Source organism: Lepisma saccharinum, chromosome 11, assembly GCF_977018435.1.
Source record: "Lepisma saccharinum chromosome 11, izLepSacc3.1, whole genome shotgun sequence".
NCBI classification, from domain to species: Eukaryota; Metazoa; Arthropoda; class Insecta; order Zygentoma; family Lepismatidae; genus Lepisma; species Lepisma saccharinum.
In genome coordinates, this window is record NC_139239.1 from 66,228,234 (window position 1) to 66,516,591 (window position 288,358).

Consider the following 288,358-nt stretch of genomic DNA (forward strand, 5'->3'; position numbering starts at 1 on the left):
ACAAGGAGAGTTTCAGCAGTGATGGTATATTGTTAGTGGCAAACTAAAGTGTTAAAATATAATTACTGAGTGATCGATATGGCGGTTTGACAAAGCATATCAAATTTATTATAAATTTTTGCCTATTTTTGAACGAAATAAATTATGATTGATTATGTTATATCTAAAGATTTTTGTTTGGCAGAGGAATATAATATATTCTAGACAACTTTTACTACTCCATTCCATTTACAACTTTGGAATAATTATTGATGTATTGAAGATCCAGAATTTGCCTTGTTGAAACTCTCAACTTCAGTTACTTTTCATAAAATATTGTGCTTCATTTTCTCAGAATGATTTCTGCATTATAACAAAAATAATATAACTCTAACAGTATATTGAAACAACTCCAGATACTAACATTACAATAATACATGTTAAAAACCACACAAAACAAATAAACAACAGCACAATAAGAGACACTAAAAAGTTTGTCCAAGCTTTCGACTCCATCCCACTTATTTCTCGCTGTCTAACAATCAGCCGTGATGATGACTCCGGGATGGACAGATTTTTAAAGTGTCTTTTATTGTGTTGTTTATTAGTTTTGTGTGTTTTCTTAGCAAGAATGTTGCTGACACATGACATAAGAAGTTTTTAAATGTCATGTTACAATTATACTTAACACTCAACACTCCTCACAATGAATAAGCATAAACACATCAGTTGGAAATGAGGATTTCACTTCATGCCCATGAATTATTTATGTTGTATTTTTTTTAAAAAAAAGATACTTGTTTTTGTATTATTAATGCCAATATATTGGTAATGAAAAGTTCTCACCTTGACATACTCTTGATATTTCGCACCCGATATTTTGTAACGCTCATGTCTCTTCTGGATCGAAGAGTTTTTTAACAGGTGTTTGGAATGGGGAGGATATAGTGTGGTACACCACTCATTCACACAGCCATCACTATGCACCTAGTATTATCACATCCTTTGCATTTCAAATATATATTAGAATCCCTCTTCACTCCAGAAGAAGAGATGTGGGCCTTGGAAAATATCAAGAATACATCAAAGTAATTTTTTAAACTTATTATTTAAAAATAGAATACTTTGATATAACACAATGAATAATAATTCCTTGTAAAGAATGTTCTTATATGGCAATTTGCACATGTATGATTCTTATGCAGGATTAAAATTTATTGTATTAGTCAAGTTTAAAAATTCTACTGAAAAAGGTCCAAATCCAGGTAAGGAATTTTATATTTTGAGGTGGCATGTGTGTTGTTAACTTTTAAGATTCTGTGGTAACACGAAAACCAAAATTATTTTTTTACAATTTAGTTGACATTAATGTCTTAGAATTAAGTGAATTAGCTATTTTTCACTGTTAAATGTATAAACAGCACATTGATTGTTTTTTTAACAGGTAACTTTCATAAACTCATTTACATCATCAGACTCTGGTTGGAAGGTAAAAAACATGCATTGTCATTACATAGCTTGCTGAATCAGTTCTAAGTTAAACTAAGTTAAATGTTACATATTTGTAAATATTGTGGTACTTTATACGAATCACAGCAAAATCTGTGTATTAATTTTGTGCATTTTGATAACAAGTTTCATTTAAGTACATTTGTGTGTTTGAGCTTAAACAGAAATTAACACAAACATGAAAACAATATCTGTTGTAGTTTGTTTAAATGTAAGGCAGTTGACTAAAAATGTGAACACTCTGTTATCTTGACAAGAAAATTGTCTAAATATGCATATAATTTACTTTCATATCAGCTTGTGCGCACTTAAGGATAACTCTTGCAACCAGAAATGTCATTAGTTTGTCTTTTAAAATAAACTATAAAATACAGTACCCCCCCACTCCCACCCTCCTCATATATATATATATATATATGGATTCGGTTTCCAAAGTTTCAGTTACCCACAGTTCACTTCCATTCATGAGGCAGTGAACATGCAAAAATTATTGTTTTTGTTTTGTTGTAGCACATCTGACTGCTGAAGTTGTATCTACAGTGTTTGTTTAGATGGAAAAGGTGTTTCAAGTCCCTTATTGTGTATAATTTATGTATGTGAAAAATAACTGTGCATAAGATTTTAATACACTTATCTTTTTATCTCAGTTTTGGGTATCTGTGGTAGATCATGGAATGTATCACCTGTGGGGAAAGGGAAGCTATACAGCTTTGAAGAGAAACGCAAAAGTAAAATCAATAATAATCAGAAGAATATTAAAACATACCCAAGTATTATTAACATTATTTGGGGAAATAAATAATTAATAATTCTGAACTTTTATAACATGTCTTTCATAGCCAGTACTGTATGTTTTGTTACTTTGTTTCTTTGTTATTTATTTACCCATAAATCCTTTTTCTAGTACTGTCCTCAGTTATGTGTAGTAACACTTTAAAATTCTTTGTTCCATGTAGCATATTTTAAAAATATTTATAAAAGAGTGCAATTAATTAAGTATGTCTACTAAAATTTTATGGACTTGTCATCGAGTTTAACTGTTTATACTCTCGATTTAGGTAAATGTCGATATGTTTTAAATAAGGCGTTATGGTAATACTTTCATTCCTTTTTTAAGTTTATATTTTATCAATAACTTAAACAAAAAGTTTTAACTGATCTTGATTACCACTTCTTAATGATATCGTCATAATACTCCTTGTTCAATGCATTATACATTCATTATTATTCATTTTGTGATCTTCCTTAAAGTAAAATAGTATGCATATATACATATATAGAGGTTCTTTTATGCAATAAGGCAGGTTTTTCTTATAAAATATCCATAGGCGTTCTATCCAGAACATCTTTTATACATCTGAAAATACTAACTGCATTTAAACTTCTGCATAAATATACAACATGACTCGTCAACTAGATTACAGTGATATGGTTGCAGGAACACAAAATACCTGCACAAAGGTTTAACATGCAATCCACAACCATTCATTTCCAACAATAACCTGATTCTTTGGTCACATTCAAACCTGATATGTTTCAATGATATGTTTTGTTACTTTTTTCTAAAACCTTTGCTTGCTCCAAAAGTAGGATATTTATTTCTTTCTCTTTTGCAACAGCTGTTGCATGCTATGCAAGCTATATTCAAGGCTCCGAGAAAATTTCCATGTGCTTGTCCATTCGCAGGAATGAAATGCGGAAAGACAAAATACAATTGACTCTTTATGGGGATTGTAGGAAGCACCATAACCATCAGGAACAACGGGGCCATAACCCATGAAGCTGTCGGAAGATGTAGGCACCTGGAAAAAGTTGAGACATTTACTAACAGTTAAGTGTTAGAGAGTTATGGTGAAAAGTCGCCATTGGTGTGTATGAAATATGTATCCGCAGTGGACATCTACTATTTGTGAAGATATTCTGAGAGTTATCTATCAGGTGAGTTCCAAGAAAGTGTCTGAGCATTATAGTTTTAAGATTATTCTCATCCTATGATGAAGATGTGTGAGAGTATGTATAAGCTGAACACTTTCTTGAATGTTTGCATAATGACTAGAGCTCGGAAGTTGAGGAAAAATATTTTTTTCCCTAGTGTCCGAAGACGAGGCCCAACATAATATATGTTGATTTTGGGTCATTGTAGGCCAGAAAAAGGTTGGTTTTATTTGTCATTTTTTGCCCTTTTCAGCATTTTTTGGCTTATTGGTCATTTTTGAATTCTTTTTTGCAACTTCACCTTTTTTCGACTATGTTTTTACTGCCCATTCTCAATTCGAATCATCATCAGTTCATCACCTCTTAAACATCCTTTCTGTAGTAAAGAAATAAAAAAATAAATAAATAAATAAGTATATTTGAACCATCCCTGAAACAAGAGAAAAACATTTTTAGGCGACTGAAGCAGGTACGGTACAAGGTCCTTTAACCGTAACTTGTCGGGAAGGTCACGCTGTAAGTGGCAACTTCCTCTTGTTTTGAATTTTGTATTTTTTTTATTCATTAAATATGTAAATAAAACTGAAGTTATTAATTAATTTGGATCACACATATACGTCCTTTTTCTGTTTTTAGGTTCATTTTTTTATATTTTTAGGTCTTTTTATAGATTTTTTTTTTGGCAATTTATAGGTCTTCATCTTCCGAGCCCTAATAATGACCATTCCACAATATGAAGAATGTATGAAATTATGATGTTTCTACTCCATTTCCAGGACCTTCCTTAGCTTTTTGTCTGAGCATTATAGTTTAACATTATTCTCATCTTGTGATGAAGATGTGTGAGAGTGATATAAGCTGAACACTTCCTTGAATGTTGACATACTGACCATTCCACAATATTAAAAAAAAAAATGTGAAAAATGTATGAAATTATGATATTTTGACTCCATTTCCAGGACTTTTCTCAGGTTTTAAACATTAAAAAATCTCATCCAAAAGGTTAAAATAGGAAGGTTAGAGATCAAATTCTTCGGTTTGTTGCCTATCTCTAATCTTTCTATTTTAACACTTTAAAACACTGTACCTTTTAACCAATTTGGAAAGTATTTTTTAATGTTTTATATTTGAATTTGAATTTTTTTTCTTCCATTGACCCTTGTTTAAAAGGGCATGGAAAACGTCAAGATACATAATGAAATAATAATTAGTTAAGTACATCATAACAAAAAAGAAGAAACATTGTGAAGTACATTACATCACTACACCAAAGTAAAAATGAAAAAATACACTTCATTACACTACAATAAAAATAAAAAACACATTATCATTGTTGCATGATTGAAATAAGAATACAATTAAAATACATATATTTTAGTACATTGGCCTTGTATTGTCTTGTTCCATGAATTTGATAAATTTTGTTCCAATATCTTTGAAAAAGCAGATGTTAGGGAGATAGGTCTGTAGTTCTCAATGTCTGTTGCAGCTCCTTTTTTGAATATGGGTATCACTGTGCTGTGTTTTAGAACTTTGGGGAATGTACCAAATTTTATTGAATTGTTAACTGCATACAGCAGGGGTTCTAAAATAGATTCTGAGCAGGATTTAATAAGTTCAGCTGACCATTCATCAGGTCCGTGTCATTTTTTGTTTTTTAAACCTTGTATAACTTTTTTTAACTCATTAGCACTTACTTCTGGGATATATATACTGTTTGGCTGATATTTCTCGATTGGGATCTCTAGTGTTTTGTCATTATTTTCATTCTCTCTGTTTGTGTTGGTTAAGTTTATAAAATATTCGTTGAATAAGTTACATATGATATTCGGGTCAATTACTTCAGTGTCATCCTTGATGACTTTTATGTTTGCTTTATCATTGTTTGTGTTTGATACAGGGTTATTGTTTACTATTTTCCAAATGGCTTTTTGTTTATTAACAGACTTTTTTATTTGTTTACTGAAAATATTTGATTTTTGATTCTTTATGGCTTTCTTGAATAGTTTTTTTTACATTTTTGTACTTTTCCTGGTGCTTAGTGTCTTTTGTAATTCTAAATTTTTCATATTCTATTTTCATATTACTTTTCAAAAGTATAATTTCTTCTGTTAGTGGCACTTTCTTCTTATTAGGGTATATTCTTTTTGTTGTTTTGGGACAAGCTACATTTAAATAATATGTTAAGTGGCTTATTAGCAATTCCCAGATATCATTCGTGTCAGTTAGTTGGTAAAGGTCTATCCAATTTTCCTGATGTAAGAGGTATTTAAGATAATCTATATTTTGCTCACATGTATCCCTACATTCTATTGTGTAACTTTTTGAGTATTCTAACCTTTCCCTTGTATTGTAATTTTTTGAGACGTGTGGTCAGAGATAAGCGTATGTAGGACTTCAGCTTTAATGTGATTTGATTATATGTTTGTTATTACATGGTCAATCAGGGTTTCTGTACTTTCTGTTATTTGAGTTGGTTCTTGAATTATTTGAGTTAGGTTGTTTGACTTCAAGGTATCCAAGTATTGAGCACAGTTTGTGTCTTGTTTTAGAAGATCTATGTTTATATCTCCAACTATTAATAGTTTGTTATGTTTTTTTGGCAAATGGTTTAGCATGTTGTCCAAAACATTTACAAAGAGATTTATGTCACTGTTTGGTGATCTGTATACTGCTATAATCTTAAATGTATCTAATCCTATATTAAGCTCTACACCACTAACTTCTAGTATATTTTCCATGCAGTATTTGTCAAGGTTTAACACTTTTTTGATATTTTGTACACTATTTTTTATGAAGATCGCAGTGCCACCACTTTTTTGAATTGACCTGTGGTAGACTGCATGTAGATTGTAACCTGTAATTGTGCATAATTTATAATTTTCAGACCTGAGACCATGTTCAGTAACTACAAATATATCTGGTGTGCACTCACTTAGCATTATTTCCAGTTGGTCAATTTTGTTGGAAATGCTCTGTACATTGTTATGGAGAACAGTAATCGTTCCTTCTTGGTTTCGCAGGCTGTTTTTATTGGGGATTTGGTTATCATAAGTATGCTTATCACTTACCATAAAAAATCGTTTTTCAGTTTACTGGGTGTACACTTCTTCCATTGAGATGACCGTACATTTGGAGCATTCACTTTTTCACTACACTTTTCACTGCTATCTTCGGTGTCGTGACTGATTGTAGCACAATCCCTGTTTTCAGATTGTACTTCTACCATGGAAGAATGTGTTTCTTCCTCAATTTCCCTTTGGTTTATGCAATTCTCCTAACTTTCTTCACTTGATTTCCGCCCTTTCTCTTCCATGAAACCAATATCACTCACAGTTTTCATAGCAATGTCGCTTGCTTCTACACCCACCCTATCATTTTCCTTGCTGCTTTTGTTGTTTGTCTCAGTCAAAGTGTTCTGTGTTTTTCCCTTGTCGGATTCAGCTAGCGCTGCTCCACTTATCCACTTCCTTGTGTCAGTACACTTTTTCCAGCAGAGTGGGATGATTTGATTTTCCTGTGATTTTCTGTTAATAAGACCATGAATCATTTGACATACATACTGTTTTCCTTTGTGGTTCAAGTGCTGTCCATGTCTTGTATGATATTCTCTGCTCATGGTGTCAAGGTCGATTATGGTTACATTTTTGAAGTGTTTACAAGTGTTCTTCATCTGTTTATTTATTTTTTGTATTTCGATGTTTACACACGAGTGAGGGATGAGATCATATCTGTGGGGTATAGTAGTTACAATTACATTTGTATGAGTCAGTGAACCTAGTGAGTCACTTACTGCCATTATTGCATCGCTGCCCTGATTTGTCGCAATATCATTGGAGCCAGTGACTATAATAACATAGTCATTTGAGCTGAACCTCGAACAGTCCTTCCTTGCTGCTTCTAGTACATGTTTTGGACTTTGCCCCGGGTTTCACTGAACCATATATATTCATTGCTGGTAGAAAATCTTTCATATTAGTGGCCAGGTAGCGTCCATGGCTGTCGGCGAAGATCACTGCTTTGGGTCTCTTTTCTTTGATTTTCAGTTTTGTAGTACTTTGAACTTTCCCATCTCGAAGTGCATTGATTGGGTCTGTTGTATGCCTCTTTCTTCTTTCTTGGTATTTAAGCTCCCTACACTGATTGCTTGCACTTTCGATTTCACCAGGTTCATTGGTCAGTGCTGCAAAAGGGTTGGTATGCTCGAATGAATTATCCAAGCACTTTACTTTTGGGGCATTAGTGGATGGATAGTGCCGATCGAATAGAACTCTCCCATGTTTCACTACTTCACTCCAACTATCTTGCTTATTTGTCTCGCACAGATTTTGGGCAATCCTTCTTTCTTCTTCTACATCTCGAAAGTCCGATTTCAGAATGTCGATAATTTTTTCCTTTGACGCTAGTTCCAGTTTCAGACTCTCACACTCGAGGCGTAATGATTTACAGCTGTCACAATTCGGCATCCTGTTTTTTTTTTTAATAGGCCCTTTGCGGATGATTGTAAACTCTTCAAGGAGATCTCATCACATCATGACGTAACGATTCTTCAAAATGCTCTCACAGAACTTGTTAAGATGCATTTAAAACAGTTTAACTGCCTTCAAATGTTCAACAATGCATTAATTGAGCAAAGGGGAAGTGGTGTCATCAGTGGAATCTAGAATTAAACCCTGCTCTTTCCTTAATTTTCCCCTAAAAAAGAACAAAGTGGTGTTTGGTTATGCTATTGAAAACAATCCAATCCAAAAAGTTTCCACTCAAAAGGACCTAGGTATTATCATGGATGAAAAACTCGCTTTTAATTATCATATTATAGCTACCACTAAAAAAGCCTTGTCTTCTTGGGTCTTCTATACAGATTTAGTGAAATTCAAAACCCATTATCTCTTGCCTTATTCTTTAAATCTTTCATCTCTCCCATCCTTGAATACTGGCCTCAAAAACCAATTTTACCAGAATATATTCTGTTCTCAGTTTCTTTCTTGCCATTGTTCGCCATAGAATACCTTCTTTCCGTCATGTATCCAAATCAGACACCATGGCTGCTCTGAATATTCACTCTTGATCCTTTCGTCGTGATCTAGCTGACAAAATTTTTATACAAGATAATGAATGGCAAAATCAGAACTGATCTCCTAATCAGTAAATTTACACTTAGGGTACCCCAAAAGCAAACGTGCAACCTACAACTCTTCCACAACCCAACCACTAGGCTATCCCTCCTAAAACGCTCCTTGTTTTACAGGCCTCCAGAAATCTACAACAAACGTCCCCTGGATGTAGGTATTTTCCTTCCAGAAAGTAATTTTTGTACATTACTGACCAAGAACATGTAATCTATCTCATCTTGTTATTGTTTTTTTCTTTGTTATCTTTTGTTTCTACTTTATGTTGTTTCAGTGTAAAATGGCCAAATAAGACTGTATCTGAAACTCTGAGTAAATAAATAAATATAGAAATGAGACTGAAGCATATAATTTTTGGAATGAAAGTCACATTTCTTAAATATTCAAAATCTTACAAGGTGAATATGAGTGTAATGTTAGCTCTCAGATTTGCAGAATGTTTAATGATGAAGATGATAGTGGTGTAGTTCTGAAAAGCCCAGAATCTTCTACAGAAGGGATAATTTTGTTATGCTTTAAAATTTTATTCCTATTTATTTTGACTAGAGCTGAACCGATACCAACACTGATGTGTTGGGATCAGTCAGTACAAATGGTATGGAACCAGAAAGTGTCTGTTAGAATTTATTAACTGATACTAGCTGATGCTTTTATAGCGTTTTGGTCTTCTTTGAGGTCCACAAAATTGCCTTGCAACATTTTCACTAAATCTAATATTCCTAGAAACCATGCAAAAAACAAAATTTCCATTTATTTGCACCAGTACTGTGTGGGATACTGTATTTTGTGATTACATAACATGTATTTTAATTGAAAAGATTTTCTCGGGCAATCAGCCAGGTGATTTCCAGAAAGGCTTCCGAGCTTTCGAGAGCTAATGTCACTCCCACTCTCACTCTCATCACATCTCACGTTAGCTCTCGAAAGCTCGGAAGCCTTTCCGTAAATCACCTGGCTGATTGCCCGAGAAAACCTTTTCATTATTCGCTTCAAGAATTATGTATTTTAATATTCTGATGCAATTCTTGTATATTTTAAAGCAAAACTCTAGAAAATTGATGGAACACTTACCCACTAATATTAGTAAATATTGTGAACAACTTTTAAGTGTTACAATTTTCAGGCATGTTTCGCTATCAGTGAGTATCAGTAACCATTATAGACTCAGTCCTAATTTTGCCTTAAAAATGTCTATAACACACAGAAATGTTAATTATGTTGTTTGCTAAATGTCTGTAAATCAATGTGCACTATTAAGTAATTTATTATACCTGACTTGTAGAGAGAGCGAAATGATTAGCTATCTTGTAAGATTCATCTTGGAAAATTTCTAGCGATGTATGGCCAAGAGTTGCTGCCATTTCCCTCAGTCCTAACAAATGAATATCAATTCCTTCTCCTAAGATGTTCTGGATCATGATTTCTGTTTGTTTCTTCACAGCTGCATCAAAGAGCTCGATCTGCTTCTGTTCCTGTAATGAAATGCATGCATCATATTTTACAAAGAAGGCCAAGGTAAGCTCATTCTCAAATCTAATGTTTTAGGGATAATCTAATCACCATTGTTGTTTGATACAATTTTTTTAGTATAGTAGAAAAAAAGAAGTAAGGTGCTCCCCTGTGCTTTGCACCATGCTGGGAAGGCATATAGGGGGTTAGGGCCCCACACTTTCTTTATCATGGCTGAAGGTGGGGCTGATGTGATCAGCACCATGCCCCTGGCTGCCTTTACCCCCCCAGTTTCCTCCAGGTACCCACTTTATACGATGCTGGGTAGGCACCGGAGCTGCTTGAACAGGTGGAAAAAATCCTGGTTCTCCCCCATTGGGTATCGAACTCTGGTCTCTCACATGGTAGTCAGATGCCCTAATGACTGAAGTACTCTGGCTACCTTTTTTTTTAGTATAGAAAGTATTAAATTTTGTTTCCAGTACTATAAATTAAAACAAAACATATAATGAAACTCAGTTCTACTTTTCATTGCATGTTAAACATAAACATTATACCAAATTTAAGCATGATATTTCAGTTTAAAATGTTCCAAATTGTCTGCGTATGATAGTCAATCTTTGAAATATTATTATTAATAATAACTGTGGTTTTAGGGTGGCTAGACTTAATTACTCAATATTTCAATTTATTTCACATCAGTGAAAGCTAATGGAGGGGAGGGGTGTGGGTTCCTCTGTGTAAATATAAAGTAAAAGTTGTGTTTGCAAGTTTTTTGCAGATTTTCTTTACACATGAACTTTGCCTACAGAATGTGAATTTTCCATGAATTCATGTATTTTCTTTTCGAAATTCAAAATTTTCCTGCAAAGTTTGTATATTTTTCTCATATTACATGGCTTTTCTGTCTCATTAGATTATTCCTGTAAATGATCAGAGGAGGCATCCGGTCATCGGGAGATGCGGCGATGACAAAGCAAAATAATAAAAATATTGCTTTTTAAATATTTTAGGGAAGAAGAAAAAATAAATCAGAATATTCGCATATTTGAGTAAAATTAGTCAAGTAACACCATTAAACGGCTAGAAATATGCAAGAGATTCGCTAAGTTTACCGCATAGAAAGGAGAGCCCAGTTCTACACCCCGCTTCCCCCCGTGCCCAACCGTCCCGCTGCATTTCCGTTGAGTGCAATGGTGTCAGGCGGGCCAGCTCATCGCAGCAGGTCTGCGAATCCAAGGTCCTTCGACCGCTTTTCCCCCACTTTTGAAGGTCTGGTCATGAGAGACCTTATTTTTTCAGCCTCCTTGTTTACAAACACGGCAGGGTTTCTGTGACATCAAGATGAAACTTCTCAGAATGTCCAGCACTGTAAAGCATACAACGCTCATGTTTTTTTAAGAGAAAAACATATTGAAGAGCATCGCAATGCAACTTACACAAAATACATGATGAAAAGTAATGGTGCATAGAATAAAATATAATAAGCAAAAGCATAAATTTCCCCACGGTTAGTGCTAGAAATAACTGGAAAAAAAAGCAGTTCTGGATCCATTCTATTTTCTTCATAGTATTTCTTCTTATTTTTTTGGATCCTGCGGTTCAAATATTGATTTTTGGGGGAAAAAATGTTCTTGGTTTACAAAACACGAAGTACTTCTTGCTGTTTTGTGTTTACTAAGCTTACAAATGGCAAGATTGATCAAGATTTTTGTTCTCGAGGTGATAGACATACTTACTCAAAAAGAACCTTTTGCTTAACATATCTTACTTTCACACCAGGGATGGCCAAAAATATCAGGATTCCGGAAAATCTAAGAATCTCGATTCAAATATTCTACTACCCGGATTTCGGAAGAAGTTTAACAATTTTTCCATTTTTTTTTTTTTTAAGAATAGATTTAGCCATCTCTACTTCACACGTCATGTACGAACACTGTTATCATCATTATCAATGTAGGAATGCCCCCTCCCCCTTCCCCTTCCTGGGTTGAAAGATTGACCCCGACGTTTGGCAAGTCTTGCGATGACTACGCAAAAATGTCACGCTTTGCCACTGTAAATGATACATGTTTTGAAGGGTGGAACAAGCTATGCTCTACTTTTAACATTTCAAATTTGGTCCCGAATTTTTATGAGGAAATTGCGAGGACTAACAACAGAATGAAAAGAAGTAACAGTGAATAATAAAAGTGTTACAATAAGTTGCTATTATGTGCTAATATGTCTATATTACATCTAAGTTAGGGCTGATCTGATACACATGCCGATTACCAACCTCAGTGATTTGGGTACAGGAAAATATGAGTTGCAATTTATGATAGAGACTGATACTTTTGGACATTTTGTTCTTTTGCAGGGTCTGGTAAACAATTATCCTGGAAATTATGCAAAATTCTAGGTTTCCATTTATTTGGTGCCAGTATTGTGTGAAAAACTGGATTTTCTCATTACATAAAATGTATTTTAATATTCTGATGTCATTTTTTAAAATTTTTAAAGCAAAATTCAGTAATTTTATACATAGTTTTGGAGTGGAATTGTTACATGTAAATATTAACCAATATTTTGAACAACTTTAACTGCAATTTTCATGCATTGGTATTGGAATCAGCAAGGGAGCTTTCAGACTAAAGCAGCAAGTGTACACAACAAGAGATGTGTGATAAGGCCGGTTCACACTGAAGTGACAAGTGACATGGGTTCCTTCAGTCTACAGGGTGGCCCAAAAGTCCTGCACCATGATATTGCGGATGCACCCCGAGCAGGATGACCAAGTACATCAGCATTGGTGGAGGAAGCTATTCTGGCGAAGGTGTATTGAAGCCTGAAGAAATCAACATGCAGAACAAGGAAATGGTTACCAACATCCTGCAAGCAATTGACACATTCTTTTAGTCACAAGAACACGGTTTAACTAAAACACCAAATAATAAGTTCACATGAAGACTTGAAAGCCTTCACGTGATGCCTCTCAGCTATTGGGTAATATCTCTCTGTTAGTTCGTCAAATAAAAATCAAAGTTATGTTCTCACTAAGAGAAAGGAAGTATATTTTACTTCTTTGCACACTAAATACTTATGTGCCTAACATAAAATCCATTTCACTCAAAGAAATTTAACTTCTTATAATTCAACTTGATCACTCAATTCAAAAAAAACTCCAAGCCCGAACTCCAAAAACAAGACAAAACACAATTGTAATTTCCATGGTAACAGCTCTTAACAAGATAAGTATATACAGGTCAGTCACTATCCTGACATTTTCAGTGATAGGTAAATTACAGAAATAAAGATTGATAACAATAAACGTTTGTACAATGAGAAAGTTAATTATAAACAATAAATATTTGTACAAGAGAAAGGTAATTAATAACAATAAATATTGGTCCAAGGAGAAAGGACGTGTCACAATGAGTGGCCACCTACAGTTGTGTTTTGACAATTGTTGCTAACACATTGAACAATATTGTAATCCATCCTATGGTGAGGGACTTTTGGGCCACCCTGTAGATGTAAGCATTCACTGTGCATGTGCGAACAAGAGACCACTGTGACATGAATGATGCACACCATTCATAAAACAGCCCAGTCCAAGTCACATGCAAGCGACAAATGCAGCTTGTCTTGTTGCTTCAGTTTGAAAGGTTACATTGATTACTGTAGGTTTGCTGCCAAGCAACATGTGTTGCTTATTGCTTTTTGCCTGTCCAGGGTGTCTACCAGTCAAGAAAGACATTAAAGTCAAGAAAAAATAAAGAAATCAACAAATAGGTCAAGAAGTCAATAAAAAAGTCTAGAAATTATTGTGGTCAAGAATTTTTGCTATCACAATGAAGATGGATGAAGGGACACTCACAAATATATAGTGATGACAACACGAGCCCCAAATAAGATTATGCTGGCTATGAGTCCAGACACCAGAGCTTTGATAGTCTGTGAAATGCAGTCCAGGATGCATTAATAGATAAATGAAGTCTAATTCTCTTGTTAAATACAGCTTCAGTTTTCATCTTAACTGGCCTTTTGGTAGCATTTTTTCATTAAATAAATATTTGTTTTCTTAATTGCTAATTTCCAACTTTACCTAAGTAGGGGTCGAATAAAAAAAAGTTTAAAAAAGTAAAGCAAAAGTAATGAAAAAGTCAAGAATTTTGGATTTGTTATTGTGGTAGAGACCCTGGTGTCGCTTCTGTCTGAAAGTTCCCAAAAGTATCAGCATTGGTATGGGCATTGGTTCAAAGTGGTAGCGTCTTAGCCTTAATTTAAGTGCTCTCTTGTTATTTCAGTGCAAAACCAAGAATTTCTGAAGCCGCACACAAACTTGCACTTACATCATAAAAGCTGAAGGTCACCCTTTTGCTTGTTTGTAGTTCATCGTCACTCAGAACCTCCTCTTCGTTCTGACACATTGCTTGCACCCACTCGAGAGCCTCACACGATGCTGACCTAATGCAGTCAACCCTACCAAGAAGAAATCGACGTGTAGAAGCACTTTCATATGTAGCAGTCAATCTTCTATATAGCCTGTAAGTATGAAGATTTATAAGTTTTAAATAACATTAGATTTTCAGCATGAAAGCAAAATTTGATGAGTAATTTCTCACAATTTCTGTAATAACCACATTAGATACATGGATATATGTGTTGCTTTCATTGTAGAATTATTCCTCTTTGTAGTTTACAGCTGTTACAAGCATTTAAACGTGATTTTTGATGTAACATTTTCGGAGAACACATGCTCTCTTCATCAGACATTTATATGTAGTTGATGATTTTTTTTTATTACATTGTTGGAGACTAACAACTAAATCAATTGTGAAATGAACAATCATTTTCATTTCCTATAAAAGTCCAGGGTTATCAACTGAAAATTTTAATCAGGTAATTCAAAATCTTTTTCTTCTCTACAAAGTTTCTTGATCTTTTTGATTAGATTAAATTAAAACGATGGTGACTTATTCCACTTGTGAAAAGAGAACTTGATAGTGAGTCTATATTGCCATTATCATTATTTAATTTCTTTCTTTTTAAGTTTTCATTAAATTTCTTCTGTTCTTATAATTGAAATATTGATCAAACTACATTTCTGACGAAAGCAGTGTGTGTTCCCCAAAAATGAAAAATGTTTAATTGCATGCAACAACTGTAAATTAAGAGAACAACTGTAAAAGAACTAATAACCTTTGAAAAACTATTTGCTTCAATGACTGAGTTTATTCTTATTAACAACCAAAGAATTTAAAACACTGTTGCCTTCCAGGGAAGGGTTACCAGATGTTCTTAACCCCCCCCCCCCCAGATGGGGATGTAAGGGGTGATCTTTTCATGTAGTACACCCAAAAATCAACCTCACTTCCACGTAGTACACCCTGGACTGCATTTTGCAGACGAACGAGGCTCTGGCGACTGCCCCCATGGCCAGTATAATTTTTTGTTTTGTATTGTCCTGTGTTTTGTCCTTGTGTGTGCTGGGTGCCTCTTTACAGCCTAAGCTTTTAACCGAAGTCAGAATATTTTAATATTTTAGTTACAACACGACGTTACAGTTATGTTATTTTAGTTAAGGTAAGGGGCTGGACCTTGTATAAAGTGACGGGTGCAAATAGCTTACGTACTGATGCACCCAAAATTTTAAATTCAAATTCAAAATTTTCCCCCCAGACATGTCCTACATTTTGAGCACCACCCAATTTGCTTTATAAACTATGTCTTTCAGTTGCAGAACCACAAAATCACAGGGAAATGATTTATCTCCTGAGGATATTTATTACTCTGCAACCTAGCTATACGATTTGCTAACATTTCCTAGTTATGTATATATTATTCACTGTGAATGATCATGCCCTACATTTGGAACAGTGTCCAATTATTTTGGTTATAGTGATCTGGTAATCCTATATGGAGTGATTCTGAATCCCACTTTAAACTCTAAGCCTAGTCTCAATTAGTCTACATGTGCATAAAGTTGACTTAAACTTTCCTGGACTTTTATCAAGGTATTTAGTAGTGACTTTACATGAGCAAGCTTGTTGTTCGTAGTTTAGAAGGAGAATTTATGATCATGATTTAGAGGGAGATTTTATAATGTGATTTAGAGTGAATATCTATGGTCATGATTTGTAAGGAACACTGATAATAGTTAAGTTGGTAGTGGTTGAATGAGTTGAGCAACTGACCTACGATCTTGTTACTCAAAGTTTCAGGTTCAAGTACTGGCTTAAGGTCACTTCGTTAACTTCATCTAATCATCATTGATTCATGTAACTTAAATAGATAGCTCAGTGACTAAATGCATGAAATGGTTGCGTTTCGATCTTGCTACTGAATCCCAGATTCAAATCCTGGCATAGGTATGAGTGATTTTTGTGAGAGTCCCTTCTGCAATTTCATCATTTCATCATTCATTCTCATCTTCAAGATTGGCCAAAAGTGGCAGAAAAGGGACACTAAATAATAATAATAAAAAATTAAGTAACTTATGTGCATGAGGGACAGTTTCCACGTCCAGCCAGTCGTGAGGACCCAAAACTCCCCCTCCCCTATTGACCTTTCCCCCGGGGCAAGCTGGGGAAAGAGGGATCTGTGCGCTGGATGTTTGTATGAGGGGGGAAAAAACTTATCATTATGCTTATGGGAGTCTTATTTTACTTGTTCTCTTGGGAATACCAAACTTCCGATGGTGTAGAAAAACATATCAGCAGGAAGAGGACATGTTGAAGATTTTATTTGTGTTAGGAAAAATCGAAACTTCCATTTGATTAGCAGTAACTTGAAGTTGAAGTACTTTGTCCACAAGGAATACATGGGAGTCTATAAATAATTATTCATCATATTTTTTACAGATTGTATCTAGCTTAATAATCAACTTTAAAAATGCTTCAACTTGCAACATGGGGAGAAATTCATACTCTCTTGTCCTGTGTTTTGTTTTTTTCAGTATCATTTCCCATTCTGACGATATTGAAATAAATCCATAACTGGTGCGAAACTGTCACTCTTCGCCTTTAATTGGTGTAAAATAAGAACACTACAAAGGGAATTGGTTTACACTGAAAGTTGTCCATCCGGACATATGTATTGTTTTTTCACTATCATTCTTTAATAATGATGACACATCATACATGTAAATAGCTGCAATAATTAATTTCCTTTGTCCCCTCGCCCCCAAAACAACTTTATGTTCTATGCTTCAATTTTTAATTTTATGTATGGAAGGAAAAATCAACATACTGCAAAATGAGATTACCTGAAATATGCTAGTTGAAGGGCCAGTTGAATATAAGCATCAGGACTCACATTGCAAGATTTAATAAACTCCTTTCCATAACCTGTGAATCGATAAATGAAGAAGTCCAGGTCATCGAGAAGACTGAAAATGAAATAGAAAAATCTGGAAAATTGTGTCATGTGTAACGGGTACATCTTTTAAAATATATTTTTAGAAAATGGCCAATCCCGATAAAGTATTTGTTTAACATTACATTTACCTCTACCAATATCTGATATTCTACTGATCCAATATAAAATTACAAATATTAATTGAATAAAACATGAATGGTTCATTAACCTCATTAATTAATGCATAAGAGACCAAACCTGTCCCTTGTTCTTTTCAAGTAGCTCCCCAATTGTCCTTACAATGCAGGGTCAACCTTGGTGGGGGCTCCCAATAGGAATTGACTCCAGGACCACTTGCTTCAAAGGTTTGAATCCTTATGTGAGTACAAAGGGTTTTGCTTTGAGAAACAAACTGCATATTTAAATATTTGCTTTGCAAAATTAGGTCATATGAATGATATGTTTACAAACATAAACATTTTAAAGTACAGAAATTTTCACTAAATTACAGGCTATTTATAAAAATATGATATCCATAAAATTTATCATTTATTTTGTCAATAAACCAATATACTGATATATATGCCTTATTGGCTAACCGATACAATACTGCTTAGTCAGTCCCATCCATACTATAAACGAAAATTTAAAGAATTGTATAAAAGAACTAAAAATCATGGGGTTAGCATATGTTCAGTGCTTATGTTATATTGTCGATTATTATTAAATTAACATAGCCATATTTTTCTCTTCAGTAATACGTAACTGAAACGAGGTGCAGTCTTTGACATATGAAATAATGTTAATTTTTCATAACAAATTACTGAGAAACAATTGTTTCAACGCAAATTAAGAATTGTACCAAGAAAAACAGCTTAAAGAAGGAAAATAATTTTTGTATAGGTTCTGTGAGATAGTAACAGTTTCATGACCATGTGATTTGTAATGGAGGAATTAGTTTTTTTAATGTTAGTCAGTGTAGCATCTAGCATTCTGTATTAAAGCTGGATGAAAAAGTAAGGTGGGAGGGTAGTCCCATCAAACCCCCTAAAAATGTCACTGGCAATAGCATACAATGGAACAGATAGTTCTTTACACATGTACGAGGCTTACTTTTTAATTAGGGGCCATTTTGAAATAAAACAAAAACATGCAAATGAAGAAATTCAATTACCTCTGTGGCTGTTCATATGTACATTCAGTTACTTCTCAACGTAGTTCCCCTAGTTGTTGAGACACTTGTCGTAGCGGTAGATGAGCCTTTGTAGACCCTCATCAAAGAAATCTGCCGCCAGGTCAGACAGGCAATCTGTCATGGTCTGTTTGGCTTCATCGGCGTCGTTTATTCTGTATTGCTTTGTTTGGATTAGTCTTCAAGTGGAGGAATAAGTGATAGTCGCTAGGGGCGAGATCCAGACTGTACGGAGGGTGGTCCAGCTGCTCCCAGCCAAATGAGTCAATGAGCGACTGTGTGGCAGCTGCAGTGTGTGGCCATGTGTTGTCGTGCAGCAACATGATACCGGAAGACTTGAGAGTGTTGCAATACACCACTGCAGTAACTGTTTGTTTGCCAAGTGTCTCATTAGAGAAGTTTTTCATTGACGAAATATTCCTAGAACGCATCATATTGCTTAGCGGGTGAGCATGAGTTTCTTGGATTGAGGGGCGTCCTGATCGTGGTTTGTCATGAACATTCGTGCGACCGACCTTAGACAGACGTACCCATTTACGCACCTTGCCTTCAACAATGACATTCTCACTATACACCTCACGTAACTGCGATAAATGTCTGGCACTTTCACATTTTTTGCGGTCAGAAACCTGATCACTGATCGTATCTCACACTCGGCGGGATTTTCAATCACCTGCACCACTTCTATTGTCCACCAGAACCACACCAAGCGTTTAACAATTTGCAAATGGCGTCTGTTTATGTGCAAGGCATTTTGGTAACTAACGCACATGCGCAAAACGCCAAGCACTCAGTGTTGCCAACGTGAGCGCAAAACGCCCCCTAATTAAAAAATAAGCCTCGTAAAACTAATAGAGTTCAACGCTGATTTTTCATTCCCACATTTTACATTTTCCCCATTGTGCATTCAATCTTCATGGTCCTAACATTGAAAAACATTATCAGGGTATGTATCAGTCTGGAAGACCTGAAAAAGTCTGGGAAAAGTCAGGGAAATTTACTGTTTTTCTGGAAAAAATCAACATTTTTTTTTGTAGTAATGCACTAAAAGCAGTTTTTTAAACAAAGAAAAACAGAACAAACAAGAAATTTTAAATTTGTTGTGTACAAACTATACTGCAGTTGAATATACTGAGTATTACTGGTAGTTCCATTAGAATTGTATATTAAAATACTCTTGGTAAAGGGGTCATGTTTTGACCTATTTTCATGTAGAAATCTGTTACAGTAAGTGACTTTTCGAATGTACTGCTTTCTTGTGAGTTGTGTTTGGTAGATGTTAGGAGTAACACATGTGTTACTAAATTTTACTAATGTCATACATTTTTTGTGCTATAATTGTTATGGTTTTTTTATAAACAAGAATTATTTTTCTAACCATTAGTCAGTACATAAAAACTCACCCCCGATATGCTTATCCAGTAGTAAATTTTTGTTCAATTTCCCTTCTCATTATTACCTTTAACATGTGAAGTGAATATTCTAAAAAACTTGGTTAAGTAAGATTCTAAGATTGGTGTTTAGTTAAAATGTAGTGTCTTTCTTACACATGTTTAACTACATAAATTACGCTAATAACTTGGTGTGGAAAATTTTGGTTCTTGGTCTGGAAAAGTTAGGGAATTTTGTTTTTACAAAATAGTAGACACCCTGGTTATAAATTCTTCCCAATTTTACATTTTCCTGCAATTCAAGTTTTTCCTCATTGGTCTCCTGAAAACCGTAATATTGAGGTTTGAAAGTATTTGTTTTTATTCAAACCTCAATTCTCCGAGAGTGTTATACCTGTCTATGTTCTGGGCGGCATCCTGAATGTGTTGGTGTATTTCGTCATCAGCAATCCAATCCAGTCTCTGCGGATGAGGAAGCTCTGAGGTTGGTTGCGATATATCCCTATCAGCTGGCAAGTCTGAACACTTTTTCAACATGTCTTCAATAAGTTGGACTACAGCAATGCCTTCTGATGGAGAATGCTCATAACACAAACCACATACTCCATCACTTGATACAACAAACTGAAATATTATGTATATATATATTAGCTTGTGACAGATATGAAATTTTAAGCAATATCAATAAAAAAATGTACAGATACGGACGACCGATTTTCTGCTAATCTTGAATTGTATGGCCAACATTCCATGAAGACACCTAATTTAATGTATGTAATCAGGTGAATGAAAGTAGTTTTATGTATTTATTTATTTATACTTATATTATCCTGCTGAAGAACAGCTAAAGAGCCTTGGTACAGCAATTTTTCCACAGGAAATGAAGCTGGAGATTTACAATTTTATATATCGAGGATCTGTAAAGTACATATAAAACTTGGAGATATTCTTTATGTACTGATATGCACCTTTTTGCTGTATGTGTTATTGTTCTTGGATTATATAAATTCGAAACACCAGAGTAACTGACACTAACTGTTTGAAATGTAAAAAATAATGAACAACATTTGTGTTGATATTGATTCATATAGTGCATTGTGTAGCAAAATCTCTCCATTTATATAATAATAATAATAACAATAAATTTGGAATAAAATTGGTTTATTTTTATTAACTTATAATAGTTATTATTGTGAAATATCAATTATAACCATGATAATAATTATCATTGTTATTATTATTTCTGCTAATCAAATTTTATCAATAGCCTGAGCCCTTCCCCCACAAAAATTTCTTGCAATGTCCATGGCCTAGCAGAAATGAATTTGTTTGTTCACCATTGGCAACTGTGCAAAATGACCCCTGTGGCGAAATGGTTAGCACATCGTGCTACTGTGCCAGGGGTCCTGGCTTCGAATTCTGGCCTGGGCATGGATCTTTGTGTGTGTCCATTCATCAATTTCATCATGTCATCACTCATCCCCATCTTCGCAAATTAGCCAAAAGTGGCACAAGAGGTGAAGTAAAATAAAGCAAATCAATCAATCAAAGCAACTGTGCCATTTAACTGAGATATGATGTTATTACCTGAACAGTCTTATCAAACCATCTGTTGGCTGAGTTGCGAGTGCTTCCACCACCATGGATCATTTGGTGTGCCATGTTGGTTTCGTCTCTGAGGCCCACTACATGCCCGCGGGAAACTTCAGCACCAGGCCGAGTCTTATAATTAAAGGTAGAAGAAAGAGGTTCATCAAAGCAGATCAATAGCAACGAGGTCTCGATTAACCTCAAGCACTTCTTGTTTACATCATCTGAAAAAGGATGCAGCATTATCTTTTCATGCATAACATATTACTTAAATGAAGAGCTAGGAAGTAAAATATGGTAGGTGACATTTTAGTCATTATTGAGTTACAAAGTATAAAGATACATCCTTCAATTTTCGCATATAATTACCATGCCATGCAATTTGCATTGGAATCATTGAATGCTTTTGAAATTGGTAAATGCAACATGAAAACAATTTATCTACAGCATAGCTTCTTACCATGTTTAACCCCCCGACCCCTTCAAATATTGTACTGTAGATAAAAATGATTTTTTAAAATATAAATGGTTACTTTAAAAGCAGTAAATAACAATATCATTTTAAATATGAAATTTATATTATTTAGAAACATATGATCAATATCAAATGATTGTTTATCTGAAAGTATTTGGATATAACATTCATTTTTATTCAGCATGCATGCCATGTGTACCCCCTCCTCATTCTCTCTCACTCTCATATGTTAAGTTTTGTATATGTATGCTGGGGAGGATAAAGCATCAACACAGATCACCTGAAATTGATTGACAAAGGCCAGTTAAATTATTCTTGCGAATGGAAATACACATATTACTTAGCTCAGTATGTAGAGTGCTAATGTGGACTGAAAGAGCCTGGTTTTAGTCTAGGTTAAGCTACCTTTTATTTGCATTCAAAATTTTTGCAAGTCATAAATGCCTTAGAACCAAATTTAAAATGAATGTAAGGTAAATTTCCCCATTCATATAGCACCGTGCCAAATAAATGTAGCTATTGTAAATGCATGCAAATACTCGATACTTACAACGGCAGAGCTTTTCTCGAATGTCGGCCCACATGTCGCGTCGTTCTGCAGTCAAGATACCTACAGGAGGGGGAGAAGACAAAGCTGGCGACTCTTGGAAAATCTGCAGAAGCTGGAAAGCGATTTCATCCTCTGACAATCTTCTGTTTTCAACTTTGACAGGCAACACATAAAACTGTAAAAATAAAAGTACCATAGTCAATATAACAAATACGTATGCATTTGCACTCTATTATTATTTTTTTATGATGAATTTTGAACAAAAGAATAATTTCAAGAGATAAAGTTCCTTGAAAACTTGCTGCAAATTACTAGAGGATATTAAATAGCATTTTTGAAAGGATAACATTAGTTTGTCAGTTTGTGTCAGCAAGTTGGACAAATCAACTTTTCTTGTAATTATGTTTAAAAAATATTCCATTAATTTTTAAAGAGTATTTAAACATCAAATTTTTAGTAAAAAAAATGGTATTACTTAATTACAGTTATCTTAATTTTTTTCGAGTAGATGAGAATAATTTAAAAAAACAACATCCTACCAGATTTAAGTTTTTAAGTTATAATCTACATGCAAATTAATTATATTAGTAGTAAATAAAAATAAACGAGCATCTTGCGATCGATTTGTTAAACTATGTATGCCTCACTGATGTCATAGTGCTAATGTGTCATCACCTTGTATTCAAGAGGTTCTGGGTTTGCATACCCATTGGAGGCACACTGTGGTTCGGATTCAACTTTTAAGCTGTAGGTCAACTCCCGTTGAACACCTCTGAGCATAAAGTGGACTTTAAGCAAACTTCAACTCAAACTATGTAATATACAACTGTTTTCTTCCAACTCCACTGAGTCTGTTGATGCACATGAAAATATTGTGAAATCTCACCTGCATATTAAATATTCTCTGATGCGAGAAAGCTTTCTTTTCCCAGTTTTGAATAAAATTAGAAATTTCATTAGAATTTCACATGAAAATCCATTGGCTTTCCCTCTTTAATTCAAGCATTGTTTTTACTTCTTGTAATTCGATTCATAATTGCAAAGAATTTTGTTATTTACACAGCATGCTTTATTTGATTTGGAAATCTTTGTCGTGCAGTAGAACATTTTTGCTAATCAAACAATTTTGGCCCACTTCATGTTTCACTATTTTGCAGTAGTCAATCAACAACCGTAGATGGTAGCAGGAGAGCTTCTGAACTATAATGAAATCAAAGAGGAATAAAAAGTATGCAATTTTGTTTTAGTATCTGTAATGCACGAGAGTCCCGCACCATGATCATGTGGTCTAAGGAATCAGGCTTTGGGCTCTGGCTACAGAACGTGTGCTGGTTCGAGTCTCCTGGGGGAAAGTGTAACAGCTTCTCTCCTTGAGATTTTAGCCAGTGTATGGGACTGGTGGCCACCCACCATCGTGAGGAAATTGGGGATCTATGAATGAGTAGCGTAACCCAGTTATGGAAACCTACAACAACAACCGGGGTTTGTCATGCTGACCACATGCCACCCCATAACTGGTTGGATAATTGCCTACCTCTGCTGAGGTCTGCCCTGGCCCTGTCCCTTAAGGACAGTTGCACCATGGGTTGTTATTATTATTATGTATATTTATTATCCATAAGAAGATTCACATAACCTAACATTATGTAGAAGCTCACGATTGTAATATGAATTAAAATGATGTATAACAGTTTGGAATTTAATATTTAACACTTGCATTAAAAGATAACTTACACTGAATTAATGTGATAAAGATGGGGGGAAATACTATGAATCATATGTATGTGAGCAGATATACTAGTATTTTTCGGTAGAGTAGTATTTGAACACTATAATAGTTTCATAATTTATTTTATTGTAGATATATGAATTTTCAGAAGGAGCAGGGAAATTATCGGGATGCCTAACTTATGAAATTTTTAACATTTTAGGCATATGCATCATTATCTTTCCATTATTGGGGGGACGGAGCAGTACAATACACCAATTCCTTACATATACATAATATATTTTTCAGATTATTGGGTGTTAAGTATGGAAACATGTTAGGAAACATTGTAGGCATATAGTTCCGGACAAACTTAAAGAATCTCGGACCTCATCTTCCTGACAATCTTGACGAGACATGAAGAAATGTGTGCTACACATCTGTTTACACCTTATATTATCTCACATATATTTTTTTTTTCCACTATTGTATGTCTAGTGATATTCAGTGTGTGAAATAAACCTCATGAAAAGAATGTAGAAAGTTTTTTAAAGAAAGAGCAAACATAATTATGAAGATAAACATTTCATCGCACAATAATTTTCAGTAAGAGGATACAGAACCAATTCACATATTCATCAACACTATTTTAAAGCAACATTATTAAGCAATATGAACTATATAATTTACCTTACTGCTAGACTACATAATATTAACTGAATAACTACTGTATGACATGTATGTACTTCTCATAATTAACAACAAAGCCATTCAGATACACACATGTGCACTAAAAAGTAATCTAATACATGCTTTACGTAAATAATCACATATTATATATGTATAATCACATACATTGAAGATGGTGCAGTTGACAAATAAATTACATGTACAACATGCAACAAAGAACATTGCTTACATTCCATAGGGAACAAACATTAAATTATAGAAGTCCATGCAAATTGAATTACTCTGAAATGATTATTAAAAGGAATATTCTATATGCTGTGTTCACATTCAAGAATATGCATGTTCAGGCATAGAGGAGCATGTTTTAGTTGTAAGTCTTATTTTTTCTTTACTTTGTGAGATCCATGCAATTCACTATAAATATAGTGTTATTTCACATTATATACACATATGAAATACACACCTAAAAAGACAATGAAGGCTTAAGAAAATGAATTTGTGCCACAATTTATTGAGATAAATTTATATCCAGATATGAAGATAATTTTATTCAGATTTCAGAAATCAAGATATTAGATATTTGTTAATCCATCATATGGATCATCCACATTATCAGATATTTAGGTTATCCAAATATTCATCATCCAAATTATCCAGATATATGGGTATTTGGATTATTTACGTAAACAAGACAATTTGTTATTCTCAAGACAAATACAAGATGAAATTTAAAGTGCATATATTTGGATTATACAGTTAACCTGTATGTATTATTTGTTTCTTTGAGAACATATGCTCAAGTGTGTTTATGAACAGAAACGATGCAATGTTCTGAAGCAGAAGGCACTTGTCCATTTCTTAAAATGCAAGTTCAATATTGTTTCACTATTTTTTCCCCAACATTATTGTTAGTATTGTACTGAGCAATGTAAGTATTCATAATAATGCTGTATATCCCAATTTTCACACAAGGTAGTTTTTGTTACGTTGTTTTACTTTCATCTCTTACGATTCTTGTAGGTTATTCTGTATGGTCCGATTTTTTCTGTAATTCAATATAGTCTCAGTCCCATCCACCTCAAATTATCGGGTCTCTACTGTATCTGTAACCAACTTCACGAGATCTCTTAGGCCCAAAATCTGCCCATTGACTCTTCACAGGTTGATGGGTGGGTGGTCAGAATGTTAATTTCCTTTGACAACTTTTCTTTGCTTTCCAGAACAGATCTTGTAATTTCCTCATATTCGGTCTTTTCATCATGTGAGTACACATAGACATAAACTTTGACAACATGCAAATGTTATAAAGAACATTTTTATGAGATTTTTCTTATTTGAAAATGTAGTAGTTTTGTATCCAAACAGCAGATAGCTAGCCTCCATGGTGAAGTGGTTAGCACAATGTGCTATGATGCCAGGGATCCTGGGTTCGAATCTCAGCCTGGACATTGGTGTTATTTGTGTGTGTCCCTTCATCAGCTTCATCATATCCTCCTTCATCCTCATCTTTGCAATTGGGGTGTAAGGGGTGCTCCTTCCATGTAGTGCACCCAATAGTTAACCTCACTTCCACATAGTGCACCCTGGACTGCAGACTAACGAGGCTCTGGCGACTGTCCCCATGGCCAGCATCATTCTGTGTCGTCCTGTGTTTTGTCCTTATTTGTGCTGAGCACCCTTTTTAGTCTCAGCTTTTAACCAAGGTAAGGAAATTTTAGTTTTCAGACACGCTTTTATTTTTGTTATGATAAGGGGCTGGACCCCGTATAGTGTGATGGGTGCAAAATAGCCTCAGTGCTGATGCACCCAAAATATTTTAATTCAAATTCAAAATTCAAAAAAATCATCTTCGCAATTAGCCAAAAGTTGCAGAATTGCGAAGTGAAATACATTAAATCAAAATCAAATCAAATCAAAACCAAACAGCAGATAACAGTAGTGATCAGACTCAGTGCACAGATTATGAGACTCAGTGAAAAACTATTCAGCATGCCTTGACCCTCAAAGGGCTGTTGAATTATGGAGATTAGTTTTTAGTTCAGTAGGCTTCTTATTTAAAAAAAAAATGCACATTGCAACATTCTATGAAAGCTTAAAGGGAACGTAGAAGTTTAGCTCCTCACATTCACACTCTCGGTCATTTGGGAAGGCGATTTGATCAGCACTATGCTCTGGCTACTTTACCTTCCTCGGGTTGCCCCCAGGTACCCATTATTTAGAGGCTGGGTGAACCCCAGAGTCGTTACATGTAGGGACATTTTTGAAAAAATTCCCATCTGAAATCACCCACCCTGGGAATCAAACCTAGGTCTCCCACATGGTAGCCAGACACCTTACTGACTGGACCACCATCATTGGCATCACCATAAATTATTTTATGTGGGATCGATAAAACTTGAATAGTAGAAATAATGACAATAATAATACTTATAATGGTTATAATTGTTATTAAACTAAACTAAGCTCCATGGTGCAACCAACAGCTCTTGAAGGGCCAGTGCCTGCCAGAGCAGCTTTTTCATCGGGCGATGCGTGTTCAGTGCATAGACACTGTTTCCTATCTTTCGAGACTGGAGCCCTCTACTTGTCTTCAAGTAGCTCCCTAATAGTCCTCACAATGGTGGACCAACGCCGAAATTTTGGAAGCTCCCACCAGGAATCAATCCTGGGACTACTTGTACCATAGGCGAGAGTGATAACCATCTTGCCAACCAGGAGTCCTTATCATTGCTATTATACAATAATAAATTATACAATAATAATTATTGTGAACTAATAAGAATAATCCACTTTCATTCTAAACTTATATCATTATTATTATAATATCTTTGGGGAGAGTCTTTTACTTGATTCACCAGATGAGTGAATATCTAGCACAACTGTTTTCAATATTTGTTTTTACATTTCATGTAGTTAGCGTACTGAGATATGCATAGTTATTTTATGTTGTTCTAGAATTTAACACATCTCTTTCAAGAAAAAGCTTTAGAAGTTAGGTGGAAATTTTAGTCATAAAGTTTATAATGTGTAATCTCTCACGTAAAACTCTAATTTTTGGAATTTTGAGAATTGTGGAACCACTTATTCTTTTGATTAAATGGTAGAATATGATAATATAACCTGGTCCTGTATTTTACACTCAATTTTTTTTCAATTGAACTCAGTTATTACTTTGGTTATTCTGTTCGAAGACTAACTAACAAGCGTTCTGCTTTTTTGTAACTTGATACGAACAATGTCAATGTCTAGGGAAGCTTGACAGACCCATTCAACACCCCTACCCTCCATGCTCCCTGACCATGGCTCATTTAGTATCCTTGTGCAATAGTAACTTATATATAAAGCCTAAATTAATTTTGGTCTTTATAAAGGAAGCAATACCTAGTCAGAAGTCAGATTACTGATTTGTAATTATTAGAAGCAACTTTAATCTTAATTTTTCTTGTATGTATGCATTGCTTGCATTGTAGAATTATTTCTATTGTAGTTAGTCTACAGTTATTACAAGCATAAAAACAAAGTTTTTTGTTGCGACGTTTCAGGAGAACACACACTCCCTTCATCAGACATTTATTTTTAGTTTGACTGAAGATACAGGTATAACAATGGTTAACAATGTTTTTTTTTTTTTAAAAAATCCGTTATACAATGGATGTTGTCAATGTTACATTGTTGTAATATAGCAACTTAACTGTGAAAACAAGCATTTTTTTAATTTAAAAATTATGAATTCCAAATATCATCAGGCAATTCAAAATGGCTTTCACAGAGTTTCTTGATGTTTTCCATGACATTAAATTTTAAAGATGGTGGCTTACTCTACTTGTGAATAAGAAAACTCCATAGTGGGCCTATGTTACCATTTTCATTATTTAATTTATTCCAGTGTTCTTCTGCAATGAATGAAGCTTCCCAAACATTCAAATCAATGTTTTCCGTCACTCTTTTGAAAACCCTTCTCTTTTTAATCAAATGTTTCTCTTCGATGATGTGAGCTGACAAACCTGTTCTTGGGTTTACATTTATAATGTCCAAATCGTGTTTGTGCCATCTTATTGCCATTTTATGTTGTTTTTTTGTGTGTTTTTATGCTTGTAATAACAGTAGACTACAAGAGAAATAACTTTAATCTTACATTGGTTCTACTAACCTTAGCAGTTGTAAGTGTCAGAATAAAATTTCTGACAATTAAAAGTTCATATGTACCCATCTGAATGATGTGATTGTTACAGGCTAGATTGAAAAAGCATTCGTACTGAGGTCTTTTTGCATACTCAAAATAGTTCTTGGCTCGATTTATGTTTTACAGGTAACAACAGTGAAATAACTTAAAATTCAGGAAAATTTTACAACATGAAGATTCAGTGTACAAAGTGGGGAAAATGTAAAATATTTGAACATTATATTGGGGTTCCATCGTGTCTCGTTCATGCCATGCTAAGGGTTCGTATAAGCACAAATATAGGAACATATGACTGTAATGTAGCCATGCTTGTAGCATTTGGAAAAAGCAGTGGATCATGTGGTAAAATTGTGGAGCAGTAGCTAAAACCATTCAGCCAATTCTTCGTGTGAGCTTTGTGCACATTGGAGCCACCTTTCTTAAGAATTTCACTTCTCCTTCTCTTTCTTTCTTTTGTAATTCAATTCAGAAAAAACTTAAAAGAAATATGTTATAAAAGATGTTAGAATTGCTTATGATTCTGAGAATTGTACGGGCATTTAAAATGCCATAATATGGTTGTTGAATTGTTATGTGTTTTCAAACTAGTGAATCCAGATTCGATATTAATGAAGGGTTATACATGTATATATGGAAAAGGTGTAATTTTTTTTTCACAGGTAGCTCCAATGTTTTTCCTATGGTTGGGGAATGTGTGAACATTTGTAATAAAGAAATGCATTGTGCAGCTGTTTAGAATTTGCGTTTTTTCCTATTTTTCTGGTTCAAAAGTCAATAAAAATGCAGATAATATTTGTCATAATTTTAAATTTTACCTCCCAAAATGTTTGCATAAATTTAAAGAAATAAATAGACATTAGGAGCAGTCATATTTTTTCTCTCTCTCTGCATTGAGAATGATACGATATTGTAGTTGTTATGACTTTTTTTGTTGTTGTTTTGTTTTTGTACTGCCAAAGTAGCCTTGTGACTAATACATGCATGTAGAACAATACTTTTTTAATTTTTTTTTTTGGCACTTCCCTACCAACTCCTGATATACATCATGACCTGCATTGTTCAGTTTTATACAGTGTGCCCTTCCATTTGTATATTTCAAATTTTTGTGCCAGTCCTGCATTCTCGTGAAAAAAAAAAATAGTTGACTCAAATCAAGTAGTTCATGTGGTAAAACTGGTTTGTCTGTCATTAATGCAACTCTCATATTTTTTTTTAGCCTAAATATTTTGTAATATACTTTAAAATAACATATGAGATACCCACCCTCTGAATATTTTTACAAGTAATATGAGTTAACTTACAATGTTACTATTTAATGCAAAAGAAAAAAACTCAAGGATTAGCAATTTTTAGTAGTAATGAGGGAACAATATGAAATAATCAAAATTTATTGTTTTTTGTGTTCCTTTGTTATCTGCATTGTATATTAGCCTGTAATTTGTAATGAACAATTATTATAGTATAATTTTATCATTCTGTTAACAGTTTTACTACATCATGATGTCAATTGTTGATGGATAACAAGAACCAGGTTTAACGTAATAATAATATATGCACAATGCATTTCTTCCGTACTGTGCAAACTCTTTCTCTCTAACCGGTGCCTTCTCTGACCTGATTCTTGCAGGATACGATGATGTGTTCGTTTGGAACCGGGTCAAAAGCCAAGTTGGAGAGAAGTTTGTCTCGAGGTCTACCTGGCTGACGACATGAGGTAAACAGTCTGTAGTACTGAGCCATGCACATTGGTTGACCCTTTTCTCTCGATGTTGCCCGATCGACCGGCAAGGCCCTCCTGAGTGAGATACGGATCAAAAGCATACCTTGTCATTTGGTGATGGGCACATGCATGGTAAAACAAATTACAGTATCCACAGTGGGTGCTGGAAGAGAAGGTTCCCTTTTTTTCTACATACTTATATTAATTTACACATTTCTGGAATAAATTTTCATGTTAAGTAATATAAATAAACTTTTGTGCTTTCCTTAATAGTGAAGGTGTACGGAGGTGAGCTACTTCGAACAGACCCTAGCCCATATCTGACCAATGCTAGTTTGTGCTAACTGCATGGAAGGTTGAGCCACCCCTAAAAATGAACTACTTCAAGCACGCAAGATGGATCTAACATACGTTGTTGGCACAGCCTGCACATAAAATATTCCTGAATGGAACCTTGCAACTTGCCAATATTGTCAAAACCAGTTTCCCCATTGAGGGGCACTGGCTTTTAATATTTTAGTGTGTCTGAAAATCGACAAAGCACAGTGTCAGCTTGATGGCCATGAATTTTTAGTGGTAAACTTTTGATCTTGCCATGGAGTACTCCAGTTCAAGATCCTGGGGTGTTCTTTGCGAGTGTCATAAATTTCATCTAATCATTACTTGTCATTACCATTGCAATTAGCCAAATGGGACAGAGAAGCAATGCTAAATAACAAAAATACAACAGTGAGAAAGCAGCGTTCAACTGACAAGAATGGACAGATTCTGGTAGTGGACTGCAGTCACGACAGTCAGCACAAACCATTGTCAGTCTTGGGCTGGCTTCAGTTTCATAAGTTGCTCAATAGAATTTGAACCCAAATCCAATTCCATAAAGGTCATGCGACTTCGGTACAAACCAGATATGCATCGTTTCTTTGAGTTCTGTGGCAGTGTGAAAATGATTTTGAAGGTGCTGAAGCCAAACATATTAAAAATGGCATGCATTCCTGTTTTCACAACATAGGGGGTGATTGTCAAGTATAACTTCTTAAGGTAGATAATGGTGTTGCATTGCTGCACTGTAATAGCCGGTGAAGCTGTAGCTAAAAATGCTATTGAGGCATTATTGTCCTCCACATATCTCTCTCTCTCTCATATCCAACATCCCTTAAAAATAACGTGATGCACATCTGTTTGTACTAAACTCATATGAGCTTTACTGTAGTATGTATTAGTATAACAGAGAAAATATCTAAACACTTTCTTGAATGTTTCCATAACTTCTGTTACACAACAAGATAATGAAAAAATGCTCGACAAATGGGGTTAAAAATTGAAGGGGGTTAAATGCTTAAAAGGTTAGAATAGGAAGATTAGGGATTGATGGCACATGGAAGGATTCCGTTTCACACACAGTCATGGATAAACCTTTCTACTGGTGTATGATGACATCTGAACAACTCTGTGGCAGCATGCACCAGTTGGAAACTTTACCCACAATTATTTACAATCTCCAATATTTGTATTGTAAACCTTTTAAGTATTTTACCTTTTCACCACCTATTTGTCAAGCCATTTTTAATGTTTTAAACTCCTGAGGAAGGTTGTAGAAACAGGACCGAGATGTCAAATTTCTCGGACAAGAACCACATGAAAGTACTTTTGTAGCGTTAAGCTTTAAGCATGTAAAGTTGACCTCCCTGATGGTGATAACGTCGTCATTTTGCAATCAGGGAGTTCCGAGTTCGATACCCTGTGGAGGTACATAGTGTTTCAGATCCCATTGTAAACTGTAGGTCCAGATCTGATTAGCCTATCTGTGCATAAAGTGGAGTTGAAGTACAACTCAAACAAACAAGCATGTACAGTTCTGGTACAAATCATTGCATACATATGTGGGTTATTTGATTCCAGATCTGAATTGAGCAACTTCTATTTATATGTTTATTTGGATGAAACATAATTCCTATATTTGTTAGCAGGCTTTATCTATGTTTCGTATACTTACCTCGTTAATATTCAAAATCACTCAGTGACTCATGCACATACATATGCACATAATCTGATATATGAAAAAAGTGTTTCTATTTCATCTGGCTTGAAGTAAAAGCCTCACTTGGATCACGATTTCTTGAAGATGTGTGGACCCATTGTTGACTACATTTAGAGATTTAATGAATATACATTATAATACATATACTTGTATTTATGTTGTATTAAGTGGAGGAAAATTGCCTCCTATATTACAAAATCCAGGAAAAAAGTGGAAATATATATGTGGGTGAGCATTGCATATATTAGGGATTTTAATGATCTAAAATTATATATATATATATATTGTTTTAAGGAATGGAATTCTTTTGAATCAAAGTTGATGCCCTGTGTTTATTGGCATTTTTATTTAAGTTCATGATTGTCACATTGTTGAAAACAGATTGAATGAAAATGGTGAGGGACAATTCACCTAATTTGCCATTGGGTGTACACTGGTAGTGCAAAGTAAATATCAAATATAACATAAGTATAGTTTCTTTTTCAAAGGCAGTTATTTCAGTCACTGAGTGGCATACCTTAATCAAGGAGATGAATGGACTATTTAGGTTCTTTATGGAACATTTGTAATATACACTAGAATATTGGTTATTGGGATTGGTAAAAATCGGTACTTGATCAGTATTGGCAAAAAATCATGTTATTCCAGCCCTGGTATATACATAGAATTAACGTGTAACACCAGCACACTTTCACAACACATAGAGGATATCAAGACAAACAACTTTTTTTGATAACATGTTATTCATTAAGGCCTTGTTTTGATGCTATGAGCATTTGGAAAATGGCATGTTTTTATCCTGTATATGTGTAGCCAAACAACACAGCATATTTTTCTGTCCAATAATATGCTGAAGGTGATAATATGATTCAGAAATACCATTGTGGCAGTAGAGAGACTGCACCGGTTCAAGCCCTCGACTTGCCAACTTTAAAGAATAAAATTCCGGAAGATGTCTCAACAGCTTCCAAACCCTTTAGATTAAAATATTCTGAAATACTAATATCCTGAATATCAGCTGTTACCTGTTTGTGTTCTTGCTACTGTGAATACAAAATCGAACCAACTTGATGAAAACAATCTATCAAACACAATATGAAAGTAAACAAAACAAAATCAACGTAGGCTACTGATACACTCTTCTGAAGCTGTAATACTGTAACAAAATTCTTCAAAATGAAATACCATATTTGTTCCAAAAACTAAATTTAAAAATTACCATTTAAAAAGACATTTAACCCCGCTGTAACATACTCCAAACTAAATCTATATAATAAACAAGATTGGGTAGAAGGAAAGACTTTGACACAACAGTACCTTTGATTTGATTTTCTACAGTTCTTGCGTAGATGCCAAGGTGCAACAATCTATTTAAACGTCTCACCCTCCAATTTACTTAAATTATGACCCGTATTTCTTGATGTTCAGATTAATATTGTCAAGTTTAATTCTTTGGTTTGCAGTAACAAATTCTTCGCTCGGCAAATGCACACAAAAAGAAATCAGAAATATAATAACAAAAAAGTATTATAATATTAACTACTTACTGTTATTATTAGGGAGCGGATTGATGAAATGTCATATTTTTTCTGACATCTCGGACAGGATGCCCATTAAATATACACAACAATACACTTCGTCTAGAACCCAAAAAAGATAATTTTAAAGTGTATTTTTTTGCATTTTTTTGCCAATTTTCAGGTTTCAGGTCATTTTCCCCGATTTTCGGCATTTTTCAGTAATTTTTCGCAGTATTCAGTGTATAGTTTCGTCATATTTGGTCACTTCTTTCATTTTGGTAATCTTCTTGAGTCTTTTCACCAAGGTGAACACAGGCCTATATATATATATATATATCGCAGGATTGCAGTTTACGAGCAAAAGAAATGCTGAACTGGTGACAGTCTTTGTTATGTCGAGGGAAACCACCAGGTGCCCATCTGTTGCAACCTCAGATATTTCAAACAATTTCTGATGTTAAAAATTACTTTTCCGACGCACCTTTTCCTGGGAGGGGGGGGGGGGTGTCTATGAAACCTTTCCCAGATGCGTCCCTGATTTTGGTTTCCCTATTTTTGATACAATTTGTTAAATTTCTAAACAAAAATTATCTTACGTGGATCGTGATAATGTCTTTTTCTTTATAGTGCCACAGCAACACACCACACTACATCACCAGGCAAAGATGCGGGAAATTAATGCATTTTACACCAATTAATTCACTGTATAAGACTTTTTCATTAAATTGTTTTAAAGTTATTCAGTTGATTCCATTGGAAATCCTCGTTGCATATGTTAATTGAATTTGCATGTGATATCATTTGGTGCCTTCTTTTTAAAGCAAGTTTGCATTTTGTTTAATTTCCTTTTCATTTCAATTCTTAACCTGAAACTAACAAATGTAATGGTCATTTTTTGAATTTTTTACGTCATTTTTTCCCATTTTTTAGGACATTCTATAGGTCATATACATATATTTTTTAGGTCATCAACTTCCGCTCCCTAGTCATTATTTTGGGAGATAGTAAATTTGTCCGGGAGACCAGGAGAGTGAGTTCGATTCCGGCAGACTCCAGGCCATTCCTGGAGGGTTGGCAAGCCTACCCTTAACTCATGCATGTAGTAGATTTTTCACCCAGTCTGCCCATGTACTACTGAAATATTTATCGTTTTCCATCAGAAGAAAACATAATACAACTGGCAACCTTGAATCTGTGCTGCATGGCTCTATTCATACGGGATAGATAAATATTTTGAGGGCTTGTACCTTCAAAACAAGGTGTTAGTGAATAAAATGTCATTAAGAAAATTTGTTTGCCTTGACTGTGCTCTCATGACAAGAAAGTGTACTTAAAATTTTATTAAAATATTTTACTCCTACAGTTCTAAAATGACACAAAAATGCAGGTTGCTTACTTATCTAGAATGTCCTTATGTTGAAGCACGCCGTCCACCAATCTCGCCGCAAACCTGATTTGATCGTGAACACTTCTGAATTCCTGTGGAGGGAAAACCATACCGGGGTTGGAGTTGACAGGCAGTGGAAGAGGGTTGTTCATGTACATATCGTGTAGCCACCATTCATAAGCCTGCAAGTATAGAAGAATAACAATCCATGAAAAATGACAGTATTGTCACTTAATTTGCATCAATTCTATAGTGGATTATGATCAAGTGCATTGATTGATTGATTGAAGTCTAGATCCACTTTATGTACAGATAGGCTAATCGGGACTGGAAACCAAACCAAACCACTGTGCAATGTGCCTCCACCGGCTATCAAACCCATGACCCCTTGAAAGTGCATTATGGAGTGATCCACTCAACAATCCTACCACTGAAGGATCCAGGTTTGAGTGTTTGTGTGGTCATTAATGTTCCTTTGTGATCATCATTCATCCTCATTTTCCAAAAGTGACAGAAAAGCAACATAAAATAAGAAAATACAAGATCAATACATAACAAGTATGGATGAGATTTATAGGTGGCTATAAAGCAAGTTGTAAAATGCTTCAATGTTTGCTTTATTTTAATCCCACCGTGTGAATTATTTATCAATATGTGACATTTATACCAGGCTGTCCCAGAAGTCCTGTACCATACAAGGGCGAAAATGAAACACAGAATATCAGAAACAAAGACAGACTTTATTCAGCAAAGTACAGGCCTCCATGTTCATGTTCAATTACCTTCACCCATCTCTGCGACGACAGTTCAATCTGATGGCGATACCAGGTGGCAGGTTTAGAATTGAAAAACTCACGACAGGCAGAGTTTACTTCATCATATGAATTGAAGTGCCGACCACACAGAAAATGTGTGAGAGAGCGAAACAAACCGTAATCTGATGGTGCAACTTCAAGACTATAGGCGGGATGAGGTAACAACTCAAATCCGTCAAGCTCAGCTAGTGTGTTGGTCACTCTTCGAGACCGGTGACTAGGAGCATTGTCATTTTGCAGCAGTAACCTCTTCCTCCTCGTTAATACCGGGTATTTCCGTTCAACAATGGCATACACTTGGCATAATTGTTCAGAATACAGTTCACCTGTTACATCATGACCTTCTGGAACAAACTCATAATGGACAATCCCGTCAATATTCCACCACACAATCAGCATGAGCTTTTTCCCAAATCTGTCCTGTTTCACATGGGCGATGGCCTCCTGTCTTCTTTTCACCCACTGTTTACGTGTATCAGGGATTTCAGAAACACCCACTTCTCGTCTCCTGTCACAATTCTCCTCCAAAAAGGAAGATCATGCAGTTTTTGTAGCAATGTCTGGCAAATTGCAACTCTGCGCTGGCCTGCACCTCTGTCAGCTCGTGCGGACTTTGTCGGGGCTGTTTATTGGTGTAATCCATGTCATGCAAGCGACGGTTTACTGTCGATTTGGATGCCCCAACCACTCTTGCTAACCCACGTGTGCTGGATTGTGGTGTAGCATTCACAGCATCCTGCAGAGACTCGTTAATGTCCATCGGAGGTCACCCCGTGCGGGCCTTGTCCGCGAGGCGTAGATCACCTGAAGCGATTTTTTTAAAGCAACGGGAAGGTGTTGATCGATTCACCACTTCTTCGTTCTCCACACGACAAATTTCCTCCGCTGCCGCTTTTGCTGTTAGTCGTTTTTTCCATAAAAAAACATAGCACTGCACGAAGTGCAATTTGGTCCTCACTCATCGTGCCCACTTTAACTTCACGGGAACACTCGCTACACATGCTGTGCGTGCCTTCACTTGATCCCACGAACCTGTCCTCTATGCCTGCCAACAGCCTTTCAACGATGGCGCCACCTACCCTCGCAAACTTCACCTCATAGAGCTCAGTGTGCTGATGGTGCAGGACTTCTGGGAAAGCCTGGTAAAATAAGGCCCTGAGCAGTTGCCTCCTGCACCACTCTCGAAGGTCCTTTGGGGAGGTAGGTTGCATCCCGACTCCTAGTAACGTTAGTCCTTCACCTAAAGTTGTTTTTGTCACCGCTAAATTTAAGCAGCCTCTTCCTTCAGGGCTTCCTATTTTCCACCCACCCCTAATTTCAGCGTGCATGGAAATCGCCCCATAACTACTACTTTTTCATTTGTATTGCCAAATGCCTCATCGTTTGTTTTATTTCACACCAACTGTGTAAATTGGCACGTACCTTCTGCCTTTAGGGCTTTATGCTAGTCCGGTCCCTTTTATCAGACTTCTCAAGGACATCTGAGGGTTAGTAGGACCAAGCCCCTGCGTGGTCTGTGGTGTAGGATTTGTTTATATTTTACCTATACTGATTTGGAATGAAAGATAATTAGGATCTCTTAGTTAGAGATTTATTCAGGCTTCTGACGATATACAAACACTTTTAAACAGACAATTCACCCGATATAACTTGTGTGCCTAAACCTATTAGTTATACCGCCGTTTAAAACCCTGGTCTTTTGATGATGCAGGAGAACGCCTTATTCAGAGTTCGGAAATGAAATATCCGCCTTGGAATACAAGTACTCCAAAGCCGATCCGAAAAACGAGGCAAGATATTTCCCCAACGTCCCCTGAATCATCAGCCTTTCAGCAACCAGGAGAATGTCCCACATGCTTACAAAGCTATCGCTCTTTTATACAGAGAATTTGTTTACAATTTTCCAAGGTAACTCCATAATTGTTTATACATTCAAAGTTACATTACTTTTTAAAATGTTTTACAATTTTCTTGTGTTTTAACAAAATACCAAAACCTTTTAAATTATTTGTTCAGTAAGAATTAAAGTTATAAACCCTTTACATATGTGATATTAACATTAACGCATTTTTAAAGAATGAAATCTAACATCCTTTTAAAGAAAACTGAGTTCAACACAGATGCAACAGTTAGCGCTTGAAAAAGCTGCAATCGACTGGGGCGACACAAAAATTACTTATTAGTATCTGAAACAATAAAATAAGGTCCTTGTGCAGTTGTTCCCCCGGGGTGGAGGAGTGTTTGCAGTCCCGAATTTTCGATCTTCCTGCCAAAGTTCCCGGGTTCGCGTCCCGGCTTGTGTATACTTGTTCTTTGTGGGTGCCCCTTCGTCAGTTTCAGCTAATCATAACTTATCCTCATCGTAACGACGAGCCACAAGCTGCGTAAAATAACAAAAAGAAAAGAGACCGAGAGCGAGAACAAAGTTTCAAAATCGAGAAGACAACAAGACCAGATCGACACTCACTGTCCAAGAATCTCGCATCTTTAAAAACTTTAGTAAACCAAAATGTAAAGTATTTTAAAATCACCTAAATAAAAATTGCTTTTACTACACGACTTATTCAAATATACGAAGTGGCTTTTCGATTATTAGTTACAGTTAATTATATGTACGAGGGGCATCCGGAAAGTAGTACCCGTTTTTTAATTTAAAAAAAACCTAACATATATTTTTTGACAAAACTTTGTAATTGTTATCAACAAACTTTAAACTACTTCTCTACATAGTGACCATATACATTTAAGCATTTGCCATAACGTGAGACGAGTTTTTGTAACCCAGCTTCATATTCCTCTGCCGCCAGTCCATTGAGAAAAGGAGTCACCCCTTCTTTCAGTTCCTCATCACTGTGAAATGTCTTTCCTCCCAAAAAGTCCTTTAGTTTTGTGAAGAGATGAAAATCTGAAGGAGCCAGGTCCGGGATGTAGGGTGGATATCTGAAAATTTCCCACTTGAGTTCTTGGAGAAGTTGCTGTGTTTTCCCAGCAGTATGAGGCCTGGCATTGTCATGGAGGAGAATGACGCCGGTAGACAACATACCTCGCCGCCGTCGATTTTGAATTTCCCCCCGTAATTTCTTCAATGTGTCACAATATGAATCAGCAGAAAATTAATGAGCACCACACCTCGTCGACCCCAGAAAACTGTTACCATGAGTTTCCGGGTAGACTCTGCCATCTTGAACTTTTTTGGTTTGCTTGGTGAATGAGCATGATGCCACTCCTTTGATTGTCGTTTACTCTCAGGTGTTGCATACGAAACCCACGTTTCGTCTCCAGTAACGATGTGAGTCAAGAAAGAGTCTCCTCTTTGGGGGAATAACGCCCCCAAAAATGCATGGCCGCACCCATATGCTTCTTTTTGAGCTCATCAGTAAGGAAGCGAGGAACCCACCTTGCACAAATTTTCCCATACTTCAGATGGTCTTTGACAATTTCATGAAGAATTGTTCGTGAAACATCAAGGAACTGTTCACCAATTTCATCCAGTGTGACGTGCCGATCGTTCTGGATGAATTCGTCAACTGCACTCAGCAGTTCGTCCGTAATGACAGACGGGCACCTGGAACGTTCGTCATCATGGACGTTCTCCCTTCCCGAGTTAAAGTTTCGACACCAGCGCCGAACAGACGACTCATCAATAACATTGTCTCCATAAAGCTCCTTTAATTGACGGTGAATATCACATGGTCGCACATTCCTGGCGTTGAGAAATCTGATCATAGCCCTAACTTCACAGGTGGCGGCGTTTTCAATTCTTTTGAACATTGTAAACACTCACAGAAACAATAACTACAATGAGCGTTACGAAACTTCGCACACATTGAGCAGACAGTCAACTGAAGTCGTTTGACCTTGATCGCACGGAAGCATCTTGGTGGATGTTGTTTCTCGTGCAAAGAAAACACTAGGCCGTGTAAAAGAGACCTTAGAATCAGTCAATCGGGGGAGGCGAGAAGCAATTCGGGGATTTCAGAGTAAAGCGACAGTCTACAAGCAGGCGTTCATCGCGCAAGCGTTACGAACATACCGAGACAACACGATACACGCCATTGAGAAAACGGCCCAGCTACATGTGCAGCTCGTCGTGTCGCTTTGGTTTGAAAGGTTACATTTATTATTAAAGGCTTGTTTTCAAGCGACACGTGTCATTTAGTGCTCCCTTCGGATCGTTTGATTTTTGTTATTTAGCGTCGCTTGTCTACGAATTTTGGCTTTGGGGAATTTTGGCTAATCGTGAGGATGAGTGATGAAGTTGATGAAGGGACACACAACTAACACTCATGCCCAGGCAGGGATTAGAATCCGGGACCCGTGGCAACGTAGCGCTGCGCTAACCACTCCGCCACTACCCTTAGGATCGTGTGAGGAGGTCCATTACATTCAATGTATTGCTACTTCGCCGACCAATCGGCGAGATAATTGGACCGGCAATATCATGGATTGTGTGAAAGGAAGTTGAAGCACAGCTTTCAGATCAAAGGGACAGCCGTATCACACCGAAGTGACAAGCGACACGAGTCCCTCAGTTTAAAATAAAGTATTCATTGTCCATCCGCGACCACCGGATAGCGGCGACGCGATAAACAATATTCACAAAATGACCTAGTTCCAGCGACACATAAAAATATTTCATGGCTCGAGGGGAAGGGTGCATGGCCCCCATGTCCCTCCCTTGGGTACGAGCCTGCTAGAAATATTAGTCCAAAACCCACACACAGCCCAGTCAAAATCCACACTAAAAGAATAGGAGCAGCATCGTTTCAAACAACACGTGCAGTTTGCTATGTCACTGGTAGGAAAGGTTTCCTTTATTACAGAAGGCTCCTTTCCAACGATATGTGTCGCTTGTTACGTGCCTCTTCTGTCCGAAAGTTATCTTTAGGATTTATGAAAGACCCGGTGCAATATCAGTAACTGAACTTAACTTATAGACGTCGTTCTGTTTTATTCCCCTCCACGATGCTTGCAGTGTTTCTGATGTAACGACAGGTGGCGTTGCTTTCCTGCTATCTGTTACATGTTGATTCATGCCTCGGTTTGCTATGTACCTTGGGTTTGGTATACGCGTGGCTGTGGTTGTTTCGTGGACGTATTTTTTACCTTGTGATTTTTTGTTTGTTGTGCTTAAGCTTACACTAAATATTGTTGCATCGTAGTTGTTAGTGAACAAAGAAAGGATGCGTTTCGTTTGTGTACAATATACTCGTATTTGTGCTTCCAATGGTAGTGGTGTTTTCCTTAAACCCTGGTCAGAAAGTGAAACTGGGCAAACCTATGGCGAAGGCGAGCTGGTGAGTATTTAACCTTTTCGATCGTGTTCGATGTAGTGTTCAGTTATCATGAGTAGCGTTTTTGTTATTTTATTTCTCATGTTCATAATGTAGTACAGTTCTCGAACGCGTTACTATTCCCCGGACAGATTTCTTCATTTTTACGCAAGAAACTACTTACGGTAATAAGTTCCTGTAGCATTGTCTAACATCTGGAAGGTGTTTTGTGTGATGTGGGAATGTATGATAGCGGAAATTCACGTTCTTTGTTGAAAATTAATTCTCCGACGGACAATAGCCTTTGGCGCGTACACCTTCGTACATCATCACGCGTCGTGATTGTGTTTTGTTCATGTTCATTGGGTATCCAGTGTTTCGAACTGTCTGCGTTTGCAACGAAAGTTAGAAACATGACGTGTCGTGGATGCGTGGTGAAATTCGTACCGGGTGTGGAAGATCCAGTGGATTTTTTAATTTAATTGAACACGGGATCGTGAAGAAAGGAAAGGAATGTCCAAAATGTGGCAGTGAATGTAAGCTACCCGTTAGAAGGAATGGGCTGCCTAATATGACGTGTCGTGGATGCGTGGTGAAATTCAGGTAAATTTTCCGTATCCTGGAAACGGATTTCGGAGCGATTTTACAATACCGGGAATTTCTCCGTTTTGTTTGAAATTCAGCATACTCACTAAATTAGGGCTCCTAATCACGAATCTGAAGTTAAAATTTGGCGCTCACGTGTCAAACTTGCAAAATAAGAGGGTCAGTCATCGCAACCGACAATGCACAATTGCTCATTATTTATGGCAAGATTTTCCGTTTCGAATACTTAAAGAACAAAATATATATATTCCTGATATTACTACGACCCTAAAATTTAACTATGTTTCCTAACCTAACCTAGCCTAACCTAACCACGCGCCAATGGTTCGTGGGGCTAGCGCCAATGGTCCGTGGGGCTAGACATAATTCAGGAATTTCTATACGTGAGCGCCAAATTTTAAGTGCAGATTCGTGATTAGGAGACCCAAATTAGTAAGTATCCGAAATTTCAAACAAATTGGAGAAATTCCCTGTATTGTTAAATTATACCCGGATTTCTTCAAATTTCCAAATGTTTGGGGCTCATTTGGGGGCAGGTGACTCCGGCCAATTTCTAACATGCCTTTAACAGGGACTCTATAGAGAAAGCCGGGTAGCCGGAGAGGAGGCGGGGCCGCGGTAGCGGTAGGGAGCGGTAGGTCAATTACCTCAGGGGCGGAGCCCAAAATCGGTGGGAAATTTAGACTAAAAAATTTCAAACGAAAATAATTTTTTAGTTTAAATTTCCCACCGATTTCGGGACGGATAGACCCCAAAACCATTCACGGATAGCCTCACGAACCATTACATTTTTCTTCGTAAAACAATGCGAAAAAGTTAGAAAAAAATTAGATCACATGAGTTTTGTTCACGGGTATTTCTTGAGTTCCGAAGATTGAAACACTGTATAACGAATGAAAATCGACAAAACACAAGTACGACGCGCGATTATCTAGGAAGGTGTACACACCATATCGTGTCTCAGGCAAGCGAAAAGACTACGACAAAGAAGTACTCGTAATGTGAAATATTGCAAATACTTTGATAAAAAAAACGTGAATACACCTTAAAGAATGTTCCGCGAAGCAGATAGTTAAGTACGAATGTCAAAAATTGACGAAACGAATAAGTTATAGGTGTCCGGAGAAAAGTAAATTTTTACCCATAGGTTGTTTATGGTGGAAAATGTTTCTTACGAGAGCTCCCCTTGTGTCAAGGTCGCTTGCAGAGCAGAGGCTTTGCAGTGTCAGTTATACCCCCACGGCAAGAATGAAGTGATTGTAAACAAAGGCACTTCTTATTAGTAGACCTCGGATTTTAGGTTTTTAACCTAATTTATCCTTTACAGGCATGTAAGAAATAAGTTATGTCAGCGTTTCGTTAAAAAAAACGCAACAACTGATGAAGTTTTATAGTGCCTAAAGAAACCTATATTACTTGTTACAACTTATATTAGGTTTATGCGCTTAAATTAATCCTTTTTAAAGGTTTTTATATATCTTTAAAGGTTTTACAGGATTTTTATGTCACACAGAGACATGACCTTCGAATGCAACAACACATGGAATGTGTCTGGTGGACGTTCTCGTCTTTTTGCCGACATATGGCACTGTGCCTATCACCTATTGCATAATATTAGACACATGCAGAAAGTAAGTTTCCCACTCGCCCACAGGTGGCAGGCCATGCGTATTGAAACCGGTTTTGCGCATGCGTGAGAGGCACATGTCCCAGAAGACGCCTCCCGAAAGTCCTCAGTAGCGTCGCGGCAGCGATGAAACATGGCGGCTCTTATTCCATCTCCCGCCGCGTGCGAGGTTCGTTCGGTGATCAAGTTCTTGAATGCACAAAATATACAACCGATCGAAATTCATCGTCAGCTGTGCCAGGTGTATGGGCCAGACGTCATGAGAGCAGGTGCAGCAGCGCATATTGGAGGATCGTCGCGTCACGATCACGGAACTCAGCAGCCATTTCTAGCAGATTTCTCGGTCGTTGTTACACGACATTGTTACCAAACGCCTCTTGTTCCGGAAATTGTGTGCCCGGTGGGTGCCGAAACAACTGACGCCCGAACACAAAGGAAAACGCATGGGCACGCCGCTAACATTTCTGCAGCGTTACCATGATGATGACGATTTTCTCAACCGGATCATCACAGGGGATGAAACGTGGTTGCATACAGCACCCCAGAAAGCAAGCAGCAGTCCATGCATTGGCGTTACAGTGGATCTCCATGCAAGACGAAGTTCAGACTGTGTCGGCGCGAAAAGTGATGTGCACGGTGTTCTGAGACAGACAAGGCATTCTGCTCGTCGAGTTTCTGCCCAGAGGCGAGACTGTTAACGCTAACCGTTACTGTGAAACACTGGGGACATTGCGACGACCCATTCAGAGTAAGCGACACGGTAAGCTCAGTGCCGGGGTGATCTTGCTGCACGACAATGCGAAGCCGTATATGACTAGGCGCACTGCAGCCCTTCTGGACAAATTCGGTTGGGAGGTGTTCGATCATCCATCGTACAGCCCGGATGTCGCTCCCAATGATTACCACCTGTTCTTGCACCTGAAAAAGTTCCTGTCCGGTCAACATTTTCACAACGACGAAGAGGTTCAGACGGTTGTCACACAGTGGTTCGGCGCCCAGGCGGCGGACTTCTACGACGCAGGTATACAGAAGTTGGTCCCACACTGTATCAACTGCCTGAATTCCGGCGAGAATTATGTTGACAAGTAACTGGACAAGTCCTGTATCTGTGGCAATAAATCATTGAATGAAATAATGTTTCCTTTATGTGCACGATCCCAGGGAAACTTACTTTCTGAATGCGCCTAATATAACGATATTCCAAACTTCTTGTGAGGAGTGTGTTTATTAATCTTCCGTGGGATTTATCACTGTAGTTTTCTTGTTCTCGTGTATATACAAAGATGTGCAAAAAATAACCGTAAATGTTTAGCATGAAACATTAATTCCAATCACTGGCGTACGCAGAGGGGAGCTGATGGGGCTACAGACCCCTACGAAATGTTGAGAGTAACAAAAATTTCGATTAAAGAAACAGTGAAAAAATGTGGAAAAATCAAAGTGGTAAATGCGAACCATCTTTGAAATGATCTACTTGCCATTTTTGAGAGTGGAAATTTCTAAACAAACAAAATATTTTATTGAGTATTCTGAAAGCAACCGTGTACTATCCACCTTTACAATTCCAGCCCCCCCGAAAAAAACCTGCGTACGCCAGTGATTGCAATTAATATTATCTTTTAAATTATATTTTTAACCTTGACTTTTTGGAAATTTAGCCTAGAATTATAATTGAATGTTACTTTGCTCTTAGAGTAGTGGGGGCGAGGGGGCAGTTAGCCCCCACTTTTCGCCACTTTTGCCCCTGCACTATGCTAAACGTCATCTACAAAGGCAATATACGGTCTTTGCTCCCCAGTTTTGACACCTTGTCCCTCCCCCGGTTTTGGAACCCAATCGCCGCTGCTGAGTAAGTACACTCACCTCAATTAACACTCCCGCAGTTTGTTTCTTTATACAGCATATTTGCAGAAGATACAATTCAACCTACAAGTGTATCAATATACGCTGTGTAAAACACACCTTATACTAACTTCGTTGACCCTGTACAATGTCCCAGAATTAACTTTTTTATGTTGTTGTACAGTCATGGACAGGGCCGGATTAAGACGAAATTGGGCCTGATGCTGCAGCGCAAATTGGGCTTTAATATAGCAAAATAATATTGTTCAGCTTTCGGAAAATTCTCGTCTGTTTTCATCTGGGCCTATTTCAGGAATGGGCCTAATGCTGCAGCATCAATAGTATCCACCGTAATCCGTGACTGTAATACTGTAAGGCAGCTTTCACATCCAAGTGGCAGGCGACACGGACACTTCCAGTCTGTAAGAAAGCAGTCGCGAAAACTACCCAGTCCGAGTGACACAAGAGACAAGCTGCACGTGCAGTTCGTTGTGTCCGTTAAGTACGAAATATTGCATGTATTTCTGAAGGTTCGTTTCTAAATGGCACGTGTCGATTGTCACTTCGGTCTGAAAGCTGCTTAACTGCGTCAGAATACTTTGTAAGGTTGGGTGGGATCTACTACATATAAAGATGTGAGCAGATACAAGAAGCCGGAAAGTTCACAGTCGAATACCAAGGGAGCTTTCAGTTCAGACTGACAAGCGACGGATTTTCTGTTTCATGTCGGTCTAGAAAGGGCTCCCGGGTGAAGGGAGATTCTAGATCCCTCTCGCCCTTGAAGGGAAATTCATGATTTCGGCTCGGTCTTGAAAAGAAATTCTCGTATTTCAAGGGCAATTGCAGGCCTCCGTGGCGGAGTGGTTAGCAAAGCGCGCTACGACGCCAGGGGTCCCGGGTTCGAATCCCAGCCCGGGTATGGGTGTTCTTTGTGAGTGTCCCTTCATCAGTTTCATCATCCGCATCAGATTTGTCAGAAAAGCGAAATGAAACAAATCAATCAATCAATTCAAAGTTGAAACGCAGAACAATTTGTGCCGCATTATGGCTATGGCCACGACCAAATTCGCAAGCTCACAGTTACCTTCTTTCCCGTCGTTTTCGGGTGCCGTCGAATCGTCCAAATCGAAAGACTCCCGACTAATACAGTTGACACTTTCCTCGCCAGGTGTCAGTTCGAAAGTCAACCACCGTGCTCTGGAGCGCAGGCGCACAATACGGATCCAGAAGGCAGACTCCAACATACTACGTACTTGACTCTAAATACAGCGTTATCTATAAGATGTACAAGCACAGGGACGGCGCCAGGGGTGGGCACGGGTGGGCAAGCGCCCACCCAAAAATTCCTGTGCCCACCCGATTGCCCACCCAATCAAATTCAATAAGTACATATACTTGGAGTTATGAATAATTCGATAAATAAGTGTATTCTGGTGTTCATAACATGTATATTTTACTTGTGAATATTATCTATGCTAGAAATATTCACATATTATCAACCCATAAAAAGCCAATTTTGTCATTAGAAAGTGAAAGTAAATACTAGAGCTATTGAAACAAAAATTGTGATAAAATGAATACTTCCATGATTAAAAGCAGCTAGTAGGCTTAGGAGGCTCAAAATTATGCAGGGTATGATCAAGATTAGATCAGAATTTAGGGTGAACAGAGGACTGTAGCTCCGAGCCTCCACATACGTATATAAATCCCGCCCTGGGTATGGTTAAAATAATCTCAAAATAAACAAATAAAATCATCATCTTAGCCTTACTTCCTCCGGCAACACAATACATTATTTTGACTTTTTAATTATTATTATTAGAATAATTTAATCAAGAAGACTTAGATGGGCCGGCCATGTGACACAAATGGCAGAGGAAAAAAATAGTTTACAGGATTCTTGTTGGGAAACCTGATGGTAAGAGACCAGTAGGAAGGCCAAGACGAGGATGGAGGGGTAACGTTGAGATGGACCTAAAAGAAATCGGCAAGGATCGAAAAGATTGGATTGATCTTGCCCCGAATAGGGACAGATGGAAGGTTTCTGTTGCTGAAGCCATAAACCTTCGGGTTTAAGTATGCTAGGGAGTATAATATAGTTTGTATTTAGCTCGGCATTAAAATTCCAGAAGTGTCGCTTTTTTATATTTCATTACAATTTTTATATACATTGTTATCTTCAAATATCAATATGGTATGCGAAATATCAACTTTATATTCATTCTACTAATAAGAAGGAATCACAATAATCACTACAATACTGCAGTGAATAAATTTTAATAAACCAGTTATGTATGGAAAAAGCTACATAATTATTCAATTGCTAATGAGTGGCTTATCCTATTTAGAAATCCTCTTTCCACATAAATTTTGCCACATGAATCAGCCAAAAATGTCAACAGAATCTATAGATGTAGCTGAAGTAGAGAAAAAAAGTTATGTCACGAAGTATCCGGAAGACGATTTTATTAGTTTGTTTTTAAATCCACTTTTATACTCAGATAGGCTAATCGGGACTAAACCTACAATTTAACGTGGAACCAGTGTGCATTGTGCTTCCACCAGAGGAGGAGGGACCTCTTCATTATAATGCGACAGAGTTATGCCTTTGTGGAAAAATATACAGGAAGAACTCGCACCAAACGTGGCATTTTATCACTACAGAAGATGCGTCCATTTTAGGAGGGCAATTGCCTGAGACAAATATTTGAGACTTTCGGAAAACAACATCATTGTTCACGGAATTGGCTGCCTTGATCTACTAATGAAACGCTGTGCAATTGAAACTACCATCTCAACTTTCTAAGAGGTATGAACTAATGCAACTCCATTTTTGGAAGAGTAAGTTGTGGTTGATTTGTTATATTTAACCTTTAAACCTTTCGAAAGTAACCCCTCTCTCGCCACGGCCTTTGCGCGCGATTTTTAAATTTTTACACTTATTTCAGAAAAACGTTATATCTCTGAGACTATTTGAGCAATCTACTTCGGATAACTTTTGTTTGAAAACAAAAACATCGGAGCACGCGACCGTGTACAATTCAGAAAGCCCAAGTGAGAAAAACGGGGTTGGGAGGGGCCAAGTCCCCAAATTTCAATGAAAAAATCTGACGTTCGCCCCCTCTTCTTCCGTTATTTTGGAAAAGGGCGGAAACTTTTGCATTGTTTTCAAAGAATATATTTTTTGCAACAAAGGGAACTTAACTTCTTTCAAGTCTCTAGTCCTCATACAGGCTGAAATATGACGCAATATGTCATATTAGAGAATAAATTAGTATATCTCGGAGACTATTTGAGCAATCTACTTCGGATAACTTTTGTTTGAAAGCAGAAACATCGGAGCACGCGACCGTGTACAAATCAGAAAGCCCAAGTGAGAAAAACGGGGTTAGCCTTTCGTTAGCCTAGGAATACTTCATGGACAATGAACAAAGAATTTGATTTCCGTGTGTGTTTTAAATCATTCCTAATAAGACGTTCATTTTAATCCAAACATTCAGTGGCGGCGATTAGGAGGACCGGGAAGTGGGGGATGCAGTTCCATCGCCAAATGTTGCCACTTTTTGCCCCCGCACTATGGCCTCTTTATGCTAAGCCTTTTCTACCAAGAAAAAGTATATTGTCCTTGCCCCTCAAATGTTGGCACCCAGTCGCCTCTACTGCAAACATTCAGATAGATTTCTCAGTTGTACAAACCTTGTAAGCTAAAAAATGTGACCCCCAAAGAGTAAGAAAAGTATTTCAGTCAAGAACTCATACGATGAAAATACTATGCTCAGGAACATGCATTTAAATTACGAGAAACTTCACGATTATCTACCGTCGCACTTTCTATCATTGTCAAGTATGTGCCTTGTATTTGCAACACAAGCTTAAACCTAATTCACATTTATTTCACTGTATTAACATGCATGAAAGAATGTGATTAGAATGTATGGCTGCGCATGGGTAAACACTTCCTTGAAATAATTGTGTCCATCAGAGACAAAGCGAAAGGAAATGGAACAAGATGCGAGAATAGATTAGAAAAGAATAAAAAGAAAACAAGAAAAGGGAAGGGAAAAGAAGTAAGAAGAAAATCGGGAGTGTAAGAGAGAGGGGGATACATACGTCTTACATACACCATATAAACTATATATGGTCTTACATTTATACTGCCCACCCTAATCTATCAATAAGGAGCTTCTGCCCACCCGGTCGAAAATTTCTGGCGCCGCCCCTGTACAAGCAGCACCGAGTTTTAGGTAGTGTATTCAATAAATGTCGCCTGTGCAAATTGAGAGTTGCAATATGGCTGCTGAGCGTAGCGCTAAAGGGAGTTTAAGCGTGCACTTGTCGCCTCTCTGGCCTCTTCCCTCCAACCCATCCATGCCATTATAACGGTACGGGGATTCCTCGGTTGAAATGTTGCTTTAGGCGGCAACACTGCTGATTCAGACACGGCCTGAACGAATTTAACATATATTCACTTTGAATTCTGCTTCTAATCTTAGTTTCGGGCAAATTTAAAACATGAAAGGATTAAACATTTGATTCAAATACAGGTAATTTTGCACGCGGCAAAACATGCACTGAATATGCCTTTTTGTCTGTCTCGGTAATTAAATTCGCATTTTTTACCCCCTGTCCCCGCGCGCAGCTAACATTCATTCAGGTAAAAATCATTCGCTCAAACCCGTAGCTGCACTTCGATCCAGTTTCAGAATACCTTGCCTGGGGAATTTCACGTCAGGCAGCATCGCGGGGGGTAGTCCCGATGCAGCGAGGGTGGGGCTACGGGATACTGGGGCATGTGCCGTCGCGATCTTTACCCTGATTGGGCTGCAACCTGCGCAGCACGCCTCTGTCAGATGCGGGCTCCGTTGAGATCCGCCATGGCAGTTTTGTCGACGATCGAACGATCCGGTTCTGACCCTGGACGAAAGCGTTTCTGCCTGCTCGCGCGTTCGATGTAGAAGCACGAACTCTGAGCTTCTTGACAAGTGGCCAAGAGTTGGGAACTGGTTACGGGGTTATTGCTAAGGAAATTGAGGGAGGAGGAAGTGTAACGTTGAGTAGACATATGTTAGGTGGAATCGCCAAAGATCCGTACGGATACTAGCAGCAAAAGCTCATAGAAAGCTCGCACAGTGTGCAGCTGTTGCGAACCATTTTCGTTCTAAATGCAAACAGGCACAATAGGCTTGGTATAGCCTTTGTTTACGCAAGTAGCCGACGCGCTGATCGAGCACGGTGAGTAATCCACTCAAGGCTTCGCCAACGTGGGTTCGGGGATCGAGTCCCTTCCCTGGATTTCAATTTCGCCTGATCATCTCAGACCCTAGTCGTCGCGATTGGCATACAAACATAGAAACGCGACGTTAGGATACTTGTAAAATGCATGGGACGAGTGGACATAACACGAAGTTTAACAGCCTTCTTGACTTGATTCGTGTAATTTAGCGTTTTCGGTATCGAAAGTCAGAAAACAGCGGCGATGGGACTCGATGCGCTGACCACGCGTCACTCAACAAAAAAGCCTTTCTGGCAGTCTCTGACCCTTGCGCCGTGGAGTTTAGTTTAGTTTTGTCTAGCGTCGCTTTCTTGACACTTTTTGGTTAATCGTGACGATGAGGATGAGTGAGGATTTGATGAAACTAATGAAGGGAACTCACAAAGGACACCCATGCACAGGCTGGGATTCGAACCCGGGACTGCCTTCTTCAGTCGACTCTTCTCTATAGTGAACCCGATAGAAGCACACAGTGGCTCGGATAACACTTTAAACTGTAGGTCCAGTCCCGATTAGCCTTACTGTGCATAAAGTGGACTTAAAACACCAAATCAATCAATCTTCTCTGGTAAGTTACCGTCTACACACACAAGGTAGTGTGCAAGACTGAATCACATTGAGATACGTCGAAGTAGGGCTGTTCAATTATTCGATATAATCACATCAAGTCCGCATTTTTAAAATATCAGAGCGTTATCAACATCGATATATCGATAACGCCGATGTCGATACCGACATTATGGGGATCGGCTGTGGCCCTCTTAAACAACCTTGTACTTGACTTGTATACAGTCGCCTCACACAATACTTCGGCAGTTTGTTTCTTTAGACAGCGTATTTGCAAAAGATACAATTCAACCGTCAAGATTGGATGACGTTAAAGGTATAATTTCTATCCTATCGCGCAATCTATTTTTCATTCTTATCAATGAAAATGAAAAAGCTTCTAACCGTCTGTACATGTTAATTATTAGGGAGCGGAAGTTGATGACCTAAAAAAATATAGGTATATGACCTATAGAATGTCCTAAAAAATGGGACAAAATGACGTAAAAAATGAGCATTAAATTTGTTAGTTTCGTGTTTAAAATTTAAATGAAAAGGAAATTGAACAAAATGCAATCTCCTTATCTGATCTTAAATTTCTTAAATTTGAGTTTGCCCCAGCCGGATACGTGGTGGTTTCCCCCGACACAACAAAGACTGTCACCAGTTCAGCATTTCCATTGCTCGTAAATTGCAATCCTGCAAGATATATATTTCACCTTGGTGAAAAGACTCAAGAATATTACCAAAATGAAAGAAGTGACAAGATATGACGAAACAATACACCGAATATTGCAAAAAATTACGGAAAAATGCCGAAAATCGGGGAAAATGACCTAAAACCTGAAAATTGGCAAAAATGCACTTTAAAATTACCTTTTTTGGATTCTAGACGAAGTGTAATATTGTGTATATTTAATGGGCATCGTGTCCGAGATGTCAGAAAAAAAGATGACATTTCATCAACTTCCGCTCCCTACTAATTATACTTCACACAAATACCTGTAATTTTACAGGTGGGAGATGCTTTGTCGAGTTTTGGCAAGGATGGAGATGCTTGTATGGTTCAGAATGGAGTCAATAAGCAAATTATCCTAGCTGGAAGTGGGGGGGGGGGGGTATGCTTTACACACATTTTCTTATTGCACTGTAGAAAGTTGACTGGAGAAATGACTAAGAACGTCTATTTTCCATGCCATCCAACCACTGTAAAAATGACCGTGACCTTTTTTAAAGTACTAACGCTTATTACATGGCTAACCTAATTAATGCAATTCTAATGGTTCGGTTTTTGTAATAAAGATGTGCAAGCTGTAGACAACTGAAATTTGTAATCATTATGCATCATAAAACATTAACATTTGAATGTTTTTTTCTTGTCTCAATGCTCACATCCCAAGGAGCCGTCCTCCGTGGCGGAGTGGTTAGCACAGCGCACTGTGACGCCAGGTGTACCGGGTTTGAATCCTGGCATGGGTGTTCTTCGTGAGTGTCTCTTCATCGATTTCATCACTCATCCTCATCGTCGCGATTAGCCAAAAGTAGCAGAATACTGACGCTAAATAACAAAAATTCTCATCTTCCCACTTCCGAGTACTGCTTATCAAGAAGATTTATTTCCAACTCAGGAACTATGCAAACTTCAATGAAAAGAGTGTTATCTCAGGAACTGATCTTTACCAGTTAGATGTTTCAGTGAAAAGTTCTCCACAACTCTGGACGTCCTATTAATTGCCTCGAAGGACGATAGCCGTTTGAAATAGTTGACATTATGCATACCTGTGTAACTGCTAACCTAACCTAACCTACAAGCAAAAGATCTGCAATATACTCCAAATATATTAGAGGAAGGAAGAAACTCCCCATAAAGTATAGTACTTTTTTCTGTAAATAATAGGGATGGGCCAATATGAAATGTTGGCCAATACCGATAAAGTGCCGATATTCTACCGATCGGATATAAAATTTCCAATGCTCCTTGAAGCACCTGAATGGATCATTGACCTACTTAATAAATGTGTGTTTGAAGGAGACTGCAGTCCAAAGAAGTCGTTTATTTAGACTTTTACGTTTTTACAAAGTATGGCATGGAGATTATGAGATTATCCATAAAAATAATAATAGAATGGCAGAATTTTGTATTAAATTATAAGATATTTCTAGATATATCGGATCGGTAAAATAATCGGTATTTTACCGATAATCCGATACACCGATATGCCTATATCGGCCGATACCGATAGAATACAGATTAATCTGTCCCATCCATAGTACGTAGTATTTCAGGCCAACTTTCAGTAACGATAAGAACCTCTCAAAAACCGGTTCTTTCCTCTCCCCTTCTTTCCTGAGGCACCTGTTCCTGAGTTGGGATGTTCTACTTCAAACATTACACTTGAAAATAGCTGTTCCTGAATTGGGACATCACCCATCAGTAGGGAAATGATTTTATGGTGCAAAATTGTCGTGAAAGAGAAGAAAAGGTTCTGAAAATGTTTTCAAGAAGGTGCCGATAAAATGCCTTTGTTCAATGCTCTCTTTTTCTACGCCTTCTGTATATAATGCGCGCGGACCGCATAGAGAACTGTGGTTCTGCCGAATTGGTTTTGTTGAAGTTTGTGTTTTCTCTCGCGGGTTTTGCTACATTATTTTGAGAAGTATTGAGGCTGCAATGATTATATTATACCACTTTATATCTCTCGTTCTGCTCTACAAAATGAAACTATATTATTTTATGTAGCTGCTCAAGAAGAGTGAAAAACAATTATTTTTCTGTCCAATTTTTTAACAAAACATGAATGAAAAATGAGGAGAAAGGTGCGATGTTCGTCTCGTTATCTGTACTGCCAAGGTCTGCGTGGATTGTATAGAGCTTGGTGAACTGCTTGCTACACGATTTGAAAGTCCCGTCCATGAAGAACTGATTGTGATTCTGCAGTATTTCCCTGTCTTTGGAGCTACAAAAAACGAGGATTCTCTGCTCGTCTCCTTCATCTACCAAAAGGAAACTTGAACTGTCGCCCATTTTCAGGTCTTCATCAGATAAAACGATGTTCTGTCTGGAATTCGGGTCCCGACGATCTCCTTGTGGCTGCCTCCTCACATAGTTCATGCTGCGTTTGAAGCTGGAGTACACAGGAACTTCCGCCACGAGGTCGAATCCTTGATTAAAGAAGGGACCCATTTCTTCCTGGTAGAGCTTAGACATAGATTCGTCACCTTCTCTTGCTCGCTTCTTAGCTGCCACTCGCTTAATTCGGACTTCTGTTTTGACGACGTCCAGTTTGCACTTGTGATCTGTTGAGCTGATGATTTCTTTTCCTTTCGTAACTAACTGTCCTCTACATTTCTCTTCTTCTCTTTAACACAAAGCCAAGTAGTTTTCTCATCCGTCTTCTTCTTAACTCGATATTGAAATCCATTGAACAGAGCACACGGCTTGCCTCTGTTCGTCTCGGTGATTGTCAAATCAGCCATCACAAATAGAAACACAAACACACACACCTAACCTGTGCCAGAGATGGGTTGGTAATGATTACTGAGTCATTGAAAAGCTTACCAGGTGTGCGATAGAAGCAAACAAATGAACAGAGTTAGATAACCGGGAATTCCAACCCTTCCATGTATTAGTTGGTGAAGGTCATGTGTGCTGGGCGCATTTTTCCCACTTTCTAATGTGGTTACTCTTGGGAGGGCGCATTTTTCCCACTATTATTGCGAGAGCGCATTTTTCCCTGATTCGCTGAAGTATCAAAGAGGGGATAAATATGCTAATCTCACGAAAAGGTGCAACAAAGTGTGTTCCTTTTACTTGATTTCATGTTCTCAAATACATATCTCAAACGATCGGTGTGAAAACAGCTTTATTTTTGGAATCGTGCTGCACCTTAAAATCCGTTCCCTACTCATCACCGTCAAGAATGCCTTGAATAGTGGAATTCTGCTCTCGCCTCAAGCTAGCCTTGATGAGAGAAACAATTAGACACTTGCTTATTTGATTTGCTCACGTCAGAAGCACGTGACCACACGAGAGAGGAAAGAAAAAAAGAAAAGCGACACGGTCAAATGATATTTTCCCAAAACAGGATTCTGGCCGCAAAGTAAGCAAACATGTTAGCCAATTATCGGGTCGATGTTGCTCTTTCGTTCCGGATCCGAAAGGGCAGCTTATCCAGACGAGCTAGCGTCTCCCGGAGACTGGAGAAGACAGGAAAGAAGCATATAGTGGGGAAGCTCAACGAAATAGGATGAAGATTCAATTATAATTTTTAATCCCTTCGGGCTAAGTTTGCGGGCGAATAGTCACGTACATGACACAGTGTTTCATGTTATGGAAAGGGACTCCCTCCTCTCTCCCCCACAATCGGCCTCTTACGGAGAATTCCCACGCAACCACCCCTCTCCCCTTTCTTCACCCCCCAGCCCTTTCTGGTACACCAAATGTCATTAACTGACGGATAACGATCAAACAGTTCTCCCCCCACCCCTCTCCCAGAAGGACTTGAAAATTGATTTTCTATCATATTTTCCGTGTCCCTGCTTTCTCTAATCACACACCTGGGAGAGGGACAAGGGGGAGGGTTATGGGGGAGGAGAAGTGGTACAAAAAAGGGCACCGAAAAACTTTTGTTTCCTTCCGCCATGTTTACATAGTTTTAGAATTAAGAGGCTGACGTGTGCCTCGCGGGGGAGGGTGACGAAACATGACGTCATATTTCTCTTGCCCCTACAATTTTGCAATATTCTGTCGTTAAATGCCGTTAAAATTGAACAATATGCCTGTTGTTTTACAAAAGGGTACCGTTTGTTTTTCGTCAGCGTAGGTACATTCCTGTCAAAACCTGGGGCCTCCCGATGGCATAGTGGTAACGTCGTCGCCTTGTAATCAAGAGGTCTCGGGTTTGATACCCGGTGGAGGCAAATTACACAATGGTTGGGGCAGTACCGATTAGCCTATCTGTGCATAAAGTGGACTTAAACTTTCAACATCAAGGAAAGTAGCACTTGCGGGTGAGATTCTCCATAGCTTACTGCAGTAAGCATGCATACATTGGCGGATTTAGCGGTGAGGGACACTGAGGCACGTATGGCCCTCCAAAATGTGATGATTAAGTGTTAGAAAAAAATATTAGATATCATCATGTTACAACCAATAAAAATGTTGGACCAATCGTTTTCCAGGCAGTAAACGAATAAACCAAGTTCAGCACAAATATATTAATCTGGGCTAGGGTTAATAGAATCGAACACGGAACTTGCTAATTACAAGGCAATTAATTGTTGACACAAAGAGAATGCATTCTAGGTCAAGTACCAAATTTTCTCAGGCTCATCTCTTTCTTTCTGTAATCATTGTTATCATAAATAAACGTAGAATAACTTCCATTTCATAAAAATCTGCTGGTGATTACAGGGTTCTGGGTTCGTTTTCTGGTGGAGTTACAGTGCACCACTTTTTAGGTCCAGTCACGATTAATATATCTGACCAAAGACTGGACGTAAAACTAACTCTCGCAATTGTCTTGTGAATATTATGTTTGTTTTTTTAATGTCTAGAAAAACCTGCATATTATATTTACAAAGTTACGTCTTACAACATATGCTGTGCCCCTCCTAGAAAAAAATGTCTAGATCCGCCTGTGGCTCTCTGGTTAACGTTGTCGCCTGGCAATCAGAGGGTAACGTTGGTAGGCTCTTATCCTATTTACCTATCTTGTCTTCAAATCAATAGACTTGTACGAAATACTAAAGGATTCCATCGCAACCCTTGAAAATGTTACGCAGACATAGTCGTGAAAAATTCCTGAACATGTTTCAAGTGCAAAACAAGCACGAGAAAGATTTCCCCCCCGTTTCTAGTTTTCCTTCTTTGCAGAACGATCCAAATTCAAGCGAGTGAAAGAAAAAGAAAATCTAATTTTATCTTCTTTCTTCTCCCCCTTCCCTGTAGCGAACAATAAACTTACCCCCTCCTTTCCTCTTTTCTCTCTACAGAACGAATCCGGAAGTTAACGACACAACCCGAGCGAATTGTTAATTTGAAGTAGGAGACGCGTTGAGGAAGGTGACATATTCCAAAAAAGAATTACCAGAAACAAGAAGCGCAAAGGAACAGTGGTGCCAACTGGCTGAAAGAAAAATCACCAGCACTTCACAAATTTTAACTCTATTTTCTGTCCTCTGTAAGAACGAAGTCAATGTACACAAATGCACGTGGTTTGAGAGAAACACTATTGGTTAGACCAATGGCAGCTGTGCAGAAATCTAGCACGTTGAAATCTAATGCATGTAATGAACATTCAACGTAGTTGCCATATTAAAGTTGTGAGACCTTATTGAATTATGAGCTGTACAATTACGAACAATAACATCAAAACTATAGGCCGAATCACATGGAACTGGATTTCCAGTAGGAATGCTCTAGTTGGCACCGGACTGTCTACCTGGCTAGAAATCATGGCGCTCAGGCTGGCTGCTGGACTGGTTTTGACGACTAGACCGTGTTCTAATGCAACTGGCTTTCTCTGCTAGATTCTGTGGAACAGCCATGTTTGGCCACTCAAATGGAAAGTTTTTTGTCTGTGGTTTCCGAGTGTTGGTTGTTTGTGTTCGCCGCTCGATGAAAGAAAAATTAACAGAGATGATGTGCATACGTGTTCATTAATATTTAGGAATTTCTCCAAATCGACAAGATTTGAACGCGACGAATGTGATTAACCGATAATGAAAATCCTTTTTTTTAATTACCAGGATGTTTGACAAATGTTTTTATGAATGAATCCTGCGAATCTCATGTATGAACATACATATCGGAGTTCATTAAAAAGCTTGAGCAAACCCTGCTTACCATATTTTCGTTCAATCTAATTTCAGCCTATACTTTTCTCATAATTTTAATTGTTAATAAAAGCACAGCTATTCACCTACAAATTTCTTCAGATCGCTCGTCCAGCTTTTTAGCTTGTCTGCTCTGAGCAATGCCTTATGGGAACAAAATAATACCGACAAGTACGGTAACATGTATAGCATGGGGCGAAAACTAGAAGATTAGCTAGTACCACACAACTAGTCCAACTGGAAAATCCTGCAGGAAATCTAGCTTCGTGTGATTCAGGCATAACATGTTTCTGAGAAGTCACGTGGTTTTGTTTCCATTAACGTGGTTCCTACAGTGGATGAAGAATAGTTCTGATGTTCAATCTCGACGTTGATAGCTGAAGACGAAGCTAAGAAATTGATTAGTGAACAAGCACCATTGCTTTATCTGGAAATCAAACCTCGCGACGTCATGGCACCCTATATCTAACCAGTCGATTTTTGTATTTGTTCGTATTTTTTATTTTACGCCTCCTCTCTGCCTTTTTAGGGCAACGGCGACGACGAATGATGATTATATTAAATTGATAATGGGACACACGCAAAGACCTTCATAAGGAAATATAAAGAAAAGTTCATGATGAAAGGTAACCGGAACAAATATTGGGATTTTCGATTTGCAATATAAACTTTGCAATCTCTGTATTTTAAAAAAAATCCCCACACGCACGATTCGCGCACGAAAGAATTGTATTGCTGTGCGTTATTTAATTGCAGTCTTCAATTTTTCTGTCTAATAGAAATAAACCACGAAAAACTGCCGTGAATTTGATTCTTAGTAGTTAAATATAGTAACCCTTTTTACCTTATACTGTTTTTTCTGATTTAATCTGAGACAGCACCTTTAGGCTCGGATGAGTAAGAAGTACAAGTACAGTAGAGCGTCGATTATCCGAACGTCGGTCAACCGAACGACCGCTTAACCGAACTGTGTACTCGCTCGCACCTGTTACTCTCCCACCCTACCGTCCATCATCCCCCTCACTCCCAAACCAAGTTTCCCACAGTAGTCGCCGCACTGAGCCACCGCTGGCGGAACATTGCTTCTAATGGGGCCTTCATAAGGCGCTGCTGACCGGCCAAGCCGCCAGTCGCTGTGTTTCAACAATCAGCACACTTCTGTCGGTGTATGTATTGTTCATGCAAAATGCGTATGTAATATGTACATATTTTTGTTTAATAAACTGTACCACATACTATATATTCCTACTAAAGTTGCCTTTGTACGTTACTTTGTAATACTTAAGGAGATGCCTGTTTTTATGAATAAATTTACTGTACAGTACTTCTTTTTGGCAAATAAACATGTACAGTTCGATTATCCGAACAAACCAGTTTTCCGAACACCCATGTCCCCCAATTACTTCGGATAATCGACGCTCTACTGTATATTCATGGGATTTTACACTGTGGATAAACAATGATAGGCACATGTAGATATTCCGCAAAGGAACTTAATGCCACTGAGACATGTTAAGTGGCAATAATTAGGCAGACACACACACAAAGACACACACGCGACACGCACGGATAAAAAAGGTGTAAAAGTGTAAAAGGGGGGGAGCTAGAGAGGAAGATAGACAAGGAATGAGGATGAGGGAATTTGTTTTACGTTTACTTTGTGCTTAAGACAGGGTAATCTGGACGAGAATTTAAATTCAGATTTGAACCACTGTGCAAAGTGTCTCCACCAGGTATCGCGAGAGAACGAGGAGTGGGGAGAGATAAAATTAGAGAACGAAGAAGATATAAAGAAGAGAGAGAGAGAGAGAGAGAGAGAGAGAGAGAGAGAGAGAGAGAGAGAGACACATACACATCTTTTTCTTATTTTTCTATTCTGATTTTGTGTCCATTTTCCACCACTTTTTGCCAAATTACGTCTAAACCCTGTCCCAAATGTCTGTGGAGCAGGCGAACGAAAACAAGTGTCTATGCAAGTAGTGACACGAGACGGCTCCGCACAATAAACACGTGAGAGGGGAAAAAGCGACAGGAGTTACCAGCCTTCGCAGCAGCCCACTCAATTCCACCCCTTTCTCTGCCGCTATGTTCATTTTTTGTTCCAGAGATAACTAAGATAAGAGTATAGAGACAGAGCAACAGAGAGCCAGAAAGAAAGAGGGAGAGAAGAGACAAAGAAAGATAGATAGAGGGACACAGATAGAGGGAAAGAGAGGAAGCCCAGAAAGAGAAATACCGATATAAATAAATAAATAGAAATGGGTAATGAGACAAAGAGGAAGGGAGGGGGAGAAAGACGGAGAAATAGAGATGAGGGAAAGAGAGAACGAGGATGGGAGAGGGGAGGAGAAACATGGGAAGAGAGGAGGAGTTTTGAGAAATGGAGAAGGAGAGAGAGAGAGAGAGAGAGAGAGAGAACGACACACAGACTTTGAGTAAAGCCACTGTTCCTTAATTTCGTTGTTTTTTTCATCTTACAAACTCCAGTCAACCTGATCGTACAAATAAGGAAGTTAAATACGTAAACACTGTTATCCCGATTAATGTAAGGAGCATTAACACCACACGAGAGCGTCAACATCCACCTTTGTGTCCAACAGAAAGTGACTGGACCCGGTAGAAAATAAAAATGGAGATGGAAACACTGAGAGAAGCTCTCTCCACGGTGCCTGCAGGGAAGATGAAGCATCGATCGCAGCCAGGTGAATCTGTCACACGCCCTTCGCAGGTGATTCAATTCCATTATGTTGCTGTTGGGAAATTGAAAGATGGGAAAGTAAAAAGGGAAAAAATGCCTTGCAGGGCAAAGATGCCGCACAGGTAACAACACAAAGCTTATTTTTTTCTTTTTCTACCCCACCCCCGAATAGACGCGACCACTTCCGTTATCGAGGTTCCCGTAGGGCAAAGACGAAAAATCTTAAGATGTCCGGATAGTTTTTATACATCTATATAGCACTGGCGTACGCAGGATTTTTTTTCGGGCAGGGCTGGGATTGCGAAGGTGTATAGTACATAGCTGCTTTCTACGGAGTCGGATACACAATATTTTAAATATTTAGATATTTCAACTCTCAAAAATAGCAATCGAGGGGGGGGGGGGTATTTCAAGGGAGGTTTGCACTTACCACTCTGGTTTTTCTTGAGTTTTCTACTGTTTTCCTTTGAAAATTTCCATTTCCTCAAAATTTCGGCAGGGGCTGTAGCCCCATCAGCCAGCCCTCTCTGTGTGCCTCCACATCTTTCTATGCGCCTTCATGACACTTTGTAATGTCGCCTTGTACTCAAGGAGGATACTCGATAGAGGCATATAAGGGGTCTGATCCCACTTGAAACTGTAGGTCCAATCCCAATTAGCTATATGTGGCCTGAAAGACACACTCAGGATAGGACATCTTGGTATCTATCCTCCTGTATATACTTAACCATGCTTACACATTCATGGTTGCAGGTGCCAACGTTACAAAAAGAACTTGTTGTCAAACATTGTGAAAGCTTGTCTGTGTTGTACGATGACAACCTAAATTATATTGTTATTAGGGAACGGATTTTAAGGTGCAGCACCTTTCCAAAAAATATTGCTGTTTTCATACCGATCGTTTTAAATATTATCGTATTAGGACATGAAATCAAGTAAAATGAACACACTTTTACCCACTCTTTGATGCTACAGCATCTTTCTCCTTCCTTTTCTTTCACGGTTTGTTAAAAAAATTGGACAGAAAAATAAATGATTTTCAATCTTCTTGAACAGCTACTTAAAATCCTATAGTCTCATATTGTAGAGTAGAACGATAGCTATAAAATGGTATAATATAATCATTGCAGCCCCAATAGTTCACAAGATAATGTACCAAAACCCGCGAGAGAAAACACAAACTTCAACGAAACCAATTCGGCAGAACCACAGTTCTCTATGCGGTCCGCGCGCATTATATACAGAAGGCGCAGAAAAAGAGAGCATTTAATAAAAGCATTTTATCAGCACCCTTTTTTTTGCACCTTTTTAAAAACATTTTCAGAACTTTTTTTCCCTTTCCCGACAATAATTTTGCACCTTAAAATCCTTTCCCTAATTATTATGTTTCCTTAATATTTAACATGGGACAAGGACTTGAAGACTCAGGCTCTTCACGCAAAACAGGAAATTATAGTGAATACATAACCAGTTTTTTTCATATGGTCCCGGTGCAATGTGATCACATATGGCTGCTAATTCTACTTGCTCACCACTAACCCAATTGTCCAGTTCTTCCCGTCTTTCCAGCAGTTTGTCCTGGAGCTTCTGCCCGATGCCTCCAGGCGCCACGAAGGCCTTCACGATGGCCTTGGTCCTCTCGTACTGGGATTCGCTAACAATGGGCTTGATGGCCGCCAGGTACCTTTCCATCGTCTGTTCCAGGGGGGGAACTGGAAGCTTCGGAAATGCGATTTGCTGAAAGAAGACAAATACGGATGAATTAGCATATTTGAATTTTACATTTTCATTTTTGAAAGAGCACTCATTAAATATACCAGTTGCGTACTTGCGGGGGTAAATGAGGATATAACCTCCACCCGGCACGTTTTCTTAGAGAGAGAGAGAGAGAGAGAGAGAGAGAGAGAGAGAGAGAGAGAGAGAGAGAGAGAGAGAGAGAGAGAGAGAGAGAGAGAGCATATACTACTATACTCGTTTTTGATAAAATACCGTATTGATCTCATGCCACATACGTACATACTCATTTAATATATTCCTATCCAGACTAATGGTAAATATACGTGTGTGTGTGTGTGTGTGTGTGTGTGTGTGTGTGTGTGTGTGTGTGTGTGTGTGTGTGTGTGTGTGTGTGTGTGTGTGTGTGTATATATAAATAACTCATGTCATAACAGCTCCCCAATTTCACGATGGTGGGTAGCCACCGGTGCTATACACAGGCCGAAATCTCGGAAGAAAAGTTCTTAAGGCTTCCGCCAGGAGACTCGAAGCTGCGCGCGTTCCGTTACCGGAGCTCATAGCTTGCGCCTTAGACCGGAGTGATTAGCGTACGACGCCCGGGGTCTCGGGAATTCGTCCTTGGCATGGGTGTTGTTTTTGAGTGTCCCTTCGTCAATTTCATATCATCGCTTATCCTCATCGTTGTGATTAGCTAAAAGTGCCAGAAAAGCGACGCTAAATAATAAAATTCGAAGTCACAATTAGAGCAAAGTGGAACAAGAGCCACACGAAAAACGGGAATATAAAATATAATATCATAGTTTTGGCCTCCCCGATAGCGCATTGGAAACACGGTTGTCTTGTAATCCAGGCGTCCTGGGTTCAATTTCCCATGAAGAGACGTGGCACAGTGAGTCGAATTCCAATCCTGATTAACCTAACTGAGCAAAGCCTGTGCTTTAAAGAAAATTTAGCAAACTTTAGGATATTTTTAAGTACACGTGCAGTTTCTCATAAGGTTTCTTCCCAAGCATCCCATTCCGAAACCACAGCTCCAATAAACAACTGCTGGTGCTGTGGCTCGCCATCAATACCTTGGCATCTGCACCCCCCCCCCCCCCCCGAGCCTTCCCTGCAAGCTCGTTAAATGGGCTCTACGACCTGCTCCTCCTCCTCTCTGGTTAACAAAAATCCTCTCCTCCCCCATCGAACAGCGTCGCGGAATGGAAGGATTAGATCGAATATATATGATTATAATCCGAAGCACAAACATAATTACGACGTCCGTCCTGTTCCCCGATTCTATTCGTTAGTCAAAGAGCTTGGATAAATATTTGAGCCGAATCTCGCCATCCCAAACGCCCCCCTTCCTCCCCTTCACGTGCAACGAATTCGGGTCTTTCGCAAACAACCGCGTCGCATCACAGAGCAAACATATCCAGGAGACAAACCGGATTTTGTGATTTGTTCAATTGTTCAAGTATGGTACTGGGTACACCATTCATGATTATTCTCTGGTATTGCAATAAATTATTAATTCACGTATAGGCTGCAACTTTTTATAGGGGAAATCCGCTCCTAGTAAATATGTAGTTCATCCATTCTGACACTTTTTTATGGCTTCCCTATGGTGGCGCACTTCTGAAAGAAAACTTCACGCTCTGTTTCATTGCATTCCCGCGCGGAGTTGCTGGTCTCGTAACGGGCGCCTCCCTAGGTGGCGGATAAGGGAATTTATTAACGGAGGTTTGTTTCTAAGCGACATGGGTTGTTGCTTTGGTCTGGTGACTTGTTACTTCGGTCTGACCTATGCAACAGGCGACAGGCGAAAAGCGAAAAGTGTCGCTTCGAAACGAACCTACAGTAATGAATGCAATCTTTCGAACCGAAGCGACGCGACAAGCATGAGAGGATATCGATCACCCAGTGAAGTTATGCCACAAATCAGTCCCCTACTTTTAATTGATTATATCTCTTCACTGGATTCAGGCGTTCTCTTGCTCCATCTTCAGTTCCTGACCGCGAGGTGTGGGGGAGGGATTACAAACAGCAAGGCAGATTACAGACCTTGCTTTTGGTCAGTTCATTAGAAGACACGATTTTATTTGGAATTTCTCTAATTCCATATGTGGGAATATATCGTGTTGTGATGATAACAATTATTCCATGCCTGCCTTTCTATAGCTTACACGTTGTAGCAGTTGCTGTTTTTTTTCTCCCTCTCCAGCTGTCAGGGGCGCCGTTAGGGGTCTGCGACTCGTGCCACCGCACAGGGCCTCGCGCTTCGAGATTTTTATTATTATTGACTCTTTTATTCATATTCATTACTCATGAAAAATTGATCACATTAGAATATATAAATGAAAAGAAACGAAGCCTACATTAGCAATGCAGCTTCATTGCAATGAGCATACATACTTTAGAAAAGGAAAACCAAATCGAAAACGGAGACAGCGAGCCTGCTGTGAAAAGAAAATTTCAGCACTATACACTGTGGAGTTTCTTGTTTGTGATCCCAACCTTCTACGGATTCCCTCTCATAAACTCTATTGTTCGATAAGAGTTGTGATTCTTTGCGTTGAAACCGAGCTCCCAGGCCCCAAATTTGAGGATGGGGAATTTACGATGTAAGCAAATTGAGAACAGATGTCAAGAAGAGGATAGACTGAGGCAGGGACACTTGTCCCGGTCTGCATGTTGCCTTTTGTGTGAAACGGATCCGCAGCTAAATTTATTAAAGATTTAGAGATACTTTTATTTCTACTTCCTTGAAACCCAGAGAAGGGGCGGGGCAGATTTCGCGGATTTTACTACTATGCCAGTCAACTCAAAAAGGCTAACTCCGGGGTGGTATTTGAAGAGCGGATGAGGGTGAATTGTCCCTCTGGTATCTCCATCCCCCTGTAGTAAAAAGTTGACCTGATATGCGCCCGCTTCGGGGGAAAGTATAGGTCGAAGAACCTTGCCCTATGGTTGCTAATGTTTTGCTCTTAGGGGAGCAAATGTGTGTCCTAATTTTTATAATGTCCCAATGCTTTAGGAGCAGTTGACTGAAATTCTTCACGTTGGAAATTTTTCACAGATTGGCAGAAACTTATGTGGCGTCAAAATTTGACTTCGATTATGGGCTTGACAAGGGTGCATACAGAGGGGGCTGCGTAATGGCGTGAACCGCATCATCAACTATTTGAGGTGATTTTTCCTCAAAATAATTAACTTTAGCTGGTTTCAAGACACTTTGACTACCCGATGCACCATATTTAGACCGTTAGGTGAAGAGAATGAAGAATTTCTGGGGAAGGCAGATCAATTAAAGTGTAAAGATAATAAAAGTGATTTCAGTTATTCATTAAATGCTTTGAGGATTATGCATTATGTAGGTGAACGCTATTGGCTTTGGGTAGGAGGGAACGGCCACCCTTAGAATTGAAGGCTGCTACACGAAAGGTGAGCGACACAATTTATGTGAGAAGTAAGCTTCATTGTGCTCTTTACAAGAATTTCCCTCAACTATACCATACCAAATATTTATACTTTCACAACACATGTGTAAAGAATAGCGTTCGTAGTGTAATGTGTTAGGTGGGGAATGTTGTTCTAGTCTTGGGAGTAGGTGGAGGGATTCTTTGCATAAGCAAAGGGACTTTGCTGGGGAATACCATTCTCTCGTACCAACCTTAGAACACCCATCCCGGGAATCTAAACCGGGTCTCCCGCGTGGCAGTCAGACGCCCTACCGAATATACTACCGCGGCTCTTATGTATGTTTGTAACGATGAATCTGTAGAGCATGGCTACATACATACAGGATAAAATATGTTTTTCGAATGCTGATAGATGTTCGAAACAGGACCTAAAGTAGCAAAAAGTTATTAAAGAAAGTTATTTGTCTTAATGTCCTCAACACGCTGCCACATTTCGTTGGCGGCTCAAGGGAAATCCTTGTGTTGAAGGTGGGGTAAAAATTATGCAATATTAATAACCATGTATAACCATGTTTTATTAGTGTAGAATTTTACGGGAATTGAAGCTGTATCGTTATAATTTTTCAAAACATAAGAGCCTCGCGAGTATAGTTTGCACAGGGTCTCGCGCTTCCTAACGGCGACCCTGCCAGCTGTTTTAAGGATAAGCAAATAACTTCATTAATATGGATAACAAAGCCCGCAACTTTCTTCGTAAGGTTTACAATATTTTCATAAATCTCTCACTCAAAAAAATTATCAAAAACAGTTATCTTATCACAATATTTTTACAAATAGATATCTAAATCGGTATTTTAGTAATGTACTTGAATCTGGAGTACTATTAAAACAGAATTAATAAGCTTGAATACATTGAAAAATGGAAGTAATGCTGGATTGAAAGAGTGTTAAAAATAAGTAGGATAGCCCCTTTTTTGGATGTAGTGTTGTTTTCAGTTCTTTTTATGCACAGAAAGGCTAATCGGGACTGGACCTACAGTTAAAAGTGGAGTCCGAACCACTATACCATGTGCCTTCACCAGGTATCGAACCCGGAACCCCTTGGTTATAAGGCGACGACGTTACCACTATGCCATCGAGGAGGCCCGTTTTTTTTTCGATGTAATACACGCTGATTTGGGTTTCAAACAAAAATACTTTATTCCGAGTAAATAATTATTTGCAACTGATTAATTATTTTGTTTGTATTTTTTCGAGACTTCCGAGACGGGACAAGACTTTTCATGAGCCGTCTCGTGTCTCGTCTCGAACACGAGACGGGACAGATGGCTCGATTTTCTCGTCCCGTGGGCAACACTAGTTGAGAATGAAAGCCAGGTTCTTCAACATTACCTTAGTATGTGTATATTCCCCAACGGAAGAGGCAGAAGAAGATGAAAAGGATGGATTCTACCAGCAGCTGGATCAGGTAATCGATCGTATACCAAAACATGACATTAAGATAATAATGGGAGATTTTAATGCCAAGGTTTCTACGTGAAGAAGCATTCCAAGACACTATAGGAAAGGAAAGTTTGCATGAATTTTCAAATGATAATGGTTTGAGACTGATAGATCTGGCTATGTGTAACTTAATGGTAATTAGAAGTACCTGGCATCAAAGGAAGAATGTGAGTAAAATTACATGGTGCTCACCCGATGGTGTAACACAAAACCAAATTGACCATGTGCTTATAGACAAAAGGCATACCTCTGATATACTACAAGTAGATAGCTGTCGAGGAGCAGACAGTGATTCTGACCATTATTTAGTCCGCATTAAATACAGACAGCGAATAGCTACATATAGGGATGGAAGAAGAGGGAAGGTGACCTCAAGGTATGATGATGAGAAGTTAAAAAGAGATGAAGCAATTGCCAACCAATTTCGCTTAATGGTAGGCAACCAACTTAAACAAAGAAGTCAAAGGTGGGAAAGCGAAAGTATTGAAGGAAAATGGAGTATAATAAAGGAGATACTACATGAAACAGCACAGAAAGTGCTGGGACAGAAGACGAAGGGGTGAATGGTTTGATGAGGAGTGTAGAATAGGAATAAATGAAATAAATGAGGCACGAAAGACAATGCTTAATAGGAAAACCAAGTATAACAGAACAATATAGACTAAAAAGAAAGGAAGCAGACAGTGTGTGCAGGAGCATGGACGTCCGCAGGATTTTTTCCAGGGAGGGGCAAGGAAGGTTTTTTTTCCAGGGGGGGGGGGCAAACGAAGGAAAATTTTCCCCAAAAATAGTGTTGTTCCCTAAAAAACATTGCTTAAATTTGAATTTATGGTGTTCATGCAATAATTAACACACATTATTGTGGCTAAAATGAAATTATATTTGTGAATTACATATTTTTTGGTTGACTTTCATTTTCCAGGGGGGCCACGGCCCCACCTTGCCCCCCTTCCGGACGCCCATGTGCAGGAGAAAGAAACGGTACTTTGAGAAGGAGTGGATTGAGGAACTTGTAGAATATAATAGTAATCAGCAAGTAAGGAAAATGTATATGAAGGTGAAGGATATAAGGAAAGGCTTCCAACCGAAGACAGCTTTCTGTAAAGACCAAGTAGGAAACCTAATAGGGGAAAAAAATTGAGATCTTAATGAGATGGGCAGAATACTTAAGTAAACTACTTAATGTGGAAGATGGGTCCCAAGGTCTAGAATTGAGTGATGGAGAGGAAACTATGATGACGAAACTGGGAGCATCTCCAACACTAGAAGAGGTTAGAACAGCTATTAAGTCTCTTAAGAATAACAAAGCCCCAGGGATTGATAATATCACTGATGAAATGGTTAAGAACGGAGGAAACCAACTAATAAAGTATATACACAAATTGTTATCTGATATATGGGAACATGAACAGATGCCCGATCAATGGAGTATGGCAATAATCTACCCTATACATAAAAAGAACTATAAAACCTGCTGCTAGAACTATAGAGGTATAGCTCTACTGAGCGTAATATACAAAGTGCTTGCAAAGATCCTAGCGGGAAGATTGTCACCACTCACTGAAGGAATAATAGGGGATTATCAGTGTGGATTTAGACCAAACAGATCCACTACGGATCAAATCTTCATGGTTAGGCAGGTAATGGAGAAATGTTACATTGTATGAATATAACTTTAATATTCATATGACAGGCATATGACAGTATCATGCGAGGAAAATTGTATGAGTCAATGAAGGATCTAGGTATCCCAAGCAAGCTAATAAGATTAACCAGAATGACGCTAAGGGGTACTAAATGCAAGGTGAAGATTGAAGGAGAGCTCACAAGGGAATTTGCAGTGAACCAAGGTTTGAGACAAGGAGATGTGCTATCTACGATATTGTTCAATATAGCTTTAGAAAGATCATGAGAAGAGTGGGTCAAGGCAGTAACCCAGGAGGGACTCTCTTCAACAGAGTGAGTCAAAATCTAGCATATGCTGATGGCATTGATATGATGGCACGAAGATTGCAAGAACTGAAGGAAGGACTGGAAAAATTGGAGAATACAGCTAGTGAGATGGGGCTCCAAATAAATCAAACCAATACTAAATACATGTCCTCAGCTCGAAATATGGAATTCAGGGGAGGCCAACATGTACAACTTAATGGAGGCACTTATGAAAAATGCAAAAGTTTTAAATATCTTGGAACAAGTTACCATGGATAATAATATTAAGGAGGAAATAAAAGCAAGAATTGCAGCTGATAATCGAAGTTATTTCCCACTGTTAAGAGTTTTCAAATCTCGCAGTCTTAGTAGAAATTTGAAAATCATGGTGACATATGGAGCAGAGACATGGACTTTGGCGCAAGCAGATGAAGAACTTTTGCAAAGATGGCAAAGAAGGATACTGAGGAAAATATACGGGCCAGTAAATGAGAATGGACAGTGGCGAATAAGGAGAGACGATGAAATTAGAGCACTCTATAAAAAAACCAGATATAGTTTCCGATATAAGAAGCATGAAACTGAGGTGGCTAGGACATGTACAAAGAATGCCTGAAGACAGAGTGGTTAAGAAGGTCTATAAGGGGACACCAGGAGGGAGAAGATTAAGAGGAAGGCCAAGGAAAAGATGGTTGGAGAACGTTGAGGAGGACCTTAGGAGGATGGGAGTAAGACTGTGGAGAAGTCGAGCAGAAGACAGAAGAGAATGGGCTATCATTGTGAGAGAGGCCAAAGCCCTTTAGGGGCTGTAGCAGCCAAGGAGTAAGTAAGTAAATTTCATTGCATTCACTATGACGCTCCGATTGTTTGATTGAGTGATTTGTTATTTTAAGTCCACTTTATGCACAGGAAGGCTAATCGGGACTGGACCTACAGTTTAAAGTGGCATCCGAACTACTGTTCCATGTGCCTCCACCTGGTTATGACGCTCAGAACTTCCGTGTGGAACATTGTACGCAGCGCACCACCCCAAACTTCTGTGTGTTGGGAAATTATAGCATTTGTATATCTCTAAAAGGAATGCCGGAACCATTCGAAGACAGTCGGAATCACACGAGAGAGATTTCGGAGGCGCCGCGAAAGGAAAACCAAAACTCTTGTCTACTCTCCGTTCAGAGCAAGAACGAGGTCAATGTAAAGTGGTTAATTTTCAACTAAGGTTGTGGTAGCTCAAGAGGGTAAAGGGGTTGCATAGAATGGGTAACTCGTGCAGTTTCCAGCCGTTTTGCAGCAGGACGCACTTCATTACTCCTCCCACTAGCTTTATCTGCCGTTATGAGCACAGACTCCTGGAGAGATGGAAATATAACACAGATGCAAAGATAAAATTTCCTGTGCTCAATGAAGTACAAGTTCTAGTGTAATCGGATATTTTATATCTTGATTTATCTCTGTTTGTGTGGCCTATTAGGCCTATTTGTAGGCTTAATTCAGGAAATGCATGTTACTTCTCTCTTCATAAACTTTTGTCTTCTCGTTTAATATCTAAGAAACTAAAAGTTAAAATATACAAAACCGTAATTTTGCTTGTAGTATTATATGGGTGTGAAACTTGGTCCCTTACATTGAAAGAGGAACATAAATTGAGAGTATTTGAAAATAAGATCCTTAGGAAAATCTTTGGACCTAAAAGGGATGAGGAGACAGGTGAGTGGAGAAGGTTACATAATTTAGAACTACATAATTTGTATTCATGTCCAGATATTATTAGAATAATTAAATCAAGAAGACTTAGGTGGGCCGGCCATGTGGCAGTAATGGGAGAGGAAAGAGGAGTTTACAGGATTCTTGTTGGGAAACCTGATGGTAAGAGACCTGTAGGAAGGCCAAGACGAAGATGGAGGGACAACGTTGAGATGGACCTAAGGGAAATCGGTAGGGATGGAAAAGAGTATATAGATCTTGCTCAAGATAGGGAAAGATGGAAGGCCTGTGTTGCTGCAGCTATGAACCTTCGGGTTTAAGAAGGCTAGAGAGTTAGTTAGTTAGTTAGTTTGTGTGGCCTATCTGCATCTCATAAACATCAAAACCATGAATCTCATATTTTGTGGAGTGATATACCAATGTTTGCTTAATGAAGTTTATATAGTGTATATTTACTTAATTTTTCCTTAAAACCAAGTCGTTAGATGAATGGAAATTGAAAAATGCAGCACTGATTACTATAAAAGTTATTATCAGACCCGTTATGGCCACAAATGAAGAAAGTTATGTTTATGTACACGTTATGCTAGTTAGGACAATCGGTAAAGACAGTTTAAAGTTCAATTGGAACCATTGCACATGTGTCTTCACCAGGTCTCGAACCCGGGATCCCTTGATTCATATGGCCCTACCTAAGTTGCTGCCCACACCAGCCAAACTCTGCCAAGCTTGCAACATGAAGTTCCACATTTGTTACCAGCGCCGATTATGTATAATTATGCTAATTGTTTGTCAATATTACTTGTAAATTCTTAGAATTCCCTGGAATAGTACGCCCTTGAACTGGTCCTGTTTATCCCGCTGACATTCCGCTACTAACGATCCCTCAATTCCCCTTACACAACCCCTCCCTCTTCACCAGTCCCTGGGGATCTCTCTTTGTTGCACTTTCAATGCGGATCACGTTTATCCCGGTTAGGTTCCCGCTTCACTTCCGTTCTGACCTCGTGTTTCCTTTTCGACAGTGTTGATATTCTGGATAAAGATCTACCTCTTTCCGGGTCTTGCAGAAATAACCGCGCTCTTTTCACTCTAGCGCTTGCCAACCCTCGTGGAATTGCGCACGTTCTCCAGACTCCAGGAAATTCTTGAGATATTTGAAGTGTGGGAAAATGCGAAGGTTATCCAGGAAGGAAGTTCCGATGTGCAATTGAAAAAAAAAATACAGAAATATAACCTACAGTCGAGCCTGCCTTTTTTCGCTGAAAATTTCTAAGTAGTACATCTCCTGTGTGTGCCTAATCTACAAAAAATATAACCGTTTGTATTACCATTTGATGTATACAGAAGACCGTACGCTACACTAAACACACGGCCATGAAATTAGGCGGCCGGCAGAAGTTCGCGCTGTTGCCACGTCGAAGCATAACCCCGTGTGTTCGGAGTTTTAAGAGAATGAAAGATCTCGTTGTAGATATGGGACTCCATTTCTGGGGCCTGTAACGAACTTTCAATTCACACGATCACCAGCTCTGTATCGAATAGGACTCGAAAGTGCCCCGGAGAGAGGTCTGTCTGACGCTCGAACTAGGCAACGCAGCCCGGTTGACGTTGCCACACAGTGCGCGGGAACCAGCAACTTTCGTCCCGCTCTCGCTTTCCTTTTCTCATACGTGGCACCAGCGCAATTCTGCCTAGCTGCCAATTTTCATGGCCGTGCGTTTAGTGCTGTATCGGCAAACAGAACTTATTTTGCGGATATCTTTCGTACAAAAAAATACGTTGAGTTGTGTTGAGTTGAGTTGGTGTTTTAAGTCCACTTTATGCACAGAAAGGCTAATTAGGACTGGACCTATAGTTTAAAGTGGGATCCGAACCACTATGAGCCTCTACTGGGTATCGAACCCGGGACCCCTTGATTACAAGGCGACGACGCTACCACTGCGCCATCGGGAAGGCCCTAAAAAAAATACGTATAAGAATACATATGAGTTAGTATGTGACGTAGATACTTGACCTAAAGTTGCAACTGAAATTATGTCGAAGCAGTGACGGCGATTAGAGGCCGAGGGGGTCAGTCGCCCCCCCTTTTTTGCCACTTTTGCCCCGCACTGTGCGTCACCCCCAGTTTTGGTACCTTGCCCCCCTTCCCCCCCAGTTTCGGAACCCAATCGGGGCGACTGTCTCGAAGGGAATCTCACGATGTTATTTATCCCAGGACCACATATATAAATCTTCGTCTACTGTTAACATGTAACAAACTTCTCACTTCCAAAGGCTGTAATGCACATACTGAGGAACAATAAGCTGAATAGAAATGAAAGAAACAATTCAAAGCGAACAAGCACAACCAAGATTAGGGCTCAACTCAGACTTCCTTTACAGTCCACACTCTGATAAGCGTTTGGAGACCACCCTAAAAAGAGATAAGGACGCATATCTAGAAATCTGCAATTCCAAGCCTCCCGCGCGTCACACCAATTACTTCTTTCCCTCCACTGTAGATGGCACTGGGGCGGAAGAAATGCGACGGAGGCACACGGCAGTTAATTGGTCGGTTGGCAAAAGGAAAGGGAATGGGGGAGCAGGAGGGGGCGATGCATGTATTCGATTAGGGCGGGGGTCGGCAAGAGGGAGGGAGGAGGGTGAATGAGTACACACAGAAAACAGGGTGTGAAGGCGAAATTATATTATTCACGTCACGTTGGAGTCTCTAAACCTCTTAATTCCTCTGTTCGCTCGGATATTTTTCTCGTTTTCCGAAAGATCTTGACATTTTCTGAAAAGAAAAAAGCTCTTCGTTTCCTTTCAACCCATCATTACTTGCAATGATTCCCCATTTTTGAGAAAAAAAAATCCTTGTTAAAAGGGAGACACACTCCTGTTCTGCAGTAAATAATAACAAGAGAGTTTACGAAAAGAATTTCGATTCCCGTTGAATCTGTTCCGAGCGCCCAATTAAAATCGACATGAATCACGCTAAATGAGTCATAATTTTGGAACGGTTCGCTGAGCATGTTTACTAGCTAGCCCCTTCTCTTTTCTCTCTCTCTCTCTCTCTCTCTCTCTCCTTTTGCTTTGCTGTAGTTTTGCTAATTTGGAATTCGCATTTCCGTGTCTTAATTGACGAACGCTACGTCGAGCTTTCGGGCACCAAAGAGACGGGGATCAATCTGGCGAGAAACAAACGCAAAATGTATGCTACTTGTTTATTGTTCCGAAAAAAAAACTCCTACCAAAGCATGTTTTCTAGCTGAAACGTTTCTCAATTATCGTCGACAATGGAGTTTGTTTGCGTCATGGTGTGGATCGAACGAATCTATTGCTGTTGTAAGCAGAGAGGGATTTGAAGTTTGTTGCAACATGCTGTGGATCGTGCTGGTCCGTTGCTGTGTCAGCAGAGTGGGAATTGAAGTTTGTTGCGTGCTGCGGATCGTACGAATCTGTTGCTTTTGTAAGCAGGGTACGAATTGAAGTTTGTTGCAATATGCTTCGGATCGAGCAATCTGTTGCTGTGGTAAGCAGAGTGAGAATTGAAGTTTGTTTGAAATATTTTGGCTGGTTTTTAATTCACTTCACAGTACTTTGTCAAGCTCTCAATACATTTTCTAGTATTTTGGCAGTTTTATTGCTTTCTTCAGTATTTTTGTCAGGTTTTCGTACTCTATTTTGGTCAGTCACGATCTTTTATTATGTAATACCATTTCCTTCTCTCAAAACTCTACAAAGAAAAATACATATTTTGTTTCGGTTCATCTGCAAAGAGAGAAAGCTGGTGTCTTCATGGAATTTCGTTGCCGATAACAGCAGAGTTGCAAATTGCAATACAATTTCACTTAATTTTTTCTTTAGCTTCAGAACCTGAAACCACCAAACACCCAGTTGCATTGAGTTATTAAAGTACATTTACAAGTCTGCGATTTATGAACATACAAGCACACGCAATTATTTTACAGGCCATTTTTGGTACAGTCGGTATAGCGTCTGACTTCTACAGGAGAGATCCGTGTTCGTTTCCCAGGGTGACTGGTTTTGGATGGGAAATTTTTCGGCAATGTCCCTACACGAACCGGCTCTGGGGACTTACCCAGCCTATAGTAATTGAAAACCTTGGGTGTAAAGGCATCGGAGCGTGGTGTTGATCTAATTTTATCCAGAAATAGCCGAGATTGTGAATGTGTGGAGACTTACTCTTCCCTATATGCATTCTTGACATTTCTACCTTCATTTGTTTAAAACTAGATAGTTTTAATGTAATATCAGGATCATTTTTTAGGTCAGCTTAAAGACTCTTTCAGGATATCTCCCAAGTTCCAATGATATAAAATATAACTCTGGGGAATAGATAAACACTCACTTTGCATATTAAAAAGTCATTTGCATACTTATTATTTCCTCTGCCAGATTGTTTCTGTCTTCTTTTCTTCCTCTAGTAATTAATATCATTCTCCCCTTGTCCTTAGTTTCAATTAATAAAAATAGGACTTCCTTGTTGTTTTTTTGCATCCTTACCAAACACCTATAATTACCAGAGCCTGCTGTCATTAGGGGGAAAATTACTCCATTATTTTCCTCTGTTGGGCTCCTATTACCGAATGCCTTTTTTCCGTCTCTTAGGGGGAAACTTCTACAAAAGCCAATATTAAAAGAGGTTACTTGAACGTGCGTACCTAGAGGATTGGAAGGAGGAGGGGTGGGTTGACTCAGGTGAGGTCGCCTCTCCAATACCCTCAACTCTCCTTTCTCTCTCCACCGCTTTTTTTTCAGCCAGAGCTGCCAACCCTAGCATATGATCACTGAATCTGGTGGCATCGCGACGGGCTCTTTTTTCACGAGTTATTCTACAACAAACGTGGTCATGCAGTCCTTCCCCGATAAATAAAGTTTAAAACGTGTAAAGAGCTATGAACTTTTGGTTTGCGACAATACGTAATGTAATGATGGAAGTTTTTTGTTCCTGTACAGTGCTGCCATCTGTGAACCGCGTTTGCGGCACTACAGTCAGTCCGAAATGACACCAGCTCACATATCTTTCCGTAACATGCCTGATCCTTGCCTTTAATGTTGTGATATCACCGACGGGTGTCTGGTACACTATGTCCTAGTAGCGGCTTTTGCCTATTCGCACGTGCACACCCAAATAAATTTGTAATGCAATTAATTTTTATTATACTTACTCACTGAACACTAACTCCTTCAAAACATCAAACGTTCCATCGGCTTCGCTTTACCAGCGCCTGACGCTGAGATACGTTCGCTTCGCACAAGTCGCCGTGTGCTCGTTTGCCGCCGTTCGCAGCACGCACGAATAGAGAAGGGATTCGCTCTTCTAACTCGCAGTATTATGGGCTAAACTCGCACTGCTATCGTTGTGCTTCAAATGCAGTGTTGCAATCCCGTTCCGTTCGAGATCGTGTAGCGGAGTAGAGGCAAACACACATCATCGTAAATCGTGGGATTTTTCTTTTGGATAAGGGAATTTCTATGGAATCTTGGACTACACTGTTCCGAATATGGCAGGGCAAGAAAGAAGGGGGGGGAGGGAAGGGGACAACTGAAAACGAAACGCGTGCTTTAAACAATATCTTGCATTGCCTTTGCTTATTAGTGCAGCTTGGCCAAGATAAACTGTCCTTGTGGCGCTGTAGTCGAATTATCCACCCGCAGTCAGCTGTTTTCATTGTGTGGCATATTGTTTGCACTGTCAAGACGTCGTTCCTGTTTTATTGCAGTGCGAGCATGATGAAAGGGAAAACTGTAAATAGCGAAAGCAGAGACATAATATTTAACGTTGTTGAATATTTGTAGGGAAGTTAGAAAAGCGCGCAGCGACTGCAGTAATAAGACAGATAAGGCGGAAAAGAAAGAGAAATTCTGAAGTATGAAGAAGGAAGTGTGGTCGAGTGAGTACTATAATTTTCTTTAATATTTATTATTATCTTGATTCCAGTTTATTTTGTTGGTTTTGTCAGTCTTGTCATTAGAAATATACAACTGCTAGATAGATTACAACTGATTTTCTGCATGTGGTTGTTGGATCAGCTACCTTGTTTGCAGGAGTGGCTGAAGATAAAATTTTCAACCGGGCGAGGTGGAATTTCGGCGCCAGTCAGTTTCTACCCTGAGCCTCCTACTTTCCATCTTATCCAATATAAACCATAACCATGTTATATATTTACGGGTTTAATGACAAAAAATAGTAGGCTTATTTTAAAAATACTTTAAATCTGTTAAATAACATGTTTATTGTAGATAGGTGTTTATTTAATACCTATATAAAGACATGAAAACAAGAATAATCTCTTAGCTTAAATTGCTAGATAATTTTGCAATATACTTATAAAGTTATTCAGCAGTAGCTTCAATTAATTTTTGTCAACAATAAATCCAACTCCTTTTAAAACCAATAGCCACGCAGCCGGTGGAAGCACATAGTGGTTCGCATCCCTCCTTAAACTGTAGGTCGTCTCTATTTGCTTTTCTGTGCATAAAGTGGACTTGAAAATAAACTCACGCTTAGGACTTGGCTCTAATCAAGGAGGATTCCCCTGATAGTCGCCCGGTTCTGCTTGTTAGATGTATGCAAAACTTATTATTATTTTTCTTGTTCACTTTTATCAGCGGAGCGAGGGAGAAAGTTTTTACCAAATATTTTGTAAATCGAGAATAATAATGAATATTGTAGATCGATATTTCTATGTTTTTAGTGATTTTGTCAGGTTATCGAATGTTGAATTATACCCGATAACATCGCTCATCTCGTGATCGACGGAAAATTCCCCGAAAGATTTAATTAATATTTTTTTAATATTTTTCATGAAATAAAATTCTACCATAGCCTCATAAAAGGTGCTCATAACTTGGGTTGCCAATACATTTAACATCATTACATAGTCCGTCCAGTGGGAAAGGTGCCTAATGACGAATGAAAGACAAGACGTTGTGGACAATAAAATTTATTCAAAATAGACACCTTTTGAGTCAATACATGCACTGAAGCGGTTGTAGAACTTTGTGAAGCAGTCTTGGTACTCCTGTTCCGGAATTGCCTCCAAAATCGCGGTCGAAGCCTTTTGGATGTCTGAAATGGTGTCGAAACGCCTTCCTTTCAACACCAATTTCAGTTTTGGAAATAGCCAAAAGTCGCATGGAGCTAAATCTGGGCAATATGGGGGTGAACGAGTTCCACTATCTCTGTCTTGGCCAAAAACTGGGGTACCAACCTGCTCTTGTGCACGGGTGCATTGTCGTGCAACAGAGACAATGATCTCAGTTTCCAATAATCAGGCCGAACTCTACGAATCCTGGCCAATAGACGATGCAAAACACCCACGTAATGCTCAGCGTTCACAGTGTGACTGTCTGGAGTGAATTCCTTGTGGATGATGCCTTTGGAATCGAAGAAAACCGAGAGCAGGATTTTGATTCGGCTCTTCTGCATGCGCACTTTCTTCGGTTTTGGAGAGCCTGGACCATCACGAAAACTTGCATACCACTTAAACACGTTCTTACGGCTCAATGCCTCTCTACCGTAAACAGTTTGAATGATTTGAAACGTTTCTGTTGCACTTTTACCCAATGTGAAACAGAATTTAATGTTGGCACATTGCTCCGTTTCCGACCGACGTTCAGCAGGTACTGTCAGTCACAAGATCCGTATGCGTCGACCGTCGACGCTAGTGCTTTGCTTTGCCGGAAGAAAGTCGAAATGTGTCGCTACGTAGTACATATACTTCTCCATAGATGGCACTGGTGATTCCGTGGCAACAAAAATCAGTCACCTTTCCTACTGGACGGACTGTGTATGTACTCAAGAACGGGATCGTGTATTTAAGAGAGTGATAAAACACTTCTTCTCAACGCGAGGCTCAAGTGCACACCCATAAAGTCAGACCACCAGCCGCCACTGCTATGTCCTTGACGTAACACCACACGAAGAAGTCCAGTGGGGGCTGTATCAGGTGGCCAGTGTATCGGACCACCTCTCCCAGTTCATCCGTTTAGAAATTTAGTATCCAGATACTTTCGATCAACTTTAGCCCAGTGCGACGAAGTCTTATGTCCTTGAAAAAGAAAATACTGGCTACGGTATCGTTGGCTTCTGTGGAATACAGTTACTGGCATACAGGTTTCTTTTCAATTTTTCCATAGTGTGTGAGGTTAATGCAGAGGAGTGGCTTACACAGTAGTGAAGCATGTCTTCATCGTAAAGATGCTGCATCAAGTTTGACTCTACCTGGACAGTTGTGGTGGAGATTTTCAATGCCTTCTGTTTACCATGAAACAATCAACGTGTTCATATTTGTACGTTCTAAATAAAATGCAAGGGCTTTGAGATATTTGCATTTTCCAGTATCTTGCAGCGAGAAAAACCCTCTATATCGTATAGTTATACAATGCACTGTATGGCGTATTTGATTTGTAACTTCGTCGCTTTGTTATCAAGAGGCCCAGGTTCAATGCCCGGTGCAGACACACAGTGGTTTGTATCCTACTTTAAACTGCAGGTCCAGTTTCGATTAGCCTATCTGTGCATAAATACAACTCGAAACTCAACAATGTACTGGAAATAAATGATGTTAAAGCTACGCAGACAGTAATACAAGAAGGTCAAGGACACGTTTTTGTTAATGTTTTAACCTCAATGGTGTTAAAATAACACATATAAATGATTGCATTCAACGTTTAACTACTGAGGTTAAACGTTGACTAATATGTTGTGTGGTCCTCCTAGGACCACTGCCTGTGTCGCTTTCACCACTGTGGTAAAATTTTATTTGAACTTGTGTTTTACTTACAGTGTTCATCGAGGCGAAGAGGGTGAATGATGATTAGATGCAATTGATGAAGAGACACATGCCGCAACTCGAACCGATTGACATTGAATCTTACTAAGAACCATACGACACGATTTGTGCACTCAGGTTGCGTTCTTATAGGGTTTATGAGCTTCAGACAATGGCAAGGAAGGGTGAAAAATATGTAAAATAATGAAAAAATGTGTTCGTTAAGGAATGTTACCAAGATTCAAATTTTATAACGGTAGAGAAGAGGAGAAAGCGAGTCGGTGGAGCAAAGCAGTGCGCGCTGTTGTAAACTGCTGGTAGCTGCAGCCCGTTTTTTCCCCACGCGTTCATTGCTCGGTCCTCTCGACTCCTACTTGCGCAGAGGACTTGTTTACGTTCGCTAGCTCGAGAGATTCCCGGGATGGAATGTAGTTCTTCCCCCCGACTGAAACTTGCATCGAGGCTTTTGCCGCCCTAATCAGAGTGTGTGTGCTGTTTTCTGGCTTTCGAGACAGGAATCCGCAACTATTGCTTTTAAGTAGCTCTCCAATTGCCCTTACGATGCTGAGTCAACACAAGCAGTTTTGTGAGCTCTCATCTGAATCGAACCCTGGACCGGTAACCAGTAGGTAAGGCGAGAGCTCTTATTTTTGCATGAACTATAACTAGGATCTATGGATTTTTACGACTCGAGAGTTGGCAACACTGCTCTTGCAAGCAATCAATGGGGGAGTTGAGTGGAGAAGAAAGCAAGGACATAATTCCATTTGGAGTTAAATAAAAATGTTATTCTCCAGTCTGAGTCTTCCGTTAATAAAAGAAAAACTCTTTCGCAGAGAACCAGAGGAGCTTGTTACTGCCTGCGTCATTTGGCCTTCAGGGATCTGCCCCCACCCCCTTGCGTCACGCCTGCGTGGGTGGGATGAGGGCTTTTTTCGTGGAAATAAATGGAGGGAGCATAACGTGTTTCTGATACAAAGGAAGCAGAAAGTAAGAGGAGGGAAGTTACATGAATGCAGTGCCAAAGTGGAAATTGATTTCTTTTCTTCTATCAATAGTGAATGTGTGACAACCATCGTGGGTCCTTTTGTGTGCTGTTCTTAGAACACGAATACACTGGGTGTGACGTTAGTAATAGTGGAGTTTTTTGGGCAGTGTCCGAATTCGTAAACTCCACCACCCACTACACGAATCGAATGGCACTGTTTGTAACTTTTCCCTCTAGATGGCACTCCAACTAATGATATAGAGATCAGGTGACTTACCGAAGACAACAGATGCTATTCAGCTCTTGTAGAGTCCTAAATCTACCTATTTTTTTTACCACTACATTTAATTTCAATTACTCAGAATTGCCAGTTTGATATTAAATTGCAATAGAGTATTTTTCAGTTGCATTATATGATATTTTATATTTTTATTATTTGGGATTGTACTGAATCATAATAGTGTGGTAACGGACACTGCATAGTGAATAAAGTAAATCAGTCAATCATATCCATACATACGTAAATATAAAGTACAAAAGTGTTTCGTGCAAAAAACAATACATCTACGGAATACATTCTCGCAAATTCCTCTAACATCTCACATTTTACCAGCGAAAATTGTCCGATACTGTTAACTGTACGTAGACTCGTGGTGTGCAACACTTAATACTTCCAGGTCATCCCTCATATTTCTTAATAAAATTGCAAATCGTACAATTCTTTCATAAACTCTCTCACAATCCCTTCCTCTCTCTTTGATCTTTTCGCGAATATGTTCTTGTGATCTTCATGAGTTTCTTTGCACGTATATGTTGTACTTTTCTCCATTTTGCCAATAAGGCCACACAACTCCAGAAGCGATGCATGCCCTTCAGAGAAACTAGGTCACTCTTCAGCTCACAGTACGGTCTCTGGTCCTCCTTGCGTTGTTTTTTCGTGTGGATGGGAGTGAATTCATTTGAGTTTTCGTTGCTCTTCAGATCCATTGTTTTCTTCATTGTCCTAATTGTTTTGTATCTGTTGATGTGAATATCTGATTTATCTCTTCACTGTAGTTATCGTATTTTCGCCTTATCCGTTTTTTGTTTGTTTGTGTACCTTCAGTCTCACTGTAGAGATTATTGTCTGGTTGGAACTTTTTTCTACTACTATAATTCCTCTCTTGATTTTTGTTAGTACGGAACGTTGTTATCTGTCGAATATCGCATTGTTTCCTATAATGATGTTCCTTACCACACGCTAGGTACTTCCTTTGGTGGTCTCCTCAGACAACACAACAATGATGAGATTTTTTAGTGATGAAGGAAGGGATCGGTTTTAGGTAGATTTTTACTATTCTCACCCCGTTGAAGACTTGATATCTGATTTGTTCAGACCACATCTCTTTGTTTTTGTCCCAAAATAATTCATTTTTTCCCTTCACACACACACGTCATCTGCAGAATCGTTCCGATTTGAAAGCAACGCAAGACCGCGCCTTTCCCCACACAAACCATTGTGGCTAATATGAAACGTATTTAACGTAATCAATAACAGATTCGTTCCAAATGAACGAACACGAGTAGGGAAGAAATTTGTGCAGAATAGAACACATAATGATGCATTTAATAATGCAAGTACCATTGATGAATTCCATTCCCTTTACATTTTGATGAACGACAATGCAGTTACGGAATTGCATACCAAATTTAAAGCAAAGGAAATTGCTGAATCATGGAAAATAAACATGTAGAATGTCTTCGTATAACATCGACACTTTCACGGTAGGGGGCATGAAGATGAAGAGCTTTGCCAAGCAACTATTTTATCTTTCTTTTTGTCGTTGCAATCTAAAAAGAGATCAATATTTATCATGCATATATTCAACCACGTAACAAAAATATGCTTTCCTCTGCGAGAATAGTAATCAGAAATTATCAGTACTGAAGAAGACCAGGGCCATGGGAAAAGCTGGTTAGGCTAGTTCATTGGACTATCCAGCCTGTTTGAGGGGTAGGGGATGCAGGGCGGTTAAAAGATACTCCTTCATGTCATTCTCACTCAAGGGGTTCCCAGGTATCTAGGCTTGCCCAGTGAGAATAAGTCGTGCTGGAAAATTTCTTTGAAGATGAAAGAGGTTTATTTTGCAAAAAAAATAGAACATATTTTTATTTTACTTTATCGCAACGGCCCAACGTTGGGCCAGTACTGGTTTTCACGTCAGGACACGTTAATTCTTCATGTATGCTACTATACTTGGGCTCCCTTGTCAAAACGTTCTGAATCGTTTCCCACGGCGTGATTTCCTCAGTCTTAAGAACAAGTCGAAATCTAGTGGGCGAATGCTTCGTGGGAAGCTTTTTCCACCTTTATTTTACCAGAATGTTTTATACTGTACGGACAACATGCAACCTCGCGTTATCTTGCAAAGTGAAGATACCATTACCTAACTCATTTCTCTTTTTCCATTCGATAGCAGTTTTATTCACAACAGCGATAATTTAGTCAGCTAACGTTCTAGACCAGTGGCGGCGATTATGGAGAACGTGGGTGGCAGTTGCCCCTTCACTTTTTGCCACTTTTGCCCCCGCACTATGCTAAACCTTATGCACGAGGCAAATAAACATTCTTTGCCCCCCTAGTTTTGGAACGCCACTGTTCTAGACTGAACTGTGGTCGAGAGCTGACGCTACAGTTGCATCATCCTATGGGTCGCGAATGCACAGTGAGAAAACTTTTGAAATGACCCTCGTATATAGGCCAAAACTACCTTTTAAGAATCAATTATTTCTGAAACTTTCCACTACCCCACCCTTTTTTATTTTCAAACCCTCCCTAACAAAGAATAGTCTAGGGATGCAACCTAAGTACACAGTACCAGGGTGGCTACTCACCGGGAATTCCTTGAATTCCGGGAATTATGAGTGAATTCTACGTGAATTTTTCTCTGTAGACGTGAAAAATGGCAACTTTTATTAATCCCAATCCCATTGAATTTATACACAGCCTATTTATAAATGCCCTGAGGCAAGTATTTCACAGTTTGACCTTTATTTTTATCGAGGAAGGAAAACAAAAAGAGCTGCCTGGAAAATAAAACATAATTCTCTCAATCAGTTTATGCAGAACAATCTATCTGACAGACGCACGATATTTTGAAGTTGATTAGGTAAATTACAGTGTGAAATTCTTCTACAGGGTGTACCAAAAGTCCAATTACCCTCACTTTGAATTGTAGACAAACCTGCAAAATGTTATTTTAACAGCATGCGTATGATGAGAGGATGGTATACCATTAAATCAGACGAATGACCACTATTTACTCCAGAGGATCTGTGTGCACACCGCCATTTTCATGGCACAGTATTATTTGCCTCCAGGTGCGATGTGAAATCCTCCGTAACATAAGATGTCAGATCTGGATTTCGGGGTGGCCATTTTAAGATAATTCCTCAATGATGTGTTGAGAGACAAACGGATTGGACGAGGATCGCCAAATTTACGAGCACCTTTAAAATGGCCATCCCGAAGTCCAAATCTGACATCTTGTGATAATGCGCTATGGGGCACATCAAACAGAAAGTCGCCCATAATCGTTATCAGACAACTGAGGAATTTCAAGAAGCTGTTCGCAGTGCGTTTGCTTCCTTCACGCCAGCCACGTTACGCAGGATTTCACATCGCACCTGGAGGCGAAAAATACTGTGCCATGAAAATGGCGGTGTGCACACAGAGTAAATGGTGGCCATTGGTCTGATTTAATGGTATACCATTCTCTCATCATACGCATGCTGTTAAAATAACAATTTGCAGGTTTGTCTACAATTCAAAGAGGGGGTAATGGGACTTTTGGTACACCCTGTACAATTAACGATTTTCCGTAACATTTGTGACTTATGTTTGTAGATGTATTTCGAGTCTGAGTATGTGAAATGGCTAATGTAAACTCCGCACCTTAAATTAAAGGTACACAGTCCGTCCAGTAGGAAAGGTGACTGATTTTTTTTGCCACGGAATCATCAGTGCCATCTATGGACTACGTAGCGACACATTTCGACTTTCTTCCGGCAAAGTTGCAAAGCACTAGCGTCGACGGTCGACGCATACGGATCATGTGACTGACAGTGCCTGCTGAACGTCGGTCGGGAACGGAGCAATGTGCCAACATTAAATTCTGTTTCACATTGGCTAAAAGTGCAACAGAGACGTTTCAAATGATTCAAACTGTTTACGGTAGTGAGACATTGAGCCGTAAGAACGTGTTTAAGTGGTATGCAAGATTTCGTGATGGTCCAGGGCCCAGGCTCTCCAAAACCGAAGAAAGTGCGCATGCAGAAGAGCCGAATCAAAATCCTGCTCAAGGTTTTCTTAGATTGATTCCAAAGGCATGATCCACAAGGAATTCACTCCAGACGGTCACACTGTGAACGCTGAGTATTACGTAGGTGTTTGGCATCGTCTATTGGCCAGGATTCGTAGACTTCGGCCTGAATATCGGGAACAGGGCTAATGGTCTCTGTTGCACGACAATGCACCCGTTCACAAGAGCAGGTTGGTACCCCAGTTTTTGGCCAAAAAAAGGGATAGTGGAGCTCAATCACCCCCATATTCTCCAGATTTAGCTCCATGCGACTTCTGGCTATTTCCAAAACTGAAATTGGCCTTGAAAGGAATGCGTTTCGACTCCACTCCAGACATCCAAAAGGCTTCGACCGCGACAGGAGTACCAAGACTGCTACAACCACTTCAGTGCATGTATTGACTCAAAAGGTGTCTATTTGGAATAAACGTTATTGTAAACAACCAGTCCACAACGTCTTGTCTTTCATTTCTCATTAGTCATCTTTCCCACTGCACGGACTGCGTATATACCGTAGATTTAAATTAGAATATTTGGATAAATTGGAAACACACAGTCCCTTTATATTGCTAATATATTTGTGTGTGTCTGTGGGTGGGTGGCGAGAGGCGGTAATACGTAAGGTTGAAACAGAGAAAACATCCACTTGCACCCTTGAATTTTTGGAAAGTTCGTTTTGTAAACCGGGAATTATACTTGAATTTTATCAAGATCCCAGAATAGCCACCCTGAGTACCACCTTGTGGCCATCCTTGGTGAGGTTTTGTAAATGAAGAGCTTCAAATTTTCGCTCCCGTTCCAGATACACAAGCACAACACACGTCCTGAACAAATTATCGACGGGTTTTTCCTACGTCGCCCAAGTGGACCGACCCTCTTTCCACAAACTTCCGCTCTCCGCTATTCAAATACTGCTCCAACCAGAGACCGTGAACCGAAGCCATATGCTCAAAAAGGGAACTTCGCAGCGTTGCCAACTCCTTTCTTTTCCTACCAAATCGATACGGGCAAACATTATCCTTTTGTTCTTTCCTCTAAAGATGGGTAAATGGAATTTGATCAACCGCGACTGGCGAGTAAAGTAACCCTCAGTTATTATTGTTCACAATGACAGTATATAAAAGCAAGATGATGCCTGTTCTGACGTCAGTCAAATTTTCACCGCCTTCTTATTTAGTGCAGAGAAATTTCTCACGATGTGTTTGTTTTGTGAATATTAATTGGAAGTCATTTTTTCAACCAGCCTCCTCACATTAAAAATTGAAATAAGAAAAATGAAAGAATAGCGATTAATTTTACAATCATAAGTTTCTGTTTTTTGATATTTCACATCGTTTCTTCTACATCTCATATTAATCCAGACGAGGAAGATGAACGATGAATTTATGGAACAAATACAGATAGAAATTACGAATATATGATCGAAGTGAAGTGCCCCCTATGGTTACAGCAAAATTGTGTTATGTAAACATTTATACGAATTAAATGTATTTATAAGAAACTTAATAACACAATAAATATGTGAATTAAGAAACCTGAAAGCTTAGGAAGAAATATTTTTAAAGTGTAAATCACAATATTCTGGTATTCACATATTGAGATTACGCACCCTAAACACACATTCAAAATGAATGTTATTGAGAGCAAGAAAGTTGATTTTCGACTTCGGCGTTTTGCGGCTCTTGCGTTTTGCAGCACTGTCGCCGGAAGAGGAATGGAGGGGGAGACCCACGTCTTGTGTCCTCGGAAACATCAAATGTAGCGTGTGTATGTGTGTGCCGACGAAGCGTGCGTATTTCGTGAATTTTTGCCTCCACGCTCTCTCTGTCTCTTTCTGTTTCGGGACTCCCGAGATCAAACACAACCGTCGCTGATATCAGACGGGGCCAAACAATTAAGCTAATGGGAGACGAGCTGAAAGCCAAAACCTTGGTCACGTGACTCTCTTGGAGCGGCGATGCAGGTCCACTAACTACAGCAACGTGATCTTCGGATTCGAATATCGATGTTTAATGAGAGAGAACAAATAGAGATGGAAATAGCAAGGGGGATGGAGGCAGGGAGGGGACGGTTCATTTGGTTAATTGGCCGGGAATTGGCAGTATGTAAGTATGCGCGGAAGAGTTATCAAGTGACTGGCAATTATTTCGTAGATTCCGTTGTTTAAGGGGAATTATTAGACAAATTGCTTAATTAAAGAATCGAAGGCATTCTCTTGAATGGAGACCGAGTTTATGAAAGGAGACGGTTATGTATGCTTGTGAGTCACAGACTATTCTATACCTCAGAAGGTTTATTGTGGTATCGCTCCCGCCACTCTGTCGTGTGCTGGTAGACCTTGGGAGGAATCACGTGAGTGTTTCCACCCACTGGCAGCAGCGCTGGAGACAGCACGTGCTTTGTTCTCTGCCAGCCAGATCTCAGCGTTCACTTTGCGAGGGGAATTTGAATCCTTGTGTGCCATATTTACAGCGGAGAGGAGAGGACGGTATTTCAAATGACGAAAAATAATTTTATCTCTAAAAGCTTTATTAATTTATTGATATAATTAGCTTGCCCTTTCGAAGAAATCTTGCAAAAGGGAGATACAGTTCAGACCTTTTTTTAATTTTTTCTAATTTTTTTTAATATATATATTACGTCCTTGAGATGTCCTCCATTAGCGTCCATGCATTGTTGTAATCCTCTTTGTGCACTGGTCTCGCTAAAGGGTGTCTGCCGTATTGCATTTTTGAGGCTGTTGAGATCAGGGAGGGTCCGAGCGTAGACCTTAGCCTTCCTGTACCCCCCACAAAAAGAAATCTGGTGTAGTAAGACCGGGTATATGGAGGGCTACCAGGGTGGATCGATTTAAATCAGATTGATTTAAATTACTCTAAATAGATAATTTATAGAATAATGCACATAAGGATTTTGTAGATATCAGAAACACCTTTGGTGAAAGTACATTAATCTCGTAATCATTTAATGATGATTATTAAGTTCTAAGATAGGAAAATAAAGAAAATGAAATATATGTACTGATGGCGTGAAGCTCATACGAAAGTAAATGTAAACACAGGATTTCTCTTGATTTAAAATACAATTAATTTTGTGTAGAAAAATATATAAAATACTAATCATGTTAAACCATAAATAGTGTCAATATCATTTAACTGTAAATAAACATGGCAGCTGATATTTTTTCAAACTATCATAAAAAAATCTCTAAAATTCAGCTACAAAGACTAAAAATATTTAAGTTAATATTTTAAATCACAATCATATAGTACATCTAGAATGTTTTTCACTGGAAGAAAAGTTACTGAAATTATTATTAGTTTCATTAACACACTCAACAAACATTTCCATAGTACTTACAGTATCAGAAACAGAAAAATGTATGTTTACGTATATTTTTTATTTGCATTAATCAAAGTGGTCAAATATTTCACAGGGCCGATTACCAGATAAAACCTTTCTATGAAAAAAACATATATATCTATGTGCATGATGCCAAAAAACATGCAAGCAGTTTTAAGCGTGTTTTTTTAAATAAAAAATCTATTTAAATAAAAAAAATCAACAAATATGATCTTGATCCACCCTGAGGGCCACTGAATACCACTGAATGAGAGAAGTCGCCCGGGGAAAGCAGTACGTAGCGTGTTCATAGACAGACATGCTGTATGTGATGTGGCTCTATCCTGTTGGAAATCACAGAGTCTCCATGTTCCAGTTACAACGTGTCACCTCATGCATGGTGTTGTAATTACGGTTACCGCAGCACCATTGCCGTCCTCAAAAAAGTAGTGGCCCATAATTCCCTGCGACGCAATGGCACACCAGACTACGAACTTAGAACTGCGTAGTGGCCGTTCGAAGATTTTGCATGGATTTGAATCAGCCCAATATCGAAAGATCTGCTTAACTGCCGTTAAATGCCGCACCCTCGTAAGCTCCCTAATCTCAACAGCCTAAGAAATTCGATTCGTAATATTGAAAAGTAAGGTCTGAACTGTAAATCCAAGACTATAACATGCCTAACATTGTTCATTTCAATATCTTTGTACAATAAGTCAGTTATGGTATTTTGAAAGTGATAAACGTTAAATGCCGCACCCTGTATTTTCCTTATCACTTCTAGCATTTCTTTTCTTTCACCAACTCTTTCCAACACAGTTTAATTTCTTACTTTGTCCATTTCACACGCTCCATTCTTCGCCATAGACACGTTTCTTCTATGGATTCTAGTTGCTCTTCTTCACTTCTTCATAGGGTCTAGATTGCTGGCCCATACGACGCCACACACCACACAAAACATTTCATTACTGTCTTTCTTAGTTGTTTGTTCATAGTCCACAAAACACACTTAATAACTCGATATTTCAGTATAAGTTTTCTCCATACCTAACCCTTACTCTGAAACCCGAAAAAAGGGGAAGACTAAGAAGCGGAAGACGGTACGAAAGAAAGAAAAGGGAGACAAATGGATAACATACGTGAGAATTCCTCCAAGGGAAAACAGGTGTTGCAACAATAACGGAAAAGGGTATTAGCGTCCACCCCACAAAGGAGGGGTGGGGGTCCATTATTTATCACCCGTGTCCTGTCACCCTATACCCCATCTTGCCTTCCGCCCCCCCCCCATTTCTTGCGTACACAAAAAAGTATGCTCGCGGATTGTATATAGATGCTTTGATTTCATCTTCATTCCTTCCGCTGTTTTCCCTCCGCTTTCTTACTGTCTTCCACAGCATCCCTGATGGATGGGAAAGAAGGAGAAGAAAGCAGCTGGAGGGAGAATGGAAGAGCTATTACGTCACGAGAAAAGATAGCGAGGCGAGTCCACTTCTCTTCCCTTGAACCGGAGAAAGAGAACTCGGATTCCACGAGACTCAAAGAGAGACAGATTGGATGTTCATTTCGGGAGGCACGTGGATTCAGTCTGGACCATGGAAGGAGGGTGATTTTCTTACTTGAAAGAAGTTCTCGAAGCAGGAGGAGAACTGAATGGATCTGAATTGACGTGTATTATGCACCAATAGACCTGGATATAAAGTAAAGAATATCAAGAATATCTTGTAATATGCCGTCTAGTAGCTGAAACTTGATTTATTTATTTGGTGTTTTAAGTCCACTTTATACACAGTAAGGCTAATCTGGACTGGACCCAGAATTTAAAGTAGAATCCGAACCACTATGTGCATCCACCGTGTATCGAACCCGGACCCCTTGATTACAAGGCGACGACGCTACCACTGAGTAGCTGAAACATTTTATTACTAGTTTTTATATACTAACTCCCGAAATACAAACAAACACACACACACACACGTACATTATAAGATACTAAACAATACTTCTGAGAATTTAAAACGCCAAAATTCTGAGTGTGGGAAAGTTTCTTGACGTCCAACTTAATAGGTGCGAAACAATTTTGACCATATTTTTAGATAGTAGTGTTTAAAATAAAACCAATTCCATACATTCCCTAGAGGAGAGGATGGGGGGTTTCGTTAGCCCTTACACAATGGTATGGTGGGGTCTCCACGATGACGCAATGGTAATACTTAATTAAATAAACCTAATGGAATTCTCTTCACAATTGCATGAATATGTTAATTCAAGTGTGGTAAACATTTTTTGTTTTATGGAATTTTATAAAACCATGTTCAAATATATTACAAGATTTTTCAGCATACTCTTAGGTACGCTAATATATCAAAAAATTAAGTCATTGGTAATATAGAAGTTCAAACTACAAGTTATTTTAACTTGAACTCACAGTTTTTGTCTGGATCCAAAGTGTGTCACGTTCTCGGTCTCGTCTCTGTATTTAAACTTTCCTCTTTCTCGTGGTGGTTTCAAGGAACTAGTTCAGTGTTTTGAAATAATGGATATTCTAAAACGTATATAAAAAGTTTAAAACACATAAGTATGTGGACATTGAATTTGCATTTTTAAGTCCATTTTATGCAATAATAAGCTAATCGAGACTGGATCTACAATTAAAAGTGGGATCCGAACCACTAGGTGCATCCACCGGGTATTCAACTCGAGGACCCCTTGATTACAAGGTGAAAATATAACACACCCGACCTATGTGTATAATGACAGCCGATCCTTGGTACTTTTGATTGATTGATTTGCTTTATTTTACCTTTTTTGTGCCACTTTTGGCTAATTTGCGAAGATGGGAATGAGTGATGATATGATGAAATTGATGAATGGACACTGACAAACATCCATGCCCAGGCCGGGATTCAAACCCTGGCGTCGTAGAGCGATCTGATTACTTCGCTAAAGGACCGGCACACTTTTGATTTACGTGAGATGTCATTTTCATTTACAAATCTCTAACGAAGCTACATTCTCGCACTGTTAGCTTCGATCTCGTCTTAATTTTCGTCTCGGTGGCACATCGTCCCTCCTCTTCGTCAAGATTAAGAGCTAAAAGTGAAGAGATTAACAGAGCCGTAAAAATCAAGAGATTAACTCGTACAGGGTTCTCAAGCCTGCATTATGAACACTCTTTACTTTTCCAGCTAGGAAATATTCTCTGTTTTCCATTTAATACATTTTTTCGTAAAGAAAAGAACTTTCGTACGGCCACTCTCTCCAAAATGACCAGGATTAAGATAAATATAAATCTTAACGATGCGCGCCTGTTTCTTATGCAACCCAGAATGCATGACCATGTTGCTGGTGGATGGCAGTTCAGGGGGCAACAAGCGGCTTCAACAGCTTCCAGTTATTACAATTCCGGCTACGAACACCATCCCACGTCGCCTTAATCTTCAAGTTAGTTTAATTTTTGTTGCCAACTACGAGTACGTGACCTTCTCAAAGTGTCCATGATTGTGAGCGGAGACCATGCAGTAAAATTCTAACCCGACGTCTAGCTTCTGAGACTCAAGAAGAAAACCAATTTCGGTTTATTGGAATCTTGAAGGTCGCACAGTTCCCATTTACGCTATAAATAATGCCGTGCTTTCATCTTTCTGTCGGAAATATGACTTGGAGCAGCGTGTTTGTTTGTGTTCTCAGTTTAACGTAGTTTGACGCTTCATCATCATTCTTCTAAGTCTAGACAGGTATTTATCCTAATCCTTTCCATGTATGATTCGGGTTAAAGGTTCTAAAATCAAACGAGTGACTATTTGCCGTGCCTTTTTCTGCCAAGCGTTTAACTTGTCTATATGACAAGTGCTCTCATCATTTATGAGGATGAATGATGAGTAGCTAAATCACCCATTGGGAGTTGCAGGTTCGATCCCATCATTCATTAGAATGATACGGTATTTCAACAACTCTGAAACGAGTTTCGATGTGTAACACCGGAATGGCCCATCTCTTCTTGTAAATTATTCATAGCTCGGAAATTATTGAATTGAATTGCTGTTTTAAGTCCACTTTATACACAGAAAGGCTAATCTGGACTGAACCTACAGTTTAAAGTGTGATCCGAACACTGTGCCATGTACCTCCACGGGGTATCGAACCCGAGACCCGTTGATTACAAGGCGATAACGTTACTACTACGCCATTGGGGAGGCATAGGAAAATTATTGATTGATTCCTTGGTTTTTGTTTATTTTATTTCATTTTCTGTTACTTTTGGCTAATCGCGAAGATAAGGATGAGTGATGATAAGGTGAAATTGATGAGGGGACACTCATAAACACCCATGCTCAGGCTGCGAAACTAATCCGGGATCCCTGGCGTCGTAGCGCCCTGTGTTAACCATTCCGAAATCGGTGTACTGAAGGAGCTGTCAAATTACTGAGAGAGACATCCTTTCCATTGACCAATCTGTGAATATTGGCAAAGAAGATAAAAAAGGCATAAAAGAATATGTAAAATGGTCAAATGTCTTGCCCTACTGATCAGAATTATGCAAACCTCTAACTTCCAGAGAATAGTTTTGGTGTGTGAAAAGCGCATCATGCGAGCTGAATTGGTCGTTACAACCTTTTTTGGTGTTCTTCCTCTCTCTTCCTCTTGAAAGGGATATAATTTTGCACGTGATTGGTTCTTATTCAGGCGGTGGCGCTGAGGTTCGTTGAGGGATTTCCTGCTTTGTTGCGTCACTTCCGGTCACGCTCCTTTCGGAGGAAAGTGGGGAGAAAGATGAGAGAAGACCAATTGAGAGGGGAAAAGGAAGACAAGAGACATGAAGCAGTTCTCCCTCTTCGAACATAACGAATAAATGTCTATCTTTCTTCCTCGTATTTTGCTAAGAAACCTCGTCTAAATGATTACATGACAAACAGAGGACGTTTTCAGTTTCAGTATTTAAACTGTTACATTGTTACGTGAAAAAGGGACCCTTCGGCTGGAATAAGAAATCTGAAGGTGCACAGTACGGAATTGCAAAACGAGATAGTGCTGCCATCTTCTAGAAGAAAAGGGCATAATAGTTGCAACTATTATAGTTGCTCGTGAATTCATAGAAAAATCGCTTGAGCACTGTATAACCAGTAAGTGATGAGATTCATGAAAAAGGAACGAGCACGTTGTTGTTGCGTTGCATTGCGTTGTTGTTTATGCTGCTTTGTGTTCCCGCGAAATGTTGTAATCAGTAGCAGCGACTAGGAAGCGGGGGGGGGGGGGAGGGGCAGTTTTCCCACACTTTTTGCCTTCGCTCTATGGCCTCTTAATTCTAAACCTTGTCTACAAGATAGAGCAAACTATCCTTCCCCAGTTTTCCAGATTACTTCCAGGTGGCAAACAGTGTGGACACAGATGAACATATTGCAAACGTATATCTAAGTAAATACACTTATCTGTGGCATGGGCTATATTACCCAACCATATCTGGTAAAGTGAGTGTGGTGAGTTCAGTATGAATGTATCTCCAGAAGGGAGCATGATGTAGAAAATGGTGTTATTGAAATGAGTACCATTAGATTACCCACCCTTGCATCAACTTTCCAGATGGCAAACAAGTCGGAGAAAGCTTATATTCTGTACACAGTAAAGGTATAGCGAAATATAGCAATTTTCTAACGACATTAAGTTGATTTCTGTTGGCCCATAGAAAATATCACATTACCCCATGTTACATAGAACACAATTTTTCCCTCATGATAAAATTATATATTATTAATATGAAAAACACACCATCCCTAGCCTCTCCTTCTTAACGTGCAAATTAATAGGTGGAAAATCATTTTAATTATATTTTTTAGATAGTAAGGCTTAATATAAGGCCCAATTCCATAAATTCATTATCCCATATTGAAGACTACGGTGAGGTCTCCAAGATGGCATAGTGGTAAAATGGTCGCATTGTAATCAAGGGGTCCCGGGATCGATACCCTACCCGGCAAAGGTACATTGTGGTTCGTATTCAACTTTAAACTGTAGATCCAGTCACGATTAGCCTTTCTGTACATAAGGTAGATTTTACACAAAGACTCAAACACATCAAGAATATGGAATTATTATTGAAGTAAATAAAACCAGTACTCTAGCTACGTAACGTGAAACTTGCCAGGTGTCAAACAAATTTTTATTACGTTTTTTACTTAGTGAGGCTCATTATGAGGCAAGCCTCATAAATTCCCTAGAGGGGGTGGGGAGTTTAGGTTAGCCTACTGTCTAAAAATAACTAATATATTGAATGACATCCATCTTGAAAAATGCATTGTTTTAACCGTTTCGTATACGTTATTCCTAACAGCTGCAAATTCACTGTCGTTGGTTTTCCTTACATTGCAAGCTTTCCCAGGTCAAACCTTATTTTTTATCAGAGAACGGAAGATAGAATCGAGTTTATATCATTTGGTTTTGATGGGTTTTATACAAGTTAGAAGATGGAAACTTAACTGCAAGCTTTGTAAGACGTGAGGAAACTTTCCATAAGGTTATTAAAGTTATAAGCAATACAGTGAACAAAGTAAAGGTATAACGATAAGTAGTTACTTGAGAAGACAATTCAAGATAAAGAGAAGCTATCATTTGTGTTGTTATGCTTCAGATGATTATAATTGGCAGAGCTGCCATCTATAAACCTAAAGACCCAAAGATCATGTAAATGAACACTTGGTCAATAGATGGCGTTCATGATCAATTACATGCCGTGAAGAAAGCATTGTTCGGATTGTCTTTCAGAGTTTTGTAAAATAACAATATAGTCACTACACACCGTTGTGCTAGGGCACCCGCAGTATTTTTTTCTCGGGGGAAGGAAGGGGGCAGAGTTAGAATTCATATCTTCCCCTTCAGTCATGGAAACTTTAGCTATTAGTGTTGTTATTATTATTATTTTACACAGTGGCGGCGATTAGGGGGGCGAGGGGGGTTGTTGCCCCCTAAAAAAATCGCCACTTTGCCCCCGCACTATGCTAAACCTTATATACAAAGGGAAATATACTGTCTTTGCCCCCCCCCCCAGTTTTGCACTTCGCCCCCCCGGTTTTGGAACCCAATCGCCGCCACTGCAAATCATAAAATTCAAATTGAATTGAAAATACGGTGGCGTTGTGTACAAGTTCAGACTCGAGTCTATTATTTAGATAGAAACTGATTTCCCTTGTTTGTTCTCTATAAACATCTATCACTTTGTTGATGAACAGTTTCTTGTCTTTTTGTACTTTTTCACAACGCACAGATATCAAGCAGATAATACTTAATCTACTGTCGTTTATGGTACCTCTGATCCATGTTTTTACGTGCCGAAGAGTACTGTAAAAAATCAAACTGACGGCGTGTGAATTATCAAGGTCAGATCCGGACTTTGGGAAATAATTTCGCGACTTTTCGTAATCTCGAATAGCCGAGATATTCCAAAGGATTTTATTTTTAAAAAGTTAGTTTTTGATACATTCTGAAATATAAGTGTCTGAAATTTCGTGAAATTGACACTTTTAATTCTAGAAGTGCAAGACGATCACTTGAGGGGGAAATTAGATATTTTCGCTGCATCGGGAAAGTTCGAAAATTTTTCTAGATACCAGTATATCAGGGTGGGCAAGTGTCCTCTGCTCCTCCTCCGGCCACCCGCCGTTGTGTAGAATATAATGCAAATGAACAAAAGTAATATGGCACTGTAAGACAAGTGCCGAAACAACAAAGTAGAATTGTCTGTGGTGGTGAAACATATTTCACACATTATTCTTACCCACCGAATCAGGGTTGCCATGTATCAACATTTCTAACTAAAGTTTGAGAATTTTCGGTTACTTTTAGAATCACCCTCGTATATACACAGTGTAATTATTACGAATCGATTTCGATCGAAAGCTATAGGCAATCAAACAATAAATGAACAGCGTGGACCATACAGGAGGAATGACTGGGCTCCCGTAACGTCCTCTTGTATCGAGATCGAGAGACAGAGGAAATGAATTGGATGGGTGCTCGGTTGCAGGGAAATGAGAAATTTCCACGGCTCCCTGAAGCATCCTTTCGGTTCAGCTGCCGGCGAAACAGCAACTCCCGCTAACTAATGCCAGAATCCACTCGAGAAGCCTCTCGTGCCGCACTCGACGGGGGTCGAGGGTCCTTGTCCTCTGCCCATGTTATTGGAGGGCTCGCAAGGGGGGAGGGGGAGGGTAAAGGGGCCGAAGAATGCAGCGAGGAATAACCGAAACGTCGTCACAGAGTGGAGACTGATGAAGAGGCGAAATTTAAAGCATTTGCTCGACAGAGATTCTTTTTCTTTTGGTCCTTCCCAGGGGAATGGACTCGTTCAGATTGAAATGTCCCGACTTGGAGAGGCTGTTGGGTCTTTGCGCATGCGCAGAAGGAACGGGAGCAGACACGTGTGATTACTCTGGCTTCTATGGAGCTAGAAATTCTCTCTAAGTTTAATGAAAAGTTTTGTGACCCCCAGTGACTCACGGACGTGCCCACGAGGCTGATTTTTGTTTCGACAAGTTGAGCGTTTGACTCGCTATCTCACCTCCAAACAACCAGGGTTAGAGGCTAGATCGGGGAATTTGTCTTTATTGTATTTTTGTTCTACTTCACACACAATACATAATGTGCAAGTGTGGCCCGTGTCAGAAGTGTTCATTTTAAATCAACTTCCCTCACCCGCCTCCGTCACCCTCATGACGCTCGCAAGTCTTCCGGAGGGTAAAAGTGAAGTCTTTCCTCATGAACAGTGGCGTCGCCAGAAATTTTTCTTGGGGTGGGCTCATGGGTGGATAAAATATCATTAGGTGGGCTCTGGTTTGGTGGTCATGGCCAGGGCCGTGAATTTTTCGAGGTAGAGCGACGTTCATGAACGTTGTGCTGTACTGGAGCATTCTTGTTGATGGCTCAAATTCATACCTATAATGCAATTATTACAAATATTTTGTATGTAATTTTTTATAGTGTTAAAAATTCGGCATATAAATTTCCTGTATATTTTTAAAAAAATGATTATAAAAATAAAGTGAACTAAGCGTTCATCGTTTAAAGAAAAGCTTCTTTAGGCTTTTTCAAGACAAACTAAGCTTGTAAACGTAATAATGGAAAAAATTATATTCAACTGATAACATTAAAAAAGGATTTAATTTACCAAAACTCATTTAGTCACAGTTACCGGAATAGTAGAAAGAATTCTAGAATAACTATTTTGATCAAATTTATTCAATAAATTTTTCCTATTTTTGTAGGTTTACTCATTGTTATATTACATGTGTTAAAATTTTAATTTGATCACTTTGGCGCACGTAATCATTTCTCACACGTGAAAGGAAACCAACCTAATGGAGAATCTAGAAACGTTCTTCACTTTTGAAGTGAAACGGACTTATGTTAGTCAATTGTTAAGGCCCCTTTGTGTGCTTTATGCTATAATTATTTACCAGCTTCTTACTTTGCGTTATCTAAATTTTCTATCTTCTTATTTATATATATAAAAATGGATGCATGTGTGTATGTGGGTGTGTATCTTTGTTTGTTCCGGCATAACTCTCGAACGCCTGGATCAATTTCAACCAAACTTGGTACACGTATCACTTGCAATCTGGAAATAATATTTTGGGGTAAGACACCCCTGGCACACCTAGGGGTGGGGTGGGAAGGGGTGACATGTATAAATAATCGAGAACCACCGATATTAAATTCCGCACAAACAGACATCCGTGAATCTATGCAATCCGCACAACTATAGTGTTTCTCGGGTTGTCTAACATTCAGGCTGTTTTGCGATTGAAATCCATAGTTTTCGTGGCACTCCCAATGCGGTTCAACTCCAAGTTGAACCTATCGGCATGGGGGTGAGAGGGGGTGAAAAATAATATGGCACAAATGACCTAGATTAGTGTCGAATTTCATAGTTTTCAGAGTCACTAAGCTAATTGGCGACATTCACGATCATGTTTAAAATTAGTTACATTTTACACCATAGTGTGGGACCGTTAGTTACACATACAGACACGAATCGCGTAGATTGAGTGATTGATTTAGTTTATTTAATGTCGCTGATCCCGACGATGGGGACGAATGGCAATACGATGAAGGAACACTCACGTACACATATGACCAACACAACACTCCCCCCCAACATAAGCATTTTATTTGAAAACAAGATATTTCAGTTATTCAAATGAAAAACTTTCCTAAACGCCCAGCGTTTAAGTCTCTTGCATCCTATAAAACTTTTGGGTTCTTATTTTTTTCAGCATTTTTTTTTACTTCGATCCGATCTTGTTTTTCTTAGTTTTTCACAAGGTGTGAAAATAAGGGAAAACAGACATTGGGCACACACACACAACACTTCCTTCTGTTCCATTTTCCTTCTGTTCCATTTTCCTTCACTCCAATCAAACGAAATTGACAGGGGAACCTGCAGTCATCTTCGATGCGTTATTCAGCTGTTTATCGAGACAAGAGATCGATCACTCGAACTCGAAAACCTTCCCAAATGACTTGAAGAAAACAAGCAGAAAACGAAACAGAAAGACTGGGCGGGGATGGGGGAAGAATGAAGGAATTTCGAGTTTGTTGACTGACTCCCAGACAAGCTCTCTGCATGTAAAAAGGATTAGTGATCGAGAGGAGGGGCTGGAAACTACCTCAATCCCCCCCCACCGACTGTCGCACGTTCCAGTGTCTCCTGGGGGAGGGTAACTCGGAGAGGAGGGGGAGAACTGCATCTGTTTACGGGACGAAGTTGGCTATCTCCATATTTATATCCCACGGGATAGCCAGTCCTCACTTTCCCAATAATGGAAAGATCCGCTTTCCCATTAACGTGGAGACAGTTCGGATTCTCCATTATTGAAGGATCAGGAATAGATTTTCTTTCCAGTTTCCAAAGTAACAACTTCCGCAGTACACAGTACTGTCAGCTGTTGAGGTTCGGGTTTATCTTCAACGGATTTGTGCCAGGTAGACTACAAATATGCCATTCAAGCATACAGGGTGTTGATAAAATTGTGGTCAATAATATTTTATGGACATGGCAATAGTGACGGATCAATGGCCCCTGCTATGACTTTTTTTTTGATAGTTTTGCATTTCACTTGGAAATATTACTTTGAAGACTGCACTATACTTACATTGAGAAATAGTCATTGGATCGTTTGATACTTCGCCACACTTGTAACAAGAATGTTTTTCACAAACTCTAGAATAAGCACTATTTACAGCGTTTTGCAGCCACATCTTCGAACCCCAAGGACCATGCGGGTATTCAATACTCTTGTTATAAGTCCACTTTGTGCACAAGTAGGCTAATCGGGAATGGGCCTGGTATTCGGAACCACTATGTGCCTACACCGGGAATCGAACCCAGAAGCCCTTGATTACAAGTTAACGACGTTACCACCACGCCATTGATTAGGCTCATGGATATTTAGAATTGTGAAGAAAATTAAGTTGTTTTCAATTCCTCCTAGACCAAATCTTCACAACAGCGAGTGCTGTGAGATGAATTCTAAATAGATCTAGCTCTCCAGAATTTTCGAACATTATTTTTGATAGAAAGGATTGCTGTTACTGACAAGTAAAGGGTCAGTTACGGTGAAACAAGTTGCCCGGTAATGCATATATTTTTGGAAAGTACTCATATTACTCATCAGTTGGCGACGTAATTTAGGGTCTTCCCATAGGCTCCCACGTTAACTTTGAGACCCCTTATCTCCTTAACCTCACACCCATTGCCCCTAATACTTCACCTGTACCTTAGTTAAGATGAGCACTTTCCAAAAATATATACATTACCGGGCAACTTGTTTCACCGTAAGTGACCCTTTACTTGTGACATATAACATTTCCAAAAACGTGTATATACCTTTTAAAATATATTTCTGGCATTTGTCTGTGTATTTACTGTTACCGAACGATATACCAGTCTTCCCTTCCTTCTGCCTGCAGCTTCTCATGTTTCCTTGACATTCGCATAGTATGCAACACTTATATTTTCCAAGTTGGAAACACTGCCGTTTATTAAACGGGTGTAACTACCGTGGTGGTACATATTCTGAATATTTTTTTTTGAGGGCTTGTAGTGTCTAACAAAAACTGTTATCGGTGGTATAAGCTAATTCAAATCGTAAAGATAATTCCATTCAGCGTGCCTTTTGTGATTTCTATAAAGTTTTTAATAGTCATATATCTCTCTTCAAAATATTCAGTAGAGGTGCAGGAAATTTGCATGCAATCTGCCTAGAACAAACTATTCCTCTCCTCCAATTAGTCCTTAGGCAATTGGGCTGCTCATTCCCAACCCAGGATGAATTTCATCTTTCCAGCCCCACCCCCACCCCCCTTCTGAATACGAACGTGGACTGACCCGCAATTTGAAAAGGCTTGAAGTTTCATAGCTCTCAGGGGAGGGCTGATCTCATTTTGGATAGGCGGGTAGGTTGGGCAGATAAAGCAGGAACGAAGCGGAGTAGGGGTGAGGGGCGGACGAAGAAAGAGGCTCGGGGGGAGGTAGGATGGAGGAGACAAAGAGAAATAAGGACAAAGATGTTGCTAGATTAATTAGGTTTTCATAATTAACGAACTCGGAACGAAGCAGTTCGAGTTTTTGAGTAATAGGCGAGAGGAAATAATTTATGGAAATTGATGCTTGGATTGTGTTTTTGAAGTTTGCTACAAGATGTCCCTGCTGCAGCAGGTATCGAACTTACTTCATATCTAGGACCAGTGGCATATTTGAAAAGAAAATCCAGTGGGAGAGGAAGATTTAAGGAAGTTATGTCGAAGCAGACTGATGTTATATAAATCCTAATACGAGAATAGAGTTTGTCCCTACTTGTATACTCATCAACGCACATGTATGCCTCTGTTCTTAGAAGTCTTAATGAGTGTTCCTCTTATGATGCACCCACTAAATAGTAATTTTTTTTAGTGTGAACCCCTAAGTTGAGGAAGAGATGTGTTTTTGTCTTTTTTATTTTGATGCCTCTAGAGGCCAGATCCCTTGATCAGAAACATGAAAGAACTTATAAACAAAAGTTCTCAAAAGATGGCGCTATGCGTATTAATATTATACATCTCGACGGTAACCCTCTTCAAACTCCATCCTGTGCAGGACCACTTAACTTTTAAGTCAAAATGTTATTGCCGCATGTACAATACTGTCGATATTATCATAACTATTGCATTTTTTTAAAAATTTTGGGCTCAAGCGGGCTGTTATTGGTTCAATATCTGACAAGAGTTCAAAGATTAATTGTTGATCCATCAACGTGATGACAATTGAACTTGAACTACTTGGAAAGAGGATGTGACAGGCTCAGAAAACAACGGCAATGAATTCCATGTGTTAACCAGGCGTCACCCAATGAAAAGTCTCTAAGGGCTCTTACGCCATGGAATAAAGTTTTAGTTTCTTGAAAATGCTTCTTACGATATGTAACCTTCTGCCTCTTTTACGCTTTTCACGACGATGGGGATGAATTATGATGAGATTAAGGAACACGCTGAAAGTATGCCGAGATCAAGATTCGAACCAGGAACCTTCGAAAATGTCACGGAGACGGATATTATTAATTAGCAGGCTGATTCAAGTGTGTGTGGGAGACAAGGACTAACAGAGTGAGATCTCCTACATACAAATGCAACGCAGATATTACTTTTAGACTAAGTTATGCCAAATCGTTAATTTTTTTAATATTTTTACTAACTCCAATATCATTTTTTCATGTGTTTTTTTCAAAACAACTTTTTCCTCAGTGGAGGCCCCGAAGCCCCCTAAATCCGGTCCTTGTTAATTACACTGGACTATATAAAGAGGCGCATTCCCACTCTCCCAAATAGATGTAATTAAAATCTCAACTGCTCATACAATTTACAAGAAGTACACAAAAAATGAAAAGTAGAAACATTGACGTGAAGGATAGCCCGGACTGTCTAGATAGCGCAGTAGCTAACGCTGTCGCCTTGTAACCAATGCTTGTTTGAGTGATCTATTAGATTTATTTTCGCTTTTCTCCCACTTTTGGATAATCGTGAAGACGGCAATGAATGGTGATAAGTTGGAAATGATGAAAGGATAATCACAGACACACACGGACAGAACAGCCACACAGAGGAATATACCTCGTTAGCCTGCAAAAATGCAGCAAACGGTACTGCTGGAAGCAGGGATGCCCATGCTGCCCAAGGCCTATGACGCACTCCCCCCAAAAGGTAGAACATTCGCCCCTCCACCCCCTTTATGCCGAATCATTTACTCAAATTATTTTGGTCAGACAAAATTTGCGGGACAATATAATACAGACATATTTAAGCAATATATGTTTACTTTAAACACTTTAGGCTCACTTTCATATTTGCTAACATAAAACGTACAAAACTGTTCAGGCTCACTACCATTGTTAGTGTACTGAACCTTATTCTTCACAGTTTGTCTACTCGACTAACCTTGTATTAATGTGAACAGCACACACCCTCCCCCCATCCAAACCGATTCAACCCTATCGCCGCGATCACCCACAAGTAGGTAGAAAAACTGTACATAATAACCAAAACTAAAAATCAATAACAAGTCAATCGAACGAAACGATCCCTCCATTCTTATGTGAAGATAGGCCTATATAGAATTGGTATAAAATTTTGTCCCCCCAAAAATTATCATGACGCATGGGCTGGAAGAGAGTTTGATATTTGAGTGACTTCAGCAAAGGTTACCCTTTAAACACAATGGGATCTACGCTTCAATTCCCGATAGAGGCACATTCCACGGTGCACGGATTCCACTTTAAACTGTAGGTCCAATCCCGATTAGCCTATCCGAGCATAAACTGGACCTGAAACAAACTTTACCAAGGATGTTCGGATGAACGAGGATGCTGGGGACACAAAATTTAATCCCAACATTTAAAATCGATATTTGTGCGTTAGCGTTACAAACTATGCCTCTCACTAATTCAATACGATATTTGCGCACTATGAGCCATTACTCTCAATAATTCAATACGATATGTGCACTACAAATTATGTCTCTTAATAATTCAATACGATATTTGTGCCCTAAAAAATTATGTCAATAATTCAATACGACATTTATGTATTACAAATTATGTCTCTTAATAATTCAATACGATATGTGTGGAATACAATGCATGTCACTTAATAATTCAATACGATATTTGTGCACTACAAATTATGTCTTAATAATTCAATACTATATTTGTGCATTACAAATTATGTCTTAATAATTCTATACGATATTTGTGCACTCCAAAATACGCTTTCAATAATTCTAGACGATATTCATGCAGCATGAACCATGCCTCTCAATAATTAGACGTTACAACAATGCCTCCCAATAATTAAATACGATATTTGTTCGGAGCTACGCCCCTCTCTGCTACTAATTCATTCCTTCCAGTATCTGTGACCGGTTTACCAAAAATAACTACCCTCAGGTGCCAAGTTTGAAATTGGAACAACACGTTCGTGCTCTTGCAAACAACCCTGTGGCTTACTTCTGCACGGCACAGCACAATCAGCGTGCGTATTTGTGTGAATGTGGGCGGAATCCCCAATGTGACCTGAGCGAGCTTATCGATCGGCACAGGTGCTGCTGCCCGGGATCAAGGTGCCCTTCCAGCTACTCGCAGCGCCACTCCGTGGCAGCGGCGAACTGGGGAAGCAACCGACCTTCACGCTGACCCGCCTGCAACCGTGAACGCTGTTCCCCTGGCCTTGTTCGTGAGCAAGGTAGCGAAATCTTGAGGGGAAAGTACGCGGCGATTATGCATATAAGGGAGGCAGGTTGGGCGATAGTGGCTCGGTAATCGGGTTTGTTTTATGGCGATTATATTCAAATGGTATAAACAGAGAGAGAAGGCGTTAAGAATTTGCGACACGTGGACCTTAAAAGGGCAAAAAAATGGACGCAAGATCGGGGATAGAAATAGCGAAATTTATTGAGCTAATAATAAAGATGAAATAGTACATACAATTAGGTTGATTGCTTCTTTTAATCACAGCAGTCGCGTAGCCAAATCGTTTGCATTTGGCGCAAACGGTCCCGGGTTCGATTTTAGGCAGATTCCCCAAAATTAGCCCGTCTAGTTTGCTTCACTTTTTGACTCTCTCTGCACCTTGTTACGGGTTTATTTTGTTACGGCTTTAATCTCATGCAAAATGTTGAAAAATGTAACGTGGTCGTATTACGCATTTAATGTTCCACCAATCAGTGCTCAGATGAAGAGAGCGTTTAACCTGTACATAACCGTTTGGATCAACGGATTACTGTAACTTGCAAATTATAAATTTTATTCTTTGTGAAGCAAGATAAAAGAAAGAAACATATTGAGACTCAACTTTTAAAATTGTATAATGATAAAAGAACTTATGTATAGAATATTTAAAAGAATGTAACTGTATTATGATATGAAAAATATGTAATCGCCGGTAGTTTCAGAGTAAACCCTTAGGTTAAAATCGCAAAATTTAGGTAATATAGCGACACTTCCTGTGTTTAATAGGAAGTATATCACCTGTGTTTAACAGGCTTTAGGGGCTACTCTTCTGTGTTGAACAGGGAGTAGAAGACCGGTGTTTAATATGTCTGAGGTTTTAATTCTTCCTGTGTTGAATAGGAAGAAGACAACCTGCGTTAACAGGTTACTTTTCAAATTCTAAACTTCAAAGTAAGGTTTACTGGACAATTCCTTCTACTACAACTGTATGAAATTTGGAAAATAAACAGTCAAACCCATCTACGGTGTTCAGTGTTTCCATGATCCAGAGATGGCTTCAGGGAAGGTCTGAAGAGTCTTAGGCCCGACAGAAAGAGCAAGGGTAACAACTGTAAAAAGGAACGTAACATCCTGCGCATCTAGTTGGTTACACGGTGCAACACCGACTCGCCTACTTCGTTCATTTGGTGTCAAGTAGTGTATTTGGTGGCTGCACCGTTTGCAATGCGTTTTGGAGCGGCGTAATGTGTGGTGTTCGGTCACGTGGCGCGTGCTAACTAATCAGTTGAACGTATAAAGCAGCAGACAGGCATTTGTTGAATCTTCTGAACTTGGAACACCGCTATTGGTTTACTTGGTTGAACGTCATTTCCTTGCCCCGGCATACACCTAGTGTCAAAAAGAGCAACGAACTAGACGGGACTAATTTCTGCACTGACCCAACAATGTGAGGGCAAATAGGGAGCTACTTGAAAAGAAGTACCTGGCTCCGGTCTCGATAGCTTGAAAACAGCGGCGATGGGAGTTGACCACTCTTTGCCCAATGCAAAAATAAACCCTTGGCAGACCCTGGCCCTTAGAGGGAGTTCAGTTGAGTTTTAGGCTATTTTAATCGTTTCTTGAGGAATTTCTACATTGCTATTCTGGTGTGTAAAGAGAAACCTTCAAGCTCTCCTCTACGTACTATACTCTCGAAACTACGTTTTATATGGTAACGAGGCTCTGGCGCGCGTACCCATAGCCCGGATAATCATCTGGGAAGGTGAAGGAGGTTGTGTTGTCCAGTGATTTATCCACACACCCCCGACACCCCTAATACCTCCAAAGTTTCCTCAACACCACAATTTATGCTAATTTTGGCTCTAAAGTACCCTTACAACTTCTTAATACAAACTTACACCCCCAAAGCAAAATCCTAGATAAACCCATGGTGTTGTCTTGTGTTTTGAGTTTGACTTTATGCACAGTAAGCCTAATCGGGACTGGTCCTACAGTTTAAAGTGGAATCCAAACCACTTACGCCTCCACCGGGTATCAAACCTGGACCGCCCTTTCCGTGATGATGTCCTGCTGTGTTTTGCCTATACACCTGATGATTTTCCTTACACAGATTTGACTATTAATCAAGGCAAACTAATTTTAATTCTCAGATGTATTATACTTTGTTCTTTAAACAGTTCACATCAACATTTGTTCCTTTCTCAGGTCAAATTTCAATTACGTTTTTTTAATGACCTGGGTTATCAAACTTTATATTTATGGAAAATATGTCGTATAGCTGGCGGGCGATTTCTCGTTGATTTTTCTGAGAAAAGTTTTCCTTTAGTTCCTACATTCGTTTCCAGGAAAGTTGGAAAAATGTTTCTACATTACTTCTACGAAAGACAAACATCTATTCTCTTTGGGCGTTTATAATTTCCCTTGTGTGTCAGCATGAAATGTCAAACGCACTTCTGGAACTTATTTTTTAACTCTTTTGTGACTCAAGAAAGACTTTCTTCTGTCTTTAAAAGAATTACGTTTGGATACATTTGGAAATGACATTCCCCTTCCCACCCGTCAAGAAGTAGGATGGCGGATGTCTATCCCACACACTAAACGTGTGACGTCACTTCCCGAAAGCAGTGTTGCCAAAACTAAGTATAAATGAATATCACTGCGAAAAATGATTTATCATCCCCCACCCAAATACTCGCCAAACACTCCAAAAATAGAATTTTTCACAAAGTAACAGATTTTTTGCTCTAAATTTAAATTTTCGACTATAAAAATAAGCATTCTACATCGCCAAGTGAAAATTCTCTGTAAATTACAAAGGGTGCTAACCGAGGGTTTTTTGCCCCCACTTCCAGAATCAGAGGATCAGCAAAACCATTCATGAACATTTGAATAAAATTAACAGAAATATATATAGAAGTGGGAAAGATGATAGGTTTTGTGACTTTTTCTTATATTTTTGTATGTTTGTGCAAAGGTTTACTGAGAGAAAAAAACTGTGGTTTGAGCAAAGATGCCTCCATTCACAGCGACATGGAGGAAATATTTTGCGATTGAAGTATTGCTTTATTAATAATATTAGAGTGCGGATTAATGGAAGGTGATTCCGAACCCTCCCCCTCCCCCGCCACTAGAGCCTAGTATTGGTAGCAACAAAAGTAAAAGTGATTCTCTGCGAGGGTTGATTTTATCCCTTGTAACAATATGTCATTTTTAATATTGTAATACTATTTCTATTAGATTTTTATATGTAATCTTGTTCGTGATACAAGTACTTTTGAATATCAGCAATATCAACAAATTTAATGCGAAAGTCCTTGGTATTGAATTATCTCGATTTTTGTAAGACTTCTCTCGTGACGTCATCCTCACATTCAACCCTTGCACAATGAGATATGTGCAATACAGAACCTCAAATATATATTTAATATATATTTACGTGAGGACATGTGAAGTTCTTAAATTATTGTAATGTTTTCTTCTTGTTAATAATTATGATATTTCATTTGAGTGACAATAACAACTATCATGCCTACTTCACGACCAGATCTGGACATTTTTTTCTGAGAGTGTTCCTTCATCAGTTTAATCTAATAATCGCTGATCCTAATAGGTAGTCGCGATTGATGAGAAGTGGTAGAAAAGAGATGCTAAATAACAAAATGCGAAATACGAACTTATTGATCGAATATCGGTGACAGACCCAGTATGTCATAATCCACAAAATCGAATGCTATACCTAAATCAATAAAAGGGTACAAAACTTTTGACACTGTGCTTATTAGTAGACTTTGGATTTTAGATTTTTAATGTATTTTTTCCTTTACAGGTATGTAAGAAATAATAAGTAATGCATCGTTTAGTTAAAAAATGCAACAACTGATGAAGTTTTATAGTGCCTAAAAAAACTATTTTGCTTGTTAGAACCTATTTTAGGTTAATCCGCCTAAATCAATCTTTTGTTTAGGTATTTATATATTTTTAAAGGTTTTACAGGATTTTTATGTCACACGGAGACATTTGCTTTGTTTGGTCACGAAAAAATTCAATGACGAACGTGTTTGAAACGTACTCTCTGTCGATTTCCCTTCCTCCAAGTCCATGGTGATTTTTCAAAGTTCTAAACAAAGCAAAATGTCTGGTGCCACTGTTACCTGTACAATCCAAAGTTGGTCTGATCTGTGTGGTCTTGCTCACTTTCGCGTCACTTCGGTGTTTTGTAGCATTCACGCTTTGGAAACTAACATTTCAGGATTGAAGTTTGCACCACTGATTATGTTCTTGTTGAAAGATTATTTTCAGAATATAAGATGATCCTCACAGACAAAATTGCAGAGTTTTGACTGTGGATAACATGAAGAAAGATTGTTGCCTAACTATACGGTGAAGCGTGGATTTTAATAGCAAATTTCCAATGGTAAGTTCTGCCATCGCCGTAGGGTTAGGCAACACACATAACGTTATGCAAGATAGTGCCTATTTCAGGATATAGGTGTCCCATTTTTATTGCCGGTGACTATACCTAATCAGCATTTGTAATGAATTTTGAATTGTTTTAAGTTTTTTTGAACCTACTTCAGGATTTTTCGAGCCTAACTTAAGATTTTTAGGTCCTATTTTAGGATTTTTCGAACCTATTTTAGGTTTCTCGAACCTATTTTAGGATTTTTCGAACTTATTTTAGGATTTTTCGAACCTATTTTAGGTTTTTCGAACCTATTTTAGGATTTTTGGAACCTATTTTAGGATTTTTCGAATCTATTTTAGGATTTTTAGAACCTATTTCAGGATTTTTACAGCCTATTTTAGGTTTTTCGAACCTATTTTAGGATTTTTCGAACCTATTTTAGGATTTTTCGAACCTATTTTAGGATTTTTAGAACCTATTTTAGGAACCTAAAAGCACACTTTTTAGAACCTAAAAATCCGAGGTCTAGTTATTAGTTCAATAATAATACTAATAATATTGCGTGGCTTTATGACATACATAAAAAGAGTATGTATATTCTGTGTATGTACGTACACCTAATTCAGTATTATATGGTAACCCCAAAGTAGAACTTATATTCTCACACTGATTGGAATTATTACTTCACCAGTATTTCGAGACCCCCTACTAGGCACTCCCTTATTCATTTGATTTTTGTTATATAGCGTCGCTTTTCTGCAACTTCTGGCTAATCACGACAATGAGAATGAGTGATGATGAAATTGATGAAGGAACACTCACAAAGAACACCTATACCCAGGCTGGGATTCGAACCCGATACCCCCCTGACCTCGTAACGCGCTGTGCTAACCTTTCCGCCACAAAGCTCGGCAGGCACTCTCTTGTGTCTGTGCTATGTGTAAAGCGATTGAGTCAGGCGAGAGAACAGTAACCTGTACCACGCCCACCTTAACTACTTTGACTAATACAGGGTGTTCATAAAGTTCCGGCACCATTACATTACCCTGGCCACCGTTCCCCTCATATCACACCCTTGGATTTCTTCTTCTGGGGGTATGTCAAAGATTGTGTTCCAGATGTTGCTACTCTTCAAAGAAGAATAACGGAGAGTATCCTAACTGCTACTGGTGATATGCTGGGGCGTGTACGGGCAGAAGTGGATTACCGCCTTGATGTTCTGAGAGCAACCAAAGGAGCGCCCATTGAGGTGTGTGGCATGTAAACGTGGAGCGTTGTAGCTCATTTTGTAATCAACAGCATTGTTCTATTGCATGTAGTTTCCGAACTACTTGTATGTTTTTTTAATGGTACCGGGACTTTATGAACACCCTGTTTATATATTGTTTAAGTCATCTGATCACTTACAATGATTAAGGCTAAGTTTTAATTTACTCAACTTGAAGGCGGGTAGTTTCCACCATTGTCGCGACTACACTCCATGGTTGACAAATTAAAATAACTGATTGATTTGGTTTATTTTACTTCGCTTTTCTTCCACTTTTTCTAATCGCGAGGATTTGGATGAGTGATGATATAAAATTGATGAATGGAAACTCAAAACACACCCATGCCCAGACCGGGATTCGAACTCGGGACCTCTGTGTTGTAGCGCGATGTTCCTACCACTCCGCCAAGGAGGCCGGCAAATTAAAATAAAGAAAACCACAAATATACCAAAGCATGTGTCTACTTCCAACAGCAACTTCCCTTTCCTTGCCAGTCGAAAGCATTTCCCTTCGCGATACAAAATCCTCGAATAACCCAGACCTCAATTCTGCAGGTCTCGACCCAACAAATCTCGCCAACAATGGAGGTCGCTTCTCTTTCTATCTGCCTCATTTCAACAACAATGCGTAGCACATTGTTGCCTCCGGGGACGGGAAGTTGCGAAACGTATAGAGGGGATTTCGGGTTTTGGCAGGCGAGAGAGAGTGCGTGAGAGGGAGAGAGAGAGCTTGTACGAAACAATGGCTCGTTCACGAGGGGATGGTGATGAATAGGAACACGGCGTTGTGGGGGAGGATAGCAGTTGTCTCTGAGCTCGGTGAAAACAAGGGGATATCCTCTGTATTGCATTGTGCCGTGTCCTCCCCACCAATTACTGTTCTACATGAAATAAAATCGCCTCGGGATTCGTTCCTTCTATTTGTTCCAGTGTCTGGAAGGAATGAGCCAATTGCAGGCACAGCACTCATGTCTGGAGTAAGTTTATATTTACGTCCGCAAGAGTGGTTTCATTGTGGCCGTAAAACTGTTTTTAACTTAACAATAACATGTTAATAATATTTTTTGTATGATTAAAAATTGTTATTGTTGTTTGGGAACTTCCTTTGGCACTGCATTTTGCAGGCTAACGAGGGTCTGGCGTCTGAACTCGCAGCCAGTATAATCCTCTGTGGCGCTAGTGTTGCGTCTTGCCCATAAGTGCTTGTGATTGCCCCTACATCCATGTCATCTTATGACAATTCATCCTTATCGTCGCGATTACCCAAAAGTGGCAGAAAAGAGAAGTAAACTTAAGCAAATCAACAGCTTAGTAAGTTCCTAAAATGGAACCAGTTTCAGTTCAGGCGTCTTTATTTTCTAAGAGGAACTTCTAGTTCTTCCATTCCAGAGGGGAACTGGCTCCAGTTCGAGTTTCCTCCTTTCATTGACGGGGCAAAAATAAAATAAGCATGGAAGCAGAGATGGTTAGTCATATATGTATAATATACCCCAAATTACCATAAAAATGCATATTTGTGCTAAAAGAGCAATCGTTTAACTAGTTTTCCTTGTGTTCTAGGGAAATGACTAGTTGAATGAAAGTCCGTGTGACCTTTGACCCCGTTTGACGCCCTTCTCGGGAGTAACTAACTCAAGTTCGACTATATTTCTTCCCTAGAGGAACTGACTTCGCTCTCTTCTTCTCGGGAAAAGAATGTTCCAGGTCTAATTCCATTCTTTCCGAGAGGAACTGGTTCCAGTTCTGATTCCTTCCTTTCCGAAAGGAACTGGTTCCAGTTCTGATTCCCTCCTTTCAGAGAGGAACTGGTTCCAGTTCTGATTCCTTCCTTTCAGAAAGGAACTGGTTCCAGTTCTGATTCCTTCCTTACCGAAAGGAACTGGTTCCAGTTCTGATTCCCTCTCTTCCGAGAGGAACTGGTTCCAGTTTTGATTCCTTCCTTACCGAAAGGAACTGGTTCCAGTTCTGATTCCCTCCTTTCCGAGAGGAAATGGTTCCAGTTCTGATTCCCTCCTTTCCGAGAGGAACTGGTTCGTTCCAGTTCTGATTCCCTCCTTTCCGAGAGGAAATGGTTCCAGTTCTGATTGCCTGCTTCCCGAGATGAACTGGTTCCAGTTCTGAATCCCTCGTTTCCAAGAAGAACTGGTTCCAGTTCTGATTCCCTCGTTTCCGAGAGGAACTGTTTCCAGTTCTGATTGCCTCCTTTCCGAGAGGAACTGGTTCCAGTTCCGATTCCCTCCTTTCCGAGATTAACTGGTTCCAGTACTGATTGCCTCCTTTCCGAGAGGAACTGGTTCCAGTTCTAATTTTCTCCTTCCCGAGAGGAACTCGTTCCAGATCTAATTCCCTACTTTCCGAGAGGTTGTAATTCCCTTCTTCGCGAAATAAACTGGTTCCAATTCCCTCATTTCCGCAAGTAACTGGTTCCAGAGAAAGGAGTTCCAATTTAAATTTCCTTAAGTTTTAGTAAAACCGCAATAGTGTGGTATTTAAGAAATTTCCAGTGGGGGGAAATTCTACTGACTGTCTAGGGACAGCATGAGATAATGACTTTATGCCATATAACATTTCCACCCCATGGATAAAATTTATCAAGCAGAGGGGGGACACAAGTACCCAGAGGTGGGGAAATCCCCCCATCCCCCCTACAAATACCACCCTGCTGATGATAAGCAATAACATTTTCACATTGAATACCATGTTTCCATAGTGTAGTGCTGCCTCAAGCGAACACGCAAGTTTCAATTTTCCGTCAATGCTAGTTGTTGCGCACACACGACACCTCCATCTCGTTAGGAACATGACTGGAATACGATCGTAATCTGTAGGTTATGTGAAAAGTGGAAAAGAAAATAGGACACTTTATCTAGCTTCTTAACACCATGCAGCATAGTTTGAATTTCGACGCAATCAACTTAAATTTTCCTTTACTTACGTCATAATTAGTGGGCAGGTGGTCGCCATTCCCTGTTGTCATTCCAGTGTTGCCAAATAGGCGACGGGGCAGGGCTAAAATAGTTTCCCTCCAGCCTGAAAAAAAACAGAGGACAAAGAGTTACTTACACTGTAAATAGCTGGCTGCAGGAATTAATGAACTCGGATCATTTTGGCTGCTAACCAACTACCGTAAAAATTACAGTGACAGTTTTATTAAGGTATATTTATTGGTTACTACCAATGGTTACTAAATTCATCAAAAAACTTTTGATGCACCAGAAACACATTGATTGATGCAAGAAAGAGTGTTTTTTTTGTCGCGTTTACCAAGAATCAGGTTTACAGTTTAATTCATTTTTGTATATCATTTGTAAAGGTAATGGTTTTGCATCATATGGTGCAAGTGAATCTTTCTATGTTGATCTGTACTTTGATCCGTCTATTGATGCTTTTTTTAGTGCAACTTGCTTCATCTTTCTCGATGACTCAGGTGTGGGGTACAGACTATATGCATTTTTTGTTCCAACTGTTGCATTTATTTTTCTATGTATAGTTAATGGTAATTTGTATTCATATTTTTCTTCGCTTTTCTGCAACTCTTGGCTATTTGCGACAATGAGGATGAACTGCGATTAGGGACTTCGATAGTGAGATCGAAACCGACCTCTAACGTGCTCTGTCACCGCTAATGTTAATAAATTTAGTTTTAGTGGAACAGTCTTTAGAAATGTATTCATGGTGCACAACTATAATTTATGATTATTATTAGGTTTTCTCTCTGTTTCTCTTCCTTCCTCTGTTTCTCTCTCCCCCTTCTTTCTCTTTTTCTTCCTCTGTTTCTCTTTCCATTTCTTTCTTTCTCTTTCTTCCCGTTTCTCTTTCCATTTGTTTTTCACTATTTGTCTCTTTCTTCCTTTCTTTCTATTTCCCCTTTCTTTCTCCCCTTTTTCCTCTGTTACACTTTCCATTTCTTTCTTTTCAATTTCTTCCTTTTCTTTTAATTTCTCTATTTGTCTCTTCCTTCCATTCTTTCTATTTCCCCTTTCTTTCTCCCCTTTTTCCTCTGTTACACTTTCCATTTCTTTCTTTTCAATTTCTTCCTTTTCTTTTAATTTCTCTATTTGTCTCTTTCTTCCATTCTTTCTATTTCCCCTTTCTTTCTCCCCTTTTTCCTCTGTTACACTTTCCATTTCTTTCTTTTCAATTTCTTCCTTTTCTTTTAATTTCTCTATTTGTCTCTTCCTTCCATTCTTTCTATTTCCCCTTTCTTTCTCCCCTTTTTCCTCTGTTACACTTTCCATTTCTTTCTTTTCAATTTCTTCCTTTTCTTTTAATTTCTCTATTTGTCTCTTTCTTCCTTTTTCTGTTTCTCTTTCCCTCTTTCTTTCTCTCTCCTCCTCTGATTCTCTTGATTTCTTTATTTTTCAATTTGTCTTTCTTCCTTTCTCTGTTTCTTTCCCCCATTTCTTTCTCTTTTTCCTCTGTTTCTCTTTTCTCTTTCTTCCTCTTTCCATTTTCTTCCTCTCTTTCTCCTCATCGAAATCTAACCAAAACATGACCAAATTCCGCCTCAAACATTTCGTCGCACTGTGTCGCTGCAATCATTTTCGCATATCCTCGTTGTAAATCACGTTTTAATTGTTGCGAAACCCAATCAGCGAAACAGCCCTGCGGTCGAGCATCTCTTGCTTGATGGATGATGCTAACGAATAGAGTTCCCCTCCTCTCCTCCTGCTTAGTGACAACGTAATCTCATTTCTTCCCGTAATTACTGCCAAAAAAGGACGGGACGGATTCACTTTTGGAGACAGTGATGAATGGGAACTAATTTACCCTTCGCAAGCAACGAGCTTGATTATTTGTTTCTGTTTCGTAAATTCCGAATGAGTGCCTGACTTCAGGACCACTTGTCGGTTAATTACATAAGCGAAAGCGGGTTGGAATCGTTGGAAGAAAATGCACACCTAAGAGTGTATGGATTGACCAACTTCTCTTCCTCGTAGTACACCCTAAACTGCATTCTTGCAGTCTAAGGAGGCTCTGGCGCCCGGACCCGCAGTCAGGATAATTGTGTGTTAGGTTTATGTTGTGTCATCCATATGTAGTGATTGCCTCTCATCCATTTCTTCTTATCATCATTCATCACCAACGTTTCTATTAGCCAAACGTGGCAGAAGAGAGATCTAAAATTCCTACGTGACGTTAATCCCATTTAATATCACCTAAATTCACTTAGCTAATCCAATATAAATAATTTACATGTTCCAATAAATATGTGTGTTAGGTAATAATCAAAATCTAATTATTGATAACTCGTTTGAACCAGTTTGCACTTTCAAGATATTAAACAGGTAATTACATAGCAAACTTAATTCAGGAAGTGCGTGTTTCTATTCTCTTCATAAACTTTTATCTTCTCGTATAATATCTAAGAAACTAAAAGTTAAAATATACAAAACAGTAATTTTGCCTGTAGTAGTATATGGATGTCGAACTTTGTCCATTACATTAAAAGAGGAACATAAATTAAGAGTATTTGAAAACAAAATCTGTACGAAAATATTTGGACTTAAAAAGGATGAGGAGACAGGTGAGTGGATAAGGTTACATAATTTAGAACTGGAGAATTTGTATTCCTGTTCATATATTATTAGAATAATTAAATAAAGGAGACTTAGGTGGGCTGGCAATGTGGCACGAATGGGAGAGGCAAGAAGAGTTTACAGGATTCTTGTTGGAAAACCTGATGGTAAGAGACTAGTAGGAAAGCTAAGACGAAGATGGAGGGATAACGTTGAGATGGTCATAGAGGAAATCGGTAAGGATGGAAAAGTGGATTGGTCTTGCCCAGGATAGAGGCAGATGGAAGGCTTATGTTGCCGCAGCCATAAGCCTTCGGGTTTAAGAAGGCTAGAGAGTTGGTTAGTTAGTTGCAATAAACATTAAATTTCATTTTGATTTATTTACTAGATTTAGGGTTGAGCACATCACACGACTAATATGATGAAAGTCATTAAAATATTTTTAAAATTATGAAAAAATAATGTATTATTTTTAAGGCACTACAGTTTTTTACGTTGACAATTTTGGTCTACTCAACAACATTTTTCTCCATTTTTTCTGTTCGTAATAGAAGAGAAACTATCCATTTTTCAAGTTCTATTTTTCAAGTCCATTTTTAAGTCCTTCGGTGATCTATGCTTCGGCCAACATATAATGCCCTTATTTCTATTTTATATATATATATATATATATATATATATATATATATATATATATATATACACACACACATCTGACTAATTTTCCATTTGATATTCTATGCACAATCAGCGGCAAAGATAAGAATAGGCCAGTTTTTTATTACTATTTTCCTTTCATTTCCCCCGTTGTTCTGTTTCTTTATGAAATGGAATTGAGCTGAAGTTGTTCCAATTCTAGAACCCCTCATTGTGGACAACAGGATGAATGAATTGACTATTTGACTACTCTTATCTTTGCCCTTGACTGTACATATCCAAACCTCCGAGGCTCATTAAAGTTTATAATATTTTTTTGTCTTGAATTCTTTTATTTATCTCTTCATTTCTTCAGATCTTCCATCTGGTCCATTGATTGATTCATAGATTCTTAAAAATTTCCTTTCAAATACTTCCAGCTTTTGTTTACATGAGTCTCTAATGTATCCATGCTGATGAACTTCACACATTGGGTTCTAAAAATGGTGTTATTTTACTCTTTGGATCGAGTTTATTGTACTATATACTGACATTTACAATGATACAATTTACAATAGTTTTATGAACTTGTGTATCTGTGTTTTCAGTGCAAAGATTACATGCTTGTACTTTCTATTTTCAGGTGAGTACCATATTTTGAATTTATTTGGGGTCTACTTGTGATAAGTACTATTTCTATTTACTACCTTGAAAGATATGGACACCATGAGTTAGTTACCCTCTTAAAAGATGGGAGAGAGGGTCTTATGAGTGTTCTAAAGTATTTCCTTAATTTATTGTACAATATGTGATATAATTATCATCTGCATGTAATTTTTAAAAGCAAGTCTTCACGTATGTTTCCACATCACTCCAAAAACATTCGATAGGTGAACCCACAAACCCGGCACATGTGCATAAGGTAATCGAACTTTTGTCATACGTTTCAACATGGCCTCTGTTGCTATCGAGGACGCTATGTCATTCCTTTCTCCTTGGTGCCTCTTTGTGATAGTCAGAACTCTTGCTGTAGCAACCTTGCTTTTTGTATTGCAACACGCAGAAAGCCATTTCCGCACCGGTGGTAGTTATTTTCCACAACTAGCGCCAACTGTGCTGAATGGCGGAACTACGAACTTTGACAGCAAATCGAATCATATGACACGAATAGGAAAGTTATTTCATTTGTAGTGTATGTGAAATGCAGTTACCGGGCATTATGTACACACTGTACTTTGGCTTGAGATGCGTTCGTTTCTTTGGCAGTCGACGGTACAGTGGTATGTACAAGTATTTCGCGGCAAATTGTCCATGACTACTTTCATAAAGTTTTTTGCAAACTTTCTACCAAAATATTCACACACGATCGTTCTGGGAGATATGAATACCGACTTATGTAGCAAAAAAGAAAAGGTTATAGAATTCCGTGATACGTTCTCTGCTTTAAATCTTTCCATATACCATTTAAATCCAACCCACCACACGGCCACTTCCGACTCATGGCTTGACGTCATCTTGGTTTCTGACGAAAATCCTGTAACGCGCCATGGCCAAATACCAGTGCCTGAAATTTCCTACCACGATTTAATTTACTTGTCCTATTATCTTCGCGTTCCTAAATATAAAGCAAAACAAATTTCATACAGAGACTTCAAAAACATTAACAAAGCCCGCCTAAATGAAGACGCTGCCCTTGTACGTACCATAGCATTTAATCAGTATGATACCTACAGTGGATGAGCAAGTTTTATTATTAAATACCTTTATCCTCCAATTGTACGATAAACATGCTCCAGTCAGGAAGAAGCGCGTTTCGCGTCCCCTGCCCCTGGCTGACGGACGAGTTGCGCTGGCTTATGGCGATGCGTGACAAAGCGTACACCAAATATAGGAAGGCGATCAAGGTCGGTAATCGTAACACATCCATCTTTGAAAATTACAGAATTCTGACGAACCGTTGCACCCAGGAAGTACGAAAATCAAAGCGCAGATTCACGTCTGAACTACTAACATACGAAAGCAAACCTGACGTCCTCTGGAAAAAATTGAAAATCCTGGGAGTTGGGAAGCGGAGAAACCACGAATCCATTAATAAATTTCCACCGGAAGTATTGAACGATCACTTTTGTGATCTTCCGATCGTAACATTGAAACACGCTCCACAACTGCTCCAAAATTTTGTTTTTCTTATTTTTCGCCAGAACAGGTCAGAAAATCGTTACAGTAGATAAAGTCATCGGCCGTAGGTGTAGACGAAATTTCTATCCTCATGATTAAAAAAATTCTCTACCACGTACTTGCTCCTATCACTCATATTTTAAAGTTTTCTTTAATTACCGGCGCATTTCCCTCGTCCTGGAAACTCGCCCTGGTACGCGCTATACCTAAAACAAACAACATAATGAAAGTTAACGATTACCCACCAATCAGCATCCTCCCAGCCTTGTCTAAAGCCCTAGAGCATCTCGTTAGCGATCAAACCCGGGACTTTCTAACGCGAAATAATTTAATAGATCCTCTTCAGTCTGGCTTTCGAAGTAACCACAGCACTTGCATCGATGACATGAGGCTAGCCATGGACAATAAACAACTTACGATTCTGGTACTTCTAGACTTTACAAAAGCTTTTCAGACAATTGATCATGAAATTCTACTCGCTAAATTATCATCGATATTCAATTTTTCCGACTCCACGGTTAATTGGTTCTGCTCCTATCTACAAGAACGTCAACAATGTGTCGTTGACCTATATGGAAAATCGTCGTGGAAAAACATTCCTTGTGGTGTCCCTCAAGGCACTGTACTCGGCCCCCTCTTATTTGCTCTGTATATAAACGACCTCCCGACGGTGCTTAACTGCTGTAAATACCATATCTATGCCGACGATTTTCAGTTATTTCTCTTTCTCCCCGCAAGAAATACTGCATGCGATAGAAATTGTGAACAATGACCTTAAACAAATAAGTACTTGGTCTGCACACCATGGCTTACATCTAAACCCGACTAAAACCCAGTGTATTCTTGTAGGTTCCCCTAGAATTTTGAGCAAAATAGATAAATCTAGCCTCCCTAGACTCAACGTAAATGATATTCATCTGCCCTTCTCCACTACTGTTAAGAATCTGGGTGTGATACTCAACCACCATCTCACCTGGGCAGAGCAAGTTAACTCTGTATCTAGAAGAGCTTTCGGTGCATTGCATTCACTCTATCGGCTCCAAAACTTCCTCCCTGAACGCATAAAAATTAAACTGGTCCAGTCTCTTGTATTTCTCATTGTTGACTATTGCGACATTGCTTTCTTGGATGTCAATCACGAGCAAGCTAAACGACTGCAGCGAATCCAAAATGCCTGCATTCGTTTCGTTTTCGATCTAAAATATTCAGAGCATTTGACATCGTACTTTGCGAAGGTCGAGTGGCTTAAATTAAGCGATAAACGTAATTTTCATAAGTTAATTTTACTGTACAAAATCCTCCAAATAAAAGACCCGCAATATCTCTATAACAGATTTCAACATCTTTCCGACTTTCACAGCCGCAACACCAGATCGCGCGAAAAGTCTTTGCCCTCCATTCAACTCCACAAATCCAACTTTTATGCAAATTCTTTTACTGTTACCACGGCAGGCCTTTGGAACAAGTTGCCACCTGAAATTCATGTCTCTTCCTCAATTGTGACGTTCAAGAAATTGTTAAAGTTACACATATTATACAATGAAAAATAAATGTTTGATTTCCCTAATAATATGGCGGGTGCAGATAATGTTAGAAGGACGTAAGGCACTAAAATGATTTAACGTAATAGTAAAGATGAATTATCGTCAAAGTATACCGTTTTGGACTGTGTTTAAGTTTGTATAATGTTGGACTGTGCTTAAGTAAGTGTAGTGTTATGTATTTGCTTGTACATGTGTAAGGGCAAAAATATGTATGTGTGAGTGTGAGTGTATGTGCCCGTATCTATAGGTTAGATTACCTTTCTTATATGTAATTTTTCTTTGTATTTTTTTTATTTCTCTGTAATTTTATATATATATATACATATTCTTTCTTTCTTTTGCCCGACCCTGTGGCCGAGTGGTTAGCACATCGCGCTGCGACGCGGTCGGGCTTGGTTGTTTGTGAATGTCCATTCATCAATTTCATCATTTCATCACTCATCCCCATCTTCGCAAATTAGCCAAGAGGCACAAAACGCGAAGTAAAATGAACTAAATCAATCAATCAATCAATCAATCTTTCTTTCTTTTCAATATTTTAATTATTTCATAATCAATTTTTTTGTAAACTTGGTCAAGTGGAAGAAAAGGCTTCACAGCCTTAACTTCGCCATGTAAAAGAAGACGAAATAAAATAAAAGAAATAAATAAATATATTTTATGTTTTACGTACGCTGATTCAGAAGTTGTCAGCAACTTGTTTGGTATTTTGTTTCAATTCCTGAAGCTCTCAGGAAAAAGAATAAAAGAAGAAACAAAAGAATAAACATGATGATGGACAATTTGCTTGGTAAAACTCATTCATCCCACTCTACGTTCGTGTTGGGACATATTTCTCAACACATTCTTCTCAAGAAGTACGAGTAGTAGTAGGAGTAGTAACAAATTTAGTTGAGCTCCCTGCCACATTGCATAGATAAAATTTTGATTGGTGGGATGCATTTTAGCAGAAGAATAGTATATTTGTACTTCATTCGTGGATAAATTTTTACTCTGCTAGGGGAAGGTACGGTTCATGGTAAAAAAATATCGTTCAATAGAAAATTTGGAAAAGAAGCTTTGGCTTTCACATTAAATTCGAAAACTGATACGTATAAGTTGGGTGAGTTTTGCACTACAGGTACTGCCAATGCTGGGCTCGTTTTATCACCCAAAAAGTTCATTACAACAACTGGCGGAAAATTTTCGCGCGCGCGGCAATTCAAACTGCACCACGTACACTGGAATTTCTAAAAGAGTCTTATTCATCACAGCGTGACGTAACTTCCGGACTTTTTCACGTCCTGACCCAGGTCTTTCTCCCGTGCGTGGTTGCAATGGAAAAACTCTCCAACCCCCTCTCCCATCTCTCCCTTTGCAAATATCAGTCCGCTGCTGCTCTTATCTAAATGAGATGCCATTAGGAGATTTTCCCCGAGATCCTGAGTGGGAGAGAACGGGAGGGGGAGTTGTAAAGGTAGTCTGGATATTTCAAAAGTTTTCTTCTCCAATTTGAGAGGTTCTTTTTTGCCCAAATTTCTTGACGAACGTTAAGAAATCTGGTTCAGAGATCTTTTCCTCCTACCACCGTCTCTTGCATCTAGCTCTAGTGACAGGGACTGAATGTGGTAAGTTTTTCCTCGTAATGGAGATTTAATTGGAGAATTCATTTCTGGCTTTTCTTCAAGGTATTACACACACAGACACACAAACGTACACAGACACCAGGCTGCCTTTATGACCGAGTTCCATAAATGGTAAATAAAGTATGTTTTTAATTATACTTAGGAATCAAAACCAGAGTTCCAATTAATGGGGTGTCTAGGATTCGCCCCAATAGACCAAGATATTCGGATTAATGGAGGTGTCCAGGATTCGTCCCAATAGGCCGAGAGACCTGGATTCAAATTAATGGAGTTTTCAGGATGCTCCAAAATAGACCCAGAGACCTTGGTTCTATATAATGGGGGTGTTGAGGATTCTTCAAAATAGACCCAGAGACTTGGATTCGAATTAATGGCGGTGGCCAGTATTCGCACTAATAGACAAATAGATCCGGGTTCGAATTTATTGGAGTTTTCAGGATTCATCCCAATAGACCCAGAGGCCTGGATTAAGAGGGGTGCCCAGGATTCGCTCCAATAGGCCCATAGACTCGAGTTCGAGTCCTGCTCGAACCTGCATTTTTTGCTTCAATTTGCTCCGAAGAGCATCTCCTGTCGATACCGATTCATAAGATGATGCGGCTTTATTTGATGTTTTCCGAACTCTTTGCATTTTCTTAAGGTTGGTAACTGACTATGACTGGAACTCGTCGCAAACATTTAATCCAAAACACAATCGTGGCTACACCTCCAAATTCAAAACAGCCCGAACACAAATTCCAATCTTCCCCACTTCTCGATTCGAGAGCACCTCCCGCAAACTGGACGCCATCCAACCTCGCGACACACCTGCTCTATCGATTAATCGACCCTATCCAGGGTCGTCCGCGTGCCCTATCGGTGTCTTGCCCTGACCTCCTCGCGGGGAAAATCCGTCCCGATGCCTTTTTTCTCTCCCCTTCTTCCTCTTTGTTCTCTTCCACCCTCTTCTTCTCATCCCGTCCCTTTCATGTTCTCGGGGATTAGCAAGGAACCTGCAGGCGACGCTCTGGGAAGCATTAGATCGACTTTTTGTCCTCTTCATCCTTCCTTGTATCACCCGCTTTTAACGTCCTTTCCCCCTTTTTCTAAACTTGTTTCTTGGTCTCCGTCGGCATTCCCGAGGGATCTTCCAGCCTCTTTCTTCACCCGAGTTTGGCGTTCACTTCGGAGCAGCACTGGAAACGACTTTTCCCGATCTTCTCTTCTTTTGTTATCAAATTCAGTCGATTTAGAGTCCGGAAAAGGAGAGAGGAAGAAGATGCGAAAAAGAGAGCAGCAAACTAAATCAAATGCGTGGAAGGAAGCATAAGTACCATTAACTTCAACTCGATCTGTTGGAAGAACAAATGTTCCCTCAGCATCCTCTCTCTCCAAGGAAAACTTTTTCAAGTTCTCAGAGATTTTCCATGAATTCCTCGTGTAGAGCGGGATGTTTCTTCGACAAGGTGATTTAGAAACTTAGTAGAGGAGTCTGAGATGCTAAGGGGCCGTCGTTTTCTCCCCCCCCCCCCCCCACAGGTTCCTGCAAAGCCTTTGAAGTCTGAATAAGTAAATAAGACAAAGATATGGCGTATTGATGGAGAGATTAATCTTGAAATGGTAGAACAAGAATAACAGATGATGTTGGAAGGAAAAGTTAAAATCAACAACGGGATATCACAAGCAAAGATCTCTTTTGTCTTCAAAATCCAATAGTGATGCAAGTTTCCTCTGGTATTAAAACACATTGTTTAAACAATGTAAGAATTTTCTACACCAAATTTTGGTTCAGAACATAAATTGCAATGTATGCGCGCGCTTTACCAAGGAGCGCTGAAATCTTGTGCACAGTGAACAAAATTCATAGGGACATTCACGTCGTCTGCGCGCATATTGAACGCTGCTACACTGTCATAAACTAAAAATAATATATAAAAATATATGCATGTTTTACTTCTGGTCGATATTTCAGCGCCACATTTCCACCTGGTGGTCAACATTTGAACTATTGTTTTCATCCGCATTCGTTTCTCGATGTTCTATTCCAAGTTTCACCGTAATCCGATGATTCGAACAGGTTCCAGAAGGCTCTGAGTAGGGGAGCTTTAACTATGACCACCTGATATATATAGATTACACACACACACACACACACACAACACACACACACACACACACACACACACATATATATATATATATATACACACACACACACATACACATATTTAACTACTTCGTAGAAAAGAAGCGAAAAATGCAGTTTCGACCAATATTCAAACACAGGTCTCTGGTACACGCAATCAGTTATTTCCAATTTGATTTCTTTCCAAATAAATTTGACCGAAACGGTCTGTGCTGTGCCGAGTCGAGCCCGTACCGTGCTGTGCCGAGTCGAGCCCGTACCGTGCTGTGACGAGTGGAGCCGCTCTGTGCTGTGCCGAGTCGAGCCGTGACGAGCGTTCATAATGCGTTTCTTGCCTGAGCATGTAATATTTCACACGGGAAATACCCTTTTCAGACAGGTCTCCGCGATGACGTGTTTGTAACACCGTCGTTTTGTAATCAGGGGGTGCCGGATTCGATCCCTGGTGGACACACTGGTTTGGTTAAACTATAGGTCTAGTTCCGAGTATCCTGAGTTTCATATGGACTTAAAAGAAACTTTTAAAAAATATATATATAGGCCTATACATCCTGGACGATTGAAACAGAAGTAAACGTTTTTAAAGACTGGAAAAGTGGTGTTGTCGTAGAAAGATGACGATAAAAAATATTGGATTAATCGAAAGTTCAATAGATGAAAGGAAGCCGTGGAGAAATAATATATTTATTTACTAGTAGATGCAATAGGCCTCTGTAAATATTAGTAGAGGTGCCAATGTCCAACAGTCAGGAGAAAACTACCATTGTATTGAAAATCATGCTGATAATGACACCATGTCCTGGACTTGCATTGTGTATAGCCTCTTGGATGACACAATTGGGTTGTCTCTAGAAAAGGATAATAAATTATAAGAATTTCGGGGTTACAGGGTATAACGTAATGATTGTATAACAAATACAATTTTCTGCTCAATAATCAAACAGAAAAGCTACATGGAAATGAAGAAAATTAACAACAACAATGGGTTGGTTCAGTTTATTTTGTTTCTAAAAAACGATGTTCATAAATGAAATTTCTACATCAATTGTGTGACGTTACCAATCCATTAACCGGTTGATAATCTATTAGAATACCAATAAACATTGTAAATTGTCAACGCGAGAGTTATTCCATTGGCTGGTAGTTCTTCATCCGTAAATATCGTGAATGGAACTTCAATTTTCATTTCCGTAACATGCTTGACTGTTTTGTGCAATGCGAGTCTATCATCTGACGTCAATACAAATCTCTTACCACACATATGCGCTGAACGCTGCTAATTCGTTCACGCAGCGTAACAGATTCGCCAGCCAGCATTTACTAGCGCGGAATCGTTATCTAATATCGTCGGTGTATTATAAAATTATCGGCTCTGCGCTGCTTTGAAAATTATGGAAAATTTCTCGTCTGTCGGCAACTACATTACATTAGAATCAGTTTATTTCTACCTTATTGTTCTCATGATTTGAAAATTACTTCCTATGAGTATTCAATATACCGGGTTATCCATTTGGGTATGTATAAATAAAACATTCATAGAAACGTAAATATGATTGTAGGAAAATTTTCGTGTTGGTGTTTTCGTGCGTGAAACAAGGGAGTTTTGCCGTAGTGTGTTGGCAACAATGAAGTTTGAACTGATTCGTTATTGTTAAAATGGCGTTTACGAACCAGCAACTGGCTAAATGTGTCCTTTGGTATGCTAAGTGTGAGTGTGTTACACAAGTCCAACGGGAATTTCGTCGTCAGTACGGTGTGCATTAAGTACCGAAATACGATTCCATATTGTTGTGATATCGAACATTTGAAGAAGCCGGTTCAGCGCTTAAAAAACATGCAGGTGGTCGCAGTCGTAATCTCAATGTTAACACCAGGCGTGGAATGAATCACCGTTATGAGTTGTGCAGAGTTTGCAATGGAGGCCCTGTAGAAAACTGAAAACTATACCAAACTGTTAATAGTGTATAAAAATAAAAACTCCCACCTTCCAGTATTTTGTATAAAATATTTCAGGTAATTACATTTGAACAAAAAATTTCACATCCATTTTATTTTGTCCATACCCAAACGGATCACCCTGTATGCTTTCAAAGACCTTCATATTATGTAGCTCGACATAATCACAGTGAAAGCTCCTTAGTAATAACATTTGGTACTTCAGAGTAACCGGCTTGGCAAGTTGTAGGCCTGGCAAACCCGCAAATTAAGTAACTGAACACCTTCCAAATACACAGATGGTTAAGTTGCACAAAAATGTAACGTGTTACAGGCACCGTTATTTTGCTTCCAAAAGTAACTCGTTAGTAACTCATGATCTGAAATTAGTACTTTGTGCAGAGAAGTCGTTAAGTGGGGTTCAGGGTCAGTGTCACTGCCTCCCCTTGAAACTTCCTCCAAAATTTTCCGTGGCTTAGACTAAGTTAAATATAAATGTAATTTATTAAAAATTACCGGTTTAAATGAATGAAAACTTAATATGACAGAAATTGTGTACCTAGGGGGTTGATATGTAATAAACATTATTATTATTATATAGAAAACAATATATGATTTATAAGACATATTAAGTAATATTCAAATTTAGTTCACCATACCTATCAACCTACACTCTATTCTCTGGAGCAAGCGAACGAAAACAAGGTTCAAGAGGAAGCGACCAATGAACACGCGAGAGTGAAAGTGCATGGAGGGAAAACGCTGCAGCTGTTACCCGTTTGGAGCAGCACGCACGGCTTTTCTCTGCCCACTCGCTTTCTCCCCTTGTCTACCGTTATGCGCAGCCGTGCACCACTGATTCCCGAGACAGTGTAGCTACGTCTCTGCCTTTGCATTAAATTTAAAGAAGCCGCGAAATATTTTTATTTCCGACAGATACGGAAAAAAATTACCTACCCGTTCTAGAATCGGATCCGGATCATTAAGCTATGATCGAGATCTGTGGTAACTTTGTTTAAAATATAACGAAGTGGATAACAGCATAATACATATATATATGGATTTCAACCTATTTCATATTTAGCGTTTTGTGTATCATTCCCAGTGATGTGCCGTAGACTATAAGTTTACGTCTACATGCGTTGTCTACACGTAATCTACGCGTAGATTACACTGGGTTGTAGTTTACATAGACTACGTAGACAATGTAAACTGCATTAAAATTAATTTTCAAGGGTTTCATGAAAGGAAAGTGACATTTTCAACTATATTGGTTCCTAACGAAATGAAAAGAACCCTATTTACAACAAAATTTCTCTTCTCTTCTATCATAAACTATGAAAGAAGATAAATAGTATGCAAAAAACAACAACAGATGGCAGTCGTGAGGCAAGAGTGGTCTTTTCCCCATAAAACACTAGAATATTTCCTATCTTAGGTTTTTTTCCTAGGTGAGAAATTGTTCGAATTTGGAAGAAACAGTATGAAAAGTTCTCCTCACACATCAGCAACTGATACGCAGTGTAATTTTCTAATTCCACAGCAGCCTTTGCTAAGTTGTCACCTTTCGCCATGTTGTTTACGTAGATTACGTAATTACGTGTATAAAATAGTCTACGTGTAGAATGTAGACTATCGTTGTTGACGCGTAGATGCACATCACTGATCATTCCACAGCTTCCTGAAGAGGTCAAAGGTCACAGTATGCCTAACCTTTAGGATACACTGTTTTAATTCGTATGCGATGCGTTAATTATGACGGATCCTGCCTCGTCTGCCATTTGCTTCCTGGCTTTACAAAATGGTTGACACGGACGCGGCGTCCCGAATCGAGGGCCGGGAATTACGCTACGCTTGGCAGGGAACGGGGTGGAAGGGAGAGTCTTCCGGGACCTCCGGGAATAGCTGGGGGGAAGAGGAGAGGGGAGACGTACTCGTTGTTGCGAACCGGTTTGTTTAATTAACAAGAATAATGAATGACCCGCGCCTGCCCGGTGCTGGTTCCGAGCTTCACAGGGCGAGCAGAGGGCGACACCAGCGCGTGGACCGTTATTCATGATTTGCATCTCTAGTATTCATGTTATTTCTCTTCGCGTGGTCCTACCGTTAGGTGGACCATAAACAAACAGTTGGATAGTATTAGGGTGAATTTGTAGGTTTTAACATTCCTTCAAATGCTATATTTGTCGTGAATTTTACGTTCTACTTCCACATTTACTTTTGCTTTCGTTGGAAGTCACAAGATGGGAGCGTGTTTTACACAACACAATTTTAATCTTTGTTTAACAGAAAAATTGTTCAAAATATATATATCTTCAGTAATTTCATGAATTAAATTTACTTAATACAACTCCTTTCTTTATTAGACATTCAGCGGTTCTATTCTTGTGAGGTATAGATTTCCATTTTTCACTCTTGCGTTTTTTTCATGCATATATATATATTAAGAATAGAGATTTCACACTAGAATGCGTAAACAACTACAGTGAATTAGTTCGTAGAATAGGTAATGAGTTCCCAAACGTTTTCGTTTCACGTCGCCCTTAGTATTTCAAGATTTTCCGCGGCTTCCAAGCCAGAATGTAAACTAAGTATCTAACACTTGCAACGCTCAGTTAGTGTGGTTAGGTTGCTTACCTTAAGTTAAAACAGTAAACACATGTTTCTGATACATTTTATGTGTAAAAAGTAATAAATAAAGCACATGTTTGGAACAATCATATGAAAAAAAAAACATGTGTAAACTAACAAATAAGGGTCATTTCAGTGAAAATATTGGAACATTTCGCGGCGCCCCTGTAAGCCAGCCGCAGCGTACACTTTGGGAACCGCTTTCGCAGACCCTATGGCCTGTAAGTTTTAGTCATTATAAATGGAACACAGTCCGTTGTATGCAACCCACATCACCAAATACACACAAACTGCTAAGTTTGTAATTTGTAGCTATTAAAAGTGTGCCGGTTCCACTTCTCCTAGCACTACTAATGGTGATCGTTTTCACGCTAGAACAGCTGATAGATGAGTGTCAATGGTGAACTTTAGTGCCGCACATCCTAGTCCTTTCTACGTACGTGCATGGCTCTTTTTAGGTATGGCCATAGAGCAACTGTAGAAGGTTTACAATGGATGATTGCGCCTCAGTGAAGCACCAGAGATGCAGATTTATACGTGTGGAGATCCAGAGACATACGTACAATATAATTACTTACATCAGACTTCAATTTGGCATGTATTTCGCCATCGAAAATGGAGAAGCGGATGACGTTGTTTCAGTATGTATTACAATATGTTAACGTGATTGAGAGATTGTCTTGTTGTATTTTACTTCGCTATTCTTTCACTTTTCCCTAATCGCGACGATGAGGATGAAAGGTGATGAAATGAAATTGACGAAAGAGCAATCGCAAACCTGCATGAATATTAGTACCACAGACCATTTATTGGCTGCAGACCAGACGCCAGAGCCTCGATAGTCTGCAAAATCAGTCCAGGGTGTGGAAGGGAGATTGACGTGTGGGTATTTTACACCCCTATAATAAAATAAACTTACTCTCATATGTATTTCCTTATTTTTATTATTATTGCTGTTCATACGAAAATTGGGGGTGCAGAAGAGGTTAGTGAACTGAAAACAAGAGTTGCGCAGGGAACCTCTGTTCCCCTTACCGGGCAGTGCCTATGGCCATTATTAACCTAGGAATACAGAAACAATGGCTTAAAAATTACGAAAATACAACAAACACAACATTAAGATCTAGTAACGTGTTCCCGAATTAACATTATCCTTTCTGTCTCTTACAAACCACCGACCATTCAGGGCAAAAATAAAATATTGTTTCTCTGACATGAAAAACCTTATAAATTTGTATTTTTTTGCACGCCGAAAGTTGTAACCAAAAGTTATAAGAAACTCGTTATTTCTGCAGGCTGAAGAGGTGTATATCATCTTGACGACTCGGCAAAAATGTAATGATAGAAAACGTGAAAATTCTACTAATTAAAACTAAAAATATCGATGACAGTTGACTCATTTAGTAAATTATCATGAAATCTTCAAAGCATTATACGGTGAGCGAAAACAAAAATGTTCGACAAATGAACGAGTTTAAAAAGTTTCAATTAGATTTTTGTTCATTTTTCCTTCCCTTTGAGGACTTCGAAGAACATTTCCTTGAAACAACTCCTTAATTATTGTCTTGCAAAAACTAACTTCTGCCAATTTTTTTCTTTTATATTTAACCTTTAAACTTGGAATATTTGAAAAGTTCAGTGTAGTTGAAATTGTTAATGAACCTGAGTCAAACTTAATTTTGTTAAGAATATTTTTTTCATTGAATTTGAGAAAGAAGAGAATATAAATTAAAAAGTTGGTTCGCCTCGCTGCTATGGGAAGTTAGTAACTGTTAACGGACATGACTGGTTAATTAAACGTAAAGTTAAGTTTAAACAGGAGTTAAAATAAACGGAACCAAGGAGAGAGAATTACTCTAAAGATGGCGCTTTGTTAATACTTAGCATTTATATACGGAATTGTGGATTTGCATTAGTAAAATACCTTAGCTATAGCTTTAAGAATTACAAAAAAAAATAATGATTCAACGCAATTGCACAGGAATAGATACATGCACAGATAGGTGAATTGTTCTGAAACAGATTTCGTTCTTAACAGAGAAGCAAGCATATCTGATATATGCTTTATAATAATCAGTTTACACCAATTTCTTCTAAAATAATAGATATCAGTAAATTTTCCTCCCTTTGCGTTTTATTGTAAGAGGTGAGATAAAATAGAGCTTAGCACTGTTCGAATAAAATGCTATTTATACAGTTATTTTACAATTCCATTATTGTAATTGTCAATAAAAGAAATTTGTCATTGCATAAGCTTCGATAGAGCTTACGCTGGTGGCGGCGGAAGATTCAGTCTGCACTGGTCGCCACAATCAACTCAAGTGCGCATGTCCAAGCCGGCAACTCAAGTGCGCATGTGCAAATTGGACTAGTCCAGTGGTAAAATAGGGGTGAGCTGCAAGTGGGACACAAACAAAGAAGCAGGCTACATTAGAAAAGTCCTTGTTCCACTTCGAAAGGATTTGTTACGAGTCGTAACAGCCAGCATAAACCACATGAAAAGAAGCGAGCGATAATGAACAATGCAATTCACACAGAAGAAACACTGAGTCGACACCCACATCCTAGTTTCATGCATGTTTCTGGCTACCTCCCCCTCGGCTTTGGATTCGTCCACTTGAGCTGGATGCGTTTCCTGAGGTGGAACAGTATATGTTAATCTATCCTTTAATACGGTCGTCGGATGACGAGGTGCAGATAGGTTGCGTCTCCCAATAATCGTGAAAAGTGTATATTTTGTACATACAAAATATTATGCGACAATAATTTAGAAAATTGAAATGTAATTTGTGTATGCTAAGTAACATTGTTTATCACAAAATAATCACCATTAATACTCGACGAAAACACTTATATCACAATTTTCTTAATCTGTTTCGTCTATTATCGATAGTCATTAGGAATTAGCGATTAGGAAATTCATTGCTTTCAGTCCCCTTCGATTAATAAGCGATGATAATTTATCAAAAGCTTCCAATGTTCATACATAGAAGTCCCACATACCTATAAGTTTCTGAATTGTTTTATTACAAATATAAAATTAGTAATAATGATACCAACAAGAAGAAGAACGATGATGATGAATTTATATATGGGTGTTAGGTTTAGTGTCAGTTAGTTGGTTTTGATCTATTAACCAAATATCATTCAATCAGTATTACTCAAATACAAACTTTGAATGATTCTCGGTGTAATGGTACGATAATTCGAAATATTTCTTAATCCATGTTAATACACATGAATATCAAAAGGGGGTGCCGGTATGACTTTTCTGTGCAATTTTTAAAATTTTTGCCATCGTTTCCTGCATGCGGATTCATTGATTGACTTGCTTTATTTTAAATTACTTTTCTGCCATTTTTGGCTAATAACGAAGATGAGGATGAGTGGTGATAAGATGCAATATAAGAAGGGACACTAATACATATTTATGGACGATTCAAGCCCCACAGTGGATTATGCTGAGTGTGAGTCCAGATGCCAGAGCCTCTTTAGTCTGGAAAATGTACTCAAGAGTGTACTACGTGGAAGAAAAGTTGATATTCAGTAGCCTTCCGAAGAAGTCACTCTTTACACCCCCTCTGCCAAAGGGATACATCACCTGGATACATTACTGCATGAATCGCATTCCAGCAGTTACTTATTAACCATTTTACAACTCGCATCTCACCCATAGTAAAACATCCGCGAAAGAAGACAAGTTTCAAGATCGGAAGCAGAGCAATCAATCTATCTGGGGAGGAGGGGGTTGGTAACCATTCAGCCTCCTCGCAAGTCACTCCGCTTCCTGCTTGTTTGACATCGTCGCGTGATGGATGACACCGACGTCTCCGCCGTGACAGTCAGATGTTACCCCGTCCCACCCCGCAGCATCTCAGCGTCACTCTAATCCGCAGTGGCGTGTGGCAGTTTGTCTTGTCTGTCGAAGCTTCCGGGAATTAGGAGCTGTCAAATGGATGCGATAATCGGAAAGGGGATTACGAGGAAACGAGCTTCGCCATCTTCTCCCTGTCGGGGAGGAGCCAGTGGCGTATTGCTCAAGGTAGCTACTAGATTGCTGCATAGATAGGATTTCGCTCGAGCGCTAAATAGTTCGCACGCACGACGCTAGATAGCGCACGAAATTGAGAGCTGCTTCACTCGAGCGAATAACGCACGAACAGGCAAAACGAGCGGTATACGCTCGAAGCCCAGTAATACACGTATAACTGTAATTTGTTTGTGATAGTAGGCCCTCAAATATGGATCGTGAAGTGAAGGTAGAAGTAAAGTGCTCCCCTGTGCTTTGCTTAGGGGCGTGGAGTTAATGCCCCACACTATCTTGATCACGGCCGAAGTGCTCCGTGGCCGCCTTTATCCCTCCAGAGTTTCCTCCAGGTACCCACTACAACGCTGGTTCCAGTTCTCCTCCGCCGGTGATCGAACTCGGGTCTCTCGCATGGTAGTCAGACGCCCTAACGACTGAGCTACCGCGGCTTCGTGAAGTGAAAGACACAGTGTAATTGAAACTTAAGTAATCATAGTCATCATCTCCATGTTAAAATGTAGTTTAGTCTATCATACCAATAGGTGTGTTTCACCTACGTCACAGTTGCACTGTGGCTTCGAGCAGCATTGATTACGGCCAGTTATTGTAAGCATACCAAATTCAAGCAGGCGGACGGGAGATTCTAACACATACATTCGTGATTTAAAACAAACGTGCAGTTGGTGCAGATGTAACAAACGCTACGTGGCGGATATTTCCTTGCAAATGACAAGTAAAATTGGCCGCAAACATTGCTGCTGTGAGCATCCTGACGTCACATGAAACCCACCTATACAGTGATATATGAAAATGAAACAGTTGATTGTGGGCTGAAACTGCCAGGACGGATATTTTACATATATGTCCACGACTGTTGTCACATTAAAATGATATTCCACTAAACGTCGAGCGTGGGAGACACGAATGTGTACGAGCGAGCGAAAGTGGTCCCATCCAGTAGTCTAGTAGCTACCGAGCTTCAGCACGTTTCGACCAGAAGTGGACACCTGCTGGCTGGCGATCCTTGGGTAAAGTCGACCCATGAGGGGCTGTGAGGCTGAGGACCCTCGAGAGGTATCACTGTCATCACGTAACATACGGTCCCAATATCACAGCGATGATATTAACTAAGAATATGCGTATTTCTGAAACGTGCCTAAATATCACTATGTAATGTAGGCTCGTTGAAAACCAAATTGTGTGTGTTTGATAACTAGATCTCGGATTTTATATTTTAACCTATTTTTTTCCTTTGCAGGTAAATAAGAAATAACAAGTTATGTCATCGTTTCATTAAAAAACGAAACAACTGGCGAAGTTTTATAGTACCTAAAATAACCTATTTTACTTGTTAGAGCCTATTTTAGGTTTATGTGCCTAAATTAAACTTTTTTTTTAGGTTTTTATATTTTTTAGGTTTTACATGATATCTTTGTCTCACAGAGGTATTTATTCGGGCACTTTCCCCCTACTTTTTGCCCCAGCACTGTGGACTCTTAATGCTAAGTCTTGTCTTCTAAAAGAAAGTAGAATGTCCTTAACGCCCCCCCCCCCCCCTTTTCCCAGTTTTGTCACTCAATCGTCTCTACTACCTGCACAGCCCAACTTCAAAGTGCAAACTTCTGATCCGTGCGTTTGCCCACTTTCGCGTCAGTTCCGTCCTTTTGTAGCATGCACGTCTTGCGAAGTAACCACACTGACTACGTTTCCGTTGAAAGATAATTAGGAGATAAAGATAAAATAAAACATCTGCTTGTACCTTTTTTTACATGTTTTACAAAAATTCATGCATAATTCCCAGAGCCAATTATTCACGCAAAATTCCCGGAATTCAAAGAATTCCAAGTGAGTAGCCACCCTGATTTGTGCAGCAAATTATACATACGTAATTCACTTTTCATATCAACAAGTAACATGCTAACAGCACAATCATAGTATCAATAATGTGTGGATAATTTTGAAAATTATGTATACAAATAAAAATTTGGTTAGGAAATTAACTAAAATCTCTTACGGTTCTTGCAATTTTTTCTAACCATTGTATTTTTCAGGAATTTTGTACCATTTAAGTTTTTTGGAACTTACTTCAGGATTTATCGAGCCTAATTTAATCTTTTAAGAACCTATTTCAGAATTTTTAGAACCTATTTTAGGATTTTTAGAGGCTATTTTAGGAGCCTAAAAGCACACTGTTTAGAACCTAAAAATCCGAGGTCTACTCATAAGGACGGAACTTGTCGAATAAAATACGTACCTGAACACTTAGGTCAACATAACAATAAATGCAGTTCGCTTCCACATAGTGAGACAATTAGCCTAAGTATTATATGGTTCAGGACAACCGTAAAGAAACTCGAACCTTATATTCCTCAAAATCTTGATGAGGCAGGTGACCACCACGTGTCCATTCAATGTTGCAAATACACCACGTGGAGGCCACCCGCCTCGTCGCATTGTGAGGAATATAAGGTACAAGTTTTTTTTACGGTTGTCCTGAACTATAATTGTATTTCGCATTTTCAGTTACGTATGATATTTAATTTTGATAAATACCTGCAGATGACTAATCACTGTATATATATATATATATATATATATATATATATATATATATATATATATATATATATATGTGTGTGTGTGTGTGTGTGTGTGTGTGTACATCTCCTCTCTCTCTCTCGCGCGCTTTCATGTTAGGAATACAGTCTTTTATTACTAAAATTACGTGCCATTAATGGTGTTGACACATGTCCTTAAATAAACTATATATACACTATGTGGAAGAAAGTCATTGGACACCCCGATTTCAACTCTGAAACGAACTCCTCATGGAAAAGAGAGTACAGATGGGTATATATACGGCAGCAGGAGGCTTCTCAGATCAATCACTGTTAAAATGACGAACAGGAAAGAGCTCGGCATGTTTGAAAGAGGGATCATAGTAGGCTGCTCCATAGGAGGCATGAGTATACGTAGCATAGCTGATGCCCGACAGGTCCCTAAATCAACTGTAGCCTTTGTCATCAAGAAGTGGAAGGAAAAGGGACACTGCAGCAATACACCACGAAGTGGAAGACCCACGAAATTGGACGACCGGGACAGGAGAGTGCTGAAGAGGGAGATTCGGAAAAACAGGACCCGTCTGATGCATTCGATTGCAGAAGAGTTTCAAAGTGCGACCAATTTGACTGTTTCGACCAAGACACTTCACAAGGAGGCCCATGCGCTCAGTTAGCATGGTCGAGCCGCAGCCCACAAACCCCTGATAACAATAAATGGTAGAGACTACGCTGGTGTAAAGAGCAGAGAAACTGGACGATTTTGCAATGGCGGAAGGTCCTATGGAACGATGAATCACGCTTCACACTGTTTCCAACAGATGGGAGAGTGTGGGTATGGCGATTACCCGGAGAACGTCTGTTACCTGAGTGTGTAGTGCCCACAGTGAAATATGGTGTTGGCGGCATCATGTTCTGGGGTTGTTTCAGCTGGCATGGCGTGAGTCCACTGGTACCGGTGTATGGCCACATGACGTCTGCATCCTACCGAGATATTCTCGACAACTTCATGCTCCCCAAGTTGTAGCGTTTCCATGGAAACGTAGAATGTGTGTTCCAGGATGATAATCCGACTTGTCATGTTTCCAGGGCTACCACAGAGTGGTATGCAGAAAATAATGTCACCTGACTGGATTGGCCTGCTCAGAGCCCTGACCTCAACCCTATTGAACATCTATGGGACAAACTGGAGCGCAAATTGAGGTCGCGATCGCCTCGCCCTTCTACACTTCCAGGGTTGGTGACTGTACTGCAGGAGGATTGGCGGAATATCCCACTTGGTGTACTACACGACCTTGTGGCCAGTGAAACATAATGTGTAGCTGCTGTTATCACTGCCAAAGGCGGACCAACGTCCTATTGATTGCAAGAAAACTGATGGTATCCGCTGACATGTGGTGTCCAATGACTTTCTTCTACATAGTGTATATTAACATAAGAAGGCACCTCACTAAGTTGACCAAACTTTGTATTTTGACTAATTATATTGAATAACTATGTTAGTGAAATAATTACATTATATTTTGGTTGCACTTGTTTGTTATGAAAGATAATTCAGATTATCAAATTGTTGTTGGTAGAGTACTAAATTCAATAACGTTATTGTTGTGTAGTTAATACGTGATCAAATATGCATTAGATTTTCATTGCCATTGTTCGAGAAACCAGAAAATTATTATTAACACAGTGCAAGTGTTAATTAGTGTTGACTGCCCACGAGATGTACAAAGTATTATTTTCGCGGGCGATGTTTCAACTTCTAAGCTAAAAAGATCTTATCTTCAATAAGGCAATAATTAGAAACTGAGTTCCGATTGTCTGGTTATTGAAAGTTGCACATGTGAAGATGAGGAAGGCGAGTGTGGAAGTAAGTCCAAAGTTTGGAGGAACATATTGAATCAATCCTTCTGCAGCAACATGTTTTTTGGGAAGCGATGGTTACTTTATTCCAGGCGATTTTCTTCTATTACTATTGCCATGGCAATAACACAGAGTGACTTGTACTAATTTTACCGGCATTCAAGAAAAGTTGTGTATACGTAAAAAATAGACACATTTATTTCAAGCTTCCGAATACGCTAAGGAAGTAAGTTCGATTCTGTCCTCTTGATGACGTCATAGCGCGCACAGGATCAATCAGAAAATCTAATGGTATTTAGAAATTCTCTATGTACTTTTCACCTTCACCGTTTTTCAACTTTTATACTTTCATTAAGACTATAAAATGAATTAAAAATGTTCAAGGTAGGTGAAAAAATAAACGAAATAAAATCGCTCTTTTTTGCTAAGGATTTGAATCTATGACTGTACTAGCTCTATAGTGTAGTGTGCTAATCTGTGCATTACAAAGACTGGCGCTATCTGTTTTTCTGTTCCACAAATCTTGCATTCATTTGTTTCACTAATAAACATATTTTCTTTAGTCTCCAAAGCATCGTTATCATACTATGAGAGTGAATCATGTTCACCACATTGCATTTTCTTGCTCTAACCTGTTTTCACATTAATGCAATACCCCACCTTTTTTATGCAAATTTACAGTTTTGTGTATTTTAATTTCATATTGAATGAATTGAAATCAATGGAAGCGCATTCTCGCGAGAGCGCGCGAGTTTTTAGATTAATTATTCTGGGTTCGTTCTTTGATGCGACTGATTATGCTTCTGCGAGGCATTGTTTCTTCAGTTATATACATGCATTATAATCATACGTATATTCCATCGTGTTTGAAACTGCGTAAATATCATATTCATTTTACACCCGAAGGCAGTTGAAATAATTTGCATGTAAAAATGATCGCATTTCTCGTCCAACTGCTTTTACTGCCGAATTATTTCGATTTTTTAAAATATTATTTGCTGAAACATGTCCTCTGTTACACAACTGCATTATTACACACTCAATCGTATGATTGCCTTTAAATAATGTTGCAAAAGTTATTTTCTAAGAGGTTAACGATTAGACGCAGTGGCGGCGATTGAGTGCCAGAACTGGGGACAAGGACTGTTTACTTTCCCTTGGTAGACAAGGTTAGTATGAAGAGGCTATAGTACGGGAGCAAAAAGTAGGGGCAACTGCCCCCGTGCCCCCTAATCGCCACCACTGATAGGATGAAGCATTCGGTTCACGTATCAAAGGCATTACGGTTGATTCACACCTTTACGGCTAGCCAATCAGCACGAGTCAATAAAGACGGAAACTGCACCGAAGAATTGGTGTGGGGGGGGGGGGAGGAGGTGTAAAGACCACGTAAGTTAATTTCGCAAACGGTCCAAACTATATATAAAGGGGGCGCAACAATTTGGCCATCACAATGCACCACGGGAGGAGAATTTTATCTCGACGGCGTTCGCAGAAATTTCCGCACCTAATCTCTCTTCGGGGTTTGCTACTGTCATCAGCTCTCAGAAGGAAAGAAACACACTAAAGCCAGGCTTGATGAAATTACAATATGAACGGGAGAGAGCCCCCTCCCCTCCTCCTGGTGGAGGATAGGGGATGAAACTTCTGGGGGCGAGAAGGGTAGGGGGTGCCGGGCCTCTGTAGGTTCAGGTTTTGCATCACAATACTAGTTCCTTAATGAGTCATAAACCTGCTGGTGCGTAGTTTCTGTCGGGTTATAACGCACCATGCTGGGATGTTATAACACCGTTCATATCGGAGGGTGCTTGCATAGATTTCGCGAGAGCGTGCGTGCATGTGGTTTAGATTTTGAATGACGTGCTTTTGGCAGCCACGTTTCCAACTGTGTTGGGCATGAAAGTTAGTGATTTTGGTTGGTAGCCCTAGTATCATGCTCCATTCCCATCTAAATACCAATAAAGAATTAATGTATACGTGATGACGAAAGTTTATACAGTGTGCCAACAGAAAATGAAATTTCAAATAACATTTCCCATTTATAGTCTTTCTCTGTGTGGGATATCTTTTTCGAGCTCTCTCGTGCCTCTCCTTGGCTTTACCAGGTCAATATGAGCTCTCTCGTGCCTCTTCTTCTTGGTTTTACCAGGTGAATATGAGTTCTCTCGTGCCTCTCCTTGGCTTTACCAGGTGAATATGAGTTCTCTCGTGCCTCTCCTTGGCTTTACCAGGTGAATATGAGTTCTCTCGTGCCTCTCCTTGGATTTACCAGGTAAATATGAGTTCTCTCGTGCCTCTCCTTGGCTTTACCAGGTGAATATGAGTTCTCTCGTGCCTCTCCTTGGCTTTACCAGGTGAATATGAGTTCTCTCGTGCCTCTCCTTGGCTTTACCAGGTGAATATGAGTTCTCTCGTGCCTCTCCTTGGATTTACCAGGTAAATATGAGTTCTCTCGTGCCTCTCCTTGGCTTTACCAGGTGAATATGAGCTCCCTTGTGCCTCTCCTTGGCTTTACCAGGTGAATATGAGTTCTCTCGTGCCTCTCCTTGGCTTTACCAGGTGAATATGAGTTCCCTTGTGCCTCTCCTTGGCTTCACCAGGTGAATATGAGATCTCTCCTGCCTCTCTTTGGCTTTTCCAGGTGAATATGAGCTCAGTTGTGTTTATCATTGGCTTTACCACGTGAATATGAGCTCTCTCGTGCCTCTCTTTGGCTTTTCGAGATGATTATGAACTGTTATGTCCTTCATTAGCTTTAACAGGTGAATATGAGCTCTCTTGTGTGTCTCCTTGGCTTTGCGATGTGAATATAAGCTCTCTTGTGTTTATCCTTGACTTTGCCAGGTAAATATGAGTTCTCTTGTTTCTCTTCTTAGCTTTACCAGAGGTGAATATGAGTTCTTTTGTGTGTCTCCTTGGCTTTACCAGGTCAATATGAGTTCTCTCGTGCCTCTCCTTGGATTTACCAGGTGAATATGAGTTCTCTCGTGCCTCTCTTTGGCTTTACCAGGTGAATATGAGCTCTCTTGTGCCTCTCCTTGGCTTTACCAGGTGAATATGAGTTCTCTCGTGCCTCTCCTTGGCTTTACCAGGTGAATATGAGTTCTCTCGTGCCTCTCCTTAGATTTACCAGGTGAATATGAGCTCTCTTGTGCCTCTCCTTGGCTTTACCAGGTGAATATGAGTTCTCTTGTGCTTCTCATTGGCTTCACCAGGTGAATATGAGATCTCTCCTGCCTCTCTTTGGCTTTTCCAGGTGAATATGAGCTCAGTTGTGTTTATCATTGGCTTTACCACGTGAATATGAGCTCTCTCTGTACCTCTCTTTGGCTTTTCCAGATGATTATGAACAGTTATGTCCTTCATTAGCTTTAACAGGTGAATATGAGCTCTCTTGTGTGTCTCCTTGGCTTTGCGATGTGAATATAAGCTCTCTCGTGTTTATCCTTGACTTTGCCAGGTAAATATGAGTTCTCTTGTTTCTCTTCTTAGCTTTACCAGAGGTGAATATGAGTTCTTTTGTGTGTCTCCTTGGCTTTACCAGATCAATATGAGCTCTCTTGTCTCTCCTTGCTTTACCAGGTGAATATAAGCTCATTTGTGTTTCTCCTTTACCGACATATTGTGAACCCATTTGTGCTGTGGTTGGCTTTACCAAGTGATTATATGAACTCTTGTATGCATATGTTTGGCTTTATCAGGTGATCATGAGGCCATTTGACCTATTCATCGCCTCTACTGGTTGTTTTTCAAGCAAAACGTCACTTTCACAAGTGCTACCATTGTACTTAAGATCAGATGGGAAAGTACGTGATAGAACAGAATCCAGTCTTAATTTTGACCCGGGGACGGATTCCATGAAAAGAAAGATTGACTCGCTAAATGCATTAGCCTGTCATATGACGAGAATGAATATAAAGCGAGGTCGCCAGCATGTTTCTGACGCAAAAGAGGAAGGAATAATTTCGCTGCCGAGGATTTCTCACCCCCTCATCCTTCTTTGTTATTCCCTCCCCCACCGACACCCCCATGAATCACACGGGAACGAGAGGTAGGGACCGGTGATAGTTGTAGGCATCACCACGGGACGCCTTTCCCATTCATCTCGGAACTCTGGAGACCCGGAGAGGGATCTTCATTAGATGCTCTGTATATTGCGTTCTCTTTAGTGCCCCGAGACGAACAGGGATCTGCACTTTTCCTTTGGTCCCCAGGTCCTCATACAAGCTCGCGGGGGGGCGTGGGGGTGGAGGGGCGGACCAGGGATCTTCTGAAATGTAAACCGACGCGGGGGAACATAGTGTACGATCTGATAGCGGGCGTGTACAACATAAAACTTTGCGGGTTGCTTGTCCTGTCGTGCGATGTGATAGATCTGAGGTTCTGCCCGCAACGGATGCAGAAGAAAAAAACTGTACTGAGACAAAGACCTTATTGAAATCAAGACGAGAGCGAGGCTAGATCCTTCGAGATTTAGAAGTGGAGACTCTGTTTCGTTCGAGGTATTGGTAAAGTATGTAACGTACGATATTTGAAAACCAAATTTAACTTTACTGTGCTACTTCATCAGAGCTCTCAAGCTAATAAATTACATTTTGTTCACAGTAATTCCAAAATCAGTCCGTCGGCAGTAGTTGTGATCCTGGTTTCATATCTATTCAGGATAAAATTCAGTTTATTCGAGTGTCGAATCCGAAGCTTGAAAAAGAAGAATGTTAGTAAGAAAATTTGATTACTTCAATGATCCATATACACTGTGAAAGTTGTGCCAGACTTCGTATATTGTTTGAAATATTTCAAGATTCGATAGAGACCGAGAAGAGAAGGAGACAGACATTTGCAACTCAAGTCCGAGACACCGGGAAGTCTTGTCTCGTCTAGATACCATCCCTAACTTTTAAGGAGTTTTCAAACGTTAGGATCAGACCCGATTTGTGAATTTTTAACTGATTGTCTTTACAGTAGGATTTAACGTTTCATGTTGTTTCAAGCAGGAGCGTATATTCTAGTCTAGGTAGGCTATCTACGAAGCCTGAAGTCTAGAGAATAAAATTCAGGAGAAAAATCGATCAGAAATTGTAAATATTATTATTCGTATCAGTGAGATGATGATGCTGATTCTTGAGTTGGCAACCTGATTTCCTATGGGTTCGCAACCTGATTTCCTATGAGTTGGCAATCTGATTTCCTATGAGTTGGCAACCTGATTTCCTATGAGTTGGCAACCTGATTTCCTATGAGTTGGCAATCTGATTTCCTATGAGTTGGCAATCTGATTTCCTATGAGTTGGCAATCTGATTTCCTATGAGTTGGCAATCTGATTTCCTATGAGTTGGCAACCTGATTTCTTATGAGTTGGCAACTTGATTTCTTATGGGTTGGCAACCTGATTTCTTATGGGTTGGCAACCTGATTTCTTATGGGTTGGCAACCTGATTTCCTATGAGTTGGCAATCTGATTTCCTATGAGTTGGCAATCTGATTTCCTATGAGTTGGCAATCTGATTTCCTATGAGTTGGCAATCTGATTTCCTATGAGTTGGCAACCTGATTTCATATGGGTTGGCAACCTGATTTCATATGGGTTGGCAACCTGATTTCTTATGATTTGGCAACCTGATTTCATATGAGTTGGCAACCTGATTTCATATGGGTTGGCAACCTGATTTCATATGAGTTGGCAACCTGATTTCATATGAGTTGGTAACCTGATTTCCTATGAGTTGGCAATCTGATTTCCTATGAGTTGGCAATCTGATTTCCTATGAGTTGGCAACCTGATTTCCTATGAGTTGGCAACCTGATTTCTTGTGAGTTGGTAAATCTATTTCTATTCATAGCCTAGGGCCACGTGACATAGTGAGATAGCCCAGATCTTGGACTCAGTATACGCCACTGGTTTCAAGTATGATGGAAACAAACTTGAAGCAATTTTAAAATAGGCTAAAATAACCCCTTAAAACTATAAAACGAACATCTAGGCTTTAATAACAGTACAAATATGCAAGCAAAAATGTACTAAAATTTTAGGCAAATGCACTGACACAATGACATATAAGGCAGTGTATTGCCTCTATTGCTTTTAATGCCTTTTTCTTTTTGCGAATTAACAATTGTTTTAGCCTCGCGAAAGCAGGCAGCAGTCATTCTTTCCCCTTGTATCTCACCGCTTATCCGCATGCATTGTGACACACCAGGGCATTAAGCGATCGAATAGTGATCTCGCCACCGAAGGTCACAGGTCAGAGTTCAGGGTCATTGGCACCAAATGAGCGAAGGTCCGTGAAATTGTTTTCGCCTACTCTTATTCCCAACTAAATAGCCTAAAGGAGAAATTTTGAGAGATCATTTATTATAGAGTAAGAATCACGACACGCGCAGAGAGAGAGAGAGAGAGAGAGAGAGAGAGAGGCGGAAATGAAGGGGAATACGCGGCTACCTGCGAAGGGTCTTCTAATGAGTCTGAGTCTTAAAATATATGCGATGCGACAAAACGTACCACTTGATGGGACGGCATCAAAAATCGTATCGTTTGTTATTACAGTTCCACACTGTTATTCGAATTTCCGCGTTTTGCAAGCAACTATTCACAAAGTAATCAAAGAAAAGAGTTAGCTTCGCTGATTCTGGGACTTGAGAGTGTATTTCCAGCCATTCATCATAAACTTCCTCTGTTTTTAAGAAGGTCAGAGCGGCACATATGCGTATATGCAAACGGATTTTGCCCATTCTCTCGATACTTGACCGAAAGTCCTATATCTTGAACTTTACGCCAAAGGCATTTCTTAAAATGGAAGAAGAACCCACTGATTTCTGTCGAAGGAAACACTTGGCGAATCTCAGATGTGGTTGCCAATTTGAGAGCATGAACCTATAACCTAACCTAACCTAACTCAAGGTCAAGTTAGCTGGGTGCTGATTCGGGTGACAGATAGCGCACCGTATTGAAATGTCTGACATGTCAAGGGCACATTCAAGCGTTTTCCTTGAAGTGGTACGTTTTGTCGCGGAGTAAATATTTTGAAGTTGTTAGTGGATCCTTCACAGGTAGCTGTTTATCTGAGTGGTACGTTTCGTCGCGAAAACCCAATTGGTACGTTTTGTCGGGACACCAAATGAAGAGATAGGAAGTGATAGAGGGAGACTGGGAAATAGATGGGGAAAGACGAAGAGAAGAGTAAAGAGAGAAAAAAGGGGGGAAAGTCGAAGAGGATAAGAAAAGAAATAGATGGAGAAAAACAGAGGAAAAGAGTGAGGAGTCGAAGAGCAAAATCAATAGAAACAGACGGAGAGAAACTAAGAGGAAAACAGTAAAACAAAGGAAGACAGAGAAGAGGAAAACAAATAGTAGAACAGGGGAAAAGACAAAGAGGATTCTCAAGAGAAACAGAGAGGTTCAAACGAAGAGGAAAGTGAAGAATAAAATAGAGGTAGAGAGACGAGCAGAAAAGCAGAAAGAGAGATAATTTTACTAGTAACGACCACGGAAACGAATATCCATGAAAATGTTTCGTCCACTTTTCAGTCCACCATCATCTAATAGTGCTTCATCAGATCATCATTCATCCTCGTCACGATCAACTAAAGTGGTAAAAAAGTGAAGCTAAATAAGAATCAACGCATTTACATTTTTGCTACAAAGTCCAGGTCTTTATTGTGGAGTTGACGAAAATCGACCTTGAATTTCAGCAGTAAAACTCTTCCAAGCAATCCTGAAGTTTGAAATGATGATGGACGGTTACCTCAAGAACAACACCACAGTTACAAAACCCCACACGAATTGTTGCCTTTCGCGGCGTGCATTTGGCGAATTGGTTCCTTGCGTGCCGGTGTTGAGAGGCCGAAGATTGGAAAAAAGGATCTGCTTTCTTTTCTCCCTCCAACCCCCAAAACAATCCCCCTCCTCCCCCGCCCATTCTCCCTCTTCTTTCGAAGTGCGTGTAAACTCAATTGGCCGTGAAGCTGGGAGTCTTAGGCTTGGATCAGCGGGGCTCGGGATATTGGCTTTGTTACCAGATAATTTCACCGTAACAAGCCAAGCAGATAGGAAGAGCAAAGGGGGATATCCCCGCTTCCCGCCACTCTATTAAAATGCGGCTCCTCGCCGTCTCCTCCGAGATCTCTCTCTCTCTCTCTCTTTTCTGGCATCCTAGTCTGTTTCCTTTTCCTTCTGAAAAGGAGATTGAAGGAGCGAAAGATTCAACGAGAGTTCCTCAGGGATAAAGATGACTTGTTACCGGGCTCTGAAGAAAAGTGGTCCAGATAGGGATGCTGGGAAGTCATTACATGAAGTGCAGAGGCAAACTACGAGACAACCTAACCTTGAAGCAGCGTTTTTTATGTATTAATCCGCGCGTGAGCAAGGCGCTGCTTTTTCCGTGTCGTCTTGCACGTGTCACAGAGCCATACGCATCGTAGGGCTTGAGAAAAGCAGTAGACAAAGACTGAGTGGTTAACATAGCACGCTACGACGCCAGGGATCTCGGTTTCGAGTCCCGGCCTAGACATAGCTGTTCTTTATGAGTGTCCCTTCATTAATTTAATCATATCATGACTTCGCAATTAGCCAAAAGGGGCAGAAAAGCTAAGTAAAATAAACCAAGTCAATCAAACCAAAAGGAACAAGAAATAAATATTGCATGTTTGATATTCCAGCATATTTGATGTTCCCCGCTGCGGAACTAGATTCGCTCTCGGATTTCACGGTTTCTTCCGCGCAAGAGATAGTCCAGTCGACGAATATAAAGTTTCAAGTTTGCCGATACGGTCCGTGCCTGTCCCTATAGTATTAGAAACTAAATAACTGTCTTGTTGCTTCTGGACAGTTACGGCACAAAACAATTCGTCTAAGCGGAACTATGTTCTGCGCGGACGTATATGTCTTGCCTTGTGATACGGCGCGCAGAGCATCTACTTCAGCAGTTTATCCAGCTTTGGCGTTCAGCCTTTCTATATTCCGTTCATAATAAGATGGAAGTCAATATAAGGAAATTCCCCTTGTGAAATCCTATTGGTCAATTCTGATGTCAGCTGATTTACTTAAGCTACTGTACAATCTGGCCCAGGAGTTTGTGGAGCAACACCGCGCATAACGGTAGAGGAGGGGAGAGATCTAGTGGTCGGAGCAAAGCGGTGCAGACTGCTGAAAACGGCTGGTAGTTGGAGTCGCATTGGCTCCTCCATGCAGTCCCTTTTCATCACCAGCGTTCATTGGTCGAGCCCTACTATACTAACTGTACACCTACTGTCAAAATATCTAAGATCTGAATTACGGTCAAACAGCCATTCAACCACTTCTTACAAGTCACGTGGGCTTGTGTACGTTACTTCTAACTTATAGGATGTGGAGAGTAATTTAGAGAATTTCGACTCGATCTAATATTTTTCATAATGTTCTTCATTTTGACGAATCAGACTGTGGAGATGAAATACCTATAGAACGTTATACACACGTTCCCCGAAGGATCACTCCAAAATATCTCCAGCAATTCAAGGTCTGCTAAATCCAACGTATTCGCCAACCATTTTGGGGGAGATAGAAACGTCAGCACGGAATACGACTAAGTCACGCACACCTTCCCATTCTGTACTCCCCCCCTCTCGGTCTGAATAGCCCGTTCGTCTACCATAAGGGGGGTATATAAAAAGGGGGAGTTTTCCTGGAATAGAATGTGTTCCGGAGGCGAAAATAAAGGGGGAGGAAAACCTGCAGTTTCGGTTAAGTCCTGAGGGACGTTTTATGAGGGAAATTCACAGAGGAAACGATATCACCTCCAGATTTACTGATGCTCTTTTGTCTTCTTTTATTCTTCCTGCTCTTAGAGTTCCTTTTGTAACGGCTTCCTCGGCTGTTTCCAGGAGTTTCTCTCTCGTGGTTCCCCTACCTTTAGCGTGACTAGACTTCTGTGTGTTTCGGGAAGCCGGATTCACATTTATATATATATTGAATAATGACGAGTTTATCTTGGCACCCTTCCGTAGACAACGAAAGACATCCGAGCTTGGGTATTGGGTTATTCGCGGAATGGTTTTCTTGGGACGTGAACAGCTTTCAGATAAGTTTTCTGTTCGTTCCCCCGAATTGTAACCTCTGTGCAGTGTTCTTGATTCAATGCTAAGACACGCTGGCACGTGTGGATGGTACGATTGAGACTGCATATGTAATATCTCCTCTGCTTTCGGCAGATAAGGAAGATATAGTGGAACCACAAGCAAAAAAAACCTGCGCAGACCCACGACTCCTGTCCTGTGCACCGTACTCCCGCTCGGAGTGGAGGGGTGAGTGAAGCATGCTTTCTTATGGCCCGAGCTGATCGGAGGAAGGGAAAGGTGCGCGGAGACTTTTCGTCGAAGGTTCTTTTCCTTGTGGTCGCTTCGGATATCAATACGACCACTTCTCATGTTTGTCGTTTACGGCTTAGATACGAGTTCTTTACGGTTGAAGCGACGGCAATGCCCAAGGCACATCTACGTCACTTCAGGCTTCAAACTAGACTTCTGCATTTGGGCATCGTTTGGCGACTGGTCCTTAACAAATTATAACATATATGCGTTATTTGGCGACTAATTAATTGATTGATTGATTTAGTTTATTCTGTACTTCGCTTTTCTGCCACTGTTGGCTAATCGTGAAGATGAGGATGAGTGATGATAATATGATATTGATAAAAGGACACTCACAAATAACACCAATGCCCAGGCCGGGATTCGAAACCGAGACCCCTGGCTTCGAAGCGCGCTGTGCTAACCACTCCGCCACGGAGACAGGCTATTTGGCTACTGATGCAGAAGATTTAAGCACAATTTGGCGACTGGTGCAGAAGATTTAAGCGCAATTCGGCGACTGGTGCAGAACATTCACATACCTTTTTCCGACTGATGGATAACAATTAGCCGGATTGTTGGATAAAAAAAAACTTCAATACCATTTGACGACTGACATATAACACTAACGCCTAAGCGCCATTAAGCGCCTGGATAACACTTAGGCTCTATTTAGATACTGAGATAACACTCAGGTGCCATTTGGTGACGGACGCATGACACTTAGGCGCCAAATCTGACAACTTCTTTACCAAATGCGACTCATTAAGAAATTAATCACCTGCTGTTTGCAATAATGTTTGCAGTTTTAGAAATGCAGCAAGTAATGGTAGATACAGCATAAAGTTACCCATTTTCAACTTGCTGGCTGAGAGAACTTTCACAAAATTCTTCAAGTACACTTGTATACTTGGGACAGGACCTACAGTCCTCTGTCCAACCATTATGCAGTGTGGATTGATTTTGGATTGAAATAAAAGTATTGCACAGGAATGAGAGGCTTCTGTGTCGTAGTTTATGCTTTGTGGTTGGAGGGTTGAGATTAGTATCTCATGCAGGCCTATTATGACTTTAATGCGTGTTGGAAGAATCAGAATTGACGTGTATTTGACCAACTCCCCTAAGTTTAACAGGATGTAGGTTTGCAGAACTAGTGTACAGCGGGATGCATAAATATCATTATGCAAATTGTCCATTATCAACGTTCATTCATTTACTTTTAAGCAGTGTAAAGTTCTATAATTGAGACAAAATGCCAGCGAATACAGTTTCATCCCTTATAAACATATGAAGACATCTCAGAGTGGACCTTGATTTCTTTTAATATTAATTTTTCTCTTGATGCATTAATAATTCAGCGAATCGAATGTTTCGATATGACAAGAAACCAACAAAGGCTGTGTCGACAGTTTATGCACTTTCTTGTCTATGCGTACGGCCGTTGCGTGTGGGCTAACCACTCTGGCAAAGAGGCTGAACGCTCGAAGACACAAGAATGGAAAGATGATGTAATTCTTTGTACGAAGCTTCATCTTGAATCGGCTACCTCCTCCACCACACATCTCCCGTTGTTTCCCGCCTAAAAGGCTCCGGTCATTTAATCCCCCCGACATCCTTAGGGAGAGTCTTTCCAACTTACTCACCTCTTCGCTCTGATCCCTACACTCCCGTATTGGATCTACGGGACGCCAAGGTAAATGAATGGATCGATTTGGAGAGAGGCCTGCACCACAAGCAGAAACAGCAGACCAAGGAGGGAGAACCCTACTTCTGTGGCGTAGTGGTTAGCGTAAAGCATTGCCAAGGCAGGGTTTTTAGGTTAGAACCCTTGGTAAGGCATAGAGGCGTCATTTTTGTTTTCCTCATCGTCTACTTCGTAACATAATCATTATCGTCGCGATTAACATAGGTAAAATGCGACGCAAAAAACAAAAATAGAACCATTACCAAATGGACACATTTCATAGAGACCCTCACACGGAATTTTGTCAGGCCAAGAGACCACCACGCTCAGCTCAGTCCACCGATGTGGAAACGTGCTATGAAAGAACTCTTTGATATTAATAGCCTAATGTGGTGGCGCCCTATCGGGTTGGAAAATAATCCTAGTGTCAAGGCCATCGAATTGCGAATACACAGCACAGAAAGAAGGCATACTCAGGTATTCAGCAACTGTTACAGTCTCCTTAGGGAAGAAAAATGACCCAATAACAGCGTGGACCATTATTATACACCACACGTTAATTTTCTGGTTATTTCGTTTGTTTTTAAGAACGAACTTGAAGATATTCGTGAGCAGGTCACATATTTAACTGATATTAATCTCGCCTCAAAAGTTATGAACTTGGTTACACCTTTTGTGGAGCGTACTATATATTGTTCTAACAAAACAGTGAAAATAAAGGATAGAATTAATTCTCGGCTAGGTGCTTTACATCACTTTTCTATCTCTTGGGTTAATCGCGACGATGTGGATGAGTGATGGCATAAAGGTTTGTTGAAAGCCCACTTTATGCCTAGATAAGCTAATCGGGACTGATTTTACAGTTTGAATTGGGATCCGCACCACAGTGCAATGTGCTTCAACCGGGAACTGAAACCAGGTACCCCTTAACTACAAAGCGACAACGTTACTCACTACACTATCGAGGAAGCTCCATCCCTTTCTTAAATGTATTGGTTTTGGTGGGATGAATGATGATGATGGGTGATGAAGCAATCACAATGATACATCTAAACCTTACCCAAGGTTCGAAGTGGATCCAGCTATAGTCGACGCGCTAGCTACGTTAACGATCGGCTGGCTTTGAAGTACACGGAGCGCGCCCACCAGCTGCAACAATCACATGCAACGCACAGTGCTGCCACACATCTCTCCACATCTACTCTACGCCACCTTGTCCCACCGCGCACAAGCACCTTCCCACGGTCTCCACATTGAAGTTGCAAAGTACGGGCAACAGCGTATCCGCTGTCATGTGACTGAGACTCCACGTGGAGTAGACGAGCAGAATGACAGCTGCACCCATTGGCTGAAGGTTTAGTGTGATTGGACGAAAACAAATCGCCCGCTGTTTATCCCCACCCACGTTCGTGGCGGCGGCTTTCTTCAGTTCTTCGACGTTAACGAAGTAAAAGCGTGGGCTATACCTGGAAACTGAAGGAGCCTCGAGCCATAAACGTTAACGAGCATTTTTACAATCGGAAGAAAAGTTCCAGTTCTTCGCGAAAACCAAAACACCAGACTAACCGCACTTTCTCTTGGAACTTCGCTGCAAGATTCCGAGAAGTTCTCGGGCCTCTAAAAAAACTCTCCTTCCTGCTTGTTTGTGGAACAAGAAAAGGAGGGGAGAGGAAGGTAAACCTGTTAGTTTTGTGGCGGAACATAATCAAGGCCCACAGTTCTTCCCTCTGCTAATGCAATTCCACGTCTACATGATGCCTCTAACGAACCGTGAATGAACTAGGAAATGGGAAAGTTTTAATCTCGTTAAGATCCAAATGCGTTGCTTTTCACAATCAAAATGCCATTCGTGGAGGGCAGTAATGCATCATTTTTAAAGAGAAATTATATTTTTTTCCCGTTAGTAAATTTATTTTAATTTCGATGAAAACTTGCATTAAGTATTGCATTCAAATTAACATTATGGAGGTTTTCTGAAACACTTGGAAACGTCTTTGAGTAAACAAGTTAGATAATTTTGAAAATAAATTTCAGAAACCTGAAGAAGCCAAGGAATATGAAATGGGTTTTGTATTTGCCACGATTTGAAAATGAAAGCAAATCTTTCTTTTTCTTGAACTAGTTCACAGGTTCCCAAAGTGTGCGCCGCGGAGCCCCAGGGGCGGGGGGGGGGGGGCTTGGCTAGCTCACAGGGGCGCCGCGAAATGTTTCAATATTTTCACTGAAATTATATGGTTGTTCCAAATATGTAGGCCTACTTATTTAATACTTATTACACACAAAATATTTCTGAATTTGAGATGTTTATTTTTTTTACTTAAGACAAGGAACCTAACCACACTAATTGAGCGTTGCAAGTGTTAGATAGGCCTACATTCTGACTTGGGCGCCGCGGAAAATTCTGGAAACACTAAGGGCGCCGTGAAACGGAAATGTTTGGGAACCCCTGAAGTAGTTTATCGCACACTGATTACATTTGGGGAAGGGGGGATCGAAATCAAATACCACAGAGAACCTTCCGGCACTATTATTTCGGCTAAATGCATACCATCTTTTCGGTTGTACCTCATTCAAAACATTCCCTACTTATCCGTGGTGAATATGCTGCTCCTATGTACTGCCACGCTGCGTTTCTACTCTTTATCCATCTATTCTACATACATAGTTTTCATAGTGTAAGGAACCTTGCTCAATATATCTGCGTTGAGCAGACGTCTATAACACTAGGAGGTGTCTGGAAGCTCAATATCTTACTCACATTTCGCCGTGAGATAGAAAACGCGAATTTAAATCCACCACGAAATTCTCTCCTTCTTTTTTGTTTGATTTTGAAGCCACCCTTCCCGGCGCGCCGTACGCAACCATATCCCATTAGAGCTCGGTCCATGCTCGGGAAACCTCGTTATCGCGTTTCGAAATTAGCCTAATTACAGGACACAAATTAGTCACCGTCTGATCGGCCAGGACCAGGTTAGGGCCAAACTGAGGGGATGTGGAAATGGAGGATGAAGGGGGGGGGGGTAGTTCCGTACAGTCGCCACCACTTCTGGTTCAACCGCTTCGAGTTTATCGCAGATAAGGGAAGGCTGCAACAATGGGGATGGTAAAGGGTGAGGGTAAGGATAGGAAGCGGAGGATGATGTATTGCACAGGAATGGGGTTTCTGCGTCGTAGTTTATGCTTTGTGGTTGGAGGGGTGAGATTCGTATCTCATGGAGGCCTATTATGACTTTAATACGTGTTGGACGAATCAGAATTGACGTGTATTTGACTAACTCCCCTAAGTTTAACAGGAAGTAGGTCTGCAGTACTAGTGTACAACGGGATGCATAAATATCACCATGCAAATAGTCCATTATCAACGTTCATTCACTTAGTTTTACGCAGTGTCAAGTTCTATAATTAAGACAAATGCCAATGAATACACTTCCATTCCTTATAAACATGTAAGAGAAAATTAATAGATGGGAATTTTTGAACAATTTTTTTTGGAGGGGAGGGCGTTATTCATTGCTGAATTAAGTTGTAATCAAGAAATACATTCTGTTTTGGAGGATATAAATGCATATTACAATTATTATTTATTACTATTATTATTGGTCCTCCTCCGTGGCCGTGCGGTATAGGGCCGGTGGCAACCCACCATCGTGAGGAAATTGGGGAGTTTCGAATGAGTAAGCGTAATCCAGTCACGGAGACCTACTATAAAGGCTGGGGATACGTCGGGCTGACCACCCGACTATTCCAATACTGGTTGAAGATCTCCACGCTTAGAGGTGACGTAGGAGGGAGACCGGCAGTCGGTAGGTACGCCAAGACCCTTCATGGGCTGTTGCGCAAAGGATTATTATTATTATATTATTACTATTATTATTGGGTCTTCCCGATGGTGTATTGCTATTGTCATCCTCTTTGTAATTAAGAGATCCGGTTTCGATACCCCGTGGAGGCACATAGTCGTTCGGACCCTATCCGTGCATAAAGTCAGAGCTGTAGTCGAGGGTTGGTTTTGATAACAATTTGACAGGTCTCATATTACTGTGTGCACATTTATACAAACTATTATAGTAATCAGTCCCGCACCGTGACCAAGCGGTCTGAGGCGTCATGCTTTGGGTTCAGGTTACGGGACACGCTCAGGTTCGAGTCGTATTGAGATTTCGGCCAGTGTATGGAACCAGTGGCCACCCACCATCGTGAGGAAATTGGAGAGCTGTGAAGGAGAAGCTTAACCCGGTCATGAAAACTTACAACAACGACTGGGGGGTTCGTCGTGCTGACCACATAAACACCCCGTAACTGGTTTGATGATCGCCCACCTCGGTATGTGGGAGTGAGGCCGGCAGGCAGTAGGTAGGCCCTGTCCTTCATGAGCTGTTGTGTCAAGGATTATTAATATTAATGTAAATATTATCTGCATAACAACGATAGAACAGTAGTATCCCATGTGTGATCCACCTCCTCCCGCCCCACACACAAACACTTCAACGAAGTACAAAAATGTCAAGCTGAATGAACTTGCACCCCAAATATGTAATATAGAACTCAGACTAATGCATGGATCTCTTCTGTCCATTAACCGGAAAAGTCTCCCTAATGGAGAAGTAGTAGCGTCGTTGCCTTGTAATCAAGGGCTCCCGGGTTCGATACCCGGTGGAGGCACATGGCACAGTGGTTCGCATCCCACTTTAAACCGTAGGTCTAGTCCCGATTAGCCTCACTGTGCATAAAGTGGACTTAAAACACCAACTCGAATCAAAAATCAAATAATTAACCGGCAAGCCACTCGGTTTTGAGTACCAATAGGATTAAACCAACTCTTTTGGTACAACCTTCTTTCTGGACAAAGGCCTGTGAAGTGTTTCTTACTGATTAATAAATTCAAGCCAATTTACCTAACAAACATCTGAATTGTACGAATTGTATTACACTAGCCTGCAAATGAAAACTTTTCTTCTGCGGTATGAACCTCAATAGGTGGGTGACTTTTACTAATTGCGATACGCTGATTTCGAAAATGTATTCTGTTTTGTTGTATCACGTCAGCGTTTTTCACAATATGTTATTTCATTATTATATCAATTTATCGATAATAGCAACCCTCCTCCATTTAGAAATAGTGCAGAAATTGCGTATGTGAGATAAATACAATAAATTATAATGATATGGTAATATAGTATATAAAAATAAAATATAATTACATTTGTTATGTAATATGTGCCTAAATACATAAAATAAATTATATATTCTAGGTTAAATGCAAGGAATAACCAACCTTGTATTACCACCAAGCACTTTAAACTTGACCAACATTTCTCACAATATCCTTTGTACAGTGGGTCCTTCATATTACCAAGAAATTTCCTCACAACTTCTTTCAATGCTTCCCATGCATTTTCTTTAATTTTGTCTTGTTGAAATCGTCATGAATCATCAGCTTACGAATTTGCGGTCCGTCAGATACATCTTCTCTGACTTTAGCTTGTGATAATGAAGAAAATTTCATGCATAAGTATTGGATTCATGGGCCACTCTTGTCTAGTGTCTTACAAGCTGTTTCATAATTACATTTATTTATGTGTAATTTGGGAACGAAAATTTTCTGACCTTCTACTAGACTCGCTTTTGTAACATTTCTGGATCCTGGTTTCAGTTCCTCTGTTTTAGGCTAATATACAGTACTCCAATTTTGTCTCTGGCCGTACTATCCCACTCACACATGAAACAGGGAAATTTCGTGTAACCTCCCTTTTGTCCCAGTAATAAGACAATGACTTTAAGGTCCCCGCATATTTGCCACTGATGCTCCTGGCACTTTATCTTGTCCAGAACTAACTTCAACGTTTCACATGACTCAGCTAGTTATGTAGAGTGCAAGAGGAATGGATGCTAATTTATTGCCATTGTGTAGCAAAATGGCTTTAAGGCTTCGTTTGCAGGAGTCGATAAAAAGACTCCAGGAACTGGGATCACATTCCTCCTCTCCTAACTGTTGCACAAGATTAGAGATCTTGGTACAAAATACCAGTTGACCTTCTTATGTGTAGTAATTCCGAAAATGTTTGGCACGATTTATATACCAAAAAATTAACCTCAGGAGCCAAAGAATTATTTTAGTTTAGTATGTAGCCAAATATTTCACTCTTTTCTTTATTGAGCTCTAGGTCGCGTACCAAATCATTCAACTCAGGTTGGGTAAATAGTTTCTGTGAAGTGTCTAAGTCTTTTGTTTCGGGATACATTCTATCACTGATTGAATATGAGGAACTGCTTTGAAATTCATTGTCTCTTACGTTTTCTGGTGGTTTAGGTACTGGCAGGTCAGATCCATGCAAAATAGGCCGCCTAGCTAATGGCAGAGAGGGATATTTAATTCCTTTATTTTTTTGTTGTATCCTGGGACAAATAAAAATAAGTCATCATGATGATTATTTTGTTCGCGCCACGCTATAGGTATTGCGAAAGGCATTGCTTTCCTTCATACAAATAACGTAGTATCTCGACACAAGTGTTACATGCACTATCTGGAGCAAAGGATTTGTCCTTATCACCTACCTTCACGCTGAAATACAAGAAGTACAGTTTCTTCACGAAAGAATCTAATTTCCGTATCTTCCCATTGAACATGTAACACCCACAAATGTTTCAACAGTGCCATTATGTATCATATCTAATGTATTACTAATTTCATTTTTGTTTCATTCAAGATCTTTGTTCATCTATTCAGCGTAATGTGGAGACATGCGGTAGTAGCTATATAAAAGGAAAAACTTACTTTCATTGTGCAACAACTGGACGTAATACACAAAAACTGTTGTTATTTTCGGATTTAGCTCATTGATGTCTACTTGAATCACCTCTTTTCATTTTTACCGCAGAACCATTGCAGGTTAGTGTTATGCATACATACAATATCATTGAAACAGGCTTAACCTTTTAGTGTCCCTTAGACTTCGCCCTATTCCTACGGTTTTACCCCTAAATGTAGTGACAATTAATTTTTATAACTTACAATGTATTATACAAAAAAAATAGAATCCTGACGAGCATGAATTGTATTAGAATTAAATTTCAATTCAAATATCTACTTAAAATCGATTCAATTTGAAGTTCCTATTAAGAATTTTCATTTTATTTTTGTTATCGAGCGCCGCTTTTCTGCCACATTTAGTTAATTGAGACGATGAGGATGAATGATGGGTTAAATGAAGTCGATGAAGGGCACAAATGACACCCACGACCAAGACTGGACTCGAATCCGAGAACTTCGAAAGTATATTCTAAAATCGACCACTGAGTGCGTACGGACACCCAGCTGTTTCGATTAAGAATAAATATATAAGTATATGTATTATCAAATCAGTGAATGAATTAAAAACATAAAATTTATCCGACATATTTACTATTCTTAGTGTATGTAAATTTTGTTTGTCAGCAAAAGATAATATCAAAATAGATGGTTAAGTGGAGGAAAAGACAATAACAAAAGCCTTAACATCGCCATGTATACAAAGCCTAAATAAATAAATAATACAGTAAAATGTGATAAAAATGAGAGTGAGTTATGTAGTGTTGAGTATGGAACAAGAATTTCGTATTCAAGCAGCCGATAAATTCGAAAGTGCAAAATAATAACCAACAATAAATATAATTAATAATAAACTAAAAGTTCGAATCCTAGCCTGTTCATGGGTGTTTTTGCGAGTGTCTCTTCATCAATTTCATCTAAACACTATTCATCCTCATATTCGCGATTAGCCAAATGTGACAGATAATTGACATTAAATTTAAAACATACAAAATATAAAGGCATAATAAATTAAGTTCTTTGTCTTATGATATTGCTTATCCATATCCATTACCACGAATTGATAACATACACTTCGGCGAGATGGGGTGAAAAATGTGAAACAGGTAACGAAAACAAGGTTGACATTTTATAATAGTATATATTCTAATCTTTACCACACATTATCCATCAATATCTCACATCAGGAAGAATTCAATGGTCCTATTGTAAACTTACTGAACTAAAACTGTGAAGAAATGCATTTTTTTTTGAAACAGTAAGTCCACGAACATTTGACAAATAATTTTTTAATGATATTTATATATATGTTCAGTCCATGTCATAACAATCACTATAATCATTCAACTTTCAATGAACAATTTGACAATTATAGACCAACAAACTTTCACACATTTAATAACAACATTACAGTGCACATTTAACTTAGGGAAAGTGGGGATGTTTCAATAGCACTCCCTAACAGTATGTACAGTTCTTGACATTTCGTTCCACGTACTAAATTATTCTACGTCTGAGAGCTATCTTGGCATTACATTTGTTGCTTTCAAAAATAAATAAAGACCTATTTTTATTGAAAGTACCATCCTTTCATTTCTGCATTCAACATTAACATCCACTCTCACATGAATAATACACTAAGCAAGCATATTTCTTTAACAATAAGACTTAACAAGTATGCAAGTTTATTCATTTATATACATTCACGTATGTATATAGTAATAACTCTACAACAACTCATTGTAAAGCTGATGGAATTGTAGATCACCAGTTTTTAAACAACACCCTGCTGAAACTCTCAATTGTTTTATACATATAGTACACATAAATTATGCACTATTTTTTGCATTGAATACTATCAAATTGTCAACATTAGAGCTGCACCTAGAATTTATAACTATGTACACAATTCTGAACTACATTATTGTTAAAATTTTTGTGTGCCAATTTATGGTTCAAAATAAGTACACTCTACTTAAATTTTTTTCAGTTCTGAGAATGTCAGCAATATATCCGTGCAAATAGAAGTATTTCTTTTCTTGTTCTATTCAAAGATACACGTTCACGTGCTTTTATCATGTCAGCTGAATAGCGTCTGTCTTTTTCTATAAATTCATTTAGGAAACTATGCAGTACTGATATGTCTCTATTCAAGAGTTATTTTTGTTATTCTAGTTATTGCTTTCACGTCTAGAATTTGATTGTTACCACTATTCTACCAATAATAAACGGCGTGTCGCTGAAATAACGCTCTAAGTTCGAAAAATTACTAGAAACCAGAGTATGCTATTACGAAACGTTGGTGTACACTACAGCTTTTCTTTTCTTTTTTTAAGGAGACACATAGTGTAAAAGAGATTATATATTTCTTATATACACAACAATATTTTTGGTAAACAGGTTATTGCTTTATCTTCAGGGTAATTTTTTAGGATGTGTGTGTTGGTAACATCTAATTAGGATCTAAGGAGAGTTTGGTAATTAATAACGTTAGCCCTAGCAATTAGCATGATGCATTTTGCTGAGAGCTAATTAGTATACGGTTTGAAACTTGAGTAGCTAGTCAACTATTGGTTATTTCAATAGGACTCTAGTAGTTAAAATTGAGGGAAACCAAATATAAGTTTGTCATGTTAATAAATGAATTCTTCCTCACATGATCGAAGATTTCATTTATAGTTTTCAATGAGAACTGTGATTGGGTACGATAAGTTGAAACTAAAATAACCAATGGTTCAGCGTGTATGAAAGTTGACATGCCTAAATAGATGAGAATCCCCTGCGAAATAGTGATGATGTACGATACGTTACATATTTATACCCTTATGATTTGCTTTACGTTAAAGTGATATGTACAAGGGCAATAAATATGGTTTGTGCCAGTTTAGGCTAATAAACCCGACTACCTAATTGAAATATAACTTTAGTATTATTTTTTCAGTTCCATTCTAAGTAATGAAATTTAATTTACAACAATGGAATGCTCTTTACAATTTGTTCTTTCTTTATATTTGTTGTGTTGCAAACAATAGTACAGGGAAGCAATTAGTTCGTATTGTCAACGCAAACATTTACAAGTAAAAAGGAGCAATAGGTCTTCTGATATCTACACAACTGAGCAAATACTCCAGACCGTTCTTTGTTCGAAACGATATTCTCGAATGATATTTTAAAGTATCACATCTATATACCACTAATACTTTAAATTACATCAAAATATGCACTTCATTTTGTTTTTTAAAAAGGTATCTACAAAGAAATAACTCCATACATCATTTACAATTTCTCATGTTAAAACACAAATAGATTTAACACATAAAAATATATTAGAATTCTAATGTATTTTTCTTATTTTATAACACATATATTTCTATTATAAGTGATATATTAAGTAAACTTTCACTCACTTCAATTACAACGAACGCCACTCTCCACTTAGCAAGGCCAAAGTATTTGTTACCATTCTACAGCAAGTGCAAGGCAACACTAACATTTACAAATAAAACGTTAAGGCAATGTTCATCATCAAAACACTTCCAGTATTTTCACTAATGGATTAGTACATATAGTCATTCTTCGTTACAAATGCTTCGAGATCATACACATATTTGACATGAGATAAATTAATGGAGAAAATATCATGTGGAAAATACCAAAACAAGAAGTCGAACCAATTCAAATTTCTTGCTACTCAGGCCAAATGTTCAGGTTTAATAAGAGGATTTTAAATTTCAAGTAATTTAATAAAAATGAAGGGTTCGCAAAATGCGATGGAATTTTGACAAACTAATTTGATGGAAAATTGTTTACTTCTAAGTGATTAAAAATGACAAAATTTGTAAATTATGAAGTGGGAGTAATTTTTTAATCTTTGTTTGAATGGTAGACTATCTCGACTCACATTCAGAACGCAGAATATCTTGTTACAGATCTCTCACTCTCTCTCTCATTCCCTCACAGATACACATTCTCTACCTTTTAGTCTCAACCAAAGTGTTTTGATTTACATTCAACCAACTCACAACTTCATCCGAACTAACAATGAATAACATAACATAAATCTACAATAGGTTGCCTACAATACTACTCAAAATAAATAATGAGATCACTTCATAGGGACAGATAGATAAAGGAGAACTTATCGTAAGCTCTAGCCTTTTGTTTTAGTATCTTAAGATATATATTTTTCATGATATGTCTTGTACCTTGGTTGTTTCAGTTATACACTTTTATAAAACTACAAACGTCCTACTACTAATAAATAATATTTAAAAAAAATAACGAAACCTTTAAAAACACTATTTGCAAAAGAGATGAACAACAATAAATACAACTATAAGTACGCTCACAGAATATCAACTCAATATCTGTGTAAATATGCAGCTATGAGAAAAAGCAAAGATCAAAATAAACAATCTATCTGAACTACAGCAACGTATACATATAAATGCAATTATAAAGCTAGCTTTATCTACATACTTACAATCTCTACATTTTCTGTTATATACATGTCACATCTGCATACAGTATATCTTCTACATTACCTACAACTAATTCATCATCTCCCTGCCGCTTCTTACATTACAGTATTTTACAGGATAACGATATGCTGTGTTGTGTTTTCTAATTGGCGGTCCAATTTCTCTACCTTATTCATTACAACAACGTGCGGTAAATTTTAAATTATTGAAAACCAAATCCTTGCCGGAAGGGATTTTTATCCCCAGCTGAAGATTCCGTACCGCTTGGTTGAGCTTGCCTAAACGGGTTAGTGTCTCTAGATGATTCCTGTCTACCACTCACATTGACACCTGCTTGGTATTGTTGCTGCTGAGTTGGTTGTTGCGGTGGAGCTCTTGGTTGTTGCGGTGGAGCTCTTCTCTGTTGCCCTTGCTGATATGATTGTTGCTGCCCCTGCTGTTGCTGTTGGTATCCCTGCTGACTTTCTGGCGGTTTCTGGTATTGCTGCTGACTTGGTTGCTGTTGATATGCTTGCTGACCTGGTTGCTGCTGCTGATATGATTGTTGAGCTGGCTGCTGGAATCTCTGCTGTTGCTGTTGTTCATAGCTGGAAGTATTGCTTTGCTGGTATTGTGGCCGTTGCTCTTGGTATTGCTGTTGCTCCTGCTGCTCTTGTCCCTGGTTATAATATTGCCCTCCCGGATACCCATTTGGTCCAGCCATGGATCTGTCAATGTTAGTTTCCTGTATCTGAGTAGGTTGTCCGTCAGGATAATGTGCCTCCTGAAGACGGGAATATTCCAGGTGGTTTTTGAATTCACTCAAAATAGGTTTCTGATTGGCCGATTTACTGTCATGCATTGTGTAAGTCTGGTACTCTTTATCCGGTGGGTCTGACATGAGTATGTTGGCCTCGTTCTCTAGTGGCTTGAAGTCATAGATGTGTCGCAAGAATACGAGCACTGGTGCATAAAGAAGATTTGAAAATGCTATCCCTATGTTGAGTGCTGTGAATCCAATAGCTTCGACAACTCCTCCTGCTATGATTGGTCCGACTGCATAAGCTACTGAGTAAGATATGTCAGCAATGGCATATATGCTACCGTACACTGACGTATATCTGACATCCACTAGGTAACCAAGGGTAGGTAGTAAGGCAGTGTCAATAAGGGCGATCCCAAAGCAGATTCCACATATAGGTAACATAAGAAGTTTGTACGAGTTTGAAAAGGGTATAATGAAACAACATAGCCCTTCTAGGGATAGTCCTCCAGCGGCCATTAACCATTGGTACTGAGGGTACTTCTTAGCCATTTTCACCGTTAACACAACACCGAATACATGGGGGAAGAATGCTGGTAGCCAGATCATACCAATTTGCCAGTTCTCTGAGGTGATGTTGTCCTCCATCCACAGAGATATGGTAGGTTCCAGGAACGCCAGAGCAACATTGGACATCATGAGCGCTCCAGAGCACACCGCAATGTAGGGATCTATGAAGAGACGCCAGATGGGTGTTCCTGGCGGTTTGTCGCCGCGTGTGTCCTTAAAACTTTCTCGTATAGGTTTCATCACCAGCAGAAGCATTAATCCGTCTAGCAAGGACACGAATGCAAGGATCAAGAACGGCACCTCTTTGCCCGCGAATTGGTACAGGGCTCCTCCGAAAGGCGGCGCCACAAGGCAGCCAAAGGATATAAAAGCCAGGGCTATCCCAAGGGCCTTTGTTCTCTCGGACTCCTCGGTGAAGCGATCGGCGATCATCGCCAATCCGGAGGTGTCCGCAAAGGCCGATCCCACCCCTTGAAGACTCCTGGCGAAGAAGAGAATCCCGTAGCTTCTGCCGCATGCGAAAACCGCCGTCGACAGAAACATGATCGTCAGTCCGACCAACATGGGTAGATCATATCCTATTCTGTCTATCAGCGCTCCTGAAAAGGGATTCACCATTAACTGTACGATGGCTTTTGAGGCGAACAAGACTCCCGTTGCTGAGTCTTGCCCTTTGTGGTGATGGGATGGTCGGGTAGTGGTCGTGACATTAGTGGAGTTGGTATCTACAAAAATGATATCTTCGTTATCCCAGGCTCCTATGTAACGAAGGTAATCAGGAATTATGGGAACGATCACCATGTACAACATGTTATCTAGCAGCAGAGCTATAGACACTATAACCAACACTAGCTTCCTCTGATTTCTAGGCTCTTGAAGTTTCGTCCAAATTAGGTCTTTGAGTTCTCCGAACTCCATGTTGATGATCGGTATCGAGGTCATGGCGACCGCGTCAATAACACTCTTCCAACAAGTCAGAAAATGCGTGGTGGCTTCCGATGAAAATATCGTGGTTTCAATAAATACTTTACAACAAATATATGATAATATTAATCACAGTATTCAGCTTGAATGACATTTTGACAAGCCTACAAGTACTACTTCTACTAACATCACAGATGGGTTACACATTATATTTGTTTTCTTATTCACTTTGTGTACTTCATATCCTTGTGGTAAAGAAGCAAGTTATACTATTATAGGATTAGTATCTTGCTGCTAATGCATCAGGCATGGAAGGAACAAACAATGCACACAATCAACAATAATATCTGATACTCGCCATTGCTATCTTACTTTTTTGGATAACACACTGGTTGCTCATTGAACACCAAATAGTAACAAAACGAATAGGTTTAGTAACTATTTTAAAGAAATCTTGCTATGTTGTCAGTGATATCCTGTGATAATTCCTGCTGCAACTACAATCCTTGATTGGTTAATTCTTCAGCCAATGATTTCTTCGCAGAATCGGATGGGAACGAGAGCCGGTGATAGTAGCGCATCCATGGCCGGAACCAGAACTAGCCAGCAGTCATGGTGTGCACGGATCGGTCAGGCAGGGACACCTTGAAAAACAGACAAATAACTCTGTGTGAGTGTCATTGTTGAAAGAAACAATGGGATTGGGTAGAGGATTGTGGGTAGAGGAGGAAGGAACAAACAGCGCTCGTTCCCACCTGACCTGCATTTGTTGGTTGCAACGAACAAAGTATGCTAATAAAGAGACAACAATCCAATTTATATATAATTGCAACAAGAATTCACAAGACATGCATGTATATTATTCACATATGGCACAGATAGTAACACAAGCATTGGGTAAACATTGTTGTGGACATGTACGTTTTTTTACCAGCCTAGGAACAGAAACATTTTCATACTTTATACATTTACCATCTATCATACATATAGCTGATATTTCATATATATCGTTAATTTTCATTGGCTTTAGTGCAAGTTTAAGAAGTGAAGGTGGACAAGAGTTCATAGGAACCATTTCCTTCACTAGTTCAGTAACAATATTTACAGCATTGTTGTACTTCCTGAACAGATTACATTGCAATTCCCAAGGTATTTGTTTCGTTTATATTATGGTCCGTCTATTTGTTGATTCATGTCAACAATCGAACCATTTTATATATATTGACTGCTTGAAAACTGCTGCAGATACAAAAATATAATTTCGTGAACTTAAAAAAATCCAGTTGCTAATATCGCGGGATATTTGTGATCTCTGTCCATGGGAGTCAAAAATAGACAACAATCGTCATTATAAGGCACTTTCTGTAACCAATAAAAGAAGACATTTTGTGAGTAAATTACAGACAAGATAAAAATAATTGTAAAAGTTATATCAACTTGGCTATTTAGCAAACGTGAAAATTTGTGTAATCAATTACGATTCAAATGCTAATTAATGGCCGCGGTAGCTCAATCGTTAGGGTGTCTGACTACCATGCGAGAGATCCCTGTTCGATCCCCGGCGGGGGAGAACCGGGATTTTTTCCACCTGTTCAAGCGGCTCCGGCGCCCACCCAGCGTCGTATAAAGTGGGTACCTGGAGGAAACTCTGGGGGGTAAAGGCGGCCAGAGGCGTGGTGCTGATCACACCACCCCTACCTTCGGCCGTGATCAAGATAGTGTGGGGCCCTAACCCCACACCCCCTTCACGGCGTGGTGCATAGCACAGGCGAGCACTTTACTTTTTTTACTTTCTATACTAATTAATTATGATACAAGTAGGTGAGCCTGACACGATGTAGGGTGATAGGGTGCCCATAAATAGGTAATGACCTAGACCCGTCTCGGGAGGGCGAGCTGGAATGCCAGAAAAAGAAAAACAGGCCATTTGACCGCTAAAAAGGTGTGATTTTGCATGCATTTCATGCCTTCGAAAGGAAAAAATTGGTCGCATTTTCGATGAAAATTGTGAGGTTTTGCCATGTTTAAATCTGGGGTGGCCCAGCTCCAACCCTCACCTTCTACTTATACTGATCATCTTTATTAGCAAGTCGTTAGAAATCTGTAACCAATAAATCAGAGGGTGTTGTTTACACCCAAGAGAAACATAGCATTGTTATGGATTAATTGATGAACGTTGAAATTCTTAAAGTTTATACGTATTACACTGGACATGCAACCTTGGATATACCCTCTTGTTATAGCATTCTGTTGTGTAGGAGGAGGAGTAGATATTGCAGGGACTTTTATAACGTCTTGCAATTATTTCGTAACAAAACGCTCAGTTTACCATGATTGTAGAAGTGACAAATGTCCACATCGGACAGTGTACATGACAGATGTAATGGTAACAAAATGATACATTCATTCATCATGAATAGCCAAGGGATCAGTACGTATTGCGACAAAGTACAGCTTCTGTCTTAAACCGGATCTCTACCTTGCAAGAAGTTGAAGCTGGCCAGTTAGGCTTCTAGAATGCACAGGCACAAAGTCAAGTGGAGGTTACGTAACCACCACCCCTGTTCTTGGAGGAAGGAAAAATCGTACTACCCTCGTATAATCAAATATATACGAAAAATTAACTTAATTTATTATCTTATGGCCTTCTCTTTATTTTATTTTTATCTCTCTTCTTGTCCCATAATCTGTTTCTTATATTTCTTTCTCTCTTTCTCTCTCTCTCTCTGTTACTTTTCACCTCCACCTTACCGATTCCACCTATTCTGTATATTTCTTTCTACATGGACAGATAAGCTATACTATACAATTTTCAGAAATAATAAGTATATCGTACACACAACAACGAAAGTATTACAGTCCGTCTGCGTTAGTCACTACCATTGACGCCTTTGCGCATGCGCTAAGTGGACGAGTCCAGTGGCAAAATAGTGGAACTAATACGGGAACCAGGTTCCATGAAAATCATCTGCTGCTTAAACAGCATTGAAGCTTCATACATAGTAATGTCCGAGGCAAGATACGTTAAGAGAGGACGTTACGAGCTGTAACAGCAATCACAAACACAACACCCGGACGCGTACAGACGAAATACTTATCTGAAACCTTCAGCATTGTTTCGTTCATGTTTCTACCTACCTCCCCTTTCGCGTGTAGATTCGTCCTCTCGAGCAAGACTCGCCTACCGCGATCGGACAGTATTTCTCATGTTTATATACTTGAGCTTTGTATCATGCATGTTGAAGGTGTAGCGTGTTTGCGATTTCATTTCGGGGTGGCTAAGTCAAATCCCTCGGTGAAAATGTATAAGTTTTCAGTTTTCCAACCCCGCCATTCTATTGCATAATATATATGTAATATTTCCACACAATAAGAATCATCTCGTCAACGAGTTATGACATGCCAACACTGCAAACAGCGTATGTTTAATCTTGTTTCATGGTTGCAAGAGTCGAACGGATAACCCTGAAATCTAGATTAATGATTCGATGTTTATGTCGGAACATCACGTGTGAACCAATACGCCCACGTCATATGGGGTCATAAATTTTCATTGCCTGCACTCCTTTTTGATTTAATTAGTAACAAGCAGTTTCTGTTGCGCTGTTCGAAAGTTTGTACCTATTGTCATGTCTTCTTCTCTTTTTTAGATTGTTAAAAATGACTAGGATTCTAGGCATATCTGCTGATAGTTCTAATTTATGATGTGTAGCATGCAGCGAGGATTCTACTCAAAATTTCGGCAGCGTATCAAACATACCGCAGAATGAAGGTATATTTGTAATGTTTAAGAAGTGCTCTTGAGATAGTGCGCTGACCAAAATAATAATTTCTAAAACTGTTCATACACAACATTGACTTCCAAAATCTTTGTTACTATATTACTGATTTTTAGAGATCGCTTTGTTCGAAAATTATTTTTTAAAGAAATCATGATTTCCAAATTTCCGATTTTCAAAAATCGTTGTCCAAAATATCGATTTTTGAAAATCTTTGCATGCATAATACCGATTTTCGAAAACAGTTGATATTAAAATACCGTTTTTCGAAAACAGTTGTTACTAAAATACCGATTTTCGAAACTCGTTGTTTCCAAAATAAAGATCTTTCAAAAATCACTGCCCAAATTACAGATTTTCGAAAATCATTCTGGCCAAATTACAGATTTTGGATAATTTTGCTGTCTAAAAATGCCAATTTTCCAACATCTTCATGCACAAAATAGCTAATTTGGGGAAACCGGTACTAAGTGAATGAAGAAATAGTTCACTAAATTTTCAGTAGTAGCTAAACAAGATGAGATCGATACTAAAAAGAGAGACAATGGACGCTAAATGTAAAGTATACCGTAAGGGAAGAAGATGAACACTAAAATTGAAGGAAATGGGTAAGAAAGGAAGGTAAAAAAGATTGATTTGGAACGTGATCATGTAAAATCTTTGGTCACTAAAGAGGAATTATTTCGTTTATTTTTTTCGATATTTTTCAAGTCATATTTTTGCAACGGCTCTTTGAGCGAATAAGAATTTGGGTCCTGTCCTGACGTCGGATAAAATGGGGAAGGGAGAATTCTAGAGAGAGGGGGTGAGGGGCGAGAAGGGATGGAGGTGGGCAGAGGGGAAATAGAATGATGGAAGAGAAGTAAATACATTGCAGAAAGTGTAATTGAGTTTCGACCGAGTTGCGTTCTGAATGTGACATGTGCCTTTGATTGAGTTCTCCAAGAGAGAGACGGCGTCTACAAAAGCTGTTCAACTGTGTGACACGTAGGACAAACATGTTCACAGACTCAATATTGCTGACATTTTTATTTTTTGATTTATTTTCAACCTGTTTGTTACAATTCAGACCACACACAGGCAAACGGAAGAATGTTTTTTCTTTTTTTGTTGGTCTGCAATACCAAGAGGCACAAAGTGATTTTCTCCCTCTTGGTATTACATTTCTTGTCTTACATCCAATCTCCTGCTATTTTTTCAATTACCGCCAGCGATGTGTATCTGCGCGCAAGCAACGCTAGTCCATATGCACATAATGTATTGGGTGTCCGTAAAGATCAACACAGTAGGCCAAATGCTAAGAATTGGGTGTTTTGTTCTTCTATTGCAGTGAATAATACTGTCGCAAGAGGAGCTTTTCTACCTACCGTGAGCAGGAATGATGGCACAAATGATACATACATCCATGCTTTGATCAAGGATGGAACTTTGGATCACTGGTTTCGTAGCGCTTAACGCTAACAACTCAGCCATCCTGAAGTCAACTTCAGTTTCTTGAATAGAAAGGTTGTCATTTCTTGATTACAAGGCGACGACGTTACCACTACGGCACCGGGGAGGCCCAAAACCTGCGATTCCACCTTACATACGTACTTGTGCAAGGGGTATCCTTTCTGGAGCCACCCAAATGCCAGCCTTTCTTCCACGTAGTACACCCGGGAATACATTTTGCAGGCTAACGAGGGTGTGACATCTGGACTCATAACCATTAGAACATAACATTCCTCGCCCGGTAAACGAATAAAGATCCTGTCAGGACTTGCTCAGAATATTGTGGAATAATGAGTTTTCACAGGAAACGCCGAGGAAGCTTACCTCTAGCAAAGTAAGCGAAGTTCAAGGAAACCATTTCTGGTTATTCCAAATAAACTTTTTTCTGTGTAGGAAATAATAATTCTCTGCTAAATTTTAACGGTAACTAGCAATAAAAGGTTTTTAGAACTCAATCATATTTTGTAGTTATAACACTTAAAATATCTGTAAATGTGGAAAGAAATTATTGAAGCTCTGTCTGCATTTTCTTCAATTCGAACGCATGAAGAACAGTGACACGGTTGTGGCCATCGAAGCTAGAGATTCATGATCCTGCTGCTGCTTCTTGAATGTTCTCTTCCCGTCCTCCTCCATCCTTGCCTCCCATCTCCCCCAAGCTTCCTTCCTTCTTTCTTTACCGGCTCTTGATCGTTTCGATTTGCGAAAGCAGCAAGATCTCTGGTTGAACAAATACTGCGAGGGCGACGGACAAATAAGGGACAAGTGGCCAAACAATGTGGTCCATCGGAGGAAAAGATCTCTTTTATTCTCTGCAAGGGTTTCTCTCTCGTTCTTTGTGATGGATCATTTCTTTCAATGGAAGTCACAGCTGGATTTTTTCTGCAGTAATTTATCCAGGTGGCGTTAGGAAATTCTTTCAGTTCGTTTTTTTTTCAGAGTTTGCTCTGTTCTTGAATTATAAGATCTCAAGTACCGATAGGATATTGATTGTGGTGTCCTTTTAAAGAACTTGGATGAAGCTTTCCGTGTCATGTATCGTATTTCAGACAACTTCGATAGTTCGACCTTGACATTTGACTTTGAAATCTGACATTTGACCTTGAAATTTGACCCTGGAATCTGACATTTGATCTTGAAATCTTGACTTTGGACCTTGAAATCTTGGCTTTGGACCTTGAAATCGTGACTTTGGACCTTGAAATCGTGACTTTGGACCTTGATCTTCGAACTTGGAAAGTATAAATACGTAGCCTCAGATTTTCATGAATCTTTTACCGAACAGCATACCGCATCTTAGATGCATATGCGTAAATTTTCAGCCTGAAATCTACATCAGATCTAAAGTTAGACACTTTTAAATGAAAAATGAAGTTTTGAGTTTTTGTTTTCAATACACTTTATGCACATAAAGGCTAATCGGGATTGGACTTACAGTTTGCAGTGGGTATTGACCACTATCTGCTTCCACCTGCCATCGAACCCGTGACGCCTTGATTACAAGGCGACGATGTTACTTACCACTACGTCATCAGGAGGCCCCCAAAGAGGAGCCGAGAATTCAACTTTCTCAGGCAACCATTACTGTTCACCGAGTCACTGAACTTTGTTTGTCGCTCTGAAAACTTAAAATCTTATTTTGCCGCAGGAAACTTAAGCTGTGACGCACGACCCTTCAAGGGCCTCTTTTCCAAGAGCCCCAAAATGAGCCCCCGTTGCCCCCCAGGGGCCCTGCGTGCGACCATTGGAACCGACGCCCGCATGTCGTGAGTGATGACTCGGCTGGCCCCTGGGGTCCCTTCCCTCGCAGGCGAAGGAACCGTGAAGTTGGCTGAGACGTTGCAGAGTCCCTCGGGAGGCAACGCCAGAAGATTGTACGATCTCGCTTCGGTGCATCAAGTGTGGGCGCGTGTATGTGTGGGTTGAACTTGAGAAGATGAGCTAAATCTTGGTCTGTATGTAGGACCTCTCCGTTGGCACAGAGGTAGCGTCGTCGCTCTGTAATCAAGGGGTCCCGGGTTCGATCGCTGGTGGAGGTACATACTTGCTCGGATCCCAATTTAAACTGTAGGTTCAGTCCCGATTAGCCTTACTCTGCATAAAAGTGGACTTAAGAAACCAAATCAATCAACCAATTGGTCTGTATGTTTCATAAACAGCTTTGGGTGCAGATTTATCTTTTTAAAAAGGTTGATTGATTCATTTGGCTTATTTTACTTCGCTTTTCTGCCACTTTTTGGCTAAGCGTTTAGATGAAGACGAGTGATGATATGATGAATTTGATGAAGATACATTCACAGAGCATACTCATACCCAGGCCGACCTCTGGGGTCGTAATGCGGTGTGATAATCACTTTGCCACGGTGGTCGGCCTAAAGAAAAGGTCCTCCCCGATGGCTTAGTGTTAACGTCGTGATCAATACCTGGTGGGCAGTGGTCCAGTCCCGGTTAGCCTTTCTGTGCATAAAGTGGATTTAACAACAGTTATTCAAATAAATTCAATTACCTTAAAAACGTTAATTGGATATTTCAAAAGTATAAGCTGGCATGGATATATCTGAAAACTGTAATTTGGGAACAAAGATATGTGCAAGCAGCAATTCAGACACCAATATATGCCTTGGTAATTGGGCTGTATCCATTGTCTGGTGCTTCTATGTATCGATTGATTAATTTCTTTTACTTGACTTCGCTTTTCTGCCGATTTTGTCCAATCGCGACGATGAGTATGAATGGAGATAGAATCAAATGGATGATGTGCAATCAAGATACACATGGACAGAACACAACATGAGCCCAACAGAGAATTATAGAGGAAAAGGTCTAAATATGGTCCCCCCTTTTTATGTTGTCATTTTCGGAGGGGAAAAAAGTAATATATCAAGCACCTGCCTTTAAAAAGCATATCTATGAAATATATACTTAAATTTAATAGCATGCTAAAGTATTGAAGGTCTCCATTCTTTTTTTAAAAAAAGCAATTTCCAAAAAATGGTGAAATGATGTATTTCAAAATTGTGGTCTAAATATGGGCTACTAGTGGCAATATCATAAAAAGCTCTTAAAATTTTAAAAAAACAGTCAGTTATTGCTAAAACATTATAAAATTCATATTAATGAATAATCTGTTGTTTTGAAAATCACGCGGAATGGGATAAATCGAAATTAAGAAAAACATCCAAGTATTTGTTGAAAATGTGATCCCAACATTAGACCTCATGTCATAGCCCATATTTAGATCATCATGCTATTTTTCTTCTTCAATTTATTTTCGCTCTTTGTGGTACATATTTCACAAACAAATCATGGCATTATAAAAGCCCACATTTGTTTTATGAACCGCTAATATCATAACCAATACATAGCAGATGAGAATTCAGAAAACGCTGAATTAAGACATAACTGCAAAAAGTTTTCGGAGGTCGCAATTCTATAACAGCGTCCAAGGCCGAAAGTAACCACCACATTCTCTTGGGAATTGGCGCCGCAATCTTTGTACTTGACAGGTAATCAGTTCCAATAGCCTCTGCCAGGCTGCAGCACCCGGCAGCGCTGATAACTCCAAAACCCATATATAAACCTTCGCCCATATTTAGACCTTCTCCTCTACTGGCTATGAGTCGACTTTCCTGCAAGCACCCATATGTCAACCTCTCATCGATACAGTACACCCTGGACTGCATTCTTGGAGACTAGCGAGGCTAAGCCGTCTGGACAGACTAAAGGTCTAGTTGCACCATGGAATACTGTTGCAAATCTTACGAATCACTGACATAATTAGCGATTAAACGCAAGGCCATGAAATTAGGCGGATGGCAAAAGTTCGCGCCGTTCGAAGGTTTAAGAGAATAAAAGATCTCGTTGTGGAATTGGTCTTTGAATCCATGTAATACAAACTGACAGTATTTGCTCTAAAGGTCAGGGATGACACAAGAGTGCCCCGGAGAGAGGTCGGTCTGACGCTCGAACTAGGCAGCGGTTGACGTTGCCACACAGTGCGCGGAACCAGCGAATTTTCTCCCGCTCTCGCTTTGATCTTCCCATATGTGGCAACAGCGCAATTCTGCCCAGCCGTCAATTTTCATGGTTGTGCGTTTAGTATGGGATTAGTAACTACTACCACCGAAGCTGGAGATGTGCTTACTTACAACACCTTCAAAGCAGACTGCCGCAAAACCTCAAAGGTCCCCATTCCCACTTAGGGAAACAAAAAAAACATTACGGCTGCAATAACCTGCTTCCAAAATTAACACCGTCTCCTTCAAAGCCTTCCACTCGAAGGTAGCTGGTTTTAATCAAGAAAGTCCGCGGGCAGATTGGCTGTAAAAGGACGGATTATGAACCATCAGTAATCAGACTGTATTTCCAAGGGTGATTTTAACGATCCTCTCTTTTACTACGACGACGCCATTGCACGTGACTTCCCCTACCCCCACCCGCCCCCCTTCCACGTCGCCGAGTGCAGCGTTAAATTTTTTATAAGTTTCGACCCACGCGGTGGAGCAGTACGGTGGCCTCAGACACCTGAGGTTCACTGACATACTTGTCAAGCGTGGGCGCACCTTCTTGTTGCTATGCGAGGGGATCGGATTTGCTGCCCCCTCCACCTCCTTTGGATCACACTTTTGAGCATTGTCTCTGCCATGTCAGCGAGCAGCAGTTGCTTGTGCTCATTGGTATTGGCGGATTTAGCGGGAGAGACACGGGGGCACGTACAGCTCCAAAAAGAAATGACTATATCGCTCGCATTTTTATCTGGCGGCTGGGAAACAACGAATCAGCGATCAGTTGAATTCTCTTCTACTGACATCGGGCATTTTCGAGTCACAAGGCAGCTGGCGGGACGAAACAAATGAGCGTCGGATACACAATGTTGCCAACGTACTGTAAAAACGGCGAGAGAGAGAGAGAGTTGACCAGCGCCGTTACTGGATAAAATTTATACAATAGTGCACAAAGCACGGAAAATCGGTACACAAAACACCCAAACACTGTACAAACAAGCTAATAAAAAGAACTGACAAAAAAAGACGCACGCTTGGCAACCTTGTAACGGGAGAGCGATGTTACCCCTACAGCTTTTACTTCGCAACTGAGGATATCTACACCCATCGAGTCACACACCCTTAAGACGATTGGTGGACAGGTGTAGGTCAGCCGCCAGTTGGGCCCGCGATCAGTATAGTAGTCAGAAAATATGATTTCAGTATATTTACTGGAGTGGCATATTATGATCACAAAATATATCTTCAATTTATGGAGCATAGAAGGTGTAAGCTTAGATTTATTGTAGGAGCATATTTTGTGTATTCACAAAATGTAGCTTCGACTTATTGAGGAATAGATGTTACAAGCATAACATTATTGTAGCGGCAATTTTGTAGTCAGAATATGACTTCAATTTATGAAACATAAAATATGTAAGGTTCAAGCACGTATCTAGAAATATGTTTCGGGGGGGGGGGGGTCCGAACCAAATGTCTCAGGAATAACAATAATAATAATATTTAAATTAAAATAATTATATTAAATCAAATTAATACTAATTACCATACATAAATTAATATTATATTATTATTACACGAATAGGTAAAAAGACTGTAACGGCGCATATTCATTACGTAGCTTACCTGTAGTTAAGATCAGAATAATTTACATAAAAACAAGTGCCCTGGCAATGAATTAATGTCAAATAGATGAATAATTGAATATTTATCGAATATCAATAATGATGTTACATGTAGTTGGAGAAAAGTAAGTTTCTGATTAATATCTTATGCATATTATTTTGAGTAGTAGTGTACATAATTCTTCTTTGTAATGTCCTTCAAAGCCGTATGATCCCAATATAATCCTTGTCTTCCAATAAGTTCAGAGGAAATTATACAACAAATGCTAAACGAGTATTTTCATTATTTAATTTTCATATATAATAAGTCTTTCGGGGAGGGGGGGCCCAACCCCCGAAAAACGTCCTTCGTGTCCTTCAAAGCCGTATGATCCAAATATAATCCTTGTCTTGCAATAAGTTAAGAGGAAATTATATAACAACGGCCAAACGAATAAATGTTTCATTATTTATACCCCCTGGACCCCCTGAATACGTCTTTGGTAAGGTTAGGTATATTGAGCGGCATATTTTGTTCATAAAATATGACTTCAGTTTATGAAGCATAGATTAATTGGAATATATTTTGATCACAAAAGATGACTTTAATTTATGAAGTGTAGAAGGTGAAAAAGCTTAGAGTTACGGTAGTTGCATATTGTTTGTAGTCACAAAATATAGCTTCGACTTATTGATTGATTGATTGGTTTGGTGTTCTAAATCAACTTTATGCATAGTAAGGCTAATTGGGACTGGGCCTACAGTTTAAAATGGGATCCGAACCACTATGTGCCTCCACCGGGTATCGAACCCTTGATTACAAGGCGACGACTGCTAAAACTGCACCATCGGGGAGGCCTTATTGCGAAATAGGTGTTACAGGCATGAAATTTCCGAAGCGACACATTTTTTAGGCACAAATTTAAAGACTTAATTTATGAAGCATAGAAGAATTATGCTTAGGTTTATTTAATGGCATATTTTGGTCACAAAGCATTACTTGATTATATGAAGCATATAAAAAGTGTAAGCTTAATTATTAGACTATTAAATATTGTAGTTTCAAATTATAGAGGCTTTGAGATTGTACGCTTGTTATTATTGTAGGGGGGAGGATTTTTGCAGTAGCACTATCCACAATAGATCTACTGATTCAGACATCTAACCAACGGTTTCAAAAATCAAGCATTCAATCACGACAGCTCATTTCGAAGGATAGAATAGAAATGAGACGTGAAAATAACGCGAATCGTATTTTCCCTAAAATAAAATTTTAATTACAACTTATTTCTTTCAAATCACACGATACAATTTCCAAAACCTGAACGGAGAAAAAAATTGCAACATATGGCAACACTGAGCAATCACTGATTTCAGAGAATCTGCACGGTACAGGAGGGCAGAGCGATTGAAAGAATGTAAAAAGAAGGGGAGGGGAAACGAAGGGGGACGCGAGCTGGTGATTAGAGGCTTGGTCCACGTTTTGTTAGGCCTGTCACTTGCAGAAAGATCAAAGGCGGTGTCCTGCTGGTATCGAAATGAATCTGAGTCGATCGGCTTCTAATTCGTCCTAGATTGAAGGTCAGGGGGGAGTCAAGAGGAAATTCTGAGGAACTATGCTAATAATCAAGCCTAGGTGGTGACGTCAGCTGCTTCACGTTAATATCGTAATCGGATGTTATTAAAAAGAAGGAATAAGTTCACATATTCGTACGGTCAAAGGTAAGGTTGAAGTGCCAAATGAATCATCACTAACAGTACCCAATAGTTTTTTTCTTACGTTCTTTATATGCTCAGTCTTATAGACTCACTCGTCGTTGCCTTGTAATCAAGGAGACCCGGGTTCGATAGCCGGTGGAGGCACATAGTGGTTCGGACCACACTTTAAACTGAAAGTCCAGTCTCGATTAGCCTTACTGTGCATAAAGTGGACTTAAAACACCAACCAAATCAATCAATCGATATAAAAAATACAAGGACACAAAGCAATCTTCCTCAGGGACAGTGGAAAGTGTTCGCTTGCTGTTCATGTTTTACTGTAGACTCACTCTAAGGTGTAAAGGTGGTTAGCCCGATATTTAGGAAAACGTATACAAAGAAAGTTCCATCAGGAAATTTATTGAACACTATTTATTATTAACGATTGTTAATGACACTTATATGTATGAATCTTTGCGTGCGCGTGAACACACAGATAGCAACGCGAAAGAGGACAGACATAGATTGAGATTGAGAGAGGCAAGGAAAGGGAAACATTGGAACATAATGGGAGAGGAAAGGATAAGTGTCCCTTATTCTCTCTCTCCTATTCCTTCCCTAAACACGGAAAGAGAGAGAAGGGGGAAATGTCAATGATAGAGAGATAGAGAAGGGAAAGGCCAAATCGTGAGGGAAAGATCAGAGAGAAAGAGAGAGAAAGCGAAAGTATAAAAGTATAGAGAAAGAGAGAGGGAAAGGATGAGAAAGAAAAGAAAGGAGAAGGAGAGAGAGTAAGGGAAAGGATAAAGAGAGAGAGAAAAAGGAAAAGGATAGAGAGAAAAATGGAAATGATAGAGAAAGGAAAAAGATAAGATGAAAATGATAGAAAGAGAGAGAGAGAGAGAGAGAAAGGGAAGCATAAAGATTGAAAGGACAATTGGAGAGAAAGGATAAATGAAGAAAGAAAGGATAAAGAGAGAGAAAGAAGGATAAACAGAGAGAGAGGGAAAGGATAAAGAGAGAGAAAGAAGGATAAACAGAACAGAGAGAGGGAAAAATGAAGAAAGGATAAAGAGAGAGAGAGAAGAGTAAACAGAGAGGGAAAGGATAAAGAGAGAGAGAAGGGAAAGGATAAAGAGAGAGAAGAGTAAACAGAGAGGGAAAGGATAAAGAGAGAGAGAAGAAGGGAAAGGATAAAGAGAGAGAAGGATAAACAGAGAAAGGGAAAGGATAAAGAGAGAGAAGAAGGGAAAGGATAAAGAGAGAGAGAGAGAGAAACGAAAAGGATAGAGAGAATGAAAGGGAAAGGGTAGAGGGATAGAGAGGGAAAGGAAAAGGGAGAGAGAAAAGATGATACGGGGAGTGGAAGGGGAAAGGATAAAGAGAGAGATAGGAAAAGACCAGAGAGAGAGAGATAGAGAGTGGGAGAATGTGTGTGCGAGAAAGAGAAAATTTACAGGGGAAGACGGAAGGGAAGAGAATTCATCTCCTCTTTGCCCCTCTTTCACTTTCTTACCTTCTTTCTCTCTTTCTCTCCTCACACAATTGGAATTTTCGGCCAGGTATCATATTGATGAACGATTTCTTGATTCCAGCACCAACTTAGCCAGAATTCGCAGCATCACTCTCAATATTTTTTTTACTTCTGGAACAAACTTTTGAAAATCTTTCAAACGAACCATATTCCCTTCCTTTCTAAGATCCCCTTTTATCGAAACTTACTTACGTCGATTACATCCCACCTTCCTTCCTCTTTCATTTTCGTCCATTTCCTTTCTCGGGCTTTCCGTCAATGCTTGTGACACGACGTTCGTGTGTAGCGGCGAAAGAAAACCATGTTTTGCTGAGAAAACGTTATTGGATATGGGGAGAAAATTGGATAGCAGGTACGGGGGGAGAGAAGTGTCTGGTAGGAGCGGAAGTTAGAAGCGTACAATGTTGCCAACCTTAGGTCAGAAAATATACCAGATACATTCCAGATCTCGTCCACAGTGGTGATGTGATATGCACCATGCTCCGGCGTTCTTCACAATAAGGGTTGCCCCCAGGTGGCTATTGGTCAGCAGCGTAACGTCAGAGGGGCTTTACGAAGAAATTCCTACACATGCCGGAAATAGGGCTGGTCAGGCTAAGCTAAGTGTAGCACGATATTTGCGTCCTTGCGCTTCAGACAGGCAACTGTTCTCCGGTTTAAATCTGTAGGTAATTCGATACCGAAAATGCTTTTAATATATTACATTGCAAGCTTAATTTCATTTCAACCTGAGTAACAATGTCGGGACACGATAGATTAACAATGAGTGCTGTACAGTAGAATTTTAAAAAGGATGATCGTCGACAAAGAAAATATTTATATGAAACTCAATAAAGGTTCAGTTTTGCATAATATTTTTTTTAACGTCACTTGCAGTTTTCACAATTCACACGGGCTCTTATGGAGCTATAGGTCTTTTGTCTGCTTACAGTGATGCAGGAACGTTTTTGACTCGTAAACTCCCCATAAAAAGTTTGGAATATTGTTAAATTAAGGCAATAGGTGATAGACGGGTGACATATGTCAGCGAAACGACGAGAACCGTGTGTTGTTGCATTCCAAGGCCGTATCTATCACCTGTTGTCTAATGTAACAATGTTACAAACTTTTTGTGAGGAGTGTATACTATTCCATTCTAGAACTGATTATGTAGCTTTCAATTTGCATAATCTTGTGCTACATCTTGTGCAGTATTAAAAAATATATATTAAAATTAAAAAGAACAATGACTCTCTTCAAGAGTCTTGACCACCTTTAAAAGATACAATTCTGGAACACATAAAGCATTTGGGGCTCATGTCATCGTTATGCACTCATTTCAAATACAGTAAAAGCTCGTTAATCCGGACTAATGGGGGATAAGTTGGGCAGTGGTTCAATTTGCTTCAAAATACGTTGACCACTAGTGACATCTATACTCTTTAAACTGAACCCACCAAATCTCTCCCGAATCAAATTTCAAGCGTATTTTCAGCTCGCAGCAATTAGCATTAGTGTGTGTGATGCGCACGTGACGTAGTTAGCTGATTGCAATGTCCTAACAATAAACGTGGTACAGATAAGGAACTACAATGGAGAGCTCGATTGCAGAAACTTTCCAAGCAACAAAAGAACCGCCCCCCGAAAAAAAAATATGCGTGGGAGTAGCATGCAAACACGCAATACAACAGCACGCGTTTCCTCTCCAAATGCCATGCATAATCACCCTTAATACCACACTCAACGGCGTTAAGTGCAGCGGTTTGTCAGAGCTCAACGATATCTTTCGACACTAAGACTACACTACGCACTAATGAGGGTGGTGTACGGACACAGAAATAGCCGCAATCGAACAAGAAAATCCATATCTGACTGTTACCAGAAGGTGTGGGTAATACGGGGAAAGGGGCTTTTTAAGAAGTACTGTGCTATCGACATCTCCTACAAAGCGCGCCACTTGAAGCACGAACGTCCAGTGAAATAAGGTCAAACACATCTACTTCACCTTAGAGAACCTGGTATCGATTCGGTTGTTGTGCGTGACGGGCAGGTCATTTGTTGCACGCGACCGCCTACTCCCCTGGAGTTCCTACGTTCGATTTTTGTTCCCCTCATCTTGAGAAGGTAGCGGGAATTGAGTTTGCCAACTTTAAGAAAGCCCATGTAATGGTCGTCACCACAAGAACTTTCTCAAATTTCTGAGTTCTCCAATCCCAGGATACGAGGTAATGTTCGTACCAAGAAATAATTTCTGAAACATTTGAGTTCGTCAAGCTTTAGAAAACATCATGATCAAAGGTAATATTGGTTAACACAAGCATTTTCTGAAAGTCGCGAGTTCGCCAACTGTAACACCAGTTCCTCAAATTGTCTTCGTTACCACAAGAATTTTTTTAAAGTTCTGAATCGACAAAGCTGTTATTAACTACCAGCAGTTTATGAAAGAACAGAGTTTGTCAATCCCAGAACTCCAGCTAATATTTGTTACCACAAGCAATTTATGGAAATTCTGAGTTCGACAACCCATGATTCAAGGTAAAGATGTTTACCACAAGCAATTCAGAAAGTTGAGAGTTCACCAACTCTAAGAAACCTCACGTTTTCAGGTAATGGTTGTTACCACAAGCAATTCCTGAACGTTTTGAGTTCTTTAACACAGAGGAAACGGTGAGTGTAAACAGAAGATTCGACAAGTTCCCTAAAATATAATTCTGAATATGAACATGCAAATACACATATGATTCTACCACATGAGATAAATTGTGTACTAATTAATTTGTAGCGCCAAGAAGATAGATTTCGAAGCCTAATAAGAGATTGCCGCCAGTGTCCTGTCCAAAAGAGGATGGGGAAGGGGAGGGGGAGGGGGTTGATAGGAATATACCCTTCAAAATCTTTCAACTTCCCTTAAATAATTATACGCCAATGGATGAGTAAATATTCTACAGGGTGTTCCATTTACAACGCTACCCGGAGTGGGGGATAGTACAACTTTTGAATCGGAAGTGGTACACATATAAATGGAACACCCAGTAGATGTCACTTGAAGAAAAATAGAGTTAAAGAGGTTGATTGTATTTACTTTAACCTTTTATTTGGACAAAGTTGGTTAACCACAGCGCAGAGTTAAAAGAATGCTTGTAGGAAAGACACAAGGAAGTGTCCGCCATTAAAGAAACTCTATAACAACAGTGATCTATATATGAGAAAGCGGAAATTGTTCACCGTGTCTGAGGAAGCGATGTTGCAGCAAACACCGATAAGGCACGAGTCTCGAGTTTTTCAAGATAGCTCAACAAGGATTGACAAGCTTGGTTCAATATGTCAATAACCCGTGCATTGTTTCCATTGGATCATCCCCGGGCATGTCAAGGGCCTTGGGGGAGATTTTAACACGGAGCTGTGTCAGACGAAAATTTCCTCCCCAAGTCTTCCTTTGTTTTCGAGCGTTGTGGAAGATTTGCAGAAGCATTCTTTCTTGGAGCATGTGCTTAACGTAGATGTCTTTTCTCCGCGAGTGTTTTTTGTTCGAGCGTTTTCGGTTTATTGTTGACGTAAAATGTGGAATTTATGCATGCATGCAATATCGAATGATGATAATTTCGTGGAGCATTTCCGTCGTCAGAAAATTTCTTTTTGAGTTGGCTTGGGGGAGGACGAAATATTTTCAGGTGGACTTTGCTTCGGTGATCATGGCTACGTTTTCCATTTTTCCCTCTCTCACTTTTCCTTTCTCTCTTACATTATACTCTCTCTATCCCTCTATCTCTCTCATATCATATTTATGTCCTTCTCTTTCTTTCTATTACTCTCTATTTATCATCTATTCTTTGCTCTTTCTATCTCCTTCTCTTCTCTCTTACTATTTTATTTCTATATCCTTTTCTTTCTTTCTCTTACTATTTCAATATCCATATCTATCTTTCTCTTGCTCCTTATCATCCTCCTCTTATTCATTATTTCGCTTACGCCTTCAATCTCCTTCTCTTTCTCTCTCTTACTATTTCTATATCCTTCTTTATCTTTCGATCTCTTCTCTCTTACCTTTCTATTACCCTCATTCTCTTACTCTTTATATCTCTATTACCCTCTTCTCTTACTCTTTCTGTCTACTCTTTCTTTTTATATTTTTATTTCTTACTCTTTCTTTCTATCTCTTCCTTCATCTTTTCTCTGTTTCTTACTACTCCCTTTCTATTTCATTCTCCTCTCATTATTTATCTGTCTTTGTTACTCTTTATCTCTCTGTTGCTCCTTCTCTTTCTATCTTTCTCTCTTTATTAATTTCTCTCTCTCTCTCTCTCTCCTTCATTCTTACTTTAGCTCTCTATCACTCTCTTTCTACTTCTCCTTCTCTCATTTTCTCTTCCTCTTTCACTCCTTTTCTCTCACTATCTTCGATGTAAGGTATGTGTGACATCACCTTTACATTGATGTACGATACACTTCGCAATTTTATTTCATGACTTCTGACACAATTATAAAAGTTGTTTCTTGGGATGAAAAATACAATGCTCAGTGACGTCACGCTAATATTGTCCTTCCTCCATCGTCATTGTCCTTAGCTCTATTTTTCTATTTCGCATATATGTATCTATTCAACACCGCGCATGAAGATTGTCCTGATTAAGAGAAAGACAAAAATAGTTTCCGAGACAGGCCCTTGATCGATTGTTACCCCTGCCGCCAAAGGAACAAGTTAGAACTTGGAAACAAGGAGGGGAGAAACGATTTCGTGGACGAATTTGACAACCGCACATTAACTGCGAGACTGACGCTCGGCTTCCAGCTCGATACGAAAGATGTCAGGTCGATAGCTGCGACACGGCAAGCCTCTCTCAAACCCTTGACAGTTGACAAACGAATCCGTCAATTACAATTACTGCAGGAAGTTGGTAACACTGTCCTGGAAAGTGTGTTTCCCGGCTACAGTTGGCAGCCGTGACATTCCGTTAATAAACGTAATGCACCAGGGATCGAACTTCCATGAATAACTGATGCCATCTTTCCCTCCTGTTTTTGCTTCTCTTTTTTTGTCCTCCCCCAACACCATCTGTCGAGCGAAACCTGTAACTTCGTTTCTATCTCTCTTTTCGATCTGTTTCTTCATCTACGTTTGTGAGGGAAGGAAATAACAGACTTTGCGATTTCCAGAAGCGTAACCACCAGGGGGGCGACAGTGGGCTAAAGTCCACAGTGAAAGTAGCCAGTTAATAATGATAAAATGTATAATAATATAATTAATGTAAATTAATTTTATATTGTGACCCAATGTATCCATTCTCAAATCAATTTATATGCATTATTTCTTTTCCTCTGCCTATTTACCTGCTATCTCTGTATCACAGACAAAATGGGGTCCTATTTTCCATGTATATGGATGGTTTATCACGTGTACGGATGGTACCAAAACAAACTTTTAAACATATAAACGAGAGAGACACCAAACCTGTTAAAACGAGACGGATTTCTTTAAAATCGAGACAAGACAGTCTGAAATTTTTGTATCGAAAACGAGTCACTTTATTCAGACATATCAAGCGGATATCTCTCTGATCAATTTTTTTGGTAGCTCATACATTTTTAGTGGAAACTTTCAACCTGTTAAGCAAGGTTGCATACATTGAGTATAAATAACATTTTTCGTTCCGTTGAAATGTTGTGCAAAGAAATTACTTTTGTCTTAATGATCTATATATGCTGAGAAAGTTTGTGTAGTGACGGTTTTATGCATGGGTGCCCAAAGGCTGCCCTGAGATATCTGAGAAAAGACAATGTGATTCGGGTTGTGATATTTTATTATAAATAATTTTGTTTTCTGCGACTTCAGACTGTATGTATGCCAAGTCGAATAAAATAAGGAAAGAGCGTTTTCATCACCTTGACAACCGTAACTACGGATGTGTATGACGAAACGTTTTGGTGGAGTCTGGATTGGGAAGGGACTGAAAAGAAATCGTCATTTCGGGACGGCAAACTTTCGAAATTTACGGACGAGGTGAAAATCTGGAAATTTACACACTATTCCCTCCGCTCTTAAGAGATTGTTTTTTGCACTTCGACAATGAATACCGTTAATTTGAAGAAATTTTTGACACTTTTAGCGCAAAATTACCAATAATTAACCGCTTTAGAATTCCTCGACTGTTCCGCATCCTGAAATCATTTCCCAAGTCGGCACGTGAGTTCGATAATTCCCGCGCTGTTGTTTTGAATCACTGTACAAATACAGTACCGTAAAAACATGGATCATAGGTGCCATGATGGAGAGCAAATTAGTGGTCTCTGCTTGATAATCTATGCATCGTGAAAAAGTACAAAAAGATAAAGACTAGTAACTAACTAACTCTCTAGCCTTCTTAAACCCGAAGGTTCATGGCTGCAGCAACACAGGCATTCCATCTGTCCCTATCTTGAGCAAGATCTATATACTCTTTTCCATCTCTACCGATTTCCTTTAGGTCCATCTCAACGTTGTTTCATCACCAAAATGAAACGAAAATAATTACCAATTACACTATTCGGGCATTCCATTAACCGTTACCACGTTTCTGTTGATTTCTCACCTTCACCTGTTTTCTAACTGAGTCTGTCGTCAGGTGAAAAACATTCAGGTGGGTTCATTTCCTCTGCTGAGATGAGAAAGTGACGTCAACACGAACAGATTATGACGTATTTCTAAACATATACACAAGTTCCAACCACAACTGTATCAATCTAACTATAGTTGTCTGTGACAACTTGCACATTATTTGAAGTAACAAACATTTAAAAAATCTTAACTTCTTACAAATATAAAACCATAAACTCTCACGTTCGTTACAAGATGTTTATGGGAAAGAAGCAAGGCGAATCCAGTTTCTATTTAAGTAACTCAAGTCGGAATTTGTCAACAGCTTTAAGTTATGTTCACTCAATTTTAATTGTATGATTTGTAAAATAAAAATAATCAAACAATGATGATGGTGACAATGCAAGGTAAAATAGAGAAGTTCTATGGCTGAGGGGCAAGATATGAAATCTTACTCTGCCCACCTGAGAAAAAATCCTGCGTGTGCCTTTGTGTGTAGGTATTACTTACTCGACTACTCGCTACGAGACAGAGAACCAAAGACGAGACGAGAGATTGCCAAGTCTCGTCTCGACACCATTTCACACGTCGTCTTTTGACATTCACTCGCGTGTACAGGGTTAACGAAGTTAGTAATAACTTGTGATTTATACAGCGTATATTGATACACATGTAGATTGAATTATATCTTCTGCAAATATATGCTGTATAATGAAACAAACTGCCGGAGTACTAAGTGAGGTGAGTGTACGCCACGCGTGCGCTTGGAGGGTGAGGAAGGGTGAATCATGCTTTTCCACCTTTACGCATTCTCTCACCTCAGTGAGTCAATGTTTGCGGAAGGTGCCTTGCGCGACTGAACCCAGCCGCTCGTGCTTACCAGTTCGCTAAGGGGAAGGGAGAGAAAATGCTTCTGAAATATTTATCAACCGTGTGAAATTTTCATCAGATACCCAGACTGCAGCCGCGCTCTGCGAGGGGTTGCGGACGTGTTTGCTTCGTGGGGTCAAAATACAACCCTCCACCCCTTCTTCCTCTTTTTTCCTACGTCACCAAAGGGAATCTTGCATATCTGGTGAACCCTGCTGCATGAACGAGCAGGTACAGCGGCAACAAAATATCTCTTTCGGCTGACACGCGAGGGAACGGAACAGCTGGGTCGACTTGGTGAATTAGATATTTACGGGTGGCTGGCGATTGCAGGGTATTTTTTACAGGCGTTTTCTGTGCTTCAAGACCTTATTTTGTACCATTTTAGTTCAGTTTCAAAGATAAATGCATTGTAGTAGAAACTCCAGAATGGGATTTCATCTACGTATTTATGTATCAATCTAGAGTTATAGATCGGAAATGTGTATGTATACTGTACAGAATGAAACAACTGAAATCTGGAGCACTTTAAATTTGTGTGTTTGACTCCAATGGCAACGCAGAAAGTTTGTTTGATGCTATATTGCTTGTTTTTAGACTGTATTACAAGTGCAAAAATGTTTTTTATTCTATCTATAACAATTTTCCATTTGCGAGGTCGCCATCTGAGTTTCGGGGTTCGAATCCCGGCCTGGATGTGAGTGTTTTCGTCAGTGTCCATTCACCATTTTCATGTAATCACTCATCCTCCTCGTCGCGATTAGCCGTTAAGTGTCAGAAGAGCGACGGAAAATAATAAAGAAAATACAAATAGAAACATACCTTTCAAGTTATTGGGCCGGCCCCCGTCGCGCTACGACGCCAGGGGTCCCGAGTTCGAATCCTGGGCATGGATGTTTGTCAGTGTCCATTCATCAATTTCATCATGTCATCACTCATCCCCATCTTTGCAAATTAGCCAAAAGTGGCACAAAAAGCGAAGTGAAGTAAACCAATCAATCAATCAGTAGAGTTATTGGTTGAAATCTCTCACAGCTACAATGAACAAAAGCGATGCACATATATCTTGATATGTATGCAATCAGTCATAGATTGATGCATATCTCCGTTGCCTATACGTAAGGGGTAACTCCTCATCGTTTGAAAACTAAACTGTCCCACCTCTCTCTGGAGCAGGCGAACGAAAACAAGTCTCTGAGCAAGTAGTGACAGGAGATGGCTCCGCCAATGAACACGCGAGAGGGAATAGGATTGCTTGGAGAGGGGCGACTGCAATTACCAGCCTTCGCAGCACACTGCTTCGTTCTGCACACTCGATCCCATCCCCTTCTCTGCCGCTATGCATGGCCTTGGTCCAGAGATAACTGAGACATAGTTGATTGATTGATTAAGTTTATTTTACTTCGCGTTTTGTGCCTCTTGGCTAATTTGCGGAGATGGGTATGAGTGATGAAATGATGAATGGACATTCACAAACAACCAAGCCCGAGCGGGATTCGAACCCGGGACCGTTAGCGTCGCAGCGCGATGTGCTAATCACTCGGCCACAGTGCGCGGCAACTGAGACATAGTATACACGAAATTTTGCAAACGCTTCAATTATAGTTATGAATGTGCTGAGCTCATCGAAATCTAATTTCCTGTTCTTTAAATTTTGTAACGTGCTCGCAGTGGCAACGGACACTCCAATGCATTCTGGTGGTCCTGCATCTGTTGCCTCATCATCGTGGCTCACCCCCCCCTTCCTCCCCCCTACTCTAACTCAATTATTTCCGGTTTCGAGAGGTGGGGGCATATTCCCCTGTGGAACTCCGCATGTACCACGTGGTTCTTCTCTTGCGACAACAATGGGGGATTCCCCACGTCCTTGCCCTGCTCCCCATTTGCCTTGGAGCGGAACGAGGGCCCCTGCGTAAACCAAACATTGTTGAGAAGAAGAGTAGGGGAAGAAATGCCCAGGGAAAGAATGGGGAGGTTAGAGAAGCAGGGCTGACATTCACGGTAGAATGACGATGCTGGCATTTTGCCTCCTTCTTCCCCTTTCAAATATTCTGACGTGGATATACCAGTGGTTTCCGTCGTTTCTTTGCCGGAATATTAACACTTTGCCATTTTGATGACGGACGCCGGCGATAAATTGCAATGAATTATGTTCCCGAATCAGGCCAAGAGATATTGCCGAACGTTTAGCACAATGGTTAAATCGATCGATATCCCGTCCTTGATCGCCCATCCTGTACAAAGATCTCGGAGTGACCTTGCTTAATATGATCTTAAAGGTCAAGAAGAGTGGGACAATACAGTATGAATTGACCCTTATTAATTTATATGTATTATCCAATATTTGGAAGTGACAATCGAACAATTCTAGAAACATGTCAACTTTAGTGGTCAAAATCATATATCAGTGAAGAACAATATGTTGTACAGGGTGCTCACAAAGTGGGCGTACCCCCCATTTATTTTAGACACTAAGATGGGTGAATGCTTGATATGTGGAGTAGTCGATTTGGTGTTTAAAGTCCACTTTATGCACAGTAAAGCTAATAGGGACTGAACCTAGGGTTTAAAGTGGGTCCCAAACCACTATGTGCCTCCACCGAGAATCGAATCCCAGACCTGTTGATTACAAGGCGACAACGCTACCACTGCGCCATCGGGGAGGTCCAGAATGCTTGATATGGAAACATACCCATAGACGCCGACTCCATGGGGCTGGGGGGGGGGGGGCTCGAGCCCCCCAATGTTATCGATGTGGGGGCAGAGCCCCCCAAATAATTTTGCTTAAGAGAATCTAATGTATTATTTTGCTTCTCTTGTAAAGTTTACTCTGAATTGTGCCAGATGAGCTTAACTTTAAATACACATTTGAAATGTTCTATACCATCAACTTTGGGGGCTGAGACCGCTAAACCATCAACTTTGGGGGAGACCATAGACAGCAAAACACATGAATTATTACCATATACTAAGTATAATTATAATTATGAGTATTGTTAACATTTTTACTAAAAAGAGTTTTAAAAGAAGATGTGCATGAACTAGGAGAGTTCGGGCTACAAGTGGCTCTCACATGACATTCAGAACGAGATCATTGATATATTAGGGAGATCTGTTTTGCGCTCCGTAGTAGCAGATTTTAAAAGTCGGGAATATTTTGCTATTATGGTTGACGAAACTTGTGACATATCCATCCGTGAACAATTGACATTTTGCATTCGAACTGTAAATGAAAATTTTAATTCAATATTTTTGAGGAATTCATGGGCTTTTACGAGATTCCGAACACTGAGGCCAAAACTTAGAAAAGGGAGGGAGTGAGTCATTCATTAATTTGTTACAGTGATCAGAGCCCCCCCCCAATAATTTTGACAAGTCGTCGCCCCTGAACAAACCTGTTGGTTTAAGAGTCCAGACCGCCATTTTCGTAGTACAGCAGAATTCTGTGCCATGTTCTGGCACACTTCGCATTTCAAGTGTGTCATTACCTGAATAAGACCTTTCTCGGGCGGTGAATTGGAAGAGGCTCTAAAGATTACCCAGCTCCCTTAGTCTGGCCTCCAAGAACACCCGACCTCACTTCTCTGGGTTATTCAATGACAGAGTCGGAAATAATCGCTATCGCACAACGCAAGAGCTACGATCAGCTGTGGAAAATGTATTGACGCACGTTGTAACGAACCTGAGAGTTTAAGATTTTATATTTATAAGAAGTTAAGATTTTTAAAATGTTTGTTATTTCAAATAATGTTCAAGTTGTCACAGATAATTATACTTAGACTGATACAGTTGTAGTTGCAACTTTTATACATGTTTATAAATACGTCAAAATCTGTTCGTGTTGACGTCACTTTCTAATCTCAGCCGAGGAAGTGAACTAACCTGAATGTTTCTCACCTGACGACAGACTGAGTTTGAAAAACAATTAAAGGTGAAAAATAATAAGAACTTGGAAACGGAGAGAATTGAAGTATAGATTTTGGTTTTTCGAGTTTTCTTCTTGCCGATAAGTTGAAAGTAAACAATTAATTATGTTCTTTGACTTTCGCTTTATGTGAGGGAATATACCAACGTTAGTAGTGAATGTTCTAGTGTTGTACTGGTAAGTGATTATGAAATATAACTTTGAAAACAGTGTTGTGTTTTCTTTTCTACCCAGCAAGCCCTGATGATTTGCAGATTCTCATGTTCCCGACTAAAGGAGTAGCGGAGTAACTTTCTGACGACTGGTGTCCAACTGGAGTACGTTGCATTTCAAGTGTGTCATTACCTGAATAAGACCTTTCTCGGGCGGTGAATTGGAAGAGGCTCTAAAGATTACCCAGCTCCCTTAGTCTGGCCTCCAAGAACACCCGACCTCACTTCTCTGGGTTATTCAATGACAGAGTCGGAAATAATCGCTATCGCACAACGCAAGAGCTACGATCAGCTGTGGAAAATGTATTGACGCACGTGACCCCGGATTATATCGGCAAAGCATCTTCCATACCGATGTTCTGGACTCTTGAACCATCAGCTATGTTTCCATATCAAGCATTTATACTATAACCATTGCAGTGTCGAAAATAAATTAGGGTACGCCCACTTTTTGACCACTCTGTACAGAACATTGTTCTTCACATATACATAATTTTGACCATCAAGGTTGACATGTTTCTGGAATTGCTGATTTTTTTTAACGTTGCAAAGGCTTAGTTGTGAAAACAGCCGACAGCGGCGCCACTGCTATTATGTTCAATTATTGTCGAGAAAGCCAACAATGTCACCTGACTTGAACCAAGCGGTTTCTTCTTACTTTAAGGATAACGTCTATTTACCATCCCTAACAAGGGACCCCAATGATCTGCTACATCGAATCACCGCTGCCATTAACAGTCACATCTGATATGGTTTGTCGGGTGTTGGCAGAATTGGACTGCAGAGTAGTGTGGCGTTGAAAAGAGTGGACATATTGAACACTTATTATTGTAAAATATCTCGCAGAGTTTCTTTAATTTGGTGTAAGATCCGTTGTTTGTAACTGAATCGTTTAATTACACCGATTTTTTAGAAAAATCTCGTGATGCTATTACTGCATAAATTGTATTTGTAAGCGAAGCAACATGCCAGGGAAATTTACTGTGTTTCTGCAAAATCAACATTTTTGTAGTAGTGTAATAAAAAGTAGTTTTTTAAACATAGAAGAAATGAACAAGCAAGAAATTTTCAATTCGTTATTGGCAAAATACACTTCAGCTTGATATGCTGAATATTGCTAGTAGCAGAAATTGCATTTTAAATACTCTAGGAAAAGGGTCTTGTTTTTGAGCTATTTTCAAGTAGACTACTACAGTAAGTGGCTATCCTTTTTTGTTGCAATTTTTTGGTTGTGTTTGGTTGATATTAGGATTAATACACTAAATTGTACTATAATTATGTATTATTTATGTTATAATAGTTGTTTATTTATAATAACAGAATTATTTGTTTACCATTAGTCAATACAGTTCAAGTATTACGTAAAACTCACCCCTGATGCTCCTATCTAACAGTCAATTTCTATTCAGTTTCCCTTCTCACTATTGCATTTAACTTGGTTCATTGGAATTCTAGAGTGGCGTTTAGCTGAAATGTATTGTCCTTCTTACACCTTCTGCATAAATACACGAATAGCTCTGATGACTTGGTGTGGAAAAGTCGGGGAGTATTCTTTTAACGAAATTGTAGAAACCCAATAGTTAACGCAATGATGGAGTACAGCTTAATTTCATGTTATACAAATATTGAAAACAACACTACTCTATTAAATTTACAGCGTGTAACTATATGATTATGAAACTGGAAAACTTGTATGGCCTGTTTACACATGCGGAAAGGAATCAGCACCTGGAGATGTCTTTTCCTTGCACATATTTACGTCTGCTGTACCTTTTTATATGTACTATCCCACTCACGATGGTGACAGTTTTATCTTCATTCTTTCCGTACTTCTCACTAGCGTCCTCTTCTATTCTTCAGTTGGGGGATACGAGACATAAAACCCAATTCGATCAATCCAGAAACGATTCAGACCTTCACGCGGGGTCACAATAACAGAGCTATCGAATCGGCCGACAATGCGAATGTCTCGCTTAAATGCCAAGTGCCGATTCCGGACGTTAAGTTCCAAAATGGCGCCATAATATCCACATCGTTGCCAGGCGATAATCTTGAATTACTGTCGTTCTGCCGCCAATAAAAATCTCGTTGAGATGGTCATTCGGAACGTAGAATTCTTTTGTAACTTTTTCCCGATAGCATCCACACAAACAAGAATGCATTGTGCGAAATGAGCAATCTGAAACATTGAACTGAACTCTATATGCGTGCCCTTAAAACCACCTGCAGGTCCTCAAAAAAATATCTTTATCCTCCGCACTTCCAATGCTACCAAATTTCCCTCAATACCATCAGTCTTTTGCTGACGCCATCAAAGTTAACCAAACACCCGGGATTGTTTCCCCAAAGTCACCAGTAATGGCTTTACGAACATATTAACACTTATGAACATTCAATACTTGTAGCTTAATCACCTATCACCTTAGCGATCTACACAGATGGGGATATAAATTTTCCTTCAACATGATACATCCGTCCGTATGAAAGCAAATCTTAATATTCACGGCAGACGGAGAAGTGCCACGTTCCGACGACATGGATCTGTTCTCAATTACACCAAGTTCATCAGAGTTAGCGCTGTTGCAGTGTTCGACCGTGTACTTACGGGAGAGAAACTTGATAATGCTGACATCCGATTTCACCGGCAAGCGGAATGCTTCCACTCGCTACACCGGCACGCATACGAGAGGCACAATAACAAAATGAAGGTACTGGATACCATGTCCCAGAAATCTGTGGAGTAACGCCGCGCATAACGGTGGATAAGGGGAGGAAGCGTGTGGGAGGAGTGAATTGGGTTACTACTTGCACGGAGACTTGTTTTCGTTCGATAGCAGTCTTCAACGACACCGATATTCTCGAATACTAAGGGTCTTCTCGATTTTCTCGTTCTCGTCTCGACAAGCCTGGAAGGACGTGGTCGAAATTCGACAAGAGACTGAAACCTTCTCGGTACCAACGAGATAGGCATTTGTAATTAGATACAGTTTCCGTACCATCCTTACTCCATACACTTCTTCATGGTAAATAGTGCTACATTTAGTGAGAGTGAATGAATATATCCTACTGTCAAAATGTTTTGCCTTACCCGCATATCCTATTAGTGTGATCCTTCGTGCTTGCCGTGAGATAGAATTGATAGTTTTCATTTGGGAAGACTTTTACCATTCATGGGAAGCACAACGTTACCAGATGTATATTCACAGACGCACTCAACCTCTGCTGAACGACTATATCCGAAGTCTGTTTGATCATTTCGATCTGCATGGTGAACGCGACAAGTTCCTTTCTTCTTTAGTTATACCTCGTAAATGCTAAAATGCTGGGAAATTCCGTACAGGAAAGGCCAATTAACAACTGAATGACGTTTCAAAACTGGCTCAATGTAAAGTTAAGTGACTTTTGCTTCAATATTTGTGAGGTTTTCCTAAATCATATTTATTTACCGTAGTTGCCTTATATTTTGTATTCCTATTGCTTGACGTCGCTTTTTGCACGATTAGGCTAATCGCGACAATGGGGATGAATGATGAATGAACAAACACATGTGCCCTAGCGTGGACATGTGCCCAGATCCTTTGACCCAAGCGTCAGTTTATGCTACATCCTTCCGGACAGAGAGCACTGCTTTTAAAAAAAGTGGAGACCAGAACGAGACAGGCGCCTGTGAAATTTAGACGAGACCGAGACTTGCTTTCCTCGAGTCGCGTCTCGTTCGAGACTTTAGCAACCAACACTGTGAGGTATACGTATGTAAACTCCACCTCAGTCCAAATTGCTCTTCTTATGAGCGCATTCCGAAAGCTTCAGACTTTTAACGCGTTAAACGACCATTGGGTGTTCCTTAAGTCCTCACGTGAGGATTGTGAAGTTCGTTATGGCTTTCCTGAAGTCCTGGGGTGAAGTCTGACTCCCTTTCGCTGGCGTCGCCACTGTTCAGATATGCAGAGTAGAGTTGCTATTTTCAAGTTGACTATTGATTTCGAATTGTTCAGTATAGATGGCACATGTTTTAGTTTTCTCATACAAAATTATGGATGCTTGTTAAAATACAATTTTAAGTACATGCTCATTGTTTTTATTCTCCAAAACACGGTGTTTATATATGTGGTACATATATATTCATTATTTATGCCACATGAGACTTTAATGCACAAAATTACAAAGTCGCGTTGATTATTCTCTTACTTTGTTATGGATGTGTAAACAAACCTTTGATGTGATGACACTAGTACATATTTATTTGAGATTTAGAAATAGTGATCCAACTACAGTCAGAAAATTATGAAAAAATAATACTTTTTAATGGCGAAAATTGTTCGATTAATCTATTTGTCAATGGTGTGGAAGTCTTTTATGTGATGCTTTTTTTTCATCTACAATTTCGCTACACAACAGAATATCCTCTTACCGCAGCGATTCGGTATTATCGGAGCGGGTGTAGCAGCACAGACCAACTTCTCCGTGTGGGCGATCGTATTAATGTTAGATTCAACTGGAAGTTTCACAGTTCAAAATGCCTTCAATAAGGTCTGGATCCAAGGCCTCATTTGTGAACTTTCGCAGTCTTTATGAAATTCCTTCTCTACAATAAACGTAAGATCCAATCCAATCCAATTCTTTGATTTACACGGTACAGGAAGTTTCATTTCTAGAAGGCCAGGAAAATGCTGGAACTTCAAACAAGCTGTAGATCTCTTATTTGTGTAAACTTGTGATATAATATTTGTAATAGATGGACCACAAACAGTGGCGGCGATTAGGAAGGGGTGTGGGGGGCAGTTGCCCCACTTTTGCCCCTGCACTATGCTATGCTAAACTTTATCTACAAAAGGAAAGTAAACTGTTCCTGCCCCCTTAGTTTTGGCACCACCCTCCCTAGTTTTGGAATCCCATCGCCGCCACAAACATACAGTTCACATGAAACAGCTACAGCGGCTTCTCACATCTGGAATATATTGTGCATAAATCAGAAACCACGACATGAACGAGTATATATCCACACTAACATCCGTAAGGAATACCCAACTATCTGCTTAATTTCACATCAACCGTTCTCCTGACCCACCGACTTGTTGCATTCATCACTCTCAGATATCTTGATTCAGTCCTACTTCTGTTCTACATTCCAAACATGTCTGAACATGTTAGAAAATAAATATAAGCCATTAAATTGCATCATAGTTAATAGTAAATTCTAGAAATATACAGTGTGTCTACTTAGAAATTTACCAGAATCAAAAATATGGTTGATTACAATTTTTATGGAAGAAAAGCACTCAAACATCCAGAGAAAATATTTCTTTATAAAATGGTAGAATAGCGTTCGTTTTTTTCTTTTTTAAATGCCAGACACAGTTGGTAATGGATATAACAATGCCACAACAGCAGAAAATACAACTGACAGAGGCATGTCCGCGTCAGATTTTAAAAAATCCTATACTCACATGCTGAACAGTAATGTAGATACAAAAGTAGCTCTTGGATTTCCTTAGAAATTACTTTGAGTAACCGATGCCTGTACAGTGAGGGAAAAATTTCACTCGTTATGGAATCATTAAGACAGCCCAAAATTATTATAATTTATATTTATGTTTGTCCAACAAACTAGATGATAATACAAAATCAAGAAGGATGATGTTATGTCCTTTGAAAGTTCCAGGAATTGCAGCCTGTTTTTCCACGAGTCCCTAAAAACGATAATTTTCTCCTGATTTATATCAGTGTCACAAGTACTTCAACAGAGTAACAACAGGGCCGACTCCGGATATGTGTTGGGCCTGGGGCCACGAAAGTTTGTGTCATTGTTTCGTCAAAATTATATTGTTAGGCGACCATTTTCATCATAGAGTGCAAGTATTTTTTATATCAGTGTAAGATATACTTCGACTTAAAAATAGAGGAAAAAGAATTATGCATGCTCTTCTGTATGCAACTATAACGTATTATAATTATAACTAGGAAACGGATTTTAATGTGCAAAATTATGATCGGGAAAGGAAAAAAGAGATTCTGAAAATCTTTTCAAAAAGATGCAAAAAAGTAATAAAATGCATTTATTCAGGTCTAAACCAGTTACATTAACATACTTTATTCAAAACTGTAACACATATCATAATTTACGGTAAACATGGTATAATTTATATTATCAATTTTATAGCTCTTGTTCAGCTCTACAAAAACAGGCCAAAAGAATTTATGTAGCTGCTCAAGAAGAATGAAAATTATTCACTTTTCTGTCCAATTTTTTTTTTTTAAGAAAACATGAAGGAAAGGGAAGGGAAAAGGTTCTGAAGCATCAAAGAGGGGATAAGAAGGTGATAAATGTGCTAATCTCACGAAAAGGTGCAACAAAGTGTGTTCATTTTACTTGATTTCATGTCCTCAAATACATATCTCAAACGATGGGTGTGAAAACAGCTATAGTTTTGGAATGGTGCTGCACCTTAAAATCCGTTCCCTAGTTATAAATTTAAAAGTAAGGATTATGGAACGTTAAGCTCTGTTAACAAACTGATGTAATTCTTTTCTGGTTCATGAGGCAGACTGTAGCAGAATAATCCAAGAAGGTAATAACAGTGCTATTACATGTAGGATTTGTATGCTTAATAAAGTTAAAAAGCACAGAAAATGTCATCGAACAATTCTAGCAGAGGAAATTAGTTCCGAATGGTATAACAGAAAACGTTCATTGTTTCCCAAATCCAGTAAACAATTGCATGAAACCTTGCGTTAAGAACAATTTGGATGATGGAATTAGGCCTATATTAAGTGTAATCGAAATTCCACAATATTTTCTTTGTTTTTAGCAGTAATGAATTCAGGGGGGCCCGTACTATTAGGCATTGATTAGTTCCTATTTATAATTCAAACTCAAAATAATGAACCAATTTTAATATTACTTAATGATTCATTCTTAAAAGTATAGTTTTTTATATTACCTAATTACACTTAATTTAATATAATAGGTAATATGATAGGTGATTACCTATCAGAGATAAGGATCAATTTTAAAATGTTAGTATTGCTTTATTAGAATAATAATTTGCCTGTGGCATTCCCCCGTGAAGGTTGATATCTTCCCCGGAAGAAAGTGGCTGTATTCAACACTGGTTTTTAGTATGCATAATAACTTAACCTCCCCCTCACCATCGTCAATTCAAATACAAATTGTGCCAAAAGTTTGTGTAACGAATGCGCACAAGAATATGTTGTTTGTGAAGAAACGGAGAACGAAATTGACAAGTTTATTGAGACGGGTGCTATCTAAATATCAACCCCTCACCCCTTTCGAAATGACACAAACAAAAAATGATGCCAAACGTTTGTGCACAAAATACTTGGTAACTTTGTGTCAATATCCCGGATTTCACGTTGTGCACAAATTTTTTATATGCTCATTCATGTACAAACGTTTCACACTATTTTTGTGCCACTTTTAAGAAAATGGGGTTGCGGAAGTACCATGTAGATAACCCCAAAATACTTGTCTGTTTCGCTGTTTACCATTTGTGCACCAAAACTATGTGTGCACATTTGTTCTAAAACGCTTCACAAAACCTTTGCACTATTTGTGTTGGAATTGGCGAAGTAATGGGAATTGTCCACATGATCGCGTCATTCTACGGTAAGGCATTGTACGGGTGGGAATGCTACCAGGTACTTTAACCAATTTGAACACCCCACATCACAAATAATAGGTAGTACTGAAGAAATATTTATACTGGCCTGTAAATAAATCGGCCAGTCCTCGATTATAATATCTGTGAAGTTTACACATTTCTACCAAATAGTTCTTACAATAATTTCAAAACAGTTGAAATAATTACAACCTTCCAGTAGCGTGCTGGAATTGTAAAGGTGGCTTCTAGGGGAGCGGCATACACAATAGGATATTTACCTATCAGAGGTATTTCGTACATTAAAAACTTTCCGCTCTCAAAAGTTGCAATCGGGGTTCATTATAAGGCCAATTTGTATTTACCAGTCTGGGTTTTCACGAGTTCTTCACTGCTTTTACTTGAAAATATTCGGAGCGGGCTGTAGCTCCTTCAGGTCCCCTCTGCGCACGCCAGTGAAACCTTCAATTCACTAACCCCATGCTTGTATAAGCTCATTTTGTTGCCAATGTACTATTTTTTCTTACAACAAACAAGATTATAACGATAGTAGGCCTACAATCCACCTGCTTTAGTTGCAACCATTCGTCTCAAGTGCGCATGCGCTGACTGAACGAGTCCACTGGCAAAATACGGGTAGAAGTTTTACACGTGTGAACATTGCCGTCAAAATACGCTAACTGGGAAGTTAAGAGTCGTAAAAGCCATAACAAAACACAACATAGCGAGCAATAATACACAAAACAACCGAACGCATACAAAAGAAATACTGATTCGAAACCACAGCTTTGTTTCGTGTATGTTTCTACCTACTTCCCCTTCGAGAATAGATTCGTCCTATCGAGCTAGTCTCGTCTTTCGCGGTCGGAGAGTAAGTGGAGCGTATAAAGTCAACGCTAGTATAAATACTAAATATAATAAATAAAGATGGATTGATGTAATTTTATTGTTCTAAAAAACAGTTTAGTAAAATAAAATCTAATCTTGTCAAGTCCCGTATTTTCATTAAATTTTTGTCATCAAATTGTAACCTCAAGACTAACACAGCACACAGCAGTATATAAAAATTCTTGATTTGATTTGATTTTTTATTTAGCATCACTTTTCTGGCACTTCTTGGCTAATTGCGACGATGATAATTATGAAAGTGATGAAGCGGCACTCACAGAAACACCCATGCCCAGGCCGTTATTCGAACCCGGGACCTTTCTCGTCGTAGCACGCAGTGATAACCACTCCGCCACGGAGGTTGGCATAAATATTTTCTTAAAGAGATCTTTAAAATTAATCGGAATGAAAACTAATATACTACATCATGACGTTTTACATTAACTAATAACTTTTAACTATATACGGTTGGTCCGCCATTGAATGTAAAAATTCATTCGCAGCTTGATGAAGAAATGCATAAAATGCAGTTGCGTGATGCATTTACATACGTTGCGGTTGGGAAATGCCAAACTTCAGTTAGTAAATTATGGAATTATGTATCGTGCCATGTATGAGCATATCGAGTGTGAAGGGGAGGCTCCATGTATTATCGGTTTCGATCGTAGAGGATTGATAACGGGAGTCCCAGAGCCACTTGTTAAGGGACACCGAAGGAAAAATTCTCACCTCATATTACCCACCCTGGGATCGAACCCAGGTCCCCGTGTAAAGTTCATATGTCATTTCTACTCCACCACAATTGCTACAAGAACTAAGTTTTCTTTAGACAGGTAAGATACGAGTATATTTCAAAAGGAACTACGTATCGTAATGCCCCGAGTCCATATCTGAATGTTCCATATCTGTGGCGCTTCCATCGTATAGCTACCTGCTTCTATCATATATAAAATGGCTACCGATAGCACAGTTTCTACCAGTACCTCTCCACTTTAGTTACAGAGATCCTGAAACACTCATAGTTGGTATGATGCAGCGAGTAGGAGCAAGGGATATGGCCTCCTATCGTGCTATTGGTAATAGTTTTCACGACAGTCCGAGAATTACAGAGTTCGTGTAGATTAATATTTGCTAACATAAATAAATACAACAGGAACAATAAAGATAATTAGCAAAAAAAATATTAATTTTCACCTTACTGTTAAGAAAAATTATAACTTTCAGCTAGCGTCCATACGTATCAAATGGAAATTCATGTACTTCTGCACTTGGTGATATTATTTCGTACAGTAAAATGCAAGTTTCTTGTGCAAATAGTTGGATTTTTATACAACAGAAGTTTTTATACTTTTTTTAGTAGTCTGTTCTCATCTTTCCATCTTTTCCTTCCTTCCTTCTTTTTTTTAGGAATAATGGGGGGTATGCCTCCATTGGGTACGCCACTGAACGAAAAGTACATGTTTTATGAAGACTAATATGAGAGACCGAGAATTTTGAAGCAAAATACGTTTATAAATATATGGTAAATTCACTTAAATATGTAACAATATATAAGTATATTAAAATATTTAATAATATTTTTCGCTGGCTTCTATCGTTTCTTTCATTTCCTTGATATTCCGTGTATTTCTCGGAAAATCCGTCAGGGAGCACCACCTGAACTGTTGCTGCAGTGACTCTGCCCAGAATCGGTTGGAATTATTTACAAAATATGCTAGTAGTGAAGAAAAAAGCAAAAGTCGAGTTTTGATTTGTGGAGTGTGCTTTTCATGGATTAAAATAATATTGAATGAAAATATGATAACGGGTCTGCTATAAACCGATAAAAGTCAGTGATTATTTCCCCTCAAAAATAACATTTTGAATATTTGCCCCACAAAAGCATAGCGCTCTTACTCCATAAATCGTAGAGAAATAGAAATATAGCATTTTATGTGAACATAAAATAAACAGAAACATAACATAACATAAACATAAACAGAAAATATGCATATATCTCAAATATGTAAAACTACTCGACGCGCCAAAATGCATGAAATAAATTATGATCTTTCTTCCAAAGACATTATGTAGTACAGTCAACGGCAAAGATAATGGTAAGCAAATTGTCCACCGCTATTTTCACTACTTTTTTATTCTACATTCTGTGTTGTTTTAAGGAATTATACTATGTTGGTTGGAAGCAGGCATTGTTCTCTGCTTATTGACGTCATTATTTCGATTCATTGTCATCACATTGTGTAATACAGACCGAATTAAAATGGTGGACAATTCGCCTACTGTTTTATTCGCCGTTTGGTGTACAAGTAATCCATATGACGTTAAGAATAATGTTTCTTGGAATATAGTCAGTAATATTATATCTTGCATAACGCATGAATTCTTAGCATTTTCTACTTGCTGTTTCAGAACTTCTGCAGATCATCAGCAACAAATTAACAAGAATTAAATTAATAAATATTAATAACAATAACAGAAAATGCATGAAAAGCAAACTAGTCATGTGAACTGATGATGCAATGAAACGTGTATATTGTACCTAACAGTGTCATCAGGCGAAATTTGCTACTTACAAAGCAAAAAAATATGCAATTACATAAGAACCTGGGTTCTACTATTAAAATTACATTCTTTGTTGTGCCGAGGTTAATGTTCTAGAATATTTTTAGTAGGCTTAACTATATTTGAAAAACAAATTTCGCATTAATTTATAAATGTATTTAATATGAACATGAGTACTTCAAGAAATGAGGAGAGAGTTAAGGAATTGGTCGTTTCAGTTGTGGAGCAAATTACATAAGTCAGTATGCCTAGGAATGCAGTAATTTAAAACTGAAAACGCAGGAATTGTTGATGATGCATTTCGAAATTTTGACCTGCAATGAACGAAAGAAACCTACCATTGTACTTATTTCTAAGTGCACGAAATGCATTTTACGCATTTGATGTTTCCTATATGCACACACAAATATTAATGTATTAATTTACGCTGTAGCGTCAGCCAAATGTCTGAGTATATCCAATATTGGTTATTCACCCAAATGCATCACACTTCACGATGTTATTTACATCATATTACTCGACTCGCCAAAATGGATCAAATATTTTATGAACTTTCTTGCAAAGAAATTATAAAGTACAAAGAACACTCATGCCCAGGCCGGGATTCGAACACGGGGTCCCTGGCATCGTGGCGCCACGGAAGCCAGCAAGAATAGAATTAACAAATGTGAAAAAAATAACAGACAAATACATGAAGAGAAAACCAATCATGTGAACTAATGATGCAATGAAACGTATAAATTGATCAAAATACATTAAAATTTTGATTCAAGTTAAAATCAGCATTCCAGCGATCCATCTTAACGCTTCATTTTCTCTTGATGCATTAAAACGCATCGGATTAGAACTTTAGATGAATCGACAAACCAAGGAATCAATATTTAAATACACTTTTGAATCAAGTTTTGGATTTGATACGGCATAAATTAAATCTGATGAATTTCATTCTCTGCACATAGTAACTCAATCCGGTTTAGAATACGAAGATGGTAATTGTTGGACCAACAATTCGTCAATGAACGACAAACCTTATTAGAGGCATGTTCCCTCAAAAGGTTGCTACAATATACGACTTAGTTTTGGCCTGTTGGTACTGAAAAGCCATACTATACAAAAGAATGAGGAATGCATTGCATTTAAGACAATGTGTGTGTATATATATATATATATATATATATATATATATATATATATATATATATATACACACACACACATTGTATATACACACACATTGTATATATATATATATATATATATATATATATATATATATATATATATATATATATATATATATATATATATTTCTTCCAAACAGGCCTTCGCCGAAATCGGACAATTAGGTGTACTAGAATTCCGTTCTTCTCGATATTGAAGGAAGGAAAATTCTCTAAAATTATTATGAAATATATTTGCTTGACTGCAACTCTTAATATTCATAATGTTAGTTTTGATGCGATTTATGTAACTGTGTGATTGGAGCCGATGAAACGTGCCACAAGCGGGAATCGAACCCGGAACTAACTTGAACATTAATACGAAAAGTCAAAGCGAAATAAATTAATCCAATGTGTGTATTTTCATTTTACGTCGCTTTTGTTCCACTTTTGTGTAATCGCGACGGTGAAGATGAGTTCTGATTTGACGACATTGGTCAAGGGACATTAAAAAATAGCACCCACGCCCAGGAAATTCGTCGGCGATCCGGCAAATCAGTTCAAGAGTATGTTATGACAGGTATTTGCTGTTGTAACCCAGCTCTGGCTGTCACAGAACAACTCTGTTTTGACTTCATGTAACCAGCTGTTCCCAGCTCGAACCCAGTATTTCAGACATCAAAGCAAGCTACATAGATGATTCCATGATCGGTACATAACCCAAGATTTGTGTGTGACCTTCCCTCAGTGGGAAAACAAGGAATGGATTCCCTATGAAGAACAGTGCAGCCATTTCATGGCATTTGTACAGATTCTGAGAATTTTCTACCTCGAAACAGCTACCCCATTAGCCACACCTTGAGGGCACATTAGTCGCATCGTAGCAACTCAAGAATGGTCACTGGTAGCCTGATGTGGCTGCAACCCGCAAAACTGAGCCGTTGAACAGGTTGCATACGGATTAGGATATTGATATATATTTTTTAATGTTAACAAGTTTCATAAATATTCACAAACCGTTCAGTACGTCGGCAAATTATTTTGATGTCATTTAGTGTCATAGTGATAATTATACTTACTACGTTAGATCACTGCCGCGTTGAATATGTGGTAAGTTCATAACTAAAATCACGTGAAAATAATGAAAGAATCTTTATGGCAGTATACGCAGAACGACATCTAAATCCTATTTCTGTACATTAGGCCAGGAAGTATTCATCCAGTTCGTCAAAATACCAGTGACAGTAATAAGATTTCCTATTTTTTTTTGCGTTTTCAAAAAGAGTTTCAAACACTATCTACGAAACGACGACTGGGAAAATAAAGTTTCAGCAAAGGTTCAATATTTGAAAACCAAGGAAATTTAAAATTTTCTCGTGTACAGATGGCACTGGGTATAAATTAATAAAAAATAAGCTTTAGTATTGGTTGAGAATGATTACGAGAATTAACGAATTCACTCTATTTTGTACCGTTTTATTGCAATACATGTATTCTGATAACAGAAACGTCGGTATTCACATAATACATTAAAAACTAGCTAAATTACGAAAAAGCACCATTAGAAAAAGGATGTTTTGATTAAATATGGACGAACAACAAACGGCAGTAGGAATAACCATGATGGTATCGTTTGCCAAGATCTAGCACAATTGTAGCGGCATATCAGTGAATTCAACAATACTAACACTAGTAATCACACATAAGTCCTTGTGGCAAAAGGGGTCTAGAATGAGTTATGAAAAAGTGACCATTGTAAGGTTTGGATATGATGTGGTGATCTGAGTTTCCTTAGAAATTCAGTGAACTAGTGTGCAAGTTATTATTCAGAAAATATCCAACCTAGTAACATAGGATGAGCCATGTTTCTTAAAAATCACTGATATCGTTGTTAAATCATACGAGCGTAATTGTACAGTCATGGACACTCCTGAATTGTAACGATTCCATTGAAAGTTAATGCTATTGTTACGTCTCAGAAATGTCCGTGACTGTACAATAATCAAAACTTGTGTTAATACGAACATTTCTGAATGAAAACTAGTATTTATTATTTTGGAAAGAATGAGTGAATAGCCTAAGTATAATATTATTTTTAAAATGTGGAAAATATATTAAAATCTGTTCCTTTAAAGAAAAAATAATGATTTGATGATTGCATTTTCAAAATTAAAAATTATAGTTCTTCGAAAAAGCGTTGTTAATAAACATTTTAGAATGAGTTAATTTTGAGGTTGGTTATACGGTTCTAATAATGTAATTTTTAAAAATATGCAGATGGCGTAAAAATGATGATACATTTAACACAATAGGTAAATAGGCGAATTGAGTGTTTTGGGAGCAAAGTTGCGTGCTTTGATGGAGTCAGAACATTGGTTGTTTTTGAAGGTGTGTGTCAAGGGTGTTTCGAGGTTTGTGCAGCAGTAAGGAGGAGCTGCAATATTATTTGGGCTGGTTGTGTTGAGGAGTCGTGGAGAATATACAGACATATCCTACTGGTAGGTTTAAAATGAAGATTCCCTTACCTGTATCGGGTATTGCAGAGCCTAGCTTGTTGACCAGGTAGCCTCGGATGTTGCTGGCCACCTGCTGGGGCTGCCCGTTGCCGAAGCGTAGAATCTTGACCGGATGTTGTCGAAGGGAGTTAGGAAACTCCCTCCTCTGATCTTCTTGTCAGACGAGAAATATTTCTATATCTTCCTTTCCCTCCTTGTTCGTTCGTCTCTCCTCTTCTCTCTCCAGCCTATTTAGTCCTCCTTTTCTCGTTCTTTTTCCAGTTCCTGTAATTGCGCGTGTCCTCCCCCGGGATTTTATCTTTTAAATGGCGATTTTCCCTGCTCAGAAAACCAAAAGATTTTAGCGGTGGATTTTTGGATGGCGGCGCGAGTTTTGTCGGACCGCAGCGAATTTTCGCTCGAGCCGGTCGCACCAGTTCGAAATCGGGTTCCGGGCTCCACTCGGCCACCCCCCTCCCCTCCCCCTCGCACGCTCTCTTCATCCGCGCAGGTACACTTTCCCAACTCTAACCCGCGACCCTAATTGGTCCGGGGGAGACGTGACGTCACGCCTACGAGATTATCGATTCGCTGCAGTTTTCTCCACCCATTCTCGGGCACCCTCTTTTATCATTCCGATTCTGTTTCTCTCTCGTGTCCTACCTGTGCGAAATTATTCAAAATTCATATTCTTTTTTTGAAAATATATATTCTGCTTTCGTTTTCAAATACCACACTAGGATGAAAGGAATTTTAGAACAAAATCCGTAGCTCACGTCGTGTATGTATATCGACAATACGGTGAGATGTGTATCTCGCAGTGCTTAAGTTCCCCGGGAAAAACATTTTTATTAACTAATATCAAAGCGAATGCAAGAGAATGCGAGAAAGCTGCATACAGTTTTTCTGTTTCGTTATTTTCCTCTTTCAAAAGAGGGACACAGTATCACGTCTCTTTTGATTTTCGAAATGGCAATTCTTACAGTCACGACTCTTGAAACGTTCCACATTATGGAACCTGTAACTTATTATAAATTGCACCTGGCCCATGGCCCGTCTTTGAAGCAACGTTTAATAGTCGACATTGTATAGCCTGCAACAAATATACATGGCCCATAGGCGCTGACTTTAAGGGGCGGGGCAAGGAACTGACTGCCCCTCCACAAAAGTTCCTCAAGAGTACTTCCTTTGCCTTCAGTTTTCTGAATTCTCAATGTTATCATTATTCATTATCGGCTAAGATGACCTCTGTGACGGATTGGTTATCGCAGAGCGCTACAACTCCAGGGGTCCCGGGTTCGAATCCCGATCTGGGCATGGGTGCTCTTTGTCAGTATTTCTTCATCGGATTCATCATATCACTCATCCTCATCGTCGCGATTAACAAAAAGTGGCCGGCTAACGGTCTTTATTTCAAATGGATAGAGAGAAATGCAGTTTGTGTATGTAGCTAGTTATATCACAAACATCGGTAAACTTTCTTTATCTAAATTCATTTAGTACAGAATGTTGAGCACGAAAATATACTTCGTCGCCAAAATTGTAATTGTTCTTATTAGAGCTGAGTGGATACCACTTTGAACTGAAGCGGATACTCTTACCGATTCCATCCGATACCGATACTTGAAAATTACAATAATTAAAATTTGTTCAAAATATTGATCAATATCTGTGTGTAAATATTATTCTCCAATTATATACCAAGAAATTTTCTTAAGAATATTCAAGAATTGCATCAGAACATTACAATAGATATCATGCAATCGCAAAATATAGTTTTTCGTGCAAAATTGATGCAAAATTTTAAAAAAGTTTGAATTTTGCATAATATCCAGGACAATTAAACTCCGCGAAAGTGTCGCCCGACATTTTTGGCACCCGTTGATAGACGAATATGCCGGAAAAGTATCTGCTGGTATCGGTAGATGAATCCCAACCGATACTTTCCGATACCGATACTTCGGCATCGGCTCAGTCCTAGTTTTGATTAGTTCTCAGTGATGGTAATTTGAATCCTTACGGGTAGTGTCACCAGGTGGCCAGACTTACTTTTGCTGAACAAACACGCACACTCCCAAACACAACGTACCAAATCATGCATAGCAATGCACTGACAACTTTTGACTGCATTATATTGGAGGTTTATGATGCTGCAGAGACGATATCAAGACAGGACCTATCTTGCCTTTGTTTCATCCCTACTCGAGAATAATGAATTATGTTATGGGCAGGTCTTAGTTGAACTTTAGTTTAAAAGGCAAGTACAAGAGTTTCTGTTCAAATAACAACCATTCAAATAATAAAGTGTAATTTTGATTGCAATTTTTGAAGGGTGTTTGTATCTACTTTTGATATTTCCCGTTATTTTTCTACCTCTTTAGACTAATCATGGCAATGACTATGAAAAAATTAAATACATGATATGCATGATGCAATGAAGTACCCGTAAAACCCAAGCTGTCCGCAAGCTTTTAACTCCAGGAATCTAACTGTTCGAACTGCCATCTGTAGTTAAAATTGCCGACTTGCGCTACGAAGCTTTTACTTGATGCGGTTGTAATTTTATCTGGTGCCTCGATGACCGAGCACATTTTATGGGACAGGAATGAAATTATTGCGTCATTCTTGATGACTATCTGGCCAAAAGAACGCCTGTAGCCAGTGCTTCGTGTAGTGCTTTGTTTCGGGATCATTTGAAGAGAAGAGAAAGACGAAAACGTTCTGGACTTGCTTCGAAAAGCATTTGCTTGCATTGCAACATGACAATGCCCGTCCGCATGCTACTGCTGCAATTGTTCAGACTATTTTACTCTCCGGACTTAGCCCCTGGCGATCATTGGCTTCTCAGATCTCTTAAGGAAGTTCTTTGTGGAAAACACTTCACATTTGATAAAGTTCAGCAGGAAACACACTTCTCGTTGCTACAGCAAGCAGCATATACTCACTGGATGAACGTTCGCAGATAGACATTGAAAGCACCATAATTGAAGCAACCACAAATTTCTTGTTATATATTGAACACACTCCGTACTTTGACTTATACGTAGCCGACATAGGGTCAATTCAGAAAGATGCCATTATGTATATTTTTTTACTTCAAGAATCAAAATATTCTTGTAGATTTTAGTCAAAACACAGTGGCATAAGTAATTGGGCAACCCCTCTCTTGGAACACACTATGAACGGTCGGTGGGGCAAGGATTGGAAAAACACAAACCGATATTACCAAATTGAAAAATAATCAAACAGCAAGTAACACATGAGCTCCCGATTCGGTTCGGTACACTTCCGTTCAACTCGCACATGAGCGGAACTGTTGGAATTCCTCAACGAGAATTAAAACCAGTTTTGGCCCTTCGTCCCCAATGAAAAGACTACGCTCCGCAACCACAACAATAAACACATCTTATTATTAGCTGTCTCTATTGCAACTGTGTGCTGATCCGTGTCGAAGCTTGTAGTCTCATGCCGTGCCGAACCTGCCTTACGCATGAACGGTCAGCACATCACGGTTCGACACATTACAAACTGGTATGGGCAAGTTGGTTTAAAAAAAAAATCAAATGGGAAGTAACAGCAGACCATGAAGGCTCGATTCACATCTTTTCATCTCGCTGCAGCTCGCACGTGAGCGGAACGGTCAGAATGTCTACCCGAGAATTAAAACCGACCTATACTGAAACCAACTCCAACTGGCGGCTGACTTTGACGGCTATTTCTGGCCCTTTCTGTCCCCCAATCGTCTTCGGGTGTGGCTCGTTGGGCGTCAACAAACTCAGTTGCGAAAATGTGGTGGACCCAACGCTCATTTGTTTGGTCCCGCGAACAACGTTCGGTACCTTGCGACTCGAAAATGCCCGATTTCAGTCGAAGAAAATTCAGCTGATCGGTGATTGGCTGTTTCCCAGACATCAGTTGGAGTTGCGTTCAGTATAGTAACTCGTTCCCAAACCACTTTCAGCACTCTTGGGTATATTGTTTTGTTTACTTTATACACATTCTTGTTTCACGGCGTGACAAAATGAACAGAAACTTCTTACACAAGCCTTGAGAGAATACCCTTTGCTCTCTGACGCCTCCGATTCAAGTTCACAATATTGTTTCCTCTTCACATATATATCATTCACCCAATATGTGTATTTCAGTTCCTCTTCCCCATCCCTTCTCCACACAAGCTGCTGCAACAATTAACTTCTAGCTGGTCCAGTACCACGCTGACCGTTCATAAGGGATTTCGTGCTTAAGTAGCACAGTAAAGAAATGTTCATTTGGACTAAACTTTCTTGTAATTTATAACAAAACGAGATGTTTTGGTCAGTCAGTCAGTCACTCACTCGTTATATTGGCTATTTGTTTTAGGGGTATCGTTTCCATGGCTCCAATCTGATGCTTCTGGGAATTGACGTGGTGGTGATAGTCTGGCAGATCGGACATCTGCAATTGTTGCTGGAGTCCGGTCTGTTTGGTGGTCCTAAAAAGGGCCGATATGGTCCTAAGAAGGGCCGACTTTTGTGGTTTTGTGTTCTCTTTTCCTGAGTCAGGAACGATGTTGTCTTTTTCTGGCTGGATGTTGTCACCAGTATTGGTGTTGTTGCCTTTCCGTTCTTCTTTGTCTGCGGGGAAGAACTGCTGCACGAAGCTGCGAAGTTTTTCAAAGTTGGCTTTTTCTTCAGGGGTTCTGCCCAAGAGACGTGCCTGGCTGGAACCTGCCTTATCTGGATGTTTGACGTTCTTTCTGCCTTGGCATACGCTAGGCTGCTGCTGTTTCATGAATTGGCGCTTGTCGTACACCGTTTTCGGCATTCTGGAAGTATTCTTGGTCGCTGGTGTAGACGGTCACTAAATCTCGTTCCCGTTTTAGAGACATCGTGGCCTCGTCTCGAATGCTGTAGTCTCGCTCTCGTCTCTATGTACACACCATGGTCATGGTTTTTTCAACTTACCCCTTGTATTTGCAGGGTGTGGCGTTTTACTGGTAATTCCAACACTTCACTTTGCGTTACTGTGTACGGTTACACCACGTGGAGAGGAGGAAGACAGAATGAGACCGCCACGCCATCTTGCAAAATTAACTTAATTATTTTCTCGGACTGTTAATTTAAGCTGGTGTTCGGGCCTGCTGTAAGTTAATTAAGGTATTCTGAAACTTTGCACCTTCCACGCCTCTTTCTAGAGCTCTCCTAATCTCGTTGGATTTTTATACTGAGCTGTAGATTTGCCAAAATAGCGCAAAGTTAATGTAATGCACTGACTAATTTGGAGAGCACGATCAGTTCCACTTAAGGCTTCCATTTGCAATTTAACAACTATTATAAATGACGAATACGTGAGTGTTGATGAACACTCTACTGAGGATATGCAGCGAAAACTCAACAAAAATTGACAGAACCCAGAAAGTCCATTTGTTTGTCAGCACTTTTCCATTGCAAGCTGACAATGAACGTACAAAATTGTTTACTTTGGTGCCTGATGAGGTAAGTACAGAATGACTCATAAGTTTCCTGTCTTGTAATTCCCAAATGTGGGTTGTTTGGAGTCAGGAACCTACCTTACCGATGGCGTAGTGTTAACGTCGTTGCCTTGTAATCAAGGTGTATCGGGTTCGATACCCGGTGGGGGCACAAGTGGTTCGGATCCCACTTTAAACTGTAGGTCCAGTCCCGATTAGCTTTACTGTGCATAAAGTGAACTTAAAACACAAACGTAACAACAACAATTTCATTGACACAAGGGCACTCTCTTGATGTCCTTCATCTTGCATGTGGGTTAATTTTTTTTTTTTTTTTTTTTTTGAAAAAAAAAGCAGGAAGGTGGTAGGGTGGAATATCAAAGCACTAGAATTTCTCCAGAGATCTACTTATGCTACCGGCTGTATCTTAGGTGCAAATATGGCCAACTGTTATAAATACGCATTGCTTTGCAAGTATACAAAGATGACATTACCAGAGAAGGGACGTCTTGAAATCAATCTTATATTATGAAAACACAGTTTCCATGTGGTCGCTTCAGTTTTCAACCATTGCTGTTCGAACACCAGTTTCTCCAAACTAATAGCCTGGTTTGATGAAATTGGTGCCTGATAGACATCTAAAGTAGCAAACCATTAAAGCAGCATCCTTCCTCAACCGGAGGAAAAGGAAGAAGAATTTGGTCGCAGAAACGAGCCTGCATGTATTCCTGCCTTGACCGGAAAGTACCGACAGACCGCCGTCTGTACCCGGGTAACGTCTGAGCAGTGACGTTATTCAGCAAGTATAGATACGGCATGAGTGAGTGTAACCAGTGTGTGTGCAGTGTTGAATCCAGCCACTTTCTCTGGAAGTGAGGTGGGTGTTACTGTTATGGGCATCACATTCTAGTACTATAACAAAATACTAATAATTTTAAATACCCTCTTACCTCTGACATGTACATAAACTAAGTGTAAATTTCGATAAGACTGCAAAAGCACATCATCATGCCACAGCAAATTGTTGACTGACTAATCATTAAAGTAGTTGCAAGAAGTTGAAATTCGTTACAATAAAAGCTGACATTACACCAGTCCTGCCGCTATACACGTGTCAATTGTTGAGTTTAGATGAAATTGAATTTTGTTATTTAGAAGTCATCAAAACAGACTATACTTAAAATTATTTCATTGTTTTGACTTTTAATTATAAAGAACTCTGAGTCAGCGCTTATTTACGAAAAAGCCAGAAAATGTACATTCTACGTTAATTTAAAGTGAATGAAAGCAAACCAAAGAGAACAAATTTTTCTGGTTACTGTCCGAATTCTCTGCCAGGTTATTTGAATTTTCGGGGGAGGTAGACTTTTTTAATTTCCGGAGGGGATTTAGCCCCAGGAAATATTAGTTTGCATTAATATTAAAATTCTAATAAGAAATCCTAATATATCTTTAATAGAAAAATATGGATGAAATTGAATCTTATCTATGTTTCGTGTCACCCCTGATTTCATCACTGAGTTTTTATGTGCTCTAAAACGCTTTTCGTATGAAGTAATGTAAAATATAGCACACAAAGAGGATTTAAGTGTATCTCAGCAATCTCTGAAGATACTTATGACGAGGTTTTCTGCCATCGTCAGCGTGTAAAGGCAATGTTGCTTACACGTAGACACATCTCTGCTCTTAAGATTTCTGAACATGGCAGAGCCACCTAGGTGAGACAGGCCACGACAGCAAAGTGGTGATGAAATTTTCAGGACAATGATGTCACGAAGAGTAAACAAAGGTAGTCATCTCAAACAGTTATGAATGCTGTGACGCGCTCCCATCCTCGCCTTGCTATTGGTCACCGGGAATCCCCTTTCGCCGTCAAAACTCTCTTCGCAAGGAATTACCGATGGCATTATGGAAGAATCGGGGCTGGCTGGAAGGGAGAAGAAGTTTCTCCCCTCGTTTCCCGGTTTCATAAAGTGTTCCCAGAGGATGACAGTGAAAATCCCTTCTTAATCACAACCTGCGGGTGTTCCAGCGACGGCGCGGGGAGATCTGAGCGTAAAGGAAGGGCAAGAAACGCAATAACCTGAAGGTGTAAGGGTCTCGCTCATCGCACAAGCCTCAAACAACCTCGCTGCCTTCGCCTTCTACCGTCTACCGTCATTGTTTCAATAAATGCTTTCGTTGTTAAGTTAGGCTTGTTAGGACAGGACAGGAGCAGTGATGTGTCGTACACTATAAGTTTACGTCTACATGCGTTGTATACACGTAATCTACGCGTACATTACATTTGGTTGTAGTTTACATAGACTACGTAGACAATTTAAAGTACATTGGAAATGATTTTGAAGGCTTTCATGAAAGGAAAGTGACATTTTCAGCTATAATTGTTCCTAACGAACTGACAAGAATCTTATTTACAACAAAATTTCTCTCTTCTCTGCTACCAACTTCGAAAGAAAATAAATCGTACGGAAAAGAAAACAACAGATGGCAGTCGTGAGGCAAAAGTAGTCCTTTTCCCACAAAACACTAAAATATTTAATATGATAGGCTTTTTCCCAGGTGAGAAATTGTTCGAAATTGAAGGGAAAAGTATGAAAGGTTTTTCTCACACATTAGCAACTGATACTTAGTATTATTGTTTTACTTGTACAGCGCCCTTAGCTAAGTTTTCACCTTTCGTCATGTTGTTTACATAGATTACGTTATCTACGTGTAGAATGTAGACTATTGTTGTTTACACGTAGACGCACATCACTGGATAGGAGTCAAAGGGTCCCGGGTTGCATACCCGGTGGAGGCACATAGTGGTTCGGAGCCCACTTTAAATTGTAGGTCTAGTCCCGATTAGCCTTACTGTGCATAAAGTGGACTTAAAACACCAAATCAATCAATTGACGTAACATCATGACATCTTTGCATTTTTGTTGAAGGTTCGGCAACATTTGTTATCCTGCCTTCGAGTTTTAGTATTTGTGGGCTTTTTTTCCCTGTCTTGGTTTGCTTTATTTGGACATTTTCCCCTTTCGCACTACTGTCGTGCTAAAGGGCAGTTAATATTGTATTGCATTGAAAGAGTTATATTATACTAGAATTAGGCTAAGTAGCTAGACCTGATTATTTCTATTCAATTTGTAACGACCCTGCGTGGTCGCCACATTTAACGACCCTGCGAGGTCGCAATATTATATTTTGTTAAGAAGGTTTGGATAAAGAGTGCATGCTAAAAGTCCCTGCGAAGCGTACACTTTTAGTTTAAATGTGTTAACGGATCAACCTCTACGTTTATTAGCTTCGACCCTGCGTGGTCGCTCTATTCTGAAAACGTTAACGGATCCACCTCTACGTTTATTAGCTTCGACCCTGCGTGGTCGCTCTATTCCGAAAACGTTAACGGATCCACCTCTACGTTTATTAGCTTCGACCCTGCGTGGTCGCTGTATTCGGTGAATGTTATCATTTATTGTAATTTATACTGTTCAATTCGTTAAAGAGTCCTGCGAAGCTCAATATCAATTGTTATTGTCTGAATGCACACAGTTTTAGTTTAAATTGACACGTGCAACTAGTGATTTTCCCACTAGTGTTTTCTTAATGTCACTTCTTGGATGTTTCTCAGTACGAAGGTTGCAATATGTAAAAAAATGAGTTAGCAACGCGTACTGGTAGTTAAAATTTTCACCACCAATGCGCCGCCCCCGCGAGTATAAAGCCAGCGCAGCCAGGCCCGGAGCTCAGTTGGCTCCCTGATGTCAACAGGCAAACATCCAGGGTTAACTGGCCTCCCAGCCTGAAGACTAGAAGCCATCCCAGAAGGAAGGACGGAGAAAGAAGAAAGAAGAAGAAGAGCCTAGCAGCAACCTACCTACCTGGTCGGCTCGCTTAGGCTGATAGGTGGCCAGGTTCTACCTGCCCGGCTTGTCTGGGAGCACCCGGACCTTCCTTTCTAACCTGCCGTCCCTTCATAGGATACACCGGTTGGCTTGCCAATCCCCAGCTAACGCCGGGGGTGTCGCGGCATCCTTTTATCCTGTGCCCGTTATTCGGGAGTACCGATTGGTTTCGGCCAATTCCCGGCTGTGGTTGGGGTACCACGCACAACCTACTCTCTTTTACAGGGGAACCCATGACGTCAACGACGATCAAGGCCCTAAATAAAATTAGGTCCCCATACTCCCCCTGGCGCCTCACAGCGAGGAATAAATTGGATGTTCCCTGCCCCCCTTATCTCTTCGAGACCAAAGGCGGTACAGGTGAAAGAACGTGCGTGGTACAGGTAAAAGCACGTGTGTGTTACAAGTAAATGCAAGCGCGTGGTAAGGGTTTCAGGCAAAGACACGTGTGTAAGTGTGCTAACGGACACCCTTGTGTTAAGATTATAATAAACATATATATATATAAAGCTGGTATAATCTTTTCTTACACCCAGCAAGCCCTGAGATAATTCTGAGTCCATGTTCTACGGCTGACAAAAGGTTAGCGCATATGGGTAGACTTTTGCCGTCCACCTAATTGCACGGTTTAGTGTGTTGAACGCAGCCCGTGCCAGTACTCCTGCGCTGTGTTGTTACTGTAGTGCGGAGGACGTTGCAAATTACGTATATTTGCCTTTGTATTTTTTCTGCCCTTGTCCGAAGTGGTTTACTCAATTCGTTTGTTGCATACTGAACCTGGCATTGAGACGGTGCCCAGTTAACACGCTGTGTGACTTGTGTTCCATTAAGCCGGTTGCAGTTTGTATTGTCTCGTGCGACTTGCTGCTTTGTGTATTCGTTATTTTTGAGTTAATCTAGTCTCGGCACTTTATAAATCCGCCTTCTAGGATCCCGTTGACCGATGTTACTGATGGTTGGGTTGATATGATGTGGCTGTCTTGCCCAAAACTTTATCCTTTCGCGTTGCTTGTAGTCGTACAGTCACGGGCACTGCCGGCTTGTAATGAATACATTGACTTTCAATGGAATCGTTACAAGCCGGCAGTGTCCGTGACGTACAACGTTTCTTGGTCCAGTATTTCGCGAATTTGCGTGTTGGGAACAAACCGATCAACACCAAATATTATTCTTAGTGCTTGATATTGCACACTTTGTAGCGATCTTTGGTATGAAGGCGCGCTTTGCTGCCAGACCACGCTTGCATAAGTCAGCATTGTTCTGATTAGCACATTGAAGGCGTCGTTCTTGTTGGGTTTAGTTCTCTTAGCATAAATAATGCATTGTTGGTTGAGTCTTATGCGAAAGTGTTGGAGAAGGAGAAGGATGAGTGAGTTATTAGATCGCCACACGCTTGTTCATTTTGCACTCCTTTCTTCAGAAAATATTTCATTCTTCAGCGTCCCTTAGTGTATTATGTGACACAGAGCCTGATATAGACGGATGAGAGCCCTGGAGAATATAAAATTTGCAAGAAAAAGGAAATCTTAATTTTTGAGACTGAAGTTTCGTGTTCTTAACTAGCGACTCACCCGGTACTTTATCGAGCGAGAAGTCGGACACACAAAACGCCACCTGTTGAGGTTTTTTTCATAATAGTATTTTCATGTTTCTGGGTCCAGATGTTTTGTAAACGTATGAAAATAAAAGTATTTAAATTTTAACTTCCCTTTAGGAGTTGAATGTCGGAAAGTCCTTTCCTAGCGGATTTTTACGTCATAAGAGGAAGACGTCCATTGGTCTGGACTGTGGGTTGATAAGTCAGTGAATATGGACAAACCGTCTTATATGTATTAAAATAAAATGTACAGTAATAATAACCAACTAATATATCATACGTTTTACTGCCTACTGCTTAGCTACCACATTTTCAACTACTCTTACAACTTACATTATTGAGGTTTTGTTTTAAATCCACTTTATGCAAATTTAGGCTAATCGGGACTGGACATAGGTTTAAAGTGGGATCCTAACAGCTTTGTACCGCCACTGGATATCGAACCCGGGACTGCTTGAATACATGACGACAATATTAAGACTATGCCAGGAGGGCATTAACAAACCTAAACCAAGGAAACTAGCGGAGATATTACTAAGACCAACAATCAATTCAGACTATAATTGTTGACTATTTTTTCTATAGTTACAGCATTGTCGTGCTCTTCTTGCATTACAAAAATTCTAGTATTTTGTCTTCGGTAGAAACAAATGTATATTTTTCCGTTTTAATAGTATTTGGAACTTAATTTAGGTAAGATTTATTTCTAGAATTGGCTTTCTTATATTAAAGCTTCTGTGTTCTTTGATGGGAAGATTAATGTCGAGCAACTATGTGTAATGTAATCCCTTGAAATGAACTTTTCTATCGCAATTTTAAAGCCAGATAGAAAAACACTGCTTATTATTATTATTATTATTATTGCATCCAAAGTAAATATATAAACACAAGATTTATCGCGCTTGTCATTTCAGATGTAAACTTAGGTTTACATCTGACCGAAATATATTATTTCTTCTAAAGTTCTGAACCGCTCACTGACAGGATACAAATTTGGTACGAAAACTTTTTCCTCGCTTCATCTATCGTTTACAATCGTTACAATAATTGATGTAAGTAAGGATCGGCTTTCGTATATAGTATTATATAAAACAAATGGATGTCCACTGTCCCAGTTGGATCAGAGTTCCGGTACCAAACTGATTTGCTGGAATCGAGTTCCGGTGCTTTCCGGCACTTAGGGTGACCAGATTTTCTGAGACGAAAAGCAGGGTATTTGTGGATGCGTACGAGTGGGATTGCAGCTATAACTAAAGGAGCACAGAGTCAAGTGCCCCCGCCCCTCTTTGGCAAAGGGAAAGTCATGCTGCTTACTTGTATCCTGGAATATTACACAGTTCTATTTAATCTGTTTTCGTCCTGCTTTTATTTTTGTTATTAAACGTCGCCTTCCTTTCACTTCTGGCTAATTGCAACAATGAATATGAGTCATGATATGATTAAATTCATGAATGGACACTCACAAAGAACATCCATGCCCAGGCCGGGATTCGACCCAAGGACCCCTGGCGTCCAAGCGTTCAAGCACTCCGCCACGGAGATATTCCCTTCTTATCCCTATTCATTTCTCCCTTTTTTGTCCCCTCTCTGCTTATCTTTTTAATTTTACAGATTAACCTTCCTATCGCTTACGTTCTTTTTTTTGTGTATGTCTTTTTTTACCAAAAAATAATATTAAAATACTGAGAATATATTTATTTTGCCGCAGCTGTAGTCATCATCTCACCAATGCATCAAACATGCAAATCCTCAGAATTGGGCTTTCTTCAATTTTCAAAGTGGCCCTGCATATACTTTTAGTCATCACTCGGTATCTTGCATATCATATCATGAACACACTGGATGCAATATCTGCTTCTAAGCAATAAATATAAGCTTTACAGTAAGAATATGGTCTCGAGCATGGGAATTTTTATATCTACAAGCATTTCTTTACACTAACAATACTATTACGAGTAATTTAAAAGGCACTAAAACATTTCACAATTCGTCTGGATGTTTTGCAGGACATTTCGCAGGACGCTGTTGAAAAGTAGCACATATTTGACTTTTTGAAGTAGCATCGGAGACCGCAGGAACTGAGGTTTTCTGCGAAAATCAGGACGCCTGGTCACCCTAGGCTGACTTGAAGCACTGAGTGCACCGAGTGACCTACAAACTTTGCGTATTTTTTTAAATAATCACAAGCACACTACACAAACGGCGTCGATCAATGAATGGATTAAAATGTATGGTTGCTTCGGCACATATGGCCATTTTCACACGGCAAACTGTGAGGGAAAGAACCCCTATCTAAAGAAAATTGAAATCTATGTACATATTTATCAGGGTGTCTGCCAGTCTGAAAAACCTGGAAATCCTGTAGATGCCAGAGAATTTACTTTTTCTGGGAAATCATGGAAATGTCAGGAAAATTTAATTTTTTTCTGGAAAATCTACGTATTTTGTAGTTGTGCACCAAAAGTAGGGTTTTGAACAAAAATAAATAGGACAGGCAAGAAATTTTAATTAGTTTTGGACAAATTGTACTTCAGTTTGATATACTGAGTATTATAGCTCTTTTCCAATCTTACGGCGGGCGCTCTAGAAGCTGGCAAGGGAAGTGGAGAGCGAGGAAGCGACCAATCCAAAACATAAGAAACGCAGCAGCCTGTAGAACGAGCTGCACACAGTAGTTCCTCCCCTTGACGTCGTAACTCTCGGCGTCACCGATGTTGTGGTTGGTCTTCTGCCCCATTTCCCTCTCCAGCATATATAGCGCCCACCGTAAGAGTAGAAAAGACCTATAGCAGCAGTTGCAGTAGAAATTTTGTAGTAAATACTCCAGGAAAAGGAATCATGTTTTGAACTAATAGAAATTAGTTTCCTTTCTCGTTATAACTTTTAATATGTTAATTATAAAGAATTGGTTAATTTGGAATCTAATTATCGTGTTTAGCTAAAATATAGTGACCTTCATGTTTAAATACAACCATTGCCCTAATACCTTCATCTGTAAAATGTTGGTTCTTGGTCTGCAAAAGTCAAGATTTTTTTTAATGAATTTCTATACGCCTCCAGAAATCTATTATTCTTCTTTTCTTTCTAATATATAAAAATAGATGTATGTGTGTATATATGTTTGTTCCGGCATAACTCTCGAACGCCTCGAGCGATTTCAACCAAATTTGGTACACGTATCACTTGCAATCTTGAAAGAAATACTGTGGGGGTAAGACACCCCTGGCACCCATAGGGGGGGGGGGGTGGGAAGGTGGAAATAAAATAGCATTGCGTGGAATTTTTGTGTCATATCCTGCAAGTTATGCTTCCCGCTACAGAGCAAGGCGAAGTTGGTTGCATACACAGAAGGCACGATATTGCTATCCTGGAGCAATTTCAACCAAACTTGGTACACATATCACTTATAATCTGGAAAAATAATACTGTGTGGGTAAGACATCCCTGGCACCCCTAGGGGTGGGGGTGGAAATGGGGTGACATAAAAATAATAGAAAATGACCGATATTAGTGTGAAATCCATAGTTTTCGGGGTCGCTAAGATGAATAGTAAATTAAAGTAAAGTAAAGTGCTCCCCTGTGCATAGCACCACGCCATGGAGGCGTATAGGGGGTGTGGGGGTAAGATGAATAGTGACACTCCCAATGCCACTCAACTTCAAGACACCCCTGGCATCTCTAGGGGGGGGGTGTTATGTAAAATGACCGATATTAGTGTGGAATCCATAGTTTTCGGAGTCGCTAAGAATAAGTGACACAATTCCAATGCCGTTCAACTCCAAGTTCATTTTACAATATAGTTTAAATTCATTATTTTCCTGCCTAATAGAAGATTTGGATAAATAAATACCCGGGCAATGCCGGGCAATCAGCTAGTCTTATATTTTTTATATGGGTTAAAGATCGTTGGCCACATGTTATTGCTTCCTTTCAGAATTCTTCTTGTCCGCAAGGAATCTACCACTACGTCATGAGCTCTTCGAGGACCAACAGCTCTCCCAAAGTACGCACACGCCCGTCCGATTCCAGAGCTAGCACGAACACATTGCGTGGCTCGTCTCCGTCCACAGGAGCTACTAGCTCCGTCTCGACTCGGAGTAGCTCGCTGGCTCACCATGACTCGTGCGAGTGTTGCGCATGCGCACAACCCCAAAACAGGCAACTCAAGGCGTGCAGTGTAAGTTAAAGTTGTTTTTATTCTTGAATTATTATATAGTTACTAAAAGTTGCAAGTTCATTGCATTGGTCTTCATGGTGTTGTGGAGGCTTGAATATCTCGCGTATAGCTGTGGAGGACAGCGGGTGCTACGTGCAGCAAGAGCTTACCGGCTGCACCTCAAGGCCAGTAAGCAGCAGGGCAGGGGTGGGGGAAGGAACCCTCCTTTTTTACTTAACCGCCTCCTGTTCCTTCTGCCATGATTACAATAGCACACTGCACTGTTAGTCATGAATTTTATGATGAGCAGGAACGCGACTGGCGAAGCCTTTCACCTCCCTTCCGCCCTTCGAACAATGTTACAGTACCGCTGCTCTCCCTGCCGTCCGCGCGTGTATAGGAGATCGCTGTTTCACAATACGGTGGGTGTTTATCGTATGCTACGGATGTGTGATAACGGTAGAGTGGGGGGAAATAGTCAACTATATTCTGTCCCTACTATCTCTGGAGCAAGGCCGCGCATAGCGACTGGAATGGGGCAAATCGAGTTGGCAGAGCGCAGCAGTACATGCTGCTGCGAAGGCTGGTAACTGCAGTCGCTTTCCCCCTCCACGCAATCCCATTCTCTCTCACGTGTTCCTTGGTGAAGCCGTCTCGCATCAATACTTGCGCAGATACTTGTTTTCGTAGTCTTGCTCCATAGATAAGCGGGACAGAGTATAGATCCTGTTGTCTGCCCCTTAACGGAGAAGAAAACATTTGGTAAATTTTCCACAAATACACCTTTTGCATAAGAGTACCTGGTGCACTTTAGACTGAAAATTGTACGTTTCAGCAGAAGCCCGCTAGTGTGACGTATAGGAGAGCGAGAGTGAATCTAAGAATATAGGTTCCCGTCAAAGTTATTAATAAATCAAAACTCAATTCACAGATGGCGATTAATTTCTTGATCTATTAAATTTTCGAAGAACCCAGATGAAAGTAAAAGAAAAGTAGGAATAAACGATACACAATTCGAACGATGTTCTGCTTGTGTTTGGAACATTACAATAATCCTCCAGTGTACAAGAACATTGAACATAAATGATTTACCGAACACTGTTGTACATAACACCACGCGTTTGAAGTTTATTTTTTAAGTCGACACTGCTCCACAGAAGCGCAGGGACATTTATAGTACAGTAACACGTTACTCAAAATTCACAACTCATAGATGTCAAGTTAACAGTATTCGAAATCACCCACAGCAATATAATAAGCCAGTCAGCACACAGCATAGGGTAGGCTTATCGGAACTGGACTTACATTTAAAGTGGTTTCCTAACCTGAGACCTCTTGGTTACATTCTCTTTACAGTCGATTCCTGTTCTCAGGAAGAACTGTTTTTAGATTATATGGGTTGATATGATCCATAACGGAATCGTAAGACGACAATGCCATAGGAATTGGAGCTGCTTGTTACCTTACATTATACACACAGATGAACTTCGTAGAAATTTAAGAGCAATTTGCAAGCTCGACCAGAACTACGTGGTCTCTGACATACAGTGTATTTGCTCAACCATCTGAGCCTGGTTTCGTCTAATTATTCTCTTAGGCTGTTTTGTGAAATTGTCTCTTGTCAATGTTACCGCAACGGGATCTTTTGCCTTACGATAACTGTTGACGTCGATGGTGCCTAGTCTCTTGCAGCGTGGAGCGGTATATTTCCTTGTGATTTGACATCGTCCATTTTACGGTATCACTGACAGGGAGAATTCCACACATGTAAAACATTTGTTGAGAAATGGCTGAGAATGCCATAGACCCGGGTTCGAGTCTTGTTCGAACCTGCATTTTTCTTTAACGTAACGGAAATAATATTCCATCTCTGTTGAGTTCGAATTTTTGTATCAAGCCCGCCTTATGCACAGATATGCTAATCTGGACTGGACCTACAATTTAAGTGGGATCTGAACAACTGTATGCCCCCACCGCATGGGCGTCGGGAAGGGGGTCGAACGGGTCGGTGTACACCCCCCCCTGGAAATTGACATCGTTCATTTAAAGATACAAGAAAACCGAAAGTGTGTTACTCTTATTGTTAAGTACTGAGATAAAGTTCATTTAGTTAGTAATCGAACAGAATAATCAAAGTAAAAATTCATTGGATCGAAAACATTGAGTGAAAAATACAGAAACAATGTTATATTCTACCATTTCATCCAGAAGAACAAATGGTTCCATACAACGAACTTTATGAAAGAAAATTCCCCCTAACATTTAAAGCCTTTTCGTGATCGAGACGTGCAAGAGTTAATATCAAAATGCATTTCGGATATTAACTGCATAAAATGCCAAAGAAATAATGGTAAATAGTTGTGTGGTATTCACTCGTTTGGTGGATCGAGTCTCCCCATTTATAGAATAATAATAATAATAATTATTATTATTATTTCCATTAAAATTTATTTTCGTTAGTTTATAATATATATTATTGTATAATAACATTTATAACTGTGGTAATAATACTTATTATTTTTCTCCTATTGAACAAAATTCTGGCGACGCTCATGCTCCACCGGGTATCGAACTCTTGATTACAAGACGATGATATTACTACTTCTCCAACGGGGAAGTTCAATATTCTTTCTCGTTACAAAAGATTTCAAGATATCATTTCTTAGAAGATCCAGTTATAATTGCATTGATAGCCTGGGCTCCAAAAAGAGTCCAAATATAGTGTGAGAGTTAGACACACTGTTTCTTTTTGTGAGTTCGATCATACACTCTCTGTACATAAAAGGATTTCGCCCGTAATACACGATAGGTATAAATAGCTGAAATGCTGATGCACCAGAATCTTAATTTCCATCCATCAATAAAGCAATAAAATACCTGGCAAAAGTTGAGCTAGTCTATGTTCAAGATGCCAAAGACACATCTGATCGTCAAGCTTCGTAGAATTGAGAATACATTAGAAATGCAGTCAAGAGCTTCTTTTTGCCTTCTCCTTTGATAATGCCTCACCACGACAACCGCCCAGCACGCTATCCTAGCACATTCGCGTATTATAAATGAACCAGAGGTCTCGATGTAAATGCGTGTCCTTAACAGTCACTGCTGGACCAAGTTTGTATCGCTGTCCGCAGAAAATTCCAGGAATTTTATTTCGATCGCCTTTTCCATATATACTGCGAAGACTGTGAGCTAGCTGGGCAAAGAAATGGAATATCGACTTCCGTTCCTTATTGCAAGAACTGAATACCGGACAAAAATTTCAACCGAAAGTTTCAATCAAAAGACGAGTATATTACTATTGATCGGAACCTGAAAATCCGTACAAGAAATGCCAAAATATATTAATTTTGAAACAAAGAAACTAAAATGGACATACATAAATACAAAAAAAGACATTCTTTCAAATTTATTTTTTACAACTTGTCAGGCTTTTATTGCAATAATGCAGACATTTTTGAAATAAGAATGCACGAGAGTTCTTGTGTTACCAGGGGAAAATTTGACATTAAGAACGTTTTATCTTCTTTCTCCAAATTGTGTAAATATATTCTCCCTTGGTTGCTGTGGGACAAGATATTTCTGATAAAATTAATTTCAAAGAAGGCTTGAAAATAATAGAAATGCTTGTAGAACTTCCAATCGCTGACTGTCTTGATTTGAGTTTATTTACTGTCGCTTTTCTGCCACTTTTGACTTACCGCGACGATGAGGATGAGTGATGGTATGATGAAATTGATGAAGGCACACTCGCAGAGAAAGCCCATGCTCAGGCTGGGATTCGAATCCGGGACCCCTGGCATCGTCTGTGCTCACCATTCCGCCACGAGGTAGGCGGTCAATGTCTTGCTCAGTTTTGAAATCCAGTTGCCCTGACCAGGAGAAATTTGTAGTTGACGGCATTTTTTTTTCTTTTCTTTCGTAGGAGTGTCGTGTGGAAGTAATGCGTTCACAGAGCTGTGGAGACGTATACGCCCTTGTAATCAAAAGGTATCCAGTGCGATTCCCGTTTAGTACAGAGTGAAATAGTTCGTATTCTACTTTAAACTGTAGGTTCGATCCGGCATGGTCTGACTGTAAATAAAAATTAACATTAGGAATTTCCTCAGACCGTACATCAAATATTGATTTCTGTCTTTATTTTTAACCACCGTTCTCGCAGGGAACTGAAGAGTTGACTGTACGCGTTCCATGTCCGAGAGCCACATCAGCGAAGTCCTTGCCAATCCGAACCTCCCAGGCGACAATCGCTTCCACCTCCTGCAAGGCCACTAGACGCACGTACAGCGACAGGCTGAGAGCTGGTTCGACAAATGTGCGTCAAGATCAGCTTCCACCGTGCAAGACAACGTCCGCACCTCCTCCTTGTCCAAGACCATGTGGAAATCCTACTCCTCCATGTCGGGGGTCATGTACTCCCGGACCGTCCAAAGAACGTGAGAAGAAAGAGGAAGAAAGTGAGGAGGCGGAAGTGAACGCCGAAAAGACTGTCAGTGTTTCAAGCAAGAGTTCAGTGAGTTCAAAGGTGTCGAAGGAACCGTCAGAGGCTGCAGTTCCTGAAGAAGGAGAAGAGGAGAAAGAGGAAGAAGAAATAGGGGACGTTGAGAAGAGAAAGAGTTCAGGTCTCTTGCAGCGAGAGGCCAACAAGGCAAAGCTGAAGGAATTCGAAGAGCGCCTTGCAGCCTTGCGTAGCTACTCACGTGCCCCAGACTGCCCATGTAGTACAATACCTCCAGATTCCATCCACAGTTTATCTACAACAGACTGCTCCTGCATTGTAGAGACCAGGGTGGTTTGCGCCAGGAACAAGAAACGTACCAGCTGCTTTTGCGAAATCGAGGCCCGCTCCTTGAAGAAGAGGAGACAGGTTTTGGACTCGGAGTCCGCTGCTGTCCCCATAGCGCTCTATTGCAACATTCTGAAATTTCAAGCAGGGTTGACACCGCAACAGGTACCTCTCTACCTCCTACACTCTCTGGGAAGGTACAATCAATATTTATTCACGGACGTAATTAGGAAATTTGACACTGGAATGTCTTGGAAACAGAAGCTGGAACCAGAGCTCATTCCTCTTCCACTTGCCCTGCTTGACCACCTGTATGCATTCCACGCGGTACTCTTTAGAGAGATTTGTACAAAAACCGGAAAACACTATTTGAGAGATTCCGTAGCTGCTCCTCTATATTTTCTAAAGGAGATCGTAAAATTTGACAAACTCTTGGTCACTAACATACATTCTTCAATGGATCTAAATGACTCTTATATAAATGGCGAAGAAGGCGACGAGGACAATAATCTCCCACTGAGAGACGATAGGATTAAGCTCTTACACAGCCTAGTTGAACAAAATTCAACCGAGGAAGACACGAAGCTAATAACCATGCCACGGAGTACGTTTGAAGTTTTTCACGACCTATTTGAAGAACTGTATGCCGTAGAAAACAACTGTGATTGTGGTTTTGAAGATAAAACCGGGCTTCCCTTGTATGTTCTCAAAGTGATGGCCGAATGGAACAAACAGATGTGGAATTTATACTTGACCTCATTGGTAAGTGACAGCGTAAGCATTGAATCACCAGAGAACAACGACGACACGCCAGTGGACATTGAAATTAATTTTATTGACGAATTCATCTCCTTCACCACGCAACTGTGTACAGTTTTGTCCATCCCAGCTCAGTTATGGGGTCAAAAAGAGCTGGAAGTCATTCGCATACCTTATTATTTGTTTAAGACGTTTGTAAAGTTCGACAACAACACCGTGGATTATTATATGCCAGATAAATTATTAAGAGCTCGCCGAAAGACGCAGCCAAAGATTCCCAAAAACAGTTGCGCATGTGAAGGCGATGTTTCAACATCGAGAGTGTCTATATCACCTAGTTCCCAAATGTCAAGGTCTGGAGTTGATAGATTTGTACAGTCTAGAAAAGACTTAGCATCCAACGATAGAAGTTTTAATGACAAAAAATCAGTATCATTGGTGGTTGGGTGTGAATGTAAAGATTGCGCGACGTCGAAGAGAGATATCTTGCTGGAAGGTTTTGGCAAGAGGGAAACAAAACGGGTCGCCGAGATCTGCGACGATTTTTCACCAACATTTGGGCAACGTTCAGTCTCTCGGAGATCAAAATCTCTGGCTCCGGAGTATGCATCTCAAAGGTCTGCATCTTGTACGAAATCGAAAAGCGAGAGAAGATTCAGTGGCAAGAGATCAGACACACTCGTAGACGAGTGTGAGTGCAAAGAAGGTGTTCCATTTTCAAAAATTCAGTCCTTACTGAGACGCTTCGAGAACAAGGTTCGAGCACCATCGTTGGACGATTCCGACCGTACAGTTACTCCAACTGAAAGTGATTCGGCGTACGTTGTATCACGGACGACACAACAAAAATCGAGGACATCATGTAGCAGCAGTGGGAGATCTGTGAAGAGTCAAACGAGAGTTCCACATGCGGATCGGTTGCGTCGTGAACAAGATGGAAATAATATAAATGAATGCAAATGCTCGGAAAACCAAAGAACAAACAGAAGAAGCTCATACAGCGAACGTTCGGACTCGCAAAGTCGAAGAGTTTGCTTCGTGAAACAAGACGGTTGTGGTCGCTCAGACGACGAACCGACGAACCCAACATCATCGTCTGTTTTAGGATGTGATTCCGGTAGGATAGAGTCTGGTTGTCCAGCACTTCTATCAGAGTCAACAACCGTATGTGGTCCCAGATGCCCTCGAAGTAGCCCCGCGTGTTTGAAATTAGCACAGAGCAAAACTTCGGATTGCGAATGCACAGAGACTGTTTCACCAGGACGAAAACGTTACATAGATTCACTGCTGAACAGAGTGGCTGCCTCACCGTTCGAGGAAGACTCTTGCAATTGCCCAAAAGAGAAACATGATAAGAAGAAATGCCGTCAAGCACAGAGGGTGACAGGTCATAACTCCAGAGGCAGTTCTCCTGCAGGACAAGACGAAAAGTACGAACGTGTGGATAAGATCTCTGGTGGGTGGGATACTCACTTCGATAGATGGCTCGAAATGGTAAAATTGCAGCCAGGTAAACACAAAAGTAAAAGTCCAGCAAGAGTCTCACCATGCCCTGACAAACAAACAAGGTCGGAAACACTTCAAGAACGCAATAGCTGCCGAGGGCAGAAAAAATCAAGGGAGACAAATAGCAGTTCATCAGCGTCTGAAATATTAAGAAAGCAAACATCAAATTCACTTTCTTCAATACCTGTCAACAACTCAACAAACAAAGTTGTTGTGCCCTTTACCTGTCCATCAAAGTCTGATAATCCATGTACCGATGTGTGCGATGAGACCAAATTGGCAAGGACAAGCAGGAAAGGTAGGTGGAGAGAAGAAAATGTGGATGCCATTGACTCGGAAAATATTCCCAGAAAAACAAACGATTCACACAGGAAGGATTTCAAATCCGAAGACGTTGATAATATTCTGTCCTATTATCCGACAACCAGTGTGACTAAGCAAAGTGACGCACGTTCTGATGCACCACACAAAAAACAACGTCAAGCTAAATCAGTTGGCAAGTGTTCTCCTCCGAGGTCATGCTGCAAGCAGTCGTCTTCTGGCACGGGGAATAAGTGTTCACCTTCAGCAGGATGCGTAGATTTTACATCTCGGTCAAATAACAGCATTGCTTCTTATAACATCGAAAATACCACGCTATTACCTACAACAGAGAGGCGGACATGCCCCGGAATTTGCACTCCCAGTGTCTGCTCGAAGGAGTCTGAAGGGTTCAAGGCATCTTCTCGTACATCAGGTTGCAAATCTCGATCTCCTAAACAATGTTACGGATCACCGTCGCATAAAGGATGTAAGACGGAAAGCTGTAAAACATCATCACATAAATTAATCTGTCAACCATGTTCACCTGAAACAACAGGGATGTGTCAGGCGAAAACTTCGATGGGTTGTGTTAGTTCCCAGGGTAGCGTGGAAGAAGAGAGAACCTGTCAGTGCTGTATCTCAGATAAAAACTACCCACAAGATACCTGCATTGGGAAGGATGGCTTGAGTACCAGAAATTGTAGCGTCAGACAAATATTGAAGCATGCTGACAATTCTTCCGAAGAAGATAAAACTGTCACACAACAGCAGCTTAGGGATAGTATAATCGACAAATGTAAATGTACGGTAGAAACTTCAAAGCAGAAATTGGCAGAAGAGATTAGAAAATGCGTGTGCAATGGTTTAACGAGAAAAATTAAGGAAGGTGAATATGGTGAATGTGGAGGAGTACCGTGTTCATTGCATAAAATCCTATCTTCTCCGATGTGCCAGGGAAATGTTTCTGCGTCACAGTCTTGCATTAACCGAAACGCCAAATCACCCAGCACTCCACACGTAACTATGGCGAAAGGTTCTTGTTGCGGTGCAGGAGAATCCCGTAGAAAGAGCAAAGAACGCAACTGTCATTGCTGTCCAGGCAATGTTACAGAAATCAAGAGTGATGAATTGAGATGCTCCGCGGATGAAGAAAGTTGTTGTGGGAATTGTAAGACCAGCTGCAAACAAATTAAGTCTAAACAATTTAAGGACATTTGCAACGGAAGTGAACAGAAGGCTGGAGTTGCGTCAGTGACCAAGATCAAAGGAAGTTGCGCATCCGATTGTACGAAACGAGTAATGTTTTCCGGGCAGAGTTCCCCTGGAAGAAAGATAACCAGAATATTTCCGGATAGTAAATGCTCTTGTATGGCTTCTCCAGCACCAAGCAAAGTATTGAGCAAGACCGACTGGAAGACTGAGGCATGTACTTGTGATATTTCACCCAGTCAGCAACTTTACAAGGAAAAGAACTACACGATTTGTGAGGAGAATAACTACTCGGTTTGTGAGGAGAAGATAATGGTTAAGGAGAGCGTTAGCAGACGCACACAGACTCCAAAGTCATTCCCTTCTCAGGAAGTTGCTCGGTACGATATGCTTCAAGGTAAAGAAGACCCGCACTTCGAAACTACGGCATTAGGAACGTCCGCAGCCATGGTTCTTGAAGATTTACCCTGGAAAGACTGTTGCAGGTGCAAACCATACAACGACATAGACAAAATAATGCCAGAGATTCAAGTCATAAATGCAAGTTCAACGAGGAAGTTCGAAAAGCCATTGAAGCCTGCGTGGTCCTGCTTCTGCTCCGGAGACTCGGAGACTAAAACAAGGAACAAGAAGGTTCAAACCGTCCCGATGCAAGACACGGAATGCTTTCCCCTGCGAACGGAACAAACACAGACGCACGAGACTGACAAAAGGACGGAAACCTTGTTTTCCAGAAACCCTCCGCTAATCAGCAGACCAGTCCAAGCATATCACTGCGTCGTCGAAAACAGCAACGCCAACCCTTTGTCTCAGATCCGTAAGCAAGCTGCATCTGTACCAGCAGCATCAGGACGCCCTCCCAGACCAAGCAAGGAAAAGACAGTCGCTACGCAGTCAACCCAAATTAATGCTCTCTCGGAGCAACAACCACCTGAAGTTCTGCCTGCGGTATCCGACAGTGTACAAGACAGAGACGAGAAAGTGTATTACTCGCGCATTAGCACATCTGCCGTGAGGTGCACAAGCGACATATTTCAATCCGCACCCGGTTCACGCGAGAACAAAATTGCGGTGGAAGGTTCGGAAGACAAGGAGAAATTCCTACAATATCATCCGGAACCGCTGCTGCAGAAAGCATTCTTCGCACTCCCTCTGAGATCTGGAACCATAATCGTTGCCTGGCTAAGTCTTGTAAGTAATTTACAATTCTAGATTACACTTCTTTGTTTATTAGTTTCTACCTTAAATTGCACTGAAAGAAATATTAATGTTAGTTGAGAAGCACTGAAAGCAACACGATGTTAGCCGACCCCCGTGGTGGAGTGGTTAGCACATCGCGCTACGATGCCAGGGGTCCCGGGTTCGAATCCTGGCCTGGGCATGGATGTTCGTGAGTGTCCATCAGTTTCATCATATCATCACTCATCCCCATCTTTGCAAATTAGCGGAAAGTGACACAAAAAGAGAATTAAAATAAAGCAAATCAATGAACACAATGTTAAGTTGAGAAGCGATAAAAGTAACAGGAAGTGGACGAGAATATTAAAAGCAAATAGCATAAATTTAGATCCTTACTTGGAGATGTGTTATTTTATCCATTGCATCACGAACGATGTTATCAAGAACAAAAGCTGTTTTTGTTCCTGAGGAGTCATGATTAAAATATACTCATGTTTATGTACTCGTAAGACCAGAACCTGTGGATAGGGAGCTTATGTTACAATGAGTCATTTTAAAAACTTGTAGTTCTTTCGAGTAATATATGGACAAGAGTTCATAAATGTCACTACTGGAGCAGATGTAGTTTCCCACGTGAAGCGAATTGAACCCCCGTCCAGCAGAAATGGCAAAAAGAGCCAACATCTCATAAAAGCGTGTGTAAATCCTTGGCAATGGCAAACAAAATAACGTGTCTTTGGCGAACAGCTGTTCGTCAAAATTTAATTTCTAATATTTTACATTTACATGGGATTTATAAGTCAATGTATTGGAAGATATCCTGCAAGCAGCATTGTTACTCGTAGCAAAGTTAACACTTTAATTGCAAAAGACAGGAGCCTACTTTGTCACTGAGATGCGTCGACTGCTACGTTACGGAACTTCTCCATTAAGAGTTTATATCCTTTTCCATTCGCAGGTAGCAAGTTTCGTCCTGACATCGAGCAAGGTCATCATGTTAGACACTTGGTACGGTAAGTTCAACTTACATGTATGAAACAATTCATGTAGCATTATCTTATAGCTTTATTCATGGACAATCGCAGAAAAAATTCAAAAGCGGGGAGTCATAATCTGAAAGCTGTATCCGTGATGGCACATATTGGCACCATGTTTACATGTCGCCACAGTATATGTGAAAGCCCACTTTATGCACAGACAGGCTAAGCGGGACTGGATCTAGAGTTTAAAACGGGATCGAAACCAGTATGATCTTCACCGATAAGACAAATAGAGAGAATGAAAGGAGAAGATAAATAAAATAAAGACGAATCAAGAGTGAGAGAAAGGTAAAAGAGGAGAAATATAGAGGACAGACAGACAGGCAGGTAGAGATAATAAAGAAGAAAGTGATACTGAAAACTTGAAGGAAAATATAGAAAAAGAAATGATGAAGGTTAGAGAAAAACAATAACAAAGAGTAGCTAAGGCTGAGGAAAGAGGAAGGTAAACTAGGAGGATTCAGGAAAATGAAAGCAGAATGAAGATACAAGAATAACAAGGCACTTTTACTACCTTGCAGGTGTAAAATTCGCATATTTGCTCAGGTGAAACCCATTTGAGATAATGGAGAAGCTGTGTACGTAGCGACGAGACAAGAAGTTAGTTCGTGACACTTCACGCTTTGGAGACCAGCTAGTGCAACTCGCAACGCAGGACGAAGTAACGAGTTATGCAAAATGGCGTGCTCTCCTGTGAATCCGTCTGTTCAAGATCAAAGGAAAGGAATTCAGTTTCTTGGAAGAGAAATACAAAGCTACTCGAAGTTATGGAAGCAGTTGTGCGCCAACACACAACACTGCAAAGCATCACATGAAAGTCTTGGAGACGTACCTGCGCATCAATGTGCATCCACATTCGACCTACTGCATTCAAGAATAACTTAAAGAAGTGTAATGGAAAGTGTTGAAACATCCTTCCTACAGCTCAGGCGTTTCTTTTTTGACACGTGTTTGGAAATGATTGAAAAAAGTTACGAAATGAGAAGGAGGTGAATATTTGAGTTGAACCGAGGTGAAGAAACCGTTTCATATAGAGCGGTTGAGTGTTGGACTCACATTATCGCCATTGGCGGTCCCAGGTTCCGATTCTGACATGGACACGGGTGTCTCTTTGGAAGTGTTCTTTCATCAATTCCGTCTAATCATCATTCATCCCCATCGTCACGATTAACCTAAATACGTACCTAAGAAGTGTTAAAGAATAAACACAAACACACAAACCAGGATTACGCTGCAAACCTCTACAGTTTAAGTTTTTTTAAAGGAAGCTTTTCCTTGCTCTAGGTTAATAGCTGTAATTAGCATAAAGTAAAAATACAGGAGAGACCAACGACAAAGAATATCACATGTATACAGGATTCGAACCTGGGACACTTGTTAGTGACGTTAGATCACGACGGTCGACCCTGTGTAACCTGGGGAGGGAGATCGAAGAAAATCTACCGAATCCGAATCTAAAACAAACATTTAATTATAAGATATTTTAGTAATTCTAAGGACGTTGGAAGCATCACAAGATGAAAAGTTCTTAGCCTTGCATCACCTCACTATATCAGTAACCGCGATGGGCTATTGCGGACCTAAATTTGAGCGTGTTTTTACATAAAGTTGCATATTTATCTCAAATAAATTTGTAGTTATGAGGAAATTAGAAATAAATAAGTACTAAATATTCTGTCAGTCTTACTACATTTTCTCATGCTTAATGTAAAATCTTTCAAGTTGCAAAGGAAAAACAAGCGATGAAAAATAAAGTTGTTTTGGTCACATAGACCAAACCTTGTTTGTGGAACGATTTGCAAATTATTAATTTATACTAATCTCTGATTGTTTTCACATGAAATGCTCAGTTTTGTTGAAAATATAAGTGAGAATTAGAATAGGCATGTAATTCCCCTGCATAAATTTAATAAATAGCAACACAAATGTGTCACCACACGGGGTCTTCGTAATCCCCCCCCCCCCCCCGCCATCCTTTCCATAAACTTAAAACCTTCTGCTAATACAGTTAGAAGGAAAGAGACAGACCTTATAACACACATGCCTGGCTTTGTATCCAATTAAATTTGCACGAGTAAGACATTTTTCTTCCTTTAACAGTATATACGTATGTTATTCAACGAATCCCTAGCGTGATGAGGGCCTCCCTCATGGCGCAGTGGTAGCGTCATTGCCTTGTAATCAAGGGGTCCCGGGTTCGATACCCGGTGGAGGCACAAGTGGTTCGGATCCCACTTTAAACTGTAGGTCCAGTCCCGATTAGCCTTACTGTGCATAAAGTGGACTTAAAACTGCAAATCAAACCAAACCTAGCGTGATGAAGGGTTACTTCCAATTTGCTTTACGGTCATTCCATGTTGCAGTAGTCTTGTTGGAAATGACATAAGATGGATCTGCAACCACCAAGCTGACAATAGATAGAGTGTGACAAATACATTGAATTCGTGAATGAAATTTACTCAAAGTAGTCTATGGACCACATTTGTTAGTTTGAAAATAAGGAACACCGGTAAATTTTTAGAATGTTTAATTTACATGTAAAACTCTTGTTTCTAATATTTATTTTTCCTTCTTTCCAGATTTCTTCATATACTTGCAAATAACGACAAATATTCTTCTTATGCTGGGATCAGTTATGGTAAGCAAAAATTTAGTTTCTTTTAGAAATCATCCACTAAAGTATAATACTATGTACTACAACTTAATAATTAATTTTGCATTGGATTATGGGTGTTTTTCATGCTTTCCGTCCATCAAAACAAACGAGGAATACTTTCTCAACGTAGGGTCCAGCGACCCTAGAGAGGCCGCTTATTTAATTTAAGCATACGTTGGCCAAAGTTTTCCCCTTTTTTAGCTGTCAACAGCACGCACGATCTTAATTGAAGATCAGCACCTCCCCGATAGGTAGTGGTAACGTCGTCGCCTTGTAATCAAAGGGTCCTGGGTTCGATACCCAGTGGAGGCACATGGCACAGCGGTTCGGATTCCACATTAAACTGTACGTCCAGTCCGGATTAGCCTTTCTGAGCATAAAGTGGACTTAAAACATCATATCAAATTCAAATTAATCGAAGACCGTGTTAAATTTAGACACATCGAACAGGAATACTAGTTAATTTTAGACATAAAAGATACGTCGCCATTTACTGTTACATAAGTCGGCAATTTATCGGTGCTTTCAAGTTACTCTGTGTACAGAAATGTGTTAATTGAACAAATTGATTTCAGTAACATATTAAAGCGCATCAAAATACGCACAGAAATTAATCAAAGGTTTCTTTTTATCAACAGCTGTTACCTGATGCAATAGAAATACTTCAGTTGACAAGACCAAGTACGATCATTTCAAAGAAACCAAAAATGTACGTTTGACTGTGGCAATGGACGAACCAAAAGTGTATCTATCTTGATTTAATGCATTTCGAGTTCTCCATACTGCCTTGATACGCTGATTCGTAAAAATCTATTCGAATTATTAAGAGCTCGTTTTTTTCTTACTTTAAACAAAAGCTTAACTTCGTGTGATATGTGATTACAATGTCAACGAATTTAGGATGATGCAGAGGAGATGGGTGGGTGGCTAAAAAAAAATCCTTCGTGAAAATGTACATCAATACTTAATTTCTAGCAGCTCTAGTAGTTAGATATTTGCCCCGTCTGTTCGCTGCACTTTTTGACTATCTTTGCACTCGCGCGTCTGGTTGGTTACAAAGTGAAACATCGAGGAGTCTACTTCGTAAATTTGGTGTCTGCACCGTTAGCACTACGTTCTGGCTGGAGCGGTGTACAGTGTGGTGCTTGGTCACGTGGTATGTGCTTACCAATCAAATGAACGATGAGAACAGCAAACAGGCATTTGCTCAATCTTTTGGACTTGAACACTTGGTTCACCCTGACACTGCGATACACCTGCACTAAACATTGTGTCAAAAAGTGCCGCTAACTATATGGGCCTCTTTTAGGGCCCTAAGCAGACTGTGGTTTTGCCCTCTCCTCCCTACAACCAAGTACCGATATTTTATATGCATCCATCGATATTTTCTTCTTATTCCATGGTTTGTGACATTTACATCCTACGCCGGCCCCTGTGGCGGAGTGGTTAGCACATCGCGCTACGACGCCAGGGGTCCCGGGTTCGAATCCTGGCCTGGGCATGGATATTTGTGAGTGTCCATTCATCATATCATCACTCATCCCCATCTTCGCAAATTAGCCAAAAGTGGCACAAAAAGCGAAGTAAAATAAAGCACACCAAATCAAAATGTACATCCTATAAATTTTGATAGAAGTAACGGATGAAGTAATTAAAAAAAAACGTAGGTTACATTTAAAGATTCATAATTTCTATTTCTGATTTTAAAATGTACTGTCGAATAGTACCTTGTATGTTTTCCTTCTGCCCTTACTTTTGCCTAGTAATTTTTTTCTTTTTATTTTATTTGGGATTACCTCTTTCTGCAGTTTTTCCATGTCAATAATGTAATTTTTTCCGTCGTATATTCCCACGTTATTGTAATTTTTAAAAGGCTTTCAGTGGCGCCCTCTGTGCATGGAGCCCTAGGTTTAACCCCGCTAGCCTACTACTGGCCACGAGCCTACTTGCTAGTCAGGATTTTAAGTATCTGGCGATTAGATGGAAGAGAATAAGCTAACACGTGTCACCAAAAAGTGTGAATAATATCTACGCCTGTGAGAAAACAAATGCAATAAGCCTTATTTACATCGAATGGAGAAAAGGCTGTCATCTGTTGGATCGTTCTTTGTTTATTCCCAGGAGAAAAGCGAGCTTCTAGTCCCGTGGCTGTTGGGAACCGCCTGCAGCCTTTGTTGTTGTTGCATCTACTTCACCGACACTTTGCTTGCGGACAAAAAGCACCCACACTACGAGTCGTTGGCATATGCGTTTGGCGCTGAAGGTAAATCCACAATGACTGCTTTAACAATTCGAAGTTTTGGATAGGTTTCATAAAGGCTGAGCGTAATATAATATAGTTCTCTGCTTCCTTTGCAAAGATTAGCAACATAAACTTAAATATCCATTAAGATTCAAGATGGTGGACTCTTTTCAGAATGGAGGATATATTTTTTAAACACCCGTCATGGGCATAGTTTTGAGGGAGCTGAATTCGATGGAGCCGTTTAAGAATGTTATAACTTCAATGAAAACTTGAAAATAAGCATTTTGATTACATTTATAAAATAAAAAATAATATAGAGAAACAATAATGTATCAAGTAGACTAAAGCGGGGATATTTAGTATTAACTTCCTATATACAGTAAAACCTCTTTAATCCGGACTTCGCTTAATCCAGACAGGCAAAAGACAAAAAAGAAGAAGCAGAATTCAAGGTTTTAAATGTGGCTAGAATTCAACAAGAGAACTTCCCAAAGAAAAGGCAGTCAACCACTGATGAAATTCTGTTTCCCGCAGACTTTGTACTGTACTGTGTTGTGTATTTAGGCCTATGCCCTTTAAATACACCATAATAAACGTGTTTTGTTGCTATAAACGGAGTTTTAATGCACTTTCTACTGTTCTTTTAGGTTATTTCAGTTAATCCGGACTTTCGTTAAACCGGTCAACTTATCCCCCCATTAGTCCGGATTAACGAGGTTTTACTGTATTTGAGGAATATCTCTTATATGTTTCTGCGACGAGAGCAAAACTAAAACATATAATTCAAGGATACTAGCAGTAATATCACATTGCTTCACGCCCCGAAGTAATATGGGAAAGGAGGGATGTGGGTGTTGGGTCCCACACATTAAGATCTCGGCCATTTGTGAAGGTGGTGTGAACCCCAGAGCCGTTCCATGCAGACACATTGCTGGAAAAATTCCCATCTGAAATCATCCACGTCTGGAATGGAACCCTGGTTTCCCGCGTGACCGTCAGATACTCTATCGAGTGGTATGGCCGTAAACAATAATGAGTGGTAGTTCAGAAAGATACGTAGTTTAGAAAATTTGAAGTAGGAAACCACACCACGCATCGAAATTACATGTTGCTTAATATAGAAGGATTTTTGTAATTAATGAAGTCAAAATGATCATTTAATGTTTCAATGTAGAAATTGCCGGCCCCCGTGGCGGACTTGTTAACACATCGCGCTACGACAGCAGGGGTCCCGGTTTCGAATCAAGGTCTGGATGTTTGTGAACGTCCATTCATCAATTTCATCATATCATCACTCATCCCATCTTCCCAATTTAGCCAAAAGTGGCACAAAAAGCGAGGTAAAATAAAGCAATTCAATCAATCAATGTACGGGGGCTATTTTTTTCAACCTCCGATAGGAAGAAATCATAACCACAGTTAATAGCAAAATGGGTTTATTGACAAAAGTTACGTACACGTATAATCTACTTTTCAACGTAACCACCAAGAAGATTCAGACATTTATCGTGCCGATGCACCAGCTTTCCAATACCCTCTGCAAAGAAAAGTGCCGCCTGTCTGTTGAGCCAGGTCTGCCGCATTGGTGTGGAAGCACCGTCCTCCCAATCACTTCTTCATCGCCCGGAAAAGGTGGGAAGTCACGGCGTCAGGTCTGGGATGTAGGGAGGGTGATCAAACACTTCCCAGTAGATTCGTTGAAGAAGGTATTGGGTTGATGAAGCAACATGCGGTCGGGCATTGTCATGAAGCAAGACAATGCCCGAAGTCAGCATACCTCTCCGGCACACAGCTCATTCGACGGTGGATTTCCGCTGTATTGTGCCCCTCTGCCTGTAGAAATCGTATCACACTACGCACCTCGCACTTGGCGGGAGAGTCGATTGTAGCAGACATCTCTACGCGCCCGTCGCTCAGCTTCAACTGAAGCGTTGGCCTTGGCAGTGGTAGTGGCAGGGGGAACGCTAATCACGCTGCGGGACGCCCCGCTTCCTAGCGCTTCACGGGCCTCCTGGCGGCACCATCGAAGGTGGAAAAAAATAGCCCTCGTCGAAATTATGGTGAAATACATACAACAGCGACCTGGTAGGCATAACACATTGTCTTTATTTCCCAACATATTGAATAAAGGTTCCAAGTACCGCACTACACATTGTGTTTCTTTGAGAGTGTCCCTTTACAGCTTCATCTAATAATCACCACCGTCATGATTAGCCTAGAGAGGGTAAAGCGACGTAATATGAGAATAGTTCAAAATACACAAAATAAATTGTTCTAATACCTTGCACTAACTTGCCTTCTGATGATTAATTGGAATAATCAATAATATAAATTACTTCGTTCCAGCTTTCGCCCTCTACTGCATACTTGTCGTCTTCAGTTTTTATCAGGAACTACAGTACGAAAGCGGACCTGCCAAGAAGAACAGTAGACTTAAACCCCAGAAATAGATAGCTCAGAGGAACACCCGCCTTACTGTCCGTCTCTTGCATTGCTGAAAGTAGTACTCTTTGGAAGATAATCTCGCATAAAAATAGTACGAGTTGTTTTAGTAAATCAGTATTCTGTTTTTGTTGCCCGTTTGATTTGTCGCTGAATAAACAATAGTCTTTAAAAAGTGTTTTATTTTTTCGAGTTTCTGTGGGATGGAGAGAGAGAGAGAGAGAGAGATAGTAAGGATGAAGTACATGAGACGGTAAACGAAAGATAAATGATGAAGATGAGAGGGAATAAACATAAACATAGAGATGAGAAAAAACCCACAAAGTTACAGTTCTTTTATTTGGTTATTGCGTCACACGAACGAGTGTCCGTGTAGCTAATGGAAGCGTGCCGCTTGCCGAAGAAATCGTGTTTGTGTAACACTCCGCACACAACGATGTCCGTTGAACCGTGGAAACTGCAGGCTGTCATTACGAATCAATCCGTGTGGTGTTGCCACGATCCACGTACATCTTGACTCCGTTGAATAAAAATTTGTATAAAATCGGTTCCGCAATGTGAATTGACAATGGTAATGAATTTTACAAACAGATGCAAAGAGCTTCAAAGCAAGACCAATATTGTACTTGCAGGACTGTCCAATACTAAGAAAAAGTTGTTTCACAAAATTGATAAGAATGCTTTTTCTACCACTTTCAAAAATCTGAAAATTTAGAATTGTGTTTGAAATCTTTCTGCCTGCAGCGTATTGAAATTTCACCACGATCAGAACACCCGTTTTCATTTATAGAACTTCAAAGAGAGCGATCGTTTTGAAAGCTAAAAGAATGAACCTGACCACTCTGTGGTCTCCAAAACTGAGGCCCGCAAGAGAGAATAGACACTCTTAAGCTTGACGCAAACGGAAGCGCGGCAACAGAACGGAAAAGTTTCGCTTCCGGCGTCCCGATGGGCGATAACCTGTAACATAACCTGCAGACTTCTGGCACGAAAATTCTCGCTTCGGTTCCGCACTTTTCCCGGTAGTGGGCGTTACACCATTTGTTTCCAATAGAAACAGACAACATATGTTCATTTGCAGGATATTTCCGTGTTTCGCAGCGTCTCAGTGGCCGTCAAGCTTTAGTTCTATGGAGCAGACACTCCTATGGTTTCCCTGTACCAAAGGAGGGAAAGAGGGGGGGTCTAATTAATGAAAGTATTCGGGCACAATAAAGAGAAGACCGTTACAGATCCTCTCCCGACGCGTGACTCATAATACAGCCCGGGACTTTATCCTATTTACGGCTCCCGCAGACGTGAAAACCGCTAAAGGATCCGCGCGAAGATCCACTCAGGAAGCGATAATGAACTCGGTTGGTCACGTGACCCGCTTTCTGAGGGAGGGAGGGAGGCATCCCCCTTGTTGAGTTATGACCCCCCCCCCCCCTCGTTATAATCGTTGTTATTGTGCGGACCGGATTAACCAAATATTATGAGAGTTTCCTTCCCGGCCCGTTGCGTTTTGAGAAGCGTTGCACGCGCGGCTCTGCGAAGGGGGCAGAGAAGAATGCATAAGTACGCAGTCATAGGGCTACGCACCTTTTTGCACAATTTAAACAGACTAGTCTTGCGCAGTAACACATTGCAATTAACACGTACTTTTCAACTAGCGGTCAATTAATTACAGTAAAGTTTTAACACATTCAAAACCATTTCTTTTTAAATAGCCAAAGCTACTTTTTTTTAGTAGCCGCAAAGCAGTTAAATTTTTTTTAATAGGTGCAGCTATTTTCTCGTATAGCCCTAAACGGGTGATTTTTTTAAGAGCTGCAAGGACACAAATAAAAATAACAGCTGCGAGGCAGTTGTATTTCTGAACAACCGCAACCACTTCACTGAGTAGCTCCAAGTTAGTTACTATTGTCAGTGTTGCAAAGCAGTTACTTTGTTCAGTAGTTGTAATTACCCATTTAATAGAAACTTGTTTGAATAGCTACTAAGTAGTAGATTTTTTTAAGAGCTGGTGTTAATTTTTTGAGTAGCTGTAAATCAGTTGCCTTTTTGAGAAGCTGTAAATCAGTTGCTTTTTGAGTAGCTGTAAAGCAGTTCATTTTTTGAGTAACTGAAAACAAGGGTACATACCCGATGTGTGCATATTCCAGTGTAAAAACAAATTGGTCACATCATTATGTACATACAATTTAGTCAAAAAGTGCAGAGACTGATCTAGTGAGAATTATTACTAAGCCAATGGCAACACTGCAGCCAAGTCACCGTGATCGGAGGAGAAGTAGAAAGAAGGCAAACTATTTGTTCGCAACAGGTAGGATCGTGACCTTGAACCGTCGTGCACGTACATAATTCGTCGAATATAGAACTGGTGGTTATTAAAAACAGGCCACGTTGTTAGTACTTCCCTACACTGGTTGCCACCCTCATCCCCCGCTGTAAACAACCACCCTGTCACCTCAGTTTCATGCGATTGTCCCAGGTTCATGACGAAATTGCATTACAAAGTAATGCCCTGGACATTACACTATGGTTCTTTGTGGTTTAGTTGAAATGTTGTGTTTGTTCATTTTTTAATTTGGCAAATATTAATGACGTCATAGACAACTAGTGTTAGATGGCCAGATAAACTACTCTTGATGTACCAGGACATGGCAACATTTGACAAACGGAGAGATTTATCAACAAGAAAAAATGACGATAGCAACGGTTTAATAGTGGAAAAAAATGTCGAAATAATTGTGATATGTGGTTTAAAGTTTGATTGCTGTAAGTGTGTTTTCAAAATATACCTTACATTTAGGTGAATAGTAAGTTTTCATTTTCACGCCTTGTGATCGCAGGAGCCTTTTGTCACGACATGAGGAGCACAGGGAAAGATTCCACGTTAGACTGAAAGGTACGTAACAGAAATTATTTGGCGCCCAACGTAGGAGCGCCACGTCCAGTAGTGAAATAACATTCGTGTTTGGCTTGAAATTTGTGATTCGCGTGCGATTTCAGATTGCGTGATTTAGTTTCTGACTGCTGAAGCTTCGGAGACTTTCGCGGGTAGCTTCCGTTCACGTTATACGGTTTCGTGCATCTGAAATTTCAGAAACTTTCGCGTGTGTTTATGTACATTAGAGACTTTCACGTACGGTTTTGGCTTACGTTGTAAAGTGCAGTGGAGCTTGGCATTACTGATGATATTGACCATGTTAGCCGTTCTTAAGGTAGCCCAAGCTTAAGACAGTTTCCTCGACGGAGACTACTAAGGAATATCAGGAAAGTTGCTGGGAATGCAGAAGAGGGTGTTGAGGAGTGAGAGCAAGAAGTATAAGATGGCTCATTTGATGTGCTGCCAAGATGTTAGCAGAATGGAGGAACAAGTGGCGCAGTGTTACGAGTGTTCAATGGAGTTTCATTTGAAGTGTGCCGAGTTTCTTCAGCCCAAAGAGTCGTATTCAGCAGAAGAGTTGAAGTGTAAGAATTGCCATCAAAAGGCAATACCGAGAACTGCAGGAAAGGAGATTACATTGATGGATGTGTTGCGGCTATTGGAAGCGCAGAGAGAGGAAAGGAAGAGAGAAATAGAAGAGAGAGATCGAAAATTGAAAGGGAGAGATCGGAAATTGGAAGAGAGAGATAGGAAATTAGAAGAAGAAAGGAAAAAAGATAAGGAAGATTTAGTAAGAATAATTGAGGACGGGAGGATGAAAGATAGGGAAGAGAGAAAGGCAGATAAAGAAGATCAAGACCGTAAATTATCAGAAATTTATCAAAATATAAGTCTTCTAGAAGAGAGTAGGGAGCTCGATAAAGAAGAATTAATTTCAAATTGTAAGCGAAATAAGGATGACTTAAGCAGAGTAATAGATGAGGGAAGAAAAGCAGATAAAGAAGAACTTGATAAAAGGTGGGGAGAAATGAACCAACAATTAAATGATCAGAGAGATAAGCTAGGTCAGGAAATAGATGAAAGGAAAGAAGATAAAGAAATGGTCTTAGGAAAACTTTGAGAACATGAAAGGAAGCAAGAAGACAGGGAAGAGCAGATTATTGGAGCCCTTAGAGCATTGGAATTGGATGAAGAAGAAAGGAAAAAAGATGGAAGTGTTGAAGCAGCTCGTTTGGGGTTGTCTGCTTTGTGACTTTGAGGTGGGTTTGTCCGGAGCAGAATCAAGTCGCCGAATATGTCAAGCCTTTGGGGATAATGCTGTGAATGAACGCACCAATAGGAATTGGTTCCAGAAGTTCAGGTTGGGAGATCTGTTACTCTGTGATGAACCCAGCAGTGGCCGACCACAGGTCCTGGATGACTAGGCCCTGAAGACAGCCATACAGGAGGACAGCAGCCTAAGATGTAGTGAGCTTGCCAACCACTTCCAGGTTTCCGATAAAACAGCCAGACTGCACCTGAATCACATAGGAAAGACGTTCAAGTTGAGCAAAAGGGTACCTCATACACCGTCAGAAGGCATGAAGCAACAACGAGTGACAGCCTGTCTCTCGTTGCTTTCTTGGCACAGCAACACACCCATATTCGGTCGAGTGCTCACCAGTTACGAAAAGTGTGTCCTACATGACACTCCCAAGTGTACCCGACATTGGTTGTCAACACGGTACTTTGTGCCTCACGCCACAAGACCACCTTCACACCCATGTATGGTGGACTAGTCGCCAAGTAGTGCACTATGAGCTGCTACCAACGGGCCAAACCATCACTGGGGACCTCTACTCGCAGCAGTTGCAACGTGCGCAACAGGCCCTGAAGCATAAGGAGCCAGCATTGGTTAATCGCAAGTGTGTACTGCTTCTTCACGACAATGCCAAGCTGCATGTGGTGCGGGTGGCCAGGGATACCAAACAGCGACTTGGCTGGGAGACACTGTGCCATCCACGGTACTTTCCAAACCTTGAGCCAACAGATTATCACCTCTTCCATTCCCTGGACAACCACCTTCGTGGAAAATCCTTCGCAAATGAGGCAGACTTGCGGCAAACACTCGCGGACTTCTTTCCGTCCGAGACTCAAGATTTATCGTCAGGGCACTGCACAGCTGGAGGCATGTTGAAAAAAGGTGCTGGATCCGATGGGGATTACTTTGAGGACTAACAGTATGTGACATTCTTTACATACCTTTTTGTTTCTCATGATCAAAAACGGCAAGAACGTTTTCGGTTACCTTGTAATTCAGTTTCAGCAGAAAGGTACTCGTATTTAAAAGGCCTTATAACATATATGGACTTGATGCGGATGCCCATGGAGTATCGCCTAAAGATGTTACCGTCCTTGTTGCAGGGAAAAGCTAAAGCTTGGCTGATAGCCAATGAAAGGAAATGGAGGACTTTTGAACAGTTCTGTGTGGCATTTAAAAAGCAGTACGCATCTCCAGAAGCCAAGAAGTGAGAAATGCAGACTCTGAGAAACCGAAGGTACACTAAGGCTTCTGGCTTAAATCTGGAAGAATATTGTTGGGAGATTTATGCCAGCTACTGTAATCTGACTGAAGAGGTAAACCAGTCAAAAGTTTTGTACACGATAATAAGTCAGCTACCACACCGGATAAGACAACTGGTTTTGACCAGATCAGTTAGCAAACTTCTTAGGCAGGTATGAAGCATCCGAAATGCAAGATAGTTGAAGGAACGAGCTGCCTAGATGGGAAGATAAGCCTCAGCTTTCTCCAAAGGTTAGGTACACTAGTTTTGTCAGATCTTCTCCAGACAAGAATGATGTTCGGAACTTCCAAAATCCTAACCGTGTCTTCCAGAGTGAAAATTCAACCAACTGGAGAGATAGCAGACCAACAAGGAATAACTGGTACAGAAACAGAACTACGCCTTATAGAGACAACTGGAGAGAAAATCGCAGAACCAATAGCGTAAAGAAGTGTGCAATGCAGACCGATGCTCCACCGACAGATGTGAGAAGTAATCTGGATCCAAATACTTCCTCCTGGAGAAATTCGAAACCCCAAAGTTCAGGTTTAAATACCAAAGACCTAGGAGGATGGCCCTAGCCGGAATTTCAATCTAACTTCCACTAGAGTTGAAAAGGTGGAAACTGGAAATTGTTTCAACTGTTAAAGAAACTTTCCTCCACACAAGTGTCTTGTCAATGTTCTTTGTTGTGTGGGAGGAGGCCATGTAATGCCCTGGACATTACACTATGGTTCTTTGTGGTTTAGTTGAAATGTTGTGTTTGTTCACTTTTTAATTTGGCAAATATTAATGACGTCATAGAAAACTAGTGTTAGATGGCCAGATAAACTGCTCTTGATGTACCAGGACCTGGCAACATTTGACAAACGGAGAGATTTATCAACAAGAAAAAATGACGATAGCAACGGTTTAATAGTGGAAAAAAAATGTCGAAATAATTGTGATATGTGGTTTAAAGTTTGATTGTTGTAAGTGTGTTTTCAAAATATACCTTACATTTAGGTGAATAGTAAGTTTTCATTTTCACGTCTTGTGATCGCAGGAGTCTTTTGTCACGACATGAGGACCAAAGGGAAAAATTCCACGTTAGACTGAAAGGTACGTAACACACGTCAAATGAGCTTATCCAATTTCGACAAGAAAACGGCTTCTATACGTCACCCGGGCATTAATTTATACAAGCCTTACATCCCCCCATTTCTTCTCTCTTCTTTACCTTCGATTCTTTTTCATTACCAAGTATTCCTGTAGATGTCTCTGATGTTCCCACCTGCTTCCGCGAGAGCCCCCGGTTGAATCAAGTCGTCGCCATGGCAACCGGTGAGTTTACTCGCTTTTCCCAGCACGTTCTGGCAATATTGACTGTCACGAAGCACAGGTAAGGGCTATTCTGGGGCGTGTTAGTGTAAAGTAAACGCAAAGTTATAAAGAAGGGAGAAATTATTATTATTATTTTTTAACCGAACTTTTGGTGCCTGCAAATTGATGTGCATACGTTTCTATTTATTTTTTCTTTAAGGGCACGTTTGCTGACAATTTTTTGTTTTTATTGAAGCTGACGTTTTTAAAGAGAGAAATACGCCCAGAAAACAAGCTGTACTGTGAAAACGGGACTGCATAATTTATGATCTATGACCAATTTCAGCTATCAACTACTGTTATAGGTTACTGCAAAATGTTAATATGTTAAAGAGTTCGCCCTCACAGCCCAACCCCCTAGACGTAGAAACTTGAAAGATGAAGGATGTCTTTCTCTTATGACATAAGCACCCTCTAACAAGATATTTTTCCGAAATCCAATCCCTAATGGGGGACAGTCCAAATCCCTGGACTAGAAACATGATTATCAGGATGATTACTCGCCGGAAATTCCTTGAATTACGGGAATTATACTTGAATTTTATCAAGGTCCTAGAGTAGCCATGGGACTAGTCTTGGTTATATATCTGCACATAACGGACATAGATGAAAGTTTGACCAACACTACAAACTCACTAAAATCAAGGGTTTCCCAAATGAAACAGACTTTTGTCGTAGCGTCGTAGCTTAATTACGCAGAGTTTTGTGTTTGCTCTGGTAGGTGGCGTTGTATGTAAGAAAGCATACATCGTATGCATACCTGGTATGGTCTGGCGGCGCAGTGTGTTGTTTACATGTGCAGAAGCAGGTTCACAACATGGATTCGTCCAAACAGACCAAGCGAGCAGTTATTCAATTTTTGAAGGCCGATGGTGTTAGTGGAACCGACATTTATCGTTGTATGAAGAAAGCGTAGGGGAATGCGTGTCTGTCACGCAGCACACTGTTCAGATGGTGTGGTGAATTTCGTGACGGATGTGTGCGCACTGAGGACATGCCTAGACCTGGTCAAGCACACTTAGTCATCACCGAGGAATCAATCGCAGCCGTAGACAACTTTGTAAGGGAGAATCGCCGAATCACCACCCGAGAGATTGCAGAAACATTGTCACTGAGCAAGGGAACTGTTCACACCATTCTCCATCGACGGTTGGGATTCCACAAGGTTTGCGCGCAGTGGGTCCCCAAGCATCTTTCTGAGGAGCAGAAGGCTGGACGAATGGGTGTTTGCATGGAGCATCTGCTGCGTTACTTAGCAGAGGGGAGTCCGTTTCTTTACAAGATTGTGGCCGCAGATGAAACGTGGTGCCACCACTTCAACCCAGCCACAAAACTGATGAGTATGGAATGGAGGCATCCCAACTCACAACGCCCAAAAAAGGCTCATTCCTCCATCAGAGCTGTAATAGTGATGCTCAGTTATTTCTTCGACGAGAAGGGTCCATTGCTTTTGGATTGGCTGGACGCAGGTGGGACTGTTAACTCAACCACATACTGCACTACCCTAAACAAACTGAAATCGGCCCTCAAGGGTAAGCGACCTGGCATGTTGTCCAATGTTGTTCTTCTGTTGCATGACAACGCACGCCCTCATGTTGCACAGGTGTGCCGTGACCTGCTGCGGCGTTTCCGCTGGGAAGTCCTCGACCATCCTTCCTACAGCCCCGATCTCTCGCCCTGAGACTACCACATCTTCGGGCCTCTAAAAAAAACATCTGAAGGGCAGCCGGTTTACCAACGATGCTGAGGTCCGTGATGCCGTTGAAGATTAGTTCCTCAGTCAACCACGGACGTTCTTCGCTCAGGATATCCATACCCTTGTTACGCGCTAGCACATTTGCTTGAAGAGACAAGGTGACTATGTGTACAGGATATGCCACCCATGGATCACTTTTACTTCCTGTATGTTCATATATTCCAACCAATAAATCATTACAGAAAAAAACCAAGAGTCTCACTTTCATTTGGGCAACTCTTATGTATACAGCATATTTCCTATCAGTTTTGAGAGATATCAAATACCTGTATAAAATAGAAAATTATGACCATATTTAATATTCTGAATATGTAAATCTATACTGAGGGAATGAGATAGAGGCAGAGAATGAGATAGAGAAATAAATAGAGAGAAAGAGAGACCGTAAAAGAGAGGGGAGAGATAGAGAAAAGAGAGAGGAAAATAGAGAAAGGGAAAGAGGAATAGAAAAAGAGAACTCTCTCTCGTTGTCGTGACGGGTAACAATCCATCTTGTTAACATGAAAATCTCTCGGAAACTGTTATAGATAGAAAGATGAACTGTAGGACCTTATAAATACTAGTTTAACGAGACAAATATTATCTCGATTAATCGATCCATCTGTCTTTAGAGGCAAGAAATCGAAAGTTAAGAACCGATATAATTTTAACTTTGAGATCCCTCCGAAGCCATCCGAGCTATAAATATGAAATTTGATAAAGTACTAACCTGATGGGTTATTTATAAGATTTTTCCTAACCAACACTCGATAGCTATCAATTATTCAGAAACTGGTAGAGGTGAGACGATGAAACTTGGTGGATGGAAAAATCTATTGAATACTAACCTGACACGTTCCGAAGGATCTCAGCTACAACATATCTACACAAGCTTCACCAGGCTCCGCTACACAAGGCAGTAAATCAAGAATTGTAATAAGAGGTTCACTCCTCACCAACGGGCTCACCTCATCAGGGAAACAACAGAACACACTACATCACGAGATACCTCAACTTGTCCTGGAGCAGAAACCATGCATTGTTTCACGAGATACCCCGACCCTTTAACTCTGATTATCACGAGCTCGTAAAAACTGTTTATGCTCCAAATTACCAAACTGCAACATCATCCCTCCCTTCATCAGCCCCCCACGCGAAGGTTTCCCCTCCCGAAACCACGCCCTGTTCTTCACCTTCCTCTCAAGCGTGGGAGACAAGACTCTTACCCTATTTTGATCAATTTCCGACTGACGCACTATCCGAAGGGATGTCCGACCTACTATCTACCCACGCAAAGAAGTAAAGCAAAATAAACAAGGTACTAATTAACGGTGTGTGTGTGTGTGTTTGGAGGCTGGGAATATATATTTCCACCAAAGCAACAAACCGATGTGGGGAGATGAAAGGAGTCCTTTGTTTAATTCCCACTCTGAAAATAGAGAGGATACAGCAATAATAAAGTTTCAAGTTTGGTTTGAATCCACTTTATACACGCAGATAGGTTAATCGGGACTTGACCTTCAGTTTAAAGTAGAATTCGAACAACTATGTGCTCCACCGGCGATCAGACGCGGAATCTCTTGATTACAAGGCGACTGCATTAACACTGCTCCATCTGGTGTGATAATACAAGATAGGGGTATGTCTAATTCTAAACTTTCAAATAGCCTGGTGTCTCCCAGATGGCGCATTTGTAGCGTCGTCGGGGGTCTCGGGTTCGATACCCGGTGGAGGCACATAGTGCTTTGGATCCCACTTTAAACTGTATCTCCAGTCTCGATTAGCCTTACTGTGCATAAAGTGGACTTAAACACCGACTCAATCAATCAATGAAATAGCGTGGTGAATAAGGTTACACTTGTAGTGTTGATTTTTGCATCGTTTATTTCTATACGGATGTATAATATTCATACTTATACTACAGACCTATACTGATATTGTACAAATAGAAAATACATAACGAGAAAGATACTAACGTAATCAGTAAACCCATTCAATCAATCATCGTTGTGTCCATTAATAAGGAAGTTTTTCACTACATAGGATGCAATTAATTTGTATTATCTCTCATTTCATATCTTCATCCTCCCCGAGCCCATTCCCTGTTAACCATTCCTTATAGTATGTCTTTAAGAGTGTGTGTATCTTCTTAGCCGGTGTGCCATGCAATTTCTCTTTCTTGTCTTCATCACTCCCAGCATTGCTGTTCTCCCATAGGCTTCTTTTGCCATTGCTGCCAACTTGTTCAATACTTTGGCCTGGAATTCACACTTTAATTTTCCTTGTTTCTTCCTAACAACCATAGTATTTGTCTTGTTCGCAGTTGTAATAATAATATAAATGAACACAATACAAGTGATTTGAGAACTAACTTCCATAAGAGATTAGTTGCATAAATCAGAAAAAAATATGTATATATCTTTATATAATTATTTTAAAAATATTTTTCATTAAATGTTTTAGTACAATAATGAAAACATGTTTTAATTTTCATAAAAAACATTACTTTTGTGTACAATTAAAAAGTTCGATGGGATGTGGGATGTGAAGGCCAGTTATATTTTCAATAAAATCCTGGTGCTTCTTTTAAAGATACTAATTTAACATGAGAGTGTAAATAAATTGGTCGCAAACGCATTTCTATTTGGTAAGTTATGTTAGTAATTATGACCTTCTGGCTAGTTTATACCCCTATTATTACTATTGAGTTGAAAACTGGGGTGCTCACCTGAATAGAAGGGGTGCTCAACAAGCACCCTCTGTCGGGTACCGCTGGTGATTACTACAAATTCCATGCGACTCTGGTAAATGCCACAAAAAAACAGTTCCACAATGCAATATATTTCAATACTTTTCCGCAACGCTAGCCAAGAGAGACAATTCAACTCTATGACGGTATGTACTCTGTTACAGCACGCCCGCAGTTTGATATATAATTATGGCCCATAAGGGCGAAATTGGATACTAATGATAAAGAATAATAGCTCCTCTTGACGCAAGCGAAGAAGATTGAAGCAGCCTCCCTTCCCAGATGGAGCAGTTACGGGGTTCTTTTCCTCGGAAGGACGTCAGCATCTGGATTATGTCACGACGTATAAGATATGGGCTTTCGCTTTCTTCAGCTTCCTCATGTAATTGTGCAAATGGGCCAGTTGGAGATCTGGATGGTGGGTGAGAAGAGAGGGAGGGTGATAAAAAGAGAATAAGCAATTGAAGATGGTTGTAAAAAGTTTGGATAGGAAAGGAAATTGCATTTCTCACTGTACTTTCTTCGTACTTGCCATTGCCAATGATTGCTACCATTTCCTGGAATATTGTGTTAGTAATTTCGATAACTGTAATAAAAACGTTCAGAAAGAATTTGTGCTATTTTGAGTTTATGGAGTTTACAAGAACTCTAGGTAATATCTGCCCTTAAATCTGTACAGTGTATCCCTTGCCCCCGCTGGATACGCCCATGCGCGCGCGCACACACACACAAATGTTAAGCACGTACTTCACATTTGCTTAAAGAAGTCGAAACGTCATTACGTTGTTTCACAATTTATTTGCAAAATTTTCCGAGATAGTACTGATTAGAGGACTGCAGGGAGAGAATTTCGCTCGAGTGCCAAGTAGTTCCCACGGACGACGTTAGATGGTGTATGAAGTTGAGAGCATCTTCGCTCGAGCAAATAACGCTCGAACAGGATAAACGAGCGCTATACACTCGGTACCCAGTAGTACACGTATAACCGTAATTTGTCTGTGGTTGCTGACCCTCAAATATGGATCGTGAACCGAAAGACACAGTGAAATTGTCACCATCTCCATGTTAAAATGTAGTTTGGTCTATCTTACCCAATACGGAGTGATATATGGAAATGCAATAGATGATAGTGGGCTGAAACTGCCAGGAGGGATGTTTTACACATATGTGTCTACTATTATTGTCACATTAAAATGATATTCCATTGTATACGCTGGGAAACTCGAACCAGTATGAGCGAGAGAATGTGGTTCTATGCTTACTTACGGTATTTTTACCTCTTTCTAAAGCCCGCATCACACGGAACTGGATTTCTAGTAGGTATGCCCTAGTTGGCGCTGGACTGGCTACCAATTTGCTAGTTTTCGCCTCACACGATACTTATCAGCGTACTTGTCGATAGACTTTTGTTCCCATACGTGGGAAGTTGTAATGGCGGCCGCGTGAGATGTAAACAATGTATCACTTCACATTTTTAAAAGCCGATAACTTTTCAACTGAGAGGAATAACGTTTCGTATAAAACGTTATTAGGTACAAAACAATGGCGCTGCTTAAATACATACTTTACAACGTTTACTGTAATCGTATGGAAGAATATTTTAGTTGTTTCGAATGTAAACACCGTGCACTCAGCTTAGATGGTGTCACTCGACGCGCCTTTCATGCTGTATACGTTATACATTGCTGGAATAACACTCGGAAACCACAGACAAAAGCGCTCCTTTGCACACTCACAGATTATCTTCACATGGCGAAACTTTGCTCTGATTGGCTGTTCCACAGAATCCAGTCGAGGAAAGCAAGTAGCAATTAGAACATGTCCTATTCCTCCAAATCAGTCAAGCAGTCAGCCAGGCGGCCATGATTGCTACCTAGAAAGTTAGTTCAACGCCAACTAGGGCATTCCTACTAGAAATCGAGTTCCGTGTGATAGGGGCTTAAAAGAGGAGTTAATTTTTGAAGGGAGGGAGCGCCCCTCCTGGCCCCACCTTAGCGTCGCCACTGTTTTTGAGAGGAGGGAGAGGGGTAGAAAACCTTTTCATTACAGTCAGTGATGTGGGAACACGCGTTCAGTTCTGAAACTGGAGTTCTTCTTCCAACAGAATCGCTCCAGCCCTTCGTGAAATCCGCCACGTGCATTATTAGAGCTACTCAAATTCCTTATGCTTGAACGTAACGAAAATAACGAAGCCCTGCGCTAAGAGAAAAAATCAAGATTTTTCATCTCGCCGCTCTCCTCCGGGAGGGTTTGCACATTCCCCTTCGCGAACGATGCAAGGTTGCTTTTCTTCCGAAACCGCAGCCGCTGCGAAAACAGTTTCCCTCGCTGCGTTTAACCGCTCAACTGCTTTCTCTGCAGCGATTCTAGCGCCCTCTCTCGTTTGTGTGTGCCAGTCATATTTTCCTCTCTGCGTCGTAACGGTGAGACATGAAAGGCTGATAGAGGGGGAGTGTATCAGAGCGGAAGTGAGCTGGTGCCGTATTCTGATTGGCGGAATTGTTGTCTACGTAATGCCCGGTTTGTCAAACAACGCACCTTTTCCATGGGTGTCCGCTGAATATAATCCAAGCGGGGTCACAATAAAAATAAATTGTGTTCTGTATTGAAAACAGTGTGATGTCGTGTTTGAGTCACATTAAGACAAGAAAGTATACACACACGAAAATGGTCTTGTAAGGTTATTTTTAATAACACACACGCATACATGCATGTCTACCCTACCAAACGAGGACACCGGATTATTTCCGACAATCCGAGGACATTCCTCAAGTTCACGAGCACACACACCCACACACACACACACACTTAAATATGTTTATATTTACTACCAGTTACGACACATAAATTAAATATATTTTTGTATACATGTAATGATTTATAGACATAATAAATGGTGTTCTTTGCGAATGTTCGTTCATCAATTTCATCATATTAATTTCATCCTCATCATCTGCCAAAAGTGGCAGAAAAGCGACACAAAATAGCAAAAATAAAGTCAAACATAATCACTGGCATGAATGAAAGGTTGTTGACAGGTACCTCTCTATAAATACGAATTTCCTGTCATAGGTAAAACAAGGACTCTCCTATAGGAACGTTACTTTATCGTTTTCGAAGAATCAGGACGCTCCTATACAACGCCTCTTTCCCAAACAAGACATTTTGTGGATTTCGTTGGAAACGCAGATAAATTATATTTTGTTAATTTAATAATACTGCCAGTGTTAAAGAAAATTATGATTTCAGAAGATTTCTAGAAATTAAAGAATTATGGAAAGCCAGAATGGGAGAAGACTAAATTATCAGCATAGCAACCCTCAGACAGTTGAAGACTACTTAGTTACCATATCAACAAGCTCGGGTATAAAAGCGAGAAAATTTCGACAGCTAACCAGAGACATATAGGGTCTTCACCCCGTGTGCTCTCTGCCCAACAGTCCCGTCAACAGGGTCTTCGCCCTCGAAAAGTAGACTTAGCTGTCTGAGGATCACTTCGGAAACCTGGAAGGGGGACGAGGTCTTCACCTAAACCCGACCAGGACCTTTCGTTTGATAATCATCAGCAGAGTCAGCAATAAGGCGACCCAGAGTCTTTACCCAGGGGTACCTAATTCTCACCGCTAACGAGATTTTTAGTATTTCCACAGGATCAAGCAACGTCAAGAAGAACTACACAAACCTCATTCTTGGAATAGCGGTATTACATGAGCTGATGATATCCAGATCAGATTAGGAAAGACAGCAAAATTATCATCGTGAAATAATCAGATAATATCAACACAATCTCTTCGAGGACAGAACAGATAAATTCCGACCTGTATCGCTGGCAACGGACTAGGTGTTACCTCAGGCTTATTAAAGAGTCCGATATAGAAGGTAACGTTACCTGAGGTGTCCAAGGAGCCGGACGCGGGTACGTGACATTGTAGACACAGTGGCTATTTATTATACAAAGCTACGGCAAATCGTGAGCTTCTATTTTATGACACATACAACCCCCCCCCCCACCCCTCCGTCCGTAGAGCTTGTGCTTAATGTTCATCTTATGCTTTGGTGTCTTGAATAAACTGTAGAATATAATAATCTTTTATTTGTTCTTGCCCGGGATTTTACAAATATTCCGCTTGTGAAAAAAATAGAAAGAAGAAACACGGACAACGGTGTGGAGCCGTTTTGATTAATTCTCTGCGAATTTCATCTTCTCAGCCCAGTCAAATTAGACAAAAAGATGGCAATCGAGGGGAAAAAATTCAAGAGTTTTGAAAATTGGTATGGTTGTTCGTTGGTACATACAGTACAACATACTAAAAGTCCTGGAGGGTGGGGGCGAGCGGGGTGTAGCTGTTTAAAGGTGACTTTTCCTCGTGTTTTGCTTATATCTCTGTAACTATCAACCCTACGGAAAATTTATCCATATACAAAATTCAAGAAGAAAAAAATTCCTAAGAAAAAGGTCCTATTCATTTTTCTCGTAGGAGGAATACTTTCAAAGTTGTAGGGTAGACAAAACATAGGAATTTTATAAAAAAGCCTTTATTGGCATTTCATAAGTAAATTTACAGAAAATGTGTATTTGAATGAAATTATGACAATTACCGAGCACCATATTTATATTATACATTACACTTCAAGTAAAATCAAATTGTTTTTTGGAAACACATTGGTCTGCGTCTTCAGCTACATCTTCATCGAACTCCTCTTCTTCTGGTGGAAGGCTATTCGTGCAGCTTCCCTCACAATTGCCACAGACTGAAGTGCGTGTTATCCCAGCCTTACGACATTCGCATCGTACCCCACAACCAGCTGTACATTTGCAAAATATGGTTTTCATGATTGAGTCAGGAGCTGCAGGGTCATTGGTCATGAGGGTTCCATCCACTCCTTGTTTCCACCCCAGGCCTCAGGTGTCAGCTGGTTTCCCAACCATATTTGCACTTGCAGAAAGACTCTGTATGCATGCTGCTGGGCATTGTGGCATTACCACAAAGTAATATACTCTTCGTTAAACCAGGAAGGGGGAAAGTGGAGACTAAAACATATTCCTCCTTGGAGTTACAGAAACTGGGATTTTCCAAAAGCATTATCTTCATTCGTGGGTTCAGTGGGTGCGGCACCACCCCATCCAACTACAGAAAAAGTAAAGCAATGATTGTTAAATTGTTTGAGAAAGATGGAAGCCTCACAGCCATTGGAGATGTTTTTATAAGCACCCATCAACACCTGAGGCGGTTTCACAAGCGGGTGAGCGGATGTTTCTAAAAAAAATGTACAATGCTCGTCAAACAGACTTGAACAACCACAGGTACTCCGCTTCCTTAAAATGTGCTAACAAGCTGAAGCCAGACCTTACGTCTTTGCCACTAACAAGAGGCTCTGCCCAGCAGCATGCATACAGAGTCTTTCTGCAAGTGCAAATATGGTTGGGCAACCACCTGACACCTGAGGCCTGGGGATGGAAACCTCATGACCAATGACCCTGCAGATCCTGACTCAATCATGAAAACCATATTTTGCAAATGTACAGCTGGTTGTGGGGTACGATGCGGATATCGTAAGGCTGGGATAACACGCACTTCAGTCTGTGGCAATTGTGAGGGAAGCTGCACGAATAGCCCTCCACCAGAAGAAGAGGAATTCGATGAAGATGTAGCCGAAGACCCAGACCAATGAGTTTCCACAAAAACAATTTGATTTTACTTGAAGTGTAATGTATAATATAAATATGGTGCTCGGTAATTGTCATAATTTCATTCAAATACACATTTTCTGTAAATTTACTTATGAAATGCCAATAAAGGCTTGTTTTTAAAATGCCTAGGTTTTGTCTACCCTACAACTTTGAAAGTATCCCTCCTACAAGAAAAATGAATAGGATCTTTTTTTTAGGAAATGTTTTGTTCTTGAATTTTGTATATGGATAAATTTTCCGTATTGTTGATAGTTACTGAGATATAAGCAAAACACGACTAAAAGTCACCTTTAAACAGCTCCACCACCCTCCGCTCGCCCCCCACCCTCCAGAACTTTTAGTATGTTGCACTGTAGGTACCAACGAACAACCATACCAATTTTCAAAACTCTTGGATTTCTTTCCCTCGATATGTATAATTTGACTGGGCTATAACGTAAAGTAAGGAAAATGTACAAAGTAATATATTATTTCAAAGAAGAGACATAATTTAACAGCATTACATGCCGTTCAATTAGAGTTACGTACTATGAGACAAGTAATTCAGTTTCGATCCCTTACTAAACCATGGATGTTTTGGTGCGCTTGTTCCTTCTTGTAATTAATCAATCACAATATTTTTGTCGTTGCGATTAACCTAAAGAGATGGAAAGACGACATAAAATATCCAAAACTACACCTTCACAAAAAATCGATGGTGTGCTTTCAAATTTGATGAATTGAAAGGCTCCAGGATACGCATCTATCCCTAATTAAGAAAATTTAAATTACATTACAGAAGAGGCTAGAATATCTAAATTCACGAAGTACTTGGTGGACTCACCTTTATGCACCCTCCTTGATCATTTATTTATTACATAAAAAATACCCTAGAAAGAAACGCACCCAGACAGTAGCAAACAATAAACATGCCAGCAAGAACCAGTAACAATTTTCGAAACCACAGCAGCCTGACAAACATTGGGATTGAATACGCTGGCCTGCACAGATCAATACTGCTTTCGGAAATCTGCAGTCAGAGGAGTAGGAGGAGCTATTTCATTTTAATCGACCTAATTTGCGGAGCGACATTTGACATTTGTAGGAAATACGCCATGGTTGAAATTGTGATTGCACGTACATTTTTTGTAAGTGTGGTGGTTTAATTTAAAATTTATTTCTTGTAGCAAATCCACGTTCAAATACATGGAGATGCAGTAACGGAGGCATGTTGGCGACTCCACCTAATGGCCTTCAGAAGAAAAAAACTGGATAAATAAATGTTCTTTCAGTTCCAAATACGCATATTTTGTAAGATATTTAGGGGTAAATGTGGCTGCCCTCCCAAATATACCCTCTCCTCTGCCTCATCCACACTTTTTTGTGACGTCTCACTGGCTATATATTAACCATACCTTGAAACTGATAGAAATACATAATTCCATCAACGTTTGTTTTATGTTCACTTCTGTACTGAAATAAGCTAATCAAGTCTAGACCTACAGTTTAAAGTGGGATACGAATACCAATACAATATGCGTCTGTTGGGAGTTGAATCCGTGATTTCCGGGCGTAATCCCGGGTGACCTTTTGAGGAAGACATAAGCTTTTCTTAACGCGGCACGATCTGACAAGTACATTTTGCTAGACTGGTAGCCAGGGGTTCCAGATTCGAATCCTGGCATGGGTGTTTGTTAGCGTCGATTCATCAATTTCATCATACCATTACTCGTCTCTTATCTTCGCGATTAGCCAAAATTGGCAGAAAAGTGAAGTAAAATAAACCAAATCAATCAATCACAGTAAGTATAACCCTGAGTGATGTTGTGTGTTGTTCGTCAATGTGTGTATTCTTTTTATAGCGTGAGCCTTTATAAATGGAGTATTCATTTTAGTTCCTTAGATAATTTTCTCATGGTTCTTGTATATTCAACATATTTAATCTCTGTTTGGGTGAGTATATATGTGTGTATCATATGTTCAATGCTAGAGCACAAGAATTGGAGGGAACATGAAGTTCGTATCAGGTTTGTCCATTAGTCAGCTTTCATAGAGATGCCGCTTAAAAACATGCTACATACTATTCGTTTAAAAAACAAACCCGCAGAAACAAATCGGAGTATTCACACTAAGGTGCAGAATGCTGCAAGACTCCAGTGTGAACCATTCATATCTATCCTAAGATTGTTAAATGAGTATAGCAGTGCTACTTTCATTTAGTTCCACGCCACTAGAATGTGCTGCATTTTCTGCAAGATTTGGCCAGTACAATAGTATATACATAAATACAAACACATATATATTTCTCTTCTTCCTGCCAAAACCTCACAGCGCTAGAAAGCGCGCCCTTGTAAGAGCCAATCATATTACGACCTTAGCAGCAAGTAACAGAATCTGATTAGCTCGACGCGCATGCGCACTGTAACGTAAAATCTTTTGGCGGGAACGGAGCAAACTTAGAGTATAAAACTAACATCGTATTTATAAAGCAAGCTGTAATTACTCTCCAATACGCAGCAACCTTAATTACGTCACAAAACATTGTTGTTTGAGTGTCGTGAGCCGCAAGTGATGGAAATATCCGTGGCGACTACAACGTGGGTGACGAAACGCAACGTGCAGGGGTCACTGATTTGGCTGGGGGCAAATTCCTCTCCCTCTTCTCTGAATAAGAGATGAGGTAGGTAATGTATTCTGGTTTCCCCCTGTCGCAATGTGTTCCCCCCGGCAGACCGCTAATCCTCCTGGGATAAGGGAAGGATCAGTGGGTTCCCTGGTACTGATATCTGAAGTGACAGGGGGGAGAGGGGCGTGGGAGGGGAAGCCAAAAGTAAAGAAAGGAAAGCGACGATAATAGTATAAACTTTTTTAAACAAAACGACACTATGAGACTTGTTAGCTGGTTGAAACAGAAAGAACTGTGGGGCTTTGTTAGCAGGTTAAAACAAAACGACATACTGAGGACTGTTATCAGATTGAAACAGAACAACACTGTGGAGCTTGTTAGAAGGTTGAATCAAAACGACCTACTAAGGCTTGTTAGCAGAGTAAAACAAAACTACAAGCTGTGGTTTGTTAGCATATTGAAACAGAATGATACTCAGGAGCTTGCTAACAAATTGAAACAAAACGACACACTGAGGCTTTTTAGCAGGTTGAAACAAAACTACATACTGAGACTTGTTAGAAGATTTAAACAAAACGACATACTAAGACTTGTTAGGCAGATTGAAACAACGACACTGTGGAGCTTGTTACAAGGATGAAACAAAACGTCATACCGAGACTTGCTAACAGATTGAAACAAAACGACATACTAAGACTTGTTAGCAAATTACAACAAAACGACATATTAAGACTTGTTAGCAGATTGAAACAAACGACATACCGAGGCTTGTTACCATAGCAGATTGAAAGAAAACGACATACTGAGGCTTGTTAGCAGGTTGAAACAAAATGACACACTGAGGCTTGTTAGTAGGTTGAAACAACGACACTGTGGAACTTGTTTGAAGGTTGATACAAAACGACATGCTGAAGCTTGTTAGCAGATTGAGAGAAAGACACACTGAAGCATGTTAGCAGACAGAAAGAAAACGACACCATGATAACAAATTGAAACAAAACGACAACCAGCTTTAAACAATAGTCTAAGAAGACTTTGCCTTCGATTCCAAGGCAATATCGAGGCTTTCGTTTCAAGACCAAGACGAGAACAAGACTGGAATATCAATGTATAAAGGAGACCGAGGCATTACTGTGCCATTGGTCATGTCTCGCTACCGTTCCTACTGGTACAGAACGGGAGTATGTTGTTATAGAGGTGTGGACAACGACGACAACAACAACCGTACATTGTACACCTCTTCCTGTACCATACCTGCATGCGTGCCCACCATTTCCCCCCTCACGTAAGAAATCTTTCCCAAAGGGAGAAACTTAGATGATCATATCTTAGGCATCTCGTCTTGCATGACTTTACGGCTTTTCCGAGTTCGTGCCACGAGTAATCTCTTCCTGATCGATCTCTGCGTGCTCTAAAGCGAGGGAAGCAGGGCTTTCGGTCACGAAACAGGAGGATCTACTTTGCAAGAACTTTGCAGACCTCACCTGATTTTCTGCTGGTGGCTTCAAGCGACCGGGAAATCAATAAAGACGTGCCATCGTATGGTATATGAACCAGACGTGAGTTATTGGTTATTCTTGAAGGGCGTGTCCAGAAGGGGGTGGGGGCTTCTCATGTTCGGGCCCCTCTCAGAAATCATAAAAAATAGTAAGACATTTGCTTCCTTTGATGTATTATTTTGCAGTTATGATACGGTCTCTCCTCGTTTCGAGTTGCAAATGCCTAGCTTGTTCTTAATATCGAAACTCGAGTTGGCACTCCTGTCGGTATGGCGGCAGAGTGTGCCGCTGATCAAGACATGTTCGGATGGAGCAAAGGTTGAAGCTATAGCAGGTTATCCAGATGCAACTAAGAATCGTTTCAGAACAAAATTATGAGTTACAATTTTTCATGCGATTGTATGGTCAGTATTTGGGAACGTGTTGCCTTCGTTTGCTGGAAAATTTCTGGACTCTTAGTGTTGCCTACCAAGATTATATACCACTAAATATCAATTTTTCACTAATTCCATGAAAACACATTACACATAATCGTTGATTCATTGATTCATTTGGTTTATTTTACTTCAGTTTTCTGCCACTTTTGATTAATAACAAAGATGAGGATGAGTGATGATATGATGAAATTGATGAAGGGTAACTTACAAAGAACACCCATTCCGGGATTCGAACCCTGGATCCCTGGCGTCGTAACGCAATGTGGTAAGCACTCTGCCACGGAGGTCGACACATTTCCCTTAATCATCGAAAACCATAGAGTAATATTAAGTCGCAAGATTATGAAGTGTGAAAATATGATCATTTCTCACATTTTTTCTACTAAAATTTACATTTTGGTAAAATTCACCGACTTGAACCATTATGTAATTAAGGTATTGAAAAATGAATAGGCGAGACTTCACAATGCAGAACGTATATTACAGTTTTCATGTTTTATTGGATAAAATTTAATTCTGTCCGACTTGAAACACTCCTTACTTGTGTGATTGTACGATCGTATGTGCGTTCTTAGGGAAACTACACAAACAATGTAGGTGACTCTACCTTGGATACAAATTCTGGGAAGTAGTCTTCTTACACAGACATTGAAGTTTGGTCGGTATCATGCTAGAGAGCAAGTGCATAAGTAAAATTTGGAGTAACGTTTCATTAAGCACTTAACAAGTTTCAGTCAACCGAAAGACTCGCGAACACGCGAGAAGTCATATTTAAACAGTTCGTCGACAAAGAAGACATTCCTAGGGTACTGTTCGGTCTGTCTCAGCACCGTATCCATTTCACCCCCCGAACAGCAATCCCCTTCTCACTAGGGTGAGCCGACGGTCCCCAAGGCCTAACGTTATGACAGGTGTTAAATTTCCCACATTAAAATTCACCGCCGAAGGGCGAGGTGGTCGGTTGGGGACGGCGGGAAGAAAAATCGCCAAGGAAGCTTCCCTTAAAGACAGGTTGATGGTGGCAGGTTCGGGGAAAGGTTTTTCCTATATTTTCGGCGGTTTTTTTTATTCACAGGATGCTTCCATGTCAAGAAGGAATGAAGAACGATATCGAACAGAGAGTGGAGATTTACGAAGTACTTTGGTATTGGAACTGCACATGGTTCGAGCTTAAAACTTGCATTACACGTATCAACTTCCAGTGCGGTAAGATACAGGAAATGTGATCCCGGGATCCGCCTTCTTTTCTGCCGTTCCGAAATCCCGGGATTACGGGATTAATAATCCTGGATATTAGAGATTGCATTACGCATTTCATACATATTTCCCGTCTCTATTCATCTAAATTCTCCCTGTTTCCTGCATGCGTTTTACAAAATTGTATTATTTGCATATATTTTATATGTATTACAAAATATGTATTTTGTGTATGTCACAAAAATGTATATACCTCCCGTCTATATACATCTAATTTCTCTAAGTTTCCTGCATGCGTTTTACAAAAATGTTGAAGTAGCTATATTCAGATGACGACATGCTAGTTGTCACTTGTGAATGTGTAACCATTTATTGTTGAATTCTTTGTGGTTATAGCATTTCTTTTCAATTGCTTTAGCACTGTTTAGTTTGACCTGTTTGATGTCATAATATCAGAAAAAATAAAATCATAATATAATAGCGTTACCTCATCTTTCTTTTCCCCCAGTGCCCCAGAAAAAAATTATACGATTATTTACATTTACCAGTTAATGTTTGTTACAACTTGTTTTGCAATTCCAATAAAAAGGGAAGAATGCGCAATGAAGTGCTTGTACTGAGAATATTATTGCATATTGAGTAGTATCAGGACTGCCAACCCTCTGGAAAACTTGCTTTCTATTTTCTCTCTCTCCATTATTTTTATGGCCATCTATGCATCCGTTATATTTTGCTTTTGGCGCATGACAACTCCATTTTTGCTCTGCTCATTTGCTCCACAGATTCCCGACAACGCCGCATGAGTGAACGTTGTCACATCTTGAGTGTGAACTAGCGAGTCATGCGTGGTTCACTTTGAAAGGACTGTTGGCGCTTCGACAAGGTAACACTGGATGGTGAACGTTGCCCCGTCTAGTTCGCTGAACTTTTTAACTCTCTTTGCACTTATGCGTCTAGTTGGTTAAGAAGAGCAACACTGAGTCATTTGCTTCGTTCATTTGGTGCCATGTAGAGTATGGTCACGTGGTGCGTGCTAACCAATCAAATAGACGTTTTAACCAGCAAACAGGCTTTTGTTAACACTGGTAAGACGCTTACTTGGTTGAATACAATTTCTTTATGGGGCCTCCCCGATGGCTCGTCGCCTTGTAATCAATGGGTTCCGGGTTCGATGCCCGGTGGAGGCACATAGTGGTTCGGATCCTACATTAAACTGTAGGTCCAGCCCCGATTAGGCTCACTGTGCATAACGTGGACTTAAAACACCAACTTAATCAATCCATCGAAATAATTTCTTTGCACCACCCTGACACTGAGAGGCACCTGCACTATACTTAGTGTCAAAAAGTGTAGCAAATTATGCGAGCTTATAGTGTGCGATAATTCTTGACCCCCGCTCACTCTCTCTTTGGAGATAAGCTGACGCTTGCACCAGGGAACGCTGCAAGATGAACGTTACCACATCGTGCAGCGATTCTTTCTCCTCACTCATATTGACTTTACTAAATGTACTACAAGTGGCACCAGCGCTCTTTAGCCCAGACGCCTCATTTCGTGGACGCTACTATAGTTACTCAAGGAAACCGTGAATGAAAAAAAACACCGACTTGCATCCACAATCAAAACAAAGACTGATCCGTGAACGGTTGTGTGTTTAAGATTCCCGCTTCCACCAACCTCCACCGTGTGGTCTGTTTAACATTCCGACGGCGAGCGATGAAGCGCCCAAGGCCCGAGATAAGGGAGAGGGGATAAAACAAACGGACCAAATTGGCCGTGGGACTTCGGGCAGACGAGGTCTGACGTCAGAATGGGGGAGAGAAATGCACATTTCCCAGTCTTCTCCTCAATTTCCACGTTAAAACCGAAGGAAAAACAGGGAAAACGGGAAGAATGGGAAAGGCGTAATTACCCCTTGAGCAATTTTTGCTCTCCCCCGTCTCCCCCCTTCTTCCTTTGTGCTTCGAGTAACCGAATGCTCCCATTATACAAGGCGGGTCTAATTGCCGCGTTATGACCTTTAGTGTCTGGAGGGAGCGGTGTCGGAAGGAAGCAAAAATACGAGCACGTTCCTAAGTAGCGCCGGCCTCCTTCCACGGCTCATCTCTCCTCCTCAGTGTTTCCATCCCCAAGTTAAATTCACCATGTTATAGTTTCGTAATCATTAATGTGAAATATTAACAGTTTACTTGAAAATATCATCAATTTTATAGCAAGTTAGTAAAGACATATCTTGAAATAAAATCCTGTACATAACTTTCTACCAGAAACAAATGTCATTATATTTTTTTCTTAATTTGCGTCGTAATTCTTTCATGCAACCAATGTCCGGGTTTAACTTAAAAAAAAAGGTTTTACCTGGAAAGGATCAGAAACAGTCACCAGTAACCCCCCTTTCTTCCAGCAGTCTGAAAGAATACGTAGCTGTGGCCTGGGTTTCCGGCTTCTCAACATTTTCGGTTGGAAATTCACCTTTCCTCTCCCGTGCCTCTTTCTGGACTTTCCACACTTCATGGACCACCAATGTCGTTCCGAAAGGACACGTTGTGACCACATGCCTCGTCAAGATTGTGTGGAAGATAATGTCTGAGTTTCTTTAAAGTTGTTCGGAGCTGTACAACCCAGAGGAATGACTTATATTTTTATCATAATAAAGATTCGAGACTGGAAGATGCTGGAAAAGAGGAAATATTGAAGGTATGATGTGGAGGAGACCATGCTTCGCCAAGAACTGTAAGACAGTGGCATAGCCAGAAAGTTAAGTTCGGGTGGGGTAAGAGGTGAACGAAATACTTTCAGGCGGAATCGGCTTCTATAGTCGTGGCATTGCAGAGACAGAGACTGAGGGAGGGGGATAGGCAGAGTGAGAAAGAAGAGGGAAACGATAGAGAGAGACAGAGAGGATAGGAGAGAAGGGGGAGAGGCGAATATAGACTGGCCAGAGAAATTTACCGAGAGACAGTCTGAGATAAGGAGGTGGATAGAGATGGAGAAAGAGAGACAAGTAGAGGCCGATATGAGAGATAGATTTGGAAAAGGGGGTGGAGACAAGGGAGGAGATAGAGAGGAAGGGAAAGAGGCAAGGAGAGACAGAGCAAAAAAGGAGTGGAGAGCGGGAAAGATAAGCAAAGATATAGAGAAGGGAGAGAGAGAGGAAGAGACAAAGAGACACAGGAAGATGGGAGATGGAGGGAGATAAAGACAGAGAGAAAAGGATGGAGAGATGTAGGGAGAGGAATGAAGAGACAACTCGGGGAAAGGGGGAATGGAAATACGGACCGAGAGAAGGATAGAGGATAGAGGGAGGGAGACAGAGGCGAGAGGAGAAGCACTGACACAAAAGGGGTCTAGAGACAGAGAAGCTTCGAGTAACAGACACAGAAAAGGTGGTGGAATCAGAAAGAGAGACAGACAGCTAGTTAACATTCATCAGGATATATACAGGGTAGCGCACGAACAGTTTACACATTTCAAATCTATATTAAAAAAACTGTGGTCGGAGCTGAACAATACACAAGCGCATTCGGTAGTCCTTGGAAATACCGGTAGGCGGCCTATCGCTGGGCTGGCTGGGATGGTCTAGTAAACACATCCATTTCCCGCCAGTCAGTGCAGCGCGCCAAAACAGTCCTGTTGTATGCAGAAACGAAGAGCGTTACAAGTTCGCAATGGAAATTTCGAGCTCATTTCAAAACACGATGGGTTCCAGCAAGAAACACTATTCTTCGTTTGTACCGTACGTTCGAGGAAGAAGCCACCGTGAAAGTAGAAAGACGACCTCGCGTTGCTCCAGTTCGGACCCCTGAAAACATTGAGGCTGTTCGAGTTGCCATGACACGCAGCACTCACACCTCACCTCACCCCACCTACCCCTCACACCGCTAATGTTGTGTTGGACTTTTTGAACACAGTTTTTGGTGATGGAGTGATTTCCAATCGATATCCTGATCGACACAATGGAGGTTTCTTCTGGCCGTCTTCAAGCCCAGATTTAAATCCCTGTGACTTTTTTCTGTGTGGGTTATTAAAGGAAGAACTTTTCCCGTTAAAGCCAGCAAACATTATGGAAATGCGAGGACGGATAGTTCAGTTGTGTGGGGATATTCACGAAGACATGTGCCGTAGGGTGGTAAGAAATATGCGCACCCGCCTTGAAGAGGTTGTTCGGCAAAACGGGGGCCATACTAAACATGTGATACAGTGAGAAAACTTTCCACGGACAGAGTATTCTGTATGTCATAATATGCACACGTAATATTTAAAAATAAATTTGCAATCTAAATTTCAAATGTGTCAACTATTCGTGCGCCACCCTGTAGCTCTATAGAGAGATAGCAATGCATCTTCATTACAGTCCCCACATGCTCATGTATTTTTAACTCCATTAATACCAAAAGCTCAACTACCGGAATTTGAATTGTGCGTGTTTAAACTTTGCTAAGGATATCAGCTTCAGTCCGCAGGTATTCTCAAATCACATGTGCAACGGACGTGAAAAATTCCGTGTCAGTTTGCACCAAGAGTTGGCATGCAAGGTTCAAATAGTTGAGCTCGATATTTCTCCGAGAGGGAAAGCTCTATGCGCCGAGTTGTCCATACTGTTCGCTCAGTCCTATGAGAAGATGGATGGATTGGAGGCACGGAACGTTAAGTGCGGGGAGGGGATTCCCGGAAGTATAGTTGCCATCAACGGCCAAGGTGGAGGAAATGAACAAAAGAGTAACGGTCTCGTTTTTCACCTTCTTTCTTGATGGTCGTGTCATCTTACGTTATTGTATGTGTACATGTGTGTGTGTGTGTGTGTGTGGGTTTGTGTAACAAAGCATAAGGTTTTTTTTTTCAATTTTAATCAATATAGATTTTGTATTTGAAAAGTATATTAGGTTGGGTATAATTTAATAGAAATGAAGTAACTTGTTTGATAATCGCGATAGATAGAAAATAACATCTCCACTTGCAATTCATTAAACGTAAAGTAGCGGAGAGCTCTCTATGTTTCCCTCTTGTCTCGCAAGAGAAGATGGAAGGTTAGGGAGAGAAAGGCAAGAGAGATAGGAATAGGCAGGAGGGAGAAGAACAGAGAAAGGAACGAAGAAACAGAAGAACAGAGGAAGAAAATAGAAAGAGGAAAGAAAAGAGCGGAACAGAGAAAGAGGAAAGAAAAGAAAGGAACAGAGAAAGAGGAAAGAAATAAATAAAACATCAGAGAAAGAAGAGAGGAATAGAGGAGCAGAAGAAGAAAAGAGAAAGACAGGAACTAAGAAAGAGGAAATAGAAATAGAGAATCAGAGAAAGAAGAGATAAAGAGAGAAGCAGAGGAAGAAAAGAAAGTGAAGAGAAAAAAAATAGAAGAAGATAGGGAGAAAAGAGAAGTAGAAAAGAAAGAAATAGATGAAGAGAGATAGAGGAAAGAAAGAAATAAAAGAAGAGAGAAAGAGGAAAGCAAGAAATAGAAGAACAGAGGAAGAAAGGACAAAATGGAAAGAAAAAGAGGGGCAGAGGAAGAAAAGAGATACATGGGAGAGGGGAGAAACAGAAGCGAAAGAGAAGATGGAAATGGAGAAAATAAAGAAAAAGGAGAGAGAGAGACGAACAGGAAGAAAGGAGGAAGAGGGGAAAGAGAGAGCTCTCATTGTGTCTGTCTCCCAAAGGGAGAAGGAAGGAGAGAGAAAAACAGAGAATGAAAAGAGAAAGAGAAGAGGAGAGTTATTTTTAGAAAGCAATTTTCCAAACATTGCTAATTTTAAAACTAGATACGTTTGCGAAAACATCAGAAATGCAATTTCGCGCCGCTTTTGCTAGACTCCCCCTCCCCTTCGTCCTGTGTCCTCTCCTCTCCTTCACGCCTCAATCGCCTCCCGTGTCTCCTACAGCGCCTCTTCCCCGACAAGATCACGCGGAACAAATCCTCCGGCGGACCACAGGGGTCGGGTGATAAATAGGCCTCCTTTATGGCACAGTTGCGGGTCTATCTGTCCCTGTTAATAGGCCAGAGACATCTGGGTGTCTCGCTCGGAATTGCGTCAAACATAAAAGCGGTGGTGTCGGACGAGTGGCGAAAGTTGGGTGGGGGGAGGCTTAGCGATCGCTGGGAGGAAGCTGCAGAAGAAGAAAGAACGAGAAGATAAGAAGATACAAGGAGGGGGAAGTTAGCGAGCAGCATCACCGGAGAAATTCGCCTTTTTCACTTCGAACCGTTCTTTCTTCGGAGAAAGCCAGGTGGTTCTCTGTTCACAAGTCAAGATACGCGTATAACAGTTTGTTTCCTGGTTGTCTTTTCTTAAGAAAATTCTTCATTTTCTACTTTTTGGTTAAGTGAACTTCAGACTCGGAGAGCTCAATTGGGACTGGACCTACAGTCTAAAGCGGCTTGCGAACAAGGTCAAATTCGACTTTTTCCCTCTCTCCCACTGGATGACAGTGAAAGTATTAAATACCTGATATTTTACTAAGATGATCAGAATATTCCCCAAGAACGTACGTTGACCTATCGTTGGCGTTTTTGAAAATGGAAGCAAATTGTAGTTCTTAAACGCATTTTTCATTATCCGTTGGAGATACGGGAAAAAGTTTTAAACAAGAACTGTTCTATTATGCAATGATGAAGTTTTGATCTTATAGTGTTTTCCGTCATTCCAACCGACTTCACGTTATCATTTATTATCCACGGTAGCTCAGTCGTTAGGGCGTCTGACTACCATGCGAGAGACTCGGGTTCGATCTTGGCGGGATCCCGGAATTTATTCAACCTGTTCAAGTGGCTCCGGCGCCCACCCAGCGTCGTATATAGTGGGTACCTGGAGGAAACTCTGGGGGTAAAGGCGGCCAGGGGCGTGGTGCTGTCACATCACCCCCACCTTCCACCGTCATGAAGAAAGTGTGCGTCGCTAAATTCATACCCCTGTACGCCTTCATGATATTGTGAAAAGCACAGGGGAGCACTTTACTTTTTACTTTTACATTATCATTTAATGTTACCGGTTTCGCGAAAATTCATCAAATGGATTGATAAATAGAAATAATTAAATTTGATTTGCCACTGCAGTACATAGTTATTTACATCGAACTAGGTGGCTGTAGGTTATATTAAACGATGTTTAAAGGCAAGATGAAGATTATGAAATCGGAAGACTCTTCTTTAGCTGTATACGCAATTTCATTATTCACTGTTACCATCAGACATTTTAGTTTTCAAGTAAATGTTAATAATATGCGATTAACAATCTGAACATGGCTGCATTTTTTTTAATGGTAGATACATACTTCATTGAACAGTATTTGTTTTGCTCAGATGTACGTTACAGTGGCTCAATGTGTATAGATGTTATACAAGTTCCCTTTCAATATTGCTCAAATTAGACCATTCGAAGTGCGCCCAACCTAGTTGATGGATTGATTCTGTTTATTTTAGCTCGCTTTTCTGTCACTTTTGGCTAATGATGAGGATGAGTGACGATATGACGAATTTGATGGAAGAACGAAGAACACTCATGCCAAGGCCTGGCGCCCAACCCAGTAAAAATCGATTGTTGGTCCACTATCTTGTAACGTATTGACTTGTTACTTTCTAATGGAATTCTGGCTTATCACGTGGCTATAAAAGTTAATGTTATCAATTTGTATCGCAAGTGATGTCAAAAGATTATTGTAGGTTTTGTTCCTTAGACTCCTAAAGTGTAGATTAGAGAGATGATTGAATGTGTCAAATGTATGGGCAGCAGTGTGCCCTTACTGAGAGTATGATAGTGTTCCTTACCTCGAGGTCGAGGCATATCAATTTCCACCACGAGCGTCTCCTCAAGAGTGATTTTGCCCAAGCAAGAGCCACCTCAGTGGCGATCGCTCGTGTATTTTTAAATTTTCCTGACTCGTGAAATGCAAAATATTCTCCTACCAAATTACCCTACATCTTATGCAACCAGCCGAAGAACAATGTCAGATTGGCTGCATACGTTTCAGGTTCTTTTCCGAGTCTGCTTTTGCACAGTCAAGCACTCCCTCCAATAAACAATTTTGCCATTGTCAATATGCAGTGATCTCATTCCCTCGCAATCAAGGGTTCCCGAGTTCGATTCCCGATGGAACAACATTACATAGTAGTCAGGATCCTACGTCAAACTGAGTCCCGATTCATATCTAAGCATAAAGCAAATGTCAAAAACTTTACCCAAAATTACAATCGGATTTTCCCCCGCAGTGGCCCTATGTTATACGAATACTGTACTGGCAACCCTGTTTGTACACAAACTCTCCCCTTCACCCCTCCACTTGTTTCGTCCCACCTACGCAGTCTTTATACACAAGTACTACGAACCCCTCGTTCTATTTTTCTTCCTCCGCTAGTTCCTATTCTCGTGGGAAATAACCTTTCTTGTAGTCGCACATAACAAAAACTTTCCGGGGGAGCGCCCCCCCTTCCTCACCCTCTGCCCCTTCCCAGACATGGACGTTTTGCGAGGCACAAGGGCTTTGCAGCTGAAGAGCGCGTCACAAAGAGAAACTGTAAAAAGGCCCTTAAAAGAAACACACTCGTGGGAGGCTGGGGGGCTCAACTCGGATTCTTGAAAGATTTCTTTCGGAAGCTGTTGACCGGAATTGTCGGTTTTTCGAAAGCTCCGGTTTTACTTTCCGGGACTGTCGCAATTCCGGCATAGCAGTTGAATACTTCCAGGAATGTCGTGCCGTTGTGAAAAAAATGTAACTGTTTGTTTCAAGCCAATTACATTAACAAACAGATTGTAAGAAAATAGAGTGATAATCACTGCCATATGCCCAATCCTTCATACCTTGTATTTAAACTGCATTTTAAAAATCGATTTGGCGGTCTCCGTCACGGAGTGATTAGCACAGCGCGCTTCGACGCCAGGGGTCCCGGGTTCGAATTCCAGCTTGGAAATGGGTGTTGTTTGTGAGTCCCTTCATCATATAATGACCCATCCTCATCTTCGGGATAAGCCAAAAGTTGCAGAGAAGCAAAGTATAATACAGAAAACAAGGATACAGTATTTTTTAATTAGATTGAAACATCTTATTATATAAGTTTTATAGCATATCAGATAGGGGGTCTGCTGGCCCCACTGGCACCGCTCCTAGTTGTGCATTACCCTGTGCCACGCAGGAGATGTTATGACTACAAAATAGCACCACTGTTTAGAAACTTTTACCCTTAGCGGTTTCCCCCATTTATGATAGGCTGAGATTTTTCCCCAGATCTACTTATGCAGGGATATATAGACGGGAAAATTCCCACCTAAGATTAACGACCCTGAGAGTCAAACCCGAGCTCCTGTCTTGTGGTCACAGGCTCTTATACAACAAAAAATGTTGTGACAAATTTTACACAAATTGAAAAATACTGGGTGAGTCTGTTAAAAGAGGCCCCGTGGAAAATGCGCTCCTTGCATGTAGGCAACCCTGGTACACTGAAGAGAAGAGCGGGGTAGAGAACAGTCCAGGATATCGGTGTCAAGCAGTTTAGACAACTTGACATAAAAGTAAATACAGTACAGTGTGACAACAACCTCCCTAGATAAGGTGCTGGAAATGTCCTCCGTTGACCTCGAGGCACGTGTGCAGACGATACATCCTGCGGGATGGCCTGGATAGTTGTGATAATGTTGTTCTGGAGTTCTTCGAGCTGCCTTGTTCACATCCCGCACCTGATGCATCACGGTAACTTTGAATGCGTGTAAGTTCAAGTCCTGCTTCAGGATCCGCATAGAGGTTGACTGGGACACCTGCAACTGTTGTGCCAAACGCCGAGATGATTTTCGTGGACTGCGTATCATTAGCTGCGTTGCGTCGCCTCAGTGCGGACAGTCTTTGGACGCACTTTTGGCCTATTCAGCACTGATCCGGTTTCCCGACATTTTTAAATCACTTTTGCATTACTGAATTAGTTGGGGCCTTCGCTGGAACTCCATTCACCTCAAACTCCGTTGTAAATAAATCTGCACACTGTTTCCAAGAACCTAGGTGTACATACGTCTCGACATCAAAGATTCGCTGCTGCACAGTTAACGCCATGCTGACCCACCGAACCACACACAACTTTCCTCGCCGCTCAACTGCACTCAACTGACCTGCACGCTGCCTGCCTCAAGGTCACTACTGGACAATTTCTTTTCAATCCTCCTCTATGTCATGCTGTCGAAACTGCGTGGCACCGATATCCTGGACTGTTCTCTACCCCACTCTTCTCTTCGGTGTACCAGGGTTGCCTACATGCAAAGATCACATTTTCTACCGGGCCTCATTTAAAAGACTCACCCTGTATAATGGATAGTAGAAGAAGAAAAATGATGATAAATAGTGTAGAAAAATACTACCTTGTTTTCAATAGAATTAGGTAGTTTTCATTCCCATGTGCTTTCAATAAAACCTTTGGGTGGGGATATTTTTTTGTACTAAAGTGTAAATCAAATAAATCAATGAATCAATATATTGGCTGAGAGTTCAGGCGCCAGAGCCCCGTTGGTCTACAAGACCGCAGTTATCGAGGTCTACTGCGTGAGAGAGAAGTTTACGTTTGATTGCTTTCAGAGAAGGACACTCCTTGCACTGAAATCAAAATCACTAAGCGCATCCATTCTTAATACGTAATTCCTACGAAGATAGTTTGAAAAGTAAGGTAAACGAAACAGAAATGGCAGCAACATAATGGAAATCGATGCGCGGTCGATAAGTTTGATCCTTCAAGCGAGCCATTGCCAAGTTTAAGCCCCGTACGTTTTGAGGTTATTGTTTATAAAACGATTTCTCTTGATTTGCAAAATAGCCGTTCACAGCATGAATCACTTCATCGTTATCGGAAAATCGTATTCCTCCGAGCCATATTTGAGGCTAGGGAACAAATGGAAGTCAGCGGGAGCTAGATCGGGCTAATAGGGCGGATGATCCAACAATTCGAACTTGAGTTCATGGATTTTAGCTCTAGAAGTCATTGACGTGTGAACAGGTGCATTGCCCTGCTTGTTTTGTCCATCATTTTTTAAGACGCTTGCACGTTCACCTACTTCGCGTATCAAACAATAACCTCACAACGCACTGGGCTGAAACTCGGCAAAGGCTCGTTTGAAGGATCAAAGGATCAAACTTATCGATCGTGCATCGATTTCGGTTATGTTGCTGTCAATTCTGTTTCGTTTACCTTACTCTTCAAACTACCCTCGTTTCAATACATCCTGTCACACAATTTAGTATTATGAAAGAACTTAAGGGAACATCAACAGATGGCAGCAGAAATTTGTCAAAAGTCGTAAAGTGTAAATTTGGATTAAAAATAACGTAGCAAAATTGGAAGATTATTATGAACAAAATACATTATATTAGAAATAAAATTCAGAAGTCGGCAGCTGAAAGAAATAACGGAATAATAATAATAAGATAAATATTGTGTTGAGATACACATGGATAATATAGATCTTGAAAGGAAAGAACGACTGTGAAATTAAGTTTAGTGGCATATACGTGCGTACTGAAAGTCGTGATGAACTTTTTATTTCAGACGTAAATGTTCACGTAGAGTGATGCGCTGTATAAGACAGTTAGAACAATCTATTGTGACAAGATACACTTGAAAGTGGGGTGATCGGCGCAGTACGTATGCGCATTAGCGAGTAGCGAGTAATGGCTCCGTTTGACACGTCGTTTCGCCAGCGTGCAGTGATTGAATTTCTGTTGAAGGAAGGTGCATCGGCATCAGATATCCACCGCCGATTGCAGGAAGTGTATGGTGATCAGTGTATGGCTGCCAGTAGCATCAGGCGATGGATAAAACATTTTACAGGTGGAAACACAGACATCAGTAATCTCCCTCGCACAGGTCGCCCGAGAACTGCCTCGAACAACAGGAACGTGGCTCGCGTCCAGGAAATCATCCAGGGGAACAGGCGTGTTTCGGTTAGGGAACTTTCACACATTGTTGGAGTAGGGCACAGTGCTATCCAGGAGATGATTGGTGAACTTTGTTAGCGGAAAGTGTGTTGCAGATGGGTGCCAAGGGATTTGAATGCGGCACAAAAACGAAACAGAAAAGATGTTTGCACGGAACTTTTGGCGCGGTACCGAGCAGAGGATGGAGGCGAGGGTTTCTTGAAGTGTTTGGTTATTGGAGACGAAACATTTTCCACCTCTACGAGCCTGAGAGTAAACGTCAAAGCCTGGAGTGGCGACATCAAACATCACCAAGAAAGAAGAAACCGAGGACAATGTCATCAGCTGGCAAAGTAATGGGAACTGTCTTCTGGGATTCGGAGGGTGTTCTTCTCGTGGACTTTCTCACTCCTGGGGAAACAATCAATGCATCTCACTACGTGCGCACTTTGAGAAAACTTCGTCGTGCTATTCGTGAAAAACGTCCTGGCAGGGATAGTGTTATCCTCCAACACGACAATGCCAAGCCGCACACAGCACAGCTAACGAGGGATGAAGTTGCCAGATTTGGGTGGGAACTCCTTCGACATCCTCCCTACAGTCCAGATCTGGCTCCTTCTGACTTTCACTTGTTTTCTTTTCTGAAAGAACACATGCGGGAAAACAGATATGACACCAACAAGGAAGTGAAACTTGCCGTTAGGAGAATACTCAGACGTGCCCGAACGGAGTTCTACAACAGAGGAATTTTCAAACTTCCAGAACGTTGGCAAAAATGTGTCGATTTAGATGGTGATTATGTTGAAGACTAATAAAGGTATGTACTTTAACAGGCATATATTAGATTCTTTTTTGCACAGTTTACTTCCTTCTTGTAACATGTTGATCACGACTTTCAGTTCGCACGAATATCATGCCTTATATGGTAACTTTCTCTTGACCATTAAATTACGAGATTACGAAGATCGGATTTAGATAAAGGTGTATATAGTATTAGGGTACTACATTCAGGGTACTTTGGGTGAAAGGCAACTGTGTCATTGATTGCTATGTTCCTGAAGTGAAAATTACTTTTAGAGTGCTGAGCCATGTGGTGTACCAGGACAATTGACAGTTGGGTGGTTACGATGCAGCGTTTTTCTTACTATCCAAGGTATTAACATTCGTGTCTGTGGCGGGGTGGTGGTTCACTCATAATAAATGAATATGTAGAAGATGTATCATTGACGATGATTCCTACTCATCATTATGGACGATAATGCTTGCCCCAATAGAGTTCTGGATGTCGTTGGCTTTGCGGATGAAGTAGCCAACAGAGACTCCTCATCTCAATCCAATAGAGAATGCTTTGGGGAGGCATCTAGCTCAAGGGAAACTGCCAACAACGCTGTTGGAGGAGTGGCAAGCTGTACCTAAGGAGCTGTTCAACACTCTTTCTTCTAGTTTTGCCAAACCTATAGAAATCGTGCATATATGTTAGAGAAGGACAATGCTTTCTTTTTCTTTACTGAGAAAGTCAAGCAGCACTCTACAACTCTACATTAATTTCAAACGAATGGATCTACTGTATTTGACGCACTTTTTCCTTTAAAAATAGGTCTGAAAAAACAGCGGGCTTCTTATACGCCGACACTCATTTTTTGATTTCCTACGTTTCTGGAAATTTTCTCTGTTCCGAGTAAGACGATTCTTTGTTGCTTCCTTGCGGTGTGTGAGAGCATTCCAGTCACGTAGAGTTCATACGCATGGATTTGAACTCACATTCTGATTTAGAAGAGGATTAAAATGACACTTCATTTAGGTCTGGGAATGAATGTCTAGATTTGAGGAAGAAGATTAAAATGTATTTCTAGTTAGATTACATAAGTTATTCGTTGAAAGCAGACCTACATGTTACTTTATATTTAAAATACCGTAAATTAATTATTCAGTGGTATAGCTTCTTCCTCAAAAAGGGGGATGCGTCTTGTACGCCAGCAAATACGGTAAATGATAGTTTTTTTTTCAGTTACACAAAATGCTGTCCTTGATTAAATTTTGATACGTATGAATGCAAACCTTGTAGATGTACAGTCACTGACAATAAAAATTGGACACCTAGATTCTACAATACCCGCTTCCCTTCGTGGAGTTATGTGTTGCCTAATTCCGAGGCGATATCCGAACTTCCTATTGAAGTTGGTTTATTGCCGTAGAGTTAGGCAACAAGCAACAACGCATTGCAAAGAAGCACATATTTCAGGATCTATGTGTCCCATTTTTATTGCCGCTGACTGTACACAAGTGTAACTTTTAGAACTGTGGGTGTATGTGTAATATTATTTATATCTCGAAATTAGCTTGCACATTGCTTGTCCGCCGTTACAGCAAACAATGTTCATTAAATTTGAATTACTGGAAGGGAACAATGCATCTCACCCCGTACAAATACATAATACATTTTGTTCTATTATTGAGGGGCTTTCCCCCCCTCTGATCTTAACTTTCTAAATCCAGTGGCTGTAATATATCCAATGCAGCCGAGCACCTTTAGCTGACTCTTTAGCTGGCTTGCCTTTCTCCCCATAATGCACCACGCTGATCTCCCGTCACGCGATGGGATCATCGGTTATGCGCCGAGTGACGTCATTGGGATTTGGAAATTATTGCCCTGACGTCAAAGTGGCCGTCACTTATCCACTTTGTGGAACGACACTCCGTGCCAGGGGAAAGCGTTCTGTGAAGTTGCGTACTTCGCAGGATAGAGCAGAGGATTATATCGATTAAATAATAGTTAATGTTTTTTTTCGGCATCGTACATTTTTATATGCTCGCAGAGGAGTTTTAGCATCCAATCTTTTTTAAGTTTTCTTTTTCTATAAAATATGAAAAATACTATCATATAACTCTCCAAAGTACAGATTACAATTCTTTTTAATGAAATTAGGATTTTCTTAAAGTTTTTTAGTGGGAAATACGCAATAGGGAGAACGTCGTGTGCAGTTTGGGCCTAGGACCAATGTTGTGTGCGTAACACTTGACGTAAAAGCCGTTTAAAATAGAGAGCGATCGATTGAAGTGTAGACTGCCGCGTCGGTGTTTGCGCTATCGGAAAGTCATGCGTTAGCGGCCGCGAGTCGGCTCTGTAGACTGTCCGTGTATTAAGCGCGTAAGTTTCCAGAGTGATTTATTTACTTAACCAATTTATGAAAGAAGGTAGTGAAACTGGTCCCATTCGTTCTCCCCACATTTTTGACACCTCTTGATGAAGTTTTCCATAACTTGCTGCAGTTCCCGCTGATTAATGTTGGTAATTTCTTGGCGGATGTTACGTTTTTGTTCTTCCAGGGTGTGTATTTGACTTGTATGCAGCATTTTTTATTCTACCCCAGAGATAAAAATCGCGTGGAACTTTTACAGGCGGGAATCTTGTTTCAAATCACCTTTGAACTTCACGTACCGATTGAGTTAACACATATGAATTATAAATAAATACATAAATGGTTGAATACACAAGAAGAAACAATACGTAGCAAGCACCCTATCACTTCACAGTCTCGTGTTTACTTTCAGGACCTCCGTAAAAACCGGTTTCTAGCCCCCCAGCCAGCTTACATTAGTGGGTGTCTTAATAAAGATTAATCAATAATGTGTGCGCATGGAAACCGACTACTTTGAACACCTTCTTTTATAAATCTGGTAAGTAAATCACTTTTTAAAATAACTACGGAAACTATTCTGGGCTTGCTTCATTGACACTCTATGATGCCGACAAACGGCCGCGAGTGTCTCGCTTGCCTATAACAGAAACACCGACACGGCGGTCTACACTTCAATGGATCGCATTGTATCGTCAGAAGATGTATACAAATTCCTCATATTTTCATGATTGTACGCGGTTTATACTTATCACCATTCCATCTTATCTTCGCGATTGCCATAAATGGCAGAGAAGCAGATGTAGAATTAAGCAAATAAATCAATTAAAACAAAAAAAATCCAAGTATAGTCCAGTTTGAGAGAGGCCAAACTGGGGTTAGTAGTGGGATTGGCTATAGGATAAACTCAGGAAAAGGAAGAGCTCCCCTCAAGCAGGTTTGGCTATACTTAAAACTAGCTCAACATGCCCATATGAGCTTTTTGCTCAAGTGTAGAACCCTGCCTAATCTAAGATTTTTGTAAAAATGCCCTCTGGAATTTTTTGTGAAAGGAAGAGCCCCCTCAGATTGATTTGCCCATACTTACAAAAATTGCATCAGCCAGATTTTTGTCCATAAACTTGTCAAAAATTGTTATTTTTTTGGCTATACCTGAAATTAAGCCAAAAAGCTATATATACACACACACCCACCCATATACACACATATTTACTTCCAGTTTAAGTTTAATTGGACCCCAGCCTCAACTTGCATATCCAGTATTAAAATAATATAATATGCAGAGCCCCTCTAGAATTGCTCCGTGATTTTCTCATTTCTTATATTATATGTTTGCATGTTTCTCCTCTGTGTCAGTGTGTACAATTCCCGAGACGGTAGTATTGATTTTTTGCTTTGCATGTTTCTCCTCAGCGCCAGTACTTACAGAAATTCCCGAGCATTGAAGCTTTGCATGCAAACAAACAATATTGCATCAGCCAGTATTGTGAGAGTGGCTGAGGAGAACAGATGTGTTTTTACAGTGCTTCTCATACTTACAGGCCTGTTTGGTTTAAATATATATAATTATTCATATTGAACAATATAAAATCTGATATTTGTTGTAATCCACTCATATTTAGAGTCAAGCTTATATTTGTCCCAGCCTGTTATACAAAAATCAATACATAACAAGGTCATTGCCATTCAAGATATGCATGTTCGTGCAGGTATTTGCGGAAGGTCAGTGTGAATGAATATTTATTCTCTTTTTCTACTTGTGGGCTATTGGCTTTACAACCTGTCATAAGATAAGCATAGAGATTAGATTTAAAACCCAGGAAATTTTATATAAATACCAAAGCCAAAAATATTAACACACATACACACATACACACACACACACACACACACAAAGCACACTGCTGAACCCAACTGATATTTTTTATTCAGTATAAAGTTTTGAATTGAAACCCAGGAAATATATATAATAAACAACAACAAAAATGCCGAATCAAAAATATTGCAATCAGTGCAATAAAAATATATTTAGCTCTAATTGGGCCAGACACCAAAAGATTTGTAACCCAGACAAATGCAGAACTCCCACAAAAATATGCCCCAAATGCAATAGAAAATACAGCATGCAATACTTTACATATATACATAAAAATACTTGTTCTGTACAGTCATCAACATTGCCCCCACAAGCATCTACATCTGGTCTGAAAAGGAAGCATGAAGCACCTGTTAATGCTGGACCTGCAAAGCAGCCACGCTATGAACCCATACATAGCAGTTTTAATGCCCAACTTAGGGATTATCGGTTTGTATCAGAGCCAAGATGTGGCATTAAGAATTTTTTGAACAGTAAAAAACCTGATGTACAGGCAATTCTAAATGCACAAAATGGCTCTTATAAGCTCTCCCTCAAATTGTTTACACAATATAAGAAACCAAATGGCACAAAATTTACACAGCCCCACATAACAGAAACTGTACCTGTATATTCAAATGCAAATTCAGACAAAATAATAAGCAGATTGATGGATCAATTGAACATTAAACACTCTGAATTTGCAGCAAAAGAGTCTGGATGGAGCCTATGCGGCTCTCCACACAAGTTATATGTTAATATTTCTGAATTCAGCCCATTACAAGGATCTACATATTTGCCATTACCTGCAAATATTAAAAACAAAAGAGCCGTGGTTAATATAGAAAATATCGACCAGAAATGCTTTTTGTGGTGTATTTTAGCTGCTTTGTATCCAGTTTCAAGGAATCCTCAGAGAATAAGTTATTACAAACAGCATGAACATGATTTTGATGAAGCAATGAAGGGCTTAGAATATCCAATATCTGTTCAGAATATTGATAAATTTGAAAAAAGGCCAGGAATATCAATGGCAAACAATTATCTATTAATGTATTTATTTGTTCCACTGGCCGTGGCAATTGCCCGATAGAACCTCTCAGAATCAGTACAATTGATGATGAATCTGCTATTCCAATTGATTTGCTCTTAATTGAAGGGGATGGCACATATCATTACACTCTGATACATAATCTTGAAGCTTTAGTGAGAACACAACTAGACAAATCCAATACAATATTCAAGTTGTGCAGAAGATGTTTATGTGTATTTGATGGCAGGAAAATGGTAAATGGGGTTCGGGAAGTGAATGCAGAAATTGCAAAAAATAAGTTAATTGAACATTTAAAATACTGTAAAAATCATAAACCTGTTCATATGGTGATGCCCAATCCAAGTGAAAATTGCAAATTCAAAAAGTTTGAAGCCTTGTTGGAACACCCAGCATATATTGTCTGTGATTTTGAATCAAACCTCAAACCTCTTGCATTCTGCAATCCAGATCCTGAAGAATCTTCAATTACACCATACCAGCTACATGAACCTTCCAGCTTTTATTATGTGGTTGTACAGGATGGTGTTGTTACCAAAAAAGATTCATACTTGGGGCCAGATGCCATCAAAATATTTGCACATAGAATAGAAAATGAGTGCATTAACATAGCATCTAACATCTTATTAAAATCAAAACCCATGTTGCCTTTAACAGAGAAACAGATTGAAGATTTCAACAATGCAGAAAAATGCCCGGTATGTGATTCTGAATTTTCAGATACAAATATCAAGGTGAAACACCATTCTCATACAGATGGTAAATTCTTAATGGCCCTGTGTAATAGCTGTAATATTAAGATCAAGAGACCAAAATTTGTCCCCATATTTTGCCATGGAGCATCCAATTATGATTTTCATCATTTGATCAGATATGAGGGGTTTGACAAGCAGAATTTAAATATTTTAGCTGAAAATGATGAGAAATATATATCTATTAGCAAAATAATTAAAGTTAATGGTGTTCCTATTCACATAAGATTTCCTGATTCTTACAGAATTTTATCTGCTAGCCTGGCTATACTGGCCACTCAATTATCTGATGATCAATTCAAAATCACACGTGCTTTGTTTCCAAATCAGGACCTGAAATTAATTAGGCGGAAGGGTGTATATCCATATGACTATGTTACAGATTTTTCTAAATTTGATGAATGTTCTTTGCCACCACAAGAAGAGTTTTACAGCAAAATCAGAGGATCTGGAATCACTGATGAAGATTATCACCATGCCCAATTGATGTGGAACAATTTAAAATGCCAGACATTTGGTGATTATCACATGGCATATTTAAAACTTGATGTGACCCTCTTAGCTGATATACTTCAAGCATTCAGAAAATCTTCTATGCAAAATTATAAACTGGACCCAATATATTTTTACAGTGCCCCGGGCCTAGCATGGGCTGCAATGTTTTTAAACACTAAAATGCCATTGGATCTGATCCAAGATCAAGATATGTATCTGTTTATGGAGCAAGATATAAGAGGAGGCATGGTGCAATGTTCTCAGAGATATGCCAGAGCAAATAACAAGCATATTCCCAATTATGATCCAGCACGGCCATCAAATTATATACTGTATGTAGATGCAAATAGCCTCTATGGTCATGCCATGATGCAAAAACTGCCATATGCAGGGCTTGAATGGGTTGAAGATTTTAATATTGAGGATCTTCAGGAATTTGATGACAGTAAATATGGTCTCTTCTTAGAGGTTGATCTGACAATTCCTAATAATTTACATAACAAATTTTCTGATCTGCCCCCAATTCCTGAGGTTCAGTGCTCACCTGGCTCTAAACAGAAGAAATTGATGATGACACTGGAGCCAAAACAGGGCTATGTCATATATTACAAAAACCTCCAGTTCCTGATGAAACATGGTGTTCAAGTGACCAAACTTGGCAAAGTTTTGAGGTTCAGGCACTCAAAATGGTTGAAACCATACATTGATACAAACACGGAGCTTCGAACATCTGCAAACAGCCAATTTGATAAGGCCTTGTTTAAATTGATGGTCAATTCTGTATATGGCAAAACAATTGAAAATGTCAGAAAACATACCGATGTTAAAATAATTACTGACCCCAGCCTGAGCAAAAAATTGGTTGCAAAGCCTAATTTCAATTATAGAAGAATTTATGATGAAAATATGGCACTTTTCAACATGAAAAAAACAAAGATTAAGTTTGATAAACCTATTTATGTAGGGGCTGTGATATTGGAATTGGCCAAATTGCACATGTTAAAATTGTATTATGATGTGTTGAAACCTTTTTATAAGGATCGTGTAAAACTGATGTACATGGACACGGATAGTTTTGTTCTTGATATTCAAACAGAAGATGTTTATCAAGATATGTCCCAGCCTGAATTGTTTAAATATTTTGATACCAGTGAATTGCCAGGCCATTTGAATATTCAACCCCACAACAAAAAGGTGCCCGGCAAGTTAAAAGATGAGACACTTGGTGATGTTATTGTGGCATTTGCTGGGTTAAGTGCCAAGATGTACAGTTTTAAAACATGTAGTGCTGTTGTCAAAAAGGCCAAGGGCATTGGCAGAGTAACTGTGGAAAAAGAGCTCCAATTTGAAGATTATAAAAATTGCCTCAAATCCCAGAATTTAATCAAAACATCAGAATCCAGAATTCAGAGTGTGGATCACTTATTGACTAGCAATATTGTAAGAAAAGTGGCTCTGGACCCACATGATGATAAGAGATGCATTTTATCATGTGGCATTCATACTTTACCATGGGGGCATTGTGATCTGAAAATGGCAATCAATGCCCAATTACAGAGCATGATTTGAAATAAATAAACATGCCTATGAACTTATTTGGGTTTAAAAACAAGGTATTATGGACCTGCCAACACCACAACCCTCTTCTGATATGCTGTCTAAACTAAGTGGCTTGTTAATTATTCATCTGAACAGCATACTTACAGATATTGATGATGAAACAGGCAAAATATTGTACATATTTTACAATAATTTAAATCATTAGCAATTACCTGTAGGTGGGCAATTGCAATTTATTACAACCCCTGAGGGTGATGTTAAAATTTCAGTAGGGAGAAATATTTATAGAATTAAGCACTCAAACATGATTTCTGGCACTGTTTATACTGTTTCTGCTGGTGATTGCTTATATATTGAGGTCCCTGGATCCTATGATAAGCTTATACCCTTTTTTATAGAATTAAGAATCAGATACTCTATAATAAATAACTACTAAACAAAATGCCTAATGATATTTTTGGCCATACAAGACATGAAGATCACAGTGATGAGATTCTGATGCTTGATGTCAGAGTCAAGAAATTAAGAAGTGATTTACAAGCTTTACAAACTACACTCAATGCCAGTCTTCAATTAGAAATTACAAATTTGCAATCACAATGCATGGACCCTCTTCTTAAAATTGATTCTGAACTCAAATTGCTGCTTCAGAAATATACTGACCTGGCCACATTAGATAATTTTCAAAGTTTGGAAGAAGCTGTTGCAGGTCTTCAAGCCAAATTTAAGACCCAGGCTAACAACTCTGAGCAATTGAAACAACAATTAGAAGAGCAGATAAATAATGTCCAGACACAACTCCAAACAATTGTCAAAAGCATAAAATCACAAGAAGATTTTGATCTAGTGATTTCCACTCTAAAGGAACAGATTCAATCACTCCAAATACCTAACCTGGACCCTCTGAACAATGCCATAGCCGAGGTTAAAGAAAAAATTGAGACACTTGAAAATTTTATGAACAACTTGCCATCTTCTGATGCTTTGAATGCAATAACTCGGAGTGTGGCAAATATTAAGCTGCAACTTGAAACATATGAAGATTTTGGAAAAATTCAAAGTTCCATAACCCAGCTTGAAGGTACAATAGCAGCAGTGCAAAATGATTTGGCAAATATACTAGAATCCAGATTGCCCGGTATTGTAGATACCCTTGTTAGTGTCCAGCAACAAATCACAAAGCTTGAAAACCTCAATACTGAATCTGAACTCTCTCATTTTCATCATTTGATAGATGATATCCAAACAAAACTTGAAATTTTACAACAATCCACACCCTCTCAGGCAGATATAGCCCTGCTCCAAAATGCTATGCAAAATGTGGCTGATGCTTCTGAATTAAACAATGTGAAATTGGCACTTGAATCTTTGCAAAATACAGTATCAAATTTGCCTACATCACAGGAACTTAAAAATATTAAGAGAGCAGTGAATAGGATATTGAAATCAGAAGATATCAAAAATATCCAAGCAGAGATCAAACATCTCACTCAGACAGTGGCCACTCTTCCAACCAATCAACATATTAATGAACTGCATGCCCTGTTTGAGGATATCAGAAGACAGGTCCATGATCTTACAGCTCAAAATTCAAAATTGGCAATTGTTGAAAATTTGCAACAAATTGTAGCTAATATCAAGCAGCAGCTAGGGACCATGGAATCCAATCAATCAAATGCTCTGTCTGTTTTTGCCACCCAGCTACAAGAAATTGTGCAACAATACAAAAAACTTGTTGTGGACATAAAAATAAAGCCAGGCCATGATGATGTTGTTAGAACTATCAATGAGCACCTTGAATCTGTAACAAGCAGATTGCTCACAGCAGAAAAGGAAATAACAGGCATAATCGAGAATCCAAAACATACAGTAATTCTTGAATTGTACAGCATCCCCAACAAAGAATATGATTCTCCATTTACACCAGGTGGCAAAATATATATGCTGTCCCCTGCACAATTTTATTACCAATTTTTTGTTGGGGGCACATTGAGACCAATCAAGATCAAATATTGGCTACAGCCACAGGCACACCACTACCCTACCTTATCAATAACAAATGCTGATAACAAAGTGAAAATCACCAGTGTAGAGTTACAGGATTTTACAGACCCCAATACATTAGAAACAGCATATGTTGAAGATGATGGCTCTTTGGAATTTAAAATACATATTGGAGACAAATTATATTTAGAAAATCCTGCAGTCTCAGCTGCTGAACACCCTATAGTTGCAATATTCTTGTTTACATATTATGTCTAGAAAAATTATTGTTGATGAATTACACAGACAGGCCCGACATAATTTTAAGAGACTCCCAGTAGTCACAAAGGGCACAGATGATTTATGGCAAAGCGACTTGATTGAGTTGTCAAGTGGACAGTTGAAAAACTTAGACAAAATCAACAAGGGCTACAAGTATCTACTCACTGTAATAGACACATTTTCAAAATTTGCCTGGGCTGTGCCACTCAAATCCAAGACTGGAAAATGTGTTACAGAAGCTTTGAGAACAATTATCAATCAGAGTGGAAGATCCCCGCGCTATTTGCAAACAGATAATGGCAAAGAATTTTATAATTCAGTGTTTCAACAATTTATTAAAAGCCAGGCAATAAAACATTATTCGAGTTACAGTGATCTCAAAGCCTCAATTGTAGAGAGATTCAACAGAACCTTAAAAAATCTTATGTATAAACAATTTACACTTCAAGGTAATTATAAATGGATTAATATTCTTCCAGAACTTCTACATAAATATAACAACTCGGTCCATTCCACAATCAACATGAAACCCTCTGAAGTAACTTCATCTGATGAGCAAAAATTGATCAGCACTGTTTATTATCCTAGATACCAGCCAACAACAAGAAAGGCCAAATACAGGGTAGGGGATCAAGTAAGAATCAGTAAATATAAGCACTTATTCAAGAGAGGCTTTACAAGAAACTGGAGCACTGAATTATTTACAGTAGTTCAGGTTAAACCCGGGACCCTTAACACATATATAATAAAGGATCACCGAGGAGAAATTCTCAAAGGCAGGTTCTATGAACAAGAGCTCAGCAAAACTAAACAGCCTGACACATATCTCATAGAAAAAATTATCCGCAGAAAAGGCAACAAATTATTTGTCAAATGGCTAGGACTTCCAGAACACAGCTGGATCGATGCAAACAAAATAATAATATGAACACCTGGGATGTTATAAAAAGGCTGCCAGAACCTGAACAACAAAATAAGAGAAATGGCAAATTGCTACCTGATAATATTAGGTGTCTTATTGTTGGGCCATCTGCTTGTGGTAAAACTACACTAATGGTTGATAATTTTTTATTGGCACCCAACTGGTTAGACTGGAAAAACAGGCACTTGTATATCTTCTCTAAGAGCTTGGAACAATTAAAATATCAGCAGCTGATGAAGCTATATGATGGATTGGATATTGCCACTTTTGAACCAGATGTTAAGCCACTTCATGAATGTCTCGATAATTCTGTTGTTGTGTTTGATGACATTATATTGGATAATCAAAACAAGGTTAGAAATTTCTTTACACAGGGCCGGCACAAAAATATTGATTGCTTCTACCTGGCACAGACTTTTTCAAAAATACCCAAGCAACTGATCCGAGACAACAGCAATTTTATATGTGTGTTTCATCAAGACCATACCAACCTCAAACACATACATGATGAATATGTAGGTGGGGACTTGAGCTACAATGATTTTTCCAAGATTTGCAGCAAGTGCTGGAACCAGGACAGTTATGGGTTTGTCACAATTGATATGACAAGAACACCCAATAGTGGCAAATACAGAAATAAAATCAACAATTTTCTAGACATTGAAACATATATAAATAAACATGAAAAGGCCAATCATTGATGATCTTAAATTAAGAGATTATCTTGTAAAAAGATTTAAGGGATGGAAATCAGAGAACCGAGGAATTTATGAAAAACACAAACAAACAGAACAGCCTGTAATTGATGCTATTAATAATTTAGGTAAGAATATCAAAACTGTTACAGAGCAAAATCAAAATTTGCTCACAGAGCTTGTACCTGTAGCTGCAAGGAACATATTAGATTATCCATTCACCCCACTTTCCAGTATTCATACACCTAGTCCTATTGCTCCTAGAAGAATTGAGGCTAGTCAGGATCCTATTGAATTGGGTCTTCTTGCTCAAAAATATTTAACCACACCTAAAGACAATAAAGATGAGGTTTTTGGCTTATATGCTGACACAGAGCTTGATGGTAGCATCATACATAGAATTGGCAATTTCAGAGTAACATTTATGGGAGATGATATAATTGTATATTCAGAATCTCGACTTGGAGAAAAAGGTGCTTTTGTTAAGTATCTCGGCACACCTGGATTATGGGAACTGATGACTAGGAAAAGGCCTGGCAGCTATACAGATCAAGATTATGAGTATTACAAAGAAATATTAATAAAATCAGATGCTCTATACCAGAACAATGATCCCACACAAAAAAGAGTCAAGTCTAGCAGTGGGGCAAAATACAACAATTTAATCAAGCCCATATGGTCACAGATCAAGACTGGCAGTGGAATCAAACAATACAACACCCTGCCCAAAGAATTTGTGTGGGTTGATGATGTCAGGAAACTTGTAGATAGGTTATTGGTGATAGCTGGGGAGGAAAATGCTGGGAACAACAATTTTTACAATGAAAAGGTTGGAATTATGGACATGATAAGCACCAAATTGTCTAATTTTATAGTGAATGACACTAAGGGGATTGGATATCTTATAAAAATTATTAATACTCTACCCCCCAAATTTTGGAATATTTCTGAGGGTCGGGGCCTTGTTAATGACATTATAAACAAGCTGCCATTTGAATTTCATATTCCAGGCTATCAGTATTGTGGTCCAGGCACAAAATTGGACCATAGATTAAACAGAGGTGATCCTGGTGTTAATCCCTTAGATGCTGCTTGTAGAGACCATGATATTGCATATAATACACATACTGATCTTGACAAGAGACATGTTGCAGATAAGAAATTAGAAGAGGCTGCATTTGGCAGATTTGTAAGCAAAGATGCTTCTTTAAGTGAAAAAATAGCAGCATTGGGAACCACCATAGCCATGAGCACCAAACAAAAACTGGGGTGGGGGTTGTGAATATGTATATAATAAACCTACAATGAAGGCCAAGGGTGTTATGTATCAAATACCTTATGCAGGTCTCAAATCTCTTAAAACTATTGACAGCCTTTTAACCAAAAAGCAGCGCAAGAAAAAAAATTCTTGTATTGCAAAAGGGCATGGTATGAAATTGTTGCTTAGTACCCCCAATTAAAAAAATTACAGCAATCAAGAAAAAAATCACATGTAGGGGGATTTATATTTACCATCCCTGCCATCTTAGCTGCTCTCGGGGCTGTTGGGAGCTTGGCAGGGGGTTCAGCTGCCATAGCAAAAACAGTAATAGATGCCAAGAAAAATAGGGCAGAATTAGATGAGCAGAGGCGCCATAACCTGGCAATGGAGAAACAAGGCAAAGGTGTTAAAAGAGCCATGAATAAGTTTTAAAAAACAAAGCCGCTTACAAACCAAGATATTGAAGCTTTAATCAAGCCACTGGGCATCAAACATTTTAGAGGTGTGTACATGTCTGATTCTTTACCAGAACAACCACTCAACAAAGAGTGTGGCATTGTTAATTTGGATAAGTACAAAAATCAGGGCACTCACTGGATTTGTTATCTTAAATATTTAAACAATGAGGCATTTGTATTTGATTCATTTGGAGGTGTTCCACCTGAAAATTTAATAAAATATCTAAATTCAGCTAATCTTTATTACAATAATGCCCGTGTTCAAAATTTCAAAGATGTTAATTGCGGACATTTGTGTTTGTTTGTTCTTAGATATATGTCTCAAATAAATAAACCATCAATTGAAGATTTTCAAAAAGCCTTGTGGTATCTGAAACATCATGGGGGTATTTCATCTCACCAGCCAAAATTCAATATTGAAACTCAAATTACATGATGACATAGTGTATCCCAAAACAATAGCTCTCAGAGCATTTTATGGCATGTACCTAATCCCTAATATTACACACCACAACAACACAATTGCAGTTGGGGATGAAAAAATTGTCATTACTCCAGGGCAGTATAATCTATCCACTCTAAATGCTCAATTACCCAGAGGTGTAGTGTTAAGTCAAAATTCTGTCACTCACAGAGTAGAAATTGTATCTGCCACAGAAACAGTGGATCTGGGTACTATAGGAGAGCTGTTAGGATTTGAGAACAACACAAAACTTGAACCAGGCATCAAACACACTGCTATGAATATACCTAAATTCTTAGCCATAGAGACTCTAAATATTCACTGTAATGTAGCAGAGGGTATGATCACCAAATCAAATGGCATAGGCACTCACAAACAAACAGGCATTATTGCAACATTCAAACCTAATTCTGAATTTATGGAGCCCATCATCTACAATCCATCCCCAACATTATATTTTCCTGTGTGTCATAATAGAATAGATTATATTGAATTGATGGTCACTAATGAAAAAGAAGAATTAGTTGATTTTGCTGGAGCCACAACAACTGCAATCATAGAGATTAATATTTAAATAAAAATACATACAAGAAGAAAATGGAAAATATTGAGAGTTATGAGCTACAATCATTCCCCCCAAACAGGAGGACATTTGCAAATTTAAATCAACCCAACACAGAAATTGAGGTTGATCTTGATGTTGGGGATGGATTTATACACCCCCACAGAGCAGATCTATACATCAAATTTGATGTTGTAAAGCTCGATGGTACAGATTATCCGGCAAACACAAATATAAGATTGGTAGATAATTTTGTGCCACATCTATTCTCTGAAATTGAGATCAGAAAGCATGGCGTTGTTATAAACAGAGTAGATTATCCCGGCATTACCTCCACAGCTTTGGCCACATTAAAATTATCCAAAACCGAGGCTTCATACTACAAAATCGGTGGATTTGAGGCTGGTGATAAAATTATATCTAAAAACCACACTGTGCTGTTCCCTATGCGCCTATTGCCAGGATTCTTCTCGGATTTCAAAGATATTATGTGGAAGGGTGGGTTAAGAATTACATTTAGAAGAGCTGCAAATGATAACAATGCTTTGATGAGGTACAGTGCAATAAACCCTACAGGAGAAGCTCTGCCCAATACCCTACCAGATGCAGGCAAATGCATTATTCAGACTATGGAGTTAAGAATCCCTGTTGTTGAGTATGAGGCCAGTTATGCTCTTAAATACAAAGCTGATATAATAAAAAATCCACAGATTCCTCTGCAATTTTATACATATCAATGTGTACAGAAGCCCGCATCTGGTTCTTATTATGAATTTGATGCCACAAATTCATTCTCCAGCATACAATTTGACATGCCTGATTTTGTAGTGGTACTGTTTCAGACTGGGAGACACAACAATCAGGAAAAAAATTCAAGTAAATTTGATAACTGCAACATCAAGAACATATATCTTAAAAATGGCAGAAATGAGGTTTTTCCTAGAGAAAATTATAATTTAGACATGTCCAAGAATGATTTCCTTAAATTATATGAAGCATTTACATCATTCAAAAGGGTCACTACTGGCAATACTAACATGTATTACACACCAGATGAATTCAAAGCACAGAGACCCATGTTTGTAATTAACACTTCAAAAAGGAAACAAGTTGTGGTGAATGACAGGACAAATATTAAAATTATCTGTGAATTCCATGAGGCATTACCTGATGACACCATATGTAGTGTTATTCTCATAGGTGAAAAATCATATGTTTATGATGTAAGAAATGAGAGAGTCACGGAGCAATTCTAGAAGAATTGCATTGTTTTAATATTAGATAAACAAAGTGGAGCTGGTATCCAATTGAACTTAAACCAGAAGTAAATATGTATGGGTGGGTATGGGTTTAGCATAATTTCAGGTGTAGCCAAAAAAATAACAATTTTTGACAAGTTTATGGACAAAAATCTGGCTGATGCAATTTTTGTAAGTATGGGCAAATCAATCTGAGGGGGCTCTTCCTTTCACAAAAAATTCCAGAGGGCATTTTTACAAAAATCTTAGATTAGGCAGGGTTCTACACTTGAGCAAAAAGCTCATATGGGCATGTTGAGCTAGTTTTAAGTATAGCCAAACCTGCTTGAGGGGAGCTCTTCCTTTCCTGAGTTTATCCTATAGCCAATCCCACTACTGGGGTTTATTGCATTTGAGAGAAATCATTCATTGAGTTTCAAAATGGCGGACTCTCTTCCTTTTCCTTACTTTTTGCCAATGTTCTACCTCTTGTGTTAATCGCGACTATGAGGATAAGTGATGAACAAGACAAGCACGATGTTTGAACAGGATTTGAACCTTTGGAGGTTTTGCAGGATGTTACACTAACCACTCCGCCATAAGGTCCGGACCCGACCTCCGAGGCGAAGTGGTTAGCGTAGCGCCCCACTACGAATTCCTGCCTAAGCATGAGTGTTCTTTGCGACTCTCCTCATATCATCACTCATCCTCATCTTCGCGATTAGCCAAAAGTCGCAGAAAGCGAAGTAAAATTAATCAAATCGAACTAAGTCCGGTCTTAACAAAACAGGGAAAATACACTTGGCACATTCGATGAGCGGGGGTGATATTTTTACAGGTATGT

The 288,358-nt window shown here is 39.6% G+C and overlaps 3 protein-coding genes across 4 annotated transcripts; 2 read left to right on the top strand and 1 right to left on the bottom strand.

Annotated features, from left to right (window-relative positions):
• Positions 1 to 1,911: 1,911 nt before the first annotated feature.
• LOC145994877 (vesicular acetylcholine transporter-like) lies at positions 1,912 to 203,469 on the bottom strand. Of its 2 annotated transcripts, XM_083131317.1 has the most exons (12): positions 203,049 to 203,469; positions 113,392 to 113,486; positions 62,842 to 63,039; positions 35,796 to 35,968; positions 30,736 to 30,916; positions 22,541 to 22,715; positions 21,513 to 21,739; positions 20,320 to 20,549; positions 17,251 to 17,373; positions 14,336 to 14,528; positions 9,824 to 10,024; positions 1,912 to 3,290 (listed from the first exon to the last, which is right to left on the bottom strand). In XM_083131317.1, the coding sequence occupies exons 2-12, from the start codon at positions 113,431 to 113,433 to the stop codon at positions 3,084 to 3,086; spliced, it is 1,950 nt and encodes a 649-aa protein (XP_082987443.1). In that variant the 5' UTR covers positions 113,434 to 113,486; positions 203,049 to 203,469; the 3' UTR covers positions 1,912 to 3,083. The 2 variants fall into 2 exon arrangements, with proteins under 2 accessions (XP_082987443.1, XP_082987442.1); XM_083131316.1 differs by lacking the exons at positions 1,912 to 3,290; positions 9,824 to 10,024; positions 14,336 to 14,528; ... (6 more) ...; positions 62,842 to 63,039; positions 113,392 to 113,486 and adding an exon at positions 157,013 to 163,271.
• An 11,135-nt stretch (positions 203,470 to 214,604) lies between these two features.
• On the top strand, positions 214,605 to 236,368 carry LOC145995060 (uncharacterized). Its single transcript, XM_083131592.1, has 7 exons — positions 214,605 to 214,650; positions 217,892 to 218,134; positions 222,273 to 227,864; positions 228,811 to 228,865; positions 231,472 to 231,530; positions 233,670 to 233,811; positions 236,140 to 236,368. Exons 2-7 carry the CDS (start codon positions 217,928 to 217,930, stop codon positions 236,241 to 236,243), a joined length of 6,159 nt encoding a protein of 2,052 aa, XP_082987718.1. The 5' UTR covers positions 214,605 to 214,650; positions 217,892 to 217,927; the 3' UTR covers positions 236,244 to 236,368.
• A 4,422-nt stretch (positions 236,369 to 240,790) lies between these two features.
• Positions 240,791 to 241,324, top strand: LOC145995061 (histone-lysine N-methyltransferase SETMAR-like). Its single transcript, XM_083131593.1, has one exon. The coding sequence runs from the start codon at positions 240,791 to 240,793 to the stop codon at positions 241,322 to 241,324; it is 534 nt and encodes a 177-aa protein (XP_082987719.1).
• Positions 241,325 to 288,358: the final 47,034 nt, after the last annotated feature.

What these genes read in the sequence shown, in the direction of transcription:
- LOC145994877 (XM_083131316.1), bottom strand. Translation starts at nt 162,645, where the DNA reads ATGACCTCGATACCGATCATCAACATGGAGTTCGGAGAACTCAAAGAC.
- LOC145995060 (XM_083131592.1), top strand. Translation starts at nt 217,928, where the DNA reads ATGAGCTCTTCGAGGACCAACAGCTCTCCCAAAGTACGCACACGCCCG. An exon ending in GGCAACTCAAGGCGTGCAGT is followed by an intron (nt 218,135 to 222,272) that starts GTAAGTTAAAGT and finishes CCGTTCTCGCAG; the next exon opens with GGAACTGAAGAGTTGACTGT. An exon ending in TTATGCTGGGATCAGTTATG is followed by an intron (nt 231,531 to 233,669) that starts GTAAGCAAAAAT and finishes GTTTATTCCCAG; the next exon opens with GAGAAAAGCGAGCTTCTAGT.
- LOC145995061 (XM_083131593.1), top strand. Translation starts at nt 240,791, where the DNA reads ATGACACTCCCAAGTGTACCCGACATTGGTTGTCAACACGGTACTTTG.